Source organism: Astatotilapia calliptera, chromosome 20 (assembly GCF_900246225.1).
Source record: "Astatotilapia calliptera chromosome 20, fAstCal1.2, whole genome shotgun sequence".
Taxonomy (NCBI): Eukaryota; Metazoa; Chordata; class Actinopteri; order Cichliformes; family Cichlidae; genus Astatotilapia; species Astatotilapia calliptera.
The window spans coordinates 9503348-9791705 of NC_039321.1; the positions used below are offsets into that span (position 1 = coordinate 9503348).

The 288358-nt window shown below is 41.1% G+C and overlaps 6 protein-coding genes across 18 annotated transcripts; 3 read left to right on the forward strand and 3 right to left on the reverse strand.

Moving 5' to 3' along the window:
- Positions 1-17887: 17887 nt before the first annotated feature.
- Positions 17888-33423, reverse strand: uckl1b (uridine-cytidine kinase 1-like 1b). 5 transcript variants are annotated; one of them, XM_026153556.1, is made up of 15 exons: positions 33314-33423; positions 28013-28206; positions 25966-26072; positions 24701-24871; positions 24256-24327; positions 23290-23479; positions 23118-23179; positions 20704-20723; positions 19881-19979; positions 19665-19758; positions 19093-19155; positions 18818-18940; positions 18482-18589; positions 18229-18385; positions 17888-18108 (listed from the first exon to the last, which is right to left on the reverse strand). In XM_026153556.1, exons 1-15 carry the CDS (start codon positions 33385-33387, stop codon positions 18029-18031), a joined length of 1614 nt encoding a protein of 537 aa, XP_026009341.1. In that variant the 5' UTR covers positions 33388-33423; the 3' UTR covers positions 17888-18028. The 5 variants fall into 5 exon arrangements, with proteins under 5 accessions (XP_026009341.1, XP_026009342.1, XP_026009343.1 ...); XM_026153557.1 differs by lacking the exon at positions 20704-20723 and adding an exon at positions 21839-21855 and having other exon boundaries at positions 33314-33422; XM_026153558.1 differs by lacking the exon at positions 33314-33423 and adding an exon at positions 30642-32255.
- A 1514-nt stretch (positions 33424-34937) lies between these two features.
- On the reverse strand, positions 34938-63115 carry znf512b (zinc finger protein 512B). Of its 7 annotated transcripts, none has more exons than XM_026153712.1 (18): positions 61785-63115; positions 61457-61639; positions 60007-60141; positions 51274-51353; positions 50993-51121; positions 50505-50680; positions 50132-50415; positions 49968-50039; positions 48343-48477; positions 47269-47396; positions 46067-46159; positions 43129-43227; positions 42201-42455; positions 41703-42044; positions 41389-41490; positions 41186-41248; positions 39657-39755; positions 34938-38736 (listed from the first exon to the last, which is right to left on the reverse strand). In XM_026153712.1, exons 3-18 carry the CDS (start codon positions 60137-60139, stop codon positions 38395-38397), a joined length of 2532 nt encoding a protein of 843 aa, XP_026009497.1. In that variant the 5' UTR covers positions 60140-60141; positions 61457-61639; positions 61785-63115; the 3' UTR covers positions 34938-38394. The 7 variants fall into 7 exon arrangements, with proteins under 7 accessions (XP_026009497.1, XP_026009496.1, XP_026009498.1 ...); XM_026153711.1 differs by having other exon boundaries at positions 61457-61685; XM_026153713.1 differs by having other exon boundaries at positions 48382-48477; positions 61457-63114.
- Positions 63116-67533: 4418 nt separating this feature from the next.
- On the reverse strand, positions 67534-129368 carry samd10b (sterile alpha motif domain containing 10b). Of its 3 annotated transcripts, none has more exons than XM_026153894.1 (5): positions 129020-129368; positions 99605-99789; positions 84406-84574; positions 77965-78105; positions 67534-69189 (listed from the first exon to the last, which is right to left on the reverse strand). In XM_026153894.1, the coding sequence occupies exons 1-5, from the start codon at positions 129030-129032 to the stop codon at positions 69167-69169; spliced, it is 531 nt and encodes a 176-aa protein (XP_026009679.1). In that variant the 5' UTR covers positions 129033-129368; the 3' UTR covers positions 67534-69166. The 3 variants fall into 3 exon arrangements, with proteins under 3 accessions (XP_026009679.1, XP_026009677.1, XP_026009678.1); XM_026153892.1 differs by lacking the exon at positions 129020-129368 and adding an exon at positions 109963-110265; XM_026153893.1 differs by lacking the exon at positions 129020-129368 and adding an exon at positions 99877-100235.
- Positions 129369-152988: 23620 nt separating this feature from the next.
- prpf6 (PRP6 pre-mRNA processing factor 6 homolog (S. cerevisiae)) lies at positions 152989-171198 on the forward strand. Its single transcript, XM_026154288.1, has 21 exons — positions 152989-153233; positions 155053-155215; positions 155352-155470; positions 155591-155669; positions 156542-156718; positions 157255-157383; positions 157512-157606; positions 157706-157862; positions 158118-158280; positions 158987-159105; positions 159214-159432; positions 166173-166295; positions 166399-166520; positions 166688-166826; positions 166961-167080; positions 167914-168090; positions 168249-168382; positions 168678-168769; positions 169376-169490; positions 169642-169768; positions 170242-171198. Exons 1-21 carry the CDS (start codon positions 153046-153048, stop codon positions 170392-170394), a joined length of 2910 nt encoding a protein of 969 aa, XP_026010073.1. The 5' UTR covers positions 152989-153045; the 3' UTR covers positions 170395-171198.
- A 7174-nt stretch (positions 171199-178372) lies between these two features.
- Positions 178373-181988, forward strand: aar2 (AAR2 splicing factor). Its single transcript, XM_026153977.1, has 3 exons — positions 178373-179432; positions 179514-179743; positions 180957-181988. Exons 1-3 carry the CDS (start codon positions 178670-178672, stop codon positions 181122-181124), a joined length of 1161 nt encoding a protein of 386 aa, XP_026009762.1. The 5' UTR covers positions 178373-178669; the 3' UTR covers positions 181125-181988.
- A 73694-nt stretch (positions 181989-255682) lies between these two features.
- Positions 255683-278517, forward strand: emilin3b (elastin microfibril interfacer 3b). Its single transcript, XM_026154730.1, has 6 exons — positions 255683-256365; positions 270968-271090; positions 274086-274366; positions 274558-274904; positions 275016-275366; positions 276036-278517. The coding sequence occupies exons 1-6, from the start codon at positions 256181-256183 to the stop codon at positions 277179-277181; spliced, it is 2433 nt and encodes an 810-aa protein (XP_026010515.1). The 5' UTR covers positions 255683-256180; the 3' UTR covers positions 277182-278517.
- Positions 278518-288358: the final 9841 nt, after the last annotated feature.

Sequence of the window (288358 nt, forward strand, 5' to 3'; positions counted from 1 at the left end):
GTTCAAATTGATTGAGCCGATGGAGCTTAAGCTTCCTGTTCTTAGCTAACAGGAGCAGCCTGTGTGGTTTTCTGTACCTGTAGCCCATCTTCCATGTGTTGTGCAATCAGAGATGCTCTTCTTCATATTTGTAGTTATTTGAATAGCCACCTCCATCCCCACCCCACCCTCCCACTCCAGGTTGATGGATGGATGGTTATTTGAATTAGCATTGCCTCCCTGTCAGCTTGAAGCAGTCTGCCCATTCGCCTCTGACCTCTGGCACCAACAAGGCATTTTTATCCCCAGAAAACTGCTGCTCACTGGATATTTTGTAATTTTTTGGACCATTCTCTGTAAACCATAGAGAAGGTTGTGCAGGAAAATCTCAGTAGATCAGCAGTTTATGAAAGCAGCCCATTTGACCCAACTACTACGCCACGTCCAGAGTCACTTAAATCACTTACCTCATTCTAATGCTCACTTAGAATTTCACCATAAAAGCTTAAATGCACAGAGCAGTTGCCATGTGACTGATTGATTAAACATTTGCATTAATGAACAGTCAAACAGGTGTATAAAGTTTCCAGTGAGTGTATAAGCATTTGCTATGACTGGTCCCTTCCTTGATGTACAGAAATCCAGCAGATGAAGGAGTAGCATAAAATAGATGTACCTAAAATAAGTACAAGTATAAAAGTAAACAAAGAAAACTGAGGGGAAATGCATATTAACTCATAAGGAAACTTTAATTATTATTAATATTTTAAATATAGAACTTGTCTCTTTATTCGGAACTTTTACAGTGTCAACAGACTAAAGTTTGTGTGTGTCACTGATTATAGTGAACTTTGTGTGTGGATGTATATAGTAATGAGGAACTGGGTATGAGCCTATTTCTTAGGAAATAGAATATATGGGCTATGACCAGGAATCATTTTAGGTTTGAGGAAGTGGGGACAAAATATGGGGAAGAGAGCGAGTAGTACAGCAAAACATGCACTGTGTGTGCATGCACGTGTGTGTGTGTCTGTGGAGAGTGATGTGTGGCGTGGCGCAGCAGGGGGTAGAGCTGTATCTCCATCAGTCTGGTAGTTGGCTGCAGAGGGCTGGATAACAGAGGATGTCAGGCCATGTGGATTAAGGCTGTAGGTCTGTAATGCCCAGGCACAGATCCCTCTCGCTCTCTCTCACACACACACACACACACACACACACACACACACACACACACACACACACGCTCTCTCTGTGAGTAGGGTCTGCAAACACAATCCCTCTCTGAAACAAGCTGCTTTACTCAAAGCTGTGCTCCCTCACGCCAGCGTGGCCTTCCAATCCGCCTCTCACGACAAGCATGACCCTGGCATCCCCTCCTCAACCCCACTCCTCCTGTCTCTCGCCCGCTCTTTTCTCTCCCCCTCTGTCTGCTCATAGATGGGTTTAGGCGTCATTAGGCCACTTACACATGTATTCACTCCTAGGAGCACTCATCAAGGCAATCCACCCAGGAGAGAGCGAGTGGTGTGAGGGAAAAGCGGGATTTCGGTATTACAGTGGGTTTAGCGTGTGAGTGTGTGTGGTACTTATGTTTACAAAGAGTCCTTGAAGCACAAGGTGATGGGTGTGTTGTGGGCTGCTGTTTACCCAAAGGGGCAGTCACTGTTCTTCTGTATTCTGCTTTTCCCACCTAAGTTTTGCTATTAAATAATGAAAGTAAGCTTGTTGTTTAGACTTTAACAGTTTGTTGCTGAGGCAGAGAAGAAGTTTAAAGCCAGACACAAAGAACACACATGATCTCAGCGCAGGAAGTGAGACCAGGTCCCTTTCTAATGACTTGTATTTGAATCAGAGAAAAAACAAAAGACAAAAAAACAGGATGAAGAATGTAAACGCACTTTAGGAAAACTTTTTGAAGTCAAGTATTAATTTGCTCTCCAAGCTCCCCTGCTGAGGATCGCGGGAGCATAATTGGTCACATTGAATTAAACAGCAAAAAAAATCTACAACTGTCACAAAAATAGCACAAGGCGCTTTCAAAGCCCCATCCACTACCCTTCACTATCAATTTACCAAGGGGAACAGCTGTGTGCTGCTTGTGCCATCCTAGCCCTGCTTGTATAGAAGGCAGAGCCTGCGGCTGAAAGAACACTATCTCTACCAGGTGCAGGCAGGGGATGGGGGAAGGCTTTACAAAGGAATATTTGGCACAAGGTGTGAGACAACAATATGTGTGAAGGTGCAGCTTAGTGATACTCAAATCAGTATTGGGAAACGACAAGCCTTTTATAAAGAGAGTCCTCCCTCGGAGAGAAAGGCCAAATTAAGAGTACGGGACCCAAGTCCACTGATGAGAGGATGGGAGGGAGGAAGGAAAGGAATGAGGGGTAAGAGGAAAGTAAGGAAGGGTAGCATTAATAATGGAGGAGAAGAATCCAGAGAATGAGCTGATTTGTCAAAGAAAGTGTAAATGAATGAATTACAATGTAGAATGACACCAGGAAAAGCAGAATGAATTGAGGTTATTGGATTTAAGGGATGCATAATCATCTGGAGGATTCAGAGAATGTGTTTGTGCTCGCTGCCCACACATTTTGTGCCAGCGTGAAGGCACCACGTGGAGTTTGGGGGGGGGGGGGGGGGGGGGGGGGGGGGCAGTGGAGCTGTTCACCACTGCCTGTCCTTGTGTCACCCGTAGGAATTTCTGTCCTCCCTAAGGCCTCAGGCCTTGGTGACTATTGTATGTATCAGATGAAAAGATGCCCCTGGACAAGCTGCGCATCACCACATCCAACATCGTGGCTTTCTTTGATAACAATTGCTCCTGGCTGACCTCATGCTGTCCATCGGCATGTGTGGACAAGGAAGATGTATTTTACTCATTTCCGAGCAAGGAGGATCTTCTTCCCAAATGAAACTGCAGGCAGACTCATATTCAGGCTTTTCATGCCCATTTCTGTGGCATCAGCCCCTGGCTGCCTTTCTCTAACCCTACTATCCACTTTACTTTAGGGGAATTCAGATCTTTCCTGTTTATCATATTCTTCTTCTCTGTGTTATGAATCCTACATTAAACAGCCCTCTCTCCCTCTGCATCTTTCTTTCTTCGTCTTTCACCGTCTGCATGTCTACCCTCTTGATCCCTTCCTCCACTATACTACCCCTCCAAATCTCATTTACTCCAATGGAAGTAAGTAGAAGAAAAAGAGAGAGAGACAGAGAGGAGTACAAAACGACCTTCTCTTCCCCGAAGCAAGAACATCTTCTTATTGTGGAGGTCACCGTCTCAGTTCAGCCCCACGCTCTGAACACTACTCTGCTTGTTTTAATGATGCACAGAGCGGAAGAAGAGGGAGGGAAAGTAAGATAGAGAGAGGGAAACTAACATAGTATTAGAGAGTGAGAGACAGTGAGAAAGAGACGAGTGTCGGGAGTGGATGGAGATGGGAGGATTGGGCTATTTTTTTTCTACCGACGCGGCTCACCCCCCCCCCCTCTCCTACCTTCCCTCCCCCTCTTCTGTGCAGAAAGTGCACCTCTCTTTCCACATCCATCTTGAAAGGTTCTTCTAAGCTGTCTAACCTCTCAGCAATATTATATATTATTGCTCGCCTCAACCCACACTGAAACCTGGGTTGCTATGCTACAATAATATGACCTCTCATCTCTTCTCCTCCACTACATTTCCTTTCTCGTTGCTTTCTCTCGTTTCAGCAGGGAAAGGCGAAGGAAGGGGTTAACAGCCTCCCCCCATGCTGCTTGTCCCCATCAGGACACTCTGCCTTTTTAATGACCTCCTCGAGTTCAGCACTGCTACTTGATTTGACTCTGCTGACCATGTGGGGTCATGACCCCATTCCACACCACAGCAATGATCTTTGACCCTTGCAGAAGAAATAGGATCTTATTTGTTGTATCTAGCTAATTATATACAGCATGTAATGACTATCTATCTATCTATCTATCTATCTATCTATCTATCTATCTATCTATCTATCTATCTATCTATCTATCTATCTATCTATCTATCTATCTATCTATCTATCTATCTATCTATCTATCTATCTATCTATCTATCTATCTATCTATCTATCTATCTATCTATCTATCTGGTACCTCAGTCCCTTGTAGGCATTCAAATTAAGAAGTATTCCTTATACATAATGGCCTTTAATAGTCTTTGTTATTGGATCATATTATTGGATTGGTTTGAATCAGATTTTAATGCACTGCCGGGTAGTTTAATTTATTTTAATTTACACCAATGGACCATATGTTGTTCGAAACCAAAAAAGTATTTCCCTCTTAAATGAAGCAAAGTACAAGTAGAAAGTAGCAAGCTGGAAGCTGGAAGAAATACATAAAGTAAAGGTATCCATATGCATTGCAGTACAAGAGTACTTGTTTAATTCCCCCCACAGCTATCAACCTACCACCACTGGCTTCTTTCTTCCTGCACAAAACTAATTTCAGTATGATAGAGAGATACAGATATAGATAGATATGAACTGCTATGAGCTGCTGGTTCTGAAATTTTCAACCCAAATCATAATGCACAGCCAAAATTCTCTGTTACATCATCCATCTCCAATCCCTTCCTCCTCCTCCTCATTCTCTCCCTCCACCATCCTCTTCTTTCTCTCTTATCTCTGCTGGCCCCGTCTCTTGGGGGTCGTTCGTTTTTGTCATAATCACCTTGGAGATTGGGGACTGGTGCCCATGGCAGACCTGAGCTGAGTGGAGGAGAGGAGGATAGAGGATGAGAGGATGAGAGGATGAGAGGATGAGAGAAAAAAAATTTTGATGGGGGGGGGGTGTTAAGATGAGCAGTGGAGGACAGTCTTGCGGGGGGGGGGATGACGGCTTGTCTGGCTCAGCCCCGGCTAATGTGAGGGGACAGCCTTGGCTATGCCTTAACCACACTCGCGCCGTCGATGCCAGGCAGAGCGGGGAGGAGAGAATAGACGGATGAAACGCTTTCCTTTTCAGCGCTGCCTTCTCCCGCCCGCACTGACTGCATTCGGAGGCGCGTGGGGCCCCAATGTCACACCCTGTAGGTGTTTAAGCTGCTTACTTACACCAACAAGAGAAAGAGATGAGGCAATAGAAGACAGGGAGACAGAAAGGGAGAGGAAGCTACAGAAAGGATGAGAGAGGGAGAATGGGGAAGAATTGGAAGAGGTTGGGGGCGGAGGTCACGGTTGTAGGAGGATGTAATGTATAAGTATCCCAGTTAGACTGTCTTCACATCAAGGACGGGTTTATTTTATGTGAGGGGGATACTCATCAAGCGTTACGCCGGTGCAAATTGCACGTATCTAGGTGTGATGACTAGAACGCTGCATTGTAAGTGGGAAGAGGCAAAGTCATCAGAATGACAATATGATAAGTGTTTTTTCTCCAGCCCCACCCTGCTGACTCTCTGTCTTTCTTTTTTTTTTTTTTACGCTCTTCGATAAGGAGAGGCTGAATGGGAAGGCGTGGGATGCACCAGTCAGGAGATGGTTTCATCACGAGCGGGAGCCAGGGGGGTCGCAGTGTGCCGTGTGAGTTTTTAAAAAATCCTATTTTGCTGTGAGGCTTCGTTGTGTTCAAACCTGTGTTTATCTCACTGGGATGTGAGGGGGTGATGATGACATGTGTTGGGGGTGGAGGGTGGGAAGGGGTTTAGCGTGAGGTCAAAGAGTGATGGGCACAAGAGAGGCTTCTGTTGGGATCATTTTAGAGGTGCTACACAAGGGTCAAAAGGTGATAGTTTGGGCAAAGACGCCTCACACCAACAAACATGTTTGACATTTGTACTCGTGCTCTTTTTCTCTCAGTGTGTTGCGCTCACTGTTTTAACTTGTATTTCTGTCCTCTCAGCAGCCTTCTTGTTGATCCATGCTGGTAAGGTTCTCAGACACTCCCTCCTCAGGTCACCGGCTCTGTTTGTCCTAGTCCACCTTTCCTTCTACCCTTTTCCCTCCCACCCCTCCATCTCCTCTCTTCCTCTCCTCGCCTGACCAGTTCCTCTAATTTGGTTTCTAATTTTTGTTCTGCACCTCATCTCCTCCCCCTTCGTCTATGTGGGGGTAAAGTGCAGCCCCTCCCCTCAGCGGTGTTTGTGTTTTCTCTGTTAATATAATGTGTATGCACACTGTGCCCATGCGGGTTTGTGAGTGAATCCCCTAAAGTACCTGAGGTTTTTAGCTGTGCGGTCCTTCTTCAAAATGAAGATTTAACACTGGTGGCCTTTGGGAAAACACGCTCCACATAAGACTCCTGGTTAACATGCTGGGAGAAACATGTTGGTTTATATCATGTGCAAAAAACCCACACATCCAAAAGTGCACGCAAACACAAAAATGAAGAAAAAAGTCAGACTGAACAGACCAATAAATAAAATGTGAGCCTGACTATGTGTATGATGTGTTTTTCTGTGTGTGTGGGTTGTCCAGATGTTACTCATGTTGTGGATCTGTTTAAGCAGACACATAATGGGGGTATGTCTTGGTTAGGGAGTCCCAATGATGTAAATTATTAAACTGTACAGTGAAGACATTCACCGTATTTTAAGTTTAGCATAAGGTCAGTTTAAGGTGAGGGTTAACCAAGTACCTGCTATCGTTAAGGTTAGAGAGAAATCAAAGTAAAGTCAGTATATATCTGTAATATGTGTGTTTGTGTGTATGTGTGCGTTTGCTGGACAGAGAGAAATTGTGCATAGCGTGGTAGTAGAGCTTACAGTAAATGGAGACATTTAGGAAAGCAGTACACAGACACAAACACGCGGATCAAAGAGGTTTGAGCATTACAGTACACTGGGGAACAAAAGGAATAGAGAGAGGGAGAGAAGAGGATGTGAGTGAAGGTGAATAGAAACCCCAATCAATATGGCATCCAAGAACAGCTTGAGCTAACGAAGGAGCGCAGAAAGCGGGAGAAAGCGAAGAGAGAGAAAAAAGTAGGTCAGATAATGAGTGGAGAGGGTGAGTGTTTGTGTGGAGGACAGAAAAAGGGAACAGAGCTGTGATAGAACAACACTGGGGGTCAGGACAGAGAGGAGAGACTGTGAATGAGGGAGTCACGAGCTCCTGACCCATACTGACCTCTCAGCCTGGAGGACCTGAAGAGCTCAGGGCAGGGGAGGGGATGAGGTGAGGTCTTGTGGGAGGTTTGGAAAAGGAGGAGGTGATATTGATGTGGCCAAAACATCAGGGGAGGGAAATGATGGGAGGAGGAATGAGGTTGATAGTCAAAAGGGATGGGGGTCAGCTGGCAATCCAGGAACAGTAGGGATTCCTCTTTTTGCTCTCACGAATACTGTACACAACTCCGAAATTGAGTTCACCTCAATACTCACATCAGCTGTGTGTCTCCTTCATAGGCCGTTCTGGTAGCGCACTCACATTTGCGCATGTCACACATCTACCTGGATAACAGGAACATTTATTTTCTTATCACTAACATGTAGCAAAATAAACAACTTCACATTCCTAAAAGCTCCAAATGTGTGCCAGGATAACTGGCACACATTTTGTTTGTACCCTAGGATCATTGGCTAATCCACGCGACCCTGTCTTGAGGATGATTCCCTGTTCAAAATCCAGTTTAGTCCTTTGAAAGAGGAAACACAGGGCTCAACAAATGAAAATCTTTACTACTACTGCTGCACAGACACTGAGAAATATTCTGTGCTGAAAAGGGATTGCTAGGCAGGTTTGTCTCCCAGTGCCCCTACTGTAGGTTTTCTCATGAGAAGCATTTTCACATGTTTTCACACAAATCAAAGATGGTGGATTTCTGTTTCAGTTTCACTGCTGTACAAGGATCAGCTGTACTTTTCTTTATAATGAGTTAAAACGGCTGCTCTGAAAAGGCCTCTTGTGCTTTTGCAGACAGAGAAGTTGCCCAGTGGTGGTATTTGTTGTAAAGGAAATGAATAATGGACCCAAAGCAATTCTTTTTTCTTTCTTTCTTTCTTTTTTTTGGTGCTGCACATACACTGAATTTAAATTCTTGAAAGATAATAATGCAGTCAGCGTGGTCGGGTTGGTAGTCCATGTATGCAACCAGTAAATGAATGTTTCTGTGATACGTGGCTCTTCAGACATCAACGTTGTGCATCGTGATGATTTGACCTTATTTAGCACTGCACTCCTGTAACATTGTTCAGTCATGATGTATGGGTTTGCAAACAGGATCAAAAACCTTGCAGCAGACTAAGAATTAGAATATCTATATATTTCTATTCCATACTGTTTTTTCCTTGTCAAATCTTGGCATCTACATTAGCTACTATGCAACTCATTTCTTGGCAGTTTGCTCAGAGATTTGGGTGTGATCTTTGGTTGGGCCTCCAGCCACTAGCCTCAAGTAGAGATGAAGAGCCAGCTCACCTCTTTCCACAACTGGCCACAACTGATACTGAGTCAAGGAGCATCACTTTAGGCTGTCCATAGCATGTTTTCTTTCTTCTTGTCCACACTGCACGTAGGCATGCAATCTACAGAAATAACCTCCCAAGATCTGTAAACACACCTCGGTGTGCAAATCGAAGCATTCCACCCCGTAAGATTTCATTCTGTGTAACCGTTTGATATAGGCTTAGGACCAGTGTTGCATGTTATTCTGCTGTAACTATAAAATAAATATAGGATGAAATTAGAACAAATTTGGTTGTCAGAATTGACAGGGGTTGCAGAGCACCAGCCATGTTTGTTCAGCTGTGAAAGACAGAATCAAAGTGTCTGCAGTGGCAGAAAGAACCTTGAATTTTGGAACTTTTTGTGAAAATTGCATCTTGATCTGAACGTGCACGCAGCAGTAGTCAAACATGGAATATGCCATCTTGATTTTTTTTTTTTCCAGAAGGCTTTCTAATACCTCAGAGTGCTTGCTGTGGATTGCAATGGATCGGGAAAGATTCATTTTGGTCTCCGAGTGAAGAACAAACTGCTTCGAAATTGTCTGTAAAGATATTTATTGTAACTTAAACAGTAAAATCAAGTAAAATTCTGGAACCACTTATGTAAAATGACTAAATAGCGAGTTCTCCTCCAGGCACGTATGAACACTACAGACTCTGCTGTCACTGCATGTAAATAATGAATTCAGATGATTTCAGTTAGATTGTACTCATATCTTGTGAATCTGAGTCTACATGCCCTTCATTGCATTTTAATATATGCTAGTAAAGCAAAGTGAGCACAAGAATAGCTGTGGGATGGCTTTGGCAGCCTATCATTATGTATATAGAATTTTTACTTTAGCACAGTTCTTTCATATATATATATAAAAAAAACACAGTAAGTGAATGTGGAGGCTTTGAGATGCACGTCTTTTCTTTATGCTCACATAAGCTTTTACATTTATTGTCTCTCTATCAAGTGAAATCGATACATATTGCCGACGCTGAGTACTACCATGCTGTAGAAATGTTTATGACCATGAGCAACATTCCTCCTTCTGTTGCTCTTTGTGTACCTCCATCCTGTCTCCTACAGCCTCAGTTCTGGCTCTCCATCCCTCCCTCCTCTCTTCTCATCCCTACTGCCTCCTTCTTGCTTTCTCACACACATGCACGCACACACACCCACAAACACACACGCACACACACACACACTCTCTCCCTTTCTTCAGCCTCCTCACAGTCCAGATGGCCTAACTGCCCCCACACTCACTCCCCCACATACACTCAGTCCACCATGCGCTCCACCCCACTCCTCCTCTCCCCCTACGGGAACAGCACTCCCTTTCGAGGAATAGACCCCCCCCCCCCCCCCCCAAAGAAAAAACAACACCACTACCATTGTTCATAATATATACACACACCTCTCTCTCCCCACACACATACTCTTCCACACTGTCCCTCCACAGACCACAGGCTTATATACGCCCACACAGACACACATACACACACACTGACACAGAAGATCTCGTTCACAATTCTCCTCTTCTGCAGCATAATGACTGATGGGAGCATAGTAGGAATGCTGCTGCTGTAGGTGTGATAAGGTGGCATAAAGTGAAATAGATCAGAACATGACTGTGCTTTGTTGTGGTTGTTTTATTGGTGTCATAAATCCCATAAAACAGATCATTTCATCTCTTTTGATAATGGCGAGTGTTGGAGAATCAGCTCACCGACATCTTTCATCGGTGACTCAGCTGTTGCTAAGCACAGACGGGATCTTTAGAATGCCTTTCAACGAGCTGGTTGTGCGTCTTGTTTGTGTGGTTAGATCACGAGCGCAGACCTACCTGCAGAACCACAGTGGCTCAAACAGAAGCGTGGCTACGTACGTTCATCCTAAATCATCTTCATGACAATTAACTGGTCCGGGGTCAGAGGCGGACCAGGCCAGGGAAGCGCAGAGATGGTTGCCAGGGTAGAGTCGAGTTCAAGAGCAGGGAGAGGTATAAGGGAAGAGGGCTATTGTTGGAGAGTGTGCGTGCGTGTGTGTTCATTGGCCAGGGAATGAAGGATAAAGAGGGGAGAGTTGTGGATGTTTTCTAGGGCCTGCTATGGTGGTGTGTGGGGGTGTAGGCCAGAGGAGGAGGGTGTGGTTAACGGTTCTAGCACTCACAGGAAGCCGTGAGGCAGGGAAAGGGGAAGTGAACCACCCCCACACTGTTCCAAGGTTGTGGCCGTGCTCTCCTCGAGGTCGGAACTAACTGACCTCAGCTTACAACTCCCACCACACCTTTAAACTCTTTAACACACATACACTCACACACACTCACACGCAGAGATGCCCGCAAGATTGGTAGATGATGCACGGTCGCGTACTTTTATACATAATGATTGATTGTTGAACTACATGCCAGTGTTGTGACTGTGCGTTCTACGTTCTATGGTTGTTGTTTGGGTTTTTTTTTTACAATGTAGCAAAACACTTAGCCAGCATTTTTATAAATAATTATATTCATAATTGTGTTTTACATCCACGTTGCTGGAGAAAATTGCTGTAAGTAGGATCACAATGGTGATGTATGACATTTGGCTCTGCAGCTGCAGAGCCGATGAGCATCAAAGTATTGCCAGCCATTTTCCAAAGCCTACTACAGGTTACTAGATTGACTACCTCCTACACGATGCACACAATTAAGCACAATGAACGCACAGAAAAATATGGAAACCATCTAGCGATACACTGAAAATTAATTGTTAGAGGCAATCAATCATAAACATTCATTTGCTTCGTCTATTAAAGAAAAGTTACGCACAGTATAGTTAATGGGAACTTATTAGAATAAGTTTTAAAATAGGTGCCTAAAATGTTAGACACATTGTTATAAATCCACTCTGCATGACTTGATTTGGTCACGAGTCTTATGAGAAGATTAAATTTAATGAGATCATATAAAAAATGTAATTTTCATTGTCGATTTTCATCGCAAGGTTAAGTGTATTTTTGAAAAAATACATTATTATAGATTTGAAATCTTTCTTATCATTTTATATACTTTTTATGCAACTATAAATTAACAGGAAATGTGTTTTACTTTATTTTTTGCCCTATACTTTCATGACACGAGCTGACCTAAACCCCTCCTCTGACCCTCAGAGTTCACTGTGTGCCAGCCAGCTCGTCTCACACTTGGCCACCATCTTCTGGCTTTTCATTCCATACACACATTCATTTCCAGCCAAATGACCACCAGCAACATGGCTCAAACTCTTCAACTCTGGTCGGCTGACTCACAGACAGAATGCTGTGGGGGAACACAGGTTAAAGCTAGGCGAGCCAGCAGGAAAACACACACGCACATCCACACACACTCAAAGAATTTTTTCACTAAGGTTATGATTGAATTAAACATTTATTAATAATTCAAATCAACAAAGCCAATTTCACAAAATACAGACAACAAACATAAACACGTTCTCACCTTCAAGATTAATATATGTGTCAGCGTTTGCCAGAGTGACCCTTGTCATCACCAGTGTTCATAGCGTTACCTTGGTGACCGCATTTAATCTCCCCAGAGACTTCTATCCCAATCTGACCCTTAACCCGGATGAAAGGAATGTCAGTGAGGTCACACACTCCTCCAGTCCATTTTGTACATGACCATTTGCCTCTGAAGGGATGCTTGCAGAATCAGTATTCAGGGATAATAAAATCTTGCATTTTGCATATTGTCCAGATACATTTACTGCAAAACTCTTCTCTCCTATCCCGCCAATTTATTGGCAGTTTGCGTTAAATAAGATTTTAAAACCACCTCCTCGCAAAAATCATGAGAAGCCCCGAAAAACAAAAGAATTCTGCTGCTCTTTAATGAAAGTAAAATTGCCAAAAATACAGATTTTAAAAAGGCACATCAATTTTAATACATCATTGTACGTGAGGAATTTTTCACGCTTGTATTCTGATTTCAATTATAGGTTTTTTTCCCTATAGGTTTTAGATCAAATTACTTATTCATTTCAGTAAATCAGAAGATTATAAAACTATGAAGGCGAGTACATGGTACTGTACATAACTCACAAGAAATACATTTAATGTGGTCATTTTTAAAAGATGTGTGTCCTGCGTCTAAAATATCCTCAGTGCAATTTCCCATTAAAATATTTTTAAGAAATCTTATTTTATTCAAAGTTTTAGAAATGTGCAAAAAAACAAATGAGACATCTCAAGGGAGCAATCTTACAAGCTGAGTGGAGAACGATCTAAAAAATTGGGGGGTTTATTGAATTATAGATTATTAAATTGGGGTACTACATCTGTAGTAAACACGCTGGAAATGATACAGTGAGTAAATATCTTAACTAATTTAAGAGAAATAAATCCTTTTTAAAGACTTACATATTTCACTGACAGTTTCCAAGTCCAGTTACAACTAATTCATTTTATTTGGGCATGTTTAGTTTAAAATATTACAATATTTTTTTTATATTGTTGATCGATTACCGTTTCGGTTAAGATTCTGCTTTAAGCAAGATGATTCAGAACGTGCTGAACTACATTTGTGTGCCAAACAGGCAAATAAACTATTGAGTTGGTGCACTGATTTGTCTTCAGGGATATTAGCCACTTTACTCACTGTATCGATTATATAAATCAAAATCAAAGAAAAGGGAACAGTTAGATATTTTTTGTAAAACAGTAATAAATATAATTCTACTTTAGTTACAGATTCAAAGTGTTTTTAATGTTTTTCTACAGAATTGATGACAAAAAATATTAATAATGCAAAAAAGGTAAGTGCGGCCTAATTTTTTTTTATGAGCTTGTGCAACCCATTTACAATATGCAGGCATCACTTACACTTTGAATATAATTCTCAAGTTTTTTAAAGCATCTTTTACATTTCTCAGCCATGCATTCTCTTTAAAAAAATCGGAGACAACTTGAACGTTAACAGAGATGTCAAGTCGTCGAACAAGAGGAAGATTTTTTGCTTTGCAAACAAGATTCTAGATCATTCTGGATCATCAGAGGTGGATTTTTCTTCAGTATTTTAGAAGAGAAAGCACATGCGCTTACATTATTAATAATAAAACATGCTGAGAGTATATTTTACTTTGGGTCTAATGCTATTTGACCATATTTGAAAAAAGTGTTTGTCCTCAACATTTAAAGAGCAACAACTACTTCATGAAGACATTAAAACAGAATTACTGAATAGGAACATTTAGATTTGATTAAAATTATCATTCTTAATACAATTTCCACAAGAAGCAACAGCCTCTGGTTTTTGGTTACTGTGTACATTGCTCCCTCTACTGGTTAATAATTACTGAAAGAAGCTGTTGTATTCTGTAACTCAACATTAAATATTATGACAATATATTTCTGTTTGAGGAAAAGTGACCTGTCAAACCATCTTTAATATAGCTCATAATGAACTTAGTAAGGGGTTTCTTTGCTGTTAGATTGCAATATTCCCGTTGAGTTAAGAAAACACGAAGGATCTTTGTGTTTTTCAGTTTTTAGCCATGCAATAAAGGGACATAAAGCTTGTGATTGTCAGCGTCCTCAGCAGGTAATTCAAAATCTTGATGCGGGAACCAAATTCCAGCACGGTCCAGGAAGGTTTGGGCTCTTTTTGGTGTTCCTTCTCATACTTTGCTGAGGCGAGTTAGCATTTCATGGGCTGACGAACCTGAGATTGAGCCTATAATCACCATTCTCAGGTTGGACAGTCCTTGAAAGGACTACTCAAGATTTAAAGCGGGACCGGATGTGTTGTTCAGGCCGCTCTGCGAGCCGCCGCATGCAGAGTCCACGCTGAAGGCAAATGTGTACAAAAATAAAATTACTTGACAAAGAAAAGATGAGAATGTGTCTATGATAACACTCCACATGTGATTACACATCTGGAAATATACACCTGTTGATGGATATTCTAGTGAGCTGTTTTTCCATAATTCGGAGGCACAAATATCTACTGTATGACCTCGTGGTGGAGAGCTGAAATCATATTTTGCAGCAATAATATTTTGACCACCAACATTTCTAATTGCTCTGAACTAAATATCACCCAAAGGTAGTTTTTTTTTTCTAAAGCTAAACATAAGAATTTCAGTACAGCAGGTTTATTGATTGGATTCCATTTTGTGGTGTTGTTCTTATTTCCTGCAGGATTATTAAATACATATGAAATAAAATCAAAAAGCAACTCCAAAAGCAAAACCAAACAAAGATCTAATTGAAAATCTAAAAAGTAAATCATTTGTTAGCCACCTGTATAGTTAAAGGGTGTGATTTTGGCGCCACAGGCAACCACCCAGCGAGACTAAAACTGAGAAATTAAAAAACGCTTGAAAAGCTATTAATGGAAACAGCGTCACATTAAGTTTATTGAGGTTACACAATTTAATTCCTGTTCTTGTGATCTATATATGTTATTGTGTTTAAAGCAGCGACGCATACAGCGATTCATCATAGCTCATTTCGGTAGAATACAAGTTTTTAACCTGATGGCAAACACTGCCACAGTGAAAAGCATTCAAACAACATATCTGCCTCACATTTGTGCCATTTTTCTCAGTCAGAAACTCCAGCCATAGATTAACACCACATCTGGCCCCTGTTGTTAGCTAACTTGCACTAAAACCACTCAGAGAGCAATTAAACACTCAGGCAACGGAGCTTAATGCACAAACTAAAACTCATACTAAAAACAACTAAATCACCCTGGCCTGACTTTATGAGGACAGTCCAGTCTCTTAGAATTTTTACTCTCATGATAAACTATGCAGATGGAGAGTGGAGGGGAAGACACACACACAAAGAGCGAGAGAGTGAAAGGAGAAGGAGGGAGCGAAAGGGAAAGACAATACTTTACCCTCTTCAACAGACTAATCTAAACCCTCTTCACATGATTCAGAAATACTTCATCGTCTGAATTATTCATCCTCTACTCTCCGCATTAAGCTACTGCTCTGTGCTGGCCTACTCACACCATCTCTTCAACATTTACAACCCAGACGCACTCTCTGCCAGATAACACTTTAACCAAACAAATAACAACCATGAAAAAAACACGGTTCCTTTCCACGATTTCTCAAGCGTAATTACAACAACTTTGGAAAGTCTCATTGTGTGGAAGAGCTTTCATAGTCTCCTCTGTGCAGTCCTTACCCACATGGCAGACTCCTCAGACCCAGTCAAGCAAGACAGGGAGGCAAGCTTCATCTTCATTCAAAGTCAAGACCAAAAGAAGGCACACAGGAAGAGAGCACAGCAACCTGGAGTTAGAAGCTGGTGACATGAGGATGAAAAAGAAACACAGGTCGCTGAGTTTTAACGGCCACCCCTGCTGTCTCTACCAAGCTGTGACCTCATCATGCTCTGTACTACCAATGGGGATGCAACTCACACACGCACAGACGCACACATAGACACACTACCTTCCTGTTTGTCAGTGCTGGTGGTAAACTTTCCACTGACATCTTCATTCAGAGGACCAATCTGAAGTTTTCAAGCATTTAGTCACGTGGAATAAAACACATCTGTGCCGATTTTTTAAAATACACTTGTCATCATCATGATCAAGCAGCAGAAAGGACCAGATTGTTTCAAATTTAAACCAGTTTAGCACATTAGCTCATTTCAGAGCCTACTTAACCTTTGCTGAAAACCTTTAAAATCGGCTGATATTTTGAAGAACCAAACAAGTATACAAATGTTGCTGCTCAGCTTCTTGATATTTGTATCTCTTGCATGTCTTTTGACTGTCCTCCTGCCTTCTAAAAGAAAGAAAGAAAGAAAACACGATGCTTCATGTGTGTTGATATCTGCCCAAGAGGCTGCTGATTTGTAATTGTCCATCAGCCTCATGAAATGCACGTCAATCACACTTTACTGCGGCTGACATCTTGACAGCTGTCAGAGTGATAATTATGGAAAGTGATGGAAGATATCAAGGTTACTTTCCATGAGAAGAGGACAACCACAATATCCTTCCTGTTCATTGAGTGTAGGTAATGTGTCTCTCGTTCTCGAAATGTGTTGATAAAGGTAGAAATATTCACCCTGCTTTATGTTTTTTGCAGGTGTATTTTAATCAGCCAGAGTGGAGAATATTTTCAGATAAGTCGTGGGAGCTGGCAGAATACTAGATTCTGAAATTCACATTTCGCATAAATAAACTGTGAGCAGTTTAAAAGTTGTATTGCACTTTTATTCAATATTTTAAAAAAGCAAAACAAAACCAAACAAAGTCCCAAAAAGAATTAAAATCAAAACATGCAGATGAGTAAAACCCAATGAGGCTACATAACACAATCGGTTCATACCCGTGCACATTTAATGTACATTAACACACAATTAATATTTAAAGGTGAACTTGCTGCGTATGTGACAGAACAGATTTACAGTTTCAGTGCAATGTTTTTGTTTTTTCCTTTGTCGTTTTATGAATCCTTTCCTGAAAAAAGCAAATAACTGTGAAAACATAGAAAATGTTGTTAAACTGAACACTGTGTAATGGTAATTATGGCCCGGTTTATAATATCAGAAGTTTATAGACAACTTTCCTCAAATATCCCGGACTCGTATACCCGCAAGGATGAAGCGAAGCGCCTCGTGTTTGGCAAACTAAAGCATCATTTTCAGCAAACAGTAAGGAAATGTTAAACAGGCAACGGCATTGACAGATCTCATTCATTTTTAGCGTGACAGTTTAAAGATGAGGCACTATCAGGACTCTTTGTGACCTTTGGATATTTTGAGTTCATATGTCCACAAAAGCCGTTTTTGAACAAACAATCTGATGGGCTGCTGAAAAAAATGAAATAATGGAGGGATAAATTGGGATCTGAGGGACTAAAATAAACACTTCACATAAATGAAGATGACCCATTTTCACTGCAACAAAAAGACGTACGAGTTGCTCGCTGACTGGTCAGGACTATCCATAGTAAAAAAATATGCAAATGAGCGACATTCTGCATAAATACGCACCACAAGTACGCACTTAAAGCCGTATAATGAAAAATGCTTTTCAACATCCTTTTCAACTGGTTAGGTCAGCATCCACAGAGAAGGAAAAGAGTGAACCAGTGAGCTAAAAAAAAAAAAGAGAGAGACAAAAAAAAATACACCTACACATTTTCCGATTGAATGGTCCTTCAGAAAGTGCTCATGGCGATGGAAGTTGAGCAACATGAGTTCATGTTCTGATTTTACTTTTGTGAAAGTTGTGAGGAAGGTGCGTGGTAAAAAATAACCTTAAAAAGTTTACTTCTTTTTTTCTTTCTTTTCCTTTTATGTCGCATGCAATTTCACATTCAGTTGTGTCGTCCACAGTACATGGTTTAAGGCTAGAAAAATCTTTTCAGAACATTTCTGCAGAAATCGATAGAGATTGTCACAATTTAAGTGCTAAAACGCTCTGACCTTATTACATTCTGTACAAATAAAAATATATTTAACACAAATTTAAATAACATTATTTAAAAAAACCAAACAGATACAAATAAGCAACATTTTTCTTCTCTTTAGTCTTTTTTTTTTCAACAGCAGCCATACGGGGGCAAATGGTATGTCTTCATATCGTCCAGGAGCACAGCCCTGACTCTCAAAAAGTAAGTCAACTGACAGCAATTGATTTAGTAACTGGGCTCATCCATGTCTTCATCACTCCAGTCAGGCGGTGCGTCTGTTCCAAAATACCGATCTCCAAAGTTTCCTATAAAACAACAATAAACGACATCGATAAAAAATATAAATACAGTGCTACAATGCTTATTTTTACATTTCAATGACTTTAAAACTGTCCTGTCCTTCCTGCTTCCTCAGCATTGCTCACCTATTCCAGGTATGATGTGAAAGAGATCGTTGACTTTCTTGTCGACAGCCGTGGTGATGATTTTGACCTGCGGGAACGCGTAAGCAACAGAATGGACTCCCATTTCAGCCATGAGCAGAGAAACCAGCAGGATCTTGTCCTCTTGAACATCATGATCCTGAAATTGAAAACACAACTGTGAAAAATGATCTACATGTGCAATTCATTTGCACAGGAGGCATTGGCATTGTTGTGAACAACTGGGTGCACCCACCAGCAGGACTCGCACGGCCATCATGGCAGCAGCTCCAGTGGACACAGTGCAGTCCATTAGAATCACGTGGTCCTCACTGATGTCTTTCGGTAGACGAAGATAATGGAGCTAAAATTGTGCACAGACAGGATGTGGGTTCACGCTAAAATGTGACACATATGACCTACAGCTATATATATACATATAGAAAACCTCTAATATTACAAACAACTGCTTCATGGCAAACTAGGCCAAAGGAGGTTACTGTGAAAATGTGTAAATGTAAAAACTCATATAACCAAAATTGTTTTTGGTTATAGGTTTTTGACAGCATGTGACATTAATGTGGTTTATTACCTCTGGCTCTCCAGTGTCCTGGTTGGTCTGGATGAGGATCTTGCCGATGCGGACGTCCTTGCACACGGCCCTCAGGGCGGGCTCCATGGTCTCCCCGGCTCTCAGGATGGACACCCCTGTGATCTAAAGCAAAACAAAGAGGGGTACAAAAATTAAGCAGAGGTTAATTGCATCAATTTAGTTTCGAGACAAAACTCTTCAGAATGTTTTTCTTTTTTTCTCAATTAAAAATAACGCACAGAGAATATAGCAGGAAGCAAATGGAGTTCACTCACCCTCTTTCCGTGGAAAGTCTTGCCTTCGTAATCCTCTCCCTGGGGGGTCTGCACTATGTGGACCTGAGGTAATATTAAAAATCATAAGAGCTTTAGAACGATGCTATAGTCTACCACAGTAAGGAAAATATACTGTGACAAGCTACAGTGAATGCTGAATTGTCGGTCACGTGCATTTGTGAAATGCACACTGAATGTTGCGATAAAGATATGGAAACTTTCCACTGTGGTGACTTGATAAGTTTCCATACTCATGTGGCAGGCCAATACACTATGTCTATCTGATTTTCTTTGTAGAAGACAGATGGGGAGATTCTTTTTTCCATTTATCAGTGCCTTTTCAGATTTTTCCCCATTTCAGGGCCACACACTGTAGCACGGTCTCCGTGTGTGACTTGTCAGCATCTTTCTATTGAGTGGTTATCTCATGCTTTCTTTCTCCTACACCTCTCTCTATCTGTGGTAGTTTTCCAATTGTTTAAATGCCCTCCTTGGTATAAAGAACGTAACTTAATTAAGAAAGAGTGTAATACAATACTTGAATTGAACCGTTTTGTGTTTGTGTTTGGGACCTGTGAGGGGAGGAAGGAGAGGGCTCGCTCAATCAGCAGCCGCATCAACCTCTTAGAGTAAAAGATGAACTCATCGCGACTGGTCTCCTTGTTTCTAGATGTGATGGTCGAGAAAAGAAGGATCGAAGGTTTATTCGGCAGCTTTCAACCGTCCAGGTTTCCATGAAAACAAATGCAGTTATTAACGGAACAACAATGTGCTTTCTTAGCTTTTACCTGATGATGGTGTGCATGCCCCTGACTTGAGGTGTGCTCTCCAGAACGCTGAGGGTCTGGGGGAGGGGTTGGGCCTGGTGTGCAGAAGCCAGGGCTGCCCTGTAACCACGGCAACAAATAGTAGTGCGGGGGTGGTACACGCCGAGAGCAGCGGAAAAGAGAAAAGATGGACAGACGCATGAGTGCAACACGTGAAAGCCAGTGCAATTAAGACTGCTCTGCACGCATGTGTACAGTATGTGCAAGGTCATACACACACACACACGTGCACATACACACTTTAACACACACACACAGACCTGTGTGTGCATGCAAAAACAGATAAATAAATAACACAAAAAAACCCCACACAAATAATTTTTCAATAGCAGTTAGAGTAAAGTTGATAATGGCAGTGTACCCACAGTAATGGGAGTGCTTGGGAAGAAACACACACACAAAATTGCAGCGCACACAGGGCCAGTTTTGAGTATTTCAGTGGAAAATAACAACACCACAGAGACCGTGATAATGGAAAAATAGATTAATTTGAAAATTATAATTATACAGATACAAATAAAAGATTTAAATGTGCAATATAAACACATGCATAATTAGTTTCCCATGGTAGGGCTGCACTTCTAATATTTCCCCATGTTTGCATGAATAAATATTAGTTCTGAATGCCTTGTTAGCCTCGCTCTACCTTGGACTTGAGGGGAATAGACACGCTTTTACAAATTCTCAGTGATGCAGTGTTGTTCACACTAGACTGACTGCAATGCCACTGAGATACACATTAGCCAGATGCAAAGAAAAGAGAAATCATAGCATGTCTGCTCACATATCCCAGCGAAGTTTCCTCTATGGGGAGGGACACAGATAAACAAAAAAACAAACCAAAAAAAAAACAACAACAGATAAGAGGAAGAAAAATGAGAAAAGACATAAAATCAGGTGGATGAAAAGATTATCGAGAACAGTGAAAAGTGTGACAGCCAGAATTGCAAATGTCAAAAGTCCTTGAACTAAATGACATCAAAATTTAATAGTAATAATAATAATAATAATAATAATAATAATAATAATAATAATAATAATAATAATAATAATGCAATGAGAAAAAGAAACCAACCAAGTGTTAGCTCCGATTTTGATATCTGTACCCATGCATCCCTTGCGTGTATGCGTGGGAGGTGCACAAACTATCGTGTGGCTGTCACTCTTACACTGTGTAGAACAGTAGAAGTTGGTATTTCAGCTCACAGGCCCCAGCACATCCTGTGTCTAAAGACAGACACCAAGCTCACTTCCTCTCTCTCTCTGTCTCAGATACTGTGGCCGACATTCAATGGAAAAACTCAGCGCTTTGTAGTAGGGTATTGGAAACTTTTTCTGTGGCTGAGGTATGCGATAGTCAACAATAGCTGTAGCAAGAGCTTCCTCTCTCTCTCGTTTTCAGTTGTAGTCACTCTCTCTCTTATTCTTGCTGCTGCTGAAAGGAGGGGTCAGTGACTTGACTCATTGGTGTATTTTTAGACACAGAAGGCAGGAAGAGTGTGAGTTGTCATTTCTTTAAAAGGTAGAGAGAAGGAAAACCAACACCTTTACACTGAATGCTGGCTGCACTACACCACTTTCAAACTTCTTATCAGAGTGCAGCTTTTAAATGTTGACAGCAGTTTTCGCACATTTTGATCCACTTCTTCTTATTCTGAGGTGGTGTGGACCGAGTCTTAACCGTGTATTATGTCCCCACTGACAGAGCACTAATTAGCCATATTTGGTTAGCTACAAGATACAAGAATGCCGCCTGGTGACGTGTCATGGCAGCCAGCACGTCGGTGGAAGGTAGAGGTTGGTTTTGCTCTCTTCTGATTTGACATTTATTCTCGCTCTCCCAGTAAAAAAGCTGGTGCAGCAGGGGAACTGGGCAGATGTTGAGGAGAGAACGATATAAAGGATAAAGGCCACTCTACCTGACGCTGAGTTCCCGCTGCAAGCAATGGAGGGATTTGGTGATGAGGGGGAGAGAGTGAGAGAGCAGTCCATCAGCAGCATATGTGTTTCAGTGTGTGTATGTTGTGAGGGAACAAAGCAAACTGCACAGTAGGGCAAAGTGCTCCGACAGCCAAGAGCGTGCCTTTGGTGACCAGTGATTAGTGCATGTTGCACAGCTAATCCCAAAGTGCGTCTAACAGGCCATCAATCGACATTGTGTATGACAAGTATGAAGATAGGGTGTCTTATAAGGCTGTGTGACTAATGCTGCATAATTATGTATTAGGATGTAATGTTTCCACTGTGATTACATTTATTCCTAAACTAAATGCCTGGAGATTAGTTTGGTTTGAATTAATGCAGGACAAATAACCACAGCAAGAGGTTAATATGGTTAAAACACTGAAACCTATTTCTGTCAGCAAGCTCCACCTGACATATTTTCTTTATTTGAGGAAGCTACTTTCAGCTGCTCCCTTATTCACAAGGGGTCACCACAGTGGGGAGCTCTGCATTAGCCGGATGTCCTTCCCCAAAGGGATTTGAGTCTCCTCCAAGGGTCTAACCAGGGATTGTTTGTTTGTGTAAATCACTAAACCACACATATATGCCATATTTAAAGGGCTATATTCATATTCATTCTTCTTCTCAAGTATGAAATGATAAGAAAACAGAAACAGAAGCCCTGTTTTCATAGAGCACATTTCAGAAAACATCATTTAGCCTTCTTGCTTTAAGTGCTTTGGCAGTAGATTCAGAAAATGACTAATAATTAAACACTTTTTAAAATCTTGTCAAGTTTTTTGAGTGTTCAAATAAACACATAAGAGAAGAAAAAAGTAGAAGATAAAAAAACAAAGCAATTTAAAATTTATGTTCTCTGAACCAAATAACTACAGTTTGTTACTGTTACTAGGAAAGTTAGCAAAACCAAAACCAGTTTAGAACAGTTTTTTCCATTGAGTGTTAATGATTAAACCTTTCCCCAAAGCACTTACAGACATTCAGCCTCAGTAAAGTTTCTTTCCACTAGAGGGGGTGATCTGCCTTGAAATTACAGGCACATACTGAAGGGGAGCCTGCACATACACCCTCTTATGAATGCAATAACATAACTAGATGTACTGACCCGGAGGCCATCAAGAAAAAGGACAAATGAAAGGTTATAATTCTCCCCCCAAATTAACTATTTAAGTGGCATGACAGATTTTCTGCGTGTGTATTTATATTTATGTCTGTAAGCATGACCTCACTTACCTCCTCCAACTGACTGTGAACATGCTGTACGATCAAGTCGATTGCCACCATGTTGCCACCTCCTGACCGGAAAAAAAAGAAAGCATAAAAATGAGGCTTTAATTTTAAATCTTTTTAGGATTGTTGCTGCTATACTGAACATGTACATGAAAGTATGTTGGTATATACTCACCACGTGGCACCACGATATCAGCCAGTCGCATGGTAGGCTCAATGTATTGTTCAAAAGCTGGCTTAACAAACTTGTTATACTGCTTGATGACCCCCTCGATATCTCGGCCCCTTTCTGTAATGTCCCTCCTCAATCGGCGCACCAGGCGGATGTCAGAGTCTGTGTCCACAAAGATCTTCATGTCCAGCAACTGGAAAAACAAGTTGATTAGATCAACACAAAGTAATATAAGACACATTCACAAACAGATGACATGAAAATAGCGAGCTTAAAATACCAAACTGTATTCAAATTTGTATTTTTAAAGGGTTATTGTGAAAGCCTGCAAGAAATTCTAGAAAAAAATTGAATGAATGAATGAAAGATCTGAAAGCAAAAAATATTTCCTGCAACGTCAATGTAAGTATAGATGAAAAATGAATGAATATTAGTTAACTAATGAAAATGTTTGCTTCTCTTTTGCTTACAATGACTTCTGATTTTAACAGACCTTTAAAGGAAAAAACTCATTAACTTTACTGTGTTGCAGTTGATACTGCAGTTATTCAGAACCATTACGTCTTTTAAATCGATGACACTTAACAGTTGAAAAACAAACCTGTCAGCGCCCTCAAGTGGACAAACTATGTACTACAGATATTTTTTTCTTATCTTTAAATCAATATTCACTTCTCTGCACATATTAGCTGACACACAGTGCATACAAACATATCAGGCTTTTCAATCTATTTACTTATCTTGGGCTATCATGCATATGCTGAATCTATTTTAAAAACCTGCAAATCTTGTCTACGTACACAACATGGGAAAAATAAACAGCTACCTCTTGTTTAATAAAGACCTCTTACACCACTTGTATGTGTTTTCTAAGAGTGTTTTTTTTTATTAGGTAATACATATTTTTGACAACAAAGCTGACAGTAGGACCTTGTATTGGTTTGTTCAGGGCTAATGACCTTCTCTTACCTGCAACAGTTCTTTATCTGCAAAGGCCATGATTCCCTCAAAGATGATAACACTGGCTCCATAAACTGTTTTCTGGGGCAGAGACATGTACATGTAATAACACAATACAATTTACATACCAAAAATGAGAACGAGGGCATTAAAGCACTACACATTAAGTGTGCATGTATTCCAACAATCGTTGTAAGCTCTCAAACTGACTTGCCTCACTAATGTGTGAATGTCTGTGTGTGATAGGATAAAGAGAAGTAGACAGATATCACAATAGCGATCTGTCGGAGACCATCTGGAGATGTACAGCTTTACAATGCAGCTAAATCTATAGAAAAGAGGATTAAAACCTTCTTCGGTAAACAAAAAGGAGGGATTATATGCAAAAATGACACGCTACTTAATAACTTAAAAATACAAAGCCAAATGTTTGGGTCTGTGCATTCATCCTTACCCAGTCCTTTTGTCTCCCGTGAGTTGTAAAGTCATACACAGGGATTTTCACGCTCTTGCCCTGTTTGAGTTTGCGCAAGGTGTGTGTCAGCAAATCAAAGTCAAAGGCATCTGGGTGGTCAAAGTTATAGTCGTTACTGGCAGCCATTGCCTGCTGCTCTGGGGACAGGACCTGAGGATTGCCATGATACTGAAGTTAGAGTATGTCACCACTGCATGCTGCTTTTCAATGCTACAAGATTTCCTGAGAAAATGGCATGAACACATAATAATATTTGCATATCAAAAGAAAAATCTCTTAGTCAACTAACATTACACACGTGTTTTGCAGTACAACAAATGATGCATTCACAAATAATAACGCAAAAACATTTTGGCACAGATCGCTGATCGAGAGCAGAGAAGTTTGGGGACCTAAATTTAGGAGGACATCATGTGCCACAGTGACGTCCGTACGAGGTGGTATGTGCACGCACGTATCTGTCCTTTGGGTGGTTGAACATTAAAAACCCAGTCCTGGTATTTGGCAGTTAATGAACAGCAACACTCCCTTCTCAAATGAACTGGTAACATATTTATGTAATAAACCAATGTTATACTGGAAAAAAAGCAAAATATAAAAATGCATAGATTAACTGAAAATAAATGGCAATCTTTTGTAAAATGTGGTGAGCAGACCACCACTTGCTGAGGGCTACAGCGGCACTGGTCACTGGTAAATCCCTCCAACTCTGCACAGTCTGATCTGCCGCTGTCAGATTTTGACAGGATTACACAACTAGAGAGTGGGTGGAGGTGTAGAGGGGGCAAGAATGATGGCTCTTGCTACACTGTTCACTACATCTCTTTTTCTCTCCCCCTAACACCCATCACTGTGTTTTCATCCTTGTTTTCAGCACTGCCTCCTTATATTTTATCTACTCTGTTTCTTCTCTCTCTCTAATCAAAACCTCTTTTTCTCATTTTCCCTCTGGGATCCAAAGGAAATGTTTCCTTTTCTCTTTCACCCTGTTTCCTGCACTCAGGCTCGCTTTTCTTTAGCCTTCCTTTAGGCCCCTGGGTGGTTAACAGCCATTCAAGACAAAAGTGATAAGAACAGAGTTTCTTGGACCTATCACATGTCTTATTTATAACTCTAAACACTTATTTAGACATGCAGCAACATTTAAAAATTCAGATAACTTTTAACAACTTCACAGATACAGTGACAAATGTATCACTGCATGCAAAAGGACATATACGGTTTTGTAGACACCACAGAAATACCTTGTAAAAAGAGTCCATTGAGAGTAGTACAACCCAGGGTACATCTAAAGCTTCTATGATTTTCCTTGCTACAGTTGTCTTTCCTGAAGCGCTGCCACCACACAGGCCTGAAATTAAAAATTGACAAACAGCCATTGAGTAATAACTTCCTTCCAGTTAAATTACAAAAACAAAAGAATTTAGGCAAGTTGACATGGTCAAGATGATCTGCAGACGTTTAAAAAGTTCATCAGAATTGGGAAGAAAGTTGAAATGACTAATAGGTATGGTTTTACTGTAATTATTTCACAAACTGCTTATCTACTGGGATTTTCCCACACAACCATCTCTAGATTTTACAGAGGATGACCCAAAAATAGAAAATCTGATGCTACAGTTTCCAGGGGTCAACAAAACTGGAAAAAAGGAAATTGGACAAACGTCTGCTGTGACGTTCAGATGGCAGAGTCAGAGGTTTTCAGAGCTTAAGGCTACCTTGGAGTGAATAAATGCGTGATGTTAGGGGAACTGTTGAATCTATTATCTGTTATGGTATCACTACATGGTTTGAAAACCTTTCTGTCAAGCTCAGATCCCAAATTCAAAATCTGATTCAAAGATAGTTAAAATTACTACGGACAAAAATGACATCCTTTATAATGATTATGAGTTGATGTCTTCAGGAAAAAGGTACAAAACTGTGAGTTGGAGTTACATTTTCTCTGTGAGTGTTTGCATATGTGTGTTATTTTACATGATGTGTTTCCCTCGCTTGTCCAAGGTAAATTTGTCCCCAGAGGACAATAGAGGCTAATCTAATCTAACCACCCTGCCTTCAGGGCGGTGTAATGATGTGGCGGATATTTTCTTGACAAACTTTGGACTCCTTAGTAGCGACTTGAGCAATGTTTAAATGCCACAGTCCAAGTATTGTTACTGACCATGTTCATGTGGTCACATTTTCCAGCAGGAAAATGTGCCGTGTTACAAATCTCAACTCATCTCAAAGTGGATCCTTAAGCATGACAAGGAGTTACTCAAATGGCCTCCACAGTCACAGATCAATGCAAGTGAGAAAACACCTTTGAGATGTGCAGCCAACAAATCTGCAGTAACTGTGTGATGCTGTCATGTCAATAAAAAAAACAAGCGCTTTGAGTGCTGAGGTAAAATAGCGCTATATAAGAATCAGTCCATGTCAATGTGGACAAAAATCTCTGAGCAATGTTTCCAGTACTTTTTTCAATCTATGTCATGAATTAAGGCTGTTCTGAAGGCCAAAGGAGATCCAACCTGGTACCAGCAAGGTGGCCCTAATAAAGTGTTTGGTAAGTGTACCTTCACTTGGTGCAAACATGCTATCAGTAGTTTGACTAGTTTGGCAAGACTTGTTTGAGTGCATTGTGAGGTTGCTTTAGGCTATTTTAAAAAGGCATGCAGAAACAGAGCCAATAACATTCTTCAACATAAACGTTCTCTTTATTCCTATTTTTCACAAAGTCTCTCACACATTAGTTCAGCACTTCCTGATAGCAGGGCACACCCATCTTTAACATACTTGGATGGATCTGCTTTGCTCCATCCAGTGAGAAATTGTGAGTTAATGCCCTTTATCACTAGTATAGCAGGGCTTTCCTGTATTTAAAAACACTCTGCCAAAGAGGAAACTCTCCAGTTTGTGAAAAACAACTAATTTTAACCAGTGCATCTCTAACTGGGCTTAGGTTTCTCAAGCTTTCTTCTTCATAAAATGGTCAAATACGCCAAGAAAATGCCTTACCTTACCTTAAATAAGGTAATGACAACTTTGTGCCACAACTATATGGGAAGAAATTATGCTAATGTGTGCATTCCCTGAGTTTTCTAAACATTAAAAATTTTCACTTATACAAAGTATAAGGTTAGTTTATAAACAATTATTCATTAGTTTCCTAAATTTAAAGGTACAATCCGAACATATTTATAATACTTTAGATGAAAACTCACCACTTAATCTAAGCTGGGGCTCTGACAGGTCATAGATCTTTATGATGTCTAAATGTCAAACACAGAAAGTCATTCTTCTTACCAATGACAAATGCCTCTTTGGACTGTGTTCCATGCTCGTTGTACCAGGGTGGGCGACCAGCAGTGTAGATTGTTCGTTTGGAGGTGCGTAGCAGAGGAGGCTCTGACTTACACTGGCTGGTTGTCCTTTTCCTGGGCGAGAGGCCTGTGCTTACCGAGGGGAGGAGACGGTCGAGTGATCCCTCGCCACCTCCACTGCAGATGAGAAACATGACATTACTCTCTGGTACACAGGAAGCAACTTTCCTTCTTGTCACTGCATTTTTCTGGGTTTCATAAAACCTTTTGCGTAGCAGTATAACGCCAACATTCTCCATCATCACATCTTCTCCACCTGTATATAGTAAGACACACTGAACCCGAATGTGCTGTGTCATGATTTCAACTTCTAACATCGGTGAGCGTTCATGGAAAGGTAACGAGGTAAAACAACAGAATCAAGGCAATAACATACCAATGTAATATACAGGATCAGTCCCACTGAAATAGCAATCTCTTATTTGGTATAGCCTTGTTGTCCCCTTGTATCTAATGCCCGGTGACACATTAGACACACAGAGACAGACATTGTTTGTGGCATGTAACCATGCAATGGATGAACAGATTGACTAAAGAAAGGCGGCCCAGTTAGTTACCAACAAAACAGCAGTGTAGCATTTTCCCTCCTGTCACTGGTTAATTTTTCAACCTGTCAACTTTGTCCAGTCTTGTCCAGTGTAACTGCTGCAGGTACTAATGTACAGATGGTATAATATATTACATCTAAAGCTCCCCATAACCATAAGAGAATTATAGAGTCAAAGTGATGGATTGTGTTTTCATAGTCCATTGTATTTTACCAATTGAAAGGATCAGGTATCCGCCACTGGAAAGACAGCATGCTAGAAAAGCAGGTGGTTACAGTACCTAAAAACACCTACAGAACATGTTAGAAGTGGAGAAATGTTGATTCAACTAATCGAATAGTCCTGTGATCAGTTTTACGAGCGAAAAGATTGCTGCAAAAAGGCCCTCATAAACAAATGACAACAAGCCAATTCAAAACAGGTACAAGGTGCTTAGGCGAGCGAGGCATGGAGTGAATTTGCATTGACTTATTCAAACTACACCTGATGGTCTCTCATCTGTTCTGTAAGATAGAAGAAATTAAGAAAGAAATTTATGTAATACCCATTGCAAGAGTTTTGTGTCTAAACTGCAAACAGCTGCACATATGGGCTACTCTTTCACTATTGTAAGTTACTTAACGTATAATGACTAAGTTTAATGTTGTGCCTTTACAAATCATTCGGCAGTTGTGAGTAACTGGAATTCAGAGCAGAGAAAAAACTTGGTACAAAGAACTGGTCGAGCAGATTGGTGAGCAACCTCTCTATTACTTCCTCTAAAACAACAGCCTCACTTCTCTTACATAACTCTATTTTGTCAGCGTCTCAAGAATCTGCTGTGCCGCTGACGTTTGATAAACAAAATATTGCTTTTTTAGGAAAATGCCACTCGATTAGCGAAGCAATCTAAAGTCGCTCAACGATTGCCGCCCACAATCATCATGAAAACAACTGCTGCGTTCATTGTTTAACAAATACAACGTAACATCTGTGTGCGGTATGCCTAACTGAGCAACAGTTGGAACACTTACTGCATTATCCGAGCCATCCACACTTCACCCAGTGAAGACTGTAAAAAGCCAGCGGCCATAACTATAGCGGCGTTTGTAATAAACAAGTCTTAGATCTTCCTCTGTTTTCCAGTCAACTGTCAGGCTCCACACATTTATATAGGTCATATACCTGCCCAGGTGGACTGCCAGGAGCTCAGAAGAGGAGCAAACAAGAGAGAACAAAGATTTATCTTATCTCACCAGGGTCACCTGGTTAGAGGGAGCCAGGGAGTAGAGTGGGAGACTGCTGAGAGCGTGCGCAGGACATAGCTCACTGAAGTATGGTTATCAGTTAAAACCCAACTAGTGTGCAATAAAAGATTAGCTTAGCTGACTGTGCTGAATCATGTCCTTGTTCTGTGGTTACACTTACAGTACCCAGTGCTTCAAAACATTACATGAATGCACCTTTGTGATAAGAAGTTATAGTGTGGGGTACCTGAGAAGGCCCTTATGAAGCAGACATCTAAGCCTTATGGGCAGCAGATTGAAGGATAATATTAGCAGCAAATCAAGACGCAACGTCACATCTAATGTCAGTAAAGCGACATGTTTTTCTTTACTTTCTCCACAATGGCTCACACAAAGAGTAAATTAACACAACCTAGCTGCATAAAGTGACTACTGTTTCACATCAGCTTGTTCATTTGTCCAACAAGATTTCATAAAAAACGAGTATGTACAAGTACGTAACACTACTGTAATGTCAGTGTAAAATTCTCAGTTTAAAAAAAACTTTACGGTTCCTCACATCACGTTTGCACTTAGAAGGTGCCACATTTCCTAAAGTATGTAGACAAAAACCTAGAGGGTATAAACAAGTGAGCTTCAACTTGGAGTTGTCTTTCCTGTTTATCCAGACTTTTAAAAGCATTAGCTGTACACATTTTAAGGACATTTAAACTACAGACAGGAATAAAGTTGCCCAGGTCACCTAAGGAGTACATTAAAGGAAATAAAATGCACTTACCTGCCATCAGATCTTAGCGTCCAACAGCCAGATATTCTAGCTCCTGAGTAAGCTGGTAGAGTGTTCATAACTGGGAAGCTTCCAGTGTTTGTACTCCAAAAGTTGTGTTTTAATCCTATACTATTGTCAGCCGGTATACTCAGTGTACATATTCATATGCACTCAAACACACACTTAACAGCGCTCCTCTCTGGAGCATCACATCCAGAGAGGTGGCGACAGAAGGTGGTTAATATACATGGGAATCGGCTTGGATGAGAAACGAAACTTTAAACATTTGCTTAGCTTTCTATTTCTTCCATTCTCTCAACAGAGCGAGAGAGAAGGCACTGCAGCTTGGTAGAGGAGGCGCACTCAGTGTGAAACTACAGCACAGCATTTCCCTCCTCTTTCACTAACTCGCTGCTCCTCCCATTAGACGCCCAGCCAACAAACATAAGAGGATAACCTGCCCTCCAGATTATGTTCATTAGGGTGTATTAATAGCACCGGGTTAGAACCAGACCACACCACTCCTGGTACACACACGCACACACCCACATATATAAACACACACAGACACATGCCAAGCTTGGGTCATCTGTCTTTGGCAGTCAGTGTCGCAGTATGTGGCTGGAGGTGAAAGAGGAACCAGAAGAGAGTGACAAGAGAAGAAACAAACTAGAGGGTGGAAAAAACAACCCAAACAAGACAAAACAAAGAAATAAATAACAAGAGTGCAGCGCAGTCACACAGCCAGCCATTATTCTCCTCTGATGTTGATGCAGTTGGCTGAATTCACAACAGAGACGCCTCAGGCTGTGTTGGGGAGGTGAAGAGAAATTGAAGGGGGTGCGGGGATGACAGAGGGGAAGGGTAGAGGGGAGCTGATGTGCTTTTACCCTGTGGGGACATACAGTGCCTCTGTGTGCCTTATACCGAGTCTAGAGATGTCAGCACCACAGCAAACACACACACACACGCCCGAAGAGCAAAGTCCCCTCCCTGTTTTCACTCACAGTGAAGACTGGGGAATAAACAGCATGATGAAACCCAACACTACCACTGCTGCTCTATCAGCTGACGGTCTGGGGAACAGCTCTGGGAAACGCACACAGACACACACACACATCCACGCCATTCCACTCCTCCCTAGCCACAACTTGTACAGACAAACAAATCATTATGCTCAGAGTTCAGAGGAGATGGACTAATTGCTTTTCAGTGCACAGAAAAACAATCAAGCAGCTTAGAGAAGCTACTAGCTATAATACAAAGCAACATGAAAGCTTTTCCAAATATTTTGGAACATGGATTCTGACCAGACTTCATTTCTCTTTATTCACTTTTTTATATTATACAGGGGACCAACAGGGGAAAGAGAATTGAGTGTTCTCCTCTAATCTGAACTGTAATGGTTTGGTAGTGTCACTGTCGCTTTAATCTTCATCGAGAGGACAGCTGCAGAGCAAGAAAGCCACATCGAAACAAGAAGCCTGAACTGGTTTCTATGCCAAACATTCAGCCATCTCGCTATGGCGACAGTGATGCACAGGAGGCTTACAAAGTCTCGGCTGCAATAACACTTAACCTAAAACTAATACTGTAAACACACTATAATATAAGCTAAACGTATTAGTAACAGCATGTAATGCTGACTTTACTTACTAATTTAAAAAAAAAGTCAAATATATTCAGTGATAAAGGGAGGTTGCAGTGCATAGAACCTTTGCCTTGCAGAGCTCTCGACTGGCCCGGTACTGCCTCAATTAACAGTTTATGGTGCCTCTGTGTTAGGTTATAGTTTAGTGACCAACTGAGTTCTGTCATACAACTATATTAATATCAGCGGTCATACATTTAATAATGTGAGTATAACTTTAAAGCCTGCGAGCCACTAAGGTTGACGTCTAGAAGAGCAGGAACTTCTCTGTTCCGGACACACCAATACAATACCGCCCTCTTGTGGAATAACGAGGTATTGAACATCTAAGGCAGACCAGCAGCTGACAAACAACTGGACCAAGTGCTTCAGCTTGAGTCTTAGTCACCTAACCCAAATGTTATTCTGTTCCGTTACCTTATATATCCCATAGGAAGATGACATTTGCCAGAAATACCCGCTTTACTCACGCCGCAGTACCTCCAGAAAACACCAAGGCGCGTGCTTTCCACCTCTGCTAAAAGAAAGCTCTCTTAGTCCACTTTCTCTGCTTTAAGCTAGCTCTCCAATTCTCTCTAGCGATTCCCATTACACGTTAAAATAGGTGAGCATGTTTCAGTTAACAGTGACTGCTTGGTAAAGACGTGTTTGATGTGATTTCTTCGCTTCCGAAGATTACAATGAAGTAAAGCTACGAGGCAACCTCGTGTAAAATAAGATGACAGATCGTAAAGCCAAAGAGAGGGAGAGAGAGTGGACAAAAAGAGAGACTCAAAAAGCAGGCCTCGGGTTTATTATATTTATAATAAACTAATAATTATACTGTAACTTCTAGACTGCTGTTACATTTATCAGGCGTATTATATATTAATTACTGTACCACTGGGACGTACAGTGTAACAGGTCGTGTTTCCGTAAAGATGCTTAACCCAACTGCCAGGATAAGATGAAAAAAAAAAATGCATCCAGTAACGTCATAATAATGTACTATAATACCAAAGGTTTCCGAAGCAATCTACAAACTCTATACCTGTTCGATACAGAGGAAGTTTTCGCTTCGCTGTCCATCGTTGAGCGCCTGTCTTCCACGCTAACCACAGACATTTCTGCCCTGTTGACAATCAGGTGTTAAGAGCGCAGTCACAGCTGAGGCATCATGGGACTTGTATTTCTTCAGTGGAATCTCTTTCAGCTTCGCGGCTGCGCTTGGACTTCAAGCCCCAGAATGCACGTGATCCGTTTTTTCTATTCACAATAAACAGCATGTACTTTTATTTTAAGCTTACAGGGCCTTTTACAGGCCACGTGTAGGTGGGAGTGGAGATGAATCTTTTTAGTCAGTTTTTAAATTTTAGTTTTGCTTCATAATCTCTCTCCAAATCTAAATAACTTTACAGTGCTGTGTCTTGAGCCACTCCTATGTCCTTATATTTTGCTTCCAAGAAACCAGACTTTCTGGTAATTTTTTAAAGCAGTCTTGAGCAATAGTTCTCTTAAAGTCTTTTAAATGATTTTCAGTCCAGTTCTTGTACCTTAACATTTTCAGAAGAATGTTATTTGTTTGTTAAACCACTTAACACTGACCTACTAATGGAAAACAAACAAACAAAACAACAAAAAACCACCTATATCAAGGAATGAACCAGTGTTGTGACAGCACTTTGTTCAGTGTCTGTTGTGTTTCAGTGCACAGTATAAATAAACTGGCTTGGCTTGACTTCTTTGAGAAATTAAAAGAAAGCTTTCCTAACAGAGTTCAGGCTGTGTTGGTGATTGAAGGTGGACATTCCAAGCTTTTTAGAGTTATTTTCACCTACACTATTTTCCAGGAATTTTTGTACGTTTCAATAAATCTCAGCCCCAAATTTCCAGTTTCCTAGCAAAATATAAAGAAGTGAGGGGTGGCTCAGTGAGGGGTTGTGCACAGTACTGTACAAATATATATTTCCTTTTTTTCATGAGCACAATTAGTGGCAACTAAATGCAGCTTTAATAAACTATGAACAAGTGTGATAAAAGCCAGTATTAGATAAAATTGTAACCCTAATTATTCAGCTGCATTTAAAAAAACATTTATGCACTAAGGCAGGGGTGTCAAACTCAAATACACAGTGGGCCAAAATTCAAAATGGAACAAAGTCGCGGGCTAACGTTAATATTTATTGAAGAAAAAAATCTTCCTCCAGATATAAGAATGAGTCTTTATGGACTCAAACAAGTTTAGCTGAAAAACTGAATATGGAACAGCAAAGCTTAATACTAAACAATATATATATATATTAGCTGTATAATACCAGCAGGCCAGCTCTAATAGTAATTTGGTATGGCTTCGCGGGCCAAATGTAATTACGCTGCGGGCCAAATTTGGCCCGCGGGCCAGAGTTTGACACCTATGCACTAAGGGCTCCTTTTAATGTGTGATGTTGGTTTGAATATATATAGTCTATTGTCTGTACTTGGCTAAAAGGACTATTAATCTTATTTCACAGCCTTGTGTTTGTCAAAATATTCACCCTAATAAGTTTATTATATTCCACTGATTGTCTGTATATAACCATCTTCATCATCTTTACACAATCTACAATCCCATCAACTACATTGTACATTGCAATAGCTATAAAAAAGTAACTAAAAGGTGACAGAGATGACACATGTTTAGTCAACAAACTTTTATTAATTAGTTAAGGGATACTAATGCACAGGTAATACAACAAGTTTGGGAGAAAAAATTGTAACAGTTCAGACTCAAAGGAGGTGTTGAATCCTCCAATGTTAGGTACTATACAGCTTAATTTCAGATATGGAAATCTTTAATACATCATTAGTCTCATTTAATTTGTTACCTATATACCATAAACAGTTATGAGCTACAACATCATCTCTTAAAACTCATCACAATGACCCCAACAACAGAGCTGGATGCCATTTCCTGCTTTTGAACTAGGTAGCATACAAAACAAACCACCAAATAAAAAGTGTAAACTTCTTCAGCTGTCTAGGGGAATTTCTAAGGAATAATCTTGGTTTTGGAAATAACATTGCTGACAAAGGGAAGACACTTGAGCCTGCTGTTTCCCCAGGTACAAAAGTCACACCACACACAGTCCAGGTAACTAGAAAGCTCCAACAACACTCCTATTTCAAGCCTATTTCATGGTATAGTAAGTGCACTAAATACAGAAACAAACACACATACATATGCCTTGTTGTCCCATACTGAATAGATAATAATAAAAGGACTCTCTCAATCCGTTTGCCATCATGTACTGAAAAAGCTCAATTTATGTGCATCGTCAAAATGGATCAAATAACAGTGTATGCCAACACTCAGGCCTACAATGTTGTTTGTGGTCTACAAAGTTTCTCAACCTTTTTTGTGTAGATTTCATCATATGTAAAAAGCATTTTTTTTAAAGCAAATTAATAAAAGAAGGGGAGTGGGAAAAAAAGCCATACAATTTCGAGAAGACACATCGATATCAAAATATCAGCAAGCCAACAAAATCAGCTAAATATGGTGTATTGCTGTACTCTCTAAACATGTTGCAGTTAGCTCACACTGCGGGATAGATATGTGTTTTCCACATCATAGGAAGACAGATAGTAAAGGGTGTGATAAAATATAAAATACCCACTGTTAAAAGCAGTGCTAAACTATCATATTGCAACACCAAAGCTCGTCAGGTAAACACAGTCAATGTGACGTCATTAATGAAACGAGTAACAAGCAGCTGATGAACTGATTCTGTGCCACAGCATAACACTCAAAAGTGTTACTATTTCTGACATCCAGTCATTACAAAAAAAGGTGCTAACTGTTTAATACACACACACACACACGCACACACACAAAGTCTGGACAACTCATATTGAAAAGGTCCGAGGACCACTCAGTGCTTGTTCATCTTATCCTCTCTGTCATTCTGAACCCAGGTAGAAGATAAAGGTCCATCCCCATGACAGAGACACGTGCATAATCATCCCCACCTGAATTAACTCCATCAGTTGATTAGCAATGGAGGAATTCAGATTGAATCTTTGCGTTACGTTATAAAAAGTCACAGCGTAGGAATGAAACCACCTGGAAAAACACACATTTCAAATTCAATGTTTCTTGAAAATGTTCTGCTGACATCAGTGCTTGATTTTAATGACATTGACATTATGATGCAAAATTCAGAGGACTTGCCAGTAAGGATAATATGGACTTGAGTGAGTTGTATCAGGCCCTTAAGGTAGAGTGGCAAGTAAAGCACCCTTATTATCTCACCAGAATATCCTCACATAATTTTATCCAAAGCTATCAGATTGCTATCTAAGTAACACACACCATAGAATATAAAATAGATTTATGATCTGTATTTTTTTAAGCAAGCAAGTCGTTATTTTCATGGACATAAACTTCAAATATAAATCAAATATTCATGGAGTTTTAATTTGCTCAAATTGTTAATACAACTGTGGATTCAAGTATCTACTTTCAACATGTTAAAGTGAAAATATTCTCTAATCTTTTAGATTTTGAAAAGTCATTTAATATTTTGTTTATATATTTATATATTTTAAGCTAATCTAACATTAAGTGGCTAAGCAGCCCTAAACTTCAATAAGACCAGTTATGGCTTTGTGAGGTGAATCACAATTATACCATTGCGTTGGATTTCAGATACAATATAGAAAGTGTCAGTCATGTTGCTCATGACAAACTTAGTCTCTTTCTCTAGTTTACCACCAGAGTTTAAAAAAACAAACAAACAAAAATCCCACTCCTGCACCAGACAGCCACTAGGTTAGGGTGAATAGTTCTGGAGTGCAAAACTACAAGAGGGGAGCAGGAAGGGTTAAAGGTTAAAGTGCAAGGCAATAACTTTGAGCGTTCAAGAATTCATTCATTTACATTATTATATGTGAATCTTAATTAGCAGTTTTTCTGTTTAATAAAAGATTATTATCCTGGACCTCTCTAGAAAAGATAATATATTTTTAAAATTCCCTCCTCAGCTTTGATTGAAGCTAAAGCAGTAGCCAAAACGTGGCCTCATTATTTGATTGTGCTGCAATGGTGCAACAAGCTTCACACAGAATTCTTCCTCCTGTCAAACATTTAGCTTTGCTAGACCGATTTTAGAGTGTTTCAACATTTTTTTCCTGGTTGTTTTTTTTTTTTTAAATTCAATTAAACGTGTCTTTCTATTTCTAATAGCAACTAAGTTGCAGTATGCCTTACAGATGAAAATATCAGTCACTTTTCTGGGTATTCTGCATCTCAACTTCCGTGTAAAACCAGTCTGGAAATAATCTTTTCACACTTAATTATGGTTGTCAAAGCAGATACTGTTCACAGTCATGTGAAAAAAAATCCTTGGAAGTAACAACTGTAAAAAATAATGTGAAACATGAACAACTTACAAACATTTTAGCTTATATGACATTTGCTTATGTAAAACATGAAAAGCAAGAAACAATAAAAGTCAAACTAGAAAAAAAACTATATTAAAACAACATTGCACTAAAGCACACACTGCAAAAAATTCTGACCGCTTATGATCCAGTTGGATGTTTCAGGCTTGGAAATGACGGATGGCATCATTGCTTTGAGTATATAGATATAGATATAGATATTGTTCATGTACACAGTACAGTATATCTGTGAAAAAATGTGAAAACACTAGCTATTATTAAATGACTTCACCATGCTAATAGAATATCCTTTTTAAAACCTCTCAAACACAACACAAATCTTGCAGAGAAAATGACTCTCCATTGGTATTTAGAATACTAACTCTGTTTAAAAAAAAAATCTATGTTTAGGTCAGGACTTTGATTACTACTGACACCCCTGCTGTGAGTACAGAAATTGAAAAATGTGCCTTAAATGGGAGACAAAAGTGGAATGGGGAAATAAAACACTACTGTTCTGAGTACAACAGTATACACATTATCTCGGGGGGTTCGAAACCAAGATTTGAAGACTGGGTTTTACTTCATATTGGTTGATTTTTGGCTTTCTTCTCAGTGCCAAGTTCTTGTAGCGCTAGAAATGTCTTTAAGCTTCCTGGCAGATATTTAAAGAAAGAATCCTCTTGGGCTCCTAGGTCAACAAAAGCAGAGCTAGTCGGACAGTAACAGCCTCTTGGGTTTGTTTCTTCTGGTGGCGGAGGGAATTGGCTGTCTGTTTTGGCCTGAATTATCACTGTCCGTTGGGTCAGGGAACAGAGTTGGGGGCTGTGCTGTGCCAGAGAACAGAGTCGCGGCAGGGGTTGAGTTTTGGGTGGTAAGCGCCTCAGTTTTTGTTTCGAGAGGTACATTCACAGGGGGGCGCTCTTTTGGTTTACGGCCCCTCTTTTTACCAGTCGTGGCTCCGTTCCTCACTTCGGCCTTTATCCCATTGTTCTCTGGGACTTTAGTTTTGCTACTGGACACAACTTGACTGGCAGCTGCACGGAACCAGTTCTAAGACAAAAAAACAAACAAACAAAAAAAACAGTAAACCAGTCAAGATCCAAAGAAGGCAAACAAGCAGAATACAACTGCATGTGTATACATTTTTCTTTCTAAATAACTGTATAAACCACCATGTCTGAACACCAAAGGTTAATGTTAACTGGGGACAAGATGGGGATGTTAAAACCGAAAAACAAAGAGGCTTTTTTATAAGGAAAAAAAAACTATGTGTTATCTTGTAACTAAAGTTGTTGTTAGTGAAGAGAAAAGATTAGTTCAAGGAAGATATGTATAGACTTGTTGAGTGCAAGAGTATTATGACAAGGTTAATGTGCAACCTAGCTGGTTTTACCCACAGACAGTATAACAGGTGGATGTAGCCACCATGATGTCACTCGTTAGTTTAGAAAGTCTCATTATGAAGCCTAAAGTGTGTGGCTTCACTGTCTTGGTGTTTTGAAACCGGATATGACATGATTGACATGTCGTTAGAAAGTCCTCCTATCTGGCTGTTAAAAGTATAACCATAATGGACTTAATGTTCAATTCAAGTTCATTACTGTTACCACGTTGGTAACCTGCCCATGAATCTTGTGTTAATAACAACATCATAAAATTTCATGGCAGCAGGAAGATACGATCTGTCCTACAGTTCACTCAACCAAATTATTATAGACTGGTTGACTACTATTGCCAAATGTGGTCTGCACATTCTTCTTCATACACTTTTCCACAACAATTCCCAGTGAGTCCCAGTGACCAGCTTCTTAGTGCTCTTTTCGGTCATATTGGCAACAAGTCTGATAAAATAAACTGGATCTAAGATTAACCAATGCTGTTTATTATTTTATGACGTATTACCAGAAATGAAATTTACTAAGTGGGTCATGTTAATGGCAACCTCTAAGTTTATACTGACAGTGACCCACCTGTGAGTGTGTCTTGCTAATATGGTATTTGACGCCACTCTCCGAGCTGAACTCCTTCTGACAGATCAGACAGGTGTACTTCCCCATTTCGCCACCACCCTGTAACAAACACACACACCAGAAATGTTGCTAGTACCTGGTTGGACACACTTAAACTTTCCCCTGAGATTTTGGTCTGTGTTAACATGATATCATCAAATGTTTGTTCTTGATTTGTGGGTAACGGCATCATCTGGTGTATCTCCTGCTCCACCACATTCCAAAGGTTCTCTGTTGGATCTGGTAGTTGTGGAAGACACCAGAGTACACTAAAGTCACTGTTTGGTTCAACAAACCAGTATGAGATGGTATGACCTTTGTTACTTGGTCCATTATTACGCCAGCTGTAGTCATTAGATGACAAGGACAAGACAAAGGGATGGTCATAAAGTGATCGAGATGGTCAGCAACAATACTCAGTCTTTGGAATTTATGACACTCAACTGGTACTAAAATGTGCAAAGAAATTATCCCTCACATCATTACACTATCTGAACACCCTGAATTGTTGACACAAAAGAGAATAGATGCATGTTTCTATGTTGTTTATGCCAAATTCTAACTATACCATAGCCTTATTTGCCCATTCTTGACTGCCATGTGGACAGAAATGTTCTTTTTTAAAATTTAACAAACCATCTTTACCATGTCCACCTGTTCATATGCCAATTTTCTGCCTCATGACTAATAAGATATTTGCTTAGATAACCAGTTTAAGGTTGCTGCAGAAGGTGCAAGTTAAGAACCCATCAAAAACCATACCCTGTCAGCCTTTTACAGCAGGAGGGTGTTAAAAACATATTCCAAGTTAAGTTTTTATTTAAATAAGCTTAAAAACATATTTTGAGAAAATACAGCTCAAAAACAAAATCTTGGTGGATTCTGATAGTGATCAGGGCCATAGTTTCAAACGCAGAGGTGAACTTACGTGCAATGAATGCCGATCAACCAAAAACTCAGGTTTCAGAATGTTCGGAAAATATTTACTATGCTTCACCCTGTATGATGTCAGTGAGAAGGGATATCCTTAATATGAGCGCAGCAGCCCCTCCCAACATTTTCTTTCCAGGGCACAGTCAATCTAAAAGGGCTTGTAGTATACAGCGGATGAACTGAGAGACAGCACAAAAGCCCAGTATACCCCCCCCCCCCCCCGCACGTATCATAGTAAATTGTTAATAATACAAAGGTACTCTAGTAGAGAGTGAAAAATCGTTGAGATGAGTTGGAAATGAGCAAAATAGATCCTGTTTTACAAGTTATACAAGATCATGCTGTGATTCTAATACTTCCTGCTTTCTCTTCATTTTGTATCTTTATTTGTCTTAATTTTATTTGAACTGTACCATCAGATTCCACTTCCTTTTGCTTAAGATAAATTTTTTCAGTTTGAGTGTATTTTTGGGATGTCTGTATTGGTTTGTTGGAATATTACTGTATATCCAGTAATATTCTCAGACACTGAGTTTTGCAGTAGTGTGGATTTGTACCTTGCTGCAGTTGGCGAGATGGGCCTTTAGTCCTGACACGCTGGAATAGACAGCTTCACAGTTCTAGAACAAAGCAGAAACAAACAAGGATTAAACACACTGACTTCGTATTTATGTTACACTCAACGTTAAGGCAAATCCCTTTTGTTTTGCTCAGATATTGTAGGTTATTTTTTGTACATGGTGTATTTGTATATTCTTACTTCGTTTGTGCAGCAGATGAAGCCCTTCTCCTTGACTTGATTTTTCCAAGCCTCTAGAAGCTCTGGGCTGAAGTTGGGGAGGCCAGGGCGGGTGTAGTTTAACTATGCAGAAGACAACTTTTTTTAATCTATCAGTATTCAAGTTATTAATATAATTCTACAGTGTAAAAAAGTGGATGTAACATAAAGGATTTTTTAAATCTGCTGATGGAGTTTGTGTGGAGCCTTTGCATGGCCTTTGACCTGGACTGCTAATATACTGTATTTACTGTGGTCACCATGTGCACTTAATGCATCCAAATTTTATTCCTCACCCTCTTGCTGTCAGGAACCAGGTCATCCTTGATGCGGCGTTTTGTGCCCCAGTCTTTAGCCAGCTCATCCTCAGCTATTTCTTGCAGGTGGAACACCGCCACCTGAGCTGACCGCCGTCTCACCCTGCCACTGGGGGTCCTTTCAAAGTCCTCCCCCTGTCTCTCAATCTGTGCTGCTTTTTGTTGATCTTGTTCCTGCTCCCTTTCCCTTTCCCTGTCTTTCTCTCTAGCGCCTCTGTCCTTCTCCTTAGGATGGCTGGATGGGGCTTTCTCTTGCCACCGTTTCCTTTCAGTTTGGCTTTGCTCCTTCTTACCTCCTGTTGGAGATTCTTCAGAGAACACCTGAAGGAACAGTAAGACCTTTGAGTGAAAATATAGGAAAACTTTAGGTACTCATTAAAATTCAATAAAATGTGCTTGTAATCAGCATAAAATGAAAAGAAAAAAAGGTTCATCTCTTATAACTGCTACTACAACCCTCGTCTATGATGATCTCACCCTCTCCTTGCCAGTGTTGTTGTTGGTGTCAGTGATACTATCCATGAGGTTGGTGGTGGCTGCGGCTGTCATTGTGGTGGTGATGGCCGGGGAGTGTTCGGTGCGTACATGGTAGTCTCTGCCAGCCTTGGAGCGGTAGCTTTTTCCACAGTGCTGGCACAGAAACACAGGCTTCGCATCGTCAGAACACTCTCTTCCACAACGCTGCTGGTGATACTGGTAGCCCATCAGACTGGAAAAGTGGGCTGAACAGCCCTGTATTTGTGTACGTGTGTGCGTGTGTGTTTGTACACAAAATGTTTGTGTGATTGAGTGACGCCAATGACAAAAATGAGACAGAATGAAAACAAACATTAAGCAAGAGACTGGGTAAGTGGAACAAAGTGTAGTTTTAATGGAACTCTGCATTTGGTCAATACTTTGTGGTTAATGTTAAAAAGACAGAGAAAACAGGAGAAAGATGCTCATTTTTCAGTGTGAAGACATGTCACTGTAGAGTTTATTCTTTACAGCTCTTTCTATTCTTACTCTCTCTGCCTTTTGCACTCTAGTGTGAGTAATGCGAAGCAGGGTGTTGATGTGATTTTGGGCAACATGTCAAGAACAAGGCATAAAGGAAAAAGAGAGGGAAGAGGGAAGGAAGAGAGAGAAAGATAACAAGAGAGAGAGAAAGAGAGCGAGAGAGAGAGCGAGAGAGAGAGCGAGAGAGAGAGAGAGAGCGAGAGAGAGAGAGAGCGCGAGAGAGAGAGATGTAAAAGGAGAAAGGCACAAAAGAAGATCCTGAGGACAAGAGAGAAATGAAATCAAAACTGGCAGATGACGAGGGACAGAAATGTGACATAAAATGAAAGACACAGGAAAGCAAGAGTAGTATAGAATGAGAGACAGTAAAAGAGGAAAGGACCAGGTAAAAAGAAGAAGTGCATACCTCACTGGGACACTTGATTCGTCCCATTTGTTTGAGCACTCGGCGCAGCCTTTCCCTCTCCTCATGCTCGTTGCCCGTCTGGCCTTCACTCCCTGAGGGCTGAGGGGGAACAAATACACTATCACACCACCACACACCCCACTTCCTCATGACTAAAAAAAAAAAAAAGCAACCAAAATGTGTTTTCTATCTCTGATGTTCACACGATGCCAGGATCATTAAATGGTTTCCTGGTGAGGCTGTTACTCAAGGCATGTTTATGACAACTGTCAAACTCGTGTTTTCGCTCGCATGTTGGTTGGTGCCAAACACCAGCCAAGACCAGAACAACAGATGGTAGGGCTGCCAGAGATGGAAAAGAAATGCAGGGGACTGGAGAGAGAGTAGACTAACTGAGGGATCCCAGCGGAACACATTTAATGTGCTTTCTCATGTGTTAACACACAGAGATGACTGACACACAACACTACAGTAGCTTTCTGTAAAGGTAGGAGGGAGATACCACTTGAGTACTTCAATAAAGCTACTGCAAAAGCCTGAGGGTAGCAGGACAGGCACCAGCAAGCCTTTGATATACAATGACAGGGACAGCAACAATGAAACGACATCAACTTGTATTCTTAATGCTTCTATCAGGGAAGGAGCAAAAGAGCAAGCGTAAGAGAATGAGGCAGCACTATCACAGTAGCAACGCCAAGGTCAATCTCAGTGGGTGACCCCTGTCCTTCTGTCAGCCTGCTGCCTTTCCCACACTGCATTTGGGTAAAGCCACATGACAAGACTTACAATATCAGAGCAATGGTCAGTGAAGTCTCCAAGTCATACAGAAACCAAACACAGTAACACAGCTTACATGAGACTGAAGTGCAAATCGGTTTAATATAGAAATATTAATAAGAAATTCAACTTATTGCAATAGTGCTGGACAAATTAACATATGTAAACTTAACACCTCTAATAAAATGTATGAGCAAAAGCTTTTTTTTCATTATATGCTCATTTTTCTATTCTATGTTAAAGGACACTGTACCAAGTGATTCACAAATATTGGAAAATACATTAGTTCAACATATTTGCATGAACAAAAGTTCTGCAGATTTGTCGGTGGAACACATGAGTGATGAAAAAAAACTGCTTTGCAATTCAAAGGCACCAAACACTGGTCTTTTTGACACTTTTGAATGAATAAATGCCTTAACGGGCGACCGTGGCTCAGGGGGTTGGGAATCGTATCTGTAACCGGAAGGTCGCCGGTTCAATCCCTGGGCTCTCTGTCCTGGTTGTTGTGTCCCTGGGCAGGACACTTTACCCTACTTGCCTACTGGTGTTGGCCAGAGGGGCCGATGGCGCGATATGGCAGCCTCGCTTCTGTCAGTCTGCCCCAGGGCAGCTGTGGCTACAACCGTAGCTTGCCTCCACCAGTGTGTGAATGTGAGAGTGAATGAATAGTGGCATTGTAAAGCGCTTTGGGTGCCTTGAAAAGCGCTATATAAATCCAATCCATTATTATTATTATTAATATACAGTGTATCCAAAAGCACAGTTGTAGTAGTGCCTACTTCCTTAAAAACATGACTCTAAAACCGCTACAATGTATAACATTGTATACATTGTAGCATTAATAAATAACATGATTGATACTGTAGAAAAGTACTTGTCTTACTGTAGCACAAAGGAAACGTTTGTATCTAAACAGAAAGAGGGCACGTCATACTTCTAAAGACTGATTTTAAGAAATGTGCTATCTCCTCCTGATCTTTCAATTTCCTGAAATTTAAAATTCATTGGAAAGTAAAAAGAGTGTGACACCAGTCAAACCCACAAGCTAAAAAAGCCTTCTTTAATAAGGAACTACTTCAAATCTAGAGCACACCAACACACAAACAGAGATTAACACAATAACAGCTTTCATTCTGTCACAAAAGTTGTAATTATCTAATCAGAAGAACAGAAACAGCAGAAGTTTAGATGTGTAGGAAGGCTACCTTGTGCAACCTTTAAGCATTTTATTCTTAACACGCACGCACGCACGCACACACAAGCACACACACACACACACAAAAATAATGCACTAATGCCTTTTGCTCGGCTGGACTGGAATCCCGCCAATAAGGTCAGGACACAACAGGTCCCCTCTGAAGACAAATGGCAGCATCAAACAGTTTAACTTGGCTGACACAGATGGCACGGTCATCTATCAGAGCCCTTAATCTAGCAAACATTACACAGCCAAAGCCTGTTAAACACATACACATAGATTACCATGTATTTCATATACTATAACCATACGCATTCACACAAAAACACAAACACACATGCCACAAGGTTTGCTGAGTGTAGATTCATTAATCTTTTATAATACTTTTTGAAACGGGTAGCTTTAAATTATTCAGCAAACTTCATAGTGGCACCACTGCTCTAATGCAGGAGTGTCATGATAATATCTTAATGAAGCTCTCTGCTGTCAGAGTTAAGACAGCTGCAGAAAGAAATGTGAGCACTTCACTGACAGGAATACCAATCGCCAGTTCAACTTTACAATCACGATTTTTTAGAGACCACAAGATCAAATTTTGAGAGATCATCATAGCATCTGACAATACTTTTGTAACTGATAAAATTATAGGATAGAGTATATTTTTTACTCTATACGTTGATGCATATAAATAGATGGACATCTGCTGTGTAAACCGATACTAGCAGAAATAAATGTAGGATTTCCATGCATACTGTCATGACAAACCAAACTATTAGCATTCACTTTTCAGTTCTTTGGTGTTGTTTGAAACTAATTACCATGTTCAGTGATGATCTGATCACCCAAACCATCTGGACTCATAATGAGTCATAGAAAAAGGAGCAAAATCAGTCACAGGGTGTCATTTTTAAGTTTAAAGTCTTTGAAACCGGTTTACAAAGTACAACGTCAGCGAATTACCTTGCTGTTGTGCTCGGCCATGGTGTGGTAGTTGAGGCCGGCCTTGGACCTGAACTGCTTGTGGCACTGCTGGCACTTCAGGGCATCCTGGAGCTGCAGGGGTTGAAGGCCAAAGAAGAAGCTCAGATAACATTTTTCTATGAGAGGAAAATAACCCACTCCTGCTGGCTTTGCTCTTTATTGAATCCATCAGTATAGCAACATTTCATCTGTAACCTAATAAAGTTTGTTACTAGTGCATATTCTGGTCAAAGTAAAAGGCAAGGGACACATTAGGAACCTTAAACCCCCCCCCACCCACCCCCCAATTTATCACATATCACAACTTTGTTGTAGCTTCTCTCCTCGCCTCAGTATTGATTTGGAGACAGAGGTGTCTTGATGGTGAGTGACCCAGTGGTAATGTGATGATTCTGTCATTGCTTAACAGCAGACTGTCACTTTAATAGAGTCACACAGGCCACTGGGCTAAGGAGCCATTAAAACAGGCTCCAGGAACACTGTCTTTGAGGGCTGAGGCTACTGCAACACTCAACCTCATTCATCCACTAGACAAGCTTGACATAATACAACTGAAATAACCCTTTTTTCCCCCCACGCTTTAGCCCATTACACACTATATTTTCAGTAGCTTACAGGGCCCTTCCCTTCCCCTTTTATGATCATACATAACATTATGACCACTGGCAGATGAAGCAAATAAAACCGATTATCTCTTTATCATGGCACCTGTTAGTGGGTGGGATATATTAGGGGGGCAAGTGAACATTTTTTCCTCAAAGTTGATGTGTTAAGTGTAAGGATTTAAATGAGCCTGAGAAGGACCAGATTATGATGACTATGAACATCTTCAAAAACTGCAGCTCCTATGGGGTGTTTCTGGACTGCAGCAGTCAGTATCTATCACAACTGGTCTAAGGAAAGAACAGTGGTGAATCAGCAACAGACTCATGGGCGATCCGATAGCCTTATTTTCATTATCTTTACTAGAAAAGGTTCCCAGGCTCCCCAGTTTTAACGTATTCAGTGCACAATAACCACAATGCAAGGCTTCTTCAAGCTGAGCTTTACAGCTCCAGTTTGTCTTTGAATGCTACTACCAGCAAAACAATTTTACTGGTTTCACAGTTTGCTCTAACAGCTGTTTTGACAGCGCAGCCACCCCGCTCCCATTCTGATGAACAGATGCATCGACTACTGACCTTTTGACAAATCTCCATGTGTTTCTTGAGGCCATGGATTGTTTTCCTGGTAACGATGGAGCAAGTGGGACACACCACTTCACCTCTCTCTGAGATTGCTCGCTGCCACTGAGTGTCAGGAACAGCTCCTGAGTAACATTCAGAACACAGTACTGCTTTGTTATTTAGCCAATGAAATTACACTGGTATGATGTCCTTATGTGTCAGCAATCTAGATGATCAGTAAGCACTTACGTTTTTAGCTTCCCAAAAGTGAAAGATTGCTGCTTTCTCAGTTTCATATGACTGAAATGAATATCCATGGGGTTTTGATAGTTTGAAGATAAATTTTTTGTCGTTTTTGTCATATGCATGCATATCTCATTAAGATTTAAGAAATGCTCTTTGAAGAAAACATGATGCAACTTATAAAAGTAATAATTATATTTAACTGATTAATAACTATGTATGTTCTTCTACCTGCGTGGGGTTTCTCCAATTACTCTGGCTTCCTCAAGTAGTCCAAAGGCATGCATGTTAACTGGTTAACTGGTAATTCTAAGTTGGTGGCAGAGTGATCAGTGTATTTTCTAGTTCCAATTCTAGTTTCAGTTATTTTCCAGAATGGATTTCTCATTTCAGTTTAGCATTTACTGTTTGAAAATGTATAGTTTTGGTTTTCTTTTAGTTAGTTTAAATGTTCAAGCATGTCCATCAATGCCCAATCAAGGAAGCTATAATAACATTTATACCAAACTATACCTAGAACTAAGGTTACTTTCGCTGTATTTATATTTTAATTAGTTTTTCAAGTTCACTATTTTTTAAAGATAGTCTTAATTTTTTTTATACATTTTATTGTTATTTTAGTCAACTAATTTTTTTCATACCTAATTTTAGTTTTTAGTTAATAAACTTGGTTGGCTGTAGGTGTGAAGTGAGCATGAATGTGTTACCTTCTGTGTTAGCCTTATGACAGCCCCCCAAAACCCTGAATTGGACAGGTAGATACGAAAATGTATAGCTGGATGGATGGATGTGTGGATGGCTAGATAGATGGATGATTAATTTAAAAAATGTGATCTTGGTGTTCACCAGAGCTTGTTGTGGCCGAGTCTTTTCTAGAGGGCTGACCTGACGAAGGTCTTCTCTGAGCCTCCTCAATGAACCCACTCCCCTCTGGTCTCTTCACACGGCCTGCCTTCAGCTTCTCCTCTACCTTAGTCATACCTACAACACACATGTGCACACGCAGACACACACATATACACAGACAGTCACGCTAGTGATTAAAATTCAAACTGAAAGTATAGAAGATAAAGTGAGAAATGCGAGTGGGACAGATGTAGGGCAAACCAAACAAGAACACGATACTAAAAACAGAAAGTTGATACTGACTATAAATTGAAAAAAGGAGGCTGAAAATGGAAGTTGTTTTGAGCTATACCAAATCAATGACAAGCAGACTAAAAGACAGCAAAAGACAGCGCCTGTGAGCTGCAGATGAACTGTCTGACAAGTGATAGTAAGTAGTTTACAGCCCTCTGTATGCTATATGAGTCACTGAGCATTTTCAGCATATATGTGAATGAGACAAAGAAAGGCTGAAAAAAATATGCGTATGTAATGTGTGCTTGATGTGTGAGTCACTGATTAATTTAGCCAGATATGAGACATCTCTACAGTTGCTACATTAGCACTGTGTAAAAAAACAGCACCATTGATCAGTGGCAGCAGGGAGCAATCTCAGTCACTTACATAACTAATAATGTCCCTCCTCCCAGCAGTGGCACATTTGTCCACTCTGGAACTCAATATTTAAGTAAATTAGCAAAGGGCTCCTAAGGTCTGTTGTAAATCAACCAGCATACAAAAAAAAAAAACTATTCTGTCTCATATTTTTATTATATCAGTGACATAGGGCTGTGCAATATGACCAGAATCTCATATCCCGATATAAGACATCTATCGTCCCGATAACGATATAAATCACAGAAATGTAACATTTTCTGTAAATTCTGTGAATCTCGGGCAGCTTGACTTGCGTGAAGTGTTTCCAGCTGCGCGTCATGTACCTGGTCGAGTCGAGTATTTTAATCGATGCATGAAACTATACATTTTTAGACATAAGTTGTAACGGCCGCCGTTTTCTTTGTGAGTATTTATTACACGGCGTGCTGCGGGGAAAAGCCTGTTCTAACGTTTGAATCTAAGATTTATTTTTTAGCACCTGGCGGCTCTTTTTTGCTTCTCATCCGTAAATAATCTGCTCTTTCACGTGATTCAGTTTATTTTGAAAAGTCTCAACAGGACCTTGAGCTTTATTGTGAAAGGTTTATGTGGAAAATAAACAAGCGGACACGCGGTGGTTTTACCGTCGCTGTTGCTAACGACAACGCATAAAAACAGGCGCTTGTCCATCCGTAGTGTGGTTATATTAAATATAAGAGAAAGAGAGAACTTTAAGAAATTAATATAGCCACTACAGTGACCATCAAAACCATGAAAAAATATTGCCGTAAACAGTTTATTTTGCAACACCACGAAACAAACGATAGCGTAAAATGAAACAATAGATGTTTTTATATCGTCATCCGATATATATCGTTATATCAAACAGCCCTACAGTGGCATGTGAAATTACATCACAAAATTCTTTGTCATGCTCAAGTTTTCACTAAAAAAAACCCCATGTTTTCCTTTTAATAAAAGGTATCTACCTTTCAATCCAAAAGTTCCAGATATTGAGGGCTGTTCTCCAGTGAATTTCTTAGGTGTTTTCTGCTTTCGTCCTAGTGCAGGAGGAAAAACAGTGCATAATGGTTATACAAATATACTGGAGCATATAATTGAGAACATTTCAAATGGCATGTTGAAATCTTACTGTGCTTCATTCGCTCTGGGTCTTCGTCAGGAAAAGAAGAGGGAAGGCTGCCCCCCTCGCTTTCACTTCCCCCTGCATCAGATGACGTGCTTTGGGAATGAGATTGCTGGGAGTGAGGCTGGACTGGCAGGGTCTGGTGAATTTGTTGTGAAGGCTGGCTGTGGCTGTGCTGTTTCCTCTCATTTTTCTGGTAGGCCAGCTCCCCATTCTGAGAGGGTGTGGACACTTCATGGGTCTTTTTCACTTTGAAGAACACAGGAGAGGGGGGACTGATCTCCATGGGCCTGAATTCACAGAATGAGACAGGACAGTTTTAGGCAGTTATCTTTAAGTGACTCAATCTGGTTAGGAATTTGAGCTATATCTCAGTCACCTTTTCTTAGCGCTGGACTTCACAAAAGTCTTTTGAAGCTTAGGTTGCTCGTCCTTGGTTTCCATGCTGACTCTCTCTGGGTGATTCCACAGTTTGTGTTTCTGCAGACGCACCTTTGTGGCAAACACGGCCTCACAGTAGGGACAGCCATGACTCAGCTTTTCAGCTACGGTGGCCTGGATGCAGACATACGAAGAGGAGATTCAAAGTGAGTTCTCTCCCTATCCAAAATCTAATGACAGTGGGTAGCTGTTACAAAAAAGAAAATACCACCCCCCCCCCCTCCAGCTGACTTATCTTAGGTTTTTGAAAAAGCCTTAATAATTGCTCAGGTTTGTAATAAGGCCATTATATATTCTCTGGAATTATTAAACGGTGCCCTATTGGATGGGTTTCTCCTATAAAATGGTCCAGTGCTACAAGTCTACTCTGAAGCATAAAGGTATAAACAGCCTTGTGGCAGGAAAGAGCAGAGGCTAGTGACTCACCCCCGGGCAGCGCTGATAGTGGTACTTGACGCCATAGATGCTGGGAAACTCTAACCAGCAGCCTGAACACGGACATTTTACCCTGGAGTGCCGCTTAAACTCTTCCTTCCATTGTACTATCATATGGGCCTGATCAGGGGTGAGGAAGAGAGAGTTGAATCCACGCCAGATTTATTGCTATATAGCACTGTATATTGTGAATATTCATGGGGAGCTGCCTACTGTGCAAGAAAAATGAAGCCCACTTCAAGTACCCACTCATTTCAAAGAGAAATACTCACAGGGATGCTTCTCAGTTCCTGCATTTCTGCTTTAGGACGACCTTTCCGCTTCCCCTCTGCTGGCTCATCACACACTGGACCTGGCAAAGCGAGAAAGAAAGCCACATCAGAGCTAAAAACAATCTACTGCCAGCACTTCATATCCATAAAATAAAAAATTTTGTAATACCTAAAATCCTGAAGTTTCATTTGGAACTTCTTTGTTATTGACCTAACAAGCCTAGTTATATTTGACTTGGCATGTCTAGATATGCTCTTGAGATATCACAAAGAGATTTAGAAGAATAGATTTGTATTCACAAAAACTGCAAAATAAGTATGAACACTAACACTTCTGAAGAAAAACAAATAAATGCAAAGTTATACAGTGTTTAGGTTTAACTGTGACCATTGTTCAAATGTTAGCCTCTTCTGTGGAGGGACACAGAATGGATGTCCACGATTGTGTGTGTAAGTGAGGGAAAAATGAGGCAGCCTGGGCAAAGGCCTTATGTAGAGCCAAACAGATCAGCTATAAATCGCTAGTGCCTGCATGGACCTCTGACACAGCAGACTGCAGACCGACTGCCTCAGCTCTCTATGTGCTCTCTATTGCTAATTCCCTCCATCTCTCATGCTGCTGCTTTACTTCTTTCTCACCCCATGTCTACTTTTCTCACTTTTCTTCCCTTTCTTTGCTCACACCCTTTCCAATGTCTCTCTACGGTTCCACTGGCTCATCACTGCTCTCTTCTTGGGTGCAATTAAACCTCCACAATATCAGCCCTGCACTCTATTCCCTCTATACACTGCTCCTTGAAGAAGGAGAGAGGGAAGGCGGAAAGAGCTGAAGATGAGTGTATGCATGTGGAAGAAGGGGAGGGGGGTTGACAAAGGAAGAAGAGGAGAGCACAGGATGTTGAGGAAGAGAAGAGAATTGCAGAGGTGGATAACTCTGATTGAGCATAACACTGAATCATAGTGCTCCAGGTAGCTGTACTTTGCTCTACAAAATGACATCTTTACATGTTCTCTCAACTTACTCTGCATTAATCTGACAAGACCCAACAGCAACAGTAGGAAAATAAGTAAATAATAAGCAGGAAACAAAGACGCTTCAAGAGATGCTTCAATGACATAAAATCTATTTACAGTAGAGAAGATGGTATTTTGTTGTGAAGTGGAATGCACTTTTTTTTTAGATCTCTTTCACATCACCATAACATTTTTTTCTGCTAACTATTTTCTTCTCCTGCAAATTGACAAGCCAAGGCAGCATGCACATGCCTGGTGCTGCCCATTTGCAGCAGGTCCCAAACTGGATCAGAGCACACTGTGTGCCTACCAGGATTACAAAATGGTTGGATAATTTTTCATCAGATAAATGAATTGACTTAATGCCATCATTTCTCTTAAAAACAAACCCCCCCCCCCAAAAAAAACAGCTTGTGTTAGCAAAAGCCACCCTTTGACCCCCTCAAAAACAACTCTCTATACCAGGGATGTTAATGTGTATAAGAAGCACACGAGGACTAACCTACTATGGCCTCCCCTGCTCATTTCCCTTCGTGTTTTATTACACAGTATCAGCTCTCTCCCTTTCCCTCATTTGTCTTCTTTTTACTCTCTCAGTTGGGAAACAGAGATACAAACATATGTAGGCAGATTATATGTAACATTTTACTTCATACTCACAATAATAAGGTAGATTGAAAATAAAGCAAGACTGAATAAAATGTAATAAGAAGTAGCAAAGCAATACTGACTGTGTTTTGGAATAGTTGATGACACAAGGTGTAAACACACACATCAGGGCACACTGACACGCAAACAAGTTCACAAAACCATTACTACCGAGTGTGAACGAGATGTGATTGCATGGATATGAGTGTATTAATATTCTCCAGGCGACAGAGCATTTCTCTATTAGCTGTCTGGGTAGCAGCTGGAGAGGTGATGCAGTCGGCGGTGCAGCTCTTATGCTGAGGAGGAAATTGAGCATGCATTCTAATTCCTGTCTTAGAAAATAAAGGTCTTGTAAAAGAAAGGCATAATTAATGAATTCTGCTCTTGGGAAAGATATGTTCTTGTTGCTATGGGAATAAGATCCACTTGTCTTAGTTACCATTATCAGAGGCCTCTTTACAGCAAGCAGAACAATTAGGCCCACATGCAGCAGGCTATAGTGCAAACAGGCAAAAATCACACTGCAAAGCCACAGCAGTGCACATGCTGGCAAAAGTTAGAGCAAAAAGATTTTTTTTTTTAAAAAAAACATGATTTTCTGGGGTGAACTGTGCACACACAAAATGTTTTTATACATTTTACTTTGTTTGAAATGACTATGGCTAGCACACTTGTGCTCAAACATTCAGGCAATCACAACCATTGTCTTGGTAGGAAACAAAGCAGGTCTATTGTGGCAAATCTAAACCCCAGTTCTCAGGCGCAGACCATAGGGATAAAACAGCTGTTCAACTAATGTCAGAGTGTGACTCGCTCCCAGCTGTCTGCAACTGTTGCAGCAGACTGGTTAACACTCACAGAAGCGAAGAGAATGGTTAACACTGACAGAAGAGAAGAGAAGAGAAGAGAAGAGAAGAGAAGAGAAGAGAAGAGAAGAGAAGAGAAGAGAAGAGAAGAGAAGAGAAGAGAAGAGAAGAGAAGAGAAGAGAAGAGAAGAGAAGAGAAGAGAACCAGGAGTGTTGGCAGCTGTCTAATGATCTCAAATAACCTCTGAGTTCTCCTAGCTACGCCTGCAACTGCTCTCCCTGAGTGCAAGGGTTCACACATTACCCACAAATGTACACACACATATACACACACAGAACAGTCATTTGTTTTCCTTGACAAACAGTCACACAGGAGCCTTTGTCTGTGCCTTCACAGTTGGTTTTAGACATGCTGTAGTTTAGAAAGACAACACACAAACAACATCACTCACCACTCATGCTACTTCATGAAAAAAAGACAAGACACAGTACTTCCTCAATCTCAACAGACGCTAGATGTATAAACGAATACACCTGGACTCATTGCAGAGCAAACGCACTAGCAGATGACTGTACAGCATGTGCAAGCTGTGCAGCTTTTATAGTGAATGCAACCACAGGACCTTACTAACATCTCTGTTTCTGCTATAAATTTTTGTCTATTGTGCTTTAACTTCTTCTTGCTTACTGTTTCCTTCCTTCACACATTTGATTTAGCAACAGTTCACCGCTTTTATACAAGCACACGCACATATTTATATGCTATTTTACATTATGTTCTCTCATTTCCTCCCTCCTTCTTTCTTTCTGTCTCTCTCTCTCTCTCTCTCTCTCACACACACACACACGCACAACAGTTGTTCCATTTATATACACACCTCCTTTTGAAGACGTTCCTATATTCCCTCACAGTCAGGCCTGATTCCAGACAGTGAGTAAGGAGTGAGGTGGAGCAACACCAGACAAGTCTTACTACCCTGATACAGCTAACTGAAAAAAAACCCCAGAGTCTCAGTGAGTCTGGCTCTCACTTTCCATCTTAGTCTTTCCTCTCTCTCTCTCTCGCTCTCTCTCTGTCTTTTTCTCCCCTCCCTCCTTTCTATCTCTTGCTTTGTGTAACCATCTGAGCTTAATCTTTTACATACATCCACTTGTTGAAAGACACAAACATTTAACTAATCTGTCAAAATTCATTATTTTTTTAATGGAAAGGAAACAGCAATTCATCAGTAGCAATGTTTATAAATCTGTATAATTTATAGAGCATTGCAAGAAAACATACCTTTGCTCTGGGTTGCCTTAACTGAAAAGTGGACACAACCACAAATAAAAGGTGGAGCTCCACTGGTTTATTTGCAAAATAAATTAGAGTTCCTGTTGGCAGCAATCTAGGAAAGGACCAGAATTTGAAAGTAGATGTCCCGCCTTCCACAGCTTTTCCTTCTCTGTTCTGAGCCCCATTCCACCCTGCCAGTTTGATATGTATGTGTTGGTATGTATTAAAATAATGCCAATGTTGACTTATGGCTTTACAAAGAAATCAAATCCAGCTTTCCTCTAAGAATGCCCTCTCCTTAGCCCACTGCACAGTGGGTTGCTTTATACCCAAACTTTTTCTTCATACTATGCTACACTATTTGACTGTTCTTTTCCAGAAAAGATCAGATTGGCCAAAGTTTCCGTATCATGGGGCAGAACAGAGCCGAAAGCAGTTGCAGGAGTAAAAACTCCTCTTAGACAACTCAATTTATAATATGCTGATAGGTTACTTTTGGATTTTTGTCTAGTGGCACCACCTTCCTATTTGTTTCACCTATTTCCTAATATTAAACCATTCTGAGTGCTGGCATAGACTGTGGCATTTGCTATCACTTGCATTATTCAGGGAGAGTTGTTGGTCCAGTGGTTAACATTGTTGCCTCAAAGCAAAAAGCTCCTGGTTTGACACCACTGGTTGACTGGAGGTCTTTCTGTGTGACATTTGCATCGTCTCCCTTTGCTTGCAAGGGTTCTTCTCTCAGAGCACTACGGTTTCCTCCCACCACCTAAACACGTTTGGTTAACTGGTGATTCTAAATTGTCCATTGCTGCGATTGTGAGCTTGAATGGAAATCTGCCTCTCTGTAATAGACTGGTGACCTGTCTGGGTGGACAGCTGGAATAGGCTCCAACTATGACCCTGAATTGTGCAAGTGTAAGAAAATGGATATATAAAATAATTACATTTATTTCTATACTTGCACTAGTCACTCAGTCTTAGTGAAAACAGTTACACTGGGAGATTCTTCAGTGTCCTAATGAATGCCAATTTTTATTGCCCGCAGACTTACTGTATGGGGAATCACTTTGTTTGAGAGGCCAGGGATCACTACACAGACATGTGGTAGAATATCAGTTTACTTCCACCACTAAACCACACGTAAAGCAGCCAAGAATAGAGCTCAGGCTTGAGATTTCTGCTACATAATCTGGTGACTCATTGTACCTCAACAGCTTCTTCAGACCTGTATTGATTTTACAGCCTTCCACATCAACAGCATGCTTCATATTATTGGAAACTCAATGAATTACTTGATACTTATTTGGCCCACAGCCAATGCCATGTTTAGTGACATCAAATCGCAACAGTTTTAGATAAAACCTGAGGGATAATGGAGAACTGACCAATCACTGGGGAGTTTACAATTGCATCAATTGTAAACTCCCCAGTGATTGGTCCTGTATATGCTGTGCATCACAGCATATACAGACACTTGAAAAAACAACAACATAATAATAAAATAAGCCTATGCAACAGGGCATCCAGCACTTTATATGTGTGCCGAGAGACAATGCCTGCTACAAACTGTTTGCAATACCCTCCTTATGGACAGTGACTCACCAACTCAATCTCTCTCCTCTCCCATTTCCCTGTACTCGTTCTCATCAACCATCCACAAGTCTGCCAAGTGAAGGTGTGACAAAGATGACAAAGGACTCTCCTCAAAATGAGGTGTAGCATCAGGCTGAGAAAAGCACCAGAATTCAATTTCTACCCAAAAACAAACAGTCTCAATCTATAGCTTTTTATTGATTTGATATTTTGTTATTTTACTGATTTGATAGACTCAAGCCATTAAGAGGAAGTCCCTAGAAAATGTAACAAATATGAAATGTGATTAGAGTGAAGACCAGAAGTGAGGGTAACGGTTGGGAACAGGCTGAAGAAGGAATGGGAAGTGGCAGGAATAGTGAGGTTAAGTCACTGCTAATACGTAAGCAAGAAATAGTTGAGGAGGCTGAGGAAGAACAGAACAGTGAGCAATGACAGTCACGTCTGGACAACAAGTAAGTGAGAGAAAGCTTGAAAAAGCAGCACATTTAGAGGAAAAGCAAGAGACTGATGGACGGATACTGACGCAGATATACCAGGTCAATAGAGAGCAACTGTGGACCTGAAAAGAAGGTCCCCACAGCAGGGTAGACAAGTGTAGCATGAGAACACACATGCTAGGGCAAACACAGGCACGAACAGATGCATAAACATAAACACAAACAAATGGCACCAAATAGCACATTATCATTCACACACAGCCACAAGCATAAAACTTATCACGCTCTCAGCTCCCCTCCTAACCCACTTATGTTACCATACAACAACAAATCTGGAGCGCTCATCTCCTCTTACACAGAACATGCTGACTGGATAGTGTGTTCTGGGGTCAGAGAGGGTAAAGAAGGGGGCGGCCTTTCACACATCCAGGTTTTACTTATTTAGACTTGGGTTAACGTTTGCTGAAAGGTAACTATTTTCAGGGCCTACAGCACTTGGCAAAACAGCATTAGTTCTATCTAAATAAAAAAATGACTTAGCTTTAGAATCAAACAAGACATTAATAGGAAACATCTTGAAGCACAAAAGAGAGAAACAGCGCGCAAATCACCCTCAAGGACCACATTCTTTCCTGTGACTTCTCTGGTGTGGCAAGGTGACAGCTCAACCACAACACTCTAGGAAAGCACACAAACCCAGGTTTTGTTGTCACATATGAAGGCACATAGTGATTTCAGGAAACCACCAGTACAACAGCCAGACGGGATTTCTCCGCTATTACATCATGCAAAGTTTCCAGCTGGAGATTTATGGGCCAACATGAGAACTGATAACGCAACATAACAGTCCAAACTCTCCATGGACATAAAATGAAAAATGAAGAAGTAACCAGTGGGATGAGGGCAGATAATGAGGCTATCAGAAGAGCACACTGTGTGCAATGAGCATGGACTGAAAAACCTTCATAGGGAGCCTTAGATATTGATGCCTTTGTTTCCCCAAACTGAGGTTCATATCCCCCCTGGGATAGACAGGCCAGTGCCAGGTTCATTATATCACCACTGTAGCATTTCTCCTTATCATAACATCTATAAAATTTCTAAATAATAAGTTAAGGAGACTGAAAATTGTAAAAGATTGCTTGGTGTTTGAAACACAATTTGGCACAGTCAGTCAGTCAATGAATATCTTACTGGTTTATGAATCATATTCCAAACTGTACAAAATTTAACTATATTCCTAAAATGGAAATGTAGAATTTCTTATACATTTCCCGTGTTGTATGTTATGTCTATATTCATCTTCTTATTGGTCAGTACAATCTACATGTGCTCCAGGAGAAGATCTGTCTCTCTCCTTGTGGTTCTTAGAGAAGATAAATCTCAACCAGCTGGCAATGTTACCAGCTAAGCTTCCTTAGACATAGTGGAACATAGATTCTTATCTTTTGTGCCAGAAGCTATTCTTAAAACAGACAATAGCACAGACTTGCAGTATCAAACATGATCTAAATACTACTGGTATCACTTAGAAGCTCAACATAATTGCAAGTCCGAACAGATCAAGTGTAAAAAGAGAAAATGAAATAGACACACAGAAATAGCAGAATCTTAAGTAACCTGAAAAAGCCCCATAAAAACCAGGGCCAATCCATCACCTGTTATAGTATTACTTTAAGACGCGCGCACACAGTAAAACGCGCAGTCATCAGAGTTATTCATTAGTGAAGCTAAGCCAAAAGTGTGTATCTAATCTCTTGTCTTTAGCCTCACATCGATCAGAGCAGAGCCCAGCACAAACTTTCTGCTGATTGATTTATAAACTCCTCTTATTTACTGAGTAATAAAGTGTAAAAAAATGCCCATAAAACACAAAGCTTTAAGAGGCTGCAGAGAAAACCATTTCATTCAAAAAACAAATGTACTTCAACAGCAAAAACAGCCAATCAGCTGCCAGACCCTACACAATGAGAAGTTGAGGAGAGTGTTTTATTTCTAACTATGGGAAGATCTTGCAGACAGTCATAAATACATGAAAGATCATACAAGAAAGATTTTAGTAAAGGGATTCCACACTTTTTTTTGTACCATGTGTCGCCGAACTCTCATTTCTTGCAACACAAGCTTTGCATTAATAACCACAACAAGCAAACATACACAGAAACACATGCATGCACAACAGTATGAAACTCTGGCCTACAGGGCTGAATAATAACATGAAAAGAAAATAAACCGAAGCACCTAGTCTAGTGTTTGTGCTCTGTGTGTCTGGGAATGAGAGGCTATTTTGTAGCAACCAAAACAACTGGGTCATATTAGAACAGCCCCATTTTTCCAAGCCTGCCCACCGCTATTAACAAAGTCATGATGATCTACTGGTTATTGGATTGAAAAATAATTCCCCAGTCTGGCCCTCTCTTTCCAAAATCTTCCATTTCCATCCAGATGGCCTGGGGTTTCACTTGTGTCAGTGCTTGGCAATTCTTGTTTGTTTGCTTTTCTCACTGTAAAGCAGTCTCAGGGAAATTGCTGGAGTTTCCAGGCTCTACTGTGGGGTAGAATTACACTGAACCTGAAACCATTGATTTCTAATAAAATATAATCCATTCAAAAAAAAAAAAAAAAAAAAAGCAGCTACAGAGACCCCTGCATGCATGGTATGCTAATCAAATCCTTGAGAAAGCACACTAAAGTGCACTAGCTGGAATTACAAAACTTTAGCCAATGCAAACCTGCTGGATCTAAGAAACAAATATGCAAAAACGAAAAATTCAGTTGTCATATATGTGTTAGTATGTCATGCTGTATGCACCCAGTACCTACTCTTCACACTGTATCGCTTCATGAACTTCATCCTAGAATCAGTCCAGGAGCAAACTTGAGTCATACCAACAAAAGCTGAACTCACACACTGTATTCATTCAACAAAATGTAGCGGCTCGTCACTCACTATGTTTGCTGTGGTTTTCAGGGCTTGACATGGTTCTAACTTGCTCCTGGGGATGTCCATGCTTGGGCGTTCGGCCCCTCGACAGCCCTGATGAGGACAGCTTCCCAAGCTTGGGCCCACTTGGGCTCTCCATGCCTGCAATGTACAAACGAGGGGGTACAAACACACAGGAGACATAGCTAAAGGTAATATCGGAAATGCTTCTGCTGCTCATTAATCCGAATCCATTGTTTGTCAAAACATTATTAGCAAAGTCTGCTGCATCAATAGCGTGTGCTGATGCTGTCTCCTTGTTCAATAATGCAGCTTCTTTATGTTGGCCATCAGTGCTATTGGCCTGAAGGTTATCTGAGCGCAGGCACACGTGTGATAATGAGGGTGTGACCTTCCATGTTTTCATTTCAAAATCAATACTCTCACTCGCACACTAACTTCATGCTCTGCCCATTAGACAAAAGGTGAGTCAAAGAGATGGTGGGGATACAAAGCTACGCTCCTGAGCAGCTGTGCAAGCTTTCTTTACTATGAAAACCAGCGATCTCTAGTTCAGGTCAATTGAGATACATTACATCTATCAATCCCGATGCTTATATTGTACATGTCAAGTTCAGACTCTCTGTGCTTAAACATCATTCCCCATCAGGAAGGAACAGCCTTCTGAATAGAGGCTGACAATTGCTAATTATGGTGAGTGGTACTGATTACAATCCAACATGGTTTCTCTTAGCACACATTCATGTCACTCTCCTAATGAATTACAAAGCACACAAAGGGTCACTCAATGGGGGCCACTCGGTGTCCATTTACATGCTGTGCAATTCACTGCGTGAATACCACAGAGATAAAGCGTTCACAGTAGTTGTAAAGTTTTGATGATTTTGACTATAAAATGCATGGTGAACTTGCTGCAGGGTGCAACTTGATGAAATCTTTCACACATTAACACTAGGCATCTTCCTTTTCCGGTATGATGTATCAGAGCATGAAGAGATGGGCTACAGATCAGCTCATAACTACTTAAAATAAACAGGTGGTGAGAAAGATATGGCTGATTGATGGTGAGTCTTACTGTGCAACCCTGTAATAATTATGTAGGATAACCCCCTTTTAGATTTGCCACAGTGTTTCAACAGCATCCTCCTAATAAATAAATAAATGAATAAATACATTGCAGCTGGGGTTTTCGTAAACGATTAAATCTACATGTAAACACAAACCTGCTACAGAAACTTTATTACCATATACTTAGCTAGACACAACAAAACCCCGTGACACCCACTCACATCTCCTCTCACAATCTGCTGAGAGACCAACCTAGAAATAAGTATTTTAACACCGCACGTGGCACACGGCCACGCTGTTTGACAACTACAACAAGGTCTGAGTTGCCTATTTATGTGGTTAACTAAAATAGTGCTCTACTTTCTTCCTCCTCCCCGGCCACACCTACCTTAACTGTCGAGCAGTCACCCAGCACCAGAGCCCGGGTGGCCCCGGGTCATCCACGTGAGGTAGGAGGAGGTCAGGGGCAGGAGACAGGCACCAAAGTAGGCGTTTTTTTTCACCAACGTTAAGTTACATGGCAATCACACCTGCTGTGCGTCAAGGAGCGGTCAGGTTGAGCTTGGGGGGCCTGAAAGGAAGCGGACAGTCGTCACCGTCGTCCTGTCCCCCCCAGTCTGCAGACGACGACCAGGTGGACGGTAAAAAAGAGCAGTGCAGGAGATGAGAAATTATAAATTCGTCTGAACATGAAAAGAAATCCAGGATACTTTCACCTTATTTCCAGCTTCCAATTGCCTTGCCCCCCCCTCTCGTTCTCCTTTCGTGCATTAATATGTATACCACGAGGCACTTCTCCAACCCTTGTCTTCTCGTTAAACTCTCCAAATTAATAGAAATAGCCAGGAAAGACAGAGCCCTCGACTCCTTGAGAAAAAATATTAGAATACGGGATGGTTTATATAGGCAGTGAAGCAAAATGGCGACTTTATTACGAAGGAGGAGTAAAAAAAAATCCTTGCGCTGGCTGGAGCTAAAGGGAGGCACAAAAATATGTTTAGTGCAGTAATTTCGACGGCTGTGAGTCTGTTGGTTAGAGTAAAAGAAAACGAACGAAAACGAATCAGCAGAAGCGCCAAATCTCGGTCGGGTTTGGTTCACTCCTCGCTCCTTACCTCGGGATTATTCGTTTTTTTATACGGATATTATCTCGGCGGCCGTGTACAGTATTACAGTAATGTGTGTTGGGTCATGCGCGTATCCACTCCACCTTTGACAGTTGCGACTACAGTCTTGAGGCAACTTGCAAACTCTCGCGTTATTATTATCAATTTTCGAGCTGAATAATAGTGGGCTTTCTGGCTAATAAACTCGCTGCAATACCGGCTCGTGCTACTCTTCCGACGTAACGGCGCTCGCTCCTGACGACAAAAAAAAAAAGGGTCAGGGCTTAAATTCCGTATACAAACCCTTAGCGAATTATTTTAATCTAGCTGCAGCCAAAATGTTCTTCCCATGTCCTCCCGCGTAGCCGATAACGGCTTCTTGTCCAGTCTGTGGCAGGCTGTTCTAGCTGTCATACCAGGCCGGTGCTGTAGTCACTGCAAGTAGCTCCCTCCAAAAAAAGCCTCTGAAATATCAAGTATGCCTATAATTTAGTAAGGCTATACATAAGAGCAAAAGGCTCCACATAAAAAAGTGAATTATTAATTGGCTCAATATTTTGCATTTAAAGCCAGAGTTTTGTAAAGAGTAAAAAGTCTTTGATGCTGTGTTTTCAATTCAAGGTCAGTATTTAGACATAAGCCATTAGTCCTTTTTGATGTTAATGGCAGCTTAACAGCACACAGGCCTGCAGTCAGTAACACTGCTGGGTCTTTAATTGCTGTATAGCTGCAAGCTGGTTACGGGCTATATGAACAGACTGGCATTTCCCCATTTAACACAGAATAATAAATGCTTCACATATGGTGTGAGCCCACATCTTTTTTTTCTTCTTCTCTCTCTTTCTAAATTAATCATTCACAGCATCACTGCCACGTCACTCACTTCCAGTAAAACAACAGAGGGTCCCTGCTAGTCTTTGATTGGTGCCAGTCATCATGACCCGATATTTCCTATTAGTGGAAATCATCAGGAACCATGATGTAATTTATGTGGGATCGTTATTGCCAGAGGAGGGCGGTAGATCCTCATTTTTATAGCAGGTTTGACTAATGTAAAAGTATTACTGGTATTTCAATAATGCCTAATAAATATTTCCGAGAAGGCGCGAGTTTAGCGATTAAAAAGGTTTTTCTTGATGAAAAATATCATGACCCCAAGACCTGCATGCACTTGAGCATGAGAAAAAAAACATTAGTGCACAATGGGACACTTTTCAAAACAAAATGAGTGAAAAAGAATTAAGATAAAAAGCAATAATAAATACAAAGTAAAATTAACCTCATCACGGTCTCCAGCATTTTTGCCAACTCCTTTGCTGTGTCTCAGAATGGCCATATATACATCCCTAGAGTCAAGATGGACTCCTGGAGTTAAAACTGAGCATCAGACTAGGGAAAAAATGTGATTTAAGTGACTTTGAATGTGGCATGGTTGCCAGACGGGATTTTATGAGTATTTCAGAAACTCTTACTGGGATTTTCCTACACAACCGTCTCTAGGGTTTACAAAGAATTATCTAAAAAAGAGAAAATATCCAGTGAGCAGCAGTCGCCTGTGCAAATATGCTTAGCTGATGCCAGGGGTCAGAGGAGAATGGCTAAAATTATCCAAAGCTTTATATTGTAACACAGAGATCCTGCAATAATAATGAACCTCTGAGAGGAAAAAATAAGAGAGTTCTGAAGGATATGAGGTCCAAGACAGTCCAGCCAGTCCAGTCACCATCAAAGTGTACCTAATAAGGTGATCAGTGAGTGTATATATGTCCCTATCAGCATGTGTCCAGGAAGGGTCCCCAGGCTAGATCTGGAGCATGACACATATGCAAAACGTGACACTTATACCAACTTGGATGTGACCTGGTTTACTAAAGTCCACATCAGATGCTGGGAAACCAAGACAAACTCATGAGAAGTGGGCTAGTGGAACAAGAAATACAACTACTGAAATACCTCAGTGGAGATGGTGGAGTCAAACTGTGTGAGGCAACAGTGTTAACCACCACACATCCATCTATCTATCTATCTATCTATCTATCTATCTATCTATCTATCTATCTATCTATCTATCTATCTATCTATCTATCTATCTATCCATCCATCCATCCATCCATCCATCCATCCATCCATCCATCCATCCATCCATCCATCCATCCATCCATCCATCCATCCATCTATCTATGGAGAGAGAGAGGGATAGTCACTTTTGTGGTATTTAACATACAAAGTGGTTAGGTTTTTATGTGGCTTCATGTTTTTGCAATAAAAAGATAAACCCATGTGGGGAATAGTCATAGATACTAATTTCACACGATTGGACTATATAACATTAAGTTATTACCACTGAAAAGCTTTCATATAGTTTCATTATTCTTTTCAGTCAAGGTTTATCCGGATTCTTCCACAAGGGAGCAGTGCAGTCCTGTTTTGTGTTAGAAACCGTTCTTGTTGATTACTGGATAGAAATATTTGGGTTCCTGCAGCATTGTTGTCGCTATTTAATGTGTGACTTATGGAAGAAATATAGTATCATCTCTGATGATACTATATTTCTTCCATAATATTTGATGGTGAATTTTTTGCAGGTGAATTTTTGCAGGTGAATATTTTTGCAGGGAAATTTGGAGGATAAAAATTCAGTGTTATAAATTCAATGTCTAAAAATAGTTGAATTCTGATGATACTATATTTCTTCCATAGTGACTGGACTTTATGCAGCGACACGTGTTGGTACAGACACTGTTGGGGTTGATCTCTGATCTGTTAGGCCAGAGGGGACACTCAGCTGACAAACCAAGTCTGCGGGGTGCAATTGGCTTCTGCCATTCTACACCGAATATCCAGCTGATCCTGAAATTTGCTTTCCTTAATGGCTGTTAATGAATAGTTCATACAGAGCCTAGTCTGACCCCTGATTAAGACTTCCAACCATGGCAGTGATTAATGTTCCCACTCCTGCTCTGCTGAGTGAGCAAAAGGCTACTTAATAGTTTATAAAATTGGCCAGGTGGAGTGGTCTGTGCACTTAAAGGCTCTTGAAAAGTTGAACCAGCAGCTGACTGTTATTGACCTTTCCAGTGAAAGTCTGGGGAGCAGGCATGCACTATTTCATGCTAATGTGTTTTGTACTAGTTTTCTGTATTAACATCTGAGGGATGCCAGTAAAAATTAAATTCTCTAGCTGTTTAAGTTTATTCCATAGAGGAAATTCACTCAAGCAACCGTTAAAGGGCTTGTCAACAGATATAGCTGATGAGAGGGGACAGAGTGTTTTTCATTCAATTTCAGTGCTGTCATATGACTAAGATCCATCTGATCAAAGTCACTAGCAGATAACGATAAACAATCTGGTAGAAGGGTGTCAGCTTTGGGGTATTTTAGCGAATAATCATAAAAGAGCAGCTTTCTGAAAGGAATTCATTCATCTACAAATGCCACACAGAGAAAGAAAAGACACTTAACAGTAAACAGCATCCAATTAACTGCACCATCCAACCATCTGCGCCAGATTTTTTTTTTCCCGTCAAGCTTGAGAAAGCTACTGTTCACCGACTCTGTTTATCATACATGTGCCCTGTTATTAACAGGTGAGATGCTTCATGTCTCTCAGTAATTGGATGCCAATGTGTGTGTGTGTGTTTGTGAGTGTGCGTGCATGAATGTGCATGCAAGACACAATAATCGTGTGTAGCACTATTTTGCATTCACAGAGTCAGAGTCGTCACAGATGGACCCACAATTCAGGAAGCACGTGCGACTTCTGGAACAAATATTCAGTAACTGTAATTCAAATTGAGTTAATTTTTCTTAAAAAAATTATTTTTGAACATTTTTACGCACTTGAAATTATAAACACACTTCATTTAAGGTAATAACGCCAAATTATAATTTCTAGAAGCACTTTTTGATTCTGAGGGGAAGTTTTGTGACCTTTTAAAACCAAGTGTTTGTGTTTGTGACTAATATGAAACCATTATACTTATTACAGAAGAGAGCACTGCGTATTATGCATAATGTTAAATACAGAGAACACACAAATACTTTGTTTATAAAATTGAAATTATTAAAACTAGAAGATATAGTGAAATTACAGACATTATTAATTATGTTTAGGGCAAAAAATAAAACATTGCCTCTGAAGTTACAAAGATTATTTGTATTGTGTTCAGAAAATGGGGATAGTAGAAGGAAGTTTTATTTTAAGGTTTGCTCGGACCACTCGAAGGCAAATGAGTCCAACTGTTATAGGTATAAGAATGTGGAATTCTCTCCATGATCATCTTAAGGGTTGTACAAATGTTTATCAATTTAAAAGGTGCTATAAGAATAAAATGTTAAACCAATATGAAGAAGATTCAAATAACAGGAGTTAATTATAGAAAGAATTATCCTTTTTAATTTGCTATTTAGTGGTATTGCTCATTGCTGATTGCTGTTTTGTCTTGTTTTGTTGTGTGTAGAATAGTGTCAGAGTGTATTTTGGTTGTCAGTGCGTACTTGCATGGTTATAGATAGGCGTTAATAAGAATTTATTCTTCTTCCTGCTTCTTTTCATGCATGGATACAGTGTCATTTTAATTGAAACAAAGGTTTGTGTGTAGGAAATGAATTACTGTTTTACCATGTGTGAAACAAAATAAAAAGAAATGTTTCTATGCATTTTCATCTTTGCTTATGTATAATGAAGGTAGAAACCCACAAGTTGCATTTCTCTCTGTTTAGCAAGAAAATAAAAATGTTATTTCACAGTTTGAGCTACATATTCATTTTTTTAGAAGTCTTAAACATTATTTGACCATCAAAACAACCTTTTTAACAGCTTCAAAACTAAAAATGGAACTGCGTTGCATTTATTTTTGGATGTGTCTGGTGTATTTATTTCAAAATATCCAAACCAATTTCCTTTCCAAGTGAGACTCTGGTTGATTTGTCGAAACAGAGAGGACAATCTATCGTTTGGCTCTGTAGCCATTTTGATAATGGGAGCACTGCTTGCCAAAAATCTGTTTCCAATCAGACGCTGTGTTTCAAGAAGGGTAGAGGAACCAATTGTAGTTTTGAAAATTATTTTAACTTAAATAACTTAAAATATCTCTCTATCTTGGAAAAATATTGGATGTTATATTGTAAGACTGACTAAATAAAGGGCTGATTCATAGGTTTTGGCGGTGTATATCAGGCTGAAGTGTGATTATGTTCTGGGGCTTGTTTTTTTTTTGTTTCTTTTCCATTCTTTCTTTTATGCCTTCCTTTGTCTTGTCTCCTCTTTTTAGCGTCATTTGTTGTGCCCCCCCCCATTGTTATTTTACTGTCAAATACATGCATTTCAAAGGCTGCCGATTAAAAACTCAACTAACAATTCATCTCAGTTAGTTTATTCAAAAAACATGATGACAGCTTTCATCATTTTCCATTCCACTGTTGAATCTGTAAAACAGAGAAACATTTTCTCCTTTTGCAGGTCATAAATCATCAGTCAATGTAAACCAGTATTTACAGTACATTTTTTCATCTAAAAATAAAAGTGTGTTTTCTTCCCATTTAACAGTCGATATCTCACATTACTCAAAGCGTCCTTGTAAAAGGACAGTTGGAAGATGGTTGGTGCAGATGTTTTGGAAGTTGTGTGTTTTTTTGTTTTTTTTTAACGTTTCATTTCACTGATTTAGTCATCCGTCTTGAGCATCATTGTCATCGTCGCTGTCTGCTGTTGCCTAGAAGGACATCAAAGGTGCTGGTTTCGTTCACAGTGGGAATCTCAACCGTATCTTGTTTTCTGACCATTTGACAGTACAGCGTCACATCAGGGAGAGAAACAAGATGGAACACAAACGGAGACCCATCCTTCTTGTTGTATCTGTGTGTAAGAGGTGACATACAGTATACATGATCACAGACAAAGGACTGAAACTACAAGGCTTGCAAGTACTGCCACTGTAGAGGGCAAGGTGTTTATTTCCGTCAGCAGACACTCACACGGTGCATCCCATCTCTACAGATGTGCATCTTCTTCACCTTTTAGCACTAGCATTATTGCTTTATCAAGCAATTATAATCTCATTAACTCTGTGAGCCCCTTGGATCCATTTCATTAATAAAAGACCAAAGAACTGTTACAGTATACACACATTAAAGTGTATGTTACTCTACAATGCTCACACCCTATAATATATATTTCTAAATTCTCACTGAAATACTGCAGATTAGTCACAATACAAAAATTTTATTGTGGGAATGACATTCAGCCTGAAGTGTTAATGTTCATCTTCCAAGCCTGCAAATTCTGACACCGATGTCCTGAGAGGAAAATGCAGTGTGACACGTGGGTGAGGGGTTGATTAAACTGGCATTAGTCAAATGCTTTTAACAAAAGCTCTAATTACCTTTGAATACGCTCATGGTTGTTACTTTACAGGGAGATAAAGATTAAATGTAAGGTTCCATTGTCTAAATTGTAGCTCTGCCTATAAATCTATGGTTACATCCACATTTCCTTTGCCACTGGGCCAAATGCTTATTACAAACTAAGTGAAACCATGTCAAAAAATAATTCATTCAATAACCGCTACTTATGTCAAATACATATAATTTCAATAGCTACTGCTGAAATGACTCAATCAGTGCATTCCAGCTGAGAAAGGAAACCAAAAGGAGATTTGCTATGACCGAAGATATACCCGCGCCAGGCAAACATCATCACAAAGATTGTTAATCTTTCATCTTTTCATCTTATCATCTTATCGTATGTTACAGGGGGTAACCCTGCCTAGAGCGGGGTTTTTGTCTCTGTCTCAGTGTCTGTAAACCCGATTGGCCGTGTTGAATGAGAATCCTCCAGACTGGTTGGCATGTAGTCTATAGGCTCGTCCTCTCCCCTTTCACTCGTTGATTCTCCGCTCACATATTTGAAGACAGCAGCTCTTCCATGGCTCCTAGAGACGTATTGTGACAAGGGATGAGGGAAAGGGCCACTAAATGGATCCAGGGATGAGCTAAGAGAAATTTCCAAAGGAGGCTGCAGAGAGGGGAGAGAAGAGAGGGGAATACATAAATAGGATTCACATGCAAAAGAGGTTGAAAGTGCAGCACTAGTTTGTTCTTACATCATACTCCTTTGTGACCTCAGTAAATAGTTAATACACATTTCTCTCTTGGTATGCTTGTTCTGTATGCACTCAGTGCAAGTCTGTGCTGTCCTGAGAGCACAGATGTATCTAAGAGTCTCTCTAATATCCAAGCATTTGTCTCAGTAAGGATGCCTTATTGTCAGCAACCTTTCATTGTGGTTTTGGTGAACTGTAGATGGATAAATGGAAGGACCAGACACATCTCTATAATCCTGTGTCAGATCCCCCCCCCCCCCCAAGATACTATTCATCGGCAGTGGATAGTCTTCAGGCCTGGTTCAGTCTCCTCAGGTTTTTTTTTTTTCTTGGGGGGGGGACTGCACAACGTATAGAGATACAGCATGCTCTAAACTTGACTAATACCTCTTTGGGAATCACCATGTTGGTGTAAAACTACTATTTCATGGCTATCAAACTGTGTTGTTGTTTGCATTTTTCATAGGTTCAACTAAAGAAGTGGGGGAAAAAGACAACCACCGAACAACAGAATAAAATTCATGCTTGTTGTTCCGAGTACAATATACAACCACATTTACACTAGTGTGAAACTTTTGTGATTAATCTCTGTTGATGTAATACTCTGCACTCAGTCACAGAGCAACAGTCTCCAAAACAAACAGTCATTTGGACAAGCACTGGCAGACTGACTAAGAAGTAGAATAATGGTACTAAGTAGTGAAAAAGACAATAAAATGGAGATGAATAAATTATTAATAATTGGAGGTAGAAAAGGCTACAAAGCTTTACAAAAAAGGGATTTAATTAGCAAACCTTTTTTTTTTCTCTAATTATCTATTCTTGGGTCTTTTCAAACAACAGATTCAACCAGGTGGTTTCCCTGACAACTAGCCAGTTTGTTGCATCCTAAAATGACACCAGTGTCAGCAGAACGGCAGACTTTTCTTTCCCAGACTGTTGGCATTTCAGCTCCAAGCCCTCCTTTTCTGATTGCCAAGGAAGAGACAATACCTGTCTGTAGATTTGCAGCCAACACAGACAGATGTAACGTAGAACCGTAGTAAACCTCGACCAGGAAACAACAGAGGGACAGAATGGAAAAGCAGACAGGACAGAGAGGCGCTGATATGACTTGAGGCTTGCACAGACAAAGAGAAAACAGTTTCTGTGATAGAAATTCTTTTAAATGAGCTCCCTATGGAGTCGTCAGAGCCTAGATGAAGCAGAGGAGGGGAGGTGGGTGGGAAGACGGGAGGGATGGGGGTGAAACGCAACTGAGCAAAATTTGTTCTGAGGAGAAATGACATGTTCCTCCTTCTTCTCTGTCTGTCACACTCAGAGTTTCATTCATATTCTAATTCAGCTGGCGGGCACCATAGGGAGCTCCGAGTAAAGCTGTGCAAGGATGGGCAACACACAGAATCGATTCAGAGCAAAAAGGTTACCAAGGCAGTCTCGTAAGGCAGCCAAAGTGCTATTGACAGGGTTTCTTTTTGCATTTGGGGGTGGGTGGTGTCTGGTGTTTTGTAGAGGTTAATTGCAACTTCATCAGTTTTAGATAATTACTGGAAAGAGTCTAAAATATGGCAGATGGCTGCATACAAATGCACAGAATGACTGATGAAAAATTGATATGTTGAAGAAGAAGGTGGGGGGGGGGGGGGGGGGGGGGGGGTGTTCTGACAGTATGTTATAAAGATATTATTCGCAACCAGTGGCTAAGAGGAAGAGGGAAGGTGGATCTCCCACTGGGCTCTGATGTGAATCCTCTCTCCCAAAGCATTCAAGATGTTACAACCCCTGCATGGTTTACGTTGCCCTAAGAGAGCTGTGGCTCTGGGCTTTGAAAGACATCAACCTTACCTTTCACTTGCTGACTAAAGTAAAGCAACCAATTCTACCGAGAACACTTGAAATGTAGTGTGTAAAAGTACAAATAAAAGATCCACACACACAAAAAAAGATAAGGCACCGCACCATTCCCAACAGTAGCAGGGTTGTATACATGAAGAGCAGTACTGTATGCTGCATAGTACTGCCAGGACGGATGCGCTCATGTATAAATTTGCATTTAGCTTTGATGCTGGGATGTAAATCTACATTCTTTCAAATGTTTTGCATTTCAAACGCTTACTGTCTGCAGACTTAAAAAGTGGATAAAAAGTTTATAACAGTGAATTCCAAAAGTTTTTCAGTCTAATATTAAACAATATGTAAAGGAGTGAGGTGGGTTATGCTCCAAGAGTCACATCATTGTGAGCTGGACTTTGTTTTTAACCATGAAATGGACCCTGACTATCATAACACATTTATCTCACTGGAATCAGCCTCTGTATGGTTGGATGGGTTAGATAGATGATTGGTATTTTATATGCAAAAGATTACTATCAATTCCCTTATTGTTCATTTGACTGATCATTACTCATCACTGACAATTACTTGACTATTATTTACATGCCGTAAAACGAAATAAAACATATCCAATATCTGATAGCTGTAGGCCCCCTTTTTCCAATTCAGATGCAAATTCTATTCCCTGTTTTTTAAGAGGTTTCTGTGAAACTGAACTAAGTCATTTCATGTTGTTTCTGGAGGGTAGGAATTATCATAGCGTAACACATTAAACCCTGGTTTAGCAAAGAGCGTAACAAGATTTCAGATAGGGGAACATGAATCATTTTCTTGCATGAACCAAACACATCTACCAACAATGTGACCACAGACCCCCTGAAAACAGGGAGAAGAAGCTATCAGGAATGATCTTAAAATCCCCCTTTCTTATGACTTCTGCTAGACCGCGGATGTCAACAGCCCTCAGCCTCAGCGTGTCATCTGTCAGGAGAAGTCGTCTAATATGAACATGGTGCCAAATAAGGCAAAGAGGCACTTGGAAACCAAACATCCCCTCTGAGAGAAACTTGGCCAATTTCAAAAGAGCACTGGAGGGGAACCAGAAGCAACAAGACTCTTGGACTGCATGAACACATCTTATTAGGTGAAGGAGGCAAAATGAGCTATTGCAAAGCAAAAAATTTCATGTCATGTTATCAAAAATGCCCATATATCAAAAGAATAACTGAAAACATGCCAATTAATGTAGGGTTCTTTTTTTCTCAGCCGGAAAAGGGTGGAGTGCCCACTCCGGGTCGGGGATGAGTTCCTGCCCCAAGTGGAGGAGTTCAAGTATCTCGGGGTCTTGTTCGCGAGTGATGGGAGAAGGGAGCCGGAGATCGACAGACGGATTGGGGCTGCAGCTGCAGTAATGCAGACGCTGCACCGGTCCGTCGTGGTGAAGAGGGAGCTGAGTGTAAAAGCGAAGCTCTCAATTTACCGGTCGATCTACGTCCCTACCCTCACCTATGGCCACGAGCTGTGGGTAGTGACCGAAAGAACGAGATCGCGGATACAAGCGGCAGAAATGAGCTTCCTCCGAAGGGTGGCTGACCTCTCCCTTAGAGATAGGGTGAGAAGTTCGGCCATCCGGGAGGGGCTCAGAGTAGAGCAGCTGCTGCTCCACATCGAAAGGAGCCAGCTGAGGTGGTTCGGGCATCTGACAAGGATGCCCCCTGGGCGCCTCCTGGGTGAGGTGTTCCAGGCATGTCCCACCGGGAGGAGGCCCCGGGGCAGACCCAGGACACGCTGGAGAGATTATATCTCTCGGCTGGCCTGGGAACGCCTTGGTATTCCCCCGGATAAGCTGGAGGAGGTGGCTGGGGAGAGGGAGGTCTGGGCCTCTTTGCTTAGGCTGCTGCCCCCGCGACCCGGCCTCGGACAAAGCGGATGAAGATGGATGGATGGATTCTTTTTTTCTCAAACATGAATATATATGTATGCCTTAAGAGTTTACCTTGGGCTTTTTAGTGTCCCAAACAAGTTATGTATTTTTAAAGCACAGTGATAGGCTGCTTAAGGTTCCTAGTTTGAATCTCTTGCCCTGCTTGGGCCTTTCTTTGTGGACTTTTCTTGCTTTCTCTCTGATTAGGATAGATTTCTTCAAGGTACACCGCCTTCAGCCTAGAATCAAAAGACCCGAATTATAGGTTAATTGGTGATTCTTAATCGATTATGGCTGTGAGGCAGGTGAGTTGTAAAGTGCTTTGAGTGGTCAGTAAGTAAGACAAGATCCATTACATGGATCTGCAGCAATGACTGAAAATGAACTGTGTGTTTTCTAAAACATCAGTTTTATTTATGTTGTTTCCATTCATGTTTTATATGGTAGAAGGAAAGAAAAAAGAAGCCAATGAGAAAAATCTAGCAAAGTCTTTAGAAGTGAATATCAGGAGTTTAGGGAGGAAAGAAAAGGCTTGTGAGGACTTTAAGAGATTATGTGTTCTTCCGAGGCTCACAGGAAGGGCTGCTATTACAGAAACTAAAAATACCTAACCATCGAAGTCACCACAGCCAACCTTTAAAGGGCAGAGTAGCAGTTTAGTCACGGGCTTTCATGAAGTTGGGTGACTTGACATCTTAAAAATGAACATTCGCAGCTGGTGCAGTGGAGGCCAAAACATCCCCCTCCAACCATCCCATCTAGTGTTTTAGTCTATTTTTACATTTCTGCACCTCGAGTTTTATTTTGCTATTTTCTCAGGGCATGGAAATATCATGAAATGTTTTAATTTAATAATCAAAATTTACAGATGGGGAACATCTTAAAAAAAATCTTTCCACAATTTTTATGGACATCAAATAACAGACAAACTTCCCTTTTATCCACAGACAAGAGTTTTGTTTTTCACTGGGTATCGCATGCAGAAGAGCATTTTCAACCATAATTTGCAGCCAAAGTAATCTCATTCTTGGCTGAGTGTGAAATGTTATTACATTGCTTTAAGCAACTGAGCCTGCTTTACGCAGATTAACAAGAAGCAGAAAAGTAGGGCCCCGTAGTCAGAGAATAAAAGTGAAATCAGATCAAGTATCAATGTCCCTTTATTAACCTCTTCACCTGTCTCATTTCTTTATCTCTGTGATCTGTTCATTTCAGTTCCAGTATTTTTCTCTGTTAAACACTTCACCTCCAGTCTCAGCTCTCTGTCCTCCTTTTTATGGCACACTAGTCTTGTCTTTTTCACCTCTCCATATTCAAATCATACCCTCCAGGTGTTTAGGTGCTCTTTTCTATAATTTGTCCCTTTAATTTTGTATCACAGCTCTGTTTCAGCTTTTTTAATGAATTGGAGAGAGACAGAGAAAGTCTGCACTGCTTGTAAAAGCTTAAGAATTACTGAACAGAGCCTTCTACAATCCTGACATCAATAATGTGAGGGCCTTGTAAGGGTTGCGTTAAAGTGTGCTATCGCGGCTCAGATCAGAGACAAGCTCCCATCAGATTCAGCTTTACTGCTGCATCTGTATTTTCACCCCCCCCCCCCTTTTTTTTTAAAGTTATTGTGAGATCAATATTTAATTTTTGGTAAATCCACTGGAGATGAATCAGACCTGACAGCTGGTATGACGGCTCTGCTAAATCACCCCAGAATTGAAAGTGTATTGGGCGAATCATTCAGGGAGAATAGTTAGAAGTGTGTGTGGAGTGAGCAAAGATGAACAAGTCTAAATCCTAATATGCATTAACCACTGAGTGAGTCTGCTTCTTTCTTTCTTTCTCTCTATCTTCCGTTTCACCATCAGCATCCTTCTCCACATCTGACTCACAAGCCAAAACGTCAGCCTCATTCCCTTTTCTCCTCACATCAGCATATTTTTTCCGTCTTAACCCAGCCCCACCTGGTGACTGATCCACAGAAACTTAATTCCATCAGAAATATATTTTACTAAAAAATTGAAATACATATTTTTTTGGTAGGGATAAAGGAAGAGTTTTGGAACTTTTGGAAATAAGAGGATAATCTGCGGGCCATAAATGTCTCTATGAAGCTTTATGGCAAATGGTAAATGGACTGGTTCTTATGTAGTGCCTCTCTACTCTACCTGAACACTCAAAATGCTTTAAACAACATGCCTCATTCACCTAGTCACACTCATTCATACAAGCACTTTGTGTCTAACATTCACACTCTGATGGATGCATTGGAGAGCAACCTGGTTAGTGTCTTGCCCGAGGATTTTTGGCATGCAGACTGGAGCAGCCCCACGATCGAATGACCAGTCTTCTGATTTGTAGGTGACATGCTCTACCACCTGAGCTACAGGCACACCAAAATCATACAAAAGCAGTGGGATCAGTGGTTTGGATGAAAATGGTCAGGTAAGTGACAGCCATTGGTGTCTTATTTCTACAGCCATGTTACTGGAATGGTTAAGATACAAGTTGGCTGAGGCACTGACAAACTGCGACGTTTGACTTTAGGCTAGAAAACAGCTGTGTCTCTTCCTCCTCTACTTCTGAGAAGTTCTGACAATAAAATTGTGGATGACTTTGACACTGGTTACATGAAGTTGATTGCAACATTAACTTGTTTTTTAGAAAATGACAAGATTGTTATCTTACACTAAACCAGTTTCAGTCCAGACCTTCATCTTTTCCTGAGATCAGCACCTCATCAGCACCTCATCACATCACACCACCTCATAACACTTCTCATTTCATTTCAGCCACTGAAACATCCCCATTATCGCTTCTTCCAAGGGTTCACACCTCGACCTGCCTTTATCACCTTTGAATACCCTGCAACCCTGTGAAACTCAGGTGTTTTATGAGTGCACCAAATTAGCTTGGCCTTATAGCTTAAAGTCAGAGGCTGCTGAACTGGGAAATTACATTTGCATTGCAATGCATTTTCCAGTTAATAGAAGTTTCCAAAAGCAATTCTGCCTACCAGTAAGTTGCATCACATGTCTCAGTTTAATTCAGCTTAATTTAATACAGCATGCTTGGTTGGCACGCATGCCATCAAATGCACTTTTACATTCTTTATCTGTAAGTGAAGTGAATGAGGCAAAAAGATGAGAGGGAGTGGTCCATCCGTGTCAAACAGTACTGAGTGCTAACCTGAGACTGATTTTGTATAATTACCACTTCAAAGAAAGTGCAGCGCCTTTTACTGAAACAAATTAGAATTTAGTCTTTAGTAGTCACCCAATTCAGTCCTGTGTGCGGTTTCTTGTTATTCATTAATTACTGTAGGGGTTTTATACCAATTACAATTCTTAATTCAGCAACTCTCAAACATTTTCTGCAACCCCAACCTCTCACCCCGAATATATCTACATTATTGCTCTTTCAGGCACAACCTTTGCTTCTAAGCTCTAAAGAATTCATTTTTATTAATAGAGAACTACAACTCCAGTGTTTTCATTACTGAATGTAAATTCAAACTATCACATGATAATATTTTAAACCACATAAACTCTCTTCACTGCTTCCCTATATCTCAAACTGAAGATGATTTATCTTTATTGTTATTAGTTTGTTGTAGATGTTTAACTGGCAAACTTGTCCATGCCTTGACAACAGTGCACAACCATGCAGGATTTTTGTACAGCTTCGTGCTGTAGCCCCAGATGTGTAGCTCTTCCGTCTCTCTGGCTCTGTACACAGCTTTATGTATGGGCCACTGAAAAATTAAAATTCACATAAACATATTTTCCCCACACTTACCCCAAAGTGGTCTGCAGCAAGTAGGAATATGCAGAAAACCAAACAGTAACTTCAGCAGCATGCATGATCAGATACTGAAAGTGGAGAGCTTGTCAAAGTACAAGGAGTGTTTCATTTACTTGTTTGTATCTAACTGGTGATTATAAGAGCCCTTGTGCCATCAGTTGATGATGATCACTTGATGACAAGAACAACTTCACTGCTCAGCCTGATTTAACAAAATAATCAATTTTAGACAAAAACACTCATGTTAAGGGAGACTGGGCATTTTTTTTTCTTGAATTTTGCAGAAAAAGCTTTGTTCTTCAGGATAATCTGAAACCTCGAGACATTTTTTGTTTTAAGCTTGAACAATCTAGAAACGACTAAGGCTGTAAGCTTCTTGCAATTCCCCTTAAATGTTGCAGAATCCCTTTTATTCAAGGTATGTGCTCAGCTAGGATGTTGCTGCTTCTTGATATAGGTCATGATCTTGAAGATTATAGTGTTTAAACTGAGTGAAGGTGCCCCGCATTTGGCTTTGAATACAAACTCTTACACCAAGAAAAACTATGGCACTTATCATCATTACATTTGGCCTATTGGATGAGGTAATTCTGCTAAAGTTGGAATATAAAATGTACTGAAAATGTTGGAAGCTTTAAATAACCATATAATCGTGCTCATACAGAGAAAGGAGCCTGTGCACGTGTTTCCCTTTGATGCCACCCAGTCCTCAATGCGCACACAAAACAATCACCGCAGCAGATAAAAAGAAAAACACTCCTTTTAAGACACAAACCACATCAACGTCTGAATCCAGGTCAGCAGTGCCTGCCTGAGCAAGTTTATTGATGGCTGGAAAATAAAAGAATTTACCGAAGTCACCATTCAGAGGCAGTGCAGCAAATCAAGGGCTCCCTTCAATAAAACCACACAGCCACAAACAATTGCACTTGAATGCCCAACTCCACGTATGTCACAGCAGGCATCAATGGTCTCACGCTGCCACCTCCCAATTTAACCAAGCCCAACTGCTCTTCCCCTGTCTCTTGTTATTGTTCCCTCTCTCACATCAATACACCAGCACACAATTACAGGCACAAAACAGAAGTGCACAGCAGCGTGGTTATTCGCTCACAAAATCTTGAGATCTTACTTCTACTAAGGAGCTGCAGGTTGCGGACCTCTTCTCTGACCTGCAGCTGGAGGACCTGTTGGAGGACCTCCTGCCTTAGTGTCTCCTGGACAATGCCCATCCTCTCCAACTTCTCCCCATTTAAACGCAGCAATGCCCGTCCTGCAAGGAACAGAAGGGAAACGTCAGGATAGTTTTCTCCACTAATTCAGAAAGTAGCCATAAAATAGATATTTCAGTGTTATCAGCTTAAAATTTTGATTTAGCCCTTGTAAATGAAATATTGTTTCATATAACCCTATGGGAAAATACTGACACATTTAACTACTACATTTACATTTGATAAAATGTAACAGTAATGTAGCTGCAAGAACATATCAGGACCCATCTCTTTGTGTGTGTGAGTGTTATAAAGCATCTATTAAATGTTGCAGTGTTGTCGCTGACATAAATAAAATAAGAAAAATATACATTTGATAGAAATCTGTGGGTTCCACATGTTTCCAATGTGAATTTTCTCCCAATCTCAAAAAAGAAAAGGCAAATGAAATGCACATTCTTATGTACATAAATTAGAAATGTTTTTTCTTTTCCTGGTCAGCACTTCAGCCACCTGGTGGCTAACAGTAAAAAGGCTGGCTCACACAGGCAGACTCTTTCTATGGTTAAGTTTTACTACAGTTTGGCAGTTAACCCTGGGGACACTCACATTTAACATACCATTACCCACAGTAAACAGCTTTTACAACCAAGCCGCACTCCCATGAACACAGACACAATATCAAACACTTGTATGTGTGGAGGTGCAGCACACAGAGAGCTTACTGAGAGTAGGAGAGCTACGTCCTTCGCAGGCGCAGAAAGAAGAGGAATCCATCATACCTGCAGCAGCTCTGTACGACGCCCAAATCATAATTTGACTCATTACTCATGCAGCTCTCTATATCACTCTATTCATTTCCATTTCATTGCCCTGCACATATCTTCTGTACCTTTGTTTTTTTCATTTTTCTATACCTGCATCATAAGTATGTTCTGGAGAAGAAAAGTCACACAGGTTATATATTGCATGTACAACCAGTGTGTATTTCATAGCTTGTAAACACCTTTCACATTTCCTTTCTGTTTCTTTTGCTGTCACACTTACACTGAGCCTCAATTTTTTCCTTTATGTACCCACAGTAATCAGTGAGCAAATCTGTAGGACGAGTGCAAAAGCAGAGGAGAAAGAGGGAACACAATAAAAGCAAATAAAATCAAAAGAGGGAAAATGGATAGAGAATTAGACCCACATGCCCTCTGTCTTTTTTCTTAGCCCATAAAATATAAATACCCTTAAAGGACTCTGTAGTCATATTTTATAACACAGACTCTATGTTGGAGAAGAGATTTGATGGTGTGCTACATTACACTGAAATAGGTCTGTTGTGACCCAGGCCCGGCCTGAGTGCCTCTAAAACCATCTGTTAAGAAAAATGTAACATGCCCCAAACCATATTCTTCTTTAACATCTTAATCACAGCAATTCAGATAAGTTATACAGCAAAAACCCTTCATCTAACCTAAAACCAGTATAAAAGCACTGATCTGGGATTGTGTAATTTTTCCAAATGAGTCCAACAGCTCTATATTTAGCTAAAGGAAACCTTTTGTTTCCATCAGCTCGTGTAGCATGGGCATCTTGACAGATTTCCATGTTTTTGGCTGCATGACTCAGCTGACTCATTTGCCGTTTAGTACACTCTCACAAATAAAAGCTGCTACTCTTTTGGTTCCAGTCTTATTTTTATACTCTACTATGGACGTATGTGTGTGTAAGTGTGGTATGTTTCCTCTTGAGGTAAACTGAAATACAATTTCAGACTAGAACAATGCAAAACAGTGAGGAACTATCTCAGCAAAAATGCTCTTTTAAAGCCAATTGATACTTTATATAACAGACAGCTGAATATAATATAAGATAGCAGCAATGTGTGTTTTGTACACTTCCCAGCTCTCTGATATACGATATACTGCTCTCAATGGAACTAGCCAAGCCAAATGAGGACAGAACTGTCAGCCTGTCTTTTCCTTACTACCAGATGGGCTCCAACAATATAGACAATAGTTCCCTCTTCTGTGGGTATGGCTGCTCTCCCTTGGAGGAAAGGCCATGACAAACCAGTTAGCTTTTATAATGGTTGAATGGATCGTGTGTGTTTGCTGTGCATGTGTGTCTATGCACTTTTTGTTTAAAGGGAGATTATTTGCTTCTCCTCCGAGTCCAGGTGCTCCCTGTTTCGAGCACGCAGAGTCGAATTACCCAATTTGTATGAGCACAACTACCTCGAGGATACAACAATAATTTTCCATTTATTTTGTGTGGTATATCAGTATTTCTTTCTTTTACACACACACACACACACACACACACACACACACACACACACACACACACACACACACACACACACACACACACACACACACACACACACACACACACACACACACACACACACACACACACACACACACTTCTGTCTGCTCGTACACATTCGTCGGCCTCTTTACCCAATCCCCACAAAAGCCCTCTCATGTGCGCTTGCCAAAAGCAGGACCAGTGTGTCCTAGAAAAAAAAAAACTACTGCCCTTGCTCTGTGAATGTCTGTGTGTGCATGTGTACAAATGAGACAAAGCAGATGAATGGAGCTCAAATCAATTCCCCTCAGACAGACTTAATACAGCTCCTAATAATTGCCTGCAGATAGGGAAAGTATGCTGTCAAAGGCAGAAAAGAGACACAAAAACAAAAGCTGTTTCAATAGAGATCGCCTCTCTCAATTTGGCTTCAAAATAAATTGCTTATTAACAATGTCTCTGGGCAAATGGGAAGCAGTTCTGCCTTGGCTGGAACAATAATGACTCTTAAAACAGTCTGAAAAGCAATCCAAGGTGTGTGTGCATGGGGGGGGGGGGGGGGGGGGGACGACTTCCTTATAAAAGGGCAACCTTTAGTTTAAATCTGTGATCAAACTGACCAACAATTTAAACTATTTAACTTTTGCTTTATTGGCTACATACTTTGTGGTCTGTCTATATTACTAATCTATTGAATATATCTGTTAATCATACTTGGTATAAAATATTATACTAAGAATATTAACATAAGAAATAAATATAGGAGCAACTTCAGGGGCAATCTAGTTAAAACCTCATATAGAGGTGGTCTAGCTTTCTGTGTGTTCAAACTTCAGTCTGTGAAGTATACAGCCATGTTATGAGAAAGTAACAGTACATGAGATTTGGATAGCAAGTGCCAATTTATCAGCTTCACACCTCTTGGCCTATTGTACAGTACTTACGAAATACTTATCAAAATGTTGAGGAGACAGTGCACAAAACTGAAAGAACTGGTCTGAATGTGTGACTCATCTGTTCCTCAGTCTGACTCATCTCATCTATCACATCAACTTTTTAATGCAATGCAAAAATGGTTTTCTGCCACTAACTCACATGCACATCTGCTAGAATCGAGTGTAATCACATCTATTATTTACTTCTGCAAACAACAGCTGTCTGATGGAGGAAGTATTCAGATCCTTGACTTAAACAGACATCATGTAACATGATCAACTCTAAAAGCATTAAGTAAGAAATTTGCTTGCTTTCACACTTTGCTTGTTTGAGTTTTATTTGCCCTGTTTTCCTCTCATTTTGCAAAAGAGTTGAGGTTATTTTAGTCTAATATGAACGGTAGCATAGTTCTAACTTGCAGTGCAGCATGCAGTATAGTATAGTTGCCGCTTGATGAAGCCATTTAAGTCATGAAGGACATTACTTAAACGTGTAGTATTTCTACTGTCCTGCAGGGGCTGACTCCAATAGCTGCAAAATTGCTGTACGGAAAACTTTGAGAAAATGACTCCACTTCTCATTTGATTTATGATCTTGATAAATATTTTGCAAAGTTTATGTTTTCAGATTGGAGTTTTTATTCTAATTGAATGTAGAATAGTATTCACGTTGCAAATTATACTCCCATTAAGAGTAAATCAGATAATTAAGTAGTGTGTGCTCTAGAGTGTGGCTATTCTGTGCATCAAGGGCTTGTTTAACATTCACACATAGGCTACTGTTCAGCATTTTTGGTATCTACATGTCCACATTATTAATGGCTCAGGCACACTAGAGTAAAAAATATGACTACAGCCTCCTTGTGACCATGAAAATTGATACTTTTTGCATTCGACAATTGATTGGAAGTACCCCACCACGCACTTATATTTTAACATGGAACACCCTCAGGCTCTGGGCGACCACTTTCAATTGCAAGGTGATTGCAGAGGTCACCTGGAGAGAGGCAAACTCCAAACAAAAGTCTGGCTCAGACTAACTATAATCACTCCCACACAGATTGGCAAAGCTTTGCAAATAATTGTTGTCTAATTTACCAACACATTGCAATCAATCAGAGCCTGCTCCTATAAGTGCAACTTGTTTGCGATGCTTCTCTTTGCAATAGGAGACTTACCTCAATAGTTGACGGGTGTTATTCATACATGAAAGCAAGGTTGCCTATGTTATTTTGCAGCTAAATTGCTGTACTGTAGCAACTATATCACTATTTGTGGGGGAAAGTCTTTATTTTCTGTTTTATATATGGGAGGTTCTGGCCAGACTAAGCAATTAATGTGAATTTCTGTAATAGACACCACAGTTTTTGGTCATTTATCACAGCTAATCAAAGCATTATCACAAACAGATTGCATGCAATTTCCAACTTTAACTGTAAACTGATAGCAGACTGATTCCATCTTAATACCGTTTTATTGCTGTCTTGATGCACTAAATCTGCTTTGAAGATGTCAGTTGACTGCCAGCAGTTGCAGACTTGGTCCCTGCCTTTGAAACAGCAGTTTCAAAGGCAAAAAAATTTAAAGTTTATTGCACACCATCACAATAATTTGGATTCTGCTGAGGTCTCTAACCACTATTTTCTCCAAAAAAGCTATTCAAGCTAGCTAGTGCTAGCATTAGCTTATTTACACATCTATAGCACATTTTAGCATTTATTGTTGTCCTGTAACTGCTCTAGTACTCAATTCAAACTGTTCCTGAAACTGTTCATTAATGGGATCGTAAGTTTGACTCTCATTACTACGTGGTAATCAAATTGCACATGTAGTCTACAGAATATAGATTATATAGAAAACTGACAAAATACTGTGTACTCCACTATTGCTAGAAACAGTAGAAACAGATTAAACGTGCTGATAAATGCACAACAACTCAAACTGCAGGAGAAACTATGAAAGCTACACTGATTTTTCTCAGGTATAGCTTTTTTCCAGTGGTTGAGAGCAGCTCAGAGAAATATTTTCCTTTACAAACACAGAATCCATTTCATGGCTGCTGATGAGAATCAGCATCCTTCAAAAAAGGCAAAGAATTTGTATGTAGTCTTTTCTGAGGTTATTTTTTATGCTGACCGAATGCATCCACAACACAAACACATATTCAACTCTCATTTGCACAAGAAAAATACATCAGCTAATAACAGAGCCAAAATAAAATCCAGCTGGACATCTTGAAGTGAATACACAGGGATAATTGAGCTGAAGCCTCTATCTCACGCTCTCTGTTAGAGAATACATAAATAGAAATGATCAGATCAGAGCTACGGCAGCTATGATGGTGGCAGCATTGTTAACCCTGAAGCCTGTGTATGCAATGCACTGTGTGTGTGTGTGTGTGTGTGTGTGTGTGTGTGTGTGTGTGTGTGTGTGTGTGTGTGTGTGTGTGTGTGTGTGGAAATGTAAGTGAGTGGTGGCTGACCCTGCAGCATAGACCAGCAATCTGTTCTCTATGAGACTCTGAAAAAGAAACTGCTCTACCGTCTGGTCTGTCAAGGACGAGGATGTGTCAACACGTACATGCTCATATGTCTGTTACTACCTTGGTTTGTGTATCTAAGCACTCGCATGCATTTGTGTGGGAGTACTAACAAATAAATGTGTGAGAGCGTGTTGTTTGAACTCAAACACGATAACACAGCACTTTTTCCACAGATTTGCCTTTCTTCTGCAAAAATAGGCTGCACTCCTTTCGTTACCTCACATGTATGCCTTTTAAATCTCCTTTGCAGAGATTTGGGTGTAAACCTGTTTCCAGTTGAGAAAGCTAAGCTGTGGAACCACAAACCTAAAAATAAAACTTTGTGTGAGATTTACTAAGCCTTTTATGGCTCTGGTTTGCAATGCCTTAGTCCAAATGAGCATCACTACTATGCTTATTGAACGGAACAGAGGTCAATGAGAAGTTTAACACAAACAGCACCCTCTAGAAGACTAGATCTTGTGCACTTTACACTATTAGCAGGGATAGTGATTGACGTTATCTGCAAATAAAAGACAACAATCCCAGTCAGCATAAAGTTCTGTAACAACTGATGCTACATATTCACATGTTGTGCACTGTACCTGTGATGGCGTGGTGGGAGAACGCTTCCACATAGGTCAGGTAGTTGTGTGGACAGTGTTTCTTCAGCCACTTGCACACATCCTGCTGAGTCCACAGCACCACTGGTTTGGACAGACTGGACAGTGTAGGACTGGTGTGGTACACAGTGAACGCTTCACCTGGACGTAACTGAAGAACACACACAGGAAGCAGTTTGTCAATGTGCATATTGTACAATAGTGTGCAAAAGTCTTGGATTTCTTTATACTTTGCTGGTTTTGAGAAGTAGTTCTCAGGATTTCTGAAGCTTTTTCAAACTTTGCCTATGTAGATTGGCTGCTTTTTCACCCATTTTCAGTCAAGTCCTTGCGCTTGACCATTTTTAGAGGAATGTTATTTGTGTTTGTATGTTAAGCTGCCATGAACATGAGGTTTTTATGCCTGTGATTTGGTATTTATTTTGTGAATCTTACATCTTGTGTTTGGCAATTTTTTCCTCATAATTTCTATTTATGTCAGGTGTTTGTTTTATTTTTTTTTGTTTCAGATTGGTATTGACTTACCAGTCTACTTAAACAGTTTGCTTTTTGTTTGTGCTCTCTCTCTTTCCACCTTTGCCTTTAGGTCCTCACTACATCACTCTTCAGCATGACACTTAACACTAACCTATGAATCATTTAAGCACAAAAACACAACAAAATCCAGGGATGGACCAGTGTTATGTATATAGAAACCAGACAGCTAACAATGGAACCAATTATAAATCACGTTCCTACTTGCAGTCTGCCACAAAAACATAAAATTAGTTTCTATTTCTTTTGTTGAATCTATGAATCTACATGATGTGCAGTGTTTCCTTAAAACTGAACAACTGGAGAACAAAAGAATAAGCGGCAGGCATAAAAAAACTACAGCAGATGAGCAGTATCTGACAGTCATGTCCTTAAGAAATAGGAAAACAATCCTTTAAAGATCTGACACAGGACACATCTGGCCCTTCAGCTGATCCATCTACTCTTCACTGAAGCCTCAGTCTCAGTGGAAGAGTGAAGGGAAGGGAAACAGGGAGAAAAGGCTGGGGTATGTGAAATTACACAAAAATCAGTGACAATAGCTTATAGTGTGATGAATCAAAATCTCTAGTTTGTAGTTCATATTGTATGAATGATATCAGATTTAACAATGAGTATCTACAGCCATCTCTAAAACACAGCTCAGTTGAATTTTACAAAAATATGCTGTATTTCCCATGTTTATATGTAAATTGCTGCACCAATTTTCCATTTTTTAAAAACCAGCTGTGGCTTCACACTTTTGCACATGTATGTGAGCAGACAGTAAGACGACACCAGTGAGTCTACAGGGAGTGCAGAATTATTAGGCAAGTTGTATTTTTGAGGAATAATTTTATTATTGAACAACAACCATGTTCTCAATGAACCCAAAAAACTCATTAATATCAAAGCTGAATGTTTTTGGAAGTAGTTTTTAGTTTGTTTTTAGTTTTAGCTATTTTAGGGGGATATCTGTGTGTGCAGGTGACTATTACTGTGCATAATTATTAGGCAACTTAACAAAAAACAAATATATACCCATTTCAATTATTTATTTTTACCAGTGAAACCAATATAACATCTCCACATTCACAAATATACATTTCTGACATTCAAAAACAAAACAAAAACAAATCAGCGACCAATATAGCCACCTTTCTTTGCAAGGACACTCAAAAGCCTGCCATCCATGGATTCTGTCAGTGTTTTGATCTGTTCACCATCAACATTGCGTGCAGCAGCAACCACAGCCTCCCAGACACTGTTCAGAGAGGTGTACTGTTTTCCCTCCTTGTAAATCTCACATTTGATGATGGACCACAGGTTCTCAATGGGGTTCAGATCAGGTGAACAAGGTGGCCATGTCATTAGTTTTTCTTCTTTTATACCCTTTCTTGCCAGCCACGCTGTGGAGTACTTGGACGCGTGTGATGGAGCATTGTCCTGCATGAAGATCATGTTTTTCTTGAAGGATGCAGACTTCTTCCTGTACCACTGCTTGAAGAAGGTGTCTTCCAGAAACTGGCAGTAGGACTGGGAGTTGAGCTTGACTCCATCCTCAACCCAAAAAGGCCCCACAAGCTCATCTTTGATGATACCAGCCCAAACCAGTACTCCACCTCCACCTTGCTGGCGTCTGAGTCGGACTGGAGCTCTCTGCCCTTTACCAATCCAGCCACGGGCCCATCCATCTGGCCCATCAAGACTCACTCTCATTTCATCAGTCCATAAAAACTTAGAAAAACCAGTCTTGAGATATTTCTTGGCCCAGTCTTGATGTTTCAGCTTGTGTGTCTTGTTCAGTGGTGGTCGTCTTTCAGCCTTTCTTACCTTGGCCATGTCTCTGAGTATTGCACACCTTGTGCTTTTGGGCACTCCAGTGATGTTGCAGCTCTGAAATATGGCCAAACTGGTGGCAAGTTGCATCTTGGCAGCTGCACGCTTGACTTTTCTCAGTTCATGGGCAGTTATTTTGCACCTTGGTTTTTCCACACGCTTCTTGCGACCCTGTTGACTATTTTGAATGAAACGCTTGATTGTTCGATGATCACGCTTCAGAAGCTTTGCAATTTTGAGACTGCTGCATCCCTCTGCAAGATATCTCACTATTTTTGACTTTTCTTTTGACCCATTTTGCCAAAGAAAAGGACGTTGCCTAATAATTATGCACACCTGATATAGGGTGTTGATGTCATTAGACCACACCCCTTCTCATTACAGAGATGCACATCACCTAATATGCTTAATTGGTAGTAGGCTTTCGAGCCTATACAGCTTGGAGTAAGACAACATGCATGAAGAGGATGATGTGGACAAAATACTCATTTGCCTAATAATTCTGCACTCCCTGTATGTTTGCACTTTAATTTGTTGAGTTACTATATTATGCAATTTAAAACATTGTTTTTTTTATTGCTTTTTCAAATAAACACTCTGTAATTGCTCTAGCTTACTTAAATATGCAGCATGCACGATTTTCTCATTAATGTGAACTCAGCTGGGATGATGCATTCTAATGCCAACGACTGCTACAAAATCAGTTCTGGTAGTAAACCACCCAGCGAGTGCAAATAACATCATGTAATGGAAAGAAGCTTATTAAGTGTCCATACATTATTATTTAGCCTGCAGTGATACTTCTCTCATGCAAGACAAAAAAAATGCAGCTCATTTAAAATTTAGCAGGGTTATGACTTTGTATTGTACGAAACAAATCAAGTCCACATGAGTGCAAATGGCAAAAGAAAAATCAGCAGTTTAAAAGCTTGCAGGCATAGAAGGGTAAGCAGATGCTCTTCTGGATAAATAAACTTCATCACCTTGTGACTGAAATTTAGATATTTAATAATTCCCTTTGTGAAATCAATAAATATATCCATCCATCCATCTAAATGTTCTATTGGCACATAGCTTCAAACAGATTTTATTATTCTAATTTTGTACATTTGTGGCATTTTAACCATCTGTCAGCAACACATATTGAGAGAGTAATTACATTCCACATTTTCTATGGGTGTTGATGTGTCTTTTTGTGACTGGTAGGATCTTTTTCCAAAGGTAATTTTCCCTGACAGCGGTGCTTCATTATACAGTCAGCGCAGCATTAATATGATTCTGTCAATGTCGTCTTTCAGTTACATGAAAGCATGTCTCGTTTTGTTTCATTCTCTATTTTTTTCCTCTTCTTCTTCACACACCTTCCTATGATCCTTGTAGTTGCCAGAAAGTATATATATATATATATATATATATTAGGGGTGCAACGATACTTGTATCGATATTGAACCGTTTGATACAGTGCTTTCGGTTTGGTATGCATATGTATCGAACAATACAATTTTTTTAATTTATTTTATCAACTTTTCTTCTGACGATGCTGTCTGTGTTGAGAGCTCAGTGGATCTGCGTTCGACTACTCCGCCTAGACCGCACTGTGGAGCTCAGATCCACCGAGCGCAACACAAGCTAGCAAGACAGAAGCTAAGCTCGTTGCAACATGGCAAATTGAACCTCCCCCACTCTCATTCAGGTCTGGCTACACACTACCAGGCTATACAGCAATGACATTGGAATGTCGTTCGGACTGGAGAAGTGTAGTCGGATGGTAACAAAGAGAGGGAAGGTAGTCAGAACTGAGTGGATTTAACTACCAGAAGGCAACATTGCAGACATAGAGGACAGTTACAAGTACCTGGGGATCCCGCAGGCAAATGGGAACCATGAAGAGGCCGCTAGAAAAGCTGCAACCACCAAGTACCTGCAGAGGGTCAGGCAAGTCCTGAGGAGTCAGCTGAATGGTAAGAACAAGATCCGGGCTATCAACACGTACGCCCTGCCCGTGATCAGGTACCCTGCTGGGGTAATAGGCTGGCCAAAGGAGGAGATAGAAGCCACTGACATAAAGACAAGAAAGCTCCTTACCATGCATGGAGGGTTTCACCCCAAGTCCAGCACCCTGAGGCTGTACGCTAAGCGGAAGGAAGGGGGCCGGGGACTGGTGAGTGTCAGCACCACAGTCCAGGATGGGAAAATGGCCCCAACTGACCGAGTGCTCAGTGAATACCTCAGGCAGCAGAAACCCAAGAAAGAGGAGGGAGACGAGGAACCATCATGGAAGGACAGGCCCCTGCACGGTATGTACCACCGGCAGATAGAGGAGGTGGCTGATATCCAGAAATCCTACCAGTGGCTGGACAAAGCTGGACTGAAAGACAGCACAGAGGCACTAATCATGGCAGCACAAGAACAAGCTCTGAGCACAAGATCCATAGAGGCTGGGGTCTATCACACCAGGCAAGACCCCAGGTGCAGGCTGTGTAAAGATGCCCCAGAGACAATCCAGCACATAACAGCAGGGTGCAAGATGCTAGCAGGCAAGGCATACATGGAACGCCATAACCAAGTGGCCGGCATAGTGTACAGGAACATCTGTGCCGAGTATAACCTGGAAGTCCCGAGGTCAAAATGGGAGATGCCCCCAAGGGTGGTGGAGAATGACCGAGCTAAGATCCTGTGGGACTTCCAGATACAGACGGACAAAATGGTGGTGGCTAACCAACCGGACATAGTGGTGGTAGACAAACAGAAGAAGACGGCCGTAGTGATCGATGTAGCGGTTCCGAATGACAGCAATATCAGGAAGAAGGAACACGAGAAGCTGGAGAAATACCAAGGGCTCAGAGAAGAGCTCGAGAGGATGTGGAGGGTGAAGGTAATGGTGGTCCCCATGGTAATCGGAGCACTAGGTGCGGTGACTCCCAAGCTAGGCGAGTGGCTCCAGCAGATCCCGGGAATAACATCGGAGATCTCTGTCCAGAAGAGCGCAGTCCTGGGAACAGCTAAGATACTGCGCAGGACCCTCAAGCTCCCAGGCCTCTGGTAGAGGACCCGAGCTTGAAGGATAAACCGCCCGCAGGGGCGTGCTGGGTGTTTTTATAAAAAAAAAAAAAAACTAAAAAAAAAACACCCAGCATATATATATATATTTATTTTTTAATTTATTTATTTTTTCCCCATAGGTCAATGCCATGTGCGGGGAATTAATAGGAACATTAATAAAGCCACAGCCAGTTCTCACAAGCAAAAAAACCCCAACCGTTTCCTCGTCCCATCAACTCTCTCTCTGTTGTCTGACTTACTCTCATATCTAATCCATTTATTCATGCTCTGTCTGAGCCAACTCTATGACAAAAGCTCTGGCTGATTTTCAACAGAAAAACACAGAAGTGCTGCCAAATGTTCCACTCCATAACTGACCGTATTAAATGGGATTATGTATGCTGAAATGTCACATGCACAAATGCAACTTACACTCGCTTGCTCTTGTAGCTTCATATCTAATGTTTTCCCCACCCCTTTCTTATTAATGATACGAAGAGCAACTCACAGAATGCCTTCACGCACAAAAAAGGTGACAGACATGAGTTTGTTCACAACTAACTAAATTTACATCTTTGCCAGCCGCTGTAATGAGATTTCCTTCAATCAATTTAAACACCAACGAGGCCTATCAACTTCTGGCTGGTCCACTAGCGAAGTGCGTTCTGCTTTGTAGGCCTTAATTGAAAACAACTCAATTTCTCCGCTCCAATGTGTTTGGTGGTTTCCTAATCACACACATACTTCAACTCTGACTCAGTGGAGCGCCAAAGCCATTTTAATAACCTAAATTTACAACTCTGACCCAATCATTAATTGAGATAAAGTTAGGAGACATGTAGAAATGGCCACTCTTGTAGATGATTGAGTGTGGCCAAAAGAGAGTAAAAGCTGCAGCTGAAATCCCTGCAGAATTAGTCTATCATTTTTTACTATCCTCGTGTTGACATAGTTGAGTAAATACCGAAGTCGCTGGGGGATGTGAACGCTTGGACTATCAATCACTTCTGTGAATTTAACAAGACCAATAGATTTTTTGCCAAGATTAAGTCAGCGGTCTACGATTTGCTCTCTCAGGATGAAAAAAGGACATAATCATAATCACGTGACCTGGAGGGCTAATAGTCTTCACAACAAGCGAGGGGTTTGATTTTTGAGGGAAGTTCAAAAGCCACTTGTTACAAGTTCAAAAAATTGTTAACTCCTATTCCCCTTTTTTCTTAGATGTTGTGCATTGTAAAGACACAGCATAACAAATAAACTCAGTAAAGACCAAAGATATGTACCATTTTACACGTTTATTAGTGACATTAAAGTAATATAACTGTAGACTGGTTGAAATTTCCGTTATTTCCCTTATTCCAGTCTTTATGCAACACTCAAAGTGCTTTCTTAGTACAAGAAGACTCGTTCACCCATTCACACAAGTGCCTTTTTTCTATGGTGAGCTCTTTTAACCTATCATTCAAACACTCACACTCTAGTTTCAGTGTCTTTCTTGAGGATGCTTTGGGACAGGAGGAGAATGGAACCACCACCCTTCTTATTAATAGACAACTTACTTAACTCTTGGACTACAGATGCCACAGCCACATGAATTCTGGATCAAATTTCAAAATGCAGCACTGTTCTTTACTAACAGGGCTTTAACGTAGCCTACATAAAGAGTACTACATGAATAAAGAGATGCTAAAATGGGTGAAGGTAATACAAATAGCACTGTGGTTTCTGATTCTAACAGCTTATTACCCCATTTTCATTTCAACAGCAAAAATCTTGATGAGTTCATATTTATTAAATATGATAATATACATTTTAATAACTAGAATATCCACGTTCCCAGAAAGGATGACCCCACCATCTGTAATAATGATTAGCTAAGCCACAGGAGTGCTGGCATATTAGAGATGAAATCATAAGCCCTTAAGATGCAATGAAGGATCGTTTTGCACAATAACAAATCTGGGAAACGGATACAGGTCTCTGTTTGCTTATAAATGCCTTGGCTGTAATAATTAGTTATTGAATATTTTATGACTCACATTTGTTGACATTTATTTAACTGTTCATTATAAGTACTGAAACTGACAGCGAAAGGCATAGATGCAAAGGCAGATGGAGAGGGTGAACAAAGAGGAAAATAAAATGATGAAAAGAAAGAGAAGACAGTGAGCCAGGAGAGTGAAATGCTTATGAGTAATGGCCTTCATTATCAAGGAGCCAGACAGAAGGGAAATGGAATGATCGCTCCCATCATCCCTGCTTGCTCTCCTTTTCCTCCCTTGCTCTTCTCGCTCTGTTTGTTGGCCATCCAGACTGTATCTCCTCTGGCCAGTTCTCTCTCGTCGCCGTTCCCCCCTTTTACGACCTCCCTCCTCCTCCCGAGACCTACTTCTGTCCAGCTGGAGGAGGTCCCTCATTTGTTACATACAGAAGAGGAGGGGGGGGGGGGGGGGGGGGGAAGGGGGGGGGGGAAGGGAGCTGGAGTTGGCGAGGAGGCATATGCAAAGTGGAGACTGTATATAGAGCGCAAGTGTAAGGAGAAATTCAGGATGGAGAGGAGGAAGAAAGAGACAGAAAGGCGGAAAATAGTATACTGTAAATGCAATCATACACTGCAGTTAGCAAGAAGAGTATTTAAATCCCTAAGTGTGGTAAACGCAGCAAACAGATGTGTAGCTACAGACCATAGATGTGAAAAAGTAAAACAGTTGTCTCTGGACTTTTTTGGACACATTTGGTTCTCTTTTTTACAGCACCCAGAAAAAATGGATTTTTGATACACCTCATCCATTAAAAAAGATATTAATACATGTGGTTTCCCTCTGAGGAAAAACTAAGAACTGCAAAGACGGCTACTTGTCCATGACATTTATTTAAACTTCCGACCATTCTTTCATGCAAAACTACTTCAGATATCTTGCATGTACTGTGCATTTAAAATCCCTCTATAACATATCATTGAGATTTAGACTTTGCCCTTTTTTCACTAAATCCTTACATAACCCTCCATTGCTTCTGTTTGAGCAAGTCTTTGGTGAACATGTTTATTGTTAAACTGTAGTGTTGCTCTAATGTTTTTTTTTTTGTTTTTTTTAACACACAAGCTTTTTCCTGGCACAGTGTCCATGCAGATTAAATTTGTGCTGTCTCTTTGTTAGACACCTGTACTTTGACAACAAAAGCTATGTCTAGTGGCAGATTTATACCTTTTCCTCCACTTATCCAAATCAGGATTGCAGTGGGACTGGAGCTTATCCTGGCTGTCATGCAGGGGGTGCAAGTTGGACAGGGCGAACACGGGGAGACAGAAAAGCATTCACACCTACGGCCAATTTAAAATCACCAATTAGTCTAACAAGCATATGTTTGGACTGTGGGAGGAGGCTGGGATACCCGGAGAGAATGCACAGGGAAAGCATGCAGACTCTGCACAGACTCAGTGTAGGGGAGGAGCCAAGCCTGCTGGTAGATTAACACCAGAACCTTCTTCCTGTGACGAAACAGCGCTAATCAGGCTCAGATCTTGCTAAGAAAATTGGACAAGTTTTGCTCTCGGGACAAAGTTTCCAGGGTGACCAATCTTGGATAGTTGTTTGAAGTCTTGTATGTTAATCTCAAATAACTACTGAATAATTTGAATATTCCTTACCGGACTCATAGGAATTCTGTTTACATCTTGATATGATGACTCCCCAAAGAATCTCTAATCATTGGCACCTGGAATCTGATTTAAATTTTATGAATTTGAAAGTATAACAAATATAAGAGTGTCCTCAGTTTCTTCCATATAACTAATCTGTTCTTTAAGATTTGCTTGAATTATGAAACAAAGTGTAAATTTAATGCATCACTTGTTTCAGAACATTGCTTTTAACAAACAGCCATTGTTTCAAAGAAATGTTGTTCATTCAAATATGGGATATGTTCACCTTTTTTTCAAGTTGTATCAGCCTTTTAATGTAACTGTGTTAGTAGCCTAAAATGTACTACTGTTCTTTTAATCTATAATTTATTTTTATGACTTCATCTTTCAGAAACTGCCACAAGGGCACATAATAAATTCTAATAACTGAGTATGCTATTAGGTGCATTAATTTATTCAGCAACACAAGTTCTGTCTCTATCTGTTCATCATTTTTTGCATAATTTTTTCTTACCCACCCCATACTCTGACTTTCTCTCTCCACTTCTCTATTGATCCTTCTGTTTGTATCCTCGCACAGCATTTGTCCTCCCAGCGTACTTTGTTCTATCATGTCTCTGATCTCCCCACTTCTACTAGCTTCTCACAAATTTTATCCACCCTCCCTTCCCCCTCCTTCTCACATGTTCACTCCCTTCTATCTTTTTTCTGCTTTGACTTCTGTGCACTGAGCTACTTTTTGTCCATATTAGTGCCTGGGTTTTGGTGCGCGTGGACTTGCAAGTATCTGTGCGCGTACGTGCATGCCCTGCCTCTCTGTGAAGCCGAATCGGGGGATTAGCTTAAAGTCAAGGGAGCGTGGGGAATCCTTAAAAATCACTCTTTGTGACCGATAACGCCTCTCTTCCGATCACTGCCTGTGTCTCTGCGCAGCCAGACCCTGCCTGAGATTGATCAATGACGTTACGCCAATTAGCAGTAAAACTCTGGAGGTGGGTGTAAGTGAATGAGTGAATCGATGTTTTATAGGATGCATGTCATGTACTGTATAATCTGTACATGACATGCATACTATAAATATATCACCTGCTGCCCCTCTCTGCTCTGCAGCATTTCCTACCGTATCTTTATCTCATCACAGGACAGCAAACACTCAACCCGTGTCCTGTATGCTCTCCCCTCTGACCGAACAGCTCTGTTTCTCTTCCATTTACTGTACAAATCTAAAAGTTGCTGTATTGTCATCATATAATTGCATATTTATCCTCTCTTTCCAATCCGAAAGACCCTGACAGATCCTTTCCCTGATTCCTTCATGTCTCTTCACACTTCTTATCTTTCATTCTTCTAGTAACAGTGAACCCCATCCCTTTTCCAGAGCAGTTTCTGTTGCATCATTTAGCACCCCTGTGTCTCCCACTGCTATATCTAGCCCTTTGCATTTGTGTGTTTGAGTGTGTCACTGTGATTCTGAAAATGTTTCAGAAGCTTTTGTGAGTGTCTACTTGATTGTTCCTGTGCAAGTAACTTTGTGTGAGTGTGCGAACTGTCAACCTCTGTCAGCTTTGTGAAACTGCCTTTGGTTGTCCTCAGGACACTGAGTGCGTAAATGGCTTGCACTCATGCAAATATGAACAGTCTCTCAGTGGGTGGACAAAGAGCCAGATGGGATTTTCACAAAGCTTTCTATTTAGCATGAGTCAAACATGTGTCTTAGGCAGGGCAACACATCACCGAGTGGCAGGACAAGGACAATGCAGTCTACAGTATTTCTGCCTCGATGCAAAGCCACTCGTACTTATCTCTGTGTGTTTCGGTGTGAACCACTAGCCTTCACCATCAGCACTACGCCAGTGCACCCGACGGGCTCCAAAGTTATGCTTTACATTGGGAAACTCACAATGTGGTCTGGTTTACTGGCTGAGCTACATCCCTGCCCTCATCCATAGCCACATGCTGTGGCTAGTGACCGAAAGTATAAGACTGCAATTACAAGCAGCAGAGACTAGGTTCCACTTAAGAGTGTCTAACGTATCCTTTGCTGGTAGAGCAGGTGATCAGAAGGTGCACAGAGCAGAGATGATTCTCCTTCACACTGAAGGAAGCCAATTTAGGTTCGGGCATCTGTCCAAAATGCTTTCTGCCCACCTCCCAGGTGAGCTTGTTTTAATCATGTCCAACTGGGAGGAGATCCTCTGGCACGCCCATAACATGTTTCTTTGTTGGCTTGGGAATGCCACAGTGTTTCCATATAGGAAGAGATGAGCTTTAGTGGACTCAATAGATGGATGAAACTCTCAATGAAAATACTAACATGCTGGTGATAGGGTGGCAAATTGATTGCCATGTCTTTCATCCTGGCTTACTATGTTACTACACTGACATGAACTAATTACCATTGAAAAGAAAGTACAGATGTGGTTGGCCAGAATTTCGATATTTCACAAACCTCATCAGGATTCATACCCTTAGACCATGAATGTCTGAAAAAAGTTTCATGAAATTCATCTGGATCAAGCTGTGAACTGACTGACAGACCAACTGTGGAATCTGTAGAACCATGCCATTATCCTGTCTAAAAACCTAGCACTTTGAAAGGAGCCTATGATGCACATTGTACAAGTAGTTTGCGTGTGCCTTAATTTATTACAGCAGACCACGATAATCTAAGCAATCTCATACATGTTCATACATGATAGAAGTGAGTACGTAATACAGAAACATATGAAACAACATACATTGGTGCTATTGGCGCAAAAGTGAACACTATTATATATGTGAGAATAGGGAATATACTCTTTTGTATCAGCTCAGGTCAGAAACTGTCTTCAATAAGGATAGTGGTAAAAATTTTCACTAAGTGGGTTTTTTTTATTTGCCCACCTAGCATAGCGTGAATAAAAGCCTCATTTCCAGTAACTCACTTGGTCCTGCTTTAGAGAAAGGAGACACAGTGGCTTCTATACCTTCCTAGATTGCATTCATTTTATTCCACCTATTCCCCAGTCTCATCTAAAGGTTCACCCACAAGCTGTGAGTCAGACGGCAAAATGAGCCACCCACAAACCCCTCCCTTCACCCCATCTGTCTATCTAAACAGCCAATTCAGGGATGGCACAGAAGGTACGTCAACTACGCAATAACTAATTATTTGGAAAATCTAGTCAGAAGACAGATCTCTGTAAGCCTAAACTTAATAAGGCAAAGGAGTATATAACCTCTGTTTCAACATATGCTTTTGCTGACTCCTGTTGAGCCAGCTGCTACTGTGTGCAGACAATATCTAACTTGTTTACAATATAAATTGAGCTGTTTTCAGTGCAATTGTCTACCCGTTGCAACCTTTTTAATAATCATTTCTTGGTGTCTTTCCTTTGCTTTCATTTTAATAAAATTAAAAAAACTGGAATATAGTGCACCGTGGTAAAAAAAAGGTTTTTAAAAATTACATTTTTGATATAGTTTTTGCATTGAAAATATTTTAATGCTGAGGGCATCTTTTGTAATAATGGCCCCTTTTGTGCATGCATGAACACCAATAAATATCAAAGATTTCTGTCCTCCCACTCTGCTGTCACTATTTTCTGTCTCCACTGACTGAGTGTTTGGATAGCAGTGCACAATGTGTTATATAAGCTTTGTTAAACAGATCAAGAAATTCCCCAGGTCCCACCTTATACAGAAGACAAGCTGTGTTTCACTTAACTGGCTTCCTCATTACAGCTGATGTGTGCACAACCAGTGTAATGGAGCATAATCTAATCATCCTGAGAGAACTGGATACATAGAAAACAATCGACAGTAAAAACGCACCAATATACACCAGTGCTTAAATGTATAGATGTACGAATGGACTCTGAAACACTTTCTGAATGCGCAGGCACTCATTCTCACACGCACACGTATCAGACAGAGCTGGACGGCTCTCCCATTTGTTGAATAATGCATTAAGAGGCTTGTTGCCACAAGGAAATGATAAGCCTTGCTTCTCATGGTATAGAGGAGGTTTAATTATCCGGTGTCTGTGTAATCACATGGAAACAGCTTCCCACTCGTCTTTCATTAGGCCTTTTATAGCCGTTATAGCTGAGTGGGCACTGTTTTATGAATTATTGAACACATTTTGTCGTGCACATGTACATCTTAAGGCCTCAAGGTTGCAAATTTTCTTCAAACCAGTGGTGAGACAGAGCAAATGTCCTCCGCTAGCCTATCTGGTCTCTTTCATTTGAGGAGTAGGAGAAAGGACAGGAGCTGTTGTGTCATGTGCTGGTTTTGGGTAAACACAGACAGAAAGCCTTAAAATAGATTTTTTTTCTCTCTCTTTGTTTAGACTGTCTCTGGTGCTGGACAGATGGGATTTCATTTTGCACAAAGTGATGTGTGAAAGAAAACGATGCTCCGGTTGCTGTGCTTAAATGATACTGCTAAGAGCCGCCAGACACACATTCTGCATCCATCAATCAGCAGTGAAACAACTTCAATATGTAGTTTTTATACCAGTCAGTTCCGCTAAAGCTTTGCTGAGCATAAAAAAAGGGGGGCCTGAAAAAAAAAAAAAACATGATCTGAGACATTTAGGTCACTATAAATTGCATGCTCCTGGGAGTTTATTTCCTGTGCAGTATGTGCTTGCTTGGACTGTACAAGAATAGTTACATCAGAAGGCAGTTCTCACGCCACTCCTGAATTATATAAGTTTTTCTCTGATGGTATCCACCACAGTCTAAGATGAGGCGAGCCAACATTATGTAAATTAAACAATTAGTCTTCCTCTTTCCCACCAGACTAGATCGCTTTAGGTGAAGCTCCCGTTGCTTGTGCACATTCCTTTATCTTGCTGTATGATACGTTGTGTGGATAGGTTCGCTGCACCACACTCTTCTGCATGAGCTTAGACACTGTTTTGAAATTACATACATTTTTGTGACATATTATTTACTTCCAAGTTACAACAAAATTATACTCAAAGAAAAAGTATTTTTTCCAAAAAATTTTACTAAAGCATTTCATTATAATGTAATGTAATATAACACCATGCAAGTGACATGTAACATTATTTACAGCAAAAATGGACCACAGTTGGCATAGTAAGTAGTAAGAATGCTTTATGTTTAAATGCTTCAATCACACAGGTCTAGAGGCTGGTTAGCGATCATGTAGCAACCACTGGTTGGAGAATACACATTTTTCCTCATGACCAGTGGTTCGAGTGGTTGGTGGCAGTTGCTGTGAATTTGATTGTCAAATCCCTCTTCATGCAAGCCTTTCAGAGACCTGCATGCAAGTGTATTCTGTGACAGATTGGCGAGTGGTTACGAGTGGTTAGCCGTCGCAAAATTGAGTGCACAGGGGTATTTGGTGCTACATCAAAACATCCTTGCAATTGCTTTGATTGCTAGCAGGTTGCTAGGGTCGCCTGTAGCTTGCATGGCAGACATAAACTTGGCTGCAAATACCAGCAAACTACTCATCAAGCACTGATGAATGACTGAAAACTCTGATGCAGTCTGGAAATAAAGGTTTCACTTGAAATGTGTTGGTTGCAGTGGTAGGGTACAACTTTTGCTTTGAAAGCAAACATTCCCTATTTCCAGAGAGTGTCGCACTTTCTCGTGCTTCAGTCGCTCACAGTAAAATGGGGAGTATTTGCAGTATTTCATTCAAACTATATACAACTGTGAGCAAATCAATCGCAAGAAGGTTTTCGGTACAGCACTCTTTTTGCAAACAATCACAAGTGTCAACCAGTTACCTACAGCAACCACTTGGGCATTTCTTTGTGAACAGTGACTGCCGGTCGCTAACCTGTCTCAAGGCATGTGTGACTGAGGAATTGCTATTTTATATCCAAAGAAAGAGAAACTTTAAATTTCTGTATAAAAATGTCATTAAAATGAACTGACAAGAGTAAACTGTAACTGACTGACTGCGCTGACCCTAAGGGTACTGCAAAGTGTGTTGACATAGAGGGGGAGGGATCTTAAATTTGTTTTTCTAAGATGCTAAATTGCCCACTGGCCTTTTTAATTCTGAAAAATAAAAATAAAAATATAAGCAAAAACCCTTCAGAGTTATTCACATGCACTGAAAACACTCCTCCGCATTGCCTTTGGTTTGTGTGTGTGGACATCTTCATACCTGGATGCCCTCTGTGCCGGGCTGCTGCAGTAGTTTGACGGTGCGTGTGTGTGCTGTCTTCTGGCCACGGCCGTCGTGCCAGGTCAGGTTGCTGCCTCCGGCGTGACGCGGCAGCTGGTAACTCAGCTCCTCAGCAGACACCGTGTGCTCCAGGGAGGCACGGCAAAAACTGAAGCTGGACGCCGCTGACAAGAGAGCAAAGAAGAAGAACCAGCAAATGAAACAGAAGGAAACAAGCAGAGGAGAAATAATAGCTACTGATAAGCACTCACTTTGTATTTTCTTTACGAAAGGGGTTTTCATAAGGTCCATGGACTAAGAAACAAGAACATCCAAACCTAACAAAAATAAATGATTGATAATCCTCTAGGAGCTTAACAGGAAGCATTCACCCCAGATTACATGCTGTGTGTTCTGATTCTATAACAGCTACAAACAGATGGCTGTTTTGGTGATGGTGGTGGGCAGCAGTGCAACTACAGTGTGATCTCCAATTATGCTGAGTGCATATTCACAGAGGCACCGCATGATTTCTGGAACTGTGTCTCTCTTTCAGATTAGTCCTTGATTATTTAAATCCTACTTCATGAATATTTTATTTTTTTTCTTTTTCTATCTTTACCCCCGTTCCCTGTCAAGACTAAATGCTTGCTATGAGACACTGAAGCAGACAAGTTGTCAGTGCGGGGTCAGAGTATAGTTCTGTGAAGGCCAAAGGGCATCTTCTACAGTTCACATCAAGTTGAATGAGCTATTTTACTGCGGTTAGTCATCTGTAGCCATGGATTTATTTCAAAGCGTAGACATGCAGTCATTGCTCAGTTTACCTAAGCATTGATTTAATGTGATGTAATGCAAATAATAAGAGGCTAGGCGGCAGGAGGCAGTAGAGGGGTAAAAAGGTCAAGAGGGTGTGTAAACAGAAAGAGAACTGATGACAATTAACTGGTTAACATAGTCATTTTGCGGTAATTAAAAAAAAAAAAGTGATTGATAAGAAACCTGCTTATTAGTGGTAAATGAGAAACCTTGTTTACATGCAACCACTGATATTCTGTAAATCATTTATACACTCATTCTTGATTATTTTGGTTCAAACAAAAATGAAATAATATTTACATTTTGACTGCAAGCTCTTTGCCAGTCGAGTAAGATTTGTTTAATTTCCATTTTGTGGTACACTTATTCAAGTTCTCATGAATGCAAACATCAAATCAGACACTAACATGGTTGCAGCTCGGTGCATTTAGGCAGTGTCAGAATGGGGAAGAAAAGGTGATTTAAGGGACTTTTAACGTGACATAACTGTTTGTAACAGATGTCTGGTCTGAGCATTTAACAAACTGCTGAGCTACTGGGATTTCCCCCCCATCTTTACCATCTCTAGAGTTTCCAATGACTGGTCATAAAAAGAGAAGATATCCAGTGAGCTGCAGTTCTCTGAGTGAAAATGCCTTGTTGATGCCAGAGGTCAGGGGAGAATGGTCAGACTGAGCTGATAGCTAGGCAACAGTAACTCAAATAACCACTTGTTACTACCAGGGTATCCAGAAGAGCATCAGAGAATGCATATGTCAAACTTTGAAGCAGATAGGAATGGACACATACCTGTAGACTGTCAGCTAAGAAAAGGAAAGGCTATAATTCACACACGCTCACCAAAATTGAATAACAATGGAATAATTTTGTCTGGTCAGGTGACTCTCGATTTCTGCTGCAACATTTGGGTGGTGGAGTCAGAATTTGATGCCTGGATAGACTAGAAGAAAGCCAATGACTCAATGGCTCACATGGATCCTAAAATGTCTATAACTATACAAGATCAACATGGTCTTTTGAACAAGTCACCATCAAATGTGGGATATACCAGGATGCTCTGTCACGACTGCTGTTTGGCAAACGGCCTAAAAAACACCCTTAGCCAGATCATCAGCCAGACTGGCTACAGGTACCGAATACAGAATGGAGTAAACATTAACCACCTCCTCTACATGGATAACATCATGTATGTTATAAGTTAAAAACGATATAAATTCTAGGACTAGGATCAACGACATCAAAATGCCATTTAGACTGGAGAAGTGTAGCTGGATCGTAACTAAGAGAGGGAAAGTAGTCTGAACTGAGGGGAATGCACTACCAAAAGGCAACACTGCAGACATCAAGGACAGATACAAGTACCTGAGAATCCCACAGACAAATGTGAAGCACTTGAAAAGAGACCACATCTTTGCTGCAACCACCAAATACCTGCAGGGAATAAGGCAAGTCCTGAAGAATCAGCTGAATGGGAAGGACAAGATCTGGGCAATCAATACCTACATCCTACCACTCACCAGATACCCTGCTGGGATAATCAGCTGGCCAAAGGAGGTGATAGAAGCCACCTACATCAAGAGTTTCACCACAAATGCAGCAATCTGTAACTATAAACTAAGTGGAAGGATGGAGGCCGAGGACTAGCGTGTGTCAGATCCACTATCCAGGATGAGACAACGAACATCCATGACTACATTAGAAAGATGGCCACAAGTGATCACATGCTTAGTACATACCATGAGAAAGAATAGGAGCAACATCAGGACCCATTATGGAAAGACAGGTCCCTGCACTGTACATACCACCGGCAGATAGAAGAAGTGGCTGCAGCACAAGTATGAGCTCTAAGCACAAGCTCGATAGAGGCATCAAACACAACCCCAGGTGCAGGCTGTATAAAAATGTCCCTGAGACAATCCAGCACATAACAGCAAGGTGCAAGATGCTAGGAGGCAGGGCATACATGGAACACAATCAAGCGACTGACATAGTATACAGGAACATCTGTGCTGAGTATGGCCTGCAAGTCCACAAAAGGTCAAAATGGCACACACCCATAGGGTTGTTAAGAATGACCAAGCTAGGGTCTTGTGGGACTTCCAGATACAGACACAACTGGTGATGGCTATTCAACTGGAGACAGTAGTGGTGGACAAACACTTCTACTTCAAACCACAAGTTTTATCTGACTATGTGAAAACCGTTAGTGAGATGGAGACAGACTTGCTGATGATAGAAGTAAAAGTGAAATGTGGAATAATAAATGTTGTATTCATTACTTATTGATCTGAAAGTCTCTTTACAAAAGAAGAACAAAAGCACATGCTTTGAGGGAACAACAACAAAAATGCCATCTTCTGTGAATGATTTCTTAAATTCTTTTCCTCATTCGTCCAAACTGAACTGGGCTGAATCTGATCTTTCTGATGTGTTCATCTATCAGTCTACCAATTTTCTACATTTTTTTCTGTCTTTAAGGGACTTTTGACACTTGGTCATCTTGAAAGAAAGAAAGAAAGAAAGAAAGAAAGAAAGAAAGAAAGAAAGAAAGAAAGAAAGAAAGAAAGAAAGAAAGAAAGAAAGAAAGAAAGAAAGAAAGAAAGAAAGAAAGAAAGAAAGAAAGAAAGAAAGAAAGAAAGAAAGAAAGAAAGTTCATTAACTAACAAAGGATTATAATCTTTCCATTTCCATATTAGAATTAAATAAAGGCCTGCTGAGACCTGCTGTATGACAGCTGAAAATGGTGGGAAACAGCTGGTTGCAGCTCCGAGTCGGGAGGGGACACTTTTTTTTCATCCTACACGTCGGTCGAAGTGAGCAGTGGTGAATACAGAATTCACACAGCCATGATGGGAAGACTAACAAAAGGGGGTAGAGATGAAAAAGAAGAAGAAAGACCTGTCAGGAATCACTGATGTGTAGCCTTTTCTGCTTCTCTCCCTTCGTGTACGGTTTTCTCCCTCTGCACTCTTGTCTTGCACTTCACTCCTGCTTTCCCCATTTCTGTATGCTGCCACTTTTGTGTCTTCTTAAGCAGTATCTTCCTTGTTTCCCATCTTTCTTTTTCTCACTCACTCTCTTTCAGCTTTCTGGTTGTCAGCTCTTTGGGGTTGTCAGGAAAAACCAGGCCCAAACCTGATGTAATTACTGCCAGTCAGGGGGAGGAGACAGGAGGAAGAAACATGGGAAGCTAAGTGCCTCACAACCCTAAAGACCTGCCAATCTCACAAAAAGAGGCAAGAGAAAGTGCACAAGCAAGAGCAAGACAGAAAACAAAGTGAGGCGGGAGAGCCAAGCTGCAAATTAGCATCAGATTCATGCAAACCGATCAAACTTTATAAAGGTGAAAGAGCTCCAGAAGAAGGCAGGGAGACACATTAATAGACCACAGAACAACTTAATTTTACAAGCTGTTAAAGAGCAAGCTTTCAAGGTATAAGATGTAGCAGACATCACTTTTAACAGGATCGTGACTTCCCTCTGCCACTGAAATCCCACCTTTGCCACATTGCCAGGCCTCACCATTTCCGTTACGTACAAATGAAGACAAACTGCTCATTCTGTGGTTTAATGGACTTTGTAGGCTCTCCCTCCTGGGACAGGATACTGCAGAGAATTTAAGATGAGGCAAAGATGATTAAATATCCATACCTTTCAACTGACATCGCTTTTGAAATGACATTGCACCATATCCCTCTACTGCTTGCTTTTAGGGACGCAAAGCTTTAAGACCATGCACGTGCACTATCATCTATCTGTGTTAAAGCCCTTCAGATCTTTATGATCTGGGGTGATTACCACCCTTACCATTAAAAAAAAGGTGTTATCAGTAACCTTTACTTGTCTGTCTCAGCTTGAATTTGATCTGACTCGACAACCGCACTATCTCCACTGTCCTATTTGTCACTATCTGGTGTTGCATTATCTCTCGCTGCCCTTGCTGGTGACTTTTTTTCACTTCCAGCCGAGGGAGTGTTGAGAAGACAACTAATGATGGAGGGTGGATGGTGGGAGGCAGAATGGAAAGACAAAAGCAAGATATGTGTCTTGTGGGTAGCTGAAAAAGAAGATATACAGTGATGGAGTGTAATTTAAGTCTGTACCTCCAGCTTCACATACTGAGAAAAAAGGTATGTGTATAGTGAAGGTGCCAAAATCAAGGGCAAAGTGTCGGACAGGTGTGTGCGTCTGTTGTGTATGTGTGTGTGTAGAGGACAGGTAGGTCAATATGACTCAGCCCAGTGAAGTGTAACCTCATATCACCTCCTCTTGACGGAGCAGCATATCTGCTGTGAGAGTGGCTGCTAACTCTCAGAGGTATTTCCTTTTGAAAAGGTAATTAAGCTGTTAGGTACAGCACCCAGGAAGGTCGTTCCAAGCCAAATCCCTCAGTAGATTAACATGGCGTCACCGAACATTGCTCATTTGACTCTAAAAAAGAGCATCTAAATGAGTCCATGTAGACTCTTTTGCTGTGTAGGCTTTTTGTTGAAGTTTGATTTCTGCATAACCTTGGCTTCAACTTTAGGATGCATCTGAATATGTGTTTGCTTCATCCTTATGCATGGAGGATGAGGCAAGTGATCCGGTTATCCACCTTATTTCAGGCATCACAGAGACGGTGCCACGGTGTATTTGAGCAGCATGATATTGGCATCGAGTACCTCCCCACCAAACACCTTTTAGTCAACTCTAAGATAAAATTTCTATTTGCAGTCCAAGTTTTATATAAAAGAGGAAAGGAAAAAAAAATCACAGTTACCCTCATTTCTCTGTAATCTTCAAGCGGGTGAAACTCTATCACACAGTGATTTCATGCCTGTATAACACATTAAACTTGGACTCCTAAATACAGCATTCAGCAGACCAATGCTGCCAACACGTTTACCGATGATCCCAATTTGCTGGTCCTATAGCATGTTAGAGGTAAAGCATGGGGCTATTTACATCTCATCCATTCCACCAGACCCAGTTTTAACCCCAGGAATGAGCCATGAAATTACTTCATTTGAACGAGCAGGAGGGGGGGGGAGAAGAAGAATCTGGTCGCAGCTTTAAAAATAAATATAAAACCCAGGACCCCAGGGTTTTTCCCATGATGCACTGCAGTCTATTATCCGCTGTGACACGAGACATTGTCACAGAGGCTAGGGCTGAGGTTTACTTTTCACAAGCGATCAGTGTCAGGGGAACACACAAACAGAGAATTGGTAGTAAACAATGGACATCCACGACACAGGCTCCAAGTCCCGTCATCAACTCTGATCAGGGCAGACGAGAGAAATGCCAACTTAATCTGTGTGTCTGATTGTGGGTGTTAGTAAATGCCAGCATACTCACACATACATACATTAATGGGCCTCACAATGCCAGGATGCATACTCATATATTCACACATCTGTACAATCCCCTGTCTGTATTTGTTTAAGCCAGAGGATCTGAGTCAAGCTGCAGAGAGGCTGTATATATGAGGCTGGATTCTGGATTCAAACTGCAGGGCAGTTATGGCTTACAGTGCACAGTGCAGCTAAGAACGCAGCTGGAGTTGCCATTTCTGTTATGATTTTGCCAGTGAGAGCTTGCACTACCCTGAGAGCACCTAACAGAGAATAACAAAAGCTGGTATAGGAAATGCCAGGCCAACCTTGGTCTCCTCTTTGCAAGCAGTGGTGTGAGAGAGAAAAAAAAAGCTCTGTAATGGTCCCGCATTAAGGACAAAATGACTTTTATTCTCTAACTCTAGCCACCACCACACTCTCACAGAGACAGACAGAACTATTGATTATCCATCACTGTTTCAGAGAACATACAATTACAGATCACTTTAGATAAAACAGGCACAGACACAGACCACCTAACTCCTCCAATCGAGGTCACTGGCTGTCATATCCACTCCTGTTCAAAGGAACTTCCTACATGTTTCACACAAGAGGAAGAAAACGAAGGACTACTAGGAAGAGGAGACAGGATATAAGGGTCTGACACGGTCATGCTCTCTTAAGTGGATGACGAAAAGTAACCCAGAGTATAGGGAGAAATAGAACGTCAGGGAACTAGGCGAAATGGCAATTTACAAATGAAAGAGAATAGATGGAAAATGAAGCTTTAGAGAAGAGCATTAAAATTAATTGCACCAGGAAACGAAGGGGGGGCAAAGAATGAAGGTGTGAACTGCTAAGAAGATGAGTTTGTGGAGATCATGCATGTCTATTGTTTTCTCCCCTTCACAGCCAAGCTCCTGTATGATGACATGGGAGGACAGATTAGATCTCACTGACAATCAATAATCCAGAGTGAATGTCAGAGGCAGGATGAGGAAGGACAAGGGGGAGGAGATGAGCTTGAATAATAGAATTTGAGTTGTGACCAGGGCTGAGCAAACCAGGGAACAGACAAGATGCTTTGTTATAAACAATTTTATAGTAACTACACCCTGAAATGAAACTTAAAACTTGACTTTGGCAATGCATAACTATTCTGGTACCCGTGTGTTTCATTGCAAAGTGATGAAAGGAGCAAAAAACAGCAGCCTGAAAACAAGGATGCTGCATAACGTCAAAACTAGCTCAACACTCAACACAAATGTGTATGAATTTGTTTTCTGTGTATAAAGAAATGTAGTTAAAATCATCAAACTGCCTATTTTGAATCTTTAATTCTTTTACTGTTTTCACATTGTTGCAAACTCAGGTCTCTTAATTGTTTCTGGTTAAAAATCTTTGCTGTGCCATCATCACCGCCTCCACCTTCAAATGTGGAAACACTCATGTGTTGTTTCTGTAAACACACCTTTATTATTGCTTTGAGAGTACATTAGGGCTACCACGATTAGTCGACTAGTCACGATTACGTCGACTATCAAAATCGTCGACGACTGATTTAATAGTCGACGCGTCGTTTGAAGCTTTGTAAGATCACAAAAGACGCAGGAATGAGTAGTAGGATTTAAGAGTGTAATAACGGACTGAAACAGAAGAGGGCAGCACTGCATGGATGCCAGCTGCCGTTAAACCCTGAAGAAGAAGAAGCTGTGTCCCAGAATTCATAGCGCAGCCCAGCTCAATTTCCAACAACGGCGGCAGCTAGTTAGTTTTAAAATTACTCTTATTATTCTTTTCTGGGTCACAAAATAAACGTAGCTGTGTAAACCTCAAATATTTGCTCAGTTTATCAAGATGCCACATATTTTCAAAAGCGCGCCGACGTTTTCGGAGACGTCTGTTACCCACTAGCTCGATAGCTAGCTAGGCTCACTAGAGCCCGTGAGAACACCGGACTCCCGGCAAATCGTTTTCAAACCCACCGCCTTCTTTCGCTACTCAGGTTAAACATACATAAGTCACTTAGATAACTTAAACATGTTATTGTTTGGCTTTTTTTTGTATTTTATTTGTTCCTGAGTAAATCGGTTTGGCTGAGATTAAAGTTATAGTTTTTACACAGCTGAATAAACGTCAAGCAGACAACTGATTATCAGAAGTGTGAGATGCTCGAGAATTTACTCCGGTGTCCCGTTATATTTTAGATAGCAAGGAGTTTATTAAACTTCACCGAAACAATCTGTAAAATTCATTAAAATTTAATAAACTATCATCTTGTCTTTATTTTTAGTTAGCACATACCTTAAACACTTAAAGCTGTAAGCTAATGATAGTTATATATGAGCAGATGCTGCTGGTGCAATATGCTGTACGTTTTACGTACAATTGATGATGATCTGATTAGTCGACTAATCGCAAAAATAATCGGTGACTAGTCGACTATCAAAATAATCGTTTGTGGCAGCCCTAGAGTACATTATGACGTATCATGTCGTTGAGGTAAGAGGGCTTGTTGTATGGGTCTCATTTCAAGCCCCGTATTTTTACACTTGACTCCGCCGTGGTGCAGTAGCTTTGGATCGTTCACACTTTAAAAATAATCCTCATTTATCTGATACTGACCTTTCTGCAAACCTGTGGCTCATCATCATGCTGTGGCCCCACAGCATATCCACTCTCTCTGACATCATACAAATCCAAGAGTTGAAAAATAAACTTAACCCAAGAATAAGAAACAGTCTGAATCCTGGCCTGACCTCTTTATTTCAAACTTTGACCATATGTAGTTCCCTTTACATTATAAAATGGAAAAGATCCTAACATAAAGGCAACTACAGTAAGACTGTAGCAAGCGGGTTGGTTGTAGTAATTAACTACAGAAAATTATCCTCTGAGTCATTAGCCATTTTCAGTGAAAAACTCAGTGTACATTAACCGCCTTGCACCAAATGCCAGATGGCAAGTAACAAAAGGGTGTGATATTAATAGTATACAGCATTCATACATCATCAAGCTTGTGTGAGTGTGGATTGGTCAGAACTGGCTGACAGAGACCTGGCTGGCATGTGAGGACACTACCCAGCAACTGAAATCACATTACCATGTGAATGTTTCAAATACTGAAAGTAAAGACATTGTAGATCTAGTACTACTTCACCTATACGGCCTACATATATGTACCGTTTACTGTATGACACTTTGGCAGTCTGCAGTAGGCATCCACTTACATAATGAATCCATAGAGTAATCATTACAATGAATCAGTGATTTTCCATTAAAGCCTCAAGTGTCACACGGCAACCAGTATCAGTGTTTATGTACATGTTTGTAAAATATTATTTAACAAGAACTACAGAGGTAACACAGATCAATCTGCCTATTCACAACTACTCAACTGCTATCATTCACAATGTGTGAAAAGCTTTGACAAATGTAATCAAATTAGCCTCATTAGGACTTAGAAATTAATCAAGGGAAATTAGACAAGGCATGAAAATTTACTTGAGGTGCTCAGACCGAGCAAAGCGTGGTATACATTTTCAAATACTCGTGACAGTGGCAGTGGTATCCCCAGGCAGATGTTATAATATTATAACTCAAACATGCAGAACTGTCCATCCAGAATTGTGCACTTTGCTGATTTAATTCCATGTTTAGAATTCACTTTTTCAGATGTTTCAGAGAGAGACCGTTTGTCAAACGTGCCGTCCTCCTCTATGCCACAGGAAATAATCCAAAATAATGATGGAAATGAAATGACATAACGTCTCTGCTAAGAACAAAATTGGCTTCTTAAACATGCGGTGTTTGTTTACAGCTGTTCCCCTGAGTGGCAAAACATCCTCAGTGAGTGGATTAACGGATGCTTGGGTGCAAAATATCAAAGCTCTGAAAAACTCAATTTCCTCCTCAACTTACAACCATGTCCTCGATAAAGCCAGCAGGAAATTAGTCATTTAACAGGTTATCGCAAAACAATAGCAGCATTCATCTCAATGTCAAAATATTATCTTTTCATTTAAAGAGCAGTTTAAGCCTATCACTGGAACCAAGAGCTATAAGCCAGATGGCGTGCTAATGAACTCTAAAGTGGTTCAAGCAATGAGACTAATAGGTTTTCTCGTTATTATTGTTTTGTTTTTTCCTCTAAATTGAAATTAAAGAAGCAATTTGAAAAAGCAAAATGCAGTATGGTAGTAGTTCCCAGTTCACACATACCTTCAGTGATAGCCTGAAAGGCTGTCCGGCAGGAATTTGCTAAACTTTGTCTGCTGATCATAGAGAAATCCTCTCTTCATACTATTACACGATAACTCCATATGGAGGTGGTGATCATCCACAAGGGTTAAAAGCTCCTGGAGTGATGCAAGGGAGTCTGTGCACAAGCTGCCACTCATAAACACACACACAGTGGCCTACAGTGGTGAGTATGAGCCGCACTTATTTGTGATTGTCATGTGGTCTGTAAATCAATGCAGTGCACTCACACTGCGGTCTGGGTTCAGTACTCAATATGTTATTGAGTGTCCTTAAAGCTTTACTGTCACACAAACCCCGCTTTTGCTTATGTATGTCAGCACTCATGAAGCCTTCGCCACATATTAGAGAGGAAACATCGGAGCATAGCGTGGCCATAATAACCATTCAATAACACACAATGTACACACACACCCACCCACTCTCACACACACACACACACACACACACACACACACACACACACACACACACACTATTCTGCATAAATAAACACAAAGGTTATTGAACACCAGAGGATTTGCAAACAAAGAGGTGAATAAATGACCATTGTGAGCATTAGTTGATAATCTGCTCTACACCATCCCTGAATCCATACAAAGACGCCAGGATGAGGGGATAAAAGATGATAAAGAGGAGGGGGGAGTAGGCTTATCAAAAGAGTGGAGAGCTGGTGTGGGGGGGGGGAAGAGATAAAAGTTAATGCTCTGCAGAAGCTAAGAGGTAAACAGAGAAAGACAAAAGAGCACAGTGAGGCGAAAAGGAAAATGTGCCAATGAATCTGGAGCTGAGATAGATGGGTCGAGACTGAAGGCTCCAGACAGGGAGTTAGTTTGCAAGCAGCATGAATGATTAGAAACTCAGCAATAGAGGCGGTGATAGTGTTAACACTTCTGTCTGCCAACTGAAATATAACTCAGCGCTTTGAAGTTTTAAAAGTTTGTTGCAATCTTTCCTGGAGGGGAGGGAAAGGAGAGAGAGAGAGAGAGAGAGAGAGAGAGAGAGAGAGAGAGAGAGAGAGAGAGAGAGAGAGAGAGAGAGAGAGAGAGAGAGAGAGAGAGAGAGAGAGAGAGAGAGAGAGAGAGAGAGAGAGAGAGAGAGAGAGAGAGAGAGAGAGAGAGAGAGAGAGAGAGAGAGAGAGAGAGAGAGACACAGCCATGAAATTACTCTCCTCTTTTTTTATCTGTGCATTAGTAGTGAGACACAGAGCATGTAAACCTTTGCCCGCTTTCTTCATCCTTTTAAAGTGTGCCATTTGAGTTTTAAAAAGACGCAACAAAACCAAGGTTTTCGTCAGCAGCCGCAGCAGGTGTCTTCTGCGTGAACGTGAGCTGTCTGCCTGCGCCATCCTGTACGGATAGCTTGGCAGAAGCCCTCGCGGAGCTTGCTTGATTTCAGTATAGCAGCATGACAAATTAGCTCACACCTGGGGGCACTCGCCCATTCTCTGGTCTCTGTCGGTCCTTGTAGTCCCACCTGTCTCTGTAAGTCTCTGTACCATGTTGAGCTGATTGGGGGTCTGTCTCTCGCAGCCTAATTGCCATGTTATCAGCTCCACTCCGGCACTGCCACTTCGCCCAGGCCTTTCAGTCAGGTGGACATGCCAATTACTGCTCTTCTACACACACACACACACACACACACACACACACACACACACACACACACACACACACACACACACACACACACACACACACACACACACACACACACACACACACACACACACACACGTTCTTGCTCACTCAAATAGCTTCCGCAGCAGCTGATACATAGCGGGTAGTTTGGAATAAAAAAGGGGAAAGGAATCAAATCTCTGCACCACCTCTATGTACACATGCAGAAAAATACACACACCAAATCTAATAAAGTCTCAGCAGGAGTTTCTTGTCGGGGCCAAAGATCCCCGGGGTACCTTTCTACTTTCTCTCCTCTTAATCCTTTACTCCAAGACACACACTTTGTACCTATTTCATTTCTTGCCTTCCCTTCTTCTTATGGGCATTATTCAGCAGTTTGAAATTGCATGCATTCTCTTAGTTTCCTTTCTAGGAATGAATTGACATCAGTGTCATGTCTAGAGATTGGCAGTAGATGGAAATGTCTCTCTCCATCTCCTACTAGCAGCTCTAAAAGGTCCAAAACCAAAATGTCAAAATAAAAGCAAAGTCGTGGAGTTGCACTTCAATTTTCAGACTGTGTATTATAACGCATAATAAACAGTCCCTGTTTTATGGCATTTGGATTAGTGGTTCTATGTAGTCTTGCTGACAAATAAACACACACATACACACACACACACACTCAAACTGCAATTATCACATATGCATTGGTGGAGGAAATAAAACTGTCAAGGTTCAAGCCTGTGCTGAAAATCCTCATTTACCGTCACCCTCCCTGAAACTGAGAAACAGAAGCACATGGATAATATTTATATTGCATTTCATAGAGAGGCAGTGTAATTGAATGGGCTGAAATCCACAGCTACAATAGTAATAATATCTTGAGAAGAAACCAAATTCTCTGCTGTCGTGCTCTGTGTTGTTAGTGTTGCAGAATTGCCTCAGTGTCAAGCCAAGTACAGGCCGTAATGCACAACATCTGCCTAGAATTCAGTATTCTTTTCATTTCACCTGCCCCATAGATGAGGGTGCCTTTGCCTGCCTACACAACCTGCACTATGCACGGTTCTTTTGATGCATTTTCCTTTGGTTTGTTTCACTTATAACATTGAGCTCATACTAGTGCATCTCAAAGAGGTAGAATATCATGAAAAATGTATTCTGTTTTTGTAATTTCATTCAAAACAGTAAATTATTCTGTATTCAAGTGAAGTAACATATCAAGTGAAATATTCTCTCTTTTTTAAAAAAGAAATTGTTGATTATGGCATATAACTAATAAATAAGGGACCAATCAGCCAAGAATGTACAGGCACAGGTGTAATCTTCAAAAAATGGGTTTTATTATACCCCAAAAAAGACGTTACTACAAAAATTTACAGTAATGGAAACAAACTATTTTAAGGACTAAGTGGGCCCATAAAAGATGTCAAACAAAGAAAACAAGAAAACAAAATTCTACTCAAAAAATACTTAGCAACTTATATAGTAACTGAATAAACCATTTTAAACATCAAAGGGAAAAACCACAGACACAATAGCTAAACACATTGCAAGAGGACACCCCATTCTCCTGTGTGGTCACCAGATGGTTAAGTCCATTTGTTGGCCTCTGCACTTAAACCAGCTCTGCCCTCAGCTTCCTCTTTTACTTAAACCAGGAAGGACTGGAGCAGCAGCCAGGCAACTCAAACATATACCCATGGTATCCTGACAAAAGCAAACCAAATTGTGCACCATCATTTGAATTATTGCATACAGTTGTCATGTATTGAAACAAACTAACCAGATTAAAACCTTGTGCTGTATAGCTTCAGTGGCTTTAAATTAGCGTCATGCAAAAGTGAGATAGAAAGGTAAATATGAATATTACCAGAGTACTTCAATCACACTAATGGAAATCACCAAATTCAAATTTCAAATTCAAATTTTATTTGTCACGTACACAGTCATACACAGTACGATATGTAGTGAAATGCTTGGACAACTGCTCGTGACCTAAAGAAAACAAAAAAGGAAAAGGCTATGAATAAGATAGGAAATAAATATGAAAAATTAAAAAGGGTAAATTTAACTAGGAAGGAATAAAATATAAATTAAGGTTAAAAATGAAATAACTGTACAACACAAATTAGAATGAAGGGTAAATTTAACTGGGAGAATAAGATAAAATATATAAATTAAAGTTGAAAATAAAATAACTGTACAACAAAATACACAATATAGAACTATATAAGAATGTATGAAGAAATATAAATAAATATATACACAATAACAGCATATACACAATAACAGCAGCGTGATTTAAGTAATGAAGTGAAACAATGTCCAGAATGTCCAGTGTGTGTAAGAACTGTATGTGTGGGTCAGTACTGTGTGGTGGTGTGATTGAGAGACCGTATCGCCTGCGGGAAGAAGCTCCTCCTCAGTCTCTCTGTGTTGGTCTTCAGGGAGCGGAATCGCTTTCCTGACCTCAACAGAGAGAACAGTCTGTTGTTGGGATGGCTGAGGTCCTTCACGATCTTCCTGGCCTTGGTCCGGCACCGCCTGCTGTAGATTGAGTGCAGGTCAGGGAGCTCGGAGCGGATGGTGCGCTCAGCTGACCGCACAACCCTCTGTAGAGCTCGTCTGTCCTGCATGGTGCTGTTCCCGAACCAGGTTAAGATGTTTCCCGTCAGGATGCTCTCTATGGTGCAGGAGTAAAAGTTCCTGAGCACCTTGGAGGGCAGTTGGAAGTCTCTCAAGCGTCTGAGGTGGTAGAGACGCTGACGGGCCTTTTCACCACGGTGTTGATGTGACAGGACCATGACAGGTCCTGCGTGATGTGAACTCCGAGGTATTTGAAGCTGTCCACTCTCTCCACTGGGCACTCGTTGATGACGGGGGTCTGGTAGTTCCTCTCCTGCTTAGTGCTGAAGTCCACTATCAGCTCCTTTGTCTTACTGACGTTTAGAAGGAGGTTGTTCCTCTGGCACCAGTTCTCCAGATTCCTAATCTCCTTCAGGTAGGCCGTCTCGTTGTTATCAGAGATCAGGCCCACCACGACGGTGTCGTCAGCAAACTTGATGATGGTGGTGGAGCTGGTAGTGGCCACACAGTCATGTGTACAAAGAGTACAGCAGGGGGCTCAGAACACACCCCTGGGGGGCTCCAGTGCTGAGAGTGGTGGAGGCTGAGACATGTCCGCCCATCCTTACTGCCTGTGGTCTGCCAGTTAGGAAGTTGGAGATCCACAGACACATAGATGAGCTGAGTCCCAGATGCTCCAGCTTGGTGGTGAGTGTGGAGGGAATTATGGTGTTAAATGCAGAGCTGTAGTCTATGAAGAGCATTTTAACATAATTCCCCCTTCTAGTGTTCAAGTGAGTGAGTGATGTGTGGAGGAGATGAGAGATGGCATCGTCTGTGGAACGATTTGGACGGTAAGCAAACTGTAGTGGGTCCAGTGTGTCTGGTAGTGAAGAAATGATGAAGTCTCTGACCAGGCGTTCAAAGCACTTCATCACTACTGAGGTGAAGGCTACAGGGCGATAGTCGTTGAGAGAAGCAGGGTGGGGTTTCTTCGGGACAGGAACAATGATGGACTCTTTGAAGCATGTGGGGATCACCGACTGAGATAGAGAGATGTTGAATATCTCAGTGAACACAGGAGCTAGCTGGTATGCGCAGTCTCTTAGGATACGACCTGGGATGCCGTCTGGTCCTGCTGCTTTCCTGGTGTTCACTCTCTTGAAGGCTCTCCTTACTTCATGCTCGGAGATGACGAGCACGTTTCCGGTGCTGGCAGTATCTTCCTGTCTGCAGCCGTTAGCGCCGCTAACACTAGCATTGTTGGAGTCCTTAGCTGCAGCCTCGAAGCGAGCATAGAAAGTGTTCAGCTCGTCTGCCAGAGTCACGGCCGCGTTCGTCATACCGGTTGTTGGTGCTTTATAGTCCGTTATTGTCCTTAGTCCCCGCCACAGGCTCCTAGAGTCACTCTGTTGGAGTTGTGACTCTAGTTTCCTCCCGTAGCACTGCTTCGCCTCTTTCACCGCCCTCCGCACGTTATATGACGCGGCTTTGTACGGGTCCATGTCCCCCGTCATGAGTCCCGTGTTGTAGGCAGCGGTGCGGGATCTCAGAGCGTCGCGGATGGTTTTATCCACCCACGGCTTCTGGTTGGGAAACGTTGTGATAGTCTTTGTCTCCACGGTATCATCCGCTAGTTTCCCGATGAATCCCACAACCGCTTCCGTAAACACGTTGACATCATCATCGGAGCTGTTTCTGAACATGCCCCAGTCTGCGTCATCGAGTGCGTCCTGTAACACGGCCACCGATTGATCCGTCCAGCGCGCGACCTTCCTCTGAACCGGAACTTCCTGTTTCAGCCTTTGTTTGTATTTTGGGATGAGGAAGATGGCGGCGTGATCAGATTTGCCAAAAGGAGGGCGGGATTGTGCCTTGTAGCCGTCCTTGACCGTAGTGTAGCAGTGGTCCAGTGTCCTTTCACCTCTGGTGGGGCAGGAGATGTGTTGACAAAAGTTCGGCGCTGCGCGTTTGCGGTTGGCGCTATTAAAGTCCCCCGTCACAATAAGCGCAGCGTCCCGGTGTTGTGTCTGGTGCTGTGTGAGTGCCTCATGCAGCTCGCATAAGGCGGTGACCGTGTCCGCTTGTGATGGAATATAAACGGCACTTATAATGACCGATGTAAATTCCCGAGGTAGATAAAAAGGACGACACATGATGGACAGTAGTTCCAGATTTGGTGTGCAGGAGCGTGTGAGAGGAACAACGTTCGCACTGTTGCACCAGTCGTTGTTCACCATTAAACACACGCCGCCTCCCCTTGACTTCCCCGAGTCCCGTGTCCTGTCCATGCGGTGAACCGAGAAGAACTCGGCCGGCTGGATGGCGTGGTCCGGCACCGCTGGGTTCAGCCATGTCTCGGTGAAGCAGAGGAGATTGCAGTCCCGAATGTCTCTCTGGAACTTTACCCTGGCCCTGAGGTCGTCAAGCTTGTTCTCCAGTGACTGGACGTTGGCGAGCAGGATGCTAGGCAGAGGTGTGCGGTGTGCACGAGCTCTCAGCCTGTTCCTGACGCCGGCTCGCTTCCCTCTAGGCCGCCGCCGCTTCCCTTTGTTCTCCCTCAAGATCTCACTCGGCCAGCTCGGATCCGGAGTTAAAAACTTCGAATTGTGAGTACATTGTAAACCAATAGAAACAAGAGTGTCACTGTCATACCTAATGTACCCAATGGTGGTGATTTTGCCGATTTAGAAACGCTGAAAACTAACTTAAAAAACAAAGACAAAGAAAAAGTGGTCGGAGCAGTCGTGACGGCAGCCGACCTCACCGGCGCCATCTTACCTCCAATAGAGCAACTCATTTTACTTGAATATTTCCGTCAATAAAGAACTGACTGTTTAGAAATATCTAGCTCTGACAAGCTCATCTGTTTGATCAGGTGTGCTGGTCTCCTCTTCCTCTTCACAATACCCCATACAGTAAATTCTCACTGGTGTTCAGTTCAAACGAGTTGGCCAACCAATCAACCACACACGATCAACAAACAATTTGGTTTTGGCACTGAGGGCAGGCGATAACACCTGCTGGAAAAGGAAGTCAGCATCACCATAAAACTTGCCAGCACATGGAACCATGAAGTGCTCTAAAATCTCCAGGGAGACAGCTATGTTTCTCTGGACTTGATAAAACACCGTAGTCCTGCAGCAACACCATCACATTGCAGCACGTACACACACTACATCAAAACCCTTGACTTCTGTGTCTCTCTATGACTTTGATTTTCAATTGTAACACAAAATTTACTTTTATCTGTAAAGAGGACCAGCGACCAACAATAGAGTTCTTTTACTCCTTAGCGCAGGTAAGATATTGTCGTTCATTTGGGTGTAGTTTGACATTTAAAATGCTTAAGCCGTTGCCTCTATTCCAAAGATGTCAGTGTATGGTGGCCTTTGATGTTCTGACACCAGCATCAGACCGCTCCTTGTGAAACTTCCCTGAGTTCTCGAAGCAATGATCTTCTGTGTCTTACCCTCCTTTTGACTGTCATGATTATCATCTAGAAAATTATTTAATTCCAACACCATCAAATCAACTGTCTTCCCATGACTGTGATTACACATACTGAGCTAAACCAAGAGACACAAGGTATTTATACTATTTGAACAATAATTTATTCAAACTCAGAATTTATATTGTGAGAAACTTGTTTTTTTGTTTCTATAAGCTATAAATATAAAAGATTAAAACAAAAATAGTCCTGAAGAATTTTTGTTACATGAGTGTCATGTAAACTTAAGCTCGATCCAATAAAGTCATTGTGCCCCTTAAGCTGAATTCCACTTCAGCTATAAGTTACACTAATTTATATAGTGTGATAATGGAAAACACCCACATCGCCTGTGAGTTACTGAAGTGCAAGCTCAGTTTAATTATTCAGTTCAAAGTAATTTAGTGAATCTGCAACAATCATGGTAACCAGCATGACTGAGGATGACATCGAGTGGATAGGCATATGCAGGTCAAATTACCCCTCACGTCTATTCAAAAATATAGTGCTAAAGCATGGCCCTACTCGAAAATTGCAAAACAAATGGAAATATGTTGAGGATATTGTGTGCTGACAGTCAGCTGTCCTAGTGTGTGATGAGTTCATTGATCCATCTCGGCACCGAGAGAAAATGTCTCTCCTGTTTGTCTCCTGCTTTGCCTCTGCAATCTAACACAGATATTTTTGCACTTTTATAACCATGGCTGTTTTCTCTAAGAGTGTATATCCATCTATGGTTGCAATTATGCCTAGTGTTTATAAGAGCAGGCACTTTAAAATGAAAAAAAAAAGAAAAAAAGAATAGCATTACAAAAAAATTACAAAAAAACAAAAAGAAAAAAAAGTTTTCTAGACTAAGACTTGATGGTGTCTACAAAAGTAGATCCAGCTTTTTCCTGGTCCAGTCTGATACTGATATCTTGGCTGTGGCTGAGTTCAAATATATTGTTGTAGCTTCGTGATGTGCCTCCAAACTGCTCTCTGTCTGTCATTAGCTCCATTCTACCTTAGCTTTGCCGCTAGCTGCAGCTCAGTGGCAAAGCAAACGCACAATAACATAGAACTGAATTGAATAGATCGTGCCAGTGGATTGCCTCATAGTCACAGATATCCTATCTAGATTTTTGGGCTTGAATTGGACAGGTAGCAAACCCAAATATTAAATCAGTGCATCAAAGGTGGGAACAAGAGACAAAAAAAGAAATGGGAGAGCCGCCTAGATGAAGTGAATCCAAGTGAGAAGGACACATGTTGAATTCCAGAGAGAGGGAAAGGGCATTGGTTAGAACTAAGAGTAAAGCTTCCGGTAAGAGGTCAAATTGAGGTGCACTAACACATGTTGTTACACTAATTAGACACTTCAGGCTATTTTTTTAAAGCATTTACTCAAACAAATATCTTTTTCGAGCTTGGTAAGTTGTCTTTGTGCCCATTTCCGTGGCTAATGCACCACAAAGCTCCATAAATAACAGGTTTTCAAACACTATCAGCTCTCTATTGATAACTCCCTAATGTTGGCTTCTAATGATGCCAGATGTTTCATAGAGAAGCAGAAACTGCTCTGGGCTCCTCTCAGAAACCAGCCAATTAATCACCCCCGTGTGTGCGTGTATGCTTGTTAAGCGCCAACACCAGTGCTTCTTGGTCAGAAGTGTTACAATTACTGAAACTACAGTCTCAGTAGTTTCAGTAATTGCGTTCCAAAACTGCAGTGCCAAACCAGCGCTACGCTCTCTTGTACTTTACTGAACCATTTCCATATTATTACCCAGCTACTCAGATGTCACAGCCAGACACTTATACGAATGCACACACACACACACACACACACACACACACACACACACACACACACACACACACACACACACACACACACACACACACACACACACACACACACACACACACACACACACACACTAGTTGTTCCACAGATACATCACACTAACAATAGGGCATTAATGGCACAAGCGTGAGTGACCCATTTTGCTTCTTTTGCGTTATATCTCCCAGACATACACACACAGCCCTATCTCTGTGCCATCACATCTATTGATGTTAATGCACTGGCTGATTGTCTACCATTTTCACTTTAGATGAGACAGGCTGGGAGAGAAGAGTTTTATTATACAGACCTTAATTACATCACTTTCTGTCAAATTAGTGCACCTCAAACCCATCTCACATGATATCCCTACATTTACTGGCTGTGCTTTTCTCTTCTCTCAGTCATTGCAGAGAAATTTAAATCAGTTTTTTTTTTTTTTGGTCAAATCTGTTGGTCAGATCTGTTTCATCTCGTCATCCATTTCGAAAATCCACTGAAGGCAGGGACTTTCTTACAAGAATTATTCCTGACTTGTGTCAGTTTTTATTTCCAGCATTGTTCCAGACTCGGTGACTCGGCCCATCAGCGCAAACGTGCTGTGCACACACAAGTGGAAGGAAGAAAAAAATACTGTATATACAATACCCCACATAGCTATATCCCTAAAAGTAGTGTATGTGCATCTCTGTGTGTGTCTGCTTCTACCGAGATCCAAAGCCTGCAGAGCACCAGTGACCTGATATGTAGGGCGAGACCGACACACTGGGATGACAGCTTAGAGCCCGCCCCCACTAACTCTGACTGACAGCGCCGTAACCTCGGCTGCCTCCCACGACAATAGTTTGGTCCTGGTTCCATTTTAACGTCTGTCATTCCTAGTTTGATATAACAGCTATTTCTGGAGCAAAATTCTATAAAAGCATAAGACTACAACCGGAGGACAAAAGCACATGAAGTGGAATGAGAGGAAATGTTTTGAGGGAGATATAATTGGACTCTGACAAACTGATTGCTGTTTATTCCCTTAAGCAACTGTAAAGAACTGCAAAAGTCTTAGATTGTTCTATGTGCTTAAAAAAAAATTTATATATAGCTACAGGATTTTTGTCTTTTGCTCTAACAGCCATTATGACCAATACAGCACTTAGGCAATCACTTTCAGCAGCCTCTATCTATAACTCTTACGAGACACATCCATCCTAATCTAAGGATAAGTTGCAACAGCCGCATGTCTCAGTGGATTCAACTAAATCAGGTCAAAAGGGTGCAATCACTTAAAAGCGTAGTATTGTACACAAAGAGTGCCACGCTAAAGCCCAGTGTTTCCACCATGTGATGTCAGCGATCAAAGTAAAGGATCAAAACGACCACAAATTAATAGAGAACCAGGGCTAGAAGTGGAAATAATATAAGACAGGTAAGAATCTAAGAAGATTTTGTTTCAAAATCAAGCGCAGATAGAAACATTTTTTTTCAACACATGATCTTTATGTGCCGTATGAGAGATTGCCTTTGACATAATAGCCCCAATCTCTTTTTGAGAATGAATCACTTAAGAAGTCAAGAAGGGCCACATGAGGAAAAGTGGGTTACATTCAAGCTAAAATTACAGAATTTCTTCTTTTCAGCCTCCAGACATCTCCTGGGCTTGGACGTTAAAGTCAGTTCTTATTTGTGACTTAATTGCAGAAAATCGGATCACATGTACACACAAACGGGAACCTGAATGTCATATTAAACTACTCACATTTATCAGTGCATTTCGAGCATGTTATAAATCACTGTAATGTGTATTTTCCATGGTCTGAGGCACTTTTCGATAGCGCCATATGGCTTTTTCATCAGCCAGAGCTTCCCTTGGGTTGGGTAAGCATGGGAGTGAAAAAAGGAAATACAAAAAAAAAGTTTGTGAAGTGAAAATGTCACATGTTCAATGAACATGCAAAGAATTGTCGAACTGACGTGGCTGGGGAGGGGCTTCTTTTTAATGTAACTTCAGAGAGGTACCATAGGGAAGAGAGAAGAGCCAGACAGGAATGTTTCCAAAAATCTCTTTAAAGATGATGAAAAGGAAGTGGAAATTAAGTGCATTTGAGAAAGATATATTGAGAACATATAAAATTAGGAAATAAAACACTGTATAAATGTGTGGGGGTAAATGCAGCTAACTAGAGAGCATACTGCTTGGCTTAAAGAGAGTCACTGTGCGTTGAGCTGCATTTAAACAACTCTTCCTCTCCACCTCGGCTGACACTTGGCTGCCTATTGACATGGTAAATTGAGGGCCTATTCGAACAGCACCGTGACAGCCAGAGGAGGCTATAGACCCTGCCAGTTGCTGTATATTCAAAGGAACTTTGTAATCATACACATCAGGGAACAGAGCAGGAAGGGAAAGAGTGGAATATGGACAGAAGGAAAAAGGAGCGCAACATAAGGTTGGCCGTATGGAGGTAGAGCAATTAAAAAGCGTGATTTATAGGCTGGAGCAGAGAAAGCGAGGGAACAGCTAAGTGACTGATAAGAGGGGAAGACGGAACACAAAATTGATTTCTATTTTTGGAAGAGGTGCGGGAGGAACGAGATTTAAACTTGTTCAATTTCAAAGTCACGCAAGCACACTTCAGTGGCTTAATATATACACGTAAACCGATGTAGAAGACACATCTCACATGCAGACGGACCCTGCCACACGCTCCTAGGTTATTATTAGGAGTAATGTAATTGTTTTTCGAGTGGATGAATGGATGTGACTTGTGCTCCTGACTATGCAAGGAGGTATGCATTGTTAGGGTGTAGCTGGAGCCATTAGCCATTTGGTGTAATGGGCAATCTGCTCCACAAGCTTCACTGACCCCCAGCATTTGGTAGGAGGAGCAGGCCAACCTATTAAAAAAGAGTAAAAAGCTCCAAGCATACCCTATCACACAAGGCCACACTTAATTAGGCTGTTTGTTTAGCAGACTCTAATGGGAGAGTTAGCGACTGAGGGAAAGGGGTTGACTGCTCTCCTTGAAACTGCAGACTGAAAGACATCTGGCCAAGGATGAGGCTGAGGACACAAAGATATTAGTGGAACATGGCCTCCCGTTTGCTGCCATCTCATTTTCTCGGGACCGATGGTAATGATGGAGAGCAGAAATAAACAATAATGCGAGTCATTACAACTGAACTACCGCAATAATGGTCAAAAATAAAACTACACAGATGCTTTATCACAACAGCCAAAATTCAGTAATTAAATTGATCAAGTATGCGAGTGAGGGAAAATACAGTGAGTTAAGTCTGTAAGTAACAACAGAGTGATGCATGGGGGATACAACCACTGTATGAAATTAAAGCTAATTAGTGCAATCCTTCAGAAAAATTACATCTCTCTTTTTCTTCTGTCCCTACACCCTTTCAGTTCCTCTCCCTTGATCCTTCTCTGTGTGCAGAAGGCTAATTAAAATACAGAAATTGGATATGGGCCTGTGCGCGCTTTAATTCAGCAAGAGGATAGAGAAAGGAAGCAGTGAGGGGGGAGAGGCGGGAGAAAAGTTGGAGCCAGGACAAGAATTTGGGAAAGGTGAGGCCTTGTCATCTGGCAGAGTATTACAGGCATGGCATTGGTATCAATGAGGGCACAGGGCAGACTCAATGAAAACAGTTGAGGTGTGACGCCTCAGAACAGAATCTTTCAGAAATCCACCGCACTGTGCTCTTGTTAATCCGCGACTTATTTACCCCGAAACAGGCTTCTCCTCTTTTACTCATTCATCAATCTGCGAAAGGCCTGCAGGATTAAAGCAGAAATGTTTATCCGCTGAACCGTACTGAGTCCATCTAAGTCCTACACATCGGGTCAGAGGTTAAAGCAGTTGGCGGTTGGTCTCACGGAGCCACAAAAAAACCCGTTACATCATTATCTCAGAAAATGTTTTCCACCAACAGCAACACTCTAATGCATAGGTGTCAAACTCTGGCCCGCGGGCCAAATTTGGCCCGCAGCCTAATTACATTTGGCCCGCGAAGCCATACCAAATTACTATCAGAGCTTGTCTACTGGTATTATACAGCTAATATATATATATTGTTTAGTATTAAGCTTTGCTTGTTCCATATTCAGTTTTTCAGCAAAACCTGTTTGAGTCCATAAGAAAAGATTCATTCTTATATCTGGAGGAATAAATATATTTCAATAAATATTAACGTTAGCCCGCGACTTTGTTCCAGTTTTGAATTTTGGCCCACTGTGTATTTGAGTTTGACACCCCTGCTCTAATGGATACCTGAGTTTGATCTAAACTTCATATTGTGTTACTAATACGACTGGCTTCACCCTGAATTACCAAGTGAGTTGTGCAACTTAAGTCATGTTTCTCTAGTTTTACCAGAGTTCATCTTGAAGGAAGTCTTACCAACCTGCAGCCATGTTGGGAAATCATCTGAATGATAATACATATATATATCCCTGGCTCGGCTTAGGGCTTTGAACATTTTTTTTATAAAACAGTAAGCCAAGAGAAGTTCACTTACCTAAAACTTTACTAACGTAACAAGTACAAGAGCTCGCCTAATACTTTATTGGGTATACTTCTTCAACTGCTCTTTAACACAAATATCTCATCAACAATCATGTGGCTGCAACTCAATGCATTTAGGCATAGTTTCAAATGAATGGGAAAGAAACATGTTTTCAGTATCAAGGTTTTTAGTAAGTGCTTCAGAAACTGCTGATAAACTGCGATTTTCCTGTGTAGACATCTTTAAAGCTTACAAAGAAAAGTCCATAAAAGGGAAAATATATTTAGTGAGCAGCAGTTCTTTGAGTGAAAAGGCCAAATCAGTGTCAGAAAGGAGAATGAACAGACTGCAGCAGATTCCAGCAGAAGACCATACTGGATGCCTTGTTTGTCAGCTAAGAACAGGAAAGTACAGTTCACACAGGCTCACTACAATTGGAGAACAGAAAATTGAAATAAAAAACGTTTCCTGGTCTGATGAGTCTTGATTACTGCTACAATATTTGGATGGCAGGGTCAAAATTTTGTGCATACACCATGAAAAGATGATTCCATCCTGCCTTGTATCATTGGTGTAATGGAGTGGGGGATATTTAATATTTTCTTGGCAATCTTTGGGCCCCTTAGTACCAACTGAGCATCATTTAAACACCACAGTCTACCTGAGTAAGTCAAAACCAAAGTCTGTGGTTTTGCCCAAAAGTTATTCTCACCAGTGATGAGACCCAGAAAGGCAGAAATATCATTATGAACAAGAACATATAAAAAGGGGGTAAGAAGCTTATTGAGGAATTAAAATTATTTTGTACAAAAATATCTCATTATTTTGGAGAGCGTAATAGTGGATGACACTTGAGGCTTCTCGAATAACATACTACAATCTCTAATCAAATTATCAGCAGCTGAATTGGTTTAAAAAACAAAGTTAAAATTTAAGTAATGCAAAGATATTACAGGTTTCCTTTATAGACAAAAATAAATAAAATTAAGACTGAATACACATCTCATATTTTTCTAATAATAAATGCTTCATTGGTACTCTCATATCAATATTTTCTCATGAAAAGGTCACTTTCTCATTTTTCTCATATAGCATGATGATGTCATATCATATATCATACTTTTCTTTTAAAATAACATTTCAAATGTTTCATGAGATAATCATTTCCTTCATATTATCCAGTCGATTTAGCTACAATATATGAAAAAGGTGGGAAAAGGACAAACTACAAAATTATGGCCCAACCTTTCTATTATAAACATACATTACTATGTACAGACATAATCATTTCAGTATTCTCTTGAGTGAGCTACAAGAATATCATCACTTGAAAAAAATGGTAGCCAAAGCTATGAAGAAACTAATAACAATAATATATCCTTCAGCTGATAAAACAGCTTATGGAAACTTCTCAGGGCTCTTGTTAATGTGGTCTTGGAATTCCAGTTACTGTACAAGATTGCACAAACACATCCCCCCTGTTTCCTCTATCCCTCTGTCAATTTAGCCTTTATTCCTCTCTCTGCGAGTCTAAAATGCACATGCTCATACCAGGTGCAGCTGCAGGGCAGCAGTGGATCAGAGAGCTGATGATGGATGACTGGAGTGCATGAGTGTGTGTGCATGCGTGTGTTAAAGAGGATTCTCCATGCATTATATTGAGTGGCACACCCTCCTGCTGTGAGGAAGCACGGGATGATGATGGACACGGCAAAGAGGTTAACAGCTTGCACGCTCCCTGACAAGCATAAACACATGAAATTGCTGTATAACCCCTCCATGCCACTGTAGCTGAGAGGGTTAGCACACCATTACCATATTACCCAACTACAGAGGCCCCAAACACATTTGGCTCCAGCACCAAATGGATGCACTCTCTAGCAGGCGATATAGCACACACCAGGAAAACAACAAAGTTTGTCTGTTTACAGCCAACACTCCTCCTGCCACAGCGCCTCACTCAGAGGGGTGTTAGCTTCCCTTATGCTTCATCAACATGTTCACACATACAAACACAAATGGATGCATTGACCAAAGCATGTGTGCATATTTGGCTTCTCAGTGGAAAGGGGCAGTTCATTTAAAACCAAATGAGCACACAATGGTGTGACCTGATCTGAAGAAACGCTACTTATTTGTGCTTTGGGGCTTTTGAAGAAAGGGTTAACCATCATTTGGAGGAAGGACAACACAATAGATTATTCAAGGAGCGTGTAACTAGGCCATAGTTGTTCATTTTTATGAATTATTTTATGGTAGAACTACATTTTCAGAGTAATTAAAAGAAAATAATGCTGCAGCATGTCTGTCTTTTAGAAGAAAATTACAGTACAAACATTCCTCATGTTTAAGCCCCCATCCTACAGTAGGTGTCCATCATGAACCATGGCAAACAGCCACTATCGACCCTTCTTTGGCAGGCTTTCTACCAACATGCCCAGAGAGAGACACAAATAAATGTGTTGTTTATAGATTCAGATCCAGCTGTGCGCTTGTCTCTGTGTGGGCCTGTCAGGTTGGTGGTGTGGGCATGGCTTTTGGCTTTTTTTTTGTATGTCTGAGTGTGTGTGCTTATGTCTCGCTGTATTATGGATGGATGGAAACCATGCTGGAATGCTCTATCCTGGCCCAAAATCTTTGGATATGCTGCTGCTGGGCTTGGCCAGGCTTGCCTTTTGGAGGACACACACTGGGTTGCCCCCATGTCTATCGCTAATGTGAACATGGGATGAAGCCTGCTGTCCTCTCCTCTGGAGAAAAAAAAATCCTGCTCATCCTAAACAATGAGCACTGGACAGCACAGTGGCCCACTTGGATCATTTGTATGGCTGCTTATCTCAGATATGACAACCGAGCCAGATGTCCTGGATGATTTAAGCAAACATCTGATGAATTTCATCCAATCGGAATTGCCTAACGTAGAGGGGAATATAATTATATAGCTTGACTTGCTGTGCAGCAGGCAGCAAGGAGAAAAATGTAATTCCCTCAGCAATTTACATGAAGATGAGGCAAAATGTCTATTATACCATTTAAAATGCAGATCAGCTCTTGTAAATGATAGTGTCACAGGCCGGTTGCCGAGAGCCTACCTCACAATAACACTAAAGTCTCCTGGCATATGAAAATCAATGCAATGCATTATCAGTCAGTGTCGCTTTGGTTCTGTACGTACCCAACTGAAAGTAATCACAGTTCACAAATTGGATGTAAACTCGGTTAACAATTATCTAAATTCCTCAAATAGACTCTTAAACTTTCTTTCTAAAAGTTTTAAATAAGAGACAAAATCTTCTTAAATAAGTATCCGTGCCCTATAACTTATTGCAGATGTTAGTAAGTCTGATATCGTTTCCTAGCTGTATAGTCATCCCCATGCATGTCTTCAAGCAGTGATACAGTCTTTTTGGACCCATATTCATTAAAGTTTAAGTGGCACAGCAGTGTCAGGGTGGCATCAGCGCCCAAGGCTCTGAGTAAATTAATGATGCTTAAGTAAACTATGGATTAATTATGGATTGTCCAATGTGTCAGTATGCACGTATGCATATCTGACTGAGCCTCCACCTTGCAATCATGCTAATGAAGAGCTAACCTGCTTCAGTAGACAGAGGACAGATGGAAACCCCACTTGGCACTACACCAACGCTCTCACACACATTATTGCCCTTGAGCAAAGAGAGGCTCTGATTAGGCTTCACTTAAGTTAGTTAGCCTGGAGCTAACACCAACCACCCAAGCGCGGGAAAGAGAAAGTGGCAGGACAAAAAACAAGGGTACAAACAATTCAAAAAAACACCGAAGAGCTTTTTTTGCACAGTATATTAATGTCTAATTCGTTTGGTCCCCTGAAGCTAGGGTAAGTGGGCTGGGTGGGGGGGGGGAAGACAATCAGAGCTCTGCAAAGAGAAATTTGTTTTGAGCTGAGGCTGCGTAAAATGTGACCTCATAACAAAAACAAAAGGAAAAAATGGGTAGGATTTATTTCAACATGTTTTCAGGGGAATTTTGGTTTTTAAAGACATCACTTTGATACGCAAAATCTAAATTTCAGTCATGTTTCCAAGCAAAACAAAGCTGCTAAACGGCTTTTGTAGTTTACTATCAGTTTCTTTTCTAGCTTTTCATAAAACAAACAGTAATTAATGAATGAAGAACAGTCATCAGATCAATCAGCAGATTTAAAAGAAAAGAGAGAGCTATGGATTGCCATTCTTTGTAGTGTATGCCATCCTTTCAATCCAGATCTAAAAGCAACAAATTCTGTTTTGTGAGGGGTGGGGTTGGTGGTGCTTTGAAAGGATGGGGGTGGGTTATTGTGCTTACATGACTGATGAAGTCATATTTCATACTTGTGTAACAGCAAAACAAAAGCATGAATAACAAAGAATACAGCATCATTGTTATTCTTCAGCTGGTAATGTATTCAGGTGAGCCAGACGCTGGACAAATACAATCAAGTACAAAGAAACCATGGGTAACACTGAACCTCCAATACAGTCTTCTTTCCTGTAAAACAAAGACTTTGGCTACTTAACTGGACGTTACAGCTGGGTATTTTTGACTACATGCAAGTTTAAAAGTCTTTTTTCTCAAAGGTAAATTTAACATGACAGAGAAGACTAAATCCACATTTATTTTGAAAAGTTCTTACCTGAAATCCTGTCAGAAACAACTTTGCAGATTTACTTATTCATTTATTTTTCCTGAGGATAGTTGAAATCTAGAGGCTATTCCACAATAAAGAAAACATATATAAAATAATCTCCATAGAAACATTTCCTGCTACTTAAAGGCATTTTTATTTCCCTTTACCAAAAATAGCATCATAAATGTTCTATAAAAAACAATAGATGTGGTGCAAATGTGATATGGTGTCAAAGAAAACCCCAAAGTAGCTTATAAAGTCACAGTTAGAGACCAGCTCATGCCCCGTATGAATACCCACTGTGGATATGGGTAAGATGCTCTAGTAAAGGGAATAGTAGGCGCTCTTACCGTCCACAGCCATAGTCGGTCTCAGCGTGTATCTCTCCGTGGTGTCAACAGGACTCTCTCATTCTTCTGCCAGACGGATAAAATGTAGGCTACTGAGCGTGAGAGATGAAGAGCGCTTCCTGCCCCTTTTAACCTATGTGAGCATGGAGACAGCTCTTACTGCTGTTAGTACTGGGAGAAAAGAAAAACCTAGATCACACTCTTCCTCTCTGTCGGTTCACGGCCATTTGGTCTCCGGGATGCCGGGACCAGTCCGCTATGAAACTGCTCCTTCAGTATCTCCGCCCCCCCTCCCTCCGTACCTGACCGGCTGGAGACAAAAGGTCATTACGCCCCGACACCAGCTGTTATAGGACACAGACGCCGCTCTCTCTCTCACTCCCTCTCTCTCTTTCTCTCTCACCCCACGCACAAACACATCCACGCCTCTTTTTTGTTAAATCACGAGCGACGATAGAGATTCACATAACACAGAACCCCCCACCACCTTTTTCTTAAAAATGTCCAGAAAAACTTTCGTCTTCCAACTATATTGTTATTGTCATGATAATAATAATAATAATAATAATAATAATAATAATAATAATAATAATATAGAAGTTTTCTCTGATGTTTGCTTGAAACCTTCTAGTTTCCTCAACCTAAAGTTTCCAAGTTCTGCACACTGGGACAGCAATCGGATAAAATGACCCATTACAGAAAGCCTGGTTATCATATACTGCAGCATTGTGGTTTCACTAAGGGTCCGACAGGAGGAAGAAGAACGGTCAAAATGAAAACAGCATCAGCGGGGCAGTATAGTCAGTGAGTTTTGCTCACTTTTTACTATAGCTACCAACACAAATGTTATCTAAAGAAAATTATGCAGCCACATTGTCACTGTAACTTTCTTTGCCTAAATTTAATCTGATTGTTTTGGGACTGCTCCAATATTGATATTACCTGTTATATTAAACATGTTTCCTCATACCAATTTTGTTAAACGTTTAAATGTAGTTCAAATATAGAGTGAAGAAGTGCTGAAAGACTTTACAATAGATATGTTATTTTTCATCCTTTCGTTCTTTCCCTGTCATTATTAGCACACTTCTTCTAACCATCAGTAAATCTATCACTGTCCGCACTCCTCCCAAGGGATCTGTGTCTAGAACCAAACCAGATCTTTTGCTTGTTAGGCAAATGTGCAAATCACTACATTAGAGCCACTCAAATCAGAGAAGACATTATGGATCTTTATTTGCCTTCACAATAGTACGCTGATGAATGAAGTGTTTCATTTAGTTTATTTGTGTGTCTGTGTGCGTGCAAAAACTGGTCCTCTGCATTGAGTGGAAAGAACAGAAGAAATTTTAAGTACGTGTTTTTGCTACCATCTATGTGAGCAGAAGGTCTCAAACCACAAACCAAGAAGCAGAAATGTGGAGAGATCCTCTGGCAGCAAAACCTAAAAACAGCCATCCCCCTGTAGACATCCACGTCAGCTGCTATTTGCCCGTCAAACAACCGAGCTTCACTTCAAAGCGGAGAATATGGGAGAAAGTTGTGAACGTGTCTTTGTCAATATAATCTCACAGCATATCCGACTAATTGATTCTGCTGGCATTCAGATACATGCAGATTGCTCTGCACCAGTGCTTTTTGTGTGTGTGTAGAACAGTCGAGAGATATGTCCCTGAAAGACTCCATCAGTCTGCGGAAGAAGATGGGGGCCCTCCCTAAAGCTCAGGCACTGCACTGGATCATCAAAGGGTGAACAACAAGGAACAAAGGACTAGCTGGTCCATCAGGGCTTCACCAAAATACATGCTGATTGGGAGTGAGCCTGCCAGACACGCCAACACACACATGCACGGATTTACTGTATACATAATGTTAATACACACATACACACACATGCACACACACACATTTGCATTCACTCCCTCACATTCACAGAGTCAGAGCTTAATTTAGAAGTGTGTTCTCTATGCCTGTAAGGACATTTTGTCATGTAAAAAAAATTGAGCGGTTGAACCCTTGCATCTTTAATTCAGAGGGTGGTCTGTGTGCTGAATAATGAATAGAACGGGTCCAACAGAGATCAAGAGAGACAAACTTGCTAAGAACCACAGGGTCTCAGGTGACAGCAACACAGCAGCTAAAGTATGAGTAACTCTTGCGGGGGAGGGAGTAGAGGTATCTCAGTGCAGATAAAGAAGAGAACAACAGCAAAGGGGCATGAAAAGTGTTATGGTTTGTAGTCATTCATTACTTTTTATAATTCATTCTTCAGTCGGCAGCAGGAGCACAAGCTGAGAGTTTTGTTAAAGCATTTTTAGTGAGATAAGCAGTATCAGTGAAAGGTTAGAGTGATGGTGACTAAGAGAGTGTTTGCCTCCATTTATTTTATAATACAATATTCAGTATAACTGATATATGAAACCATTAATATTTCTCTGATAATGCTGTACCAGCATTATCAGCCCTAACTCCATGCCATTTGTTTTCTTTGGGTTCTTTTGCTTCGGACAGTGCAAAACTAGCAAAATCTAAACGCAAACACATCCACGCATGCCATTTAAAAATGCACTTTTTGAAAAGCAGACAGAGCTTTCCAACAACATAAACAACAGCAGCAAGCAGTATGCTTGTACTGCTAACAACCAGATTGCAGCTGCTGATGAAAAAGGAGTGTCTTGGACTTGTGTTAGAGCTCCCTTCAAAGAGAGAGGGAGAAAGAGAGCCCTTCCTCAAGAAGCACAGAGAAGCTATTGATAGTGGAGTGTGGCATCAGCCTCACCAAAGCTGGTGTCATGGTGAGCGGCTGTCCCTGAGTTGGCAGTGAAGAATAATAGTGCCAAATACAACAGTAAAATGGATAGAGAAGGGCAGCCAAGGGAAGACCGGATAAACCTTGGGTGCATCTAAATGGCTCAGAAACAGAAAAGATTCAAAGAGGTTGGATATCAGTAAAACAGAAGAGTCGTCTTCTCTCTACACTTAATGTGATCTGAAAGGGGGGATGCTTTTTTTTCTGGTGAAAGTGAAAGCAATCTAATGAATTCCCATAGGAAGCTATTTACTCCACTGAGATGAGTGCAGATGATAGAGAGGAATCCACTTTATAGTGTTAAGTTGTGGCCCTGAGCTGCTTTCCTAATCAAAGACTTGGGAGAGTATTTGGCAATTCTGTGTGCATATTGAGGAGAGGCCTCCTTTGAAAGTGTTGCGTCCCCTTTCTAGATTTATTCCGGATGTGGACCAAAAGATGACAGACACATTTGAGAGATATATTCCCTTTACCACTCCCTGATCACTACCTCTTTTCGCCTGCTCCACATGCAATACATGTATGCACGTATACATTTGCTCATGTGCAGAAGGAGGAAGGGATGGAACACAATTCAGATGCCACAACCTCCTTCACAGTAGCCACACCCATGCAAATGTGCACAGTGTAACCATGTTGCTGTCTCTTTAATGACCTTCTTGAACTCTGCTGTTTGAATTGACTCTGCTGACCACGTGGGGGTCATGACCTCATTCCACACCACTGCAAAGGTCTTTGAAGTCTTACAGAAGAGCTTTATTCTTGTTTGTCTTATGTTTACGTTAAATACTGTATATGAAGCAAATCAAGAATGTCATCCTTGTGGCTGAATGTCAATGATGCCAGTAATGTGTCCATGGGTTAAATACAATGATTTTTAAGGTACTGTGTACAGATTTTTACTAATTACAGTTTTTCTCCATCGCTTTGGTGCAGTTCTCACATCAGGAACTTCATTTTCACTAACTCTTAATTAACACATTTCCCCACTCACATTAGCCTTTCTATTTGGTCTCTGTCTACACTGTACACTGCTATTGTGTCTCTCACTTTCCTTAACACTCTGCAGCATTGTTGGAGAGTATTTTCAAATTACTTCAAATTACTTACTTCAAACATTTTACTTTTTTCACTGACAGTGACAGACCTACAGGAACCTCATCTTCAACTGAAAGCTAATATAAACATATGTTCTCAGAAAAGGTTAATTGGAAAAAAATAGAAATACATACTCTTGTGTCACAGGTTGATGTCATGGCGCTGTTAATTACACACAAGCATATACTATACATATACTCACTTGCTACTTTATTAGTTACACCTTGCAAGCCTCAAGGTGGAGCGTCATTTGCCTTCAGAAATACTTCAAGTCTTTGTGACATAGATTCATCAATGTGCTTAGAAATTTTGCTCCATGTTTAGATGATAGCATTGCACAGCTGCAGAAGATTTGTCAGCTGCTCATCCAAATTTCTCCTTCCTCTAAGCTGTTTTACTGGACTAAGATCTGATGACTGTGGAGGCCACTGGAGTTCAGTGTTTTTCAATCTTTCATTGTCTAATTTTGGGGAATCAGTGCAAAATGTAGCCTCAGTTTCCCGTTCTTAGCTGACAGGTGTTGCACCTAGCACAGTCTTCTGTTGCTGTTGCGCTTGAGATGCTCTTCTGCATAACTTGTTTGTAATGAGTGGTTATGTAAGTTACTTCTCCCTTTCTATCAGCTCAAAGTAATCTGCCCATTCTCTTCTGACATCAACAAGGTATTTTCACCCTAAGAATTGCTGGTCACTGAATGTTTTCTCATTTTAGATAATTCCATGTAAACCCTGGAGATGGTTGTGGAGGAAAATCCCAGTACATCAACAATGTCTGAAATACCCACACCAGCCCATCTGACATCAACAACCATGCCACATTCGATCATCTTTCATCCTTATTCTGATGCTTGGGTTGAACTTCAGCAGCCTGTCCTGACCATGTCTACATGCTGAAATGCACTGAGTTGCTGCTGATGTGAAAGGCTGATTAGATATCTGGATTACTGTGCCTAATACCTAATAAAGTGGGTGCTGAATGTTTGTACTGTGACTTTACTGGACTATACCTTAGTTGGTTCTATGTTCACAGACTGTATCTATTTTCTTTGTCTTTTATGGTGGTTTTATTTTGCTTTTCTCAAATTTCATTTAGTTAAAAATCCTTCACATTTCATTTTTATGCCTGAAAAATGTTCACTTCCCATTCAGCCTACATTTTTAAGACTTTTTCCAAAGGCAGTAAGGTTTTGAGAAAAAAACTAAACACTTTGATGACTTTAAAAGGTGGTGAATCTGTTTTTCATTCATCAGGGAGTTGAAGTATTGAAGTATTTTGGTACATGTGAAATATGGAGGACCACAAGAGCCATGTGCATCGAAATAAAGAAGTCTGTGCTTAAATAATGAATTGTAGAATAAATTCTGCATTTGTAAATTCATTTTTGAATTCCAATTTAATAAACTGCATTTCAAAAATCCATTTCCCTTTCCTGTTCGCTCAGGGATTAGCTGCTGGATTAGCTCTTCGATTAACAACTTCCTTGCGGCTATTCAAATTAGCCACATCGAGGAAAGTAAGGAGCTCTCTGATTGGTTGGACAGATACAGGCTGTCTGCCTGGATTTTTCTAGCTCATAGCTTCGCCCTGCTAAGAAGCGTGTGTGCTTGTACAAAGGCCGTTCAGCCTCAGGATTTACACTCGGCTCCACGCTGTGGTGTAATCTATATTGATGTACATCATGTGCCACTAGGCGGCAGTACTTACCCTTTAGTCAGGAAATGATGGCATGTAATCAGACGAGAGTAAGCTAAAATAAAAGATGGTTGTTGCTCCACGTTATCGCTTGAGCGGGGAGTTTTATTCAAGAGCCCAACACAACATGGTGTCAGAAGTGCACTCGCTCTAAGCGGTGAACTGAGAAAATTGAAAAAAAAACGTCAGCTTGGCGAACGGCTAGCGACAAACACGACGGAGCAAGCAGCAGCTCTACCGGCGGCAACTGGCCCGGTTATGGCAGCTCCACCAGCGGCTACTTTCATCATCAAGCCACCGGAACCGTTCGACTTCGCAAAGCCCCAAGAATGGGAGAAGTGGATCAGACGTTTCGAGCATTTTAGAATGGCAAGTAATCTGAACGGTTCAACAGATGCTAACCAAGTGAACACATTAGTTTACTGCATGGGAGACAAGGCTGACGACGTGATAAGGGGACTTGACCTAACAGACGGGCAGCGCCAGCAGTACGATGCGGTCAGAAACGCATTTGATAGACATTTTGTCCCCAGAAAGAATGTGATTTATGAAAGAGCAAAGTTTAATAAGCGAGTACAACAGCCAGCAGAAACAGTTGACTCCTTCATAACAGCTCTATATGCTCTCGCTGAAAACTGTGAATATGGTGAACTTCACGATGAACTTTTAAGGGATAGACTCGTTGTGGGTCTTAAAGATTCATCACTGTCAGAGAGAATGCAGCTCAACAAAGATTTGACCCTAACCAAAGCTATCACAATGGCGAGACAATCTGAGGAAATAAAAAGACAGCAAACTGACCTAAGAGGGACCTAAGAGGCAAAACAGCCGTGGATGCCGTGCATGTCAGGAAATCACAGCCAAATAAATTCGGAAGCAGAGAGCAAAAGCAGTTCAAGCCACAAAAACCACGAATAACAAAACAAGAGAATAAAACATGTTCTAAATGTGGAAAAGCACAGATGCACCCAGCAGCACAGTGCCCAGCTAAAAATGCAGAATGCCACAACTGTGGGAAACGTGGACACTACGGGAGAGTTTGTAGGGCTACAGCTGTGCATGAGGTGGCAGACAGTGCAGATGAACTTTTCCTAGGAGAACTGGATTCAGGAGAAGACCCGTGGCTTGCTAAAATCTGCGTGAGAGGCAAAAGCATGACATTTAAATTAGACTCGGGGGCAGATGTCACAGCTATCTCAGAGGAGACATTCAAAGACATTAAGCAGCCAAATGAGCATTTGCAAAAAGCTGAAAAGCCACTGTATGGACCAGGAGGTGCAGCACTGACCGTACTTGGGTCCACAAAGGAGGACATTTCCTACAGTAACAGGAGCACTACAGAGACAATCTATGTAGTCAGAAATCTGCGTGTAGCTCTCTTAAGCAGGACAGCTTCTGTGAGACTGAAACTAATTGCCCGAATGGACAATGTTGACCTTGAGACAGTGAAGAAAGCGTACCCGAAACTATGTGATGGGCTCGGGCTTGTTCAAAAACCATACACGATTAAGCTGAAGCCCGACGCTAAACCTTATTCACTGAAAGTGCCAAGGCGTGTTCCGCTGCCACTACTGGGCAAAGTCAAAACAGAGCTGCAGAGGATGGAACAGTTGGGAGTAATCAGTTGTGTGGAAGAGCCCACAGACTGGTGTTGCGGCATGGTCGTAGCCCCCAAAAAGGACAAAGAGAAAGTCCGCATCTGTGTGGACATGACACCTTTAAATGAGTCAGTGTGTTGTGAAAGATATAGCCTTCCCTCTGTAGACCAAACGCTAGGCATGCTCACAGGTGCGCAGTATTTCTTCAAGCTCGATGCTAACATGGGCTTTTGGCAAATACCGCTGTCCAAAGAATCTGCTCTCCTCACCACATTTATTACGCCATTTGGTAGGTACCATTTCAATCGTTTGCCATTTGGTATTTCCAGTGCACCGGAGCATTTCCAAAACATGATGGTGACGGAAGTGACAGCCGGCCTCACGGGACTCGTGTGCCACATGGACGACATCCTGGTCTGGGGATCCACGAGAGAGGAGCACGACATGAGACTTCACGCTGTCCTCGACCGTGCAGAGAAGGCGGGCGTCACCCTGAACATGTCAAAATGTGAGTTTGGCAAAAGAGCAGTGAAATTCTTAGGATTCATTGTGTCATCTGAAGGCATGAGTCCTGACCCTGACAAAACTAGCGCAGTGCAGAATATGAAAGAGCCAAGCTCCATGAGTGAGCTTAGGAGCTTCTTAGGAATGGTGAATCAGCTGGGGAAATTCATCCCAAACCTCTCCGAAAAAGACAAACCACTGAGAGACTTGCTTTCAACTAAAAACATGTGGTACTGGGGGCATGAGCAACAAAACGCGTTTAACAGTTTAAAACAAGAACTGTCATCTGCACCAGTACTACAGCTTTACAACCCAAACAAACCCCAAAAAGATCTCAGCAGATGCCTCTTCATACGGGTTGGGGGCAGTCTTACTACAGAAAGACAATGACGTGTGGTCACCTGTCGCGTATGCCTCGCGATCATTGACAGCCACAGAGCAGCGCTATGCTCAGCTGGAAAAAGAAGCGCTGGCGCTCACCTGGGCCTGTGAAAGATTCAGTGACTTTATTCTAGGGCTACACTTTGAGCTTGAGACCGACCATAAGCCACTTGTGAGCCTACTTGGAGGACAAGCCCTGGATTTGCTTCCACCGCGGATACAGAGATTCCGCATGCGCCTAATGAGGTATTCTTACACTATAAGGCACATTCCAGGCAAAAGCCTCACCACAGCCGACACGCTGTCACGGTTACTGCTGGCAGGCAGCGTGATTCCCAGAGACAATGATCTTATGGAGGACACCGATATTTACGTTGACGCAGTGCTGCAGGGCCTTCCTACTAGCAGCAAATACCTTACAGATCTCCGTGAGCAGCTACAGTCTGACAGCGTCTGTTCCCAAGTCATGAAGTTCTGTGCAGAGGGCTGGCCGGACAGGAACCAGCTGCAGGGAGTGGTAAAACACTACTGGTCTGAAAGAGCAGTTTTGAGTGTACACAATGGACTACTACTGCGAGGCACAAGGTTGGTCATACCTGCAAACATGCGAAATGCAGTTTTGGACAAAATACACGAGGGACACCAAGGGGTAGTTAAGTGTAGAGAACGTGCGCGACAAGCAGTGTGGTGGCCAGGCTTGAGTAATCAGATCAGTGAACTTGTCCTTAAGTGCAGGCTGTGCATACAGGAGAGAGTTAATGTGAGGGAACCTCTTATGCCCACATGTTTACCTGAGAGGCCATGGCAGAATTTAGGAGCTGATTTGTTCACACTAAAAGACAAAAACTATCTGTTGGTAGTAGATTATTTCTCGAGATATGTCGAGATTGCTCAACTCAGCCCAACTCGTTCAGCCAATGTGATTGTGCATTTAAAGTCAATATTTGCACGCCATGGAATACCTGAAGCATTGATTACCGATAATGGCCCACAATTTGCATGTCAAGAAATGAGAGACTTTGCAAAGGACTACTGTTTTGAGCATGCCACCAGTAGTCCCAGGTACCCGCAGAGCAACGGTGAGGCAGAGAGGGGCGTCCAGACCATCAAGAATCTCTTCAAAAAAGCTAGCGATCCATACAAGGCATTGCTGGCATACAGAACAACAGCACTGGCGAATGGCTACAGCCCGGCTCAACTTCTCATGGGGCGCAGGCTTCGTACTACCTTGCCAATGCTTCCTGAAACCTTACAGCCCCGTCTGCCTGATTTTCAGCAGGTTTGTTGTTCAGAGAGAGAGAAACGGCTGAGACAAACCGAATGTTTTAACAAAAGACATAGAACAAGAGAACTGGATAAATTGTTGCCAGGGCAACCAGTCTGGATCACGGATGCAAAAGCACAGGGCACAGTGACATCAGTCCACCCAACTCCACGATCGTACATCATCAGTGGACCCCAAGGGACAATCAGAAGGAACCACAGTCATCTTGTGCCGATCCCGCAAACAGAGACTCAAACCGAAGCAAAACAGATCCAGTCCACTCCTACAGAGACTGTTTCTGAGCCAAGCGCACCCCATACACCAGGTGTGGTTAGAACCCGGTCTGGTAGGGAAGTGATTAAACCGAAAAGACTTGATCTGTGAAGCTAATTGTTTGAAAAGGGAAAAGTTGTATTTCAAATGCTAAGTTGTGGTTTTGAGAGTAGCATGTTTAAAAGGGAAAATGGTTGGACATCTGTTACAAGAGAAAAGAAAGTGTTTATGAAAATACCGAGTTTATGTTTCCTGAAATGTTGGGGTATGTCTGTATTGAAAAAAAAAATTATGCAGTTATGTTTTGTTTGAAGAGCAAAAGAATGTACCAGCCTAACTTTAGTAAGGGGGATGTGGTGTAATCTATATTGATGTACATCATGCGCAACTAGGCGGCAGTACTTACCCTTTAGTCAGGAAATGATGGCATGTAATCAGACGAGAGTAAGCTAAAATAAAAGATGGTTGTTGCTCCACGTTATCGCTTGAGCGGGGAGTTTTATTCAAGAGCCCAACACAACACACGCGGATATGTGAAGAATGAAGGGACCCTGCTAGTGATGGACAGATGAAGCCCCATGAAGCACTGAAGCTTTTCATCCAATTGGTTCACCCCAACGCGAAGCTTCATGAAGCTTCATTTGCTCTAGCAGGACACCTACTGGACGTAAAAATAATAGCTGGCATGAATTTGAAGAGTGTGGCATTTTGCACACAGCCTGTAAATGTCAACAACAAAAGGAGTGTGTAAAACATGTATATTGTAGTGATGGCAGTATACTGTGTATATTTATAGTGGCAGTATGGGAAATGATTATTTGGAAATGCTTGAAATGGAAATGATCATTTACTGTGAGGTGAGGTGTGGTTGGGGTGTGGACAGTGGTTGTGCTTTTGTAACGTTGAGGTATGGACAGCTACACACTGAGGCTTTGAGCCTCAGTCCTGCCTGTTCACATTTTATTCTGTAAAAACTAAATTTTCACTGCTTTTATGACCTTTTTAGTGGGGGCATGATTTAACAAATCTTTTGAATCCTTTGTCCTCCACAATGCTAAATGGCTGGGAGTCCTCAATCACCATGCTGACCAGGTCTTCATCTATTTGAGATTGTTCTCCTGAGGAAAGACAATAAAGATAAAGCACAAATATAAATATCACACACGTAACTTATAACAGTTGTATAATATTGTTATATCATTTAGTAACATTACTGCATCCTATATTATCATTGCATTTGATGGCTCACCTGATCTTGCTCCACGATCGGTGTCCTCCTTATTCTCATGCAAAGCTCTGTAGTGCCTAAGCATGGATGAGGTGTTGTTGTTATATCCCAGCTCCCTGGCACATAGCAAACACTTCACCTTGTACAAAAGTCAAGACAGCTCAACATAAATTGTATTGCACCATCAGTATCATGAAAATACCTCTTCTAGAAAAATATACATACCTTGTTGGGAGGAATAAGATCAAAATGTTCCCACACAGGGGAGGACATCCTCCTCTTCTTAGCTGGCTCCATTCTCTCCTGACTTTCCTCACTCTCATAAACCTCCATACGGTCTCCAAACTCTCACTAACCGCAACTCTCCATCAAACACCCACATTTTTGAATGAAGTCTGAGGGGTTTATATCGCTGTCATATCTCGCGGCAAAGTTCGAACCGCTTCATGAACCAGTCACGTGGTACAGCCGGGCAGCGAGGCTTCGGACGTCATCATTTTCAGCTCCTCCCATAAATGAAGCAAGCCTCGATACGCGCTTCGCGGAAACGCCCCCTCCATTACTCGACACACGCTCCGAAGCCTCGATACAGAACGTCCCATCACTAGACCCTGCAGCGAAACGGAGAGCGCAACCTCTGACTGAGTGCCTGTTTTCACAGTCTGACCACCTGTTGAAGGTAACGTGCTAACATGGCTAACGCTAGCATCACCGCACGTAGCCCCGTTATTTTAAGGTGATCTTAGTTTATGAAAATTTTATGTCGCAGCTGTATGAGCTAGCTACGTGTTTTGTAAGCTGCTGTGCTCTTCACACATAAAGCTGGAAGCAGCTCAGACTATTAGAACCAGCACTGAGGCCATACAGTGTTAGAGCAATGGCTGCAACCTATAGCCTTTAAACTAGCGATTAAAATGCTGAAGGTAAACTCCTCAGTCCAGATGTTACCACATTACTCTGTGGTACTTGGAGTTAAAACAACTGAGGCAGGCTCATTAAAATAACAGCTATCAGTTCTCTCATTCCTTATATCAAGACTGGAGATCACACTACTGGTTTCAGTTCATTTAATATGTGAGTGCACAGATTCATTCTCAACTGGACATAAACGATGATCAAAGGTTGTATATGTGATGAAGTCAAATCCCAGCCTCTAACACAGTGCGCTGAATCTTAGCTTTGAATGTCCAGTATATTCTAATCAGTGCAATTTAAGCATTCACTGAACCTACAGTATCTACACCTGTGTGGCAAATGTATGGTAAAGACACAGATAATGAAATTTAATTATTAATACAATATACATCATGAGAAACAAAAGCTGAAATTGATTCAGTTTAGTACTTTTCTCTGTATGCTCTGTGATTATAAAGGCCTTAAATTCTGTGATATATATATATACTGTAAATGATTTTCACAGAGGTCTTAAAGTAGTTAAATCTCTGCTGATAGTCTGGTTGTTTATATTTTCACGTTTTTGTGACTGTAGGGCTGTTTGATGACGATTTGGACTCCTCTGGGAGATGAGGACACACCCACATCTGTTCCATACTGCAGCCGTTGATGGTGTTACAGCTCTTAGGCAGCTTTGGGGCCTCAGACACACACACCTGAAAACCAGCACCTGGACTCCATGCAGGAGAGACGGCCTCATCCTTTACTTCCTAATCTCTTTCTTCTTTAACACACAATTAAAATCACTCCAAAAGAGTGTAAACTTACTGAGGAAGTCTCTAACTTGTACACATTTGTACTTTTACTTGTTTTCTAAGTTTTTATTCTTCTGTATTTATTCTTTTGTATCATGTGCCACAGTCATACTGAACTTGTCTAATTTCGATTCACTGTTTGAGTTTGGTCTTAAACTCCAGAGAATACCACCTGGTTCAACAATCTTTTTATCTTATTATTTGCAAAACTGTTTTCTTCTGAGAGATGCTCCTGAGGCTGAAATTGAGCCCAGAGAAACAACAACAAAGTTTAGTTCCTCTGGATTGTCCATGGACAAATAATTTCATCACTCATCCAGGTGACTTCACCAGTATCATGGATGAGTGATGCATATATCTCCCACTGGAAACCATTGTGTTCAGTCAATCGACTTTTTTAAGGAGAGTTGTTAGATGCTGTGCTCATGAGGACAATGAGTTTTAACTTGCAGCACAACAATCAAAACACTTAACTGAGAAGAATTAAGTCAAAATGTAATATCCTCATATGATGACACATCACACATGACCCAGCATTGTTCTAAGAATGCAAACTCTCTTATTGGAAGTTTCCACAGCTGCCAGAAAGGGACAGATTTCTGGCTGGTCTTAATGAGTGGTCATTACTCTCTCGTTTTCTCTGGAATTGCTGCACAGAGGATGTAACACCCATGATAAGTGCTGAGGTGTGTCCTTGTCAGGAATTAGCCATCCTCAGCTTTCAGGTAAGGAAAAGTGGAACCAGAAGATATTCAAATGCATCTCTCCACAGCTGCTGATTCTACAAAAAAACAAAGTTTGTTAAAAACATTTGCAGGTGAATCACCACTGATTTATCACTGACATCCATTTACTCAAAAATTACTGGCAAGTGGATAACTAGAATATATAGTTTATAATTTCAACAATGTACTGTAAAAAAATGGAATTTTATATGACAAATGTGGTGTGGTGCTTGTGGAATTTTTAACAAGGACCCTACAAAACTTTACAGTACTCATGCTGCCAAACTTCTGATGGCTCAGTGTGCAGTTCCTGCTTTAAATGCATTCACTTTTAAGACTAAGAAATCTAAGTGATAAGAGGCCAGAAATGTTTGAACTCGCTTATGAACCTAAATCACTGAGGCCGTCTCGCCTGCATGGAGTCCAGGTGCTGGTTTTCCAGTGTGTGCGTCTGATGCCCCAAAGCTGCCTCAGAGCTGTAACACCATCAACGGCTGCAGTATGGAACAGATGTGGGTGTGTCCTCATCTCCCAGAGGAGTCCAGATCGTCATCAAACAGCCCTACAGACACAAAAACGTGAAAATATAAACAACCAGACTATCAGCAGAGATTTAACTACTTTAAGACCTCTGTGAAAATCATTTACAGTATATATATATATATATATATATACACACACATACATACATACATATACACAGTGGGGCAAAAAAGTATTTAGTCAGCCACCGATTGTGCAAGTTCCCCCACCTAAAATGATGACAGAGGTCAGTAATTTGCACCAGAGGTACACTTCAACTGTGAGAGACAGAATGTGAAAAAAAAAAAAATCCATGAATCCACATGGTAGGATTTGTAAAGAATTTATTCGTAAATCAGGGTGGAAAATAAGTATTTGGTCAATAACAAAAATACAAGTCAATACTTTGTAACATAACCTTTGTTGGCAATAACAGAGGTCAAACGTTTACTATAGGTCTTTACCAGGTTTGCACACACAGTAGCTGGTATTTTGGCCCATTCCTCCATGCAGATCTTCTCGAGAGCAGTGATGTTTTGGGGCTGTCGCCGAGCAACACGGACTTTCAACTCCCGCCACAGATTTTCTATGGGGTTGAGGTCTGGAGACTGGCTAGGCCACTCCAGGACTTTCAAATGCTTCTTACGGAGCCACTCCTTTGTTGCCCGGGCGGTATGTTTTGGATCATTGTCATGTTGGAAGACCCAGCCTCGTTTCATCTTCAAAGTTCTCACTGATGGAAGGAGGTTTTGGCTCAAAATCTCACGATACATGGCCCCATTCATTCTGTCCTTAACACGGATCAGTCGTCCTGTCCCCTTGGCAGAAAAACAGCCCCATAGCATGATGTTTCCACCCCCATGCTTCACAGTAGGTATGGTGTTCTTGGGATGCAACTCAGTATTCTTCCTCCAAACACGACGAGTTGAGTTTATACCAAAAAGTTCTACTTTGGTTTCATCTGACCACATGACATTCTCCCAATCCTCTGCTGTATCATCCATGTGCTCTCTGGCAAACTTCAGACGGGCCTGGACATGCACTGGCTTCAGCAGCGGAACACGTCTGGCACTGCGGGATTTGATTCCCTGCCGTTGTAGTGTGTTACTGATGGTGACCTTTGTTACTTTGGTCCCAGCTCTCTGCAGGTCATTCACCAGGTCCCCCCGTGTGGTTCTGGGATCTTTGCTCACCGTTCTCATGATCGTTTTGACCCCACGGGATGAGATCTTGCGTGGAGCCCCAGATCGAGGGAGATTATCAGTGGTCTTGTATGTCTTCCATTTTCTGATGATTGCTCCCACAGTTGATTTTTTTCACCAAGCTGCTTGCCTATTGTAGATTCACTCTTCCCAGTCTGGTGCAGGTCTACAATACTTTTCCTGGTGTCCTTCGAGAGCTCTTTGGTCTTGGCCATGGCGGAGTTTGGAGTCTGACTGTTTGAGGCTGTGGACAGGTGTCTTTTATACAGATGATGAGTTCAAACAGGTGCCATTCATACAGGTAACGAGTGGGGGACAGAAAAGCTTCTTACAGAAGACGTTACAGGTCTGTGAGAGCCAGAGATTTTCCTTGTTTGAGGTGACCAAATACTTATTTTCCACCCTAATTTACGGATAAATTCTTTACAAATCCTACCATGTGAATTCATGGATTTTTTTTTCACATTCTGTCTCTCACAGTTGAAGTGTACCTCTGGTGCAAATTACTGACCTCTGTCATCATTTTAAGTGGGGGAACTTGCACAATCGGTGGCTGACTAAATACTTTTTTGCCCCACTGTGTGTGTGTGTGTGTGTGTGTGTGTGTGTGTGTGTGTGTGTGTGTGTGTATATATATATATATATATATATATATATACATATATATATATCACAGAATTTAAGGCCTTTATAATCACAGAGCATACAGAGAAAAGTACTAAACTGAATCAATTTCAGCTTTTGTTTCTCGTGATGTATATTGTATTAATAATTAAATTTCATTATCTGTGTCTTTACCACACAGGTGTAGATACTGTAGGTTCAGTGAATGCTTAAATTGCACTGATTAGAATATACTGGACATTCAAAGCTAAGATTCAGCGCACTGTGTTAGAGGCTGGGATTTGACTTCATCACATATACAACCTTTGATCATCGTTTATGTCCAGTTGAGAATGAATCTGTGCACTCACATATTAAATGAACTGAAACCAGTAGTGTGATCTCCAGTCTTGATATAAGGAATGAGAGAACTGATAGCTGTTATTTTAATGAGCCTGCCTCAGTTGTTTTAACTCCAAGTACCACAGAGTAATGTGGTAACATCTGGACTGACGAAAATTTTCATAAACTAAGACACCTTAAAATAACGGGGCTACGTGCGGTGATGCTAGCGTTAGCCATGTTAGCACGTTACCTTCAACAGGTGGTCAGACTGTGAAAACAGGCACTCAGTCAGAGGTTGCGCTCTCCGTTTCGCTGCAGGGTCCCTTCATTCTTCACATATCAGTGTCGAGCCGAGTGTAAACCCTGAGGCTGAACGGCCTTTGTACAAGCACACACGCTTCTTAGCAGGGCGAAGCTATGAGCTAGAAAAATCCAGGCAGACAGCCTGTATCTGTCCAACCAATCAGAGAGCTCCTTACATCCCACGGTGTGGCTAATTTGAATAGCGGCAATGAAGTTGTTAATCGAAGAGCTAATCCAGCAACTAATCCAGCAACTAATCCCTGAGCGAACAGGAAAGGGAAATGGATTTTGAAATGAAATTTATTAACGTGCAAATGGGAAAAGATTCTTGAAATGCAGTTTATTAAATTGGAATTCAAAAATGAATTTACAAATGCAGAATTTATTCTACAATTCATTATTTAAGCACAGAATTCTTTATTTTGATGCACGTGGCTCTTGTGGTACTCCATAGTGAAAAAGGTTTTGATTGTTGGATTGTGTTTTGCTCAGGTGAGTGTGTGTTATGAAAAATCTGTTTCGAGAATGCATTAAGAGTGGTGAGAATGACTTTTCTACTGTGAGAACTGAGCCAAATTGATTGAGAAAAACTATAATGTAGAGTTACATTTTTTCACAAACAAAATGAAATGTGAAGGATTTTTTTGAAACTTCAAAAAACTGATGAAATGGAAAAAAGCAAAATGATGCTCATGAAACCATATGCATCAGAAAACAGACAAAGAAAATAGACACAGTCTGAGAACATAGAACCAACTAAGGTATAGTCCAGTAAAGTCATGCTACATACATTCAGCAACCACTTTATTAGGTACCCCTTTTCCCCTACACTTCACAGTGATCCATCCATCCATCCATCCATCCATCCATCCATCCATCCATCTTCATCCACTTTATCTGGGGCCGGGTCACAGGGGCAGCAGCCTAAGCAGAGAAGCCCAGACCTCCCTCTCCCCTTCTTCACAGTGATCCAAATATCTAATCAGCCTTTCACATCAGCAGCAACTCAGTGCATTTCAGCATGTAGACATGGTCAGGACAGGCTGCTGAAGTTCAACCCAAGCATCAGAATAAGGATGAAAGATGATTGAAAGTGGCATGGTTGTTGATGTCAGACGGGCTGGTGTGAGTATTTCAGACACTGTTGATGTGCTGAGATTTTACTGCACAACCATCTCCAGGGTTTACATGGAATGGTCTGAAACGGGAAAAATACCTAGTGAGCAGCAGTTCTCAGGGTGGAAATACTTTGTTGATGTCAGACGAGAATAGCCAGATTGCTTTGAGATGATAGGAGAACAACAGTAACTCAAAAAATTACTAATTACAAACAAGCTATGCAGAAGAGCATCTCTGAAGGCACAACACATCTGACGTTGTAAAAAGCAGATGGGCCACAGCAACAGAAGACCACACTGAGGGCAACAGCTGTCTGCTAACAACAGGAAACCAAGGCACAATTTGGCACTGACTCCCCAAAATTAGACATTAAAAGATTGACTCCACAGTATCCAGATCTCAGTCCAGTAGGGCATCCTTGGGATGTGCTTGAAACGGAAATTTGGATGAGCAGTTGTGAAACAAGATTAAAAGTTTGTATTTCTATTTGTTGCAAGTAAACCTCTTCCAGTGCATTACTGTGTTTCCTCATGCAAGGGTTTTTATTTGTTGATCACCAAGTTGAACTCAGTGACTGACTTTCCATGTTTTTACATACGTGCGAAAAGGTTTTTATTGTTTTAGTGTCTTTTGCACAAGTGAATCTGTGTTGGAAAAAATGCTTGTCTTGAGCAGTGCCTTAAGAGTGGTGAGAATGATGTTTGTGATATAAGAATTACACCAAATTTATCAAGAAAAACTGTAATACTTAAACACCAAATGGTTTTATAATTTTATCAAAATCTTACTGCTTTTGGTAAGAGTACTGTGAGAACTATGGCCTTAATGTAGAGTAAAAGACATTCTGACACAAAATGAAATGTGAAAGGTTTATCTGATACTTTCCAAAATGTTATTTCATTGAAAAGCAAGATGATAAATGTGAAACTATCTTCTTTTTATTTTTCCTCTGGCCAGTCTTTTAATGGGTTACCCCAGCTGATAAACAACCTCCATCTCCCCCTATCTCCAGCATCTTCTGCTGTCACACCAACCTTTTTTCATTACATCCATGAATCTTCTCTGTGGTCTGCCCCTTTTCTTCCTTCCTGGCAGCTTCATCTTCATGCTTTGTCCAATATATCCACTATCACTCTACAGCACGTGTCCAGGCTGTCAGGCTTACCTCGCTGACTTTGTCTCCAAACCTAAAACTGAGGAGTCCCTCTCATTTCTAATCCTGGCCATCCTGGTAACTCACAGTAAAATCTTAACATCATCAGCTCTGCCATCTCCAGCTCTTTTTCCTGTCACTGCCTCCAAACTGTAAATCATAGCATGTCTCACTATTGTCTTGTAAATCATCCCTTTCACTCGCTGCCACCTCTGACCCTATATGCTTGAGAAAACAGACAGTGATGAAACATGTAAACTTAGAACATTACAAATTAATACATAATACATTAAACCCCCACTACATATAAGAACAGAATATGCTTGTGTGTAATTAGCAATGCCATGATGTGCACCTGTGATACAAGACTGAGGCAATATGTTTCCATTAGCAATATGTCATATATTGACAGTGGCTCATCGATGCCAATGACATAATTAGCCAGCTACATTTCCGAAAGAATGCAAAAGCATTGACATATATTTTACTTCCTACAATAGCCCGACGGGCAGGGCAGAGATAGATTTTGGTAGCCCGACTGGAAAAATCGCTAGCCCAGGGACGTCGGGCTAGCGATTTTACGAGCCCTGTATCTGATTGAGGAATCACTCATCTTTGGAAAAGAGAGTTTATTACAGAGAAATGGCTCTTTCCCAAATAAAAGCTATACTATACGCTTCTTCTGGGCTATATTCCCAGCAGCATATTGTAGCAGGTCAGGGCTGTTCGGGGTTCTGTTTGTACAGTTATGTTTTGTTTATGTTGCCATAGTGACGGGTGACGCCCTCTCGCTGCGACGGTGTGTCCTTCCGGGGTCAGAGGGCGCCCTGTGTGTTGCTGTTGTTGTTGCTGTGCGGTTGCCGCGCTGAGCAGTTAGCTAGCGGCAGTGTTCTTCTGCAGATGTCAATAAACGGCTGTGCTCCCTGGCTAGCTCACGGGAACCAAACAACACCTCCGTCTCCACCTTGTCTGAGCTCGCCACAATATTAAACATATCAGGTGCCCATAAGGAGAATCATGTGCTAACGACTGTCTAAATGACTCGGGTAAAGTTTGTAGCATACATGCTTGTTGTTTTTGTCTGCTTCCACTTGTCTTTGCACTAGGATAATGTCGGCGTAAACGTGCAGTCATATTCGTTGTGTTCCCACTAGTGCTGTCAGCGTTAATCTCGTTGAAATGACGTTAACGCCACAACACGGCAAATCTCCGTTAACGAGCTACCCCTGGTCCCCCTGTGTGTGGGGCTAGATATGAAAACCAAAATAATTCCAAACGCCAGATCTGAATGAGGGTGGGGGAGGTTCAATTTGCCATGTTGCAAGGAGAGCTTAACTTCTGTCTCGCTAGCTTGCCCTGTGCTCTTCCTTCTGACGATGCTGTCTGTGTTGAGCTCTCAGTGGATCTGCGCTTGACAGTGCAGCCTAGGCGGAGTAGTCGAATGCAGATTCACTGAGCGTTCAATACAGACAGCATCGTCAGAAGGAAAGTTGATAAAATAAATTACAAATTCTGTATTGGTCGATACATATGCGTACGGAACCGAAAGCACTGTATCGAACGGTTCAATATCGATGCGAGTATCGTTGCTCCCCTAATATATATATATATATAGATATATAGATATATAGATATATAGATATATATATATATAAATGAAGACCCTTTTGTGTTTGGTCCCCTGAGACCTCCATGATCAGAGAGAATCTATATTTCTTCTCCTCTCAAGAAATTCAGCAGCAGAGAAAACACAAGGCATCATGAACCGATTCACCGTGTCTAAATAACCCCGCCGTCTTGAGCAGACAACAGGCAACGTGGCAGGAGAACAGCTTCACTCAATAATCTCGTTTATCTATTCACCCATCAGGGAAACAAATCAGTTGTACTTTGGATTGTCTTAGCTGTCAAATGTAATGCAAAAAATATGAGAAACCTCTTATCAAACCACAGTGAGGGTAATTCACACGCTTCCATTCTTCTCCCACACTGAGCAAAAACTAAATGCCTACAAGGAGACATGTAACATGGCATGTGTGCATGGGCTAAACAAGCCTCCTCCCACAGACTCGTGGTGATCCTATTACTGCTTAAAGAGAGGAGTGGAGGGGTCTTTTTCTTTACACAGCAATTAGCCTAATGCAGCATTAACTTTGACCTGCAATGTGCATTTGCCACGACTGCCTGAACTGTCAATGCATTAGTATTCACATCACAAAAACCACCACCATTTTTCCCTCCTTTTTACAGTGTCGCAGATCCTGCCTTAGACTCATTATTGGACTATCCTCATCCAAAGCCTTGTTTTACTCAGTGGATCAATGAAATTCTATTTGAACATCTGTTGGCCAAAACAGCTGTAGATAGCCACTCCAAAAGGAAAGCCCTAATAGGAATTTACTGTTGTCCTTCCACAAGGACACTTCTCTTTGTTTCAAAATAATAAACAGCCACTAATCAGCTCTAAATAAATCATTTATCCTCCCAGGACTTTCTTCTACGTATGAAATGAGGCATTGTTAAGGTAGACTGCTTTCAGCTAAGACACAGTCATTCAGTTTAGTATGTCTGCACACTGAAAAATGGTTTTGTCTGTGTCCTATTTTTTCCCTTTGTCCACAATGTATTGTAAAATATAATGAGCTAATATTAACTCACAATGAATCCCAGCAAAATGAATGATGTGTGTCTTTGTGAGTGTAGGTGTGTGCTTGTAGGTGATGCATTAAGCATATCAATAAACCTGTCATCTTGACATATGCCCTCCTGTGCTTTCTTCCTCCAAACAGCAGCCTTCGTTCAATTAGTGGACCGTAAACATGCTGCTTTTGGCTGAGATGTTGCATCTTTTTAATTCTCGGTATCTTCCTATTAACCGCTGTGGACCCATTCTTTTGCATTCACATGACACTGTAGACATCTGGTGTAGTACAGGTTGAGGCAGAAAGTCCACTGTTTTCTCCATCCTGAGTTCTGTGCACTGAAAAAATAGATTAAACTCAGTTATGCATCCATGCAAACTGGCCCACACGTAAATGAATAAGCATGCAAGAATGCACACATTACTGTATGCTTGCACCCATTAAAATATTCACAATTACTCTCTTTGTAATTTCACTTGTTTAGAGCACATTTTATTCTTCCAATTACACTTTTGTTTGTCAAGCATCAGTGTATCACCAGATCACAAATTAAAGTATTTATTATGAAATTAGAGATATTATTTTGTGAATCTCTATAACACAAAATGCATTTTCTTGCTAACTGAAGTGATTAGTCTTTGTTAAAACAACAAAAAAAAAGCCATTAAATTATTGTCCTTCAGCACTGCTTGGTTCTAAAAAAAAAAGGGTTTCTATAACAATGACTAGGCAAAAAAAAAAGTCAAGTCAGTCAAAATCTTGGTCTCCATTATGATCTGTTTGCTTACAAACATATATAGGAAGTTGTCTTTTTCATGCAGATGAGTTGTAGAAGTCAAATGAGTCCCTTTTAGACTTCTGTGTCATGATGCCAAGTTGTCTATGATGCAGGTAAAGTAGAAAAAAAATTGTTTTTTTTTGTCATTTTTTTAAACTTTATTAATGCGAGACACAGCTTCCAACTCACAGTTGCATTTACAGGAAGCATTGCCAAATGTTTTATGGCTGCACATCAAAGGAAATGATGATAGCATGATCTCTGGCGAGACCGCCGTTACTCAGTCAGTCTTCCCAGCCCCGGAGCAGATATCCGCTATCTTCTGCTTCCACTGCCATCACAACTGCAGATTTGAATGTGTTCGTTTCTGCATGTGAGGTGGTTTGTGGATTCCTGCTAGGTGCTTTATGCTTATGGAAACACACTTTTGTTACCAATATGTAAATCAGATTATTGGAGACACCTTTTCTATTCATTTAGGTATAGTAACCATTACTCATGTAGCAGAGAATAATGAATCAATTATTGTGCAAATTAATCTTGGTACTACACGTGTGCTTGGATCAGGCTCTGAGAAATTCTCACTCTTAATATAGGCCAATACTTTAAAGACAATTTATCATTAATGAGACTGAAGTGGATTATGGCTCAGGACTATGAGAGACTGTAGATATATGATGTGGGGTTTTCTCTACCACCTTTCCCTGTCAATTCAGGCTTGACATAATTCTGATTTCTATGTGTGACTATAAAAATCCTCCGGTTGAAATCAAACAATCATTGAAATAATCAGGGAAAAATAAAATAGGCCATACAATAGCTGGATGAAATAAAGGCTTGAGTTACGCTCCGTGTTTAAATTAGTCCTGCGTGAGCTATATATCGGCTAATGTGCCTGACAGTCCATTTTCATCATAGCATCTTCTCCCGGGAGTAATATAATGTCTGCCCTTCAGGCGATGTAAATGAAGAAAAATGTAAAAGCCTGAGCCGAGGCTCAGACTGTGCATCAGTGAAGTTAAATGTGATTGAAGCGCAGTGTTGTAGCCTATAGACTAATTTCATCTTATGGGAGGAAACCCAGAAATGCCATATTAATATGTAATTACCACTATTACAGTTTCCTGTCTCAAGTTTGAATATCCACATTATATAGAGGATAATGGATATTTTTCCCTCATAATGTTAAATAGGTTGGGACTTTAATATGCTAACACATGTCTAAGTTAGTGTATGCATGTAAGTATTCCATTTTGAAAATGCCATTACTGCTATTTTACCACTGTGTGTTTCAGTTAGGGTGTTTCTGTGCCATGTGTCCCATCAAGTGGTCAGGTTCAGGTGGTCCATTTATGACATATTGTTATGGGAAAACAAAACCATAAAATAAATGAATGAAATAATGTGAGAAGTTTATTTCGGTATTTGATTATCAGGGAACTGCCAGGATGTTTGTACCATTGGGGTTAAGTAGAATGAAGTACAAATATCTCAGAATAAAACAATATGTAGCTTTTTGGTGTTTTCACACAAAAGTCAGATGATAGTTTATGCAACACCATCCATCCATCCACTTATTCTAACAGGCTTGTCTTTGCACTGTTGGAGGAAGGCATGGAGACACAGGGAGAGCATGCAAACGCCTCAGAGAAAAGCTCCAGAATGAATTTGAACCCACGACCTTCTTGCTGTGAAGCAACAGTCGGGCCCTTGAGTTCAATGAGTTTCCATAGCGGCATTATTTTTCAGGATGTGGTGCCCTCTTGTGACTTTTGTGCAAATTTCAATCTGCTGAAAACATAAGTAAAGAAATAAATTAATCCACATAGTCTCACAGCAAGTTGCATTCAAAACAATAAATATTAACCGAATAGTTAATGTATAACAGTTTTGCTATAACTAAACTAAAATAGTATTGAATACAATGTAAAATAAAGATAGTAATAATAATATTTAATAATCCGCCAGTCCTGTGGGGGCGCTGCCAGGCGTTTCTAGACCTTAGGCCTCTTTTTCCTCGGAGCGGAAGCTCGACTGTTGTTTATCCGGCTCTGCATCGTCTCGTCGTGTGAGCAACGATGGCTAGCACTGGTGCAAAACAAGCGCCTAAAATTGTCTCCAAAACTTCTGCGGGAGGCACCGGGGCGGCGGGGGCTAGTGGTGGGCCCCCGATAATGCCCCTCGCCTCTCCGCTCATGGGGAAAAAGAAAAAGCCGTTTCTAGGGATGCCTGCTCCGCTCGGTTACGTTCCCGGTCTCGGCAGAGGGTGAGCTAACTTAAAGCTACATGCTGCTAGCCAGATTGACCCTTTTTTTTTTTTTTTCAATCGTACTAACCCAAGTTAATAATGAGTAAAATTTAAGTACAAGGTAGTTTTACAATACATTAATTAATTGGTTAATATATATATATAATTTATACGTGAATAAAGTGCATATCGTTTCCTTTACCATGGCAAGTACGCCAGACTATGAAGTTTTTAAATAGTTTAGTGGTTTTATGATTTAATTGCTTTACCAAACGTGAACTGTTAAATTGAAATTTAATTCAAATAGAGTTAAATGTCAATATATGCTCTTCCTAAATCCATAGTCATCTAATATATAATCTGTTTTAGACAAGCGAGCAAAATTTAAGTTAACACTAGCATCCCCAGGCTTCTACCTTTCTACCTATAAAACCCGAGAGCAGTCAAATGGTGGAAGTGGAAGCTAAATTGGCTAAATTGACCGCGGAGTCATCATTTTGCGTTTCTACCTTTAAAAGCCGGAGAGCAGTCAGTCAAATGCTGGAGTCATTCATATGTATATTAGGTCGTTACCTAGGAATTCTAGGTAACGACCTAAGGTAACGACAAGGTACCACATGTGTACCTGTAGCAGTGAACACATCGCACAGTGGCCTGATTTTTTTTTGCATCTGTGTACTTGGATTTTAGGTCGCAAGCCACCCAAAACTTGCTCCATGCACCACTCAGCAGGCCATTTGTAAATATGTGTACAAATGGTTGGTTTTTTGTACTGTTTTTATCAATAAATGTCAGCAACAAAGGACATACACCCATGTGTGTTGATTTCTCCCTAAGATGGCAAACTGAAACACTCCAAGTTGGTGACTTTTGGAGATTTGTTTCCCTGGATGATTGAGAATGCATCAAGATGAAACACAAAAGGAAGCTCACCGCTTTTAGCAGCTCCCCCACCCCCTCAATCACTCAGTGAGTGATTGAGGGGGTGGGGGAGTGGAGTGTTTCAGTGTTTCAGTTTGCCATCTTAGGGAGAAATCAACACATGTCCTTTGTATGTCCTTTGTTGCTGACATTTATTGATAAAAACAGTACAAAAAACCAACCATTTGTACACATATTTACAAATGGCCTGCTGAGTGGTGCATGGAGCATGTTCATTGGTTCATGGACCTCCCTGAACTAATGGCATTTATGGCAGCAACAAAAGCGGTGAGCTTCCTTTTGTGTTTCATCTTGATGCATTCTCAATCATCCAGGGAAACAAATCTCCAAAAGTCACCAACTTGGAGTGTTTCAGTTTGCCATCTTAGGGAGAAATCAACACACATGGGTGTATGTCCTTTGTTGCTGACATTTATTGATAAAAACAGTACAAAAAACCAACCATTTGTACACATATTTACAAATGGCCTGCTGAGTGGTGCATGGAGCAAGTTTTGGGTGGCTTGCGACCTAAAATCCAAGTACACAGATGCAAAAAAAATCAGGCCACTGTGCGATGTGTTCACTGCTACAGGTACACATGTGGTACCTTGTCGTTACCTTAGGTCGTTACCTAGAATTCCTAGGTAACGACCTAATATACATATGAATGACTCCAGCATTTGACTGACTGCTCTCCGGCTTTTAAAGGTAGAAACGCAAAATGATGACTCCGCAGGGGTCTAAGGTAGAAAACCAAAATGACTGCTCTCCGGGGGTCTAAGTGCTAAAAAGTCATAGTGATCAAAATAGTGTTATGTCACTGTGTTATAGAGAAGAGTAAAGACCTCGCGGTATAATTTTGGCCTGGCTGTGTTTATTTATGTCACATTTAAATGAATGCTTTTCCCTCCAGTGCCACCGGTTTCACCACCCGATCTGATATCGGTCCTGCTCGTGATGCCAATGATCCAGTGGATGACCGGCATGCACCCCCTGGAAAGAGGACGGTCGGGGACCAAATGAAAAAGAACCAGGATGATGATGATGAAGATCTGAATGACACCAACTATGATGAGGTATCTGTGATTTGTTGTAGATAAAGTTTTTTTTTTCTGAGAGTTTAAATGATCAAGTCACAATTTTAAAGCCAATTTCTTTTATTATGAGCAGTTAATTTGATAATTTTGTCATACTTTGTTGTTTCTCTTGTAGTTTAATGGTTATGCAGGTAGCTTGTTCTCAAGTGGGCCCTATGAGAAAGATGATGAGGAAGCCGATGCTATATATGCAGCGCTGGACAAGAGGATGGATGAAAGACGCAAAGAAAGAAGGTTACAAAAAAAAGAGTCTATTGTTTAATTGTTTATCAATGCACAGTGTATTTGTTTTCAAATATATTATGGATTTTATATTGCAGGAGTCTTTTGTTCATGGTTGTCGTTGTATTTTAGGGAGCTGAGAGAAAAGGAGGAAATTGAGAAATACCGTATGGAGCGACCAAAGATTCAGCAGCAGTTCTCAGATTTAAAGGTAAGAGATTGACCCTAATATTCCAAACCTCTCTTCAGTATCATTTATGGAGTTAAAAAAATCTAATGTTGTCTTCTTTTTGCACTAAAAGCATCTTAAATGCATTTTGGTTTTATTGGCTTTATTATCATATCTACAGAAGAAAAGGATTAATATTATCCAATGCAATTCTTTGGTTGAATCAGAATCAGAAGGCTTTTTTTAATGCCTGAGGAAATTATGTGATCAGAGTTTCTCCAAGACTGTAAGAACAGCAGCTAACTAAAATAAATTAAATATTTCAATATATTGCAAAGTTATGCAATATAATAAAATAGCTCTAATATAAAAAAAATGGCTTTAATTATAAATGGCTTTAATGATAAATGTCCCAGTATATTACACAAATGAAATATATAGTTGACATTGTGGTGCCCCTCTTGTCATACTGTGCTTTTTTGTTTTCTCTGTAGAGGATGTGCAAATAGTAAGCATGTGCAGGCAGTACAGCATACACTGTGCTTTAAATGGAAGAATTGTACAATGAGATAGCCACAGGCAGGATCGGTTATAGTCTCTAGATTCATGATTTTTAAGCAATGAATTCCCAGGCTAAGATCTTTCTGTGAAAATAGCTTAGTCATAGCCTAGTAGTGAAAAGTGCCTTGCATGTTTGTCTCTGAAACAGTGTTCCCTTTTCTTCTTGTTTTACTGAGGAAATAAAATACTGATTAAAATAGAGGTGCTATTTTAATCAGTACAAATATTTGCAGATTCTGTGCAGTAAATCACATTTAGCTTAGGTACTCAGGTATTATCAAACAATCGTAAATGAAAGCAATGCTCACATCCCATTCTTTTCTCCAACATCTTTCTTTACTATTTCTCTACAGAGGAAGCTTGCAGAGGTGTCAGAGGAGGAATGGCTGAGCATTCCTGAAGTGGGAGATGCCAGAAACAAGCGCCAGAGGAATCCCCGCTATGAGAAGCTCACCCCTGTCCCCGACAGCTTCTTCTCCAAACACTTGCAGAGTGGAGAGAACCACACCTCTGTTGACCCATTGCAAGGGGTCAGTATACTGTGTATACAAATAGAAATAATTTTTGTAACTCATATTTACTTCCAAGTGCACTTCACTAAACTTCAGGGTGTAGTTTCACTATGGCCCAGCAGGAGTCAGGATATCTCCTTGGAAAAAAAGTTACTCTCCAGTTACAGCAGTTTGCTCAGTTTTTCTCTGTTTAACAGACTGGACACCTGTTGCTACAGTAATTGGTCACACGAACTTTGTTGGCATTTAAAATACATTTGAAAGGGACACTTCATTGACCTGTGCATGCAGGTAGACGTCCATGAATTGAAAATGGAGACATGCGTGCTGATTTAAAAAGTTGAGTTTTTTAAGAGGTATAGCCTCCTAACAGAGAAAAAGTCATTGCTTGACTTTAAATTAAAAGATTGAAGTAATTTGTGTCATTTTGCATTGGCTAGAAAAGTGTTACATGATTCAGGCTTTTGTTTCAAGAGCTGTTTAAACGTGCCATGACAGACTTCTCACAGACTGTGTTGCTCCTCTCTGTTGACATTGTTTCCTATCTCTACTAGCTGGGAGGTCTGAACACACCTTATCCAGGAAGCATGACACCTGGTCTGATGACACCAGGGACCGGAGAACTGGATATGAGGAAAATTGGTCAGGCCAGAAACACACTCATGGATATGAGGCTCAGTCAGGTAAATGATGCATCACCTAGCGCAACTTTCACTTTTACTTTCTTCTAGGATTCATGCTGCTGCCATTATACTGATAGAAACAACTTAACTATTCTCTATCCCTTTGTCTACATGTTTTCTGTATTCAGGTGTCTGACTCAGTGAGTGGACAAACAGTAGTGGATCCCAAGGGTTACTTGACAGATCTTAACTCTATGATCCCCACTTATGGAGGAGACATCAGGTAGAGAGACACTGACAGCATCAGATTGCTATATTTGTGTAAAAGAAGTTGCTGTGTGTATATGTGTTTAATCGCTTATTTGTGGCTCTGCTTGTTCAGTGACATCAAGAAGGCTCGTCTGCTGCTGAAATCAGTGAGGGAAACAAATCCCCATCACCCACCTGCCTGGATTGCTTCTGCCAGGCTGGAGGAGGTGACTGGGAAGTTGCAGGTGGCCAGAAACCTGATCATGAAAGGCACAGAGATGTGTCCGAAGGTAAAGGAAGTTAAACAGTACAATAAAACTATTAAATGACAACACAAGGATGCTGATGTTTTCTGGATATTTTGCTCAAATTAACCCTATAATCTCTAAGATTGCATTTCTTAGAATATGGTATTAGTATATCGCTAGTATTATAATGTAACAGCTGCTTAAATTTAAGACGTAACATTACTTCTTGAATAAGTTGCAAATGGGGGCAATGGTTTGTGCTTTCCTGTTTAAATAAGTGTTTTCCCTTTGGATTAGAGTGAGGATGTGTGGCTGGAGGCTGCCAGGCTCCAGCCTGGTGACACAGCCAAAGCGGTGGTAGCCCAGGCTGTCCGTCACCTTCCACAGTCTGTGCGCATCTATATCCGAGCTGCAGAGCTGGAGACAGACGTCAGGGCTAAGAAACGAGTCCTCAGAAAGGGTAAGGTTGTCGTTTATCCCCTCCAATATTTAACAAAAAGCTTTTTTGTGTGTTTGTGTTTATTTATTCACAGATTACCAGAAATTCGTCTTCCTGTTATGATATGAGCCGAAGTTCATGCGCCTTCCCAGCAATGCATATCAGAATGAACCATTTCTGCCAAAAGAAAGAAACTTAATTTCTGCAGGGCCAAAACTCAAGACCAGTCTCAATCTGTTTATCTTCTTATAAAATCACCCGCACAGATCTGCTCACTTTCTTTATTCATAAGGTTGCAACAAAAGATTTTATCACAGTTACATTTGGCAGCTGTGTTTCTGGCTTCTTGTCAAATCGAGACCATGGTGTCAATGCTCTAACTTACGCACACACACAAACGCTTATTAACACTTCCCAGCAGCATACCCCACTGACAGAGATGGATCAGCGTTTCCTCTGAGGAAGAGCTTACTCCGCCTCTACATGTTCAGTTGCCTCTGCTCTACTTTTCTCAGTTACATACAAAGCACACTCCCATCCCAGCTGACACTGTTGAAAATATGTTATTTATTTTTGTTGTCTGTGCTTGTGTGTTCTCTGAGCTCTATAGGATCTTTGTTAAATAGTTTTTGTGTTCTTGTTTTTATGAATTCTTGCATTGAAGTTATTCAAAATAAAAAGCATCAGCAAAATAACTTAGTACTTATTTAACTGTTCCCTGTCATAGCGCTGGAAAATGTATCCAAGTCAGTTCGACTGTGGAAGACAGCTGTTGAACTGGAGGAACCAGAGGATGCCAGGATCATGCTCAGCAGAGCTGTGGAGTGTTGCCCTACAAGTGTGGAGGTACTTCACCAACATGAACATTTGGAAATTGGACTGAATGTCTCAGAGTGCAGCACAATATATGAACATATGCAATGAACTTTATAACTAACTCTCTGTCCTCTCTAGCTCTGGCTGGCACTGGCCCGGTTAGAGACGTATGAGAACGCTCGTCGTGTCCTGAACAAAGCTCGAGAGAATATCCCCACTGATCGCCACATCTGGATCACTGCTGCGAAGCTGGAGGAGGCCAATGGGAACACTCAGATGGTCGAAAAGATCATTGACCGAGCCATCACTTCTCTGCGTGCCAATGGTGTGGAGATCAACAGAGAACAGTGGATACAGGTTTGTTTCTGGGGCTTTCTGTTTTCTTTGAAATGACTGAGAAGATAAAGGGAGACCAAATTGCTTGTTATTTTTATTCATAAATGAGTGGCTCCCACTTTGAACTGTGATGTGCTTTAAACCTGCATTCGATCTGAAGGCTAACAGACTTTTTGTGACTTTTTGAGTCCTCAGCTATCAAGCTGAGGACTCAAAAAGTCACAAAAAGTCAAAATGGAAAAAATGGCTTTCTTAGCATTTAAATTTTCAATATGATTTAATGGGATCAGTCACTCATTTCAGGACATGCTGAAGGGAAAAAAATTGAGTATGTTTCCTTAAAAAAAAAAGAGGATATGCTCATTGGCTAACAACTTGTGATTGACCAGGCAACAGCCAATAAACAAGCCATTTCACAGGCATGCTCATTCGTCTTTGTCACATCCCATTTTTTAACCAAGATGGCAACAGTAAGATCACTACAGCACACAAAAAACACTAGCACAAAAGTGAGTCATGCCTGAATGAGGGAATCACTTTAACCCTTTAAAGCCGGTCAGAGCAGGCACGCTCCGTTTTGCGTAACTTTTTTTAAATCCCGGTAGCACTGCAACCGTTTAAGCTAGTGCAATAATTTTTTTTGCATATGAAACCGGAGGAGTTGAACTTACATTTGATGCCATCAGCTTGTCCTAGGTCGCAGTTTCCTTCCACGCATAGCTTTGCAAAAATTGCATAAAAAGCACTTGCAGCAACAAAAACATAATATTCCAGAAACACGCTTTGCCGATCTGATCAGCTATTTGTAGAGCTGGGCGATAGAACGATAACGATATGTATCGCGATATAACTTTTTCTCGATAGAAAAATTAAACTATCGCGATAGACCTCGCCGCTCTTGTCCTCTTAAAAAAAAAAAAAAAGAACAGCCAATCCAAATTACGTAGCGCAGAGCCGAACCAATCACAGCCGCAGCGTCACGTCACGTGACTTGTTACGTACAGCACAAGTGCCAAGCCGCACATGTGTATTTGTTTGGGAAGCAGCCAGCCACCCTACCGCCCGGGTAATTAAGGAAAAGAGTGAGCCGACTAGAGAAATCAACCGAGCGTGACCGAAGGTTACCGAAGAGAAAACAGATGATAGTTCCAATGCCGGAGAGATTGTCAAACGGAAGAGCCATAGAAGTTCCGTAGTGTGAAGGTATTTCGGCTATTTCAAGTCTGACAAAAAATAGAGTAGCGTGCACTGTAAATTGTGCCGAAAGCAAGTCTGGAAATACAATAAACTGGTGCATGCGCTACATCCACACGTACCCGGGTATTTTTGAAAACGCAGATTTTTCTATGCGTTTGCACTAGGGCAGGGCGATATGGCAAAAAATATTTATCACGATATAGATTTGAAAATTTGCGATAACGATATAACTGACGATATAATTGACGCAAAACAAAATACAACTCTACAACTTTTTTAGTGGAAAAAAACCCCATCAATTTGTTTTTGTTTAAACAAGCAGCTGTTTATTTTAACGTGCATTACAGCCACACAAAATTCAACAGTGGTTATCCTGTTATATACATGGTTATCCATAATCATGTATATCCACAAAACTTAAGAGGTGCTTTGTAACAAAAGTGCAGTGTGCAAAATCAATAAGTCAAATAATAATATTGCACAAACTCTTGAGTAAAAACAAAACAAACAAAAAACAGATAAATTATGCTACTGCTCCTGGAAGTTTTTCTACATTTCAAGTTTTAAGATTCTTTGTCAGAAACACTAACATGTTCACAGATGCGGGCTTAAGGGAGGACCTTTGACAAGTTACAACATTTCCACCTGTGCTGAACAACCTTTCAGATGCAGAGCTAGTTGCTGGAATGCAGAGGTATTTCCTAGCTAATCTGCTGATGTGGGGAAAGTTTACTGTGTGAACTTTCCACCACGAAAGAGGATCACACTCACTGTCTGCTGGTGGACTATTCACATAACATCTCAGTTCAGATGATAACCTCTCTGCAGTTACCTCCATCTTGCCACTAACTGGTCCCTTCAAAAAACTCCCGAGACTCTTCTTTTGCTTTTTAACAGCTCCCTGATTTGTTTGGTCACCAGTAGATGTATGAAGTGTTTCTGAAAAACCTGTGATACCCTGGTGTGGGACAAGATGCTCTAGTTCACTCATGACTTGAACTTTGATGGCTTTGCTTTCTCTCTCACTGAAATATTCTGTATGAAACCGTGGATCAAGGAAAGAAGCCATGTTAACAAGCCTCTCTGTGACACTGTCTGTGTAGCTTTTGTTCATGTAGTCAAGTATTGCTGTTTTGATGTCTTTGGTCAGCTCAGTGTCACCTTCTTTTACTTTTAACATGTCATTGTTAAACATCTGAAGAACAGGCTTAACACATGAAATGGTTACATACTCTTCAGCAGAGAAAGCATCTGTAAACTCTAGGAGTGGATTCAGTGCAGTGCTGACCGAGTCAAGCACTTCAATGTCTTGCCATGTCAACATGAGGTGCCTTGTGGTTTTATCAGCAGCTAAAACCTGTGTTATAGCTTTTTCTTGTTCCAGCAGCCATTGGATCATTCTCTGCTTTGAACCCCAACGAGTGCAACATTCAGTTATGAGTTTGTGTTCTGGTAGGCCCAGTTCCTTTTGGGCAGCCTGCAGAGCTCGCTGGCGCTTCCAGCTATGGCCAAAAGCAGCAACAATCTTCTTTCCCCACTCCAACTGCTCGTTCGATCCTTGGGTCCTTCACACTTCTTTCTAAAAGACATACATTTAAAAGGAAACACAGTTTCAACAGCACTATTAATGCGGTGTGGAATGTGACATTTAAGTTGTATAACACACAATTATTTACACACACATCTCTCTCTCTCTCTCTAATATATATATATATATATATATATATATATATATATATATATATATATATCTTGCAGTACAACTACCCACATTCAGAGATTAATAACACAAACAGTATTATTACCATCATTTAAACTAATACAATAAGTTCTTAATCTGACGTTATAATTAACTTACCTATAGCAAAAAAAACCCCAAAAAACGTACCTATTGCAATGTGCAGGCGATGTCCGAAGCATGAAAGTCTGGTCCAGTTGTTGAGTGCGACGGCTTTCACAATGTTGGCCCCGTTGTCAGTCGTCACACACACTTGTTTTTCCTCCTGAAGATTCCACGAGCTGAGGAACTCTTTTAAGACTCTGGCTATATTTTCCCCAGTATGGTCCTCGGGGAAAAAACATGTTTCGAGGCACTTGTTTTGTAGCTTCCAGTCTTTGTCCACATAATGTATTGTGAGGCTCATGTAGGGGTCTGATGTTCGGCTTGACCACATGTCCGTGGTGGACGCAAAAAACTCCACCGAAGATAACGCATTTGACACCTCAGTACGGATCTCTTCATATAAAGCAGGCAAGGCGACTTTAGAGAAGTATTTCTTTGTGGGTAGCTTGTAGCGTGGATCGAACGTTTTAAGCATCTTTTTGAAACCTTCTCTTTCCACACTCTGAATAGGCATCATATCCCTGGCTAAACAATGTGTCACTGCATTAGTTAGCTCCCCCCAGCGTTTGTTACTTTTGTCATAAGGCATGGAGCTATTTAAAGCTACGTAGATTGTTTGTTGAGTCATCTTCTTTGGTCTTACCACCTCGCTAGTTGAAGCGGACAACTCTTCACGTGCTTTAATGGCTTTTTTGTACTCAGAGGAGTGCTTCTGCTTCAAATGATAAAATAGGTTTGTAGTGTTTCCTCCCTTCGCCGCGATGGCCCGCTTGCATGTTCTACAAAAAATTTTGCTTTGGTGGGTATCCGATGGACGAAAACCAAACCACTTCCACACCACCGAAGTTGCACCGTTTTTACTGACCAATTCTGGCTCACCCGCTTCATTCAAAGACGCGCCTTCGTCCGTGTCATCCTCCATTGCCGCCATACTTTTTCTGCCATGTGCGTATGAAAACAAAGGCACTGCGCATGCGCATTTTGCCCACATTCTATCGCGATATTTCATTTTCCTATCGTTGCCGAACTTTATACCGGTATTATCGTGAACGGTATAATATGGCCCAGCCCTAGTTTGCACCTTTCGTCCACATGTAAACGGCGTTTTTGGTCACTGAAAACGAAGATTTTTGAAAACTCCCGTTTTTGCATTTACGTGTGGACTAGAAAAACGGAGAAAACGCAGCGTCAAAGGTGTGCGCATTTTTTGACGTCACACTGTGCGCCACGTTATTGTTTCGGTGAAATGAATTTCTACAATACTGTTACTGTTACTTGTACTCTCTGCAGTGTTTAAATGCTTACATATACACACAGTTACTGTCCCTCCACACATACGACTCGGTTCTGCTTCTATGCCCCAGCTTTGTTTACTTTTTCCCACCGAGGCTTCTAGACTTCTGATTGGCCAACATTTCTGCACGGTTAGGAATCTAGCGCCACCTGCTGCTTCGGCATGTTCATAGCAGCGTTTTCCTTCATTTCTGCCTTTATGTGTGGACGGTGTGTGGATTATGTGTGGATTATTTTTTAAAACGAAAACGGAAAATCTCCGTTTTCAAAAATACCCGTGTACGTGTGGACGTAGCCTCAGTCTCTGACTGGAAGCGCTAATTCGTCATTCGGCTTTTGTCAGACTAAAGTAACTGTTAAAACTGTTTGAAAAGCTCAGCTATACAACAAGAAGAGATTGAGAATTTCCTTTTAGTTCTCAGTTTATTTGATATTGACAAAAGTTAGTCAGTTTTGTCTGTTCTTCTGTAAAACAAACTAAGATTTATTTTTAGAATTAATATTTTGTTTCTAAGTGGAATTGACAATTTAGTCTGTTTTGTTTGTTCTATTTTGAAACTTAAACGCTTTAGCGGCTGCCTTTTGTGTAGTTTGCAATATTTGCCTTTATTTATCTGAAAAAGTCTCATGTTCCTTAAGTACATCTACCCTGTTGAACTTATTATGGGAAATAAATATTTAAATAAAAACAAGCTGCTGATTATTTCACATTTTACTTGTGAGCAACGGCACATTTAAATCTTACAAATATAGTTATTTGGCTTATATTGTGATAGATATCGTTATCGCCTGAAATGAAAAAAACATCGTGATATGAAAAAATCTTATATCGCCCAGCTCTAGCTATTTGTAACACTTCCTATATCCAACAGCGCGAACTATCGCATGTCCGCCATGACCTGCCCGAAACTGGAAGTGACGTCATTTTGCGGAAATGTAGTTTTTTTTTTACCATCAGGGCCTTATGAGCCTATACTGGTGTTTTTAAAAGTTATGTTTGACTTTATGACTTTCTGTGTCGTTTCTGGGATGCTTAGGACTCGTATTGCACTGCTGGAAATAGTTTATTTTGATGCATATGCTGTTTTTTTTTTTTTTTGCAAATTTGCATTATAATATTTATTTTCATTTTTCCTGCAGTATATAAAAATTGGTGTATTTCAAAAATAAAACTATGAAGACACTTTAAAATAAATTTCCTGTGGTGGGAAACTATTTTGTGCAACTTTTTTGTATTTGCAGTTTTGAGGGGTAAGCCTCTTAAATTTCTCTAACTAGAAATATATGTTAAAAAAACAAAAACGATTTTAAATTTTTTTGTAGTTTATTGCACTTTTTTGCAAATTATGTTATTACTATGCACTTAATGCAGACATATTATTTAAATTTGAGCTATAATGGTTGTATTGATGTATATCAACTTGAAATGCTCCCAAAAATGGCTCTACAGCATGTAAAAATATAATATAAGCTCTGGCGGACTTGGTTCTATGGTAGGTCTTAAAGGGTTAACTAAGTGAGGAAGCCAATAATGTGACGTATCCTGTTTCTGAAAAGGCCCAAAGATTCACGCTGAACAGCCTGCTGCACTTAAACTTGAAGCGAGGATCTGTTTTGGGAGATTTCATACGAACTTGTTATTGCGAATTGTTCATTGGTTGTTGTTGGACTTACTCTTTTAGAGACTTTGCTGTGGAGTTAAGTTTGTAAGTCTGCAAGAGCAAATTAAAACCTTGCAAAGACAAACTACTGATTTATTTTACATTTACATGACTAGAGTCCCCTAAAGGCTCCAGAGAATTGCCTGTTTACACATTACCTGTCTCACTGTTGTGAAGAGAAAACGGCTTTTAGCCAGAATATGCGGAACACTTATCCAAACAACTTTGAAGTCAACCCTACTCTTCCTTGGCTCCCCAGCAATCCACTTGCCAAGTGTGGGACATGTTAAATGAATGGTTTGTGAGAACAGCAAACAACTCACACAAGATCCTCAAAGAGATGCCAGTAATGTTTCATCTGGATGCAAAACAACACACCACTGTGTCTAATGTTTTCTTTAGTGCAGTACACAGCTGTTTTGCAGTAATTGGCTTTAACTGAAATTCCTCTTTTGCATAGTTGTTTTATTTGTTTCTTTTTTCTTTTTTTTGCCAGTGGTATTTTTTTCTTGTCACCGCAAATATTTGCTTATTAATGTCTGTCAGCTTTAATATTATTATTATTTTATAAATCTGCAGGTGTTCTGATGTCAGTTTTAAAATTTCTTTCTAATTAATATTAGAATTATTTTTGTGTTAATCACTTTATCATTTCATTTGAATGGCTTACCTAGAATTGATACCAGCAGTTCATCCAGTAATTTTGCACCCTTCTTCTTCTTCTACCAAAGTGTCTATCCTTCTAAATGCTTGTTCATACCCTGCAGGACGCAGAGGAGTGTGACAAAGCAAGTAGTGTGGCTACCTGCCAGGCTGTGATAAGGGCTGTCATAGGGATTGGAATTGAGGAGGAGGACCGCAAACACACCTGGATGGAAGATGCCGAGAGTGTAAGTATAGAGAGATTAGTTTGGGTTTTTTAAAATAAGTTTTTTACATACTTGCTGTTGTAGTTAAATTTAACAATGAGATGGTTGTGTGTTTGTGCCTCAGTGTGTGGCCCATGGGGCGCTGGAGTGTGCCAGGGCCATCTATGCCCATGCTCTCCAAGTATTCCCAAGTAAAAAAAGTGTCTGGCTTAGAGCTGCCTACTTTGAGAAGAACCATGGCACCAGGTGACAATCTTTAATTTCCAAATGCAAACATTAGCAGTCAGAAGGTGACAGTTGCTGTTTCGCATCACTATACTTATTTATTCTTTTTTGCTCCTGTGCTTTATGACCTGCTGCTTCGTCGTCGCCGCCGCATCCATTATTCTTTCATGGCACATTTAATTTCTCAGAGAGTCCTTGGAGGCTTTACTTCAGAGGGCTGTGGCTCACTGCCCCAAAGCAGAGGTATTGTGGCTAATGGGTGCCAAGTCCAAGTGGCTTGCTGAGGATGTGCCAGCAGCCAGAAGCATCCTTGCTCTGGCCTTCCAGGTAATTAAAAAGCATTCACTTCTCGATACAGCATGTCAAATATTAGAGTAATCTATGTATACCTATGTCTAACTCTGTTATCCTGTGTCTTCTGCTTCTCCTCTCCCTCTGTCCTCCTCTGTCTGTTTTCATAGGCTAACCCAAACAGTGAAGAGATCTGGCTTGCTGCTGTCAAACTGGAGTCGGAGAATAATGAGTATGAAAGAGCCCGTCGACTGCTAGCCAAGGCCCGCAGCAGTGCACCAACAGCCAGGGTAAGTGTATCTGTGTGAATTTCAGAGTAGGGAACTATTGTAAAGGTTACTTCGTAGAAAGGATAAAAGTTAATACTTGGTTTTCTGTTTGAGCTTTTAATACTTGGTTGAATTATAGAATTGCCTAAAAAGCTATTAAAGGAAACTGAATATTTGTATAAGAAGATTAATGAAATCAAGTTGTTCAGGTTATCTCATGTCACTTGCACTGAGTATGACTGCGTTTGCATTGAATCAATCCTGTCCTTTCACTTTGACTGGCCTTTTATGAACTGTACTACATTGTGTTTTTCATGTAGTGTTATTAATTTTTGAACTCTGACACATTTTGGATGAGTGATTCAAGTGTTAGTTTATTTTTCTGTTTTGAAACCACTGCTCTCTACATAATGGTGCAATTTCCTTGAGGTTGTTTCTGGGAACACTGTCAGGTTCAGGCTTGCAGGTTTTCCACAGATTATGCCGTTCAGTACCACATAGGCTGACAGATGTGTCAGCCAAGCTTTTAAACCACCACTCTGTCTGTCAAGTGACCTGGTAACACTCCCCTTTATCTTTGTTGTATGCTGACAGATGTGAGTAAGAGAATCTGCCTTAATGTTTGCTGTACTGCTTGTCCTATCAGATAACACAAAGTTTTAGTGTTAATCACTTAAGCATTTAGGCAAAAACTTAGCAAGTTGGCATTTGATAAAACTGATGTATAGACTTGCAAGTACTGGGGTTCAGTATAAGCATTTTCCTTGTTTTACATTATTCTGTTTCAGGTGTATTACAATGCATTTGCAAATATAAAACTTCATAGGTCTCATTTGTATTTGTAATCTCTACAGGTGTTTATGAAGTCAGTGAAATTGGAGTGGGTGTTGGGAAACATAGAAGCTGCCCAGGAGTTGTGCACCGAGGCCCTGAAGCACTACGAGGACTTCCCTAAGCTTTGGATGATGCGAGGCCAAATCGAGGAGCAATGTGAAAATATGGATAAAGCTAGAGAGGCCTATAACCAAGGGGTGAGGATGGGGTTATGTTTGGGGCGTGGGTTTGTTTTACCGGTAGTATTGGATTGACCACAAATGCAAAGGAAGGAAGTGTTTTATTTTTTGATGAAAATGAGTGTATCATTAAAAACCAGAGTAAGGGTTAAGGATTTTTATTTTCATTGGTACAGTTAAAGAAGTGTCCCCACTCTGTGCCACTGTGGTTGTTGCTGTCACATTTGGAAGAGAGAGTGGGACAGCTGACCAGAGCCAGAGCAATCCTCGAGAAGGCGCGGCTCAAGAATCCCCAGACCGCTGAGCTGTGGTAAGAAAATACACGACAACAAGGAACTAGGAAGAGTTTGGAAAAGGTCACCTGCGCAGCAGTGTATTTTAGCATATGCAGGTTTTTTTTCTCTCCTATCCATGAAAACCTGTAAAAAGTTACAGCTGGAAAACATTATATTTGTGCCTCCAAACTAGAAGCAGGCTTAATTTGCTTTTGCAAAACCACATCAACCGAAACTGGCACATCAAGAACATATATAACACCAACACCATTTATTGCCATAAATTCTGAAATAAAGGCATCTAAAAGTACATATGATCTTATTAATCAGGCTGGAGTCAGTCAGATTGGAGTACAGGGCTGGACTGAAGAACATTGCCAATACGCTGATGGCCAAAGCCCTGCAGGAGTGCCCAAATTCAGGTGTGTATAAAATGCTGCTATAGATGGAAAAGCTTTGTTTTTCTGAACCTGTATTAGTGCAAAAAACCCAACATCAATGTATTTTCAGTTAAACAAGCAACTGTTTTTTATGTGGATTAAAGTTATATAAAAATTTGACAGTTTAACCAAAAGGCATTTCCAGTGGAAATTGGCCGACATATCCTCAGCATAACCATGTATAATATCCACAAAACTTAAAAGAGGTTAAACACACACAATACGGCAATATTATGTTGAAGCACAGTACGTATCACTCCGCGAGGCTCCTGCCTACGATAGCCATAATACTCAGACAATCCATCAAGCGGTGCGGGTTCGTAGCTTAGCAAAGTCTTGCTAAAACATTTGACAGATTTTCGAGCGCCGTGTACCACATAAAATCGTTTTGAAGTAGGCTGTGCCAGATTGGAGTCTTTGGCGGGCCGAATCTGGCCCCTGGGTATTTAGTTTGTGATCCCTGCTTTAGATGGTTTGTTTTCCTCTGTGCCCTTCACGTTTATGCAGACTTAACTTTCGTTCATTGCACTGGCACTATTGGACTTTAATGCACAAATTTCAATCTCCTTTTATTTTCTTCCTTCAAAGGTATCCTGTGGGCTGAGGCAGTGTTTTTGGAGGCCAGGCCCCAGAGGAAGACAAAGAGTGTGGATGCTTTGAAGAAGTGTGAACATGATCCACACGTCTTGCTCGCTGTAGCCAAGTATGACTTGAACTTTTCACTCCCTTTAGTAATAGCTATTACTTTTTGTGATAACCTACAATATAAAAATGTGTATTTTGTTGGTGTTTTACATTCAGCAGACCTTTCTGTATGAAACTCTTAACATTTTGAGATGTTCTGCATATGTCAGGTTGTTCTGGAGTGAGCGTAAGATCACCAAGTCTAGAGAGTGGTTCCTCAGGACCGTAAAGATTGAGCCAGATCTGGGGGATGCTTGGGCTTTCTTCTACAAGTTTGAGCTGCAGCATGGCACAGAGGTAAGGATCTGGTGTCTAGACTTGTGCTATTTTGTTCATGCATTAATAAGTTGATTAAATCATTTGAAGTTTGATTCAAACCTGCTGCCTGGCTGGGGGCTTTCTGTGTGGAGTTTTCTAGTTCTTCATGTAGCTGTGTGAGTTTTCCTCAGTATTGATTGCATTGGTCCAGTTTTACTCCAGGCGTTGGTTGTGAATCAATTGTTTGTTATTACTTAGTGTTATTGTATGAAGTGGATATGTCAGCTGCTATAAACTTAAAATTTTCAGATTTATGTTCAGTCGTTAAAATGTGCAGTAAACATGTGAAATCATACATGATAAACATGTAATTAGTTTTTCCAGCTGCATGATTTATGGTATACATTCTTGCTTTTTTTTCCTTTCTTCACAAAGTTGGTAGTCACTTGTTTGTGTGGCCGGTCCATGTGTTGTGCTGTGATTGTATAACATTACTGCTCTGTATGCTTCAGGAGCAGCAGGAAGAGGTGCGAAAACGCTGTGAGAATGCAGAGCCCCGTCATGGAGAGCTGTGGTGTGCCGAGTCCAAACATGTACTAAACTGGCAGAAGAAGACAGGAGAGATCTTAGCACAGGTAGCCAGCAAGATCAAGAACACATTCTGAGAGTGGGGAAATTTGGACTGAAAACACCTGGAGGACTCTGGCAGTCACCAGTATAGAAGTGAGCAGCTATTGACATGCTTATTCTGTACCAGGACTTGCCCATCTCTGGCAGATTTAAAGTATTTACACACGCCCTTACATTTTTTTGTTGTTGTATGTGTCAGGAGAAAGTAATGATTTGACGTCAAAGTGACGGAATCTGTGGATGTTTTTTAAAAATAAAAATAAAAAATCAAAGTGACTGATGGTTACCCTCTTCATCCTGATATGCAGTAAGGAGATCTTTGGCTGCGATGTGAGATTTTTGTGGATACGTTTTTGATCTGTCTGTGTGTATGGGGTTTCAAGGTGTGGCCTCAGCTATCGTTGTGATTTGGCTTCTTTGTTAAAATCCTTGTCTTATACTCTCCTAAAAGTGCTAGAAGAGTACCCTTAGGTGTCCTCTCGGATTTCACAGCATTTTTCTGTTATTATTTAAACCTCCTGAGTCATGCTCTGCTTGATGTTGAAGATCAGAGGTGGTGTGTTTTGTTTTGTTTTGTTAAAACATTGAATTTTGTTTTGCTTCAGGTCCCACACGCCTTCTGGCAAATAATACATTGTTTTCCCTTTGCAACTCTGCTGTGAAGATGCAACCGATGAATCATCTAGTAAGCAGCTGTCGCATGTGCATTGAATAATTAAAGAGAAAAACACCCATTCTAGTGATTCATTCATTCATTTTTAAATCCACCTTTTTAGAATATTACTGAGTATAAAAGGTTACTTTCAGGTTTATTAAATAAATGATTATGTCATAGTAAATCTGCCGTTCTCTTCTCTTTGGTTTAGAGTCATGCAGAGTGTCTCCCATCTTTTTTATCCAATAATCCCTGCTGTTATTTTATAGTTCTGCCGTGTTGGATCATTCAGCATCATCTAAATTTTAATATATTACCACAGAATTCTTCCAAAGGTCTGCCTAGTTCAGCTAACAACCTGACTAACTTTACCGATATCAATCAAATATCACAGTCTGCACTCCCATTGGTCAGTGTTGGTATTCTGCTTGTTAGGCAGAAGAAGGGCAACAAAAGATAAACAGGGCAGGCTATAATAGCTTTGTGGAGTTGGAGTTGGGTAACATTCAGCTCTGTGTACAAGTAGGAAGATGGCAGTTTTTTGTTACTGAAAATGTAACAAAAGCTACAGTTATATAATCAATATGGACTTAAAGGACAGACTTATAAGCTTTAATTCAAGGGGTGTCCAATACCACTGATGAGTTAGAGCTGGTCCAGTGTTTTTACAGTGTTCTGTTTTTATTTATTATTTTGTTTTGTGAGCTGCTTCTATTTTTTTTTTCTTCACAAGTTAATGCGGTAAAAGGTTGTGAGATGTTTCCAAGTGACGTGTTTGGAAAGCAGCTGTGAACCACAACGTGCCATCAAAAGAGCTCTTAAGTACAAGTGTAACAGACCAAATATCAGCTGCAAAACAAGAAAAAACAGCTCCTTCAGCGTGATAGCGAGTGCATTAGAGAGGCCAAATCATTTAGACAGGAAAAAAAACAAACCAAGGCACTTTGCAACATAACAAAGTCCACATTTCCATGGATGACAACACCGGTGGATGATCCTGGGATCCTTTCCATTGTAAATGGAGCGTGACTGATATTTAGGACGATACTGATATTTGTTATTTTAAAAATATGATATTGCGATATATTTGTCGATATCTTTTTCTTTTTTTTAAAGAAGACATAAAATAAACATAAACATTTGTTACGTGTACGGTACTTTTTTTTTATCCCCTACCTGAAGCTGCACGGATCAGCTGCTTGTTGCGTTTGGTGGGTTGCGAATAGGGAAGTTGCAGAGTGCCCTCTGGTGGACAACTTATGCAATATTAACACCCACAACGTGGTTGAAGGGCGTTTCTCTCTTCTATGTCATTTATGAGCTGTTACAAATGCAGATACCAATAGACTGGCATACAACTAAGTCAGTCGGGCTCTAATTATAAGGATACAGAGGGTTAACGACAAGGTTCAAACCATACCTGAAAGTAAAAGGAAAGACTTTGCCAGAGCAGTTTGGAAACACCATTCTTTAAACAAATAAAACTGACATCAACCTTTACCGGAATGACGGGACAAAAAAAATTTGGCACAGCCATCCATTGGCTCATAAATCAAGCATACAGCATCTAATAAAAAAATGGACTGGAAACAGTATGATGCACAGACACACATGCTTTCCAGTTTCACTAATCACTAGTGTTGTGATGACACAAGACAGAAAGAGTCATGAAAAACTTAAATGTTGGGCTAAACACCACAAAGTAGGAAACTCATTCCACATTAATTTATTAAATTACATTCTAGCTGCTGAAAATAAGTGACTGTGAAAGATGGTTGTGATTTTTCAACAGTTCATGCAATATTTTTGTTTAACTCAAAGCTGAGAGTCTGTACTTAACGTCCATATTCACTCTGTAATAGGGGTGGGTTTTAATAATCGATTTATCGATTAAAATCGATTCTGGCTTGGATAACGTGATATCGATTCATTAAAATCCTGAATCGATTTTTTTATATAAATGTATTTTGCCCAAAATTCAAGAATCTCAGGTGAAACGTCACAAAATTTTGACAACCACCAAACATTTAAAACAGTAAATGAGAGCAGGTACACGGCTTCTGCACAAAGACGTAAACACAAAGCGCGGACCCGCGGATCAGAATCAGTGAGATGTCGCCTTTCTCACCCGACAGCACGGACACGGTCTGAGCTGAAAGCCGACAGCTCGCTGATTCTGATCCGCGGGTCCGCGCTTTGTGTTTACGCCCTTTTTGCGCTGATTCTAAAGCTGTTAGTTTTATCTCTCTCCAAACAATATTGACCAAACCAGCAGCAAAAGAAGATCCCAACTACGCTTCACAAAAACATCGTCATGGACTCCCTCTGACTTTTTCTGTTTTGCTTCCACCACAATAAAATCACACTTCATGCACAGCTCTCTCTCTCTCTTTCTCAGTGTACTTCAAGAACAGTTTCCTGTCTATTCACGAAATCTGTTTTCTGCATTATTCGCTTGCTTGTTACGCACAAGTCTACCGTTATTTACAGCGCTGTCGGCCACTGTTTTTTTTTTCCTTTTACTTACTTCCGAAAAGAAAACCTAATTTCTGCCATTCAATAGGCTTCTGAACAAATTTAAACTTTTTAAAATTATACAAAATGCAAAACGCTGTGTCTCTAATAAAACCACTGTAACTTCAGAGGTAATGTTCATATGTTGATTAATGGTTTTCTTTCGTTTTTGATGTACTGCAGAATATTTGTACAAAATCCCAGGCCAGGAAAACCTCCTTCATGTTTTTCTGTGTTTTATCTTCAGCTACTTTGACACAAAGGCATCTGCTGTGATGCTCACACCTTTGATAAAGTCTGGAAAGTGTCAGCTTCCTTTTTATAGATACAAAAATATGTAAATGTACTGATCTGAATTATAACATTTCTGACTGTCTGAGGCAAAATTTCCCAGATTCGAATCGAATCGAATTGAATCGAATCGTGGATCGAATCGATTCAGGACCCTGTGAATCCGAATCGAATCGAATCTATTCTAGAAATCAGTGACGATACCCAGCCCTACTCTGTAACACTTGAATTTGTTTTTGTGAAATCTTTAAATGAGAAAATGTGTTCTCTGGTGTGTTGACAAGCACTTATTTTGCTTTCACGATGCTTGATCTGTTCATCATTCTTTAGCTGCCTGTGACCAGCCATTTCAAGTCATCTCACAGCAAACCAGCACACTGTCAGCTGGATTTGGCACACATGAGAATTCTGTTAACGAATTATATTTATAGCTCACATTGAAGGTGGTAAAAATGTACTATTAAATCAAAAATTATGCTTTATTGTTTTGATTTATTGTTCTGAGTTCAGTCTATGTGGTTGTTACAATTGTGAAATAAATGCATATTTCAGGCATTTTATACAAGAACTATCTAAAAAGGGCAGTTTCACATTTACAGAATGTTTGAACTGAACACATTAAGGTGTTTTTATCTGTAGCTGTGTTTGTTAAACACTTTACATTTTTGTGGAATTATATGTTTTGTGTCTTCTCCAGATTTGGCTATATCTGTTTAGAAACACATGACAGTGTATATAAACTCTTTCTCAAGGATTATATCATGTAGCCATGATTTTTGTCCTTTCTACATATCTTTTCTGAAATGTGTTTAAAAATACTTTGCAGGCATCCAATAAACAGACAAAGTTTATTGCAGAATTCACTGTTTCTCCCAAACAAGTTGGTTTCTAAGACTTTTTTTTTCTTGTGCTGTAAGTTAAATGTCAACTCAAACTCTGACTGCACACTTTGTTTGTGAGATATGATTTCCCACACTTTCACTCTAAGAGTGACATTCATCCTCCCGAGCAGTTCCCATGCAGGGTCATAGTTTTGACTGCTCTCTCTGGTATTTCATTCCATTTTTTATGTTGTAGGCTGCCTTTTTTTTCTTTTGCTATCACAACAAGCTTTTAAAAAGTTTAAATCGGCGCTTTGGATAAATGCCGCGTCGTGTCTTTCCAACGAAACCGAAAGGATGGAGGCAAATGATTGATTGCAGAAGTTGTCCTTGACTTGATCGGACTGGAGTTTGGTGAAATCCTAAGCCCGGCGTCAGCAATCCATGACGGGGAAGGAAATAGGAGCAGTCAGTTTGGTAATGTTGGAAGCCACGGAGCGCCACATCGGAAGTCTACCCGTCGCCGTGTTAACGTCTCCGCCACAGGTAGTGCAAAAGTACTGAAGGGGAGCCAAAGAAAAAAAAAAGTGAAAGTTTGGAGCTCACCATGAGCGAAGACGGTCACGACTAGAGATGGGTTTGCTCGTCTGAAGATCCTGCAGAAAAACATGATAAATGGTAAGCGCAGTTTGAACATCTGGTGCGTACTTACGCAGTAAATGAGCTGCTGCTGATGAAGCGTGCACACCGACGTATATTAATGTGGTTATTTCGACTTTGGTCGAGATGTCAGGTGGCGCAGACAGCTGGAAACTGACAGATGCTTTTAACGCACTGTGCGCCTCAGCGGGAGCCAAATTGAGCGATGATTCGTGGCCTGTTTTCCTTGGTTGCGTGTGAAGAGTTGTAACACTGCTCTCTTTTCATAGTGTCTGACTGGAACTCTGCTCCGTAGTGTCCTGGTGGCTGTCTTGTTGGCCTACTCCTGTGGGAAAAGTAGATGTAACTATAAAGAAATACTGGGCTCCTACAGAGAAGTCATCTCCGTTGAACTACAGAATCTGGTATGATTGCAAAGTTTATCATAAGACTGTGGGATTAATTAACTGTGGTAGATATTTAAAAATGATTGTGTTTTAAGTATTGTATTGGCAGACATCCCCACTAACTAAACTACCATTAAATGCAAGTTCACTGCAATCAGTTACAGCTGTGATAAAGCTTGTGAGTTAATAACATGTGCTAGGCTGCCCTCCAGTGTTTGCTCTTCAAGTAAAGCTCTTTCTCCCCTCTCTCTTTTGCATCACAAGCCAAATAAATGTCTTAAATAACTCAACACTGGGCTTTTTCTTTTGCAGAATCTGACTGTTTCAGCGAATAAATTTAAAGAGAGAGACCCTTGTCCCTCAGGAAAGGTAAGTGGCACTACATTATATGCACTTTCAGCACCATGGACAGGGTAAAAATGACAACCTGCGTGGCACATGTTGTACATTTACGTTTGGGTAAATACAGAAGAAGTTTTCAACCTTTGACTGACATGCTAGATGGACTATTCCACCTTTTTAATTTTCTACACGTTTGGGCTGTTATCTCATGGCAGGCACGTCGCATCCTGGTTTCCATCTATGGTATGACACAGCAGATGCGGTGTCAGGGGAGTGGCAAAAATCAATCTGACCTGGAGAAGCCAGTTGAGAGCATGGAGCAGCTAATTGTGCAAAACTGCCGTCCCCAGTATTTGGTAAGATGACTTTAATGTGTTCTTCTGAGCCCCCAGCACCACCGCACAGTGAGAAAACAAGCCAAACCGCTCTTGTGCTATTTTCTTTTTCCATTTTTTTCAGGGAAATAAAACCTCTTGTTCAGCTGTCCAGAAAATACGAGGAAAGAAGAGAAAAAGGATGAGGTTAATCCGAGTTATCAAGGCACTGATCACTTGCTGGCAAAAACTTCAAAGTGTCTCTGTGCTTTAAAAGTAGGAAATGTATCTCCCTGGTTCCTATAGGCCTGTGCTACTTTCTCATGAAGACATAAGGTGAATTTACACAGTGTTCCTTGCTACAGATAGCGAATATTACATGTGACCAATCAGTGACTGTGTTTAGACAGCTATTTTTCAAAAGCAAAGTCATGAATGTTTACTGTTGTCAAGTTCTCAGTGTCTTGTGTATTAAAAGCTACACCAGCATCTGCATGTCAGCATTGCTACATTTTATGGAATAGCTTTATATAGTAAGCAAAGATAAGCTAAAGATCGACGCGTTCAGATACTTTTAGACCATTTTAAAAGTTTCTCCTGTTGTACAAACTCTTATGTTTTGTGTTTGCAAACCACATGTCATCATACCCAAAAATGTTCTTATGTCGGTTATATAGTTGAGTATATGCCACATAATAAAATTTGTACATGTTTGATTTATACTATTCTGAAGTGAGCCTATGCAGTTATTGTAATAATGATATTAATTAATTAATTATTATTATTAGGGGTGCTATAGGTGTATCAGCTACAATAGACTTTTGTTGCAAGATATTATATAACCATCCTTTTTTTCATTATTTTGATTAAGGAATGAATGTTAGTGTTACAAAATGTCATTCAATAAATATTGCACAATGTCTTTATTGTAAAGAATGGAAACATATAGAAGCTTGTTTCTGTCAATCAAGATTTTTTTTATTTTAATTTAATTTTTTTTTGTTAGTCAAAATTTTCAGGTGATGTCTTGAAATTTTCTACTCATGACAAATCACTCAATTTTAAAACATTTAGTCAGTAACTTGACGTTTTGTGAAAAAAGTTCTAACTTAGCTTCTAACTACTTTTTTTTTTCTGAGTGACGGAAAAAAGCTTCCATAAAGAGGTCACAAGAAAAAGCTAAATGTGAATAAAGCAGATATTAATACATGCTGGCTAAATCATTATATTTTAAATAAAGTGTAGCAAAAAAAACCCAACCAATCTGCTATTTATTTATTAGTGATCTGCTCTTAGCCACTTTGTAGTTTGCAGTTGTGATGGACAAGCTGATAGATGAGGTCAGGCAGGAGTCTCTGTGTACTGTGATGTTTGTAAACGACATTGTGATCTGTAGTGAGAGTAGTGAGAAGGGGGATGAGAGCCTGGAGAGGTGGAGGTGTGCACTGAAGAGGAATGAAAGTCAGAAGAAGCAAGACATGTGTGTGACTGAGAGGGGGTAAAGGTGAGGATGCAAGGAGCAGAGGTAATGAAGGCAGACAAAAATATAGGAGGTGGAGGTGGCAGAGTTGAAAATGTTACGATTTTCATTTGTGGTGACAAGGATGGACAAGATTAGAAATGAGTCTACTGGAGGGCCAGCTTACGTTGAGTGGATTGGAGGCAAAGTTAGAAAGACAAGGCTGAGATGGACATGCGCGGATACAAGAATGAAGAGGAAGAAAAGAGCAAGACCACAGAGATTCGTGGATGTAGCGAAGGGGAGCATGCCAAGGTTTGGTGAGACAGAGGACGATGCATAGGGTGAGATCTCTGGCGACACCTACAGGCAGCAAGCAAAAGACGAAGTGCAAATATAGATAATATACAATAACTATACACATACACAAATCATATAATACATCTATATAATTATTCTATTATACATAAACGATTTATAACATTTTAAATTTATTAATTAATGTATTTAAATTAAAAGTAGACGGACACAAATGTGTTTCATGGTACTGTTTCCGTCCGGAGCAAGAAATTTGTGGCACAACTTCCACCATACGAACGACTCGAAACGTCAACAGCTGGATGTATGAAGTGTGGCTGTGAGAAAGGCTATTACACCGAAGTTACTAACACAGTGTAGCTTTAAAAAACTTTTTTGCCATGTTTTCAGTCATCGAGAATCGCATCAATTGAAAGTATTAGCGTCAAAGCAGCAGCGGCTCTCTGACCTTTTGAGGAAATCCGTTTGAGTGATCTGCATTTAACAGGTGAGAGCAGAGTTTAGTTAGTTAATTCGTTAGTAGATTCACGTTAAGTACCCCTTAAAAGACATGGCCAGCAGCAGCAGTGGTAGTGTGGACATGGATCCAGATGTTGCCCTGAGGCTTTTCGAGGAGGGAGCTACCCTCGTGCTGCTGGGTGTTCCTCAGGGTACAGAGCTCGGAATCGACTGCAAGAGTTGGCAAGTGGGTCCTCGTTTCCGGGGTGTTAAAATGATCCCCCCTGGTCTGCACTTCCTCCACTACTGCTCGTCAGGCTATGGAGGACAAATTGGCCCGAAGACAGGCCTCTTCCTCTCTCTCAAACCCAGAGAGATCATACTGGCCAACTGGGACGCCAAGGAAGAAGATCTGGACTTCTCAGCCTCCAAGAATGAAGAGGAGTTGAGTCGGATTCGTGCCAGCTTGCGCGAGCTGGATCCTTACCTGGGCCCCTATCCCTATGAGGTGATGAGGAAGTGGGTGTCCCTCACTGACCGTATCAGTGAGGAAATGGCCAAAAACTTGCAGCCTCTCTCAGGTCGAGTATGTGCATTCAGTGACGTGATTCCCGAGCTTCAGTTCACACACACCAAAGACAGGGCGGAGCAGCCGAGGAATGACACGGCCTGTCAGAGCATGAAAGAGGGGCTTGACAGGCTCCCCAAGATGAAACAAAGGGAGGGTACGGAGTTGCGCTTCTCTGTCATCCCTAAGAAGACCTACCCTCCCGGGGCTACGCCGGCTGAGATCACCAAGTGCAGCATGGACCTGAGCTACGCTCTGGAGACGGTGCTGGAGAAGAACCACATGCAGGAGGCTCTTAACGTGCTGGGTATGTATCACATTTGTTAAAAATGGGTTACTCTTGATTCATTATGCAAGAAAAAGTACTGACATTTAGCCCCTCTCTCAGGTGAGCTGCAGTTTGCCTTTGTGTGTTTTCTCTTTGGAAATGTGTACGAGGGCTTCGAGCACTGGAAGTGCCTCCTCGCTCTGCTGTGCCGCTCAGAGGAGTCCATTCTGAAGCGCAAGGACCTCTACCTGGGGCTCATCGCCGTGCTCTACCACCAGCTTGGAGAAATACCTCCTGATTTTTTTGTTGACATTGTATCTCAAAACAACTTCCTTACCTCCACGCTGCAGGTACATGCACAAATCAGACTATAGTGTTTGTCACTTGATGCTCCTTTATATCTAACTAAATAATATATATTCATCTCACTGGTGCAAAATTGATTTTAGATGTGAACTAAGATGTTGTGATATTAAAAAGTTAAAAAAATGTGTTCTTGCAAACTAATCTTAAGTAATTTAGGGTCCATTAACCAGTATCACACTTTTCAACCAACAAGCCAGAAGATCAGCCTTTTACTTGCTCCTTGTGTGACTTTATTGGCCCACAAAAATGACAGTTTAATTTCAAGATTATACTATAGGAACATATAATTTTTTATTAGTAGATTCAAGCTGTATTCAGACTACATTGTGATCTGTGGACAGAATTAGAATTGAGTACATCAGAGGGACAGCTCAGGTTTGAGAGTTTGGAGAGGGAAGGCTGAGATGGTTTGGACATATGCAGAGGAGGGATAGTGGCCAGATTGTACAAAAGAAGCTGAATATGGAGATTCATGGATGTAGTGAAGGAAGATATGCAGAGAGTTTGTGTGACAGAGAAGGATGCTAGGGATAGGCGGAGATGGAGGCAGATTATCCACTGTGGTGACCCCTAAATGACGCAGCTAAAAGAAGAAGATTATTAGGAAAAAAGCTGTAAATAAAGGTTTAAAATAAATGTAGTGGAATAAATAAAATGGAAGTCAAAGCAGCTAAAAACAGTCGATCATTTCGGTCAGCTCTGTTCAGGGGTAAATCGGTCAGTGGAAACACCGTCACTGGTCCAAATGGGTCAGCAGCTGGGCTATCAACTTTCCCAGTAGAGTTTTCTGCTGGCCTTGGGCCATTGGCCTGTTGGTTATGTTGAACCCTGCATTTGTACTACTTAAACCCCAGCGGGGATTAAACCTGGGCTTGCTCCACACTTTGCATGCTCTTCTGGTTAAATGTAAAAAAATAAATTATAAAGATAATAATTCGTATGCAACGAGAAAGGGATGTTTAAATTGCCAGTGTGTTGAATACCTTTCACAACACTATTTTTTTATGGCTGGTATCTGAGGACAGTTTATAATTCGATCCGTACAACATACGTTCATAATCCTGAATGATCTCCACGACACACAGAAATGCTTGCAAACAGAAAATGGACCACAGTATCAAAGCATCACCTGAATTTTTACAGATCACATTTACAGTTACCAGTTTATAAAATTGTTTGATTAATTGTTCTTCACAGGATTTTTTCCAGTTTGCCATTGGGCCTGGTGTAGATGCCAACCTGCGTAAGAGAGCAGAGAAATTCAAAGCCCACCTGACCAAGAAGTTCAGATGGGATTTCGATTCAGACTTGGACGACTGTGAACCTGTTGTGGTGGAGCTGCCTGAAGGTGTGACAGTCGACTGAAACTACTCAATGGACTCTCCTCACCGAGAAAAAGGAACACAGAAGGAGATCCACAAAGTATCTTATGCTACAGTCACACTAGGGAAAACAGTGGGTGGAGACGACGGCACGACCAAACATTTTTGCAACTGACTGATCTCATTGGCTTTCAAATAGTTGCTTTGAAGATGGCGACCAAGTCTGTGATCACTTGCAGACAACTGCTATCTTTAAAGTGGATTTGGTGATGGTGATAAAATGGCAATACATTGAAATTCACATTATGTACTTACATTCAGAGTCCAGCTAGGACCTGATAGTTTTGAAGCATAATTTCAGACATTTCTACACGAATGGTGACACAGCTGCTGCAGGACGATGATTCAGCTGCAGAGTCACATAAGCATTCGGCAGCCTCACATTTAAATTAGCAGCTGGCAAACAGTTGCAGAGAGATGCAGTGAAGTCTGGTTCAGCAGAGACTGACTCAGAAAGATTGTGTTGTGTTGAATCTGTTTGTGTTCATAAATTAGACAGCATACTTTCTCCAGTCTGTCTGAGAGTGATTGCAGACAGAACCTATTCAGTCATTCAGAGGCTGAGCGTGTTGTTGGTCACTGCGACTGCTTCCAGCTGTTTGCTACCATCATTGTCTTTCTCCTAGTTACAAGGAATCCTCATAATGTTAGTTTGTGTAGCTCTATTAGTTCTTTTGCAGAGTGCATTGAAATGATCGTGTGTGAGCTGCACTACACCTGTGGGAAAAAGCATACTCACAAGATTTACCAGGTTTTCTGAAAGGGTTGGAACTCATAAAGTAATGATTTTCTTGTTAAAGTACTGCTTTGTTAAATTTTGTTTTTATTATATTTCTTTACTGTAATCAATTTAATAAAAACAGCACTTCTGAAACAAAATATCCACCTGTGTCTGGTGGTTTCTGTCACTGTTGTTTATCATTAATGAAGCTTTCAATACTTGCTGCCATGTCTTTTCTCTTTCTCCTCCACTAGATGGCGCACATAGGCTTATTTACAGCTTTAAAGCTGCTCTATAACACCATATTTGCAGATTGTCAGTTCCACAATCGATAAAAGCTGCTGTTTTTGGTGGGAAGGACTTGTAAGAAGAATTTCATACAATTTAGTAGCTTTTTTTTTTTTTTTTTTTTTTTTTTTGCCTGTCCCGTTTGGCTCTTTTGCCATCAGAATTGTTGTCTAAAGGCAAAGAAAGATGCCCAACGGATTTACTTTACCAAATTGACCATCCCAGCCTTGCCGTAATGGTCCATTTGATTCACCTTTTATTGTTTATTTTATTTTCACTTACTGAATACGGGACAGACTTGACTGGGGGAAATAAGGAGAGAAAGAAAGAGGGAAAGAGAAACAGCTGAGAAGAGGGACGGGGGAGAAGGGCAAAAGACAAAAACCAACAGAATGAGCAGAAAAAAAAAAAGAAATAAAAAATGCATATATCAATCACCTGGGTCACCTGCTGAGAAAGAAAAAAGAAAACAAGCACTGTCCCAGAAAGAGCTGAGGAGAGTCCCAGATGAGGGCTCACCCAGCAGCCGCGGAGCAGAAGCCAGGGGGAGTTGCAGTGACGCGCCCGTGAGCTCCGCCGGCAGCCAGCCGCGCCTGAGTGACCGAGCCCCAGGCTGAGAGGCCGGGGGCACCCCACCTCCGAAGTGGCCCGAGCGAGCCCCAGGCTCCAGGCCCCGACAAGCGGCCGCCAAGGAGTGAGCCGGTGTGTACCTGGACGCCCACCCCCGGACACAAAGAACCACCAACGCACCGATGTCCGAGGGGGACCGCCACTGGCAGGGGAAGTGGTGGTAGGGGGAGATAGGCCTCCATACCTTGGAGGGCCTGAGATGTCCCCAGAGAGGTGGCGCCTGACACCCAACCTGACATATAGACACAGACATACAGGCACACACAGATACAAACATCCATTCCCACCCTCATGCTCTCATATGCACTTACTCCACACTCAACCAACAATTTAGTAGCTTTGATAAGTTTTTTTCACTTAAAGAAGAGTAAAGAGAAGATAAAAGGTGCTGCTATCATGATGACATGGATGACTGGGATAAGAGCTTTTTTTGTTAATCGACCTTTTCTTCTTCCACCATCACTCTTAACACTTATCTTCAAATATCTATATAAGATTATCTAGAGCGGTGTGGAAAAACACCAAAGGAGGAATGTAATTGTATACATATGCAGTTACAACTCCTATACAGTTTACCCATACCTTTCAGCTCCATCCTTTCAATTACAACGGTGGATATCACAGACTGTGCTCTCCTGTTGGTTCATTGATCTGTTCACCCGTTAATCTTGCTCTTGCACTTCTTGAACCCTTTTCTCTTCAGCTGGACCTCTTTTATTTGACATGCCCTGGCTCCATGAACCAATCTATAGCTATAAAGCTGTTTTGAAAAGGACAAAAGTCATCTAATGCAATTATGGGAATCAATAGAGTCCGAGCCCGTTGCTGGAAATCTAAATGGCAATACAAGAAATCCATTCTCTTCCAGGAAGACAGCTGGTATTGTGAAAGTGATGGTAATAGTGGGCTTTACACTGAAAACTCCCCTTTGAAGATTTACGCAACCCTTTAAAGAAGATCAGTTCGTGTTTGTGGTCCGCTGTGAGACCACTGGGGCCCTGTGCTGGTTGTTATTTTCCTTTTTAAATGCAATTAAATGGCGAGTATGGCTTGGAGAGCATGGCGGAAACTTATCAGCACAACATGGAAGGAAAATGTATGCCAGTGATTGGTAAATGCATTTTCCTCTCCGGAGATGAAATACTGTACATTGTTGATGAAGACAGTTGCAGAAATGACTCCACTGGGATGTCCTTGGCATTCCAGCCCCTCTATTAGTGCTGGAATTACAGTGTATAGGAATTCAGCGGACAACTCACTGAGGGTCCAGTTTTTCCGTGCCACATGCACCCCTTCACCCTCAGTGAAGGCTCTCCTTCTGTGTTCCCTGGTATGGCAACCATTTTCCTTCTAATCTCTCTTATTTGTTTTGTTTGGTGTGGCCACCCCGGGGGAGCGAGGCACATAGAGAAACAGACTGCACTGACTGTGCAGAGCTTCAAAAGCCAGGCCCTGTCAGTCATGGTGGAGCTTTCTCGCCATCAGATGTGAGCTGGCCATTTCCATGGGGCTCACAGGCAGCTCACTCTGCCAGTGTAAACACAGGCCCCTCTGTTTCTTTTTCAGTCACTCGCCCACTCGCCTTTCTCTTTTCAAGACAGAAAGATGGATAGCGCTTAGTGTGTGCGACGTCTTGACAGTCGGTGGGCTGGATGTGATGAATTCATTGTGGATTAAACAAATCAGGTGTTTGATCATGCGCGTACTGAACTGCTAAATTACTAACTCTTAATTCATTTGGGATAAACAGTTACGTTTTGCCATTCCTGTGGTGTAAAGTCAGAGATTAACTAGGAAATATAAAAAATATCAGGATCCACAGATTTGCTGCTAAATGGCAAATGATTTTCTTATTTATTTTTAATTTCATGTGGTGATTTCCTTTGTTCTCCCTCCCTGTGTGTACACACAGTTATGTCTGCATGTTTCCAGGACTATTCTGAGCTATAGCAGAAGGCATAATCTGGATAAAAACTAGTTAAAAAGTAAGATTTCAGTCATTGTTTGCGTCCCAAAGTTATATGTAAGGATACATATAGATCCAGAAGTGGAACGGGTGTTTGCTCTGCATCAAACCTGGTTTTGCTGATATAAAAATGCAAGCAAATATTCCAGATGAAGGCAAAATGACCTGCTCTCATAAACCAAAACTGGTGTCAGAAAAAGTTTGATGGTGTGTGCATCTGTGGAATGGATTTTATTCCCTGTTCATACACACATCAGTTTTCAGAAGCTACTTTTTCTCATTTTTTTGTTGTTGTCTTGATGTTTGGCATTTACTAAATTGGGAAGTATATGCTGATGACCAGGCACTGCAATAATCCCTCTCTGCTGCAGTGCTAGCGGGAATTCACATGTCTGACTCGCATGACCCAAATGTGATTCAGGCACGTGTACATTTTCCCAGGGTGCATATATGAGTGTGCGGTCTGGGTGCGTGCACATTTTGAACCCAGACTTATTGACGGCGGAGTGGTAGGGGTGTTAAAAGAAAGGATGAACGAGGTTAAAAAAAATCTCTCCTGGAAATTTCATACACATCAGGGGAGAGAGAGTGAGTCTATGAACAATATGTTCTGCTATAGTGATCTGGTGAAGCGATTAAAGGCAGGAGTTAAAAAGAAGACAGACCTTTGAGACCTAGTCGGCAGTCATCTGTGTGTCTTTCTGATCAAGTACAGCATAAGCACACAGCAGCTGGCCAATAAATTTCACAGACTAAGCAACTAAATGTGTTGAGGTGAAAAAAGCACCGGCTGTGATGAACACATAGAGATGCTCCAGGACAACAGAGGCCTAGATCACCTTCACTTACATGTTTCAGTTTTGTCACAGAGCTTATAAAAGTGTCTACACCTGTGCTGTATGTCATCCCTGAGAGCTTAAATAAACATCAGATGATCATTGAGAATCAAACGCGGGTTAAACAAACCAAGACCTTTCTGGTTCCTATCCCCCGTTCACAGTCCATCAGCTATCTTTCACTCTACCCCACCTGCTCTTCAGATGACTGAATCTGACTTCCATTTTTAGTGAGCTCGTGTTGTCTTTGGCCATGGCACGAACTCTGGCCGACATCGTCACAGCAAAAAGGATTTGAATACCCCTGCACCCCAAATACACATAGATGCACACACTCTTCCAGCTGCTCACTTTCTGTTAGGGGGCTCTGAGGTGATAGCAGACCCCTCCTGGTAGCCAAACACTCAAGAGAGAACTCCCCCAAAAGGCTGCAGCATGGAGGCAAACACATAAGCAGACTGGACCTTTGAGATTGGTCTCTGAAGTGAATGAAAACTTTCTTTACTCATAGCTTTCCTGTCAGTCCTGCTTTATTCATTGCTATTTTGTTAAACTTTTAAAATTCCTTTTTTTATTCTTTACGCACAATGTAACTTGCCATCACCAGTGTGTGAATGTGTGTGTGAATGGGTGGATGACTGGACGTGTAAAGCGCTTTGGGGTTCTTAGGGACTAGTAAAGCGCTATACAAATACAGGCCATTTACCATTTACACACAAGCAAACACTGTGTTGCTTCCAACATTTCATTTCCTGTTTGATTTGTACTTATTTACATTGCTTTGGATTAACCTCTGCTAGTTATTTTTGATTGTTTGTTTGTTTTCTTATGAAACAAAAGTCTTGTAGATACTGTTGTGGTCAGAAGTTTACAACCACTCATCATGGGCATGAATGTCACTTTGAACTTTTCTCTTGATGAGAATTGGATCCACAAATTTGAATTTATTTGGGATTTTCTTTAATCCACACAGGGTCAAAAGTATACATAGAGGCATAGAGGCTCTCTATATTCCATGTATAAAGGCTCAAATAGAGGATATGTATAACAACACAAGGGGCAGTACCCTCCATGGAGAAGGAGGCTAGAGGCTAAGATCAAGGTAGCATGGAGGGAGGTTAGCCAACTATCGGAGTTGCAGAAAGGCGCGATGAGGAAGGTGCCTAAGAAGTACAGGAAGCTGTCCATACCTGAGGCCTTGGAAACGACTCACAGCCTTGGCCAGCCGCTTGAGGAGGTACACCAGAGAGATAGAAGGCAGGAGAATAAACCAGCTGTTCTCCACGGAACCAGCCAAGGTGTACTCTCAGTGGCAGGTGAACAATATGAGAACAGCACCACCAAGGCTGGAGACGGAACAATACTGGAAGAGCATATGGGAGAAGGACGCAACCCATAACGGCAATGCTCAGTGGCTAGAGGATCTGAGGGCTGACCACAGCGACCTCCCTGAACAGGGTCCCCACCATCACAGTGGCAGATATCCAAGAAAGGGTCTCCAGTATGAAGAGTTGGACAGCACCAGGCCCGACATGGTTCACGCCTACTGGCTGAAGAAGCAGACTACACTCCACGACCGTCTGGCAGCACAAATGAACCAGCTGCTAGTTGACGAGAGACACCCGGAATGGCTAACCGAAGGCCGGACAGTCCTGATCCTCAAGGACCCCCAGAAGGGACCGGTCCCCTCCAACTACCGACCAATAACCTGCCTCAGCACCACGTGGAAGCTCCTGTCAGGCACATGGGTGGGCACAGAAAGGGATGGGCAAGAATACCAAAGGTGCAAAACACCAGCTACTGGCAGACCAAGCAGTCAGCCGAGACTGCAAGACCAGACTGATCAACCTGTGCACTGCCTGGATTGATTACAAGAAGGCCTATGACTCAATGCCCCACAGCTGGATCCTGGAATGCCTAGAACTATATAAGATCAACAGGACCCTAAGAGCCTTCATCAGGAACTCAATGGGGATGTGGCAGACAACACTAGAGGCCAACTCCAAGCCCATAGCACAAGTCACCATCAAGTGCGGAATCTACCAAGGAGATGCTCTGTCCCCACTGCTGTTCTGCATAGGCCTGAACCCCCTATATATAGATATATAGATATATAGATATATAGATATATATTTGAGCCTATGACTGTACTTTTGACCTTGTCTGGATTAGAAAAAAATCCAGAATTAATTCAAACCTTTGTACCCAATTCTTTTTTTAAAAATTTATTAAAGATCTATTTTTTTTTTATTTAACCTTTGTTTAACCAGGAATGTCCCGTTGAGATCAAAAACCTCTTTTTCAAGGGAGTCCTGGCCAAGAGGCAGCACATTTCAAAACAAATACATACGAACAAACAAAGTTAAAATTACACAAAACAATTACACATTATTGAGGCAGTCTGTAGGCCTTTGAGTTTAGTTTTAAAAACATTTAAAGACAACAGTTCAGTCAGTTTCCAGTCTTTCTGTAACAGATTCCACGAAAAAGGCGCAGAGTGGACAAAGGCTTTCTTACCCAGCTCTGTGCGGACAAGAGGAACAGACAGCAGCAGCTGATCATTTGAACGCAAGGAGTAAGAACCACTATTTGTCCTTGTGAGCAAAGTACAAATATAAGGAGGCAGCAATCCAAGCATAGCTTTGTAAATAAAAGTGTACCAATGCCCCTGTCTTCTAATGGCCAAAGAAGGCCATTTTACTCTTAAGTACAAGTCACAGTGATGGGTCAGATATCTACAGTTGGTAATAAACCTCAAGGAAGCATGATACATCGTGTCCAACATTAGAAGACATGAAGAAGAAGCGTTCATATACAGAATGTCACCATAATCTAACACAGATAAAAAGGTTGCAGTGACAAGACGTTTTTTTACTGCAAAAGAAAAGCACTGTTTATTACGGAAGAAAAAACGAAGTTTAAGTCTCAGTTTCTTTACAAGTCTCTCTATATGTGGTTTAAAGGTGAAGGAGTCATCAATCCAGACACCAAGGTATTTATATTCATGAACTATCTCTATGACATTTCCTTCAAGGGTGGACACCACTGGAATAGGCTCCGGGACCTTCTTTGACTTAGAAAACAACATTAGCTTAGTCTTGTCAGCATTGAGAACTAATTTTAGCTGAATAAGTGAATGCTGGAAAGCAACAAAGGCTTTCTGTAGGGTTTCAATGGCCTGAGCAAGAGATGATCCATAACAGTAAATAACTGTGTCGTCAGCATAAAAATGCAAATTTGTGTCTGAGACATTTTGACCCAAGTCATTGATATATAAAAGGAACAGAAGGGGACCCAAAACTGAGCCCTGTGGCACCCCCTTTGTGGACAGCAACAAATTTAGAACAAAGACCTTCAAGTTTAATGCACTGGGTTCTATTATTCAGATAATTTGAGAACCACACTATTGCATGTTCTGACAATCCAAGGCTGAGCAGTCTATGCTGTACAGTTATTCCACCCTGGAAAAAGAACAGTTCAAAGCCCCAAACTGCCATGATGATGAGTATGTGAACTTCTGACTACAACTGCACATATGCTCCTTTATTAATTGTGCTTTAGCTCATTTTAAATGTGCACGATTTATTTTGTGACACAGGCAGCATTTAAAAAGCCACAGAAAAATCCCAGCCTCCCCTGTTTTATTCCCACATCTCTTTAATACAACAGTAAATCGTGATCTTCCTGTCTCCTTTATGTACTTTTTACCCTTCCCACTATTTCCTACCGTATTCCACTTCCCCCATACCTCTGCGTCTCTGCGTCTAGGCCTGAGTTGAGTTATTGGACCATCATCCACCGTAGCTGAGCAGAGAGAGGTCAGTTCTCTTCGGCTATCAGTATTTTGGGGAATTTGGGGAAACTGACATTGCTGTACCAATGTCAGTTTCCCCAAATTCCCTCATAATCATTAGCAGACCTTAAGGAAACATCACTTCTCATCAGGGTGTTTATTAAGTAAATAACTCTTAATTACCATATTCTTTAAACTCTTTCCATCTAGCCTTCCAGCTCTAACTCCCCTGTGTCCCTGGCCAGAATCCTAGACTCATCCAAGCCCATCATCACTAATCTGAGTGCTAGCTGTCTTCTTTCCTATCCTACAGCTGTCACCACTGCTATTAAGTCTGTCTAATTGAAGAGGCTTCTGTCAGTGTGTGTATGTGCATGCGAGTATGGGTCCGTATTGTGGCCAGGCTCACTGGAGCCAGGTGGCCACGTGTTTGGCTCATAGGAGGCCATTTTTCTATTGATGTTAAACCATAGACTATAAACTCAGCCATGTGGTGAACATAGAGCAAGATTGTATTTGATGCCAAGGACTTGGCAACTGATGCGTAGGAAGATATAATCAGGAATGCAAATTTGGCCAATTATTTTTGAAATTTGGTGGATATGGCCAAAGTGGTTTGAGATTTTTCCAATACTTTAATGAAACTGCAAGCAAGAGAAGATGACCCTGGACGAGACGCTAATAGATAAACAATACTGATCTGCACATGAGAATTCACTGGGTCTTGATTAAGCTGAAATGAGAGTGTCGATACTTTATAACAAGCAAAACAGACACAACCTCCAGTGTTAAATCATCTAGATTTGAAAAAAAGAAAAGAATTCTCCGGCTATCCAAAAACATGTTAGGTGTGGTATATTTGTGGTATGTCAGCTTAGGATAATTAAGGGACTTGAGTTACTCAACCCAAATCACAAACAACTTGCAGAAGCTGTTATTTTGTTGTGATGTCACTTAAAGCTGCAGCACAGCTTTCTGTCATAAACATATTTAGCAAACTTCTCCCTCTTCGCTGTATCAAATCAGCCACATTTTTTCACCAACTCTTTTCACTCTTGTTATGTTTACCTCTCTAAACCCAAGATGTCTGGCAAGTAAACAGATACTGGCTCTTGTCATGGTCTGAACGAGGTCCACGTTTCTCCTTTAGGCCCTTCTTCTTGTCCAGATTAGCGAGGAACCATAGCTGCTTAATGAAAGTCAGGAGTGACTGCCCACAGAATGCCTGCACAAAGACTACTGTAGTGTAGTAACAGGAGAGAGACCACTGCCGCAATATAAATATTACTGAATAAAAGCCAAGAACATGAGAGCATAATTGTGATTTGTTATTGTATATTAGTCAATCCATTGGTTAACATGCTATATCCATGCAAATAAATAAGTAAAATCAAATCTTTGATCTCAGCTATGTTCTTTAGCTGACCGGGACCTCCATTTCTTTTTAAGTAGGAGAACCCACAGTTGAGATTGCATTCTCCTGCAGTCCTCCTTGGGAGACACTAATGCATCCACATACTGAAAAACATTTTCAAAACTGAAAAGGAGTATCCATCTCTCAGTTCAGACTCACAGGGTCCTGTTCATGTATGTTACTGAAGGAAGAAGAAGCTCCCTCGGCCTTATGCAGTCCTTGCCCCATCCTGAGGTCTGCAGAGTGAAGATTTATGCTTTATGGTTAATGATATTCTACTCCCACAGCTTCCAGCCTGCATCCCTCCCTGCAAACCCCCCAACACCAGGGCTGCTGGGATTCGTGTGTAGACAAACAAAGACCCTCACTCGGACGGAAACACGTGCAGTGATCTGGTCGCATTTAATGGTCAAAGAGAGGAATGGAAGCAATATTTTTACACGGAAGATTGGTTCCCAGTGTATGCTGTGCACAAAGGCATCCAGCCTTTACTGATTCTAGTATTGTGCTCAAAAGTTCAAAAGAGTGTGTTGTCAAGCACACTTGCTTAACAACACACTCAAGAGTTTTACTTAAAGTTGGCAAAGCTGAAGACATGCATATGTTACTCTAGACTTGTTTGCCATATTGAATATAATACAACCACCAGTAGATAGGAAAAAATGTGTATTCCCTGACTTGTTAGCAATGTTTCTGGAGGTTGCTAGCTCTCATTTGCTAGCCAATTGCCACGGGTGCTTATAATTATTCATGTTTGCCTTCAAATACTTGCTAAATACTAGATGATTGGTAGTAAGCCAACATGTCTCAAAGGACACAGCTTTTACTTTGAAGGCAAACAGTCATTTTCACAGTTTGGTAAATGGTAAATGGACCAATTCTTATATAGCGCTTTTCTATTCTCCCAGAGTACTTAAAGCACACCCATTCTCACAAGCACTTTCTCTGTACTTAGTGCTTTCTAACTACATTCACACATATTCATACTCCGATGGATGCATCGGAGAGCAACTTGGGGTTAGTATCTTGCCCAAGGATACTTGACATGCAGACCAGTGGAGTCAAGGATCAAACCACCAACCTTCCGATCAGTAGGTGACATGCTCTACCTCCTGAGCTACAGCTAGTTTCAGGACAACTCGGAGAGTAGCTGGACAGTGTTTCTGAGACAAGTATGCCACTTTGTGCAAACTACAGGCAACAACAGAAAATATTAGAAACCAAAACAATTACAGTTTTTGCCAACATTTTCCCATAGCAACAGGTGGTTTCAAGTCAGTCGCAGACCAATTTCTAGGCCTGTGTGCCTCATTTGACCTATGACACCATGATGTCATAAGTCCAAAGTGGTGGACACATTAACATCACATGGTTAGCAGTCACATCTCTGCAAAACCTTGATACTACACAGTGGTTCAAAGCAGTCTATGGTGTTCAGACAACTGTTTTGAGAAGAAGGATAACAGGTTGTCTTCTTCTGTGTTCACCCACACACACACACACACACACACACACACACACACACACACACACACACACACACACACACACACGATTTAGCATTGGTTCTTTATGTCTAAATAAAGGCTTTTTTTTAAAAGAATGTTTTTTTACGGGTCTGTGTGTTGGCATTTATTTGTTTCTTTCTCTTTCTGGTTTAATCTGAAAGGCAGTGTTTCACACTTCTTTTGGCAGCCCTGTCAGTCTCCTGAAAGAAATGGAATGATTGGCAAATCAGTGGCCGTCACACCCAACCAATTTGGAGTCCAGCATTTCACAGAGTGATTTCACACGCCCAGGAGTGACCTTTGTCTCCGGCAAGGACACGTGAGCACATTATGAATGGTTTTGTTTGAGTTCTAGTATTATGAAGGAAAGATGTTAACTTTTTATGAGTAACTGCAGCTGGGCAACATATACGCACCATAAAAAACAATGAAAATGCTTCTCTTTTCTGGGATGCACTGGTGATGGCTGTATACTTTAGGGGCTTTCTTAGCTAATCTAACAGAAATCCTGACCAGTCCATTTGGGAATTGTTTAAGTCAAAGCCATACCCGGTTTCAGCTGAAGTGCTGCCATGCTAAGTGGGAACAATCAGCCATAAGTTAGATGTCTGGGGTCACCAGTGCACAATTTCTTGCCTTAATAACCAATAGCCTGAGAAAAGTCAAATGTTGGAGGTTTGCACGTTGGGGGTTCTTAATCCAAACCACAAAAATGTACTTACATGTGCATGCATGCACTTTGTGTCTCTTTCTCCCACATGCACTAAATGCACATAAACGTACCCAGACGTGTTTGACCGGCACATGCTCTATGATTGCTGCAGCATATAACCTTCATACTCTGTCTGCTAAAGAATGGAGATTTGTTAGTTTTTCAGATTCCTGGATGTGTTAATAAATTCATGCCATCACAACCACTGGAACCCTTTGTTTATTTTCATTAAGAAAAATCATCTTCAGGGCAGGAAAAGTGTAAAATGCTTTAAAATACTGAGCTCATTACATCATGAAGAGTAAGAGATGATAAGAGCTACAAGCAGGGGAAGATGTATTTTATTCTCAGAGTATGAGTTATTAAATTACAGATTCAAGGCTTTTGTAACTCTAAATTATTAAGAAGGTGGAACAATTCATTCAAATAAACTAGAAGAAAGTTCATTAGTACTACATTCCTTGAATGAAACCTGTTAGGTATGAAGATATTTAATATAATTTATGGGTCTGGGGCGATGGGATCAGGGTTAGGGTGAAGGACAAAGTCATGAAGATTGTGCATTTACCACATTCACACACTGAGAGTTTTTTGATGGCTTTCTCTATTTTGATAAACTGTTAGTGATGCAAAGGACAACTACAATTGCACTATATTACAACTGCAAGCAGTACATGGCCATACTACCACCTGCTCTACACTGCATGAAGTTGAATAATAGTAAAGGCTTTAAAAATACCTCCAAGGACAAAGACATCTCTGAATTGTTATCCATGCTAACCAGCTAGGCTCATCTTAGTGCCATTTTGTACCTCAAAAGTCCATAGTCACTGTAGCGACCAGTCTGGTTCAGAGAAGAAGAGCATCCTTTCATTATTTTGTTATTCTAACCAACAAATGAAATAATGAATGCAACAATGACTGATGCTCTTAGCTTGCAGAGCTGAATTAATGAAGAAGCCTGCTGGTTAGAGTCAGTTAAACTAGCACGGGCCGTTGCATTCCTGCTATTCTTAATGGTATAGTGTGGAAAATCTCACTGTAGATAGCAGATTGCAGTCAATTGAATTCAGTTTTCTTACCCCACCCAGTTCAAGTGTATTATTCTAGCTGCAGCGCCTGCTGTTGGAAAGACATTTTTTTGTGTCAAGATTATTTAAATCATTTTCTCTCTGCAAATCCTTGCCTCTGGAAAGATACTATGCCAAAATCATCACTTTGTCTCTTTCTGTCATGTTTTTACCTCTTTGGTGAAGGGAAGCCCTTCTCAGGTGACAAAACATAGGCATGATTCATTATATCTTCAGTCTGAAGGTGCACGTGTGACTTAAAATTTGTCTCCACTGTACATGAACACCTACGAGTTCTTGTGTCTGCCCTGGTGTACTACGTACAGTATGTAGATTAGTTGGAATGGTGATTCACATCTTGGCGACTATAATCAAGACATGGCAGCTTCCACAAACTGACACCTGTTCCTGTGTATTTTTATGGGATTAATTCTAAATTTATGAGACTCCATGAATTTATTGGAAGATGTAATTACACACTAACTGATATACTATTATGCGTATAATAGTCTTATAAAATTTTTTAAATAACCTCAAAAAATGACTCACTGTACTTTTTAGCGTTTTTTTGCCTTAGAACTGGTACTTACAAACATGTTTGCTCCAAAGTTCACAAGGTGTAAAAATTTAAGACACCTCCGATAAGAGACAAAAAAACTAAGAAAGATCAGTTTAGAGTCTGTAATGACCATCATATGATACTGCAAATACTGATGATTATGAAGTTGGATTTATGAACCTAGTTGTGGCTCCTCACAGCTTCTATAGTGATTGGAGTGCCTTTTTAAAAATATGTGTAAATTATGGCACAGCACATCAAAATGAAAATGTCTTCAATGCCCAGAGCTATTTAAAAGAAATGACCGCATAGCCTTCTAGAGAAAGGTACTTTTCAGCTATTTTACAACCATTTTACAATCAAAATGTTTGTGACTTTGCCAAAAAAAAAAAGAAAAAAAAAAAAAGAGTTAAAGCGGTACCTGATTTAAATCTGGCTATTACAAAGCCCTTTATTTGCAACAACTCCTGTAACAAAATATTAAGTTTTCATTGAGATTCCAAACTTCTTGTTTCCACATTACCGTTTCCACAATAAAAACCTTTGATTCTTAATAATTATTTTCATGTTGTAATACCTGGCTTATCAAACCTTTATGGGCTAGACCTTTCCTTTTAATCTACAGTGAATGTCTTCGTTTTAAAAGTGATTGGTTGTGTCACATCCTGATTTTTGCTGAAATTAATTTAATAATTGGCTGGGTGCTTATCAACCATGGCTTGCTGACTGCATAAATAGGGAACAGACTCCCCTTATCACATATCACCAGAATCAATTTCATACGCACACATTAGGCCTTATATTAAAAATCAAAACATTTAAAGAACGTAATATATTTTCCCTCCAGCAATGCACCAAGTCGGGACTTGGTCCCTCTTGCAGTCAGATGAAGAATTACATTCTTTATTAAAATATGAGATTTGTTTGGCTGGTACTGTGTCATACAAAACTTCACCGTGAAATATAGCTCTTCTTTAAACTAACACGATCCAGCGTGCAAGCTAAATCCATGTATTTCATTAGGGATTTATTGACACTGATCCACCAATCGAGCATAATTGCATTCCAGACTGTAATGTAGCAACAGCCCCTCTGCACTTCGTCAAATCCAAGGGTGGGACTTGCAGGCACCCCTGAAAGTAATGTATGCATGCATGCTCAGGATTTTTTAAGGACACAGTGAAGCGCCATACAGGATGGTATGTAGAGTAGAGGCACTGATAGCAGCTGCTGTGTGTTTGGTATGTGCTCTATCCATTACAATTGCATGTATAGCCTCTGACATGTCATTAAAGCATTCTTCAGGAGTGACAACATGGGGTCAGGAGATGTGACAGCAGATATCACTGTCTGAGCAATTTGTATAATGTCATACTGAACAAATATGCAAAGACAGCATCAGATAGAATCACAATTTTATGATGCTATCAAAGTTGTTTACTAGCTAATATGAATGGTGCTTAGCCTTCTTGATGTGTCCTACAGACCTGTCTTGTAAGGGTGGTTAAAGGGCACTTCTAGGCTTTGAGCTTGTAAAAATAGCTCAACAAAATAGGAATCAAAGATGGAATGAACCCAGTGAAAATACTTGTGATATTGATAGTTCAACAGCTACCATTTAACTTGATTCTAATTAAGACCAAACATTTTAATCTGAATGAAAGCCAAAAAACGTCAGTGCCTATGAGGGATCGTTTCTGCAGGCCACAAACTGAGGAAACTGGAGAAGGGTGTGAATATAAGTGGGAAGGAAGGGTGAATTTAAGTTATTCCCCCAAGAACTTTGTGTTTCAGATATATAACTTGGGGATACATGACTGAACATCCACATGCACCCTAATACGTTTTGAATGCCATCCTAAATTTTATTATAAGGAAACTTAAATATCCCATTGCCTCAAAAGACAAAGGACCCCTAACACACACACACACACACACACACACACACACACACACACACACACACACACACACACACACACACACACACACACACACACACACACACACACACAGCAGCAGCATGTGATTGGACCTCCAGCTTTCAGAACTCTGTGTGCTTCCCCTTTTTTCTGACCCTGTGCCAGAGGCTGTGAAATGAGATTATTATGTGTGAAATGATAAGCCTTCTCACTTCTTCCTATAATCCAGACAGGACAAATCAGGGTTAAAGACAGAGGCTAGACAGTGTTGAGCGATAGCTGCAGGCTGGTGCTGCGCCACAGGGGAGTACAGTGCTGGACTAACTTCTTCCACATCATTGCAACTTTCTTTTGTGTCCTGCGGCTTGGGGGAGAACAGTTTATACAGATAGAAGGCGAGATAGAGACGACGGCGGCGTAACCACCTCCTTCAGCGTGTGCTTTATTCATAAAAGATCCCAGGTTGAACAAACATCCAGCTGGGTGCGAAGCACGGTCCTCACCCCTTAACCTACAATTCCTCCCACTCGCACCCCTGAGCAGCATCTGTCTGGCTCTGCTGTGATAGCATTCCCTGCATACCTGTGCTCTCAACTGACGGGAGCACATGCACAGGTCACAGGGCCACAATGGGGAGCGGATGTATGCGTATTAACTCAAATCTCCAGCGACAACCCAATTTTGCCATTATTGCAGATTAATCTTTCCCAGACTGCGACGGTATGGGGACTATAAATGTACGTTAGACTGCTGAGTGGAGAAAGGGGGATTAGGTGATGGTGAAGGTGGGCATTTGAGTGAGAGGTTTCAACCCTGGGCGACTGTGACCTCTGGCCTCCTGATGTGAACTAGAGAACAGCCTCCTCTAATGGAGTAATTACCGTGAACAATAACGCACAATTGGTTACAGTTGGATTAGCTTGAGCTCATCTAATAAGTCATGCAATGCACCAAGTGGGTCAGTGAAGCGCTCAGTTTAGGGGATGATACACATTCTTTAATGAAAGGCATTGCTCTCTTCCCAGTTCACTGGCCGTTTGATGGTGATATACAGTATAGATAATGATAGAGGTATGAAGTTGATTAAAGGAATTCAGTAATGCCCATTTCAGGCCTACAGTGTATTTCATGGTTACAGTCTCAATAGAAAACACATTATTACGCATATTTGCTTGTGATGAAATGCAATCCCTGGCACAGAGGCCCCAAAACTGTTTAGTATTTCATTTTATTCAGTTTACACATTAAATTTCCATCAGTGTGGTTTATGAATGCAGTCCATTCGCTCTGTTTCCATGAAATCTTGGGCAATGTTTGGTTCTGCACAGTGATTTATTACCCGAATAGAGTAAATGTTTAATTATGAATATGTTTGATTTATAGTTTAACACACACCGTTTTGAATAAATTCAAAATCAGCATAAAAATCAGCAAATAAAAGCCATATTGCAACATTATGACCAGAAGACTTCATGCATATACCTGCTAATAAACTCTGCAGTCTGAGTGTGTTTACCACATGCTTATTGGCTTAACATGCAGATGTACCAGTTACACACATTATAAAATGCTACTTGTGTACAGTTATGATCAGAAGTTTACACACACTCATCCTGAGCATGAACTTCATGGTAATTTTGGGCTTTTGAGCTTGGCAACAATGCCAAATAAATTCAGACTTTTGGGCCCAATTCTTGTTTTTTTAATATCATTAAGGATGTATGCAGTACAATCATTTCACCCCGGACAAAGAATAGTTCAAAGACATCATTCATGCCCCTTATTGCCACGACATTCATTCGACTTTAAACTTTTAAACTAAATCATGACTGTACATATTACACACAATTTCAAAAAGTGGTTCTTTAACACATGTATTGCAAAACCTATATGAAGTCACAGCTACAGTAAACCCACTCATGCGTGGTAATTATTAATGTAAATGCTATAATGAAGGTTTGTAAATGTATGTCAGTGCGCATTTACATTTTCAGCCAGTTGATTAAAAAAAAGTCAGGCCTTACATTTGAGCTTCTGGAACTGAAAAAAAAAAGAAAAATATGACAAATTAGAGAAATCCTGTTCCTTACAATCGGAAACTGTTGCTGTATTTTGGGACAGAAGGACAGCTGATGCACTAAAAGCTCATCCACGCTCCATGACTCAATGAGCAGTGCTACTATTTTATTTATTTGAAAAATGATTTTTCTGATTTATTCTCTTATGCTCCTGTGTTTGTTATTTATTTTTATCTGTAGTCTAAACTTCTAGTTTCATGTTTTCCAGAGCTACCACACACATTCATGAAACTGTTCCTTCTGGTGGCCTGAACTCATAAACACAAAGGATTTTTGTGTGACTCAAAGATTATCTGCTGTCAGAAAAATGAAAAGCAAAACGTCAGACTCTTTTTTTTTTCTTTTTTTTTTTTTAGAAATTTATATTCATTCTTAATTTCAGATGAGTTCTAACCAGGTCCTCTTGGAATGTAAAAAAAAAACATATATCAGGAGACAAAAAGCATCGTCCCTGCAAGTGACACAGTGTCACAGGTTAAGACTGGAGGGATAACGGGGAAAACAGAGGTAGGATCCAAACTGCAGTGATTCTCTATTTGTTATTACAGGTGTTGAGACAGAATGAGCTGCAGAAGTCTTTCTTTGCCAAGTTTAAGCCACGATATATTATTGTTGAGATTTGCTCTTTTGGTCTTGTCTAAACGTCTAAAAGCATCAGATTAATTACTTTACTCTGTCATGTCACCAGATGTCTGCCTGATTAAATACACATTCACATGTGTGTCAAATGCTGATATGAATTAGGGGATATAAAACAAAGGTTCATATTACAAAAGGGGTTTTAGAGTAGCAGCAAAAGTGTGAACTGGAACATGAATTCTGTCATCTGATAAATCATTACCAATTTGCATGTTTTCGTTCAGTTTATTATTCACTAAGTTTTTCTACTTAATGCTAACTCGCACTGTTGGACTGTGCGAACGTGTTGGTCTCAATGTATGTGATAGTGCCATCTGCTTCTTTACACCTGTGAGCAGTCAGCTTCAACAGGAGGGCGCCACACGCAAGGATGTTGATGCCATGTGCCTCAGACTTGGTTCCTTTCCCCACAGGCGCTCTGCTGGTGCAATAAGCAGTTGCATTTGGTTAGCTTCAAAACAAAACCAGTAGTACCCTCAACTGAACTCAAGTCACTGCAGTGGTTAGCAAGGGCCTTTTCCCAAGGCAACCTCAGCATCTCTGCTGTTAAACAAAAAAAGACTCTGTGCCAGAGTGTGAGTGAATACAATACTATGACTCTGCCAGCTTCTCCAAGAGACCACCTTAAAGACTTCTGGATCCTCTTAGGCAAATCTATATTTTTTTTCCACAATAAACTGCAGCATATTTTATCTTGCCACCATTGTCTTACAGTGTTGTATGCAGTTTTTGTTCTTTGCACATGGACCTAAATGATTAGGTGATCACTCTGACTACACACCAATAATCAGCTCCACAAAGCCTCCATTGGCAGTTTCTTTTTACTGCCTGAGGTGCTGATTGATTGCAGCTCTCTCAGCGTTTACGGTTGTAGAGCTCCAACATTATTACCCGAACCGAGTGGACTCCAGAGTTCTGAGAACCAGCCTCTGGTGTGCATTCAGTTTGTTGCTGTCTTCAGCTCCTGACCAGCATCCAGCAAACTGAACCTTCCTTCCCTCCAGTTTCCAGTCTCTTCTCCAGTCACCCACCGCAGGCAAAAACAATGCTTGAACGGAATGCAGTTTATTCATTTCAACTGTTTTGTATTTCCAACATTTTCCTCCTTGCATCTTATTACCATTAAAAGCAGTACATAACATATGCCTCTTCACAAGACATCAAAGCCCTGAATTGCTTTCATTTAATTAACTGCCGCAGCATAAAAACAGAATACTCAGCAAAAGAGATAAGACACTCCAAAGGAAACAAGTCATTCCTGTTAAATTAGAAAATATTTGTAGTAATCCAGTGCAGTGGGAGTATTATGGGGCAAAGTATGGGGGAAATAACTGACCAACATAAGTGAATCATACAGACGTTATATGTTTTCTGGTTTAAACACCCACTCATATTAGACCAATAAGTGTCCAACTTTCATTACTTATTAGAATAAGTGTAAGTGACTGAATGTCACTTTTGAAACCTGCCCCGGATACAGTCTTGTTTTGCTTTCCGTTAGTCTGTTTGTCCCACTGTCTTACTTTTGGAAAGCTTCAAATAGCAGCCATGAAAACTAAAGGGCTCTCATCTTCCTTTTTCTTGGTTGCAGCTTCGTTTTCCTGATAAATTTTTTAGTTGCTGGGGCAAAGATCTGTATAGTTGTATTATAATAGAGAGCCACTGTAACTCTGACTCTACAGCCACTACACTGTGCAATCATTTCACCATGTTAATGTCAAAAAATTGCCCAATGCTCATTAAAAAATGAATGAAAGTGAGAACCATTCATCTGTAAGTCATCCAAATTGTAAAATGATCCTGCAAAAAAGTAGATGCTTATCTTAATTACTTTGCCTTAGAGGGAAAGGCACACAATAATTTCATGTACGATTACAGCGTGTTCTGCACAATTAGAGGGTCCGGTCATGTGATGCTTTGCAGAGGGGAGTCAAAGTCAAAAATCTCAGCTCATAGCAGAAGTAACCACTGAAAGATTTATAGTACACACTGGCAGTACTATTTAATTAGGACAGGGGTGTCAGGGGAGGACTAGCATCTATTACCTCTGATTGGTGAGGCTGAAATTATTTCCATTCCTCAATCAATTAAGTTCAGTGGTTGAAGACCCATCTGTTTGTGGTTACTGTGCCTGGCTCTAAAATCTCCTGTGCTATTCTTTTATTTTAATGCTGAATGGGCTTTGTTATGATCAGATAACTTTTTAAATCCTTGCTTTGGGTTATAAAGTGCCCATTCAGTACAGTAAGCACATCTATGTGTGTGTGTGCACATGTGTGTATGCTCACAACTGAAAGCTGATTCCCATTCATTTGCAGCTTGAGGGGAATCAAGCACAACATGAGATTTCATCAGAGGTTATGTTGTTTACTGAGCTTGACTTTCACAGAGAAGATTCAGTTGTGGGTTTGGACAGTGTCACGTGTACATTTGAAATGTCTTGTAAATCAACTTTATGGAAGTAGGATTATTTTAACGAGGCCATCTCTGGCTGTAAAGAGAGGTCATGGTAAAAACTATGGGAAAGAAAATAAATGGTTATCCCTGTTTTAATTTGACTTTGCACTGGCGATGAAATGGACACAAAGAAAACTGTTGAGCAAATCGTAAAGTTGGACTGAAACTGTCCAACGACTGAAAGCGGAAGCAAAAACTTATGCAACGTTACCGTCGCCAGGTCTCTCTCATCTTTGCAGCTGTGTCAACACTCAAAACTCGGAAGCTTGTTAGCCAGCCTTCTGTAAATGTGCAACAGAAGACTTTATCCAACTATTTTTTTAATGAATAAATAAAGGTATAAATTAAAAATGCAACACAAAATCTTGAACCTATCCAGATATGCTGTTTTATTCAGGAAACCTAAAAAAAACTGTCTGATAAGTCAGCACAGAAGGCTATGCACATTGCTGGTTAACCGCCTGTTATTTAAGTGATAAAACTACTTTTAGTGGCTTACCCTAAAGATTCCACACCATGGAGTTACACATCACTGTTTGATTGGGGTTTTCACATAAGCCATATCAAATAAACCATATCAAATCAGTTTTAAAGCTCCTGTAGATCCCAGCCCAGAGACAGGGAGGGTTGAATGAGTGCATGATGCTGAGAGCACTGACTCACTGGATTAAACATGTTTGGAATTCTTGGCTGCCCTCCAGAAGAGATGGCTTTCAGTTTTATGATCACAATCACACAGCTTATCGTCATGTGTCATCGACTTGGGGCACAAGGGAGCTGACTTTAAAATTCTTAGATCTTTGTCGTTTTCATTGCAGTGCACTTAAGGAGAATTTCAGCAATGCAGCTTCCACAGTCTCCGTCGTGTTTTCAGCTTTTTGTTTTTTGCAAAGCAGAGTGTGGAAAAAACAAAATGCAACCACTTTAAGAACGTATTCGAGAGCTCTAAACATACACAACTCCCTGTCGTAGCCGGGTGCTCCTACACATCAGCACATGTTCCACATTAATATGTTAACAATTTCAACATAGTGACATCCTCTCACTTGTTGATTTGTGGTTTGTCCATATGGCAGTGATACTGAGAGAGGGGATAGTGTTGGACTGTAGTGATGTGATTGGCCGGTTGCCTGTGTAAGTGTAGCCGCTAGACTGGTGGACCTAAATCTTCACCACCACCACGTCTGTATACATACAAGCAGAAAGGGGAGTGAGTGGGTCAGCGCTCAGAGCACAGAAATTTAGCTGGCTTCAAACACACCATTTATTTTCAGGATAAAACACGGTCAGAACCCCAAATACAAGCTAAAATCCCCGTATACAATAAAAATAGTGTTTACAACCCGCTAAAAACCCTGCCGGCAGGAATGATTAAGCACTAAAAACACAAAGCTAAATGAATGTTTTTCCCTATGCTAAAAACTCCCCCCCCCCCCAGGGTCCTAATTCTCACAGTCCAGCAACACACGGGCAAATTCTCCTGAGCTGAAAGAGACAGGAGGGGAACTCCTCTTCCGGGATGGGGAATCTCGCCAGCAGAAGACCAGGGAGGAGGCTCCTATCTCCACCTGACTGTGCGCGATTGTGCAGTCCAGCCACTCTCCACACCCGCGCACGGCCTCCCTCGTAGCCCCGCCCTGAAACAACAGACAAGGGCCAGCAACGTTGTCAGCGCAGCCGCTGTTACCCTTCCCCGGCAAAGCTACGCCTAGCGCCCAACAGTGGGAAAGCGATACTCACAGATGCAGGCAGAGGCGTACCCCTGCCCTACTGTGGATTTCACGCGTCGCCTCCCACGGTCGCTATTCTGTCCGTCGGGACTGGATCGCCGGGTTATGCTGGCCGATCGCCGAATGTCTCGTGGCGCCCCACAGTCAGGCCGGAGGTCCTTCTTTTCATATGCTGGCTTGCACACGTTTTGTTTCCAGCTCTTCACTTGTCGTGTGTCTCTCTTTCAGTCTTTGCGCTCACTATCTCCCTTAAGTCAGTTTGGCGGCTGAAAGGCCACCTCGGGGAACGCCCCCACCTCACAGGTGCCTACAATTGTCCGCTTAATCCACAGTGGAATAAAAAAAGCATATTGTTCAATCAACACTAAACACACACTATAAATATGGGGATAAAATCATGCAATAGGAATATCAATAAACAAACATGCAATATCACTATTACAATAAAATCATACAAATAAAATCGACACTATGTACCAACACAGTCTGATCCAAAACAAAATATAAAAACACAATTTTCCACTGTGTGACATCCCCCCCACATTTTACCTGTGACAGTCCCTGTCACCCTAGTCAAGCGACCTGTAACGGGCGGGTGGCTGACCAAAATTAGGCCTCGTCGAGCGCCGCACCTCCGACAACTCTCCCGGCTGCTGGGCTGGAGCGCTGGGCACAAAACCATAAAATGGAGGCTCAACTAGCACCTCTCCCTCAAGGCTGACTTCCTGCCCCTCTGAGTGGTAGTCTGCTGCAGGGGTAACGCACAACTCTAGTGCATTCCGATGGAGGACCTTCTCCCCCCCCCCTTCTCCGGAAGCACCCTATATACTACACCTGTATTGCCAACTTCTTCCACTACCACATACGGCTCTGAGCTCCAACCTGGGTGCAACTTGCCTTGTCCCTGCCTATTCCTGTCCCTTATCCAAACTCTCTCGCCTGGCACCAACGGCAGGGCCCGCGCACTTCGGTCATAAGCCCTCTTGTTTTGGGTGGCTGCTGCCCTCATCTTCTTCCTAGCCATCTCATAGGCAAAAGATAGTTTCTGGTGATGGTCCTTAACCCACCCTCCCAGGTTGTGGCATGGGGAATCCCGCTCAACACCTAGGTTCAAATCCACTGGCTGCCTCAAATGCCGCCCAAACATCAGGTACGACGGCGCATACCCTGTGGCACTATGGACAGTATTATTGTATGCTTGTAAGAGCTCTGGGAGATATTCTGGCCACCTCTGTTGTCTCTCTGACTCTAGGGACCGAAGCATGTGCAGCAATGTCTGGTTCATCCTCTCAACCCCACCATTTCCAGCCGGATGGTATGGGGTGGTCTTGCTTTTTGTAATGCCATAGCACTTACACAGCTGGTACATCAGGGCAGACTCAAAACTACCACCTCTATCTGAGTGTAGCCTGGTCGGGCAACCGAAGGTCTGAATCACGTGAGCCCAAAGAGCATGCACCACAGTCTGAGCAGTCTGGTCTTTGGTAGGAACTGCCCAGGCGTACCGTGTGAAAAGATCAGTCATAACCAGAATATTCTGGTACCCGTCTGTGGGCCTCCCCAATGTAAGAACGTCCAGGGCCACAACCTCAAGGGGATAGGACACAATAACGGGATGCAAGGGGGCTCTAGGCCTATTTCTATCTCGTAGGCCACACGCAGCGCACCCTAGCTGGAATTCGCGCAACTCCTCTTCCATGCTGGGCCAATAAAAGAAGCGACGTATCCTGGACAGTGTCTTTTCCACTCCTGCATGCGCCACTGCCTCGTGATACTTCTCCCACACCTCCTTGTGTCTCTCTGCAGGACATAGGATCTGAAGGTACATTTCGTTAGTGTTAGGGTCCCTTACCTCTCTGCACAGCGTACCCTCGCAAACCTGCAGCCTTCTCCATTACTGTAATAACTTCTGTACAGAGCTAGGTAGGGATCTCCTCGTTGGTGCATCAGGGGGGATTCCCTGTTCCACATACTCCCTCAGGATGCGCAGATCCATGTCCTTTTCTTGAGCCTCCTTCCAGTCATTCATCTGCGGCACCAGCCCCTGTGGATCCCGACGTGGAGCACTCGTGATGTTTATGTAAGCTGTTTGACAGGTGTGGAGGAGAGGAGGACTCCACACCTGCTTCATGCCCTGGAGGATGGGGCTGTGGCCCCCCCACACCCTCTAGCAGATTATTACATGAAGGAACCTTTTAAAAAACAAAAAACAAGCGCGTCCATGCTCACAGGTGTACACACGGGTGATCACACCCACAAACTACACCCTCTTTGGCTCCTACCTCAAAGCACACTGTGTTCTGTTGATCTTATGTGCTGCACAATAATGTTTAACATTTAGTATTTACTGTCATATTCCCATATATCATTGTGATGTTGTTTATTCTATTACTCTTGTTCTCTTCTGCTTGCTTTCTTTTTTCTTTCTCAGCAGGTGACCCAGGTGATTGATATATGCTTTTTTTTTTCTCTGCCCGTTCTGTTGGTTTTTGTCTTTTGCCCTTCTCCCCCGTCCCTCTTCTCAGCTGTTTATTCTACCCTCTTTCTTTCTCCCCTTCTTTCCCCCAGTCAAGTCTGTCCCGTATTCAGTAAGTGAAAATAAAATAAACAATAAAAGGTGAATCAAATGGACCATTACGGCAAGGCTGGGATGGTCAGTTTGGTAAAGTAAATCCGTTGGACATCTTTCTTTGCCTTTAGACAACAATTCTGAGGGCAAAAGAGCCAAACGGGACAGGCCAAAAAAAAAAAAAAAAAAAAAAAAAAGCTGTTTGACAGTCTGTGGGAAATCTAGAGTGAGCATCAGCATTAGCATTCTCTTTTCCAGCCCTGTACTTAACCTCGAAGTCAAAGGATGCCAGCTGTGCCACCCAGCGTTGCTCTGTTGCCCCAAGTCTAGCACTCTGTAAGTGGGCCACAGGATTGTTGTCGGTATACACGACAAACTTGGCACCTGTCAAGTAATCCTTGAACTTCTCAGTAACGGCCCATTTTAGAGCTAAAAGTTCCAGTTTGATGGAACTAGTTTTTGTCATTTTGTTCGGTGGGGTGTAGGCTCCTGCTGGCATATGCAATCACCCGTTCCTTGCCATCTTGCACCTGAGCTAACACAGCACCTAAGCCTTGATTGCTGGCATCAGTATAAAGTGCAAAGGGCTCCAGGAAATCTGCATAAGCCAGAATAGGGGGCTCGGTCAGAGCACATTTCAAGCTGTCAAAGGCTTCCTGACATTCAGCAGACCACTGGACCTGCATGCTTGACCTGCTAGAAATTCCCACGAGCAGAGCATTTAAAGGTCGAGCCAACCTAGCAAACCCTGGGACAAATCGCCTGTAATAACCTGCCAGGCCAAGGAAAGCTCTGACCTGACGGGTGGTAGAGGGAACAGGCCAGTTCTGGACAGCTTGGATTTTCTCAGGGTCCGGTCTTACCCCTTGTTGGTCGACAAGATGCCCCAGGAACTTCACCTGACGGTGGAACAGCTTACATTTGTCCAGCCTCAGCTTCAGACCATGTTGCCACAGCTTCTGCAGGACATTCTCCAATTGCTGTAGATGAGTAGAGAAGTCAGTTGAGTAGACTATTATATCATCCAGATATACCAAAACAGATTCAGAAAGGTGACTACTTAGACACCGCTGCATCAGGCGCTGGAAGGTGGCAGGGGCATTACAGAGTCCAAAAGGCATGCGATCAAACTCAAAAAAACCCAGAGGAGTGGTAAATGCAGTTTTCTCCCGATCCTTAGGATCCATTTCCACTTGCCAGTATCCACTGGCAAGATCCAGTGTGGAAAACCACTCAGCTCTGGTCAGACATGTTAAAGTCTCTTCAATTCGGGGGAGCGGGAACGCATCTTTATGAGTTACTGCGTTTAATTTTCTGTAGTCTACACAAAATCGCCAACTGCCATCCTTTTTCCTCACCAACACAATGGGGGCTGCCCAGGGACTGCTACTCTTCCGAATGACACTGTTTTTCAGCATATCTGCTAGAAGTATCTTAATCTCTTTGTACATCAGTGGTGGTAAAGGGCGATATTTTTGTTTAATGGGTGGTGTATCACCTGTGTGGATCTGGTGTTGGACCAAATCAGTTCTTCCGTAATCCTCCTCGTTCACAGCAAACACCTTTCGCCACCTCTGCAGCAGGGTCTGGAGCTCGGCCTTCTGCTGGGGGGTCAAGTCTATGCCGTTAAGCAGTTGACTCACCTCCTCTTCAGGGATCGCATGCTCTTCGGGCCCAGCTACTTCAACTACGCCCACCTCGATCACACCATCGGATCCCATTGTCAGGCTAAGATCACTGTCCATCTCCACGTCCGACTCCTCCACCTGATACAACTGGCCCACTTTCTGGTAGCGTCCTATAGTCACGTCGTATGGATTAGGGTTACAGACCCGGATAGGGAGCCTCCCTCCTTTGACTACTGACATCAGGCATCAGGTAAGGCTTCCACTAGTGTCAAGCATTCTGTCCCACCCTTACCTTTACACCCTTACCTTTACACGTCCGGCCCCAGACCATCACTTCACAGTTCGGGGGCACCTTGATTCCTCTGCGGCTAGCAGGTCGAACATAGCCTAGAAAGCCTTCAGTCTTGGTGGTAGCAGTCTGTTGACAGATGGCAAACGCCTCTTTCCATGCTCTGCGGGACTTCAGCTTTTGAGGATGAAAAGCAGACTTGCCTTTGGCAAAAACATCATTCCAGCATGCACTAATAACATTCATACCAATAATTAAAGGGTGCGTGGAACAGTCATTTCTCACAACCACAACCCCTTTTCCTGGTATCTCCACCCCTTCTACCTCAAAATCCATAACCACATAGCCTGAGTATGGTACCTCAAGTCCATTGGCTGCCTTTAAGGCGAACAACAGGGGTGTGTCAGTTTTATTCACTTCAGGGAAATGGAGATCCATTACCTGCTGTTGCACTAGTGTAACCTGAGAGCCTGTGTCTAATAATCCCGTCATCTTAACCCCTCCCATACACACCTCAATGAGTGGACATTCTCCCACAAAAGCTGTACTGGCCCCCTGATTGTTTGAATAGTCCCTTGTCCCCACCGCCTGGGCCTCGGCAGCGGGGTTTATTAGTTTAAAGGTGGTTGCTGGTCTAGTGTGCTCGGACAGAATCTGGCAATATGCCCAGCTTGTTTACAACGATGGCAAATGGGTTTTCCCTCTCGGGTCCAGTTATTAGCATACCCAGAATGCTTTGGCTTAAACCTTGATTTATTAAAAGCTGAGCCGGCTGGGGTTTGCTGTGGCAAGAGCGGTTTAATTTCATTAACAACATCTTTGACGAGATCGCGCATTTGACCCTTGACATCCTCCATAATTTCTTTTTTAAATGTCTCTTTCCAGTCTGGTTCATAAGGTGGCTTAACACACCTGGACTCACCCACTGCCAAGCACGTAGTTTGCAATCCCTGGTGTCCCAACTGTTCCTCCTCTAGGAGCAACGCCTCCCGATGGACTGTTGCAAAATCCTCTTCTGGATGGTGACGCACGTAGGCTCGCAGGGTTTGTGACAACGGGCCCTCCCGCAGGCCCAACAGCATCTGTTCCTGTAAACACTTTTCAGTAGGTGCTTGATTTGGATTGCGCTGTTGTAGCCTGCAGTGCAACTCCCTCAACCTTAAGGTAAAAGATTTTACCGACTCATTTTGTTTTTGTATACAGCTAAAAAACTGCGACCTCAAAACCGCTAGGGAGGTATTCTCACCATATAGAGAATCTAGATATGCGAATATTTTCCTAATCTGGTCTCTATCTTTTTCTTCTAACACGCTTACTTGACGCTTTGCCTCACCGCTTAAAGCCCCAATTAAAATTTCTACTTTCCGGGTCTCAGCTATTTCTTGAGCATTCAATAAACCTTGTATTTGTTCTTTCCAGTCTCCATATGAAACATCTGCTTCAGGACCCTTATATTTTGGTACCCAAGGGGCACCCGGATACACTGGCATCATCATCTCTATATCTGCACTCCAGGGGCGGAACACTGCTCCCCAAACTTGTATCCTGTCGACAAACACCAAAATTATGTAGCCGCTAGACTGGTGGACCTAAATCTTCACCACCACGTCTGTATACATACAAGCAGAAAGGGGAGTGAGTGGGTCAGCGCTCAGAGCACAGAAATTTAGCTGGCTTCAAACACACCATTTATTTTCAGGATAAAACACGGTCAGAACCCCAAATACAAGCTAAAATCCCCAAATACAATAAAAATTGTGTTTACAACCCGCTAAAAACCCTGCCGGCAGGAATGATTAAGCACTAAAAACACAAAGCTAAATGAATGTTTTTCCCTATGCTAACCCCCCCCCCCCCACTGTGTGACATAAGCAAGCGTTGTGTGGTTCTATGGTAGTGACCAGAGAGACTTTCAGTAATTTTCATTTCCAATCGAGCTTTTTCATGTGGCTCCAGTGCTTATGTAACACACTGGCCAACAGCTGCTGTTACATCAGCAGAGACAGGACAGCGATGTCCTTGGAGTAAGCGCAGCTGAAGTCACTCTTAACTGCACATGTTCAGCCATTATAGAGTCTAAATGGTGCTTGACTGTGTTTTAGAAATGTTTGGACCCGTCATTGATTGGTGGGATTTGTTTCAGTGGTCTTCAGTCTCCATGAGATGGACCCAGAGGTTAAAAATGCTAAATGATCACTTGGGTAGGATTCTGCCTGATAATGTGTTGGATGCAACGGACTGCTGGAAAGTCAGATTCTGGAAATCCTTGGCATGGGCCCTGAGTGAAGCTAATAAATAATATAGAGAATAATGCAGGAAGCCAGGAAAGCATCTGGCTTTTGTTTGACCAGCAGGCCACAGAGTCAGTCTGTATCTCAGACCCAGAGTATCTATTCAGTTTAACTCTCTGTTGTCCTCATAAACAACCAGCTGTGCCAACAGAGCTTCTGTGTTTCACTGTAACCAGGAATGTGTCACTCAGTCTGGTGCCAAGCTGTTCAATTTCATGGCCAAAGTGAAATGAACTCCACCTTTAAACTTTATGTCACTACATTGACAGTTCAGCTTCTATATATTTAACTATTCAGATGTGTCATTCATAAACTGTATATAAAAGATGAATGTCATCCAACAGTCTGTTCCATAGAGAACATACCATAAATTAATAAGTCTCGATAAGTCTCCAAAACGCACAGAGACTACAAACACTGGTGCTAAAAGACTATTCTTAAGACCTTTACATTTATCATAACTGTGAAAATATATTACTGCAGATATATATATATTTATTTAGATTTTTCCATTTGGCATGAAATGAGCCATGAAAAGAAAAAGAAACTTGCCACAAAAGCCCTCTCCAAACTAAGCTTTTTCTTTGGTGCCCACACAGACACAAAAACACAGATTCTTTCACTGGCGAGCCGATGAAATGGGGCTAAGCCCTGACTGTTATTTATTTATTTATTTTCTCAGCATGGATAAATACACTATGTGGCTTCTTGCCAGAGAAGCCACATAGTGGAACAAATACTTGTGGACTTTTTTATTAGTTCAGTGACAAAATAACCAGCTCGATGCATTGCATTAAGCTCAGACCTCAAAGAAGACGGCACAGAGTTGAAGAAGAGAAACACAGGCAGTAACTCTTACACCACTGCAGGAGCTGAGAACACAACAGAGGAGTGGTTCCATCGATGAAAGGAGTCTCTGAGAGGTCAAAAAAAGAAAAGCTGAAAAAGTCACGAGTTGTTTGTGAGTCAGTGAACTGTGTGACAGTGAGTCTAACAGCAGCTCTGCAGGACAGCTCTCCACCTGTGACTTTGGTATTACTGCATTGCTGAACTAGACTGTTTAAAAAAAAACATCCTCTGACCTATAAGACACAAAAAAGAAAGGATAAGTAGAAAAACACGAAAGTGGAGATATTTCCTGAAAGGAAAGGGAACTCTTTTGGAATTCTTGAATTCCGGGATTCTCAGGCTCCCCACGGTGGCTCGGAAGTTGCAGGAATCAGATTGGCTTCGAGTGACAGGATGGAGAAAAGTCGGCTTCCTGACAGGATGTGAATCTGTATAAATATGTAAATGAGAGGAATGTGATTTCTGCATTTATTGTCTTGGAAGAAGGGCCCATGCTTCAAGTGGTTTAAAGGATATAGTGTTTCCCACTGGCGAGACTGACTGATATTTGAGACAGCTGAGATTCATTTGAAATGACATGTAGGAGGCACTAGTTTTGGATTGAATATGACCGGGCATTTGCTTTTTGAGCATTTCATCTTTGAGTCACTCAGACTTTCTCAGTGGCACTGACACTGTGTTAAGTGCTCTTTTTACAACACTTTCCTAAAAAAGCACTCTTCAGAAAAACCCATAAACAAACAGGGGGCTGCTTTAGCTTTGTCATTGTGAGAAGTGATTAATATACAGGCCTCTAGTGTGCTGTTGAAAACAATGAGTCACAGTGCTGGACAGTGTCTTGCCGAGTGAATTCTGATTATTTGGAAAGCACACTAAAACAAAAGCTGCAATTTGAGGATTATATAATATGTTAATGTGCTGTGACTGGAGGGAAAACTGGAAGACGGATCGTAGCAAAGAGGAGTCCGGAATTAGAGAGCAACACGCAAAAACCCCCAAACACAGCTGGGCAAAAAAGGTGCCTGATTATGATTCACTACACATTGATGATCAGGAAACAGCCACGTTAGCAGCCATGAACACATTTTTTTGCTGGATATTTCATACTGTGTTCTGTAGCCTTAGTTTTAGCCCATACTGCCAGCTGCTCAGGGCACTTATCAAACACATGGGCTCAGTATGTGAATAAAGGCATTCGGTGTGTTGGCCAGAGATAAGAGAAAAGACAATGGGAGGAATGAAATGTGAAACACTAATCTAGCTGTAAACTCAGGGTATGGATCTGCAGTTGTAAAAGTTCGCAGAGTTGAGCGTAGACACTTCTGAGTGGAAACACTGTATCGTATTAAACAAATGACTCTAGTGTTGGGAATCAGCAAGAATTTTATGGGAATATATTAAATTTTGTATAAACTGTGAATAAAGGTATATCAAATATCATAAATCTTGCTTCAGGCCTGCATGCATGTATGCATGTGTGGCTGCAGAAGAGAAGGGTCTGTATGTTTAATTGTATAAATGTGTTACACACACAAGGATCATTGTATTTTGCTCAATTATCCTTGGGTGGAACAAAGTCAATTATTGTTCTGAAAGCCAACAGCACATTCTCTGACTACCCACACCTAAAGCCCTTACAGATGAGCAGTATCCACATGATTGTAGCTCTTATTGTTGTGCACTGCTGTTTGCAGAATTTCTTTCAGGTGCCAAAGCTAAATGATCTTTTCAGCTATATTAGGGGGAAAAAAACCACTAATCCAATTATAGCTACAGTCAACATAATTTAAAATTACTTTCATGTTTGCTGACACATCTCAACGGTGACCCCTTACACTTTGACATTTTGTCTGTTGTCCGTCTGTCGTCTCAGCTGTAGCAGGTGCCAGGTGCCATGAGGCAGGCAGGCTTAAATTTACAAAGCAAAAAGAAAGAAAAAAAAAAGAGACAAATTTCCTCAGGGAAGAGATCCAGAAATATGCTGATCAGGTGGTTTTCTGACACATTTTTTTCACTCACTGGACTTCCCTTCTGAAAAGGCCACTCATAAAAGGCTTACTGGGTATAGACATGTCCAAATACTGCCATCATCACCGTAGGCTCCAAGTGTCAGGCCAAATTAGTGTCAGCATGCCTACTAAACACATCTGTCCTCCTCCATTAAGCGCCGAGTCTAACTCTAGCTTTCTTGGGCCCAGGACCAGACACACCTGCTTTAACCTGCCCACAAAGCTGCTGAAGACAATAGTCTAGAATCCTTAATGCCCCGCCAGCGCTCCATCACAGCTTGGACACCTGCTACACGCAAGAAAGAAAAACAAGCATGAAGAGAGGGACGCTGGGTCTCCAGGATAGTCACCCTTGAGCTCAAACTGTCCTTTAAAGTGAGCTATCTATCTCTCTCTCTCTATATATATATATATTACAGAAAGATGTTGCAAGTCTTGGTGCAGCCTTTACGCCAATGAATGGAATGCAGTGATTGATTAAACACTTGTTATTCGTTACACTCCCAAGCTAAACCAAACAAAAGCTCTTATCTCAAGCTTCCATATCATATTTGTTTTAGTACTCCCTGCACAGTTCTTTGTACCTTGCACTGCCACAATAACATCTACAGAGTAAGTTAGACCTGTTGCTTCACTTTCATGTGCAATAAATGGATAATAATGTGTTTGTGACCATCATCGGTGTTTCCTCTCTAACACCATAGACTGAGAAAGTGTCACTAAAAGAATCCTGAATCAAAATCTATGCTGCAACAAAGAATGTGGTAGAAGTTTAAATTTAAGGGGAAAGAGTTTTGAATATTGTTTCGTTTTTTTATTCAAGTTTCTAAGCTTTGTTTTGTTTTTATGTAAACAAAAAATAAATAACTACATCCAACAAGACTTGCATTGTAAAGTTGAACACATAAATGCTGTTTTAACATAACACCGTAGTTTTAAGCTGGAATAAACCTGGTCATTTATAAACCAATTGTGAACAGTGAAAAAAAAAATAGAATCCTTAATGAGGCACTGACTGAAGGAAATGTTTTCAGCAGCTGTTCCATTTCATTTGGACTGTAGAGTGACATTAGTCATTCTCTCTCTGCCCCCAAGTAAATTACCTTATATGTCTATAGCACAGGGGATGTGCCAAAAATGAGATAAGATAGTCAAAATAAGTCAACAGGCCAGGGGAGGATGTCTGTACAAAGCAATAATTTACTTTTTAAAAATGTAATTATTTAAGTTTCCATTTTCAGCTCTTTCCATGCTATTTTATAAAATCAACTGACTTAGCTCAAGCTTTAGGGCTTATGTCCAGTCATCACATATATGAAATGATTTTAGAAAATTGCCATACATGCTATCTTTTCATGATTGGCCTTAAAGTGTCACCAGAGTTTAAGGTGGGCCAGAGGGAGCCTGCACCTTCAAATAAAGAAAAAAAAATCTGAAGCTGTTTTTCTGAATGTCAATCTCAAGTTCATCTGTTTAACTCGATAAATGAGAAAGTAATGTGTCTCTATGGTGTTTCCACTCTCCTCACAACTCCCTTGAATGGGTTCAAATTCAGTGTTTAAAAAGAAAAGAAAAGACTGGTTGTGGTATTTATTACCAGTGTAGCTAGCAACATGTTCTATCCTTTCATCAGCCATGTCTTCATGTCTGTTTATTGTCTCTGTGTGAAGTTCACGTGCCTTAGTCTGGTCTCAGTGTGTTATTTCCTGTTTTATTCTGATAGTCTCATGTCTTGTGTGTGTGTGATGTTCGCGTTTTCTTCGCTTCGTCATCAGTCAGATTCGTTCAGCTGTGGTCCACAGGTGTGTCAGCTTTGCCCTAATTTCCTTCTGTGTATAAATGGCCTGTATTTATATAGCGCTTTACTAGTCCCTAAGGACCCCAAAGCGCTTTACACATCCAGTCATGCACCCAGTCACACACTGGTGATGGCAAGCTACATTGTAGCCACAGCCACCCTGGGGTGCACTGACAGAGGGGAGGCTGCCGAACACTGGCGCCACCTCTGACCACCACCACCGGCAACCTTCTGATTACAAGGCGAACGCCCAACTCTTGAGCATCTGTATATTGTGCATAGTCTGTCTTAGTCTGTCCCAACCCAGCATAGCTATTAATTTTGCAGTGCCTTTTTGCCAGCGATATTGCTGTGATTTTGAGTTTTCCACCTGTCTTCTGAGTCCTGCATTCTGGGTGTACTCCAGCTGCTTGCTCTGCATCATATGAAATAGTTTTGGGGTTTTTTTGTTTGTTTTTTTGAGGGGGGGGGGGGGGGGGTTGTCAGTGAATGTGCATAAAATATGAAGTTGGTTTAATACATTAAGGAGTAGCAAACCTCACAGCCAGCAGCACTGGTCACCTGATCACATGTCCTGCAAAGAGAACAGGTCCAACAGTGCACAGTACAATTTCAATAAATTCATGAGTTGTTTTGAGGTGAGTCATTTTCCCCTGCTGCTTCCATTCACTGGATCAGGGGTTCCAACACCTGCCAAACCCTATAAATCCCAGATGTAAATGACCTCACTAGTCAGTAGCACCCTCAGTCTACCAGCCAGCCAGCACCCCTATCTTGCTTTTTTACAAAGAACTTTTTGTTTTTGTTTAACAGACAATTATTGCATCGTATCTCATATTCCACTTTAACTCAGCAGGGTGGGCTAATGCTAGCTTGCTGACACTCACTCTTAAGTATATGTGCACAGTATTTGGATCCTCATATTAAACATGACCAGCTTTTTAAACAACGTAACAGTGAGGTCAGCATGTGTGCAAGTAATCCCTGCCCTGTATGATGTCAAAAACAAGAGATCCTCCCATCTCTGGCTTTGAGCGCAGCGTCCCCACCCACTATTTGCAAGGGTCAGCCAACTCCTTTAAAGCTTTTTGACAAAATAAATCAGTTTTACATTTCAGTCTGTATTTATTTAGGGTTTTTGAATTTTCTATTTTCTATTTTTCTTTTAAAATGTAAAAACTATATTAAAAAAAAAATCAATATAGCGTTTGACAAATGCTTTCTGAAACTCGATAAAATGAAGTAGAACCAAAGTTCCGCTCTGCGTTATCACAAGCAAATATTCAACTCCTGTCATGGAAAAATCTGCAAAAAACCCCCCCCCAAAAAAACCCCTGGTGCAATCAACAGAAACCTAAAACCTCAAAGTAAACCTTCAGTAAATTAATTTCTCAGCATTTTAGTCACTGACCCTCGTTTTTACCTTCACATCAGTCTTGTATGGGATGAACTCAGCGCTCAGGACAGGTCAGATCTCATACACACTGAACAGATCTGCTGATCTCCTGGGTTCTGATAGCTTCCAGCTGCCCCTTCTCTCTTGTCTCACAAGCCCAATGTATCCCAGATGTCTCACGCTGGCTGGCTGGTTGGGCAATCTCACAGCTGGCTAGGAGCACCAGATGAGAAACAGAGAGGGGAAAAAGTGAGGGAAAGGAGAGAAAGAGCTGAGTGTACCTATCAAACCTGGATAATTCTGCTGGTATGTACGCTTTATGGTCTATCTGTTTCGTCGTCGTCATTGTCATTTGTGAAAACATGTCATTAACTGTTGCTGCGTATTCAGCGAGCAGAACAGAGATGCACCCAAGAGACACAAGGCCGCCTGCTTCCACTGTCCCTTCACACCGACACTCCCTTCTTAACCAAGATCTGTCTCTCCTCTGTGTCGCATAAAAGTCATGCACAGCCTGCACACTCATACGCACACGCGTGCACGCACACACACGTATACACATAAAGGCGGACAAGCTTTCAGTCAGCCTGCCTCCCAAGTGCCTTTGTCTGGAACAGTCTCTTAAATTGTGGAACACACCTTTTAATTGGTCTTTTGGGGATGATAGCTAATGCACATTTCATTAAATGTTTTGACATTGTGTTATTTTATTTATGACAGCGGTCATGAGAAAATGGGTGTCTTTTTCCATTAGAGAAGGCAGCTGTAAAACATGCACGTGTGTGCATTTATGCTTGTGTGTAGGAGAAGGTGGTACATAGTGTCAAAACAAACATGACATAATATGTTTCTGACCATCTGGGTTTGTCCATTTAAAGGTCTTGTGTTGTGTAGGGAAGAAGAAAGCTGTGAAAACAGAATTCAAGCCATTCCCTCTTCACTTGATTTTTTTTTCCAGTTTATATTGTAAAAGCGTTGAGCGGAACTGAGATTGGGTGAGCAGTGAACTTTTGGGGGACTCGTGAAATCTTTAATCCAGGACGGGTGAAGCAAACCAAAGAAGAGCGCTCGGTCTCAGCTCTTCACACTACAGGTTTTTATGGTTCCTCTGTGGTTTTTTGGATCACCACCGTTTTACAACGTATGCTTCACTCCCTGAATCACGTGTTAGGTTTCAACTGCATGGCTGTGTTCACATCACTTTGACCATGCTGGTCCTCCCTGGGAGATTTTTTTCTGGTCTTTTAACAGAAAACATTTGATGTCAGAGGTGCTGTCAAACCAGATGGCCCTTCCATTACTTATCAGGTTCAGGACCAGAGATAGCAACACATGGGAGCTGCTAATGGCATGCTGACATAAATTTAACAAGACGGAATGCATTTCTGCTGCCATTTATTCATATGTTAAACAGATCCTGTTTATGGTCACATTCTCAGACATTTTGGGAACTATTTGCTTTGTTTTGATTCAAGGAGCAACTGAACCGTTTTTTTTTAAAACAATAACACAAAATGAGACCAAATATGAGGTCTAACAAGAAGTGAAACTTACAACTTGAGCTGAAGATGTTCATGTTATATTTCTATCTGTTCCGCCTTAACAAGCCATCAGCTTTAAGGCATAGACAGATGGGTGCAGATGATGCAAAAGTGGAGTGCTATTTTATCAGTTAATACTGTAGCTAGCTTGGTTAAGCTTCTTTTTTCAGCCCATGCAAACTTCAGCAAATTTTAAAAAGTTTAGTTACTTAAAATTTGTTTGAAACGAGTATATCTAAGCCATCTTTTGCAGTGTTTTTTCAGTCAGCCTTTCTTTTTGTCTGCATCAACTGTAATGCATTTAGTCTCTATTATGATATTTCTTTTTTTTATGATTATAGTTTGTCATCTTGTGAGAAATATGTGACTCTAGACCTGCGCATGTTTCCGTCTGGTCATCTGGTTCCGTCACGGCTCTTTCCATGTGAACATGTTTCTATTAAATTTGGGGAAAATGTAGGTCAGATGTGCTGACTTATCCTTTCTGTGTGAGTCGAGGCAATGCAAATTTTATTGAGGAGCAAAGCAAATGCATTACGAGGTAATACAAAGGTTCCCCCAAATCCCAGTGCTTGATGAGGTCTTTGCTTCTTCAAAAGTATATGCTGACAGGAACAATCTGCAAAAGGTCAGATGCAATTGCAACATTGGTTTATTGCAACATTGGTTTATTAAGTAAGCAGGTGACTTTTTCAAAATGTTTCAAAATCTGTAAATGATGAGTCTGTGAGAGTGGAAAGTCTGACAGGTGTAGCAGCTCACAGAGGACAGGAAGTTTATGGCTCATGGAGTTTGAGTGATGTGGCAGTTTATTTTTAAGCACATTTACAACAGTGAAACAAAGAACCCCTTTGGTTTAGCTGAGAGGGACATAAAATCAGGGTATCATAACTTTTTATGTGTTTAATTTGAACATTTATGTTTTATGTTTCTGTGATCCAGTAAGCTTGTAGGAGTGCATTTTTACCTTTTATCCTAATGAGAGAAAAAAGTAATGATTGAGGTGGAACTGTTTTTTGTTGTCAGTCTGTTGGACTGCAAGTTTTTTTCTGTGCATCTCTTAACATAGTTTGTCATCTGTGCTGAAGAGTCACATTTTCATAAGAAAATGTGTACTTTAAACACATAAGAGTCACAAGAAAAGTTTTTACCGAGCTTGAAATCATCTGTGTACATGATAATCTACCCTAATACATCATATCAAGTTTTCAGACTTATCTGCCAACAAGGACAAAAGAGATGGGGATCAGCAGAGTATTTGATGATGTAAAGATTCCTGAGATCACATGTAGCTGCAAGCAGTGGTTGCATGTGTGAAAGAGCTCTTTGTGTGCAGCCAGGGTGCCTGGGTTCAGCTAATCAAACGGATTAGAGACAGCTTTGAAAGTCTGCCTATTGGAACTGACCATCAGCACAAAAACAAACACGCTTTAGTGGCTGCAGCCGTCCACTTAAACTAAGGTGCCTGTTTTTGTTTGTGCATGTGTGCATGCACGGGTAAGTCTGCATACCAATGTACTGGACTATAAGGCTCTTTATGTCCTGGTCCCTGTGTGTGATCTGTGAAATTCGGCCAATTTCTGAACATATCCTCTCTCATAGGAGCAAATAAAGCAAACATATTGTTTAACAGCTGCTGGATTTCTTTTAATAACAAAGAAGATAAATGTTTTTCTGAGCTGTCACTATGTGTCCAAAGTGTTTTTGAATCCGTATCTGGCATTTTAATATGACCCAGATCCCATTATTTTCAGACCAGTCTGACACTTTCAAGTGCATCTGTTTGTACTTTGATGTCCGACCTAATTAGTGAGTAAAATCCCTGGCTAACTAATGTCCAGTGAAATGTAATCCTATGAAATTATCTCTGGGACAAAACGAGCGTATTCCATTATATTTCCTAAAGAAAGTTTGATCAAAATTACTTCAAACTGTAGACCAAGTGGTTAGAATAAAGGCACGGCCTATAGCAGGCAAGCTTGGTTAGCAAGATAGATCCATGCACTTCATGTGTGAATAGCAAACAGATCCCTGGCTCTTTGACAGTGTACTAATACAATTAACCACACAGCAAGCCAAAAATTTTGTCAGATTTCATTAAAATGCCTCAAAAGGCACCAACACGACAGAGAAGCCTCTTCAGTGACTCTAATTAGCTGTGGTAAAGCATTTATCTAATGGGTCAGAGTTAGGTCCTTTCCTTATTTCCAGTTGTTTCTTTGGTGTCCTACTTGCTCCTCTTGTTTTTCTCGGTTTATTAGTTTGGCATCTGTATTTGAGTCTTCTCCATTGGTCCTCATACACCAACAGGATGTATGAGCAGCTAAAGATGTTGAGTGACCTAGTCTCTTTGTTTCGACTGGCAACTAACAGATATGTTAAAAATGTTACAAATCTTATAACATTTATTTATTTTAATAAAAATGGGTATAGCATGAGCATTCTTTGAATTGAAATGCTCGGAAATCTGTTGGTAAAAGAGGGAAAAAAACATTTTATGAGCCTCAGTCTCTCCAACTCCAACTCCTATCAATGTGAAGTGATCTCTGCCATCACGCTACACTGCAGAATGTTACAATATGGCAGGAGTGCCACTAATGACCATTCCATACACCTATTTCTACAGGTGTGGGTTTACAGACACTGTTCAACAAGTTCAAACATTCGTTGATCTGTGTACAGCCCTCTGTCTTCATGGCGACTGTTTACATGGAGGAAGTTTATACGAAGACAAATGACGTAATGTCTGCACATTTCAGGCTCCTTTTTTTACTTTAAACGTGGCTCTAAATGTTTACGCTACATCAGGTTTTCGTTTTATTGGCCATTTTTAATCTTTCTGGATGTGTTTGATCTAAAAACGATCACATTCATCCTAATCCCGTGAGGCTGAATGTCCTGCCAGACGATGTAAAGCAAGGTTTACAATAATGTAGCAAAAGCTCCAAATAGTTGGGCGATAAAATACATTTCAACACAACACGTTTCTGTGATTGATCGAATAATTCTTTCTGAGAACAGTGCAAACTGAGACACTCAGACAGGAGGGCTCCTGGCTTCCAAATTCTTACTTTGTTACCCAAGGTGAATGGATCTTTTTGTGCATGGATGTATATCTTCCCTTCATCTGTTTTTCTTAACTGCTTATCCAACTAGATGTGTAAATTGGGCAAAAAGTGGGGCACACCTACTCTATTATAAGGATGAGACAGAGAAACAGGGTAATAAAATAATTAGTCTCATAAGCATTTGTGTGAGAGCGAACCAAAGCACCTGAAGCATCAAGGCAGCAAAAAGGAGGGAGAACACACAGAAACAACCCAGAGCGCTGAAGGCAGATTTGAACGCTATTGCTGCAGTGAATATTTTGGAAAAGACGCAACACAAAAAATCTCTCTGGATTACTGAAAGTTTCTGTGAACCAAAAGGTCAGAGCATGATAGGAACAGGATTTTGGCTTATCAGCGAGGATATAGGCTTGTTGCACAGCTCCTGATCCTAAGGTTTGATTACTTGGTTTTCCCGGACTGGGAAACACCATGACTTTCCACTCGATCTACTCCACGTGCTTATGTGTTTGTATTTTCCTTTCACTGCGTTGAGGAATTTCCATTTAATGTTTGTTTAAAAAATGAGAAGGCCACACTGTGCAGGACTCGGCTTACCCTCGTGTCAGAATTGCAGCTGTTTTTGTGCCTTGCTGCTCGTATCAATCTCGTGTTGTGCTTTTACAGGCTGAACACCCACAAGTGTGGATGTGCATGTGCGTGTACACGGTCATCGAACTGTCTGGAAGTGATAAAGTTGAGAGGCCCCACGAGATGCAGAGAATGGGAAAACAAGCTTTTTCATCCAAGAGATGGACATATTCAGCACCACACCATCAAGGCCTCAGTGGAGATCACACAGAGTTAAATCACCCCGTTGGGAAATGACATGTCGGGCTCTATTTACTAACAAAGCACTCTCATGGATACAAATTGGACTGAAAAGGAAATAAATGCATGAACATGATTTAGTGATAATAAGCTAAAAATGAAATTGATGCAGTCCATTAGTCATCACCATAAATGAGCATTGCGACATTGTCTTCTTTTGCCATGTCCATTTCCATATAATGCAAGAGTGCCATAATCAAATCCAGCAGCAACCACAAGATACAGTTCTCACGCGGGTTTTCTAACTTTCACTTTCTCTCTCGCCCTCTCTCACTTTGTTATTGCATTAGGAAATGTAAGCGTGTCACCCTGCTTTACTGCATCAAATCTCTTCTGTGCTTAGCTCTGGTCTGCAGATGTGAATATTTGTTGTGGAAGATTTGTGTCTTTCAAAATCTTAGAACACAGAAAGCAACACCAGAGCCAAACCGGACACATAACAATTGTCTTGACTTTTCATCCTTGTCTGACCACAGTGACCTTTCTCTAAACCATTGGATTCCACTGGAAGAAACTGTGATATGACTGTGCAAACTTTTGTTCCAGGAAAGGAGATGAAAGAACTTTAAATAACAATGAGAATATTGGTAAAGTTGTCTAAAATCTCTTAATCTGGAAAACGTTTCTCTTTCACGGTATGGCCCTGTCCACTCTAACATCGTAATGATATCTGATCACTTAAGCTCCTGTTATTGGGTTAAATACCCCTTGGTATTAACACAGATACTCTAGTTATTCTGGAGTTCTACATGTATTCGGGTTTGCTCACGTTTATACTCACAGTAACACATGTGGAGATCAAATGAGCAAGCAAATGAGCCGATAAATCTGATTAGATATGGAATATCTGACAACCACACATCAGTATGCATAAATATGAGTCATTCAACACTCATTTATTCAAAATAAATACTTGCTCAATGACAGACAGGTGGGATTTTGAGAGCCTTTTGCCCCCCATCCGATGAGTTTGCACAATTTTCTCACCCAGTAAAATTTATTGCATTCATTTACCATTAATTTTTATCTGAAACATAGAAAATGATTATGTTTTTCTGGTTTATTTTTAGCTATCACTATAGGATATTGCCCTTAAATATATCTAACTAAAGATTTCAGACAATTATGGTGGTTGCAATGTATTAATATTTGTCTCTGAGACAGTCATACAGGCACAGAGCTATATGACATGAGCTAAAGGGACTCAGTCTGTGGTGTGCAGTAACCAGAAAGGCAAGCAGAGACGATATCTACAGAAGGAATTAAACATATAAAAAATATTATGAAACTTCTTACATTCAGACATTCTCACAGATGTTATTCTGAAAGCACTGCCTGAGCATGCACCTGCTCAACTTGCCTGTTTTATTATAGACCAGATATCGTCAGAGCTGCCGTCTCCTCTCCATCATCATCAAAGTTTTCCTTGTTGATATACTAAAGTAGCTATTACCAACTTTTCATGCTCCATCTCCTCTACATCACACATGTTGGCCGAGGTGATTAGCAAGCGCAAACTCATCTGTTACGATGCTAATTCACCGAAGCTTGTTTACTTGCTAATGGTGACTGTGTTTCCATTTGAGGTGCAGTTCATACCTAATCTAGGAATAGTAAAACCAGAACCAGCAGCAGCTTGCCTCGCACGCTCGTATCCTTTCAGTGTACCGTCAAAGACCTGCAGTTTATCCACAGTGTGCAAACCACCAAAAAAAAAAAAAGCTGCAGGCCTCTCATCTTGCCAACTTCAGTTAGTGTTAACGGGAAATGGACACACCCTCAGAGACAGACGCGACTACGCTGTTCTATGAGATTGAAGTATACACAGCTTTCGGTGACAATATTCGACTGTAGCCATAAGATGGCAGTAATAGAAAGGATGTATGCAAAAAATAATTGACAGGTTAGGAGCTTTATGATAGTGATGTCTAAGAAAAAAAAGAGAGAAATCACTTTATTTTGGTACTTTGGATTTTACATTTGACAGTTGTCCTGCTGTAATGCCACTGGACTCAATCCATGGCCATGACTCGATCCAGATACTAATAAAACATCTTAATTTCCTCCAAAAAAAAGTATTGCAGTCAAACATACTGTCCACCACTACTGTTGCTAGGTGAGTTGCAGTTGTAGGCTAGGCCATCCAATTTAACAGCGCTTACTTCTGACTTTGGCCAGGTCCTTCAAAGGAGGCAGCCCTTGAATTTGGATACAGCCAGTTTTCTGCTTTCAGTATTAGAGAGCATGTTTGAGCATGTTTGTGAACCACAGTGCCACCTTCTGAAGCCAAGAAAGTGCAGTTGTGGACCTTGCAGAGCACATGGTGTAACTAGCTTGTTTTACTTCAGATTATTCTTACACCTTGTTGCCTTGGAAACTGTTTGTCTGTGAGTATTTTGCGTAATTGTACTTTAAACACTAATTGAGGTACATTTTAAGTTTGATCAAATATAGTTCAAGTCAAATAACTGATATTTGGTTGGATGTGGAGAGCAGCATGATAAAAAAAAAAGTAAGTCACTGTGTCCCCTCAGCTTAATTTATTTCTTTACGCTAATTCATACAATTTGCTAATGAAAAACTTAAACATCCACATCATCAATAAGTTATTGCAGTGAAAGTCATATTAGTTTAGTGCTTCTTTGGCAATCGTGGCATCCAACATGACTCTGAGAAGGACACTGCATGGACAGGCCTATGCAGGTTTCAGCACCACACAATCAGGCTTCAGCACTTCAGCAGACTCTGGGAAATACCCCTCATGACTCTTTGAAACTAAAAGCTCCTCTGCTTGTGCAATTAGTTTTAAAGTATGAACCTGATCAAAAATTACAAAACAAATGGAAATGTTTTGTTCATCAATCCACTTCTGCACCCGGAGAAAATGTCTGTCCTTTGTGTCTCCTTGCAGATATTATTTGCATTTTTAGAAGTGGTTACATTTCTCTATGAGGCTACTATGTGTCTTCAAGCTGACTTTTTAACAGAATAGCAAAATGATTCGAACCAAATGCCCCCTCTCAAAGTCTGTCCAGTTCATACAGGCTGCTACCAACCCTGGAGGAGTGACTTTTTATTTTCTTTTATGTTCCTTTCCAAGGATTTGAGCTATATAGTAAATGGGAGCACAATAATGTTGAATATTAATGTTATGAATATGTTTTGCAGTTTTACAGAAAAAGAATTACAATACTATTGCTTACAATTACTTATGAGAAGCTCTGAGAAAGTTAAGAAAAGTAGCAACTTGTTTTCACTGGAAAAGTTCGTAGCGTCAGCTATCTGTCTACCATTGAAGATGGAAAATGCAAGGACAGAACAGACATGTGCTGTACTTGAAGTTATCTGTAGAGGCATTCAGAGCTACTAATGATGGTTAGAATCCAAAATGAAGACATTAAGTTTTTCCCTCAGCCAGTTGTGTTTGTATTATCGATGGATTTCATTCAGTTTCCTATGATTTTCATTTTTCATTCAACCCAAACAGTACTGTCTCTTCTTGTTTCTGTTCCACACAAAAAACAGTGCCAAATTGCTATCAAATATGTCACTAATCCACTGGATGTTCTGAGCTGTGCCTCTTATGCTGCTAATTCAACCAATTATACCAGGAAGTCTGTTCCCTGTTTCCTGGCTTATGTTCCCCTCGTCCCAGTGGTTCCCAGAGTCTTGCTGCTTCCAGCTGGCATGGCTGAGGGAGCTGGGACAACTGGGATCCTTGACCACCCGGATTATAGCAACCCAGTCATTATCATCAGCAGCCCATCAAGACAAGGAGTTTTCCGCGTCAAACTCCAAGGAAATCGCTCTCCCCCCAACCATTATTCCAATTGTTGCTTCATACTTGGATATGAAACAGAACTGTTCTCAAATCCTTGACTTTGTATAACTACTTCCTTTAGTAAGTAAGTGGTTTGGACATATCACTGACTTGTCTGCTAAACCTCATACTGTACCTGGCCATTAAAAGCCCAGAGTCCATCTCCAGAATGACACTGTTTAAACTGAGGACAGATTTTGGCATGCAGGCTATGTATTCTCAGTGGATAGCGTTCCCTCATTGGCCAGTGAGATCACAGGACGACTGTGGATTTGAGAGTCAAAAAAACAGGAAAAGGCTTTCAGCAGCAAGACCGTTCCAAATTTGGGAAGCATGCAGCACGAAAAAAAGTGTCATCTATCGGCCCCGGTTGCTTCGAAAAGTTTGTAGCACTCTCCCAGTTAACCATCTGTGCACAAGTTGTGTTTGAAAGTGTCGAATCAGGCTGTAAAACTGAAGATCTGACAGAGAAATTACTTGTGGTCTGTCAAACATAGGTCAGTTATATGATTGACAGAAATATTGCAAGTAAAGCTGCAATATCTGGTTTCCTGGAATTGTAAGAAACTTCCAAGTTGCCTTGCAGATTGTAAAAGGGATATTACATTGGATATACAGTACATTATGTGATAATTGACAAGATGATACCAAAATCCATGACCAAGAGGTGTTTATTTGTGCTTGTCACTAACATATCTCCTAATTCTTTATATCATACATTTCAAGAGGGGGAAAAATAATTAAAACAGATTTGTTTGCAGTTTTTTTTTTTTTTTAATTAATCTTATTACAAAGTCTGTAGGATTATTAGGGACACATATGGTAAAAAATATACATTTTTGATCATATTCTCAAAACACTATTTTGAGAATGAAGTTGAAATGTGGAATTAGAGTTGTCGTTTCAAGCGAAACAACTGCTTTGGCTCTTATACCCTCTACAAAATGTGTAAATGAGCTTTCTGTAAATGAGTTAGCGAAACGAATTGATCAGCTGTCTTATTGTGTCTTGTGATACAACATACATCCTCTTTATTGCACAAGGGTGTGACCACCAGTATCCTTGCATCTGTCCACTGCCAGCTATTTAATTTTGTATAAATCTGGCCAACTGTTCCACGTTTTTGTCGATTTTCCTTCTGACCAGATGCAGCTTTCTCCACAATCCTTTCAACTTCCCTATACTGGTCGCCACACTGCACTTATGTGCTAGAAGAGAAATAATTTCCTTGTAACTAAAACCACTTCTAAAGTAAGATTTCACCATCTCATTTACATAGGGCATTTTGTAGAGGGTATAGCATATAGCAGCCCCAAATCAGTTTTTACTCACTAATGAAACATGCAGTGCAAATTCAAGGAGGGAGCTAATTATCAGCTATTATATTTTGACAGATGATTATAATATATTTTAACATCCTTATCTGTTTTGCAGCTTTAACAATCAGATATCCCAGTGTCACCCGTGTCATTTGAAACCCTAAAACATGCTCTAACTGAAAAATTCCACATGTTAAAGTGAATAATATAATTTTTAGACTTATTTTATTTTGTGTGCATACAAATTATAGAGTTATGAGTTAATTTTTTCTTTTCCTTGTTTCTTAGATGTTGCCTAAAAAGTAGGCTTTCTATTATGTGATAGCATCCAGCTCAGACCTTTTGTGTTCCTTTCATATATGTTGTTCCTGCTAAATGCCTCTAATCAGCCTGTTTTTATAACACATAACCATCTCCTGTGCTATCCAAACACATGCAGCACTTTGTCACAGCAGCGATACCTCTGCACAGTCAGTGCCACTTCTGGAAAGGTCAGAGTTATTATTTTCCAGAGTGGCTGTGGGTGCAATAATGGGAGTCTGGCAAGTGCAGATGCAGGAGATTTTTCATGTTTAACTTCAGACTATGAGTAAAAAGTCATAGAAAAAGAAAAACTAATATCCAAAAGATGAGACGGAGCATTATAAAAAAAAATAAACATGCAAATCTTCTGTAAGAACTTCAAAGTGAGCCATCTGCAAATGAATACAAAGCACCTTTTGAGAATGTTTCATCAGTTATCTTTTCACGAATAACAAGTCAAAATCTTCAGGTGCTCAAAATAATAATACAGCACCACACACTGAGCCTGATGCTTTATTGTTCACATAAATTTAGTTTTCCAGTTTTCCCTGATTGGTACTCACCATCGCATGTGTGAAGAGTGCTCAAATAAAGAGACTTGTTTGGCCTGGTTGTGGCCTCCTTGTACAGAAGACTCTTGCCTTTGCTGTGCGTTGCCCCATGAGAAAGCCTAACAGCCAGACTCTGAATGTCGACCCTTCATGCTAGTAGTAAAAAAGAGCCAAATGCCTAAGAAACTAAAGTAAAAGAAGCAAAGACCTTCCGTGTCATCTCTGTCTTTCCTCTTTCATGCCATCTGTCATTCTCCTTCAATCTTGCCTCATGTCTCCCGGAAAGTCCTGGTGGTTGGAGTGCTAATTTAACATCGGAACATGAAGTGAGAGGCCAGCAGCAGCAGCAGCTCAGAGTTCACTCAGATGTCTGATGGAAACTCAGCGCAGCTTTGTTTACACATTCATTCAGGATCATTTGGCTCCAAACTGTTTGATTTTTTGTTGACGCTGGATTCCGTTTACCCTTTCCCCTCCATTTGTTGTATTTATTGTAAGCTTTCGGAGTCATATGGATTTGAAACGATTTGTGCGCATTTTGCCCGATTACGCCCTCCCTGGACCCCCATGCATGCACTTACACTCAAATGTACAAGAGCATAATATAACTCAGTCAAAGAGTGATGAATGTGTGGTTTCACAAGCGCCAGCACAGCTGCTACGGTGGTTAATAGCCCATGCCTTTGACTTGCATCCTTGCTCCTTCTTTCACTCTCACTCTTACACACAATTAATCCAGTGCCAGTGTAACTAAGCCACATTCTGGTTGTGAGGTAGTCTGTGGCAGAACTCCATTAGTTTTGGCCCAAACGGGACGACTTTGTTCCAGCCTTTACCAGCAGCGCCGGTTCACAAACCTCTTGATCTGTCAGCAGACTAATGCCTTGTGGATTTGTACTGATTGACTAGAATAACCACACTCTCTACGCATTCCAGAGTTCGTCTGTAACCAAGACTAATCCTATAAGCCCTAATAGACATTATCACTTTACTCTGAAAACCACACACGATTTACTTCATCCCTTTTCCTCTGATCCTGCAGCCAAGTAGCGATGTATTTAAAAGCAGCGATGGGAAAGCACGAATATGCAGGTGTTAAATAAGCAATACTTCATTATTAATGATAGCTGAAAATGAATAAATAAACATGATGTGTTGTTCTGTTCCTCTCAGGTTCTCAGCTCCTCTGCCTGTTGTCTACCAGTCCATTCAGAGCTTTTTACTGCCGCTCGTCTCTCTTCCTCCCAGTGTTTGACTTCGGATGACTATGCCTGCTGTTTTTGAGTTCTGCTTTTCATTTGCTTTATGAGACCAACTGTAAATTCCTGAGTGAGTTGTGTCTCACAGTGGACTGCATCCAGTTTTTCTCTTACTCCACCAAATTCTGCCTCCTCCAGCTTTACAGACTGGCAAGCGCTTCCCCTGGCACACCTTATGCTCTTTCTGTTTAGCCTGGGAAAAATTGGACCACCAATTACGAGGTGATAATTATATTCAGCACAGCTGATGAAGGGCCGACTGCGGGTAATGATGCAGGGTTCCCTTGCTGTTCTTTTCCCTTTAGAGGTGTGCAGCTTAATGAGCTTGGAAAAGCTTGGTGTGTTCAACAAACACGTTGATGTAAAAGTACTAAATAAGATACTTTTTTCTTTTCTTCTTCTGAATGTTCCAGATCTGCCACAATCAAGTGATTGCTGCAGAAAAAGACAGAATACATGAGAAAGATTGAATGTTTTTCTTGAAGTTTGAATGAGTGAGTTAGCAAGTTTTTCTTCAACTTTATGTTTTTCTCCCAGTGTGTCTGCATGTGTTTGCGGTCTGAGTGTTTTTAAGCATGTGAGCAGGGGAAGATGGAGAGAAGTGGAGCCAGACATGGTAACTGAGAAAATGGAATAATATAGTGAGGTAGAGCGTGTGTTTGCGATAGGCTGGCCAAAGGAGGTTCTTTAGACATCTGTTAATGATTTTGCAGATGTGTGTTGGGGACATAGAGGGGCGAGTTTCACTGTAACAACAGAAGCTGCATTGTGCTTTGTCTAATTTGGGTGCATTACATTCTTTTTTTGTGATGCAGGAGTTCCAAGAGTTGGCTCCAAGTGTTTAGTGAATGGCTTTTATCACTTAGAGTGAAGTGTCAGAGCATTAAATGTCAGTGCAAGAATGCACAGTTGCACAGGCGCATGCATATATATATACACACACAAGAAATTTTAATTCTTCATAAACCAGTAAATGCTAGAAAGGTCTCGGGTGTGTGCTACGGCTTCCGTCTAATAGGAAAAAGTCAAAGGTCGGCACAGAGTCTCTTCACAAGAGGATATGACATTTGCACATAGGCATATTGAAAATGCGCAGCTCATGCGAGACACGTTTGATGTGCAAATAAAAAAAGGCTTTACCTTTGCTAAAGGACCGTGTTAAAACTGCACATCGCAGGATTGAGTTTTACTGTGAAAAAGAAATGTTATGACAAAAATGCTTTAAATGGGGTTTCAGTGTCAGTGAACTTAAAAGAGTCCCTCTTTTTTCCTATGACATCCAGAGAGGAGAGAGGGAAAGTGGCAATAAAAGATGTATAGAAATAGAAAGAGTGGGGTGGAAGGTGAAAGAATGCCACAGACAGCAGTGGTGGTGGGAGGGGAAGTGAGGCTTTGGATAGAAGCGGGATTGAGTAGTTGACGGCTTGAAGGGTTTACGTCTGACAGCTCAGTGTGCATCACTGATCCCACTCTGCTCTCAGCCCATACACACCCGTCCCCCTATTATAGCTCCTGCATTCAAAAGCCCTTTCCCACTGGGAAGGTCAAAGGCCCATTAAGAGAGCATTTTGTTGCTATTTTGTGTTTGCTGTTGAGAAAGTGAGTGGAAAGGGCAGCCTGGTAATAAAAAGAATTTGCTTCTGCTGCCCATCTCTTTCCCATTTCAGACGTCAGTAAATTTCAAATGGGACGTCCCTTCGCCCACACACTCAGGCACTAAGACGTGTCTAGACAGAGACATTTTGTGCGTCCATATGAAACAAATCAATTAACCAAGATCTGCTATGTCACAGATGTTTGGGTAATAATCAAGAAGAAGGAAGACTTTTGAACTTTTTTGTTTTTATCTGTGTGTGACCCTGTGTGCACATATGTTTGCATGTGCATACATATGTGCTGATTTTTATGCTTTTATGTTTATTGGCACAGGTGCAGTGCTTCAGCACAGTCCTTGACTTTGAACATGCCAGATCAGGAAGTCAGCAGAAACAGAAGGGGTTCTGATGAAAGAGAAGCTGAATACCAGTGAAGGTGGAGGTGAATGTTTTTTCTTACACTAGATGGGATCTGGAAGTGGCTTTAGTGTCCATGTGGCTGAGCTTTAAGTCAGTAATTCTGAAGTACAAATGTAAACATTAGATCACGACAAGAGGCATTTAACTTATGGAGAATTCCCTGCAGGTTTGACTTGTCCTGTTCTGTCTATAATCATTAATGTGCCTAATCCTCTTTATGTAATTATTGTTGGTCGGCTGTTTAACCCCTTCACCGTGAAGCCCCTTATTTGCGGTTAATATGTGAAAGGTAGGGCAGCACGGTGGCACGGTGGTTAGCACTGTTGCCGCACAGCAAGAAGGTCCTGAGTTCAATTCCACCATCAGGCCGGGGTCTTTCTGTGTGGAGTTTGCATGTTCTCCCCGTGTTTGCGTGGGTTCTCTCCGGGTACTCCGGCTTCCTCCCACTGTCCAAAGACATGCAGCTTGTGGGGATAGGTTAATTGGATAATCCAAATTGCCACTAGGTGTGAATGTGCGAGTGAATGAGAGTGCGAATGGTTGTCTGTCCCTATGTGTTAGCCCTGCGACAGACTGGCGACCTGTCCAGGGTGTACCCTGCCTTTCGCCCCATGACAGCTGGGATAGGCTCCAGCACCCCCCGCGACCCTGAAAAGGATAAGCGGAAGCGAATGGATGGATATGAAAGGTATAGCAGCGGCTAGTTTCTGATTTTGCATTGGCTGCAAAAGGATGGGGAGCTTTTTGGTCCACTCCTTGTAAAACCCACACAAAATGTGTAGCAAGCATGTAATCAAAGTCACATAAAGTCTTGTGGACACAGTTTTCCCTACAATATGTCAGTATTTATAGTACAAGTTTGTGTTCTTTTTACAGTAAATGTAAAAATGGATTTTGAAACTTCTTGGCTGGGTTGTCTGAAGTAGACAACCCAACAGGGGTGATCAGAGCAGAGTGATCGGCTCCAGGAAGTGACTGGGCGTGACACAGGAAGCAACTACTTTAGCGTTTGGTTTGCACTGAATGTTGCTTGCTGTTTGGATAAGAGGACAGAAATACATCAGTCTAAAAAGAACAGGCTCGGGAAATGCTGCACAGTGACACCATAAACTGGCCATCTTTTATGGAATAGTGTCTAATACTGAATTGCAGTAATAGACTATTGCTCTGTTTGTTTGAGGGTGCAGACTTGCATGAATTTGACTGGAGTCTATGCACAGCCTTAAATGTTTGGTAGCCTGTGGTAGACACAGTGCTGTAACTTCAGCCACATCATTCACTGAAAAAACAATGATGTCATTTCCGAAAGCCCGTACTTGGGTTTCTTAGTCTTTTGCTTTTGCTTTCCCCCCCTGTTTTTTTTTTTAATCTTTTTTTGCTTTCCCTCGAACCCCACTGGAGTCTCTGGATTGAGGGCTCTTTGTGGTGAAGTTTAACATAGCACTGGCTGGTGCCAGCAGCCAGTGTGGCCTCTGCTGGGTTTCCTGGTTTGCTTTTAAACCTAATTGCTCACCACATATGTGACAAATGACGCCAGATGCAAGAATGGGGAGAAATCCAGCTCCCTCAGATTTATGAGCTCCAGAGAAACAGTTGGCCTTATTTATAGAAGCCTTTTTACTGGACCTGGCCCCAGGGAGTGGAGAGTGACTTGACCAAGTGCCAATGTGCACCGTGGCACGTGTGATCCATTAGGTATACTGGAATAATTCACTCAGGTATGTGGAGCAGCAAGTTGTCCGGGGTGCGTGTGTATGTGTACGTGGAAATGTGTTAATAGTGCAAGAAGAGGTGGAAAAAATTTCAATATCAGAACAAAGCAGAGTAAAACAAATTTCCTGTCACGTGTTTTTAGTGGATGAGCTTGTATGTTACATTCATTGGAAAATTAAAAACCTGTGCTGACTACATTAAAATTGAAAATGCAGAAAGAACTAATTATTATTGAACTAATAACCGTTATTGCTTAGTTACATTTCAAGTGGACTAATATTACAGCCTTATCTAAAGAGAAAAGCCAAAGCAATTTAGATGGTCTTTCACCTGCATCCTTCTCATTGATGTTGGATACTGTCGTCACTCTTAAGTTGGCGATTTCTAGTAATAAAAGAAAAGGGAGGAGAAACTGGAAAAACCAAGCAATATGGTGCAATTCAGTGCAATGCAATGCCTTCATACATGCTCAGTCATCCAGAAAGTTGATTCTGTTCCATCTGTACATTGTGTTTTCAGTGGGAGAAATGTTTTATCAGTTGACTTCTTCACTTTGAGCTGACTGCAGGTCTCCCTCCACACATGTATCTTCCATTTTGGTTTCTCTTCAGTGGCTCCCTGTTAAATCCAAAATCAAATTTAAAACCTTTCCTCACATGTGGGTCTTGGATAATCAGGTCCCATCTTACCTTAAAGACCTCGTAGTACCATTTCACCTTAATAGAGCCCTTCACTCTCAGACTGCTGGCTTACTTGTGGTTTCTAAGATATTTAAAAGTAGAATGGGAGGCCTCCAGCTTTCAGCTCCTCTTCTGTCGAACCAGGTTCTACTTTGCATTTGGACCATGGAAACCCTTCCAAGTTTTAAGCTATGGCTTTAAAGGTTCCTTTCTCTAATAGTTAGGGCTTCACTCACGTTTTTCATTCGCTATGTATTTATACACCACTCTGCCTTTAATCATTAGTTATTATTAACCCCCAGCTGGTAATGGCAGATGGTCATCCCTCCGATTGAATTGAAATTAGCCTAATGACCAAAGCTAGCATCATTGACTAACAATAGACCAGGAGTTCAGTTTCATGATCATTAAAAAGCAAATTGCCATGACCACTGGTCAACAAATTCATGGCCAAAGCCTGGTCAGTGTGCTGCTTACAGCTTATTTATCCAGTCCAAAATACACAGCAATGACGGTACAATGGCGTTTATGTGCACTGCCTCCATCGTGGATTGTAAAGTCAGGATTGGTGGGGCTGCTCCAACTTTCCAAGCTGGAAATTTGACTTTAAGGGGTATTCCAGTTGAAGATTCTTACTGGGAACTTAGAAATTCCAACTTCTGACTTCAAATGGTACGCACCATTTGCTGCCAAACCCTTGAAGTAGAGCTCTTTACAGCTGGCTGATACTTATCACCCAAGTACAGTTGTCTTTTCCACTTTGACGCTATTGCTTGGTGCAACAAAAGAAAATCAAACATATAACACAATCCGCACCACAGTACCATTATTATACTGTTGTATAGCATTATTGATGCCATTATTAGATCCATGGCTCTGTACATGTGTATTTTATAACCACCATACACACACAGCTGCAGACCATCAAAAAAGTGTTATGTTCCTGAATTATCACTCTGAAATGGTTATAGTGCTTCTGCTTTATAGTGTCCTTCAGTTGCTCCTAGTTATTACTATTTTTTAGTTTACTAGTATGGATAAAGCCTTTTGTGACCCACACAAGGAAAAGTGCAATCAATGTTTGCACAGAAAAAAAAATGATTCTAGTTCAAAGACCCTTAACCTGGAGCAGCATTTAGACTGATTGGCGGCATGTTTGATGCTGCTTCTTTGACTCCTCTGTCCTGTCTCAGCTCCCTCAGGTATGCAGGGCAGGGGTTCTTGGCATCTGCAGCTTTAGACTGCAGCCCATATGAGCCCTCATTTACTACATGTCTGCTTTGCTGAGCTCACAGGAAATTAGGGAAGAAAAAAAGAAAAAGCAAAGCTTAAACTCACAGACAAAATTTGACCATTTTTGTGTTGCTGTGAAAACTTGGTTCTGCGATATTTAAATTGAATGAAAAACAGGCGCGAAAGTGTTATTGCACTGATTTTCCACCTATTTGCTGAGTGGTGTGCTGAAGTGATGACTTATAACAGTAAATAAACACTCTCAGCCCTCTTTTGAATGCTAAGAAACTCAGTACAAAACTTGTAAACATCACTGATGGCAGCCTGATGTATTTACTGCGGAACAATACTAACACGTTTTTATGAGTGTTGTGGGAGTGCAGTGGTGGGTGGTGAAGGTAAAAAAGGAGAAAGATTAGAAGCTGCACTAGTTTGGGTGATAAAAGCTTTCCTCATGGTCCTAGATCACAGCATAGTAAATGGCCCCTCTTTTTCTGCAGCTCATGCCAAGTGCTTTCTTTTTCTTTGTCAGTGCTGTTTATAAATTATAAACTCAACACACAGGCAGACCACAGAGCTCTAACAACAGGTATTCATTTTGCTCCCTGGGCAAATTCTCTATCCAGAAAGGAACACAGCAACTTAAATGGAAGCATGATGTGTCTTTACTTTGTTCTCCAACAATCTGTTTTAATTATATACTGACACTATTGTGCATGCTTTTTTAACACCTTTATGTGATATTTTTGTTTTTCTGGTTATCTATTCTATTCTAATCTATTGTAAGCCTTTGTAATAGTAAGTTTGTTTGTTTTTTCTTTTAATTATAAAAATATATTTGGTGTTGTTGACTTGGACACCCAAGTTTGTGAGTCCAATACCTGAAGAACGATGCAATTAGGACTTTGTCATTGATACCACAAGTGCATTTGCTAGAAAATCTCAGACAAGTTCAAATCCTGGTGACCTTGAACTCAAGGTCAAGGGTGGAGGTCAGGTTTTCTGAAAACTTGGCCTAGGATTTTCTAATTGATACCACAGGTGCATCTGCCAAACAGTCTCGGACGAGGTGACCTTGACCCCTGATCCCCAACTCCCATTGAATTTTTGTGTCAAATTTGATGAGAAAAAACTTTTGAAAAAATGTTCTGATATGAAATAAAACTGTAGCTTTATCCAATCTGAAACCTTTATTGTCTGGTTAAAACATGGGACAGACTGGAAATGCTTCCGTGTCCCCTCAGAAGAGCTAGAGGTCCTGGCATCTCTGCATACTCTAATGAGTAGTGTAGCCTGGATGGGTAGATTTTACAGTAAATAATATGGTACATATTCCAAAGTCAACAGAATGGAATTCTTACTGTCGCTTTTTTATATTTTTTAACTAAAACTAATGACATAAGTAAAAGACAAAGTGGAATTAGAATGAAGTGATTAATACAAAGTGTTACTTGGTTACTTGATTACTTAAATACTCTATAGTCGAATGTGTGTGGAAAATTTCTCACAGGGAAAAATCCAACAAGTCATAAAGTCAAAAAACACTAATGTAGCTCAAGCTAAAAAAAATAACAGGGGGAACACCCAGTGGACGGTTGTCATGCAATCGTTTTGAACATATCTGCAATTAATGCACTGCACTTTTTTCTGTGTGTGTTTTGATGGCCGTGCTTTCCTTTGCAGCTCCGATTCAACTTTACTAACTTCCTTTTTCTCCCTCCACTGAGTGACTGATTACATTTAGATGAATTTTGAGATTTAAAATAAGTGGCTTGGCGCTTAGGGTTTTGTTGCTCTTGAGTGACACTCCACTGGGCTTTTTCACTTAATCCCTTTTTATATGGACAAGCCAGGAGAAACCAGCTGGCACCAGTCAGTGACACTGTGGAAAAGTGAATGCTTTTGTAACTCCTGATGCATGCTCTCATTGTACAGGGAGGTTTTGGACCACATCCGAGAAGGTGGTGATACGGGCCCTGATCACAGTTAATGCACTGCATGATAAGCTTAGAAAGCACGCCAAACTGTGGCTGGAGAACTGCGGAGGTCAGTCTCAAGAATCAAATTCCTCCATTATGATGGAGTGATGAAAGAGTAGTGTTGGGGAGCAAGGAGGCATCTGAAGGAAGGAGTGGAGAGAAAGATTGGAGACGGGCGTAAACTGCATACTGTCAGGACAGGAGAACAGGTGAGAAATGAAGAATGAGGCCGATAAGATTTTACAGACAGATCAGTGATATTTAATGATATGGGAAAGGAAAGGCAATCATTTAAGCTTTAGTATTATAAGCAGAGATGGGCAGTAACGCGTTACTTGTAACGCGTTACTGTAATCTGATTACTTTTTTCAAGTAACGAGTAAAGTAAGGGATTACTATTGCAAAATCAGTAATTAGATTACCGTTACTTTCCCGTAGGAACGCTGCGTTACTGCGTTACTAAAACCGTGATTTTTTTGCGAGAATGTCTCATGACAGTGACGTAAGCAAGTGCGACGTTGGTGACAGCAGCTGTGTGCAGATCAACAATGGATAATATATCGAGTGCGGGAGAGAGTATGAGCGTGCAGCGTTTAAAGTGTGGAAGTACTGACCTTACTTTGAGTTTGATTCCATAAAAAGTGACAAAAACATTAGCGTCCATCGTGCGTGGGAAGAAAACTTCTTTTTACAGCGAAAAAAACCCCTAAACTTCCGAGCAAGCACCGAGTAGCTACGACGTGATGGGAAACTCACAGAGACACTCGCGCGGATTCTTCAACTGACCGCAGCACACCTGCACCAGGGTAACCCTCCGCCTACCCTGCTCCTGCTTTACAGGTGAAAATAGAGCAAAAGGACCGCTGAGTCTTTGACTTTATTTATTTTCTGCTGTGTTTTACTTGCATCTGTTTGAAAGAGTGAGTGAAAACACAAAAAATATTTTATTTTATGTGCTGGAATGTGTAGAAAATAGGTTTAAATGTTAAACTAATTTATTCAAGTCAGAGAATGTTGCATATAATTAAATGTTTTGCTTGATGCATAAAGTTAAAAGATTAAAACTGATAAAACAAGTTAAAAAAAGAGACTTTTCCATTTGATTACATTTTGTATGATGGATTATGTAGAAAAAGTAGAATTGGGCTGAAAGATCTATCACTTTATCACCTCTTCAGGTTGTAAATCGTGTTTTTAAAAAGTAACTAAGTAACTAAGTAACTAAGTAATTAATTACTTTTGAAAATAAGTAATCAGTAAAGTAACGGGATTACTTTTTTGGGGGAGTAATCAGTAATTAGTTACTGATTACTTTTTTCAAGTAACTTGACCAACACTGATTATAAGTTTATGACCCTTTTAAGTGTTAGCCTCATGTGAGTCATGTGTCTGTGGGAACAACCCACTCAGAGGCTTAAAAAATGAGGGAGCATGCAAACACATACTGTATATCTTTACACATAAAACACAACTTTGTAAGAGTGATTGGATCATTTCTGGTGTTTTTACCACAAGCCACGGGAAAGTGAACAAATACAAGACCACAAAGCAGCTATTGTGAGATTCAACCTCTACATCAAACAAGGAGAGCATCACAGAGGGAGCTATCAGTAGAAAACAACTACAGCCTGTGGACCGAACTGATTTATTAGATTTTTAATGTGATAGTGCAACCCCAGGTGATAGTAAAGTTCACAGCTGGTATTTCTCATAAAAAAAAACATAGACAAGGCTACTTCCACCTTTTCGCCCCCTTAAGCCACTGCAAAAATCCCTAATCAGCTGACCCCAAGTGGCCCAGTCCTGTAGAAGCCTGTTTGAAGTCCATCTAATCCTTCTTTATGATGTGTGTCTTTTTTGCTTCTGGAGAGATTTCAGAGGGAGTGAGAAACGGTAAAGCCTACTGCTTACACACATGGAGGAAGTTATGTCCTTTCACATACCCTGCAGTGCTATCATAAGACACATCAGCACAGAGCGGGGCTCTCTCTGTGAAAACACACAACCTGTATGGTACCGGTGTGAGCTGTGGAGACTGGTCCGACTGAGGTCCAATAATATTAAACCACATCGTATACTCACGCTCAGTGATTTGCTTGTGTTGTAACGGTGAGAACTATTTAAATTTTTATTGACTAAGGCGAGTGAATAACAATGATCACTTGTGGCTGATTAATGGATATTTTACTGAAATGTAATCCAAATAAAACAAAAGTGCTGGGTATAGGAAATTAAGGTATGAGAAAGAAAGCAATTAGGTATCACTCGATTAGAATCTGTGATGCATTTCTAGGTTTAAAGCCTAAAGAAAGGAGTTGAAATAACTGAATATAAACTTCTCCACCCTTACATTTAGCGCATATATATATATATATATATATATATATATATATATATATATATATATATATATATATATATATATATATATATATATATATTAGGGGTGCAACGATACACAAAATTCACGGTTCGGTTCGGTTCGATACTTTGGTGTCACGGTTCGATATTTTTTCGATACAAAAAAAATGTTCATGCCTTTTTAATTTGTCATTTATTAAAATTATAAATATATATTTTAACTCAAAAGTACAGTTTTTAAATTTAACCCTAACCCTTGTGTGTGTTTTTTATTTTGACAGCGAATGCGCACCTGCGGAACACTTATGTGCAGCCCTGGTTATTTAGCTCGTCATATTGCAGCCACAGAAATTCTTTTGTCCATGAAACCATAAAGCTGCACTTTCTTTTTGCCTTATAGTCTGATTTGTCATAACTTCTCCGTTTGGTGGTAAGCTTTTCTTTGGCTGTCACTTCTTCACCCTGACCTGTCTTATTTGGCTCAGCAGAACTAAAATATATATCTGTCTGTGAAGGTTCTCAGTCATCCAGGTCATCGTAGTCAAATATATATCCTGCTGCTTTTACACACGCACTCACATAAGCTCAGCGATTCTCTGCGCGATCAACCTCTCACATGTTTAAGCTGCGGGAGATTTCACTTGTCATGTTTGCATAGTAAGCTAACGATTGATAAGACGATGTCAGAGGAATTGGTGCACAAATTATCATCACTCACAGATCAGTGCTGTCGCTCTCTATACACAGTTCACGCGATTGCAAAGTGAAAGCAAAAAAACAAGCGCAAATTCAAACGCGATTGCAATATGTCACATATTGACAGTGGCTCACCGATGCCAATGACATAATTACCCAGCTACATTTCTGAAAGAATGCAAAAGCATTGACATATATTTTTCCTTCCTACAATAGCCCGACGGACAGGGCAGAGATAGATTTTGGTAGCCTGACTGAAAAAAATTGCTAGCCCCAGGACGTCGGGCTAGCGATATTGCGAGCCCTGTATCTTATTGAGGAATCACTCATCTTTGGAAAAGAGAGTTTATTACAGAGAAATGTCTCTTTCCAAAATAAAAGCTATACTATCCGCTTCTTCTGGGCTATATTCTCAGCAGCATATTAAACAGCTGTCTAAATGACTCGGCTAAAGTTAGTAGCATGCTTGTTGTTTTTGTCTTTGCACTAGGATGATGTCGGCGTAAATGTGCAGTCATATTCGTTGTGTTCCCACTAGTGCTTTCAGGTTAACCTCGTTGAAATGACCTTAACGCCACAACACGGCAAATCTCCGTTAATGAGCTACCGCCGATCGCCCCGTGCATGGGGCTAGACGGCCAACAAGTTAACGAGCTAACTGCACTAACACACTAGTTCCCACCCATGTAATTGAGCATTGCATGGCACATCCAACATACTGTTTTACTTTAGTCCATGACTCGCTTACCTTCAGGGTCATACGTCACATGAAAACCAAAATAATTCCAAACGCCAGATCTGAATGAGGGTGGGGGAGGGCGGGGGAGGTGCCCTGCGCTCTTCCTTCTGACGATGCTGTCTGTGTGGAGCGCTCAGTGGATCTGCGCTCGACAGTGCAGCCTAGGCGGAGTAGTCGAACGCAGATTCACTGAGCGCTCAACACAGACAGCATCGTCAGAAGGAAAGTTGATAAAATAAATTACAAATGTTGTATTGTTCGATACATATGCGTACCGAACCGAAAGCCCTGTATCGAACGGTTCAATATCGATACGAATATCGTTGCACCCCTAATATATATATATATATATATATATAAGGAAGGGGGCCGGGGACTGGTGAGTGTCAGCACCACAGTCCAGGATGAGACAACGAACATCCAAGAATACATTGGGAAAATGGCCCCAACTGACCGAGTGCTCAGTGAATACCTCAGGCAGCAGAAACCCAAGAAAGAGGAGGGAGACGAGGAACCATCATGGAAGGACAGGCCCCTGCACGGTATGTACCACCGGCAGATAGAGGAGGTGGCTGATATCCAGAAATCCTACCAGTGGCTGGACAAAGCTGGACTGAAAGACAGCACAGAGGCACTAATCATGGCAGCACAAGAACAAGCTCTGAGTACAAGATCCATAGAGGCTGGGGTCTATCACACCAGGCAAGACCCCAGGTGCAGGCTGTGTAAAGATGCCCCAGAGACAATCCAGCACATAACAGCAGGGTGCAAGATGCTAGCAGGCAAGGCATACATGGAACGCCATAACCAAGTGGCCGGCATAGTGTACAGGAACATCTGTGCCGAGTATAACCTGGAAGTCCCGAGGTCAAAATGGGAGATGCCCCCAAGGGTGGTGGAGAATGACCGAGCTAAGATCCTGTGGGACTTCCAGATACAGACGGACAAAATGGTGGTGGCTAACCAACCGGACATAGTGGTGGTAGACAAACAGAAGAAGACGGCCGTAGTGATCGATGTAGCGGTTCCGAATGACAGCAATATCAGGAAGAAGGAACACGAGAAGCTGGAGAAATACCAAGGGCTCAGAGAAGAGCTCGAGAGGATGTGGAGGGTGAAGGTAATGGTGGTCCCCGTGGTAATCGGAGCACTAGGTGCGGTGACTCCCAAGCTAGGCGAGTGGCTCCAGCAGATCCCGGGAATAACATCGGAGATCTCTGTCCAGAAGAGCGCAGTCCTGGGAACAGCTAAGATACTGCGCAGGACCCTCAAGCTCCCAGGCCTCTGGTAGAGGACCCGAGCTTGAAGGATAAACCGCCCGCAGGGGCGTGCTGGGTGTTTTTATATATGTATATGTATATATATATATATATATATATATATATATATATATATATATATATATATATATATACACTCAACAAAAATATAAACGCAACACCTTTGTTACTGCTCCCATTCCCCATGGGATGGACGTAGAGACCTAAAATTCATTCCAGATACACAATATAACCATCCCTCCCAAACAGTGGTCACAAATCAGTCCAAATGTGTGGTAGTGGGCACATCTGCTATATTGAGATAATCCATCCCACCTCACAGGTGTGCCACATCAGGATGCTGATCTGACATCATGAGTAGTGCACAGGTGTACCTCAGACTGCCCACAACAAAAGGCCACCCTGGAATGTGCAGTTTTTTGCGCTATTGGGGGTCTGGGGACCCAGAACTGGTCAGTATCTGGTGTGACCACCATTTGCCTCATGCAGTGCAACACATCGTCGCATGGAGTCTATCAGATTGTCAATTGTGGCCTGTGGAATGTTGGTCCACTCCACTTCAATGGCTGTGCGAGGTTGTTGGATATTCGTGGGAACTGGTACACGCTGTCGTATACGCCGGTCAAGCACATCCCGAACATGCTCAATGGGTGACATGTCCGGTGAGTATGCTGGCCATGCAAGAACTGGGACATTCTCAGCTGCCATCTGCCCTGAACAATGTGAACCATGATTCATCCGTGAAGCGCACACCTCTCCAACGTGCCAGACGCCATCGAATGTGAGCATTTGCCCACACAAGTCTGTTACGGCGACGAGCTGGAGTCAGGTCAAGACTCCGATGAGGACGACGGGCATGCAGTTGAGCGTCCCTGAGACGGTTTCTGACAGTTTGTGCAGAAATTGTTTGGTTGTGCAAACCAATTGTTCCAGCAGCTGTCTGGGTGGCTGGTCTCAGACGATCTTGGAGGTGAACCTGCTGGATGTGGAGGTCCTGGGCTGGTGTGGTTCCACGAGGTCTGCGGTTGTGAGGCCGGTTGGATGTGCTGCCATATTCTCTGAAACGCCTGTGGAGACGGCTTATGGTTGAGAAATGAACATTCAATGCACGGGCGACAGATCTGGTTGACATTCCTGCTGTCAGCATGCCAATTGCACGCTCCCTCATTGCTTGTGGCATCTGTGGCATTTTGCTGTGAGACAAAACTGCACATTCCAGGGTGGCCTTTTGTTGTGGGCAGTCTGAGGTACACCTGTGCACTACTCATGATGTCAGATCAGCATCCTGATGTGGCACACCTGTGAGGTGGGATGGATTATCTCAATATAGCAGATGTGCCCACTACCACACATTTGGACTGATTTGTGACCACTGTTTGGGAGGGATGGTTATATTGTGTATCTGGAATGAATTTTAGGTCTCTACGTCCATCCCATGGGGAATGGGAGCAGTAACAAAGGTGTTGCGTTTATATTTTTGTTGAGTGTATATATATATCCTATTCATGTAGCCCCTTCCGCCGGGGTTACTTGCGTAGTAGCATTCCAACAACGCCCTGTTTTCGTCTCTTGCCCACCGATGCCTTCTTGTTCCAGTAGCCCACTTTTCGTCAGGGTGCCCTGGTTCCTCAACACCTGACGCGGACCTTGTTGATCCGGGCGACGTCCGAGCCGGCATGCCTTCATATTTATCTGTCTCGCGAGTGGCTCCAGCAGATCCCGGGAACAACATTGGAGATCTCTGTCCAGAAGAGCGCAGTCCTGGAATCAGCTAAGATACTGCGCAGGACCCTCAAGCTCCCAGGCCTCTGGTAGAGGACCCGAGCTTGAAGGATAAACCGCCCACAGGGGCGTGATGGGTGTTTTTTTTATTTTTATATCATATATATATATATATGATATATATGTCATATATACAAGAGACAAAAACAGGGCGTTGTTGGAATGCTACTACGCAAGTAACCCCAAGCTTGAAACCTGGATCCCCCGTAGCCGGTTACCAAGATTACGTGAAGTACCCTCAGAAGGTCTGCTAGATGATGTTAATGCAGCACTACGGACAATACCTACAACCACGATTACCGACACTAATAAGCTGATCTACAATACGGCAGCAGTGATCAGTGAGATGCTTGGCTACAAGTTGAACAGCCACAAGGGGCAGTACCCTCCATGGAGAAGGAGGCTAGAGGGCAAGATCAAAGTAGCACGGAGGGAGGTTAGCCAACTAACGGAGTTGCAGAAAGGTGCGACAAAGAAGGTGCATAAGAAATACAGCAAGCTGTCCATACCTGAGGCCTTGGAAACTGCCAAGCAAAGACTCACAGCCTTGGCCAGCCGCTTGAGGAGGTACACCAGAGAGATAGAAGGCAGGAGAATAAACCAAATGTTCTCCACGGAACCAGCCAAGGTGTACTCTCAGTGGCAAGGGAACAATAATAATAAGAGAACAGCACCACCAAGGCTGGAGACGGAGCAATACTGGAAGAGCATATGGGAGAAGGACGCAACCCATAACGGCAATGCTCAGCGGCTAGTGGATCTGAGGGCAGACCACAGCGATCTCCCTGAACAGGGTCCAGTAACCATCACAGTGGCAGATATCCAAGAAAGGGTCTCCAGTATGAAAAGTTGGACAGCACCAGGGCCCGACATGGTTCACGCCTACTGGCTAAAGAAGCTGACTGCACTCCACGAGCGTCTGGCAGCACAAATGAACCAGCTGCTAGTTAACGAGAGACACCCGGAATGGCTAACCGAAGGTCGGACGGTCCTGATCCCCAAGGACCCCAAGAAGGGACCGGTCCCCTCCAACTACCGACCAATAACCTGCCTCAGTACTACATGGAAGCTCCTGTCAGGCATCATATCGGCTAAGATGAACAGGCACATGGGTCAGAGGCATGCTGGGTGGTTTGCTTATATATATATATATATATATATATATATATATATATATATATATATATATATATATATATATATATATATATATTAGGGGTGCAACAATATTCGTATCGATATTGAACCGTTCGATACAGTGCTTTCGGTTCGGTACGCATATGTATCGAACAATACAACATTTGTAATTTATTTGATCAACTTTCCTTCTGACGATGCTGTCTGTGTGGAGCGCTCAGTGAATCTGCGTTCGACTACTCCGCCTGGGCTGCACTGTCGAGAGCAGATCCACTGAGCGCTCCACACAGACAGCATCGTCAGAAGGAAGAGCGCAGGGCAAGCTAGCGAGACAGAAGTTAAGCTCTCCTTACATGGCAAATTGAACCTCCCCCACCCTCATTCAGATCTGGCGTTTGGAATTATTTTGGTTTTCATGTGACGTATGACCCTGAAGGTAAACGCGTCATGGACTAAAGTAAAACAGTATGTTGGATGTGCCACGCAATGCTCAATTACATGGGTGGGAGCTAGTGTGTTAGCGCAGTTAGCTCGTTAACTTATTGGCCGTCTAGCCCCGTGCACGGGGCTATCAGGGGTAGCTCGTTAACGGAGATTTGCCGTGTTGTGGCGTTAAGGTCATTTTAACGAGGTTAACCGGAAAGCACTCGTGGGAACACAACGAATATGACTGCACATTGACGCCGACATCATCCTAGTGCAAAGACAAAAACAACAAGCATGCATGCTACAAACTTTACCCGAGTCATTTAGACAGCCGTTAGCACATGATTCTCCTTATTTGGACCTGATATGTTTAATATGCTGCTGAGAATATAGCCCAGAAGAAGCGGATAGTATAGCTTTTATTTTGGAAAGAGCCATTTCTCTGTAATAAACTCTCTTTTCCAAAGATGAGTGATTCCTCAATAAGATACAGGGCTCGCAAAATCGCTAGCCCGACGTCCTGGGGCTAGCGATTTTTCCAGTCGGGCTACCAAAATCTATCTCTGCCCTGCCCGTCCGGCTATTGTAGGAAGGAAAAATATATGTCAATGCTTTTGCATTCTTTCGGAAATGTAGCTGGGTAATTATGTCATTGGCATCGGTGAGCCACTGTCAATATGTGACATATTGAAATCGCGTTTGAATTTGCGCTTGTTTTTTTGCTTTCACTTTGCAATCGCGTGAACTGTGTATAGAGAGCGACAGCACTGATCTGTGAGTGATGATAATTTGTGCACCAATTCCTCTGACATCGTCTTATCAATCGTTAGCTTACAACGCAAACATGACAAGTGAAATCTCCCGCAGCAAGCTTAAACATGTGAGAGGTTGATCGCGCAGAGAATCGCTGAGCTTATGTGAGTGCGTGTGTATAAGCAGCAGGATATATATTTTAGTTCTGCTGAGCCAAATAAGACAGGTCAGGGTGAAGAAGTGACAGCCAAAGAAAAGCTTACCGCAAAACGGAAAAGTTATGACAAATCAGACTATAAGGCAAAAAGAAAGTGCAGCTTTATGGTTTCATGGACAAAATAATTTCTGTGGCTGCGATATGATGAGCTAAATAACCAGGGGTGCACATAAGTGGTCCGCAGGTGCGCATTCGCTGTCAAAATAAAAAACACGCACAAGGGTTAGGGTTAAATTTAAAAACGGTACTTTTGAGTTAAAATATATATTTATAATTTTAATAAATGACAAATTAAAAAGGCATGAACATTTTATTTTGTATCGAAAAAATATCGAACCGTGACACCAAAGTATCGAACCGAACCGTGAATTTTGTGTATCGTTGCACCCCTAATTAATATATATATATATATATATATATATATATATATATATATATATATATATATATATATATATATATATCTTTGCCATTAATGTGAAAGTTTCTGTGACTCATTGAGATTTATCATCATTGTAAGGTTGGTAAAATAAGAGCCTCATACAGGGCATGCCTTGTGCTGAAGTAAAGTGGAGTGTTTTCCTTCTGCCAGCTTTGGCTGAGCTTAAATGACATCTGTGTGTGTAGGTGTATATGCATGCTCGCAGGCATGCACAAGTCCATGTTTGTCCGTGTGTGTCTCCCCCTGTATGCACATACACGTGTCTGGTTTTTTGTGCTTGCTGCTGCGTGTGCATGCCCATCCCTCAGCCTTCAGCTGGGCAAACCTGGAGGATTGCGTCACATGCAGAGAAAAGCAAGGTCCTCGCCAGTAAACTAGTCTTTAATTGCATTGCAACTGAGAACAGATTGCTGAGGAAACAAGGGGCTCTTTGTGAGTGCCTGTTCATCTCAACGCACCTCATATTTTGTGCAGACCACCGACCCCCACCAGCATTTACTATAAAAAACAAAGCCAGCAATTAAAAGACTAAGTGTTTGCAAACATGCTCACATGCAGACACCCTGTGTGTGTGGGTGTGTGGGTGAGTGGGTGTGTGGGCAAGCGTGTATGTGTGTGCCAGCAGTTGCAGTTCATAAATGATGGCCTTAACGACAAGAGATAATGGCACAGTTTACATAGTACTGTGGGCAGTAGTATAATATCATCTGTCCCCAATAACTTCACACAATGAGAAGCCAACGATTTTTTTTCTTTTTTGTTTTTTATTATTAATGTTACGTAGCAACAATAACCCCGAGATGAGTGTGAGAAAGAAAGATTTGACCAGTGATTTTTGTAAACGAAATTTCAAACAATGAGCACAAAAAGTTGAAGTAATTGCAGGTGATTGTAGGATTCTGAGTAGCAAGACTTGGTAAATTGTAATAAAGCTTCTTTAGATATCCTATAAAGAAAAGTTTTAAAATGTTACTTTTATGGAGAAAATAATTATGAAGAGTCAGCAGTCTATAAATAAGTAATAAATAGGTTTTTAACCAAAGTGTAATCAAATGAAACACTGAATGTTAGGTTTATATTGTTGGATTGTCATTTATGCTTAGAAATATATATTTATATATGCTTAGAAGTATATAATCTAAGTGCATACATTCATCTGTGTATGACTATCTGAGTGTGTGTGTGTTCCTGTCTAGCTATCCTTGTGAGGACTGAAATCCGCATTCTACTATACTTGAGAACCAACAGTCACTTGTGAGGACACACAAACCGGTCCTCACAAATCTGAAGGCATTTTTGAGACTCAAAATGTGGTTTTAGTGTCAGGGTTACAATTAGGTTATGGTTAGGTTTTCGGTTAGGCATTCGTTTTTAATGGTTAGGGTTAGGGTAAGCGGCTAGGGAAAGCATTATGTCAATGAAGGTCCTCACTAAGATAGCTGAACGGGCTTGTGTGTGTGTGTGTGTGAGAGAGAGAGAGAGAGAGAGAGAGAGAGAGAGAGCGCGAGAAGGGGACTGATGATAGATCTAGGCTGGGTGGTGGTGGTGGTCTGGCTATGATGTAAACCAGATGTGGAGTGGATGCAAACTTTTGTACCCAGTGGGGAGAATGAACCCAGTGTATATGTGTGTGTGTGTGTGTGTGTTTGTGCATGGAGCGCACCCTCACTGATTACTAATCCAATGTAATTTTGCTTTGCACCAACCACATTTGGCAGTGCGGGGATGCTGTGCTTGCTGGAATGAGCTCATGCTTCATATAACTGATCCATAAATTCCATAGGCTTCATACAGTATAGCCACTGCTGGTCTAGATCTCAGGAGTTTGAGTAGTTTTATTTATATTTTTCTAGTGACTTAAAATGTCAATACGTGGCAGTTATAGGTCAGCGTGTTTAAGCTGATATAGAGATTCATGTGGAGGACTGATCATTAGCTTTATTTGGAAGTCAGTTTTCCCAGAAAGACTACCTGAGAAACAAGTCACGCATTACTAATATGGCGATTTCAAAGCAAGAACAGCTACTCAGAATGAACCAAATCCCTTTTTAACAAATTAGCCAAATCTAATCAACCTATTTGCAAGAACAGAGTGTGATGCTTTCATTCGTTGAACCATTTTCATAGCACAGGCAGCATAGTGTATTTGCAGCAATCTATTAGATCATCTTACCAAATCGGTGCGCCCTCTCTTATTTGTACTTTCTTAAAATGTTATTAGGCAAGAATGAACAGACTCACTGAAGTGGTCAGGTGTTTTCAATGGATGCCAAGAGGGCAAGGATTGCATGAATAAACTGGTGTATAGAAAGGAGTAGAATTCACTGAGGCAATTCACGTGGAGCAGATTTATTTAATTGCCCTTATCTTAGTATCATGAATGCAGAGTCTGTTTTAGGATAACCAGCTTATATTTTGAGTCTCCACCCTGATGTTACGCTTTCTGTTACTATTTCTACAGGAGTCTAATCTATAGAGCCTGAATGTTTTTTAAGATAAGGCTGTTACTGTCATGGTCCTGGGTCATTTTGACCCAGTGTTCTTAGTTTTCCTGTGGTTTTGTATTTCGTTCCTTATGTTCATTGGATTGTTTGGTTTGGTATTTGGACCCCCCCTTTATCCATGCTGTTATTGTGGTGTTTGTTCTGGTACCATGTTCCCGTCCTTTGTGTTCTGTGTTCTCCTCATCCCCTCGTGTATTCATCCTTGTTCTCTGCCTCTCTCTCTGTGCTCTTCTCTGTGTACTGTGTTGTATTTAAGGTCCACATCTTGGTGTCAGTATTTTCAGTTTCGTGTCCTCCCTGCCCGGTCATGAGTAATTGTCTTCAGCTGTGTTCCCCGTGTGTTCCAACTTCCCTCATTACTTTCTGTGTATTTATGTCAGAGTGTCCCTTTGTTCTGTGTTGCGTCGTCCCTCTAGGTTGTGTGCATTTACCGTGTCTTCCCAGCGCCTCAGCTTTAGTTGCTCCCAGTATAGTTTTTGTATGACTTCTTATGTTCCTGTTAATAAATACCTGCCTTTGAGTTCATCCCCGTGTGTCTAGAGCCGTGCATTTGGGTCCTCTTTCGCCTTCACACAGCCGCCGCATGACAGTTACATGAACACAATGTGTTTAAGCTTCTCTAATGTTTGGCTGCTGCATGTGGAGTGTGTAGACAAAAAAAGAAAGAAATCTATATGTATATTTGTGGTAAATGTTTCTTAAAATGATTACAGGAAATGTATGTGTATGACTGCACTGTGAATAACTGAAATTACAGTTTCTCACATACATCATTAGCTTCTTCTGGAGTGAAAAGCTGCAGGGAGCCAAATACAACCCCCCCAAGCATCATTTTCTGTACACTTACCCACAATAAATTTAGTCTGTAAGCACAAATATTAGCATTCATGTGTCAGAACTTCAGAAATAAGCAGCAGTGTTACAATGGCTCACAAGGCATCTGTCAAACAACATCTGAAAGAAAAATGACCTCAGCTACTACCAGTGGCAGTCCGGGCATGAAAAATGGTCCGGTATGCGGGCACCGAGCAGCACCTCGATCAGCTTTTTTTTTTTTTTGACTTCTTGAATTTTCCAGTATTCCAAATAACTACTAATCTAAATATCAGTGAAAATGCAGATTAAAAATTACATTTAGCTGTTTGCACGCAACTCTGCTGAAACATAATTAAAATGTCTGAAAAAGACTTATCTACAAAGTCCCAGAAAAAAAGAATTGGTGAGTATGTGAGTGTGACATGCAAGAAGCCCAGCCATAGAAAATTAAACTGGGGATCCACTGCTGATGGCACTTGCTGTGGGGATGTCCTCCATTTTTACCAACTTGGTGAAAATGATGCATATGGGGAATGTGCAAAAGATCTGAACTGTTAATAATGTTTCTGTGATATTCTCTGGGCAGATAATCGGGACTGCTGTGGAGATGGCACTAAATAAGTAGCAGCGGTGTTTACAAGCTAAGAGAAGCATTTGGAAACAAACCGTGGTTGAAGCACTGATAGCAAAACTGGCTTTACATCACAATGGCTTCTATAATTACACTTTTCAAGATTTTCATTTATGCTATCTTGTCTTGTCTTATCTTGTAAAGAGCTGTGTGATTTTTATGCCATTGCAAATCTTAAATGTAACACAGACAATGAAATCAGCGTGGCTGCTGGCCTGGTAGTGTCTATAGTACGAACAGTGTTTATAAGAGATACTGGAATTATTATTCTGTTTTTCTACAATTAAAGTTGACCTTTATATTACTAAAGCATTTTCCCTAAGTGGAAGTATTTGTGGATTTCTTTTTATGTGGTTAGTGTAAAAAGTTATGCAAGACCTGGAAATTAACAGTCTCTATTTGTAGTGTATTAAAAAAATATTCCTCCTTCAGTGTTACAAACTGAAACCAAGCCTTTGATAAAAAAGCCTACAGATATTAACAGACAGTAATGGACTTTCCCCATCTCCTGATAAAAGCCTGGGACGTTTCTCAGTCATTTGGTCTTACTGGAACTGCTGTCCCTACAGCATAAGTTGTAACATCATGAAGCAAAGATGCTTCCTCTGCCAAAAGGTCCCACTCTGTTGCAAACTCCCAAGGGATCTCTGTGTGCCCCAACTCACCGCCTTTCTGTCTTGTCCGGAAAACTGGAATGAAAGTAAACTCTGGTGCATAGCTCACATGGAATGACAACAGCATAAAGAACTGTTCTGGTACTTTGCAGATGAGAGGAAGAGGAAAAAATGACCTGTGGTCATCTATGTATACTTTCTGGAATGCCTTTTCATTCCCATACAAACATCTTTAGGAGTTTCTCCTGGTTCTGTTATGGGAAAAGGGCCTTTTTCCATCACAGAAAGGCATGTTCACTCCCGTGAAAACACTGCTTTTATTTGAGGGATCAATAGAAAATAGATTTTGTGCGTAAATACTCTCATCAGTGGTCAATAGAACTTGGACTACAAGCAGAATCCAGAAAGCTTCCAGTACCAAAGTCTTTGTTCCTTGCATGAATATCTATTTAGATTACATTTTGCTAAATTAAGACTGGTACAATCTTTGTGGCATCACTTTGTTCTTGCAGAGCCTTCTTCAAACCCATGAGAAGAGCATGAACAAAGGTTATTTCTGTGTTAGCAAAATACTCTCACCAAAAGTGTCCTTCACAATATGTCCAATCACCCTGATAATAAGAGGCTTATTAGCAAAATGGAAAATGTACTTTAAGGCCCTTTTTTGTGGTAGTGAAATCAGATCATTTTATGTACGCACCATCTTACCATACCATAGACAACACAGAATACTTCCTTTTTCTTTAGCTAGAAAGCACCAGTAGAGTGTCTGTAGAGTGTTTACAGCAGGTCATTTATCACCATCCATCATGAACTCTTGTAGATGGAGGCCTGATTTTATTGCCGGTGTAACATGTTAAAAAGCACGTTTTACAGTGCAAGCAATGGAGAGTCATATCACCACAGGGAATCAACACACCAAGTGTCCAAACAATGAATACATTTCATGAGGAAGAAGTTTTGGGTAACTTTACACAAAATACACTTAGAGACCTTACTGCTGAATTTGCTGGCATTTGTTGGACACTTGGGTGCGGTTTTGAGTATACATGTGCAGTCTTGCAACTCTCAAAGCTCGGGACATAATATAGGGACATAAATAACAGCTATTTTCCTGATTCCTCTGGTTACTTTTTGAAGACTGGGTTGCATCCCAGGTCACTACTGTAAGAAGCGATCGAGTGTCCTCATTGCTAAGTAGCTGATGTCACTGGCCTGGAATCCATCCCATTTCTGTACTTCTTCCTCAGTGTGCCTGTGCCCCTGTGTCTATATCTAATAAAAGTGTCTGTAAAAACCCTAGAGAAGACTGATAGCAAATGATGGGGTTGGTTCACGGAGGGGTTAGGGAAATCAAACTAACGGAGTGGTGTCCTGTTTCACTGCAGTGGATTCATTTTGTATCTCACCTCTGCAGGAGGGTGCACAGAGACACTACAAACTGAAGGCTCCTTTCACAGCTTGTTCCCTAAGGGAAAAAACTGAAAACGGGCTGTATGTATGGAAAAAGATCCAGAGTTGAAACCAAATAAAAATGAGGAAACTGCCCCTACAGTATAGCGCAGTGTAAATGTCACTGACTTATATTGCATTAGCCAAATGCTCAGGAGGCCGTGGACTTTTGAAAAGCTGTATGAACTTCCTCTCAGATTTCCACTCAGGGTATGGAGTCAGTCATTCAGCGCAAGATAAGAATACTTATCTAAAACCACTCACAGATGCAACACAGAAATACTGTATCTGCTATTAGCTAGAAAAAAATGCGTAAAAAAATAAATAAATTGAAGGAAACAAATTGAGTAAATCCTGACTCATAAGACTTACAGTGAACAGAAACTGTTTTGGCTGAGTAATGCATCATTCAAGCATAGAATTTTATGTTTGGCTCTTACACAGTACACTGCAATTATGTCATTATTAGTACTCTTTATTTTTTCTTTGGCTTTTTTTCTTTGGCATCTATTGCCCGAGTGTTTGTTCACCACAGTAAGAATTATTATTTTTTGTTCTAAATGATCATAAACTATCAAACTAGCATAAGTCAGTATCCCAGATATTTCTCATTTTACCCTGACATCTGGACAGTATGCTGGGACACATCTGTTTAAAATTGTGCCAGTCATTTCAGTGAAAAATGGTATTTCACTGCCAGAATGGACAAAGATTTAAAATAGTTTCCTTCTCACTGTCTCCCTGCCAGTGTGAGGTGACCGTTTCTGGAGCAATGGGGTTCATCTTCAGCAGGAAGCAAAATGCTTCATCTTCACAAACTATAGACATGTGAGTCTGTGCAGCATAGGCCAAAAAAAGTGCAACAGGATAAGCTAAATGTAGGGCAAATTATGGAATAAGATCAAAAGCCATAAAGAACCATAACTCCAAAATGCATTTCAAAGGTTTTGTTTACCCACTTGGATCTGTTTAGCCTACATTGCTCAATAGATCCACCACCTGCTTGAGTGTTTGAGGGGCTGTCCCTCTTGTCAATATTTCTATACATATCACCAAGCTGTGTGTTTTTCTTTCTTATTGACTTGTAAATGAAGACTAAATACAGTAGCCTAAGTGGTGCAAAGTCCACACACAGGTGAGAAGGGCACTGCAAACCAACCATCCAAACAAAGAGGTCAATTCAAACAGCAGCTTCTTCCTCCAAGTCTGTCTTCTAAACTTAAAAATGAGTCGCACATGCATATAAGTTGGCTGCCAATCCCTTCGTCATCCTCTTATAAATAACATGACAATTAAGAAAACCTGAAAACTGGGATGGAGCCAAGATATACTGGCAGCATATCCATGCCAGAGTTTATACCCCCGCCAAAAATAGCTGTGACCAATAAAGCAAGGTATGAAAGTCACCAAGTCCCTCTACCAGCTACTGAGAATGCTCTGTGCATCTCTCTAGTGTATTTTACTAATCCTCTGTGACCCTTCTGGAACATAAAGACACCGTTATATCCCAGGATTACTGCCTATTTCTGGCAAACTTCTCCTTAAGTTAGATCCATCTTGGATTCCATCACTGTAACAGCTGAGTGCTGTGTAATGTTTGGTCCTTCAGGATTTATATAAACTGGATACTAACTCTAAAAATGACAACATTCTGGTTTTAGTGTCTTCTTACAATGTGTCTGAGACTACTCGGTAGTTCTGAAAAACTTGGGATGCTGTGTAAAATGGAAATAAAAACAGAATGTAATGATTTGCAAATTTCATAAATCCATATTTTATCCACAACGGAACATAGCGAATGTGTCAAATGTTTAAACTGAGCAACTGTACCATTTTGGAAAAATACTGGCACTTTTTCAATTTGATGGCAGCAACACATCTCAAAGAAGTTGGAACAGACCATGTTTGCTACTATATAGTATCATTATGTTCTTTAAGAGTCTGTAAAAGTCTGGGAATTGAGGAGGCCAGTTGTTTGACTTTTCGGAATATTGTCCCATTCTTGTCGGATCCAGGATTCTAGCTGCTCAACAGTGCTGGATCTTCCTTCTCATATTTTAATTTGATGATGTAGCAAATGTTTTCAATTGGTGAAAGATCTGGACAGCAGGCAGATCATTCAACGCCCGGACTCTGCTTCTAGGAAGCCATGCTGTAGTAATAGATGCAGTATGTGATTTTGCATTGTTTTGTGCCTCTTTCAAGCATTCCATGAAAAAGATGTCTGCATGGGAGCATGTGTTGGTCCTGAACCTTTCAGCATTGATGGTGCCTGTCAATATGTGTAAGCCGCCAATTCTATAGGGAGCCATGTTGCTTACCTGCTTTTAGTTTACCTAAATAGTTGTAAAAATGTTGCAAAATGTTTTTTTCTTTTTAGTACCAATTTTCGAGCTTTTTTTCTACATTCTGCTGCCATCAAAAAGCTCAAAAGTGCTTATTTTTTATTGAATTAAGTTTAGCACAAGTTAGTCTCCTGTTACTAAAGGTTTATGTAATGTAAATCTTTACAACTCACGAAAAAATTATAGAGGACAATCACTCTCACTTATCATAGAAACTGAACTGATTCGATTAAATCCCAGGAAATACTCTTTAGAGACGCAGGCATTTATGCATGAATTCAAGAACCACATGGATGTGCAGTAAGACATAAGTGGGGGGCTGGGACGTGACTCTCAACTGAAGCTGTGGCTGGGATATTTAATGACTGACCGCAGTGAAGCAAGGAGGAGGTCCATTGTGTCCAGATCTACAGCGTCTTAGCTGGCTGCAGCCATAGCCACGCACATGGCACTGCATACTGGGGCTATGCTTTGATGTACAGCCGCTCCCAGAGCAGATGGAGAAAGAAAAGAACTGGGTAAAGAAATAAAATCAGGGGACTGAATACACAACAACTAAAAATGCTTGATGGGGGGTGGGTGAAAAAATTTCAAACAGAATAGGACAGCGGCTTTTTTTTGTTGCTTATTGGAGTCTGCTTTGAAGTGAAGTATCTCCATGTACAACTTTGTATTTTTGTGATGCTGCAATAGAGAGAGAAAGAAGAGCAGGACATCAATTGATATCAGTCAGTCCCCCTCTTTGTGCGAGCCACCGGGCTGGAGTTGGGGTGGGATATGCAAATACAGGCTGTCTGCCTGCCCCTTCAGAGGCAGCAAGAGCAGCACATTGCTGCTTGCACACACACCCTCACTCGTGCAGAGAGCAGATTACTTAGAGGGTCGAGCCTCGGCAGCAGGTTTCCTACACAGTATTTGTGTATATGGAGCTGAAACTTTCCAAGAGACAGACTGACACTATCTTCCCTCTTTTCTTTGCTCTCTCTTGCGCTCATCTTTCTTCTTTCGCCTCCTCCAGCACACCTTTGTGTTGTTTTCCTTCCCCTCTCCCTTCCCCCTCCCTCTTCAGTATCATCAGTTTTCCCCCTGCTCCGTCTTGCGTGCTCAGAATTTTGTTAGTGAGCAACCTGAAGATGTACAGGACAAGATGCTGCTGATGCTAGAGCTGTTTGGACTGCACGCCTCCTCCAGGGCCCACTGAAGAAAACAAGACTTTCCATGTGCCAAGGAGCAACACAACACCCAGAGGAGCTAGAGACTACCACTTCTGAACCCCTCTCCTCTTGACAGTTGAATTTTTGAGACTCTGGATTAGCCTTGGAAAAGACTTAGAAAAACAAAATGCGGACCAAGTTGTGCCAGCTAATAGCACAGGTCTTTCTCCTGGGAGTGTTCCTCTCTGTTGTTCACAGTAAAGGGACTTTCTATGGAGGCCATGTCAACCCTTTCTATGGAAACAGATACAACCTCTACAAGGCTGGACTCAACCCTCACCACTCACCAAACAAGCCCATGACCCGTCACAAGTAAGTTCTCCACCTTGGACACATAACAGGAACAGATGCATGTTTTATTTGTGTTTCCAAGGTGCAGGGTATTGAATTCTAAAATCATTCCAAGTAGCTGGAGTTCAAGCAGGACCCACCTAATACTGTATTTCCCTCGAGAAACCCATGTCACCAGTGAGTTGCAGAAATATGTTTTTAGTTATGGAATCAGCTTGGTAACAGATCCCTGAATTGACGCTCTGTTTCTGTCTTACTCAAAATCAGCCTCTTTTCTGTGGTTCACACCTAAAACCATCTGTGGCTGGGGATAAACACTATAGTGCAACAACGAAGCAACAGTGAAAACAAAGCCATCATGACGGTCATTATGGTGCAGCGAGGGGGTGCAGAGTTGATGACAAGGGTATTGATTCCTCACAGTCACTGTATGTGTGTGTGGTAAAGGGGTGGGGGGGCAAGGGGGCTCAATTAGGGGCAAGATTTATGGTACAGCTGGGCACACACTGTCAGGAGGGAGTGGCACAACTGGCTTCCAGTCGCAGACACTGATTTCAAATGAACTTACCCTGAGTTAAGTAGAAAATTATTTAACTTTTCCAGATTTAACACAAAGGTGAGGGGTGTTCATCTGCTTTTAATTACTGCATGACAGATACATATTGTAAAGATGATACACACATACACACACACAGAAGAGTAACAGTAAGTTATGAACGCTATTGAATGAAGTTCTGAGATGAAACAGACTTGTGGATATATTTTGCCTGATGCCTGATGTTTGGCCCGCAGGGCTCTTTTGGTTTTTCCTCCCTCTTCCTCCCCCCCTTCTCTTTTGCTTGGCTTCCCACAAGAGCATTTATGCTTTTGGACAGCTCCCCAGCTACCTGCTGCTTCACTCAAGCTGCCACAGAAGACTGCTGATTGCCCAGCCCCACTTAGTCTGCCATGTATGCTCACCTCCACCCAACATACTGTTCAGCATCCCTCAACCTGAATGCAGTGTCTATATTGAGTCTACACCTTTAACTTTCTCACTTAACTCTAAAACTGAATATATTACTTTCATCCCCTTACATTTTGCTCACTATTCGGTTAATCTGAATATTGGATTTTCCCCAGCTATTATTAGATTGCCACTTTTTAAAAAAAAAAAACTGACCTAATTGACTAACTAAAATAACTTCTTACTTAACACAACTCTTGCAGAAATACATTTATACAATCAGACTCTTGCCCCCCATATATTTTGTACAATTTTATATGGTAAGAACTGGACTTTATCTGTATAAATTGTTTCTAATGGACATTCATCTTGTGTTTCCGGAGGTATTTATTCACCAACATTCATATGCCCTAAAATTCTGAACATAAGTATGCGATTTCAGAGAATTGGCAACACAAATCTATAAATATGACCATTTTGGAGTCACAGGGAGCTGAAGCTTAAATTGCCAAACTCGAATTGGCTCACTAAACAGTAAGCCAATGCAGTTTTTATAATGATTTAAGTGTTCTTATGTACAGCATGGTAGCTATATACCTGTATACCTTCCTTTACTTTTTGACAGCATTGCCAAAGAGGTTTATTTCTTTTTATACAGGCCGTCGTGCCAGATTTCCATCTTACACAACAAGATTAGTTGATTAGCCAGATGTAATAGACTTTCCAGTCAAAACAAATTGATCAATAATGAAATACAGTCAGGAACTGCTTGTCGCTGATAACTGGTAGTATTGCTCCATTTGTTTCTGAGAGTCCAACTATAGTTTTATATAGGAGCTGCAGGCACATCTTAGACACAGTAGCCTCTGGGGACGTGTTGCTGTCAGACCACCACTACAGACATATGAGCTCAGTTGTTGTCAGCCTGACTGGTCAATGGAAATAGACACTTTAAAATAACACGTTATGATGTGTGTGTGTGTGTGTGCGTGTGTGTGAGTGAGTGAGTGTGTTTATGAATGCCTATTTAAGTGTAACTAAAGGACTTCACCGGAGCGCATTTACAGCATGTAAATGGTAAATGGCCTGTATTTATATAGCGCTTTACTAGTCCCTAAGGACCCCAAAGCGCTTTACATATCCAGTCATCCACCCATTCACACACTGGTGATGGCAAGCTACATTGTAGCCACAGCCACCCTGGGGCGCACTGACAGAGGCGAGGCTGCCGGACACTGGCGCCACCAGTAGGCAACGGGTGAAGTGTCTTGCCCAAGGACACAACGACCGAGACTGTCCAAGCCGGGGCTCGAACCGGCAACCTTCCGATTACAAGGCGACCTCCCAACTCTTGAGCCATGATCGCCCATAAAGTCTAACTCCTCTTTCTAACTTGACTACACTCACACATTGGCAAAACCTCACTGGATTTTTAGTACGAGACTTAAAAAATTCTCAGCTGTTGGAACACCCCAGACTTTTTGTCTTCATGTTGAATTATTGTCTGTATTTTGGCAGCAAAGCGAGTGATTTGATTTCACAGTCATTCCTTCATTCAGTGCAACCACTTGCTTCTGTAAGAAAAATATATGGCCCTCCAGTGGGTGACTGTGACATCTTAGACAGTTACAGTACTGTACCTGTCACAGCTCTATTGCAAAGAAGCTAATTTTCTTCCAAAGGTTAAACTGTGGCTCAGGAAGGTCAGATTTTGTGATTTATGTTTTTAACAAAAGGTCTGGGAAAGAGGAAAAAATGAGTGAAAGAAATCGCTTTTTGAGTATTTTGGAAGTTCTTTTAGGATTAGCAAAACAATGACTATTTTTCACACATCACCACTGAACAGGTGCCAAGAGTCATACATAGTCATCACTGGGAAATGGGTATTGGATAAATCAAACAGCATCCTGGGAGATGCCACATGTCTTTACCAATCAGATTACAGACATATCTGAGGGCTTTTTCTTTGATGTATGGGACAGAGATCAAGGGGGAAAGGTCAGTAGGTTAGCAGAGGTTAAAGGTTAGAGGTTGCTGTTGTACGTTTATCTTGAATGTCCAGTGGAGAGCAAGAATGGAGCCGGTCTCCTGCTAAGGGTCAAAAAGACCATGCAGCAAACTCCCAAGCTACCTGACACTTTTCTTTTAAAATCCATCTGCCAAAGTACTCAGGTTTATGTAAGAACAGTGAAAAAGATTAGTTGCTTTTTATAAAATATTGAAGGTATTTAATGAGGTTGGATTATGATTCAGTTTGTAGTTAATTGGATAGGGTGTTGATTCTGGTGCGAATTTCCAAATAATTATCCCAAGCAAAGTGTAACTGACAACTTACATCATTAAAGTAAAGCATCTACATTTCAGTGCTTTGTTATTTTTATGCAAAACTCTTCCAATGAGCCACAGCTGGCATGTACAGGTGTGCTTTAACTTTTTAAGACTAAAAGACATTTACAACAAAAAGTAAAGTTATTGTTCACTTTTGTTTTTAGTCAGCAGATTTAGGCATAAAAACGTCCTGGTTTATAAAAAGATTAGCATTTTGGTAAGAATGCAGTCTGGGTTTTTTTTTTTTTTTTTGCATTTTATAATTTACAGAAATTTGCAGGAAAAAAAGGGCAGAAGGGGAATCAATAAATGGATAGAGTTATACTTGCCGTGTCTCTTGTTTTCAGTCTTTATGCTAAGTCTGGCTGATAGCCTGTGACTCTTACCTTCATACTTGGCTAATACACAGATCAAAAGATCTTCTCATAAAAGCCTCTGAATAAAAAGAGAATAGTTCTATTTTTATTTGCCTGTGAAGAGATTTGTGTTGCAGGTTACATATGAGTGATATTCTGGTCTCTTCAGTGTATCAGGCCTATGTGTAGAGCTAAATAAAGTATCACAGTTACACTGTTTCACTCTTATTGCATACACAATAACCCCTTTTCTTTGTAAATCTAATAATTCTGTTTGAAACCGTTCTTTTCAGAAGCACAGAGAGCTTATTCAAAGTAGATTATGTACTTTGGAAAATGCCTGAGGATAAGTAAAGTTATTTTTTCAGTACATCTACATGTACACAAGCTTATGTTGTTGCTTTTAACAGCTTAATTTCCAAAATGTAAGCATGTGTAGTCACTTGAGTTTAAGCTATGATGACTAGAGCTGGCTTGGAGCTGACCCTGTCTCCAAATGACAAAGTGATCTCTTTGGTCTTAAAGCTGGGAGTAGCATGCCTTTACCTCTAATCATTAGGCATAAGCACAGTTTTAATAATCCCTGGACCATGGGAATTTCAAGACCTGCCAGTTGGCTGGAAATAGGCTTCATTAAAAGCATATATCAAACGAGATGGGCCTTGGAGTTAGACCAATGGTCCTATTAAAGATCATATTTTTTTCTTTATCCATTCCACTCTTCATAAATCTGTCGGACCCAAAAGCAATGGGCTCGGGTCAAGCAGTCAGGAGTTCCTACAGGTGAGAGTGTGGTTTGTAATGAGTGAGGTAAGCCCTTTAGTGCCACATGTCAAAACAACTGAGGCAGTATAGGGAAAAGTAAAGAGCCTGACATGATGAGGCAAGGCGGAGGAGCTTTGTGATATATAGAATGAGAGAGAGGGGAAACGTACAACACAGCAAGAGAAACACTGATATGACTAATTAAACATAACCTGTAGTTATAGGAAAATTTATAGGAAAGGGTGAATGAGAGGTGATTTGTTCAGGCCCATCAAACTGTGGAGGTGTAGCCACAACAATACTTTCCAAACACATTCCACATGTGAATTTGAGATGGGAATTCTGCTTTTCTCTTGGGAGGCTATGAAAGGATTTTTAAGCTGAAACGCTATACTTCAAACATTTACAGTGGGACCAGACCAGCAGTCACAAATGCCATACTCCAGTGACACAAAAACAGACAATACTCAGAGTAAGGAGGAGGGAGAGAGACCAGAGAGACAAAGGAAAGTGCAGTTTTCCTGTCGTGGTGAATGGAGATGAAGACTTTTCATACTGATTGAAAAGGAAGAGTGCAAGGTCAGATTAGGTCTGGAGACACATGACATAGTTTACACAAATTCAGTTTGTGTATTCAGTGGGGATTGGGTGGTTCAGTGAATGTGTGGATCAACTGGAGACTTTCAGTTTTGGGTGTTTCCCTGCCTTCTTTTTGCTTTCTTTTGAAAAACATCAATTGTTAGTTTCATATAACACACACAAAAAAAATATTTAGCGTTAAGTAAGTGAAGTTAAATGACTATTACCAAAATAAAGAGATTATTTGGAAGATTAACATTTTCATTCATCCAAAAAGTGATTACTGTGTCATTGATATCCATTTATTGCACCTTACCAACAAAGTAAAAACATACCCTGAGAATTTTCAAAAACTGAAAGTGAAACTTAGTATATTTCCTTTGGGAGCTCTGAGCTCAGGTCTTCTTGCATAAGTCTCGACAGGCTTTGCACATCTGGAATTGGGCAGGTTCTTCCCCTTTTCCTATGAAATTGTTTCAAACACATGTAAACAAGCTAGCTACATGTTTCTCCAGGAACGTTGTTGAGGGTTTGATTTTTTTTTTTTTTTTGTTCTGAGGAATTTAAGGACAATCATAGACATCCAGAAACCACCCTTTCATTGTCATGTTGAACGCATGTCTCAGTCTCATGTTGTGTGCACTATCTTCAAAGACATTGCCTCAACTTGAACCGGTCACCCTGTCACTGCTGCTGCGAAACACCCCCAGAGTATGATGATACCACTACCATGCTTCACTGTGGCATGCTTGATAATGGGCAGGGTCTGGAGCTCACCGGGCTCTAAGTTCTGGCTAAATATTTCAGTTTTTGTCATCTCATGTCTGGGAATCTTCCTTTTTCCAGAGTCTTTATGAGTAATTGTGTGGATGCTTTAAGCATCCACACTATTGAGTTCCTCTTGGGACTTCCGTACACTTTTTGGCACTTAACTACTTCCACAATTTTCAGCCGATTTTCACCGTTCAAATTTTAAAATATTCTGCTATTTCTGCTAATTCCTGCTATGTCTTTTGGTATTTTTCACTATTATACTTTTTAAAATATTAAGCTTAATTTGTCCCATTAAAATGAATGGGAAACTTCTGCAATTCTGCTAAAATTTGCTTGTTTCTGAAACTTAACTACTTCCTCATATTTTCACGTAGAACAACCATTCAAACTTTAAAATGTTCTCAAATTATTGGGCTATTCAGGTATGATTCAGCTTTTTCAAATCTTTTACCGTTTTACCTTTATGCCTCTTAAAGTTTTCAGTTGCAAAATTGTGATTTTTCACAAAATACATGCGTTGTTATGGTTGCTATGCACTTGGCTTCCAGTGTGCCACTGAAGGTTTTGCAGTCTTCTCTTCATGTCCGAACAACTTCTTGCTACTTGCTCAATCTTCACTCAACTTCCACAAATTATACATCAAAACATAGGTATTTTTGCTGGGTTTCCGAAAATGTCACTATCATTGTTGTGGGATTTATAGAATTTTGGCAAATCTCCTCAGACTAACACAAGGTCAGAAAACTCTCCATATAAAGTCAATGGAGAGTTTGTTCAAAATCACCGCTGCATTTCTGTAATGAGAGGCATATTCGAATCGTCATATCTCCTTAACGAAGCAAAGTTAAGACATGAGGCTTGTCCCGGTATATCTTCAGACACTCATGACGCTCACAATTCAAGAATTTCTTTCTCACCTATTACCGTTCTGAAATGAGTTGGACTTGTTTGAGGGTAGGAAATTTGTCCTTCGCTCAGATTTCTTCAGATTTCAAACTGTGGAAATGAACCACTTTTTTCTCTCGTCATAACTTTTTGTTGGATTTCCACAGAGACCTGAAAATTTCCATGATTGTTCACCAAAGCCTGCTGTCTCTTACGGTGAAAGAATGATATCGATACTCCAAATAGATTTAGAGTTAGAAAGCGTTGTTTGAGGGCAAGTCAAGGCAGTTTTTGCTTCGCTCTACTCAGTTATGGTGCATTACAAGTCAAATATCTTTAATAATTCATATTTTAATGATAAATTGTTAACACTGGAAGATTCCCCCATCTCTTCTGAACAAAACGGTGTAAGAATGACCGCTCTAGCCCCTACGGTTAGGAAATTATGGTCATTTGTTTGAGGGGAGTCGTCACTATGAGAAATAGGCTGCAATAATCCTGTGCCTCTCTGTGCTGCGTGTGTAAAAAGATGCACCTGCTTTGGCGGGAAAACGTAAACAGCCACTCTGATTGGTGGATTCAAATTCAGCAGCTCCCAGGCTGACCTAGAAACTTACTTCTCTCTCCCTGTGTGTGTGTGTGTGTGTGTGTGTGTGTGTGTGTGTGTGTGTGTGTGTGTGTGTGTGTGTGTGTGTGTGTGTGTGTTTAGTGGGAGAGAGAGGACCCTGCCCTTATTTGGCAGCATGTCATTGTAGGATTTAAATTGAATATAGTTAGACTGGTTGACTGGATTAGAGCCTGTGTTTGTGTGTCCTTCTGTGCATTTGTGTTTCAATATGCCTCCATATTTGTAATTTTGTAAGTTATTACTATTCGGCTAAATCATAGTATTTCTGGTACTTTTCGGTACTTGTGCTAAATACAGTATTTCTGCTAAATCATACTATTTCTGCTTTTCATAAGATTTGTGCCTAATATAGTATTTCTGCTAAATTATAGTATTTGTTCTTTTTATAGGATTTGTGCCTAACATAGTATTTCTGCTAAATTATAGTATTTCTGCTTTTTATACTATTTGTGCCTAATATAGTATTTCTGCTTTTTATAGGATTTGTACCTAATATAGTATTTATGCTTTTTATAGGATTTGTGCTTAATATAGTATTTCTGCTAAATTATAGTATTTCTGCTTTTTATAGGATTTGTGCTAAAACATAGTATTTCTACTAAATGTAGTATTTATGCTTAATCATAGTATTTCTATATATTTCTGCCAGGTCCCCAGGCAGCCAATCCTCTGTGAGGACTGAGAAATTCAAATTTTCAAATCAGGGCCTGCAGGGCTTCCCAGCCAATCATATATGTGTCCTGAGGCATTCAAATTTGCATATTGGGGCCTTCATGGCTTCTAAGCCAGCCAATCATATCAGGGCTGAGGAATTCAAATCCACAAATCAGGACCTGCACGGCTTCCCAGCCAGCCAATCATATATGTGGCCTCAGCCATTCAAATTTGCATATTGGGGAATTCGTGGCTTCTAAGTCAATAAGTCATCCATGTCATATATCTCTAATAATTCATATTTTAATGATAAATTGTCAACACTTGAAGATTCCCCAATCACTTCTGAACAAAACGGTGTAAGAATGACCGCTCTAGCCCCTACAGTTAGGAAATTATGGTCATTTGTTTGAGGGGAGTCCTCACTATGAGAAATAGACTGCAATAATCCTGTGTCTCTCTGTGCTGCGTGTGTAAACAGAAGCACCTGTTTTGGCGGGAAAAAGTACACAGCCACTCTGATTGGTGGATTCAAATTCAGCAGCTCTCTCCCTCTGTGTGTTTGTGTGTGTGTGTGTGTGTGTGTGTGTGTGTGTGTGTGCGTGTGTGACAGAGAGAGAGAGAGAGAGAGAGAGAGAGAGAAAGCCTTTTAATGGGATGATCTCATTGTAAGATTCAAATTCAATATATTTAGACTGGTTGACTGAATTGGATCTTGTGTGTGTGTCTCTCTGTGCATGTGTGTTTCCTCATGTGTACATATTTGTAATTGTGTGGCTGTTATAGATTTTTTTGCAGATTTTTGTCATTTAACAAGTATATTTGAGGGACCCTCAGCATGTTCAGCATTTTTTCAGCTGTCCATTTTGCTTTTGCAATTTTTCTGTTTAACTTATTACTATTGTGCTAAATCATACTATTTCTGCTATTTTATAAGATTTGTGCTTAATATACTATTTCTGCTATTTTATAAGATTTGTGCTTAATATACTATTTCTGCTTTTTATAAGATTTGTGCTTAATATAGTATTTCTGCTAAATGTAGTATTTATGCTTAATCATATTATTTCTGCTTTTCATAGGATTTGTGCTTAATATAGTATTTCTGCTAAATTTAGTATTTCTGATTAATTATAGTTTTTCTACTAAATCATAGTACAGTATTTCTGCTTTTTATAGGATTTGTGCTAAAACAAAGTATTTCTACTAAATGTAGTATTTATGCTTAATCATACCATTTCTGCTTTTTATAGGATTTGTGCTTAATATAGTATTTCTGCTAAATTATAGTATTTCTGCCAAATTATAATATTTGTGCTAAAACATAGTCTTAATTTAAAATTACAATATTCATAGTTCATCACAGTGTCTCTGGTAAATCACAATATTTCTGCTCTGTTGTACTATTTTTCTAAATCATAGTGTTTCTGTAATGTTTAAGTATTTTTGGCTAAATATATTCTTTCTGTTATCTTATACTATTTCTCCTAAATTCTTGTATTTTTGAGAAGTTATCATGTTTCTGGTAAGTTACAATATTTCTGCTAAGTTCTGCTATGCTATTATATTTCTGCCAAGTATTATGTTTCCTCTAAGATATTGCAGTTCTGCTAAGTTATTCCATTTTAGCAAAGTTCCTTTGCTTCTGCAAAGTTTTTACAATTTCTGCAACTTTTTAGCTTTTTCAGCTAGTTTTTGCATACAGCTTCAGCTTTAAAGCATCCACACTGCATTTTCGCAGGAAATGCAAATTTTTCTAGTTCAGTCTAAATTGATGGGAGAAGGTGCAGAATTATCACATTTACAAAATAAAATAGGAAAATGCACTAGTGTGTAGTCAGTCGTTTCTTACATACATCTTGTCTTTTCAGAGATTGTGCATTTAGAGGCATGACTTCCCTGTGCCAATGCGTCAACCTCACCAACTCATCACTGCAATAAATAGTACTGGTCAATAGGTTATTTACTAGAATACATTTATTAACCCTGTAACCTGAGTTTTTGAGACCTCTGCTTCATCTGTGTGATTTTTTTCACAACAAGTGTTTGAGCAATAAATTGCACAAAAATACTGGATGTAGCAAAATTATACAAATTAAAAACAAATTAATTATTAATGACTTTTTTCAATTTGTCATAACTTTCAATAAACTCACCAGTTTAAAAAATATATATTAACTTTCTGGCAATTATTTAATGTTTCGGGCTTTACAGTGTTGGAGCCACCGTGGTGTCTAACTGCAGCTTCACCTCTACTCTATATTATGATCAGGTGTGTTGCATGTTTGGAAGTGCTATTTGCTTTTAACTATAAGCTTTAAATAAACGCGACTTGACCTAGGTGACTTGTACTGTGTGGTACTTTATGGGCAGCCAACCCTTCTCATCTGTCCCCCACAAGCTCTAAAACAAACACGCCAGAAAGTATTTATACTTTTTAACAGTAGTGACCTTGTACCACACTGGCTGACAGATGAGGCATGGAAAAAGCTCAGAATAGGCTATCACTCCTCTCTCACCTTTTCACTGTTCTGTCTATAGCTCTCTGATCTCATATCATACACATCAGGACTTGGACATTCTTTTTCCCCAAAGTGTCCAGATTAACAGCCTTCTCACAGCTGGGCATCCTCCCACACACAAAAGCAGCCCAAACAAAGTTCTCACCTACTCTGCAGCTGCTGGAAGTGGCTATAATAATAAGAAATGCTAAAGGCAGCGCTCCTGCTCATATACGACCACTTCCACATCGAGGGTTCATATTTTTGGAATAAAGTTTGTGTAGTCTTCTTTTTGCAGAGTTGAGTGGTCTCTGTGGATGTGAGATATAAACCCAAGGTCTTTATTGCTTGATTATGTGTCTATAAAATCTGCACACGTGAGTATGTGTCATTTTCTCAACAGCTGACTGTATTATTGCTTTCAGGCTTTCAAGCTGAAACTTAACATTCGTCTTGTAAAAACAGGTTTTCACACAGCAAAGGCGACCTGCTGCTGACCTGACCGACAGCGCAGCGCAAAGGGACGGGATTTATATCAGCACTCAACTCTGAGTTTCACAAAGCCAGAAACCCCCCTTGTATGGAAGACAGTGAGGATTAAATATCACTCATAGACCCAAATGACACTGACAGAAAAATGACAAAAAAATGTGAAGCAGAAACAGAAAACTGTGGACAGGGAACCATTTCCCCCCCCTCATGTACATCTGGATTGCTGCACTTTTCGCCATGGTGTGAAGTCTGTGGGTTACATCTCACAGCTGTGAAAACGGTCACACACTTACTATTCTCTATATCAGGGGTTTTAAACAGAAGGCCTGGGGACCAAACCAGGCCCAGCGAAGAGTGAAATTCAGCCCACTGGACAGCTTGAGATAATGTGAAAGAATGCATAGATTTCAAACTTTTAACTGTATTTTCACAGGTTTTACAGTTTTTCCAACCAACCCCATTGCCATTCATTCTACTCCAAAATAACTAACAGATAAACAATTTTAATGACAGGAAAGTTCCTTTGTCCCCACTATTAGTGAGTCCACAGTAAATTAACAAAAATATATTATAATTACAGGATAGTAAAATAACCTTTTCTGCAATTTTACATATTTATCATGTAGTTTCACTGGTCGGGATGACTGAAGATCAAAATATGCTGTATGTGGCCCACAATGTAAAATGAGTTTGACATCTATCTATCAGCAACTATCAGCTATCAGCTTTTAAGAGCTACACAGAGACAAGTCTTTAAGCTCCTTGAAGATGTAAGATGAGAAAACTAAAGGCATTAAATTTGATTTATATCACATAATAATACTGAAGCCATTCACTATAGTGCTGAAATATTCAGGTTGACAGTATCTATAGCTTTTCTATACTGCAGAAATCGCTATCAAAATCTTCATGTGACTTTGACAAACACATTTGTACAAGATCTAACTGCTTACGTCTCTCTCTCTCTCTCTCTCTCTCTCTCTCTCTCTCTGTCTTTTTTTTTTTTAAAAAAGTCATTTACTTTGGTGCCAAAAACTGTGTATTGTCTGCAATAGATCTCACTGCGAACAGCAGATGACAGCACAGGGAGTGATCAGTTTTAAAGTCCCTCTGGCCTGGTAAAGAAAAGAGCCTGCAGGTGGAGAGGGAGAAGAAAAACAGCATGAAAGCAAATTATTAAGAACAACAGAAATGTTACAGGAGTCCAGCTTTTGAAAAAAAAAAAAAAAAAAACTAGCCAGAAAAGATGATGCAGCATCATTTGTGTTGTCAAATTAAGCTTGCATTTCTTATTTCAATGACCTAATACATTATTCCAGCCAGTTCCCCTTTTTGTTATGCTAAGAAAATCATTTGCACCAAGTAGTAAACTGCATGCGGGAGTTAAAAGTACTTAAAGAACTCCCATCATACCACATCAGTTAAGGTCGTAACTGCCACTTCCTTAACAACCCATGACCTGGCAGCAGGTTGTCAGGCTGGTATGAAAGGAGCTCTGTCATTCTAACTTTTGCCCTCTACCTTCTACTGCTATTAACATATGTCAACACAGGGAGAGTGGTGACACACACACACACACACACACACACACACACACACACGCAGAAAACACTGTCAACACATTTGCAGAAGGACACAGCGGCGCAGTGGTTTCTCACACATTCTAACAGCCTCCCCTCTCTGTTAGCCCTCTGAACCTGTTAACTTGGCATGTAGACCCGCCTCGGCCCCCGTGTCCCTCCCTGCTGCTCCGAACACTTCTATTAGTCCTGAAACAGCTGTGGAGCAATTCTAAGTGCCGCATGTGTTGCTAAATGCTCCCCTCTGAATGTAAGAAATGCTTCACATGTGAGCCTAAAGAGAGCAGATCATCATTTCCTGTGTTGCACAGAGGCCAGGGGAACATTTAGCAGTTGCTATAGCTGCACTGGCTATGAAGAGTGAGAGCGAGTGAGACAGGGAAAGTTCAGTGTGATGCAACAACTGCTCAAAGTTGTTACAGTGAAGTTAGTGCACATCTGAGCACTTCCAGGATTGAAAACAGTCTCCGTGAATGTTTTTGGTGCTCAACTACCCTACGTAACTAAAAGAAGCAAAACAAGCTAAAAGGACTTTCAGTTTTCTTAGTATACTTACATAAAGTACACTATGTAGGCTGTACAGTATACTTATTTGCATGGTTTTCGTGCAGGACTGGACTAGTATTGTATGAAATTGAACATGACACAGTGCATTTGCATATATTTGCAACTTGTAAAGCATGTGAAAAACACGTAAATCTAATTTTAACAATGAAGTTTGGAAGTCATTGCACACAAACATCAAACAACACCACAACACACTCTGGTACAGTCTTTGATGCTGACTGAATATCTTCCTCCTGCTGGGTAAAAATTCATGGGTGGTCTCTCCTCGTCCACTACATTCCCAAATTACATACACCACATGTATTTAAAATAGTTTTTGAATAAAGGAGCTTGTGTTGAAATGTTTGAGCACTTGCTTCCACCAGTGGGAAATTCCTGTAGTTTCAATAAGACTTCCACTTGTGTGGAAGTCCATTGGAAAGTGACTCTTCAACTTCCTTATCCACATCAGTAAATATTTTCTGGATGACTTTAAGGCCTCACTTGCTATTTTCGTCTTAATGAATATAAAAGATGCCGTTTTTGTAAACTGAAGTTCATTTAGCAATTGCACTTCACTGACTGATGAGTGTGCAGCATCCCTCAGCTTTTCAGTCAGAGCTGCTCTTCACCCTTATCATCCTGTTCCAATAAAACAACTTGGCAACAACAACAAAGCTCACTTTAAGCCTTTGCAGCGGGACTTCACTAACCAAGGGGTGTTGCCGAAGTGGCTACCTCATATATACATTTATACACAATCTATGATTCCACACACAACTGAAACACAACTCACTGCCTGGGTATTTGTAGTATACTGCATGCAGCTATACCTGAAAGTAACTGGGAATACAAGTAACTAAAAAATCCATTTAAAATGTCAAAATTAAAAATAAAAAAAATTGAAAAAGAGCAAAGGAATCCCTACTCAGTCCATCTGCAGCTGTAGCTCCTCAATGAAAAGCTCTCTTTGATCTTTTGTTAATATCTATCAGCTAGATCAAAAGCAAACTTTTCTTGTTTTTTTTATTAAAGTGCCAATAAAAAGAGAAAAACACAACAACACGGGCTTATTCATAATCCAAAAGAAGAATGAGCTGTAAAAGATTAAACACAACAAAGCAAAGATTAAAACACTGAGTCAATAGTATCTTACAGAAGGTTTTATGATGCATCTTCATCACTTTCAACACTTTTGATGGAAGAAATAGCTTTCTGTTAAATTTTGCCTGTTACACTCCAACAGTTTTAATTATACACAATAAAACAGATTCCTCTTGACCTCAATACACTGAGAGTTTGCAGTTACAGCTTTACTTTTTCTGGCATGTTTTGTATCTTAAAGTGGCTATAGTTTTAGCCGTTTAAGTCTACTGTATACTGCCCTGTTGAATTAACAGTGCTGCTGCTGAACCACATTTGTAAATTCACAGTTAGTTATAGTACTTGTCTCTGCAGTGGTTGCTGTTCTACGAAATCTAAATAGGTTTTACTTTAACACACGTCAGTGTGATGGACACAGAGCAAAACAGGGGCTGTTGGCATCTTATTGGTGCTAGCATTGTAACATCCCTCTGCTCTCCCCACAGAAACCACTGCGCCCATGTGGTTCAGAGAAACATCACATGCATCATGCAGGATGGAGTGGCAACCTACGTGAAGGCTGAGTATACCACCAAGTGTATCTGGGGTCAGAAATGTCCTGTTGTGATGTGAGTCAATCAAACGAAGTAATACAATGCTGCAGATGTTTTACAGTTCAGTCTGCGCCTTAGGAGTTTGGTAATGATGTTTAAATATGTCGTTCTTTCTTTATATTTGGCAAACTGCAGCACAATGTAGAACATACTCTACATCAATACTGCCCTCTAGTGTTATATATTACCCTTATTAATGCACATCTGCGATACTGCTGATAACTTTTTATTTATTTTGCTAAATAAAATAAAATGCAGGGACGTCTGTGTTACCAATTCTGTCTCTGTGCATGGAAATGATTAAGATCTGTTTTTTATTTATTAAGAATTCTGGAAAGCTGTTGTTCTGCGTTCTTATTATTTGTTGAAAACATGAGAAAGTAAGGCATAAGAAAAAAACATTTTAACTTGGCTTTAACTTGTTCTTAGGCAGATGTACCTTTCTGCTATCTGCTCTCAAAGTGTTGTCTAGTAAGTTTCTCTTCATACAGGGAGTGCAGAATTATTAGGCAAGTTGTATTTTTGAGGAATAATTTTATTATTGAACAACAACCATGTTTTCAATGAACCCAAAAAACTCATTAATATCAAAGCTGCATATTTTTGGAATTAGTTTTTAGTTTATTTTTAGTTTTAGCTATTTTAGGGGGATATCTGTGTGTGCAGGTGACTATTACTTAACAAAAAACAAATATATACCCATTTCAATTATTTATTTTTACCAGTGACACCAATATAACATCTCCACATTCACAAATATACATTTCTGACATTCAAAAACAAAACAAAAACAAATCAGCGACCAATATAGCCACCTTTCTTTCCAAGGACACTCAAAAGCAAGGCAAGGCAAGGCAAGTTTATTTGTATAGCACAATTCAACAACAAGGTGATTCAAAGTGCTTTACAGAGACATTAGAAACAAAAACAAATAAAAAGCATGATTTAAAATTGATTAAAACAAGCAAACAAACAAACAAACTAATTAACAAACAAACAAACAAACAAAACAGTATATAAAATCAAAACAGATAAAATCAGTAGTTAAAATGTTAGTTTTGAAATTTAAGCTTAAAAGTGTGGAATTGGTGCTTTATTCAAATGCAGCTGAGAACAGGTGAGTCTTCAACCTGGATTTAAATAAACTGAGTGTTTCAGCTGATCTGAGGCTTTCTGGGCGTTTGTTCCAAATATAAGGAGAATAAAAGCTGAATGCAGCTTCTCCGTGTCTGGTTCTGACTCTGGGAACTGATAAAAGACCGGATCCAGATGACCTGAGGGATCTGGAAGGTTCATACTGGGTCAGGAGGTCACTGATGTATTTTGGTCCTAAACCATTCAGAGCTTTATAGACCAGCATCAGAACTTTAAAAGCCTGCCATCCATGGATTCTGTCAGTGTTTTGATCTGTTCACCATCAACATTGCGTGCAGCAGCAACCACAGCCTCCCAGACACTGTTCAGAGAGGTGTACTGTTTTCCCTCCTTGTAAATCTCACATTTGATGATGGACCACAGGTTCTCAATGGGGTTCAGATCAGGTGAACAAGGTGGCCATGTCATTAGTTTTTCTTCTTTTATACCCTTTCTTGCCAGCCACGCTGTGGAGTACTTGGACGCGTGTGATGGAGCATTGTCCTGCATGAAAATCATGTTTTTCTTGAAGGATGCAGACTTCTTCCTGTACCACTGCTTGAAGAAGGTGTCTTCCAGAAACTGGCAGTAGGACTGGGAGTTGAGCTTGACTCCATCCTCAACCCGAAAAGGCCCCACAAGCTCATCTTTGATGATACCAGCCCAAACCAGTACTCCACCTCCACCTTGCTGGCGTCTGAGTTGGACTGGAGCTCTCTGCCCTTTACCAATCCAGCCACGGGCCCATCCATCTGGCCCATCAAGACTCACTCTCATTTCATCAGTCCATAAAACCTTAGAAAAACCAGTCTTGAGATATTTCTTGGCCCAGTCTTGACGTTTCAGCTTGTGTGTCTTGTTCAGTGGTGGTCTTCTTTCAGCCTTTCTTACCTTGGCCATGTCTCTGAGTATTGCACACCTTGTGCTTTTGGGCACTCCAGTGATGTTGCAGCTCTGAAATATGGCCAAACTGGTGGCAAGTGGCATCTTGGCAGCTGCACGCTTGACTTTTCTCAGTTCATGGGCAGTTATTTTGCGCCTTGGTTTTTCCACACGCTTCTTGCGACCCTGTTGACTATTTTGAATGAAACGCTTGATTGTTCGATGATCACGCTTCAGAAGCTTTGCAATTTTGAGACTGCTGCATCCCTCTGCAAGATATCTCACTATTTTTGACTTTTCTGAGCCTGTCAAGTCCTTCTTTTGACCCATTTTGCCAAAGGAAAGGAAGTTGCCTAATAATTATGCACACCTGATATAGGGTGTTGATGTCATTAGACCACACCCCTTCTCATTACAGAGATGCACATGACCTAATATGCTTAATTGGTAGTAGGCTTTCAAGCCTATACAGCTTGGAGTAAGACAACATGCATGAAGAGGATGATGTGGACAAAATACTCATTTGCCTAATAATTCTGCACTCCCTGTATACCATTCGAAAGACACAATGGGAACAAGAGTGGATTTTCTGTGCGTGTGTGTGTGTGTGTGTGTGTGTGTGTGTGTGTGTGTGTGTGTGTGTGTGTGTGTGTGTGTGTGTGTGTGTGTAAAGAGAGACTTTGATTCACAATGGATAGAAAATTCAGCTTAAACTAAATAACAATGAAGTTGGGTGCTAACCCAGGTCCAATCCCCTGATGCCATCATTTACACCACGATTATCTTAATCTCTTAATCTTCCTCTAATCCCTGTCTAATCTCATAGTGAACAACTAAATCCTGTTATTTCTGCTCAGCGCCATCTTTCCATCCTGTATTTGTGCTCATGATTGATGAAAACAAAAGTACTTCTAACAGTAAAACCTGATATATTTCACTCATAACATTTGCTTAATCACTTATTGTAAGCACATTTATATCACATTTCCTTTAGGTATAGGACATTCTACAAGCCAAAATACAAGGTTGGTTTTAAAACAGTGACCGAGCTCGAGTGGAAATGTTGTCCCGGCTATTCTGGAGAAAACTGTTACGATGGACCCACGTCGCATCCAGATATTGCAATGCCACCTTTCAAGGGTGCAGCTCTTCCCCATCGCCCAAGTGTGAAGGGCTTCCCCCATGGCCCTAGACCTCCTATTGAGCATAAGCCTGGAGGAGGCCAGCTGGAGCCAGGAAAACCCTTCCCTGGTATACCCACAGGAAAGACAAATGGTGAGAAGAGGTTCCAATTTGTTTATTGTAAAGTCTTGGAGTATTAAATTAACGACTGTCATTAACTCTGCAATGTTTTTGAATGTTTGCGCATTATTCTGTAATTGAAACCACTTATTTCCCTCATATTTGACATATTTATGAATATCTCTAAAATGTTCCCTTTTCTGTGATTTGCCTTCAAAATACAGGCAACAAATATGGCATTTCAGGTGTAACTGGTGAGCGCTTGGACCGCATCGAAGAGGACCTGCGTCGCCTTACCCAGGGTCTAGACACTCTTAATGGGGTGGTGACTGGCCTTGAGGACCGACTACGCACATCACTCCGCGAAGACACCAATAAAATTCTGGTGTCCTTGCTACCGAACACACCTCGTGCGCCCGACTCTGCTGTGGGATTTGGGCTGATCCCAGATGGGACTCATGATGGGTTGGATGGAGCAGGAGGCTTTACTGGATTTGGGGATTTAGCAGGGAGAGTGACAGAAGTTAGGGATGAGCTGCGGGCCAAGACTCATATTCTAGAGGAGATTCAGGTACTGTGCCATAATGCCTGCTGATCGATCATTTGATACATTGTTTTTCATAGTTGAAACAAATAATGCCTCATTTCTTTTGTCTCTGATCTGACTTCTGTTCATCTTTAGGGGATGGTCTTGGGTCATGATGGCCAGCTGAAGAAACTGTTGGAAGGAGCTATAGGCAGGCCCATCCCTGGCCCTGACAACAGATCTCTTCTGGACGAACTCTTAGATATCAAGCTGGCAGATATAAGGGGTGATATCCTGGATGGCTTTGAGCGCCGTCTGACGAGCCTCGAGAAGCACTGTGATCAGAAGATCGGGGAGGTGCAGAGGGAGTGCCACAGGGAGCACATGGATGGCCAACAACAGATGCAGCAATCTCTGGATGGCAGAGAAACTGGACTCAGGGAGGAGTTGGGTTCTTTGCAAGCTCAGATTCAGGGTCTAACACTCACTGAGAGCTGCTGCGGACAGGTATGACATAAGTGGGGTTGTAATATAACAATATAACAGCAATAAACTAATCAGTAATCTGCTTATTAATTGAAATCCCGAATAATTCTGGTGCTTTATCCATACATATGAAATTGAAAAGTTTTTGTTTTCCAAATGTTTAGGCTAAGCCTTATCTCCTGACAGTTGCTGAAACCTTATTGCATTATTGCAAATTTTGACGCTCAAAGAAAAATTTCCCAAAACACCAGTCTGAGGATTAGGGCCACCGAACAAAAGTTGGGGACATCTTTTTTTCTTCTTTTCCAGAATTCTGAAATTAAAGTCAGAATTCTGACTTTAATCTCAGATTCCTGAGAAAAGATTAAAAAAAGGAGAAAAATAATAACTAATTATTAAATGCAGAGTGGTGAAAAGAGTGCTTCTCCACTCTATGTTCGAAGCCCCACCTTAGAGATGGCTCCATATGTGCTAAAAAGCCAGTGTTTCCCTCTCAGACCTTTGAAACACACTATACTGAAATGTTATTATGGAGATTTGTTGAAAGGTACTAAAAATATCTTGGCTGCTCCAAATCCAGCTCTGAAATCCAGAAAGGGTCACATCACTAAATTGTAATAATTTATGAGTGCAGTTTGTTAGGCCATGACATGGTTTACACAACAACTAATGAGTTATTGATTGTTGCAGGTGAGCAGTCTGTCTCATCGTGTGTTGCTGCTGGAGGAGTCGGTTAAAGGTTTTACGGAGTCACAAAGGCAGCTCCAGACCGCATTTAATGACCAAACCATCCACATAGACACCCTGATTGAGACTCGACTGGTGGACATAGAGGGCCGAATAAATGCCACAAGTGGTAGTTTTGACGGGGTTGAAGGGTTTCCTGGTGGTCTGGATGGTTTCAAGACTCTGTTTGAGGACAAGCTGAAGACCCTGGAGGAGAAAGTGTCTGTGGCCGTGGAGGAGCTGAGTAACGCCACAGCCCCGGCTCTTCTGGAAGGGCAGGTGGTCCCTGCACTGGAGACCGAGATTGAGTCGGTGAGGAGGAGAGTTGAAGGAGATCTGGATGGAATTCAAAAACAGTTAAAACACCTGGAGCTCCTCTGTACCACCTCTTGCCCACCCTCGACGCCACCAGCGGGAGGTGTCAGCGGCACTCAAGTAGAGGACGAGTGCAAAGAGATGGAAAAGAAGATGACAAACCGTCTGGACTCTCACTCTAACCAGCTGGATCGCTTAAACAACACCCTTCAGAACATGCTCTTCCGGATTGCCCAGGAGGAAACAGAAGGGTCTATCCAAGGAGAGATCACACTGCTAAAGGTCAACATCAACTCTGTGAACCGCACTCTGAAGGGCCTAAAGGACTCTCTTAGCTTTATTGCAAGTGAAGTGGGACATGCTAATTCCACATGGGAACAAAGAGAGCACCAACTCGTCAACCAAGTGCAAGGAATCACCAAACTCATGGGCCACCAAGCCTCCCTCCTTGGAGCTGGGGAGAGGCGACTGGTCCAGCTGAAAGGGGAGCTAATGGCATTGAAGAGACAGCTGGCCGGGGAACTACGGGGCTGCCACAGCACAGCAATAGAAGTGCAGAAAGAGGTAAAGGATGTCGATAGCAGGGTGACCCAGGTAGAGGGCCAGTGCAGCAACCTGAGCGAGCTGGCGGATCACCTGGAACGGATCCGGGCGGAGCTTGAGAGACACTCTGACTCCTACCTGTCCCAAGTAAACGGTACCTTGGCAATCCATGCAGAACAGCTAGCTGAGCTGAAAGATGACATCAAAGACTGCAAGGCCAAGGATGCTGCCAACCACAAAGGAGACCAGTAGCATTTCAGCTACAGAATCTATAAAAAAAATTAAGACTTAAGTGTGGTTTTTATTAGCCTTCATTTGCTTCTGTCTCCTGTCTTTTAAACCCACTCTGCACAGATGCAAATTAACCAAACTAGTGAAAGTCATTTCCCTGTGAGCTTCTCATCCCAGTTCCTCCAGATGTCCTGGGCGTTTAGTTGAGTCATCTGGAAAGAGAAGAGGACAACGCAGAATACAAAGACACGCCTACGGTTGTATAGCTGGGCGATATTTTCTCTCAAGGTTTTATTCTAGAGGGCATTTCTCTGATCATGATTGTTTTGTTTAGACATTTTACCTGTTTAACTTATATGAAGTGACTGGATTGTTGTGATATTAAACTGTTTGCATTAAAAAAAATACAGCAAAACACAGTGCTGCTATGGGTTTTTGCTGAGAAGCACACTCAACAACCTCTGTGTGGACACTTGCCTTGTTTTTTCTGTTGTTGTTTAAAAAAAATACTGTATGTCAACTTGGTGCTATTTGCATTTTTGTAAACCTTTGTTTGTTTTACACGTTTAAAAATGCCTTATACAAATATATCTCTGCTTTGTCTGTTGTGTTCATTTGCTGCCACTTGGCTCAAAGTTGCAGAGAAGTTCCATAATTCACCATTAGGGGGCAGTGAGAACACACAACACGGCGTGGTCGACAGTAGAGAAAGTCTAAAACAACAAGTACAACTTTATCTGTTATAGCGTAAGGAACTGTGTACATCATCTAGTTTATCAAGTTAATTTTTCTGTTTAATTATTATAATTAGAAGTTGGGTGGTAAGTACTTCTCGTTAAACCAAATTCTCTAAGCCGTCAAATTCTCCACTTTAATTCAGCTTCAGTGAGCTACCTTGACCCCACTGAGTCACACTGTGCTGTGGTTTAGCAGAAACAACATCATCTAGGTCTCTCCCATCAATACCTTGGAAACCTTTTGGCCTTCTTGTTTTTGTTGTTTCTTAACGTGTAGCCATTCCTGTAAAAATAAAGTATGTTATGACAACTTTCACAGTAGAAAGCATTCCTAATGAATTTTTTTAATCTACACCTTCATAAAAATCTGATGTAACACTGGAATAATGATTTTTTTTTTCACAGCCAGTTCTAGCCCATTACTCTGAAGAGGGCAATAAAAATGTACCTGACAAGATTTTGTCCGTTTCACCCCAATATTCTTTAAAAAGATCTGAAAAACATTGTACTCTTCTACAGTCTGTTTGTGTCCTTCATTAAAAGGGTGTGTAACCAGCAAACAAAAGCTGAAACTGCATTAAACTGTCCACTTCACAGATCAGTAAACTTCCTCCTTCTAAGAGTTTGTTTGTTTGTTTTTTTAAAATGTTACCACATAATTAAAACAGCAAAAATAATTTGAATTACAACTAAGTCAATATGCTCGCTGCACTGCAGGTTTTACAGAGTCAGCACATAGTTAAAGACAGTAACATCCCTCCGTGATTAAGTAGCTGCCAGCATGTAATGGGGACCAGAAATATATCATTATTTGCAGTGAAGCATATAGGATTGAAGAATCTGATGCTTGACTAAGCAGAGTAAGCTGTTCAACCCCGCTGACTTAACCAAGCCGATGCATGAAAGTCTGAGCTCATTTGATACGGACGTGACTGAAATAGTTTGAGAACGATGTGCTAAAGCTGCAAAACAAATCAGTTCACAAGACTGTGGTGCTGCACGGCAGTCAGATAACAAATAAAGTCACTTGGTGAAGAATCTGGCAGACTTTAAGATCAGGTGACACTTAATCACAATGAATGAATAAAGCTGGGAAAGATCAACTGTAAAAAGGTCTGCTGACCTTGCTCCACTGAAGCGTCGTCAGCAGACCTTCTGTACGCTGTCAGCACATAGTTTTTAAAGATAACATCTTACAGTAACCAGAACAGGATGGAGCAATCACAGCATAAGAAAATCCAGAAGCTAGATTTTTTAAAAGTTTTTAAAAAATGCTTCAGGAGCAATACAGTGCAGACAGAGTGGCCGTACGTCAAAGCCAAAGCCAAATATGTACATGATGTGAGTCAGAAGCCAGACTCCCTTGAAAATATTGTAAGTGGTCTTGAGCAAGTTCTCCAGGCTTTCTGACAGTCTTTAAAAAAAAAAAAAAAAATGCAATTAAAATCATTTGTTTCCTTTTCTTTAGTTGAATCTACATAAAATATCAAAGATATCACAGCGTGAAATTGGAAAAATTCTTGTAAGGACCCCAGAGACGCATCTGTTCACTGAAGCCTTGTGAGTAATGGCCTCTGTGGAAGGTTGTTTCTGTCAGGAAGCCATTCAAAGGAAGTGAAACAGCCACATTACATAGGAACTCAACTGAAAACCAGTGACAGCAGGTCTCATGGAGAACTGAATCCAAATTCGACATTTTTGGTTCAAAACATCGCCACTATGTATGGAAGAGATCATAAAAGAGGTACAACAGTGAGTGGCTACTTAGCAGGGTCTATTAAGCTGAGAATGGATAAAAAGGCTCTCATTATCTAAAGAAGAGCCTTGAATGTGCTTCAGGAAGTCTTGAAGAATTATTCCTGAAGAAAGCTTGCCAAGGAGGGTTCAGGCTGTGTTGGAGACTGAAGGTGGTCTTACAGAATATTGACTTATTTCCATTTATGTTTTTGCACACGTTTCTGTTAAAACTGTTTCACAGTTCCCCAGGAAAATATAAAGAAATGAAGGGTGGCTCAAGACTTTTGCAAAGTACTATACAGTGGGATGCGAAAGTTTGGGCAACCTTGTTAATAGTCATTATTTTTCCTCTATAAATCCTTGGTTGTTACAATAAAAAATGTCAGTTAAATATATCATATAGGAGACACACAGTGATATTTGAGAAGTGAAATGAAGTTTATTGGATTTACAGAAAGTGTGCAATAATTGTTTAAACAAAATCAGGCAGATGCATAAATTTGGGCACTGTTGTCATTTTATTGATTCCAAAACCTTTAGAACTAATTATTGGAACTCGAATTGGCTTGGTAAGCTCAGTGACCCCTGACCTACATACACAGGTGAATCCAATAATGAGAAAGAGTATTTATGTTGTAATTGTAAGCTTCCCTCCTCTTTTAATTTTCTCTGAAGAGTAGCAACATGGGGGTCTCAAAACAACTCTCAAATGACCTGAAGACAAAGATTGTTCACCATCATGGTTTAGGGGAAGGATACAGAAAGCTGCTCTGAGATTTAAGCTGTCTGTTTCCACAGTTAGGAACATATTGAGAAAATGGAAGATCACAGGCTCAGTTCAAGTTAAGGCTCAAAGTGGCAGACTAAGAAAAATCTCGGATAGACAGAAGCGACTTCAGTTCTAAGGTCAAATGGTGGGAAGTCCCAGATTTAAACCTAGTGGGAGTTTCCCCCCCAAAGAGGGACAAAAGGACCCCCTGATGATCCTCTAATCGCCTGAGCCAAGGTGTGAAACTGGGTGTGGGTCCCAATCAGCCAGAGTTTCGGGTGAGTTCATTGTGAAACCTGGCCCCACCTTATCATGCGAATTCCTGAGATCAGATGGCCCAGGATGTGAGTGGGTGTTAAGGCGTCTGGGGAGGGAACTCAAAACTGGATTATAGATGGCAGAGAGTTGGTGTCGTAAACCACCGCCTCTGTTCAAAGATGGTCGCTCACAGTGGACATAGATGGCTTCTTTCACTCCTCTTTCAAACCATCTGTCCTCTCTGTCCAAAATGTGAACATTGGCATCCTTGAAAGAGTGTCCTTTATCCTTAAGATGCAGATGGACCGCTGAGTCTTGTCCTGTGGAGGTGGCTCTTCTGTGTTGTGCCATGCTCTTGTGAAGTGGCTGTTTGGTCTCTCCAATGTAGAGGTCTGGGCATTCCTCGCTGCACTGTACAGCATACACCACATTGTTAAGTCTGTGTTTTGGAGTTTTGTCTTTCGGGTGAACCAGTTTTTGTCTGAGCTTGTTGCCAGATCTGAAATGCACCGGGATGTTTAGACCCAGCAACACGCTGGTGGCCAACTCTCTGCCATCTATAATCCAGTTTTGAGTTCCCTCCCCAGACGCCTTAACACCCACTCACATCCTGGGCCATCTGACCTCAGGAATTCGCATGATAAGGTGGGGCCAGGTTTCACAATGAGCTCATCCGAAACCCTGGCTGATTGGGACCCACACCCAGTTTCACACCTTGGCTCAGGTGATTAGAGGATCATTAGGGGGTCCTTTTGTCCCTCTGTGGGGAGACACTCCCACTAGGTTTAAATCTGGGACTCTCCACCATTTGACCTTAGAACTGAAGAAGCTTCTCGGATGAGAGGTGAAACATCTTCAAGCAACTTAAAGAAGTCCAGACGCTTTTCTTTGCAAGCTCCTTTGATTCAGAAGAAGCCTTTTCTCCACCCACAGAACAAACAGAGCCGCTTAAGGTATGCTAAAGCACATTTGGACAAGCTAGCTTTATTCTGGAATAAGGTGCTGTGGACTGATGAAACTAAAATTGAGTTATTTGGCCATAACAAGGGGCGTTATGCATGGAGGAAAAAGAACACAGCATTCCAAGAAAACACCTGCTACCTACAGTAAAATATGGTGGTGGTTCCATCATGCTGTGGGGCTGTGTGGCCAGTGCAGGGACTGGGAATCTTGTCCAAGTTGAGGGACACATGGATTCCACTCAGTATCAGCAGATTCTGGAGACCAATGTCCAGGAATCAGTGACAAAACTGAAGCTGCGCCGGGGCTGGATCTTTCAACAAGACAACGACCCGAAACACTGCTCAAAATCCACTAAGGCATTCATGCAGAGGAATAAGTACAACGTTCTGGAATCTCAGTCCCCAGACCTGAATATTATTGAAAATCTGTTGTGTGAGTTAAAGAGAGGTCCATGCTCGGAAGCCATCAAACCTGAATGAACCAGAGATGTTTTGTAAAGAGGAATGGTCCAAAATACCTTCAACCACATCCAGACTCTCATTGGAACCTACAGGAAGTGTTTAGAGGCTGTAATTTCTGCAAAAGGCAGATCTACCAAATATTGATTTCGTTTCTTTTTTGTGGTGCCCAAATTTATGCACCTGCCTGATTTTGTTTAAACAATTATTGCACACTTTCTGTAAATCCAATAAACTTAATTTCACTTCTCAAATATCACTGTGTGTCTCCTGTATGATATATTTAACTGACATTTTTTTATCGTAACAACCAACGATTTACAGAGGAAAATAATAACTATTAACAAGGTTGCCCAAACCTTTGCACCCCACTGTATATGTAATATGGACAGGCAGATATGAGAAATGAAAAAATCATGGAAAAAGCGGGAAATGTGAACAAAGCAGAAAAGAGTGGAGTCATGACCACACTGGGAGGAGGTGAGGTGAGAGAAAGGGCCCGGCTCGCTGAGGTGGAATACTCACGCTGATAGACAGGGATGTGACAAGGGCAGGGCAGACAGGAGTGCAAGGGATGGACACTGAGACAGAAAGCACAACAGTGTCAAGGGGGATGAATAATGTGAGAAGTGGAAACAGATGTGTTTACAGCCATCTTGTCTCTCAGCTGCGTGTCTTGTTTCCTGACAGGAAAGACATAACAGGAGTTGCAGAGGCGACATCGTGGCTCACATGCTGCTCGCAGGCTTGCACGTGGAACAAACAGTGAGCTTGAAAAGAGCAAAAAATAAATACATAAATAATAATTTAAAAAAGTTAAAAACTGCAGCAGTGTAAATTTGAACTCTGGTGTCCAGTAGCAGCTGGATCCTCTGTCGTCCCTTGGGAAGCAGGATTACACAAAGGTTTGTCCTCTTGGTGACCCGGAGAAGAGACAGAAGAAGTGGGAGCGTGACGAGAGAAAAGCACGTCAAACAGGGCGAAGGGGAGCGGGTTCCTCATATGCCGGAGTAAGGCTCATACCTGAATCTGTAACAGACTGTTATGTAATACCAAAGAATGTTACAAATCCATGCGACAGCCACACATGGGTGCTGTTGCTTTCTCTATTCTGCTGCTTCTTGCTGTCGTGCAGGCAGCGGCTCAAACACACACACACGCACGCACAGGCTGTGCACCCTGTAAGGCACTGTTCTCCATTTTTCAAACATGTGATTTAACCAGATATGAGACGATGGGCCCCTGAATGCATGGTGTCAGCACATAGATCACACACATAAAGCTGTGTGTGTGTTTGTGTGTGTATGTATAGATAGTTAGGTGAAGACACTAACAGATGAGAGCAAAACCTTTGAATGGCACAACACTCAAAAGAATCATAACGAATGCCCGTGTGTGTGAATGCCAAAACAGTTCTTGAGATCTTAAGAGCTGCCCCCTGTGCGTGGGTCTGACAGCTAAGTGACACTGGCGTTAGCATACCAAAGCCTTGTGTTTCCCAGATTCCATTAAGATGTGGCTGCTCCAGCCAGGCTCTTGTGCGTCTGCCAAATCCCCTTGTCTCGCACTTGCGCGCGCACACACACACACACACACACACATCTCTGTGTGTGTGTGTGTGTGTGTGTGTTTGTTTTAGAATGTTTAAGTATGTTATGAAAATAATATTATAAAATATATGTTCCTTGCTTGATTGATATGTATGTTTTAGACATCAAATAAAGATTTTTTTCAGTTGTTACATGTGAATGTGTTTACTTAGATTGAAATATATGAAGGGTAATATATTTATGTATATATATATATATATATATATATCGTCTGATATCCAGAAATCCTACCAGTGGCTGGACAAAGCTGGACTGAAAGACAGCACAGAGGCACTAATCATGGCAGCACAAGAACAAGCTCTGAGTACAAGATCCATAGAGGCTGGGGTCTATCACACCGGGCAAGACCCCAGGTGCAGGCTGTGTAAAGATGCCCCAGAGACAATCCAGCACATAACAGCAGGGTACAAGATGCTAGCAGGCAAGGCATACATGGAACGCCATAACCAAGTGGCCGGCATAGTGTACAGGAACATCTGTGCCGAGTATAACCTGGAAGTCCCGAGGTCAAAATGGGAGATGCCCCCAAGGGTGGTGGAGAATGACCGAGCTAAGATCCTGTGGGACTTCCAGATACAGACGGACAAATTGGTGGTGGCTAACCAACCGGACATAGTGGTGGTAGATAAACAGAAGAAGACGGCCGTAGTGATCAATGTAGCGGTTCCGAATGACAGCAATATCAGGAAGAAGGAACACGAGAAGCTGGAGAAATACCAAGGGCTCAGAGAAGAGCTCGAGAGGATGTGGAGGGTGAAGGTAACGGTGGTCCCCGTGGTAATCGGAGCACTAGGTGCGGTGACTCCCAAGCTAGGCGAGTGGCTCCAGCAGATCCCGGGAACAACATCGGAGATCTCTGTCCAGAAGAGCGCAGTCCTGGGAACAGCTAAGATACTGCGCAGGACCCTCAAGCTCCCAGGCCTCTGGTAGAGGACCCGAGCTTGAAGGATAAACCGCCCGCAGGGTCGTGCTGGGTGTTGTTTATATAACCACTACGCTATCCTTTGGAACAGAGGATCGCAAGTTCGATTCCTACCTGGGGCGTCTGTATCCAATAAGGGTCATAAGGCTAGACCCCCTATGCTAAGCAAGCCTACCACAGACATGAGCGAGACAGATAAATATGAAGGCATGCCAGCTCGGACGTCGCCCGGATCAACAAGGTCCGCGTCAGGTGTTGAGGAACCAGGGCACCCTGACGAAAAGTCGGCTACTGGAACAAGAAGGCATCGGTGGGCAAGAGACGAAAACAGGGCGTTGTTGGAATGCTACTACGCAAGTAACCCCTACAACCATGATTACCGACACTAACAAGCTGATCTACAATACGGCAGCAGTGATCAGTGAGATGCTTGGCTACAAGTTGAACAGCCACAAGGGGCAGTACCCTCCATGGAGAAGGAGGCTAGAGGGCAAGATCAAAGTAGCACGGAGGGAGGTTAGCCAACTAACGGAGTTGCAGAAAGGTGCGACAAAGAAGGTGCATAAGAAATACAGCAAGCTGTCCATACCTGAGGCCTTGGAAACTGCCAAGCAAAGACTCACAGCCTTGGCCAGCCGCTTGAGGAGGTACACCAGAGAGATAGAAGGCAGGAGAATAAACCAGCTGTTCTCCACAGAACCAGCAAAGGTGTACTCTCAGTGGCAAGGGAACAATAATAATAATAAGAGAACAGCACCACCAAGGCTGGAGACGGAGCAATACTGGAAGAGCATATGGGAGAAGGACGCAACCCATAACGGCAATGCTCAGTGGCTAGTGGATCTGAGGGCAGACCACAGCGACCTCCCTGAACAGGGTCCAGTAACCATCACAGTGGCAGATATCCAAGAAAGGGTCTCCAGTATGAAGAGTTGGACAGCACCAGGGCCCGACATGGTTCACGCCTACTGGCTAAAGAAGCTGACTGCACTCCACGAGCATCTGGCAGCACAAATGAACCAGCTGCTAGTTAACGAGAGACACCCGGAATGGCTAACCGAAGGTCGGACGGTCGTGATCCCCAAGGACCCCAAGAAGGGACCGGTCCCCTCCAACTACCGACCAATAACCTGCCTCATTACCACGTGGAAGCTCCTGTCAGGCATCATATCGGCTAAGATGAACAGGCACATGGGTCAATACATGAGCGGGACACACAAAGGAATTGGCAAGAATACCAGAGGCGCAAAACACCAGCTACTGGTAGACAGAACAGTCAGCCGAGACTGCAAGACCAGACTGACCAACCTGTGCACTGCCTGGATCGATTACAAGAAGGCCTATGACTCAATGCCCCACAGCTGGATACTGGAATGCCTAGAATTGTACAAGATCAATGGGACCCTAAGAGCCTTCATCAGGAACTCAATGGGGATGTGGCGTACAACACTAGAGGCCAACTCCAAGCCCATAGCACAAGTCACCATCAAGTGCGGGATCTACCAAGGAGATGCTCTGTCCCCACTGCTGTTCTGCATAGGCCTGAACCCCCTCAGTGAGATCATTAACAAGACTGGCTACGGATACCGACTACGGAACGGAGCAGTTGTCAGCCACCTCCTGTACATGGATGACATCAAGCTGTATGCCAAGAGTGAACGAGACATCGATTCACTGATCCACACTACCAGGCTATACAGCAATGACATTGTAATGTCGTTCGGACTGGAGAAGTGTAGTCGGATGGTAACAAAGAGAGGGAAGGTAGTCAGAACTGAGGGGATTGAACTACCAGAAGGCAACATTGCAGACATAGAGGACAGTTACAAGTACCTGGGGATCCCGCAGGCGAATGGGAACCATGAGGTTATTGTACTCGGCCCTGAAAAGCCTAGAAATATGGTATCTAACCAGATTCTTACTCTGGATGGCATTACCTTGGCCTCCAGTAACGCTGTGAGGAACCTTGGAGTCATTTTTGACCAGGACATGTCCTTCAATGCACATATTAAACAAATATGTAAGACTGCGTTCTTCCATTTGCGCAACATCTCTAAAATTAGAAATATCCTGTCTCAGAGTGACGCTGAAAAACTAGTTCATGCATTTATTACTTCCAGGCTGGACTACTGTAATTCATTATTATCAGGATGTCCAAAAAACTCACTGAAAAGCCTTCAGCTAATCCAAAATGCTGCAGCAAGAGTACTGTCAGGGACTAGAAAGAGAGAGCATATTTCTCCTGTTTTGGCTTCCCTTCATTGGCTTCCTGTTAAATCCAGAATTGAATTCAAAATCCCGCTCCTCACATACAAGGTCTTAAATAATCAGGCCCCATCTTATCTTAATGACCTTGTAGTACCATATCACCCTATTAGAGCACTTCGCTCTCGCTCTGCAGGCCTACTTGTTGTTCCTAGAGTATTTAAAAGTAGAATGGGAGGGAGAGCCTTCAGTTTTCAGGCCCCTCTTCTGTGGGACCAGCTTCCAGTTTGGATTCAGGAGACAGACACTATCTCTACTTTCAAGATTAGGCTTAAAACTTTCCTTTTTGCTAAAGCATATATAGTTAGGGCTGGACCAGGTGACCCTGAATCCTCCCTTAGTTATGCTGCAATAGACATAGGCTGCCGGGGGATTCCCATGATGCATTGAGTTTTTCCTTTCCAGTCACCTTTCTCACTCACTATGTATTAACAAACCTCTCTGCATTGAATCATATCTGTTATTAACCTCTGTCTCTCTTCCACAGCATGTCTTTTATCCTGTCTTCCTTCTCTCACCCCAACCGGTCGCAGCAGATGGCCGCCCCTCCCTGAGCCTGGTTCTGCCGGAGGTTTCTTCCTGTTAAAAGGGAGTTTTTCCTTCCCACTGTTGCCAAAGTGCTTGCTCATAGGGGGTCATATGATTGTTGGGTTTTTCTCTGTATCTATAAAGCGCCTTGAGGCGACTTATGTTGTGATTTGGCGCTATATAAATAAAATTGAATTGAATTGAATTGAATTGAATGAAGAGGCCGCTAGAAAAGCTGCAACCACCAAGTACCTGCAGAGGGTCAGGCAAGTCCTGAGGAGTCAGCTGAATGGTAAGAACAAGATCCGGGCCATCAACACGTACGCCCTGCCCGTGATCAGGTACCCTGCTGGGGTAATAGGCTGGCCAAAGGAGGAGATAGAAGCCACTGACATAAAGACAAGAAAGCTCCTTACCATGCATGGAGGGTTTCACCCCAAGTCCAGCACCCTGAGGCTGTACGCTAAGTGGAAGGAAGGGGGCCGGGGACTGGTGAGTGTCAGCACCACAGTCCAGGATGAGACAACGAACATCCAAGAATACATTTGGAAGATGGCCCCAACTGACCGAGTGCTCAGTGAATACCTCAGGCAGCAGAAACCCAAGAAAGAGGAGGGAGACGAGGAACCATCATGGAAGGACAGGCCTCTTCACGGTATGTACCACCGGCAGATAGAGGGGGTGGCTGATATCCAGAAATCCTACCAGTGGCTGGACAAAGCTGGACTGAAAGACAGCACAGAGGCACTAATCATGGCAGCACAAGAACAAGCTCTGAGTACAAGATCCATAGAGGCTGTGGGGTCTATCACACCGGGCAAGACCCCAGGTGCAGGCTGTGTAAAGATGCCCCAGAGACAATCCAGCACATAACAGCAGGGTACAAGATGCTAGCAGGCAAGGCATACATGGAACGCCATAACCAAGTGGCCGGCATAGTGTACAGGAACA

Bases quoted from the DNA above. Each gene is read 5' to 3' on its own strand.
- uckl1b (XM_026153556.1), bottom strand. From the start codon at position 33,387: ATGTCTGTGGTTAGCGTGGAAGACAGGCGCTCAACGATGGACAGCGAA. The intron at 24,328-24,700 runs GTAAGGATGAAT...TCTCTGCCCCAG, and splicing joins ACGGGAGACAAAAGGACTGG to AAAACAGTTTATGGAGCCAG. The intron at 18,109-18,228 runs GTGAGCAATGCT...GTTGTTTTATAG, and splicing joins TCACATCATACCTGGAATAG to GAAACTTTGGAGATCGGTAT.
- znf512b (XM_026153712.1), bottom strand. From the start codon at position 60,139: ATGGAGAGCCCAAGTGGGCCCAAGCTTGGGAAGCTGTCCTCATCAGGG. The intron at 43,228-46,066 runs GTAATTCGCTGA...GTTCCCCCTCAG, and splicing joins TGGCCGAGCACAACAGCAAG to CCCTCAGGGAGTGAAGGCCA. The intron at 38,737-39,656 runs GTGGGTCACTGT...TTTTTGTCTTAG, and splicing joins TTAGCAAGACACACTCACAG to AACTGGTTCCGTGCAGCTGC.
- emilin3b (XM_026154730.1), top strand. From the start codon at position 256,181: ATGCGGACCAAGTTGTGCCAGCTAATAGCACAGGTCTTTCTCCTGGGA. The intron at 271,091-274,085 runs GTGAGTCAATCA...CATTTCCTTTAG, and splicing joins CAGAAATGTCCTGTTGTGAT to GTATAGGACATTCTACAAGC. The intron at 274,905-275,015 runs GTACTGTGCCAT...GTTCATCTTTAG, and splicing joins ATATTCTAGAGGAGATTCAG to GGGATGGTCTTGGGTCATGA.
- prpf6 (XM_026154288.1), top strand. From the start codon at position 153,046: ATGGCTAGCACTGGTGCAAAACAAGCGCCTAAAATTGTCTCCAAAACT. The intron at 159,106-159,213 runs GTACTTCACCAA...TGTCCTCTCTAG, and splicing joins GTTGCCCTACAAGTGTGGAG to CTCTGGCTGGCACTGGCCCG. The intron at 167,081-167,913 runs GTAAGTGTATCT...TAATCTCTACAG, and splicing joins GCAGTGCACCAACAGCCAGG to GTGTTTATGAAGTCAGTGAA.
- samd10b (XM_026153892.1), bottom strand. From the start codon at position 110,023: ATGATCAGCAGACAAAGTTTAGCAAATTCCTGCCGGACAGCCTTTCAG. The intron at 84,575-99,604 runs GTATGAAGATGT...TGTGTTCTTCAG, and splicing joins CCGGCACAGAGGGCATCCAG to TTACGTCCAGGTGAAGCGTT. The intron at 69,190-77,964 runs GTAAGATCTCAA...CCCTCTCTGCAG, and splicing joins CCTGCAGCTCCTTAGTAGAA to CCTCCTTTGGAAATTTCTCT.
- aar2 (XM_026153977.1), top strand. From the start codon at position 178,670: ATGGCCAGCAGCAGCAGTGGTAGTGTGGACATGGATCCAGATGTTGCC. The intron at 179,433-179,513 runs GTATGTATCACA...CCCCTCTCTCAG, and splicing joins GGAGGCTCTTAACGTGCTGG to GTGAGCTGCAGTTTGCCTTT. The intron at 179,744-180,956 runs GTACATGCACAA...TGTTCTTCACAG, and splicing joins TCCTTACCTCCACGCTGCAG to GATTTTTTCCAGTTTGCCAT.